At 39.5% G+C, this 288358-nt stretch overlaps 7 protein-coding genes across 12 annotated transcripts; 4 read left to right on the top strand and 3 right to left on the bottom strand.

Annotated features, from left to right (window-relative positions):
* Positions 1–10656: 10656 nt before the first annotated feature.
* Positions 10657–11886, bottom strand: LOC139150731 (recQ-like DNA helicase BLM). Its single transcript, XM_070723141.1, has one exon. It carries the CDS (start codon positions 11884–11886, stop codon positions 10657–10659), a length of 1230 nt encoding a protein of 409 aa, XP_070579242.1.
* A 7711-nt stretch (positions 11887–19597) lies between these two features.
* LOC139149925 (uncharacterized) lies at positions 19598–36029 on the top strand. The gene is made up of 16 exons (XM_070721979.1): positions 19598–20822; positions 21283–21422; positions 21889–22088; positions 22905–23010; positions 23558–23784; positions 24064–24241; positions 24614–25045; positions 25852–26249; positions 27472–27606; positions 27861–28016; positions 28970–29727; positions 29915–30050; positions 30591–30700; positions 31896–32085; positions 32753–32923; positions 33519–36029. The coding sequence occupies exons 1-16, from the start codon at positions 19702–19704 to the stop codon at positions 33951–33953; spliced, it is 4893 nt and encodes a 1630-aa protein (XP_070578080.1). The 5' UTR covers positions 19598–19701; the 3' UTR covers positions 33954–36029.
* A 34270-nt stretch (positions 36030–70299) lies between these two features.
* Positions 70300–70686, top strand: LOC139150727 (secreted acidic protein 2-like). Its single transcript, XM_070723139.1, has one exon. It carries the CDS (start codon positions 70300–70302, stop codon positions 70684–70686), a length of 387 nt encoding a protein of 128 aa, XP_070579240.1.
* A 44066-nt stretch (positions 70687–114752) lies between these two features.
* On the top strand, positions 114753–118770 carry LOC139149924 (insulinoma-associated protein 1a-like). The gene has a single exon (XM_070721978.1). It carries the CDS (start codon positions 115540–115542, stop codon positions 116953–116955), a length of 1416 nt encoding a protein of 471 aa, XP_070578079.1. The 5' UTR covers positions 114753–115539; the 3' UTR covers positions 116956–118770.
* A 29722-nt stretch (positions 118771–148492) lies between these two features.
* LOC139149922 (ral GTPase-activating protein subunit alpha-1-like) lies at positions 148493–274743 on the bottom strand. 6 transcript variants are annotated; one of them, XM_070721972.1, is made up of 46 exons: positions 274276–274521; positions 273804–273921; positions 254965–255125; positions 245535–245592; positions 239778–239821; positions 238139–238331; positions 236896–237020; positions 234908–235046; positions 233687–233822; positions 232808–233060; positions 231473–231544; positions 230457–230603; positions 229689–229934; positions 229184–229257; positions 228078–228189; positions 226899–227021; positions 225990–226377; positions 224747–224773; positions 223847–224023; positions 222650–222751; positions 222136–222453; positions 221417–221655; positions 220928–221026; positions 219133–219288; positions 218506–218634; positions 217840–217965; positions 216245–216412; positions 214641–214703; positions 213284–213394; positions 212913–212981; positions 212405–212530; positions 211613–211802; positions 210878–210954; positions 210192–210395; positions 209563–209710; positions 208672–208832; positions 208044–208225; positions 202305–202412; positions 201507–201578; positions 200934–201057; positions 199610–199762; positions 198188–198346; positions 197465–197592; positions 156506–156630; positions 152405–152554; positions 148493–151240 (listed from the first exon to the last, which is right to left on the bottom strand). In XM_070721972.1, the coding sequence occupies exons 1-46, from the start codon at positions 274393–274395 to the stop codon at positions 151074–151076; spliced, it is 6567 nt and encodes a 2188-aa protein (XP_070578073.1). In that variant the 5' UTR covers positions 274396–274521; the 3' UTR covers positions 148493–151073. The 6 variants fall into 6 exon arrangements, with proteins under 6 accessions (XP_070578073.1, XP_070578077.1, XP_070578075.1 ...); XM_070721976.1 differs by lacking the exon at positions 224747–224773 and having other exon boundaries at positions 226140–226377; positions 274276–274719; XM_070721974.1 differs by lacking the exon at positions 214641–214703.
* A 1402-nt stretch (positions 274744–276145) lies between these two features.
* LOC139150721 (NPC intracellular cholesterol transporter 2 homolog a-like) lies at positions 276146–278050 on the top strand. Its single transcript, XM_070723135.1, has 4 exons — positions 276146–276152; positions 276632–276739; positions 276939–277114; positions 277967–278050. The coding sequence occupies exons 1-4, from the start codon at positions 276146–276148 to the stop codon at positions 278048–278050; spliced, it is 375 nt and encodes a 124-aa protein (XP_070579236.1).
* Positions 278051–283054: 5004 nt separating this feature from the next.
* LOC139149921 (C-type lectin BfL-2-like) lies at positions 283055–288066 on the bottom strand. Its single transcript, XM_070721971.1, has 5 exons — positions 287792–288066; positions 285600–285773; positions 284616–284973; positions 284329–284405; positions 283055–283635 (listed from the first exon to the last, which is right to left on the bottom strand). Exons 2-5 carry the CDS (start codon positions 285757–285759, stop codon positions 283604–283606), a joined length of 627 nt encoding a protein of 208 aa, XP_070578072.1. The 5' UTR covers positions 285760–285773; positions 287792–288066; the 3' UTR covers positions 283055–283603.
* Positions 288067–288358: the final 292 nt, after the last annotated feature.

The following is a 288358-nucleotide window of genomic DNA, read 5'->3' as shown; positions in this document are numbered from 1 at the left end:
GGCCTCTTTCGATTCGAATGAATAGATGGAATTCGGAACTTGAATTTTGGGTGTTTCAATCCAGCTTTTCACCCACACGGCCTAAACGGTTTCCAACTATTGGTCATAGACCGCCAAGAAGAACTCAAGGTGCGACGAACACAGGAAAACGAAGATTGTACTGCCATGTTGCCAGCGTTGAGCCAAGATCACACAAAAAGTCAATGATAAAATACAGCTCCCAGGATAGGTAAAAACACTAGTAAAATCGACGGTAGATGCACTGAGTCTTTAAAAAGTCACAGGATAAAAACGCACGGTAAAAAACGCCGGACAGTTCGGTAAACCATAAAACTTGAAGAGCGCACTAAAAAGGCAGCCGATCAACAGCGCCACCATACAAAAATCATGCTTACAAAAGGTTGATGTTAATGTGCAGTGTTATCAACAAGGATCACTACCAAGTATCTGTCAATGCCTCAAGTTACTGAAACGAATGATCGGCCGTTCAATGCTCATCAGTTTCTGATGGTAAGAGTTATTTGTACAGGGCTTACAATAGTTTCATCCCGGCATGATATTTCAGTATTATGAGACGTACATATTAAATAAACAACACAAACGGAAAACAGGTAAAATACACCCAGATTTTGTGTCAAACAAACAAACAATAAAGTTAGATAACACACATTGACCAACTACCTACACAGATTACACATTACGCTGGTGAAATAAGTGACTCTAAATTAGAAATCTCCCATTTAAGACTTTCGATCCTCGTGCCAGTAGTTATCATTGTGCACACATTATATACTCACATTCTAGAAATTCACGCAACCTTTTTGCTGAAAATCCGCCGGGTAAATTTCTGATAAGGACAATGTGACCTACAAATTGAACAAAATGCAACATTTTATCCTCTTCATAGAAATGGGACTACAAATACTTAATTTGAACTTCTTTTTTGTCTTGTATGAGTAAAATCTGCTCATAAATATTCAGTAATCATTTCATCAGCTAGTGAAGCACAAGTTGCCTTTCCCAAAAGTTACTGTGCAATGGATATTTTTACCTTACAAGCCTCGGTGAACAGGTGTTTGTCTTGTGAAAACTAGCAGATTACGCAGATTTATTGATATTTTTAGAGCATTTTATTGTGTCTCATATAGCTACCTTTAGTGTAGGGTTATTACATGGTGTACATGGAACGTATATTGAGTCAGCCTTGCAGATTAAAATCAGTGTAAAGGTAGGCAACAGGCAGGGTTTGGTTAGTCCTTTATTTTTCAGTTTGTTTATAGAAGAACTTGAGGTGGTTTGGTAGTTACGGATGAATGTAATTTGTTATGAACATGTTCCAATTTCAGTAACCTGCTATCTTAAATAGCTGATGCCACCTCAGACAGGAGCTCACTCTACACAGGTGCCCATAAGTGTTCTTAGCTATCTGTCATCTTTTACAGGTACCAATTTTTGACTATCTGTCATTTAAAACAGCTGCCCATTTTTGGGCTATCTGCCATCTTCGACTGGTGCCCATGTTTGGCCATCTGTCATCTTAGACAAGTGCCCATTTTTTGGCTATCTGTCATCTAAGACAGGTGCCCATTTATTGGCTATCTGTCATCTTAGACAGGTGCCTATTTTTGGCTCCCTGTCATCTTAGACAGGTGTCCTTTTTTGGTCATCTGTCATCTTAGACAGGTGCCCTTTTTGGCCATCTGCCATCTTTGACAAGTGCCCATTTTTGGCTATCTGTCATCTTAGGTGCCCATTTTTTGGCTATCTGTCATCTAAGACAGGTGCCCATTTTTTGGCTATCTGTCATCTAAGACAAGTGCCCATTTATTGGCTATCTGTCATCTTCTATAGTTGCCCAGCTTTTGACTATCTGTCATCTGAGACAGGTACCCATTTTTTGGTTATCTGTCACCTTACTCTCAAAATTTTGGTACTTTCTGTAGTCAGTCAAACATGCTAGTCTATTATCACTCTTTCAGAGTCAGCCCAGTCCATATCATACAGCACTTAAGTTAGTTACAGATAGTGAAATGCCGTCCACTGTGGGCTTTGATTACAACATCTGGAATTATCCTGGATCCAAATTTGTCATCAGTTCTTGTATGTCTTACATAGAAAAGTTGCAAAAATTAGTCCGCAATGAAAAAATTCACCTCAGCTTTGTTTTCTGGATCAAAATTTCCTAAAAATTGATACCAAATATGACAAAATTATGTTCACAGCCTTCAAAACTGTCTCACAACATATCCTGGGTTGGTGTAGGTCATTTAAGGTCACAAACTGAGAAAATTACCTAAAATATACAAATTTTGGAGTTTCCCAACACTTTGAGCAGAAAATTTGTCTAATAACATCCCTCGGGACTTTATACCAAATTACAAAGCTATCACACAAGTAATTTTGAGAACAAGTTTTCTTGACCAAAAATGACAATTTTGTCTTAAAAATACAAATTTGTATATTTCAGGACAATTTCCACATATTTAACTATTGTCATCTCTGTACGTCTGTGTACCAAATATAAAAGCTGTCTGTCCAGGGGTTTTAAAAAGAAAATACTGTTTAAGATTTTTTGACCAAAAATGACAAAATAGCTACAAAATAGTAATTTTCCCAATTTTGTGATAATTTCAACATTTTAGAAGAGTCACACCCTCGCAAAGATCCAACCCAAATTTGAGAGCCATTGGGCAGGCAGTTTCAGAGAAGAAGAATTTTTACTGAAAATGAGAAAAATCACCAAAAAATTCTGCAAAAATACAAAATTAACGATATCTTCACGATATTTGTAAAACTGTATAAGCCTAACCTAAGGTACTAGCAAACAAATTTTCAAAGCAATCAAAACAGCAGTTCTTGAGTTATTAATTCTTGACTCTTTTCCCATTATGTAGGGTCATTTGCATAATTTTGGCAATGCAGACTTCATTTGAACAAAATCCCATCTATAGCCCAGGATGCATCCACACACCAAATACCAAGCTGAAACGTGCAGCGGTTTGCGTGTTTTTGATGTTGACGGACATACTGTACGTACGTACATACATACATACATACATACATACATACATACATACATACATACATACATACATACATACATACATACATACATACATACTTACACACATACATACAGACGCCATCGACTTCAGCTTATATGATAAACTCACATTGGTATAACCAAATGTGAGCTAAAAATACCATCAACGACATGGTGTTGCTCACATTTGATTGACTTGGTACATTCATACTAGATCTGGAACCGGAAACTTGAAGACGCGTGGCACTGAAGATCAATAGTATTATTCCTACTACTCAGTACTGTAAAAGCATTTATAATGTTTCACTGGGTTTTAATTTCGCTATTTTTGCTGATTGGTAAAATCCGTTGAGAATATGCCCTGTAAGTGACTGTGTACGTTAAATCAAGTTAAAGGTATTGAGGAAGAAAACCAAAGCTGAAATAAGAAGCGATGGTACTTAACTTCTGAATCTGACACTCTTAAATTAGCCATGAATAACAGATTTCTGCTACATGTACCCAGTGCTGCGGATCAACCTATATCAGAGATAAAACAGTTTCTATAAGTGAATATTACAAACAACCAGTGTTACTCTTACACTCCTCACATGGATGTAGTAAAAGATTATTGGGTTTACAGAGCAATTTGTGATACAGAGCTCATGCATAACTATTATCCAAGATCATGGTCGGGCTGATGCAGAATATCACCTGTCTCAGTCAGGATCTGTGAGCTGGCGCTCTGTGTCCAGGGTCTGTCTATCTAAAAACACTGTGTCTCACTTTGATAATAATAAGATAAACATCACTGGTGTAACTGATATCACTAATCCATATCACAGCATGTTATTTTAAACTGAAGGGTCAGGGTTCACCTTAATCTGCATAGATTTGGCAGTAAAACTTAAAGATATTCAGTTATGACAGGATAAATTCATATATGTTCAGTGGTTGCAGTCAAACATGCCAGTCAGTCTATCATCACCGTGCACGGTCAATGTCCAGTCTTTGTCTTGATTAAATTACAATTATCTCCGAGGAAGTCAGGCTATGTTATCTAGATGTCTTGATTACATAACAGTCCGACTATCAGTGTCCACTTTTTCAAGAGGGTTGGTTCCAACATTAAAGAAAAATTAAATTTAGTGGCAAAATAATGCTTGACTTGAGCACATTCACTTCCATGCCTATTTTGTGCTCAGAATAAAACACTGATTTATCACATTTTTGTTGTTTTCTAGATGACATATATAGGTGCATGTACCTGATTGTTGATTAAAAATGTAAATGTCAGTATATTCAAAATTATACATGCATACTCCTTTGCTATCGAGAGTTGACTGGTGCTAAGTCTTAGGCCAAGCAAACAATTAAATTGTGCTGTTCCGATAATATGATTTTCAAAAATAGGGTAGTTGGGTCGGCAGGGATTTTTTTCCCAAAATATTTTTATTTCATATATGCTCTTTTCAGGGGTTCAGGGCGATCAAACACTGGCCAGAACATTTCAAGAAAAACGTATCATATAAAAGGAATAAAAACATAAAGGACGTCCTCGTTCAAGCAAAAATCAAATGCCAGGTAACGAACACGTGATTTGATGGTCTTTTTTTCTTTGTTTTTTACTTCCGTGTTTACGTAGGTCTAAAAAGTTAAGGTCGGCAGGCAAAAATAGGATAGGTCGGGTTATCGGCGCACAATTTTTTTCTTCGGCCTTACTTGCAATATAAAAACTAACAGGCTGTCAGTGCTGCTGGCTAAAGGCAGAATGAACTAAAGACGGGAGAGTAGACAATACCAGATTGCCGCCAGACAGTTGACTTTGAAACTTGAGCCTATCCATGTAATCACTCAGACCATTGTTGTCAGTTATAATATAAACTGAAGATGTAAAAGTAATTATTTGGCTTGGCCCATACTGCCAAACAAAAATACACAAAGTTGCTTCACCACCTACAAGTAACCTTGACAGCTATAATCAACATGGAGGGACTGAGACTAATCTACTAGGTTGACAGGCATAGCGGCATTACCTTTCTTAGTATTCTTGATGGGATAGCTTTGTATGTTTAGTTTCAAGCAAGCGATCCTGAGTTTTATTCAGAGTTTTATTGATAGGAATGCTGGCTTGACACATAATGTACTGAGGAGAATACAATACCCAGCCGACCAACCGCCGCTGTGGTGACCACAAGTTTGCAATAGCTCTATACATCTTAAACATTGATTTTGAAATCTTTAATACAGAAAATGCTTAATTAACAGTTACAGCTGAAAAGTGGCAGCATATTTTTAATTTTGAAGATGCCAAAAAAATTGTTACGGCCTTTTAAATTTCGATGTACTGTATTTTTTGATCACGCTATTGCCATGTGCCTGTCATACTCATAGGAAATAAAACATTAATGTTTTTGAATAGGATCGAAAATTCTTAAAGTGGGTAGAAATGTACCAACTACTGTATGCGTTTGTATTCTCTAATGCTGCATTCGAGATCAATCACGGTGATGTATTCGTGGCTATTAATTTGTCTCACTTCAATCATAGAACCTATGCTTCAAAAGGTATTTATTGCATTAATTTTTCAGGTATTCATGGAACGTCACTTCGATAGCCGATCGGTCACTGACAAGAGTTCATTGGTCCGTTTGAGAAATATCATTAGCAGAACCAATTTACCTGCAAAACCCAAGAAAGACGTAAATGCCGTAGTAGATTTCGTTCAAACTGTGACGAATGCGCATGTCACTGCAGCAGCGCAACATTACTTCGGCATGTCAAATCTGACTGATAAACCTCAGAAAGAAATCAGCATTGACTTGGAAAACCCGTCTCAGCAAGATACGGCGAGTTTCATTAATATGACAATGATGAAATTTGTCAAAACATACGTTTGCCACCACCACCATCCACGTCTGTCATGAATGATGAAGTCAATGATTATGTACATAACTACCATTGCAGCGTTCTTCACAGCGGCCTCTTCATTGCAGATTTCATTGACGCAGTTAAAGATGGCGATGGAGAAAGAGTTGCCCGTGATTGGAAGTATTTACTGCTATTTAATAGAGCATATGGTCACCATAAATACGTCATCGAAGCGTTCAACTTGACAGCGCAATTGCAGGCTCTTCTTTCTGAGAAAATGTCTTACCTGCTGATGCACAATCGCTTCTTCAATACCAAAGGTAAATGTAATTTTTCTTTATGCCTGTTTATTGCTCCAATGAAAAAGATGGGTGAAGCATGCGTTATCATACCCGACTGCTTTACAATAACTTTGCTTTACTTTACTTTGTACTGTTGACAATACATGGAGAAGTTAGTGCTGATGGTTGTAAGTCGTGATGAAATGTTTAACTGACGCAGTTTTTCCACACATCATGCACACAGGAGGAGATGGATGTAACATTTCCCTGGATTTGGCATTGGAATATCTAAATAACAAATTCAAGCGAATTCTTAAAAGCATGGCAGCGAACGTTACAGAAAGTTCTGCACAAGTCGCATCCATGGCCCTGCCAGCAATATCTACAATAATGGAACTGGAATTCGATAGGTCTCTAAGTGTTCGACGACCTGGAAGTAAACATGCGCAGGTGTCGTCAGAAAGGGATGAAATGATAGTAAAAAATTGGCCGACTAGCGGAAAATACAGTACTCGTTAAAATAAAGAGCAAAGTTAAAACAAATACAGTAAAATACTAACCGACCAGCGGGAGATAAAACACTTGCAAAGCAGAGACTAAAATGCGCAGACGTTTCGGGTGCAACCCTTCGTCAGTACTAAAAACTCGCTAGAGAAACGTGAAAACACAAGAAAGAAAAACAGCCAATCAAACAAGGGAACGATCAAACGCGTTAAAATATGCATTCATACCGGCTGGTGCCTGAGTACCTAGTTTAAAAATAGTGGCCTGTTCGAGTTTATGGCGGGTAGAGTCTGTGGTGGAGATTATAGCAGACACTGCCATGTCGGACCGACCACGGTGGGGTGGTGTACAAAAATGCTTGGCCACCGGATATGCGAGCTTGTTGTCGGTCACAGTGCGAAGATGTTCAGCAAAGCGATCGCCTAGGCGACGCTTTGTTTCGCCAATATATAGCATGCTGCAGCGTCTGCATTTGATACAATAGATGATATTAGCCGACGTGCATGTGAACACGCCGGAAACATTGACTCTACCACGCGGCCCTGAATGAAGTTGGTTGTAAAAGTATGTGGGCATGTTACATACTCGACGGCCACATGATGATGTTCCAGTAGCGCAATCGTGATTAGTAAACTGGAACGCACCAGCCGGTCTTGATGTTCGTGTCACGTCGAAATGCCATGATGGGAGGTACGGAAAAAATATTCTGTGTGTTGGGGGAGTTGGTTAAGATGGAAAACTCCTCAAAGATGATTTTACTGATTCTATGATTAAAGGATGGTATGTTAATACAAGGAATGCGATCGCATTGAGAACGGGTAGTTGACTTTAACGCATCCTCCTGCGTTAATGGTTCAACGCGCTCTTTGGCTTTGTCCACTACAGAGCGGGGATAACCCCGAGCCGAGAACCAAGTGCTAATAGTGTCAAGCTGCTGCTCAAAATCCTTTTGGTCAGAGCAAATGCGCCGAGCGCGTAGAAACTGTGAAAATGGAATGGATTCCTTGCACCGACGGGGGTGAGCTGAGCTGTATAGAACATATGCATGAGAGTCTGTGGATTTATAATGTATGGAGGTAGACAGCGAGTCCTCATTGATATAAACTGATATGTCAAGAAATGCAACTGATATGTCTGAAATAGTGGAAGTAAATTCCAGTGCGGGGTGAAAATGTGAAACGAAATCAATAAAATTATCCAATTCTGTGCGTGAACAAGATGCTGCACCAAAGCAGTCATCAATATACCGTTTAAAGAGCTCGGGAATGTGACCGGTATATGTTTGTATTATCTGTTTTTCGATGTAACCAACGAATAAACAAGCGTAAGAAGGTCCCATGCGTGTACCCATGGCAACACCGCGAACTTGTGTGTAGAATTCACTATTAAAGGTGAAGCAATTTAAAGTTAATACTAATTCAGCTAAGCGAATAAAACGTTTGTGGGTGGATCCATAACGTCGCGTCGGTCAAGAAAATATGCAAGGGCCTGGAGACCATCCTTATGAGGGATGGAAGTATAGAGGGCCTTAACATCAAGTGTGAATATATATCTATGGGTACCCGTAAACTTAAAGCTGTTGAAGATCTTGATGGCATGAGATGTGTCTTTGACAAAAGTGGGGAGTGTATTAACGATGCCGGCAAAAATATTGTCAAGGAATGTTGAAATGAGTTCGGTAGGGCAGGAACAAGCAGAGACAATGGGGCGGCCAGGATTACCGGTTTTATGGATTTTGGGTAGTAAGTAAAAACGAGACGTGCGTGGATGTGAGATGATCAATGATTTTGCATCGTCGGGCAGAAGTTTATCAAGAACTAGATCACTGATAGTACGTTTGACGATATTATTGTGTTTATTGGTGATGTCGGTGTCAAGATGTTTATAGAAAGATGTGTCAGAAAGTTGCCTTTGTGCCTCAGTAATGTATAAATCTTTACACCATACTACCACAGCCCCTCCCTTATCGGCAGGCTTAATAACTATGTTATCGTTGCGAGATAATCGCGCAGAGCCTTGTATTCAGCTTTAGAGATATTGTGTGTTTTTGATTTACTGGTGTTGTTGATCAGGCGATTAATTCTGTGTTGACAGATGTTGATGTAGAGATCAAGTGTGGGGTTACGTCCTGAAGGGGGAGTCCAAAAGGACTCGCGTTTATTAATGTTGGTAGAATATGGGTTGGGTCCATTGTCGGAACCATTAGCTGCTGAATCATCAGTCGTATCTGATTGACGTTCATGAAAAAATTCCTTCAAGCGTAAACGGCGAAAGAAAGAATGCACATCGTGACGTGAGGTGAATTCGTCGGTTGAGTTACGGAGAGGGATGAATTTCAACCCTTTAGACAGAACAGAACGTTCGGAATCTGAAAGGGGCAGGTCGGGAGGAATGGTGACAACAGGTGTGATTTGCGATGAATTCGGCGTGGTGTTTTGTCGAGTAATTGTCGGAAATTTATCAACCAAGTTTTGAATCTTTTTTAACTTTTGAGATGTTAAAAACTTGTGAAGAGACCCGTTTTCCTTACGTATGTATTGTATGATATTCCTGTAAGTGGTGGGTGCTACAAGAGAGGAAAGAGTGCGTTTCGTTTGACAAATAGAAGTTGTAAAAAAAGAAACACGTTGACGCATGTGATTGAGAGTAACTCTAAAATACTGCCAAGAAAATTTGTTAGACAGGAATTGTATACGTTGACGATAATGAGAATCAGCTGGTGTAAAAATGGACGGATGTACGTGAATATTGAAACCAGAGGGCAAGCAACGGTTACGGTTGCATGTAGAAAGAAAGGAGACATGACTACAGAACGGGTTTTTGCAAATGTGTATTTGGCCAACCTGAAGCCATGGAAGCTGACGTCAGGATGCAAGGAGGACAAAAAGGTTTTCACAGATGATAAAGACCGAGTTTCAAGTTGTTTAATAGACGGCATAGTTGAAGCAGGACGCGGTCACGAAAAACACGCGGGCAAAACTCGGAAGCGCGGAGACACGACGTAAAAAACCGGGAGTGGATGAGCGAAAACAGACTGAACCCGTAGTGACGTGGACACTGAAGCACAAGACGAATAAAGCACAATCATGAAAGGTTTAAAGCGAAAGGTAAAACGGAAAGATAAAAAGCGAGACGCAGTAAGTGGATGGATAAACAAAAATCCAAATTACACCGACAATCTGCTTTAATGTGAACAGATGAACATAATGATGAGGATTGTGCATGAATTTTCTTAGACATAAATGTTATTTTTATTTTCGTTTTTAAATTAGTGTACTTAACAAGATTTCCGTCATTTTTGTTTTTAAGGTTCCACATGCAGGACATGTACAGATTAAAGTGCCTATTCTGTGTTTAATAAAAATGTTGACGTACAGTTCGAGAAGAGAGAATTTTAATATAGTAAATCTACGAAAAGAAATATGTTGCGTTCATCAGTAATAAACATTTACACTACAAGCGATAACCGTCATCGATTCTTTTTATTTTAAAATTTACTTTTCTCCCATTTTTGCCTTTGCAAAATACGATTACAACATTATCCAATAATATGTCAATGAAAGTACAGACGTACATTTGGTGTTGGTGCTGCTGTCCGTCTATGTGAATCAAATTTATTAGAGAATGAATAGTAGCGTGATATTTATATTTCACACCTTTAATCTTCAAACTGTAAATAAATGAAAGTTAAGACACTGAAAAAGAAGCCGTTGCTAAGTATCACCTGAGTATGTCTACATCTTTGCCTCCTTTCAGTGTAAGAATACAGAGGTTTTCAATTTACACTTGCTGAATTGTTTCTTGCTTGATTTCAATTATCAAATAAAAGACAAAAATTGATAACATGATCAACAACAGATGTTAAAGTTTTCTAATTTTCATCTGGGAAAAATATTCACTTCCATTATTACAATGACAATGAAAGTGCGTGTCATCGAGATCTACCGTGTTATCATCACTCGATGTGTCACTTTGGATTTACGTTTGCTTATCTGCAATTTCCACGTCTCCAAAACTATCATCTGAGTCACTCTGGAAAACATCAATCCATTCACCAGAGTCTTCGTTACTGTATGTTGACGTGGGTAAGCCAGGTGCCGCAATGAGTGTCGGCTCAGTATAAGCATCACTGTTATCACATCGCGATGTTGTAAAGGTGCTGTGCGCACCGCCGGAGTCTTCAATGTCACCGAACACGGACGACAAAATTCCAAGGATTGCTCCAGCCTGACTATGACTCCAAATATTACATTCTCTTCGAAGAGTTCTCATATTAGTTATGTAGTCGCATCGATCTACCACTTGACGGACTAAGGCCGACGTTAAGCCCGTTGTGAATTCATGCGATCCAACAAATGACACTCCTTGTTCTTCGGCGCGTGTTGCTCGTAGTGCTTCTAGCTTGATTTCCAGGTCCTCCCGCTGTTCAACTGTAGCAATGCGTACTCTGTCGACGGCACTTTCCACGTGATAATTCTTCTCGGCAGTTGCATTGAAACAGCCGTCTTTCGATATCGTATCACAACGTCCACATTTACATTTCACCTCACAAATGTCACAACATTCATGTGCCGGGTCGATAGCCTCACATGTATAATTAAAGTACCTCAGCAGCAGTTTCCTTCGACATTCGGCCTTGTTCTGGCAATATCTCTTCATGTCAAGGCTAACAATTTTTCGTGCAGTGTCATTACCGTTGACAAACATCGTAGCTTTGCATTTCAGACCCTTATTGCGACCAGCTCTGCCGATTTCTTGTGCATACGATTCTATGTCTGCGGGACATCCAAAATGAATGACTTCTTTTATGTGAGCATTATCGATGCCCATGCCGAGAGAAACGGTGGCTATAATCAGTCGTTTGAAACCATCGTTTCCACTTTGTAAGGATTGTAATATCCTTGACTTCGTAGTTGGAGCTGCGCCTCTGTAGTACATGCCGAGAAGCATATTTGCCGGTGAATGCGGTCTTCCTTGAACGTAAATATCGTCATCGAGTTCATCCAGGAAAAACATCACCAGACTTTCACATATGGCAAGGCTGCTTGCGTAAATAATACGAAGCGAAGCATTCTGACGATTTGTTTTTATATCGTTCACGATGTAGTTAAAAGTCAATGACAAATCCTTCTTTCTTGTTGCCAAGCATAATTTCACATTTGGTCGGTCAGGATTTATTGATACATGTTTGACTTCCTTCGGCGTCATTGAAAGGCACTTCATTATTTCTGAGCAAGTATGCGTACTTGCTGTAGCAGTTAATGCCATCACTGGCGCGTTGGGAAATATTGACCTCAGTATGTCAAGCTTACGGTAGTCTGGTCTGAAGTCGTCACCCCTGAAGTTAAACAGAAGCAATTACATTTACCGATGAAATTATTATACTCAATAAAATATCAGGTCGAAAATGAAGAGACACAAATGCAAGGCTTAGGGACTGGTCAGTTTCTTCGGCCTGAGGGGAGGGGGGCGGTGGATTATTTTTTGCTGACGTCAAAAAGTGGCTGACCCCCCCCCCTATTCTAAATTTTGAAAACAGGGTGACCCCCCTATTCCAAATTTCGAAAACAGGGTGACCCCCCCCCCGCACGCTACAACTGTAACATGTAATAATATAACACTGTAATATATATATATATATATATATATATATATATATATATATATATATATATATATAATATATGTTATATTTTATATACATTTATATTTTAAGTCATTCTGTGTTTAATGAAATTGTTGGCATGTCAGTTGTAAGATAGGAATTCAAAGTGTCAATCTTAAAGTTTGAATACAGTACATTTTGAATGAGCTGTGAATGTATTTCACACTTTCTATGCTTAACCAGATGTCCTGAACTGTTGTACAGAAATGGATGTCAATCATTAATATCAAACAGGAAAAAGCAGTAAATCAAAAACTTTGATGGGTGTTAAGACTTGCCAGCCATCCAATTAAATCTCCTGAGGAACAATAGAGAGGCATTTTAGCCAAATCTGATATGTGCAGAGTCTGAGATGACCTTTTGTTGTAACATTGATATTTGTGCATGTTGCTTTCTCATACTGAATTCTCATAGAGAGAACAGAAAAGTATCAGGAATTTGTCATCCTTTTCATATGAAATGCAGATTTCATAATAGTACACTTTCACTTACCAAACATCAAGATATCTCTGGCATATATCTCTGATTTATTAAAGTATGGCGCCCGAAGGGCGCGGACAAAAATATGAAACATCCTGATATCTCTGATATATATGTCTTGTATGTTAAAGTAATGCACAGGAAGGGTGTGCTGAAAAATGTCTGATACATTAAAGTAATGCGCTTGAAGAGCACGCTGAAAAATATTGAACATACATATATCTCTGATATGTGTATGCCTGATATGTTAAAGTTGGGCGTGCTGAAAAATATGTCTGATTATTAAAGTTACGCGCCCGAAGGGCGCGCCGAAAAATGCAACTGGATGAAATTTGTGGCTGACACGATGCATTTTAGGCAATGATGAGCCTGTGTCGAAATTCAAAAACACACTGACCCCCCCCCCTATTGGGCATTTCAAAAACATGGTGACCCCCCCTATCACCAAAGTCAAAAACAGGGTGACCCCCATGAATCCACCGCCCCCCCCCGGCCGAAGAAACTGACCAGTCCCTTACCATTTACAAATACAGTGAGCTTCGTCGTCGGCTATGAATGACACTCTTTGTTGGTAAATGTCCGTGAACAACGTGTCCTTCCACGGTTTGCTCAGTAGAGGTTCCGGTGACCCAAATACGAGAGAGTAGCATCCTTCGCGTATTTTCCGCTTTATAACCTTATCTTGTTGTGCTTCGCCAATAAATGCGGCTGAAACATTCTCTCCTTTGCCGCCCGAACTTGATCTTCCATAAGAGCCGTAAGTGGGCTCACGACGATGCCGATATGATGAGTTTTCGTAAATTCTCCAATACCATGCATTGTATCGAATACCTTTGGAAGTAACTGGTAGCACAGTGATTTTCCGTAGCCGGTCGGGAGTATTACTAGCGTATCCTTGCCGTTGGCACATGATGACAGAGCTTCTAATTGCTTGTCTCGCATCTTCCCGATATGGCATTTTAATATTTTGTGTCAATGCAATGGCTTTTTCGACGCTGTAAGTTTTTGGGTAAGACATTTTGAACCATGGACTTTCCGCCCCACTGACTATAATTGCACGACGTCTCGATTTCGTATCTATTTCGGCAATTGCGTAGGCCTGATACAAGCCGAAGGTATTTGAGCTGCGGGGTATCAACACTGATATCCCTTGTTATCTCATAGGGAACAAGTCTGTCTCGATAGCATGGTCCAATGGCATGTGAAATGGAAAAATATGGGTGGAGTTGTTCTAACCAATCAAAAAAATCGAAAATAAAATCGAAAAAACAATTGTGAACAGCCCCTCGCCGGCTTGGCCGGCTCGCTGAGCCGAGCTTCGCTCGGCTCAATTGCTGAGGGCGCCAGTATGGTCGAAGGCGCAGCCGGCGAGGGGCTGTGAGAGAGTCTAGGCTGAAAGTAGCTCAAAATGTCATCGTTACAGAGGGTGGGTGGGAGGAGGGTGAAAAACAAGTAGCCTCAGATATGACAAATCAGTGTGAAAGAAAAGGCGGGAAGCCATGTGGTGGTGATGAGAACAAAGCTGATTGTTGCAAGTGGTCATGTGACCATAGAGCGATTTAAACACCGCGCAAAGAGCTAGTAGTTTACATATATTATGTGTCGGACATAAGGGTGGAACACTGAAAATGAATCAGTCAAGAATCGTTAGTCATGATGGCCCCATGAATGGACAAACTTTCATCTGTTTTAAACCTTTTATCACGTCTTAAAAGTATAACATACTTTAATACCAAGTATTTAAGTATTATGGCCTTCATTCAACATAATATACCACTGCATGTACATTAAACAATCGCTTTGATTTTGTGACGAGGGTCGAAATCTGCAACAGAACCGGATCCGTAGCTGCCAATCTAAATCCCGGTGAAGCATGTGTGCTGGGATAAGATCGGCAGGGGATCAAAACGGCACTGTGCAAGTTCACATGTTCATGGACCCTCTAGACTCTTAAGCATCACATAGGAATAACCCGAGAACTCTGTTGAAAATGCGATGCACGAATCCAAAATGAAGTTCGATTCGAAAGTTGCATGACTGTGAAAGTACTAAATCATAGAAACTCGAGAAAAACTGTTACAGTAACAGAAGACACAACGCAAGTCAAATAGTTGGATCTCCGCAGATAGAGATATGCAGATTGTACAAATCACGGCAAAAAGGATAATTTGAGAGGCACTATTGTAGTGTTCTGTGGCACTAAAGGATACACTTACCGTGAGTTGTACGACGATCTACTATGGAATGGACTGCATATGCGGTTCTCAGCTACAGGATATGATACGTCGCGTTGGCGCGGGAAATAATAAGTTCCGAATGTCAGGTGACCCTCAAATGAGTGATGCATTGAGAGTGGGATCGAGGGTCAAGTGAGCATGAAACTTACGTAACCATAGCTGCTCATACAGATTGCGTTCGGCCGTAAGAAATTCAATAAATGGTTGATAAGCGAAGAAGTCACCGCGAAAGAAGTGATTTTATCTCCAAGATGTTTTGCCCAGTACGAGTGGTACCTCTGAACGAAGTGCAAGACGATAATGAGGGAGCCGTCATTATTTACGGCCGGGGGGGGGGGTCAAACGAATTTCATTGGAAACTCCTAAATTTTGAGTAACCCCCTGACAACCATGATGAATTTGAGTAACCCCCCTCTCTATCTCAGAAAGTTTGACTGAACGCCCCCACCTAGAAAAGTTAAATACCAATACATGTATTTGTAAATTTTACAAAATACAGCAATAGTAAAGACCTTTCAAATCCTGACGTACCCTGCTAGATTATCATCGGTTATCTCATGACGGCTGAAAAAGATGAAACCAACATAATGAAATTCAAAGCAACAACAAAATACAGATATAAAAGCTCACGCTGTAATAAGTATCCAACCATATAGTATTGTTTAATTTGGATGGGTATCATGACAGGGTTTTCACTAAGATATCTGACTGGGCAGAATTTGGTTAGTACAGTGGGGAGAACACTTGAGAGGTTGAGGGGAAAAGTGTCAGAGGGGCTGTCCCCTATCGTGGACAATTTTGAGAGATTGATCTGTGCAATAGTAGAGTCTGGTGCAATCTGAGAGGTGTTTTTGTTTTTTTGTTTTACTTAGTAAACTAGTTGGAACACCCAAAGGAGGGGGCGCATGAGAAATTGATGTGTGTAAATGGTGCAATCTGAGAGGTGTTCCAATTTATTTTACACTCGGTAAAATTGTTTGAAAATGACATTGAACACTGATATTTTTATTACATTTTTTTCATGATCAGTCTTTGAGTCACAATATTCAACAACCAAACAATGAAGATATATTTTGTGGAAACAGTTCTCAGTTTGCCAGAGATTGAAGACCAAAGAATATGCAGGAATGGAAAATCCGTGACCTTCTTGTGTCATTTCTCCAGTTGCCAGCTATTAATGAAAAGCCTGAATTGAGTAAACCCCTTCTTCCTCTCCACATTTTGAGCAACCCCCTTGAAGTTTTCAATATCTTGAGTGACCCGCTCACATTCCTCCGATCCCAATGCCGTAAATAATAACGGCTCACTTCAACGATCAGGTTATAACGGAAGCAATTCATGAAGTGGGGTCATTGTAGGTATACGGTATAAAAATTATGATGGCGTACTTAGATTATTATGCAGAGAACATCATTGCGTTCGTCGATCCTGAACCACACTTTGAAATCTTCACTTCAACTGAAAAAGACGAGCCAGCACTTACAAAGATTGATAGCTGAATAAATTGATCAGATGAAATTAAATGTGGATGCAGCACTCATAACCAAATAAACAAACAAACAAGAAGCCAGAGTTCCCTGTGGTAGAACTATGTATCTTACATTTTTTAACACCAGCTGGCAGGTTAGCCCAGTCATTCTCCAGGGGAAGGGGCACTCATCTCCGAACTGGGTACAGGTGTACCCTCGACAGTTCGAACCACAGATCACAAAACTAAACTTTTCTGTAAATTCGGAATGTCACCGAGAAGAACAAGAACTTTCAATTTACACAAAGAAACAAAAATTGTGAAAAAAAATCATCAAATGTTACAGCTGCTGGCCGCTGAAAAGACAGCTCTGTCTGTATCAAGTTTTAGGAACGTTAACTACTACTTATTATTTGCAAATAAAATACTGCTATGCTTCCATTGATGTCAACCCTCTATAACAACAAGCCGCTTGCCGCACCCTCGATCGTACGTTGTTGTAAGTAAATTTCGGCTGAAAGTCCGCCAATATAACCCTAACAGATATTACCTAAATTATACGCGAATTTTAATTGGATACTGACAGAGCATGCGCAGAAAATATTCCAGGGCGTTCCAGACTGTACTTCAATACCTTATGCAAGTATCTTGTTCTATATTATTATATGTGCCTTCCAGAGAGCAAAGTTATCCCAAAATGCAACTGACAGAATTCGTTGTAAATCTTTTTAATTTTCATTACCATGCTATTTCAAGCGTGCATTTTACGGCCACTAAATCCCGTGACTACTAACTTAAACTTTGAGGTGAGGGTATATGTAAAATACAATCTCTTATACAGTAAAAATCATGATTATGACACATAGATGTATAGCAAAGTAAGCAAGTTACAGGCCGATAGACTGTTTTCCTGAAGTGTCACCCATAATTATACGAACTACTTGCAGTCGCTGCATATTAAACTTACCAGTCCAGTCATACTACGAGGAGGTCGCATGCACATCCTGGACACAAACGTTGTCTCGGGATACAATGTGGGTTTTTTTTCGCCTGCAGAGGGTGCTCGGTCGCCCTATGGACTAAACCTTTATTAAAAGTTTACAACAGGGAATGGAATCCTGTGTATACGTAGAGGTTGGTTTCTATGAAAGTGTATTGCAAACCTCGAAACATTACATTCGGACGCAGAGAATTAGAGTTTTAACACCACCCCACCCCCACCCCAACCCCCACCCCACCCCCAGTTTCCCGCAGGCTGTAGGTGAGAGCCATGTTACCATTTGTGATCGTTGACGTATAAAAGCTCATGCAGTGTTTCCTTAAAGGTTGATTTTCAACCAGTAACCATGGAATGCCAGATGTGTTCGTCCAAAAGCCAACTCTTTCGTAAGTGACCGACGACAGATCGAGACACACCACTGTCAACGTATGATTAGGTCGGATGAGTAATGTGCGTCAGCTTGTAGTAATGCGCGCCTACCATAATGGCTTATGTACTGCTGTTGTAAACTCGACTGTTATCACTTCGCAATATTAATATTTGCATTGTTTTAATATGTTATTAAAATTGCTACAAAACAGTGTTACTCTATGCCATGTCACATACATCATTCAACAGATGTGTCCGGTGACTGTTTAAACACTTCCTTGCTGACCCCTACTGTTAATATTTTCTTCCGAAAACAATCAATATGACTTTCCTTGTCCAGCGTCTTTCGACTGTAATGTATTCCTCCTTAACAACTCTTTATTTATTTGTTCGGTCAAAAAAATATTCCCCCATGATTTTGTTAGGACACGCGATCGCTTTTGTTAGCCAACTTATGTTTTACCCTAAGTCAACTATCAATATGGATTAAAAATTGATAAAGGAAGGACACATATTGAAATGGAAAAATAACATCGTTCAAGGGTGCCCTCGGTACGATAGTGGTACAGTAAGGCCAGTGTTCGGTTCCAATACGGGAGAATCATTTCCTTTATGCTGGAAGATTTGGCGAATGTTTACTCTCCAAAGAGCAAAATATCAAGTAATTTTTAGAATAGATTATTTTAATGTTTTACCACAATTTTTAATTTCCTACATGGGCTTGTACGGTTGCAACAGTCCCCATCTATTTTTCCTATGTTAACAGTTAAATGCACTGTCTCTGCTGCAAGCAACAATGACATATTGCGCTAGTGAAGACACGAACACCAATACTTGACACTAAGTCTTGTTATAAGGCATTGTTACGTGGGGAGAGGGGGGAACAGATAGACAGGCAGACAGACAGAGACGTATGGACAAACAGACAGAAAAAGACAGAAAGATACACAGACAGATCAGACAGACAGATACACAGACATAGAATAAGAGACAGGGGCAGAGATATCCTGACAGGAAGAAAGATTGAAAAAACTGCGATTCTGTACATGTATAGAACACATACAGAACAGTCGACTGTCTAAGTCCCTTGTGGCTTTTCTTTTATTGGTATAGTCTCTCGCACGTATGGGGTTGGGGGATTCGCAAGCGTAGCGCCGAAGGCGCGAGCTTGGACTGTCGCAGGCACAACCGCGAGACTCAGTGCAGAAAAAAAGGCATAAGGGACTGTCAACATTCTAACTGAACAGTATCGTACACAATATTCTGTATGATAAATGACTGCTAACAACCTCCTCCAAATCGCTAACATAAAGGTATAATTTCCGCCCCCGTACGTTTACCGTACGGACACTACTTCACATCACGGTTAGCGTAGTTATTCGAAAGTTGGGTAAATGGCCAGGGGGTTACTGTCCTAGAACGTCGATAACAAATGTTGATACCACGATGATGAATCGAAAAGGATGTGTGTAGTCCACTGGCGGACTCAAACCGTCGGCCATCATACCTAAGTTACGCAAAATCTCGAAAAACCTTTTCGAAATGCCGAAATTCCTTGTCAAAATATTGGTTTTGCTTCTGAGTATTCTAAAATTACCATAAATCATATTATATGCTGGTCTGTGTAGATAAGCAACGCCCTTTCGAAATGATAAATTGGACCTTATCAGGAACAGTACCGTCACGACATAACCGTTTGATTTCGCCGACTGGTATAGTTATAATCGAGTTGCTCATTAGCTCAGTCTCTGAGAGGGTCCACCCTTAATACAGCATTCGGCCTTTGTTGCTCCGATGATAAAAGATGGACAGATATATGCTTCGTCAATATAAACCAAGGACGACAAAGGACGATGGGAAGACATCCATTCCCGGCGACGAGCCAACCGAAGCAATTGGCGACGGAGAAGATATTGACGACGACTCGTTCCACGCAGGAGACGACTCAAACCGTCCGTCAGATAACGGCGGTGAGCATTCGAACGGTTTTGACATGGGTCAGAAAAATACAACTGTAGCCGAGACTGTAAATGGAGAGGGTAGCAATGGGGAGGGGGTGAGAGAGAGTAGTGAGGTCGAAGACGGTCGACTTGAAGGGGACGACAAACGCGAGCTGCCATCGTTGGAGGAGTCAATCAAATCTATTTCAACTATGCTGGCTTCCCCAGGGATGCAGATCCACCATTTAGAGGCTGGCGGCGTGCCAGAGTCAGAGAAGATGGTAACAACTTCTCGAAGTGGCTCCAGCATGGATGAAAGTGATGGAGATGGGCGATATACCGAAGAAAACGGAGGAGAAGCTATTGTCGCAGAAGGCGAGACAGACCCGGATGATGGGCATGTCGCTGAACCATCGCTTCCGCCAGCAGAAGCGGAACCTAATGGAGTCGCCTCCGATCATGGTCCGTCGCAAGAGTTCAAGAGTGAGTCCGACGACTCTAACGGAGACGAAAATGGACTTTCAACGGTGCCGGAACCCCCGAACGAGACAGAGGGTACGCAGATTTACGACCCAGCCGCCAAAGCGACGGCGTCTGCATTTCTGTCCATGCACACGATGCAGTTTACCGTGGAAGACGACCAGATCAAGAACGGACCGACTCAAGACCCTCTAATCGGTCCACCAGCTCCAGCCACTGAAGACGGCAATGTCCAATCAGAGGGAGAAGTGCGTGCTAGTGTCCGAGAGGACGGCAACGACCAGACCCGAGGCAATGAACACCAAATCCAAGCAGAAGTACATGGTAACAGTGAACAAAGTGACCAACTCGTTGAAGAAGAACAAGAACGAGACTATGAAGATGCTGATAATGATGACGACGACGACGACGACGATGATGATGATGATGACGAGGATGATAATGATGATTATGAAGACGCAGAGCTGGATACGCTTGAAAACCCTATGATAACTGAAATCAGAAGGTAGAGTATATAATGTGACTGCTTAAATTGCTTAGCTGCTCGTAGGAGATTCTTAAATTGCAGGCAATGACGAGTAAGGTAGCAATATATGAAGCTAAAGAATCGTTTACACTGTCGATGGTGTGACGGACAATTTGCTATGCGTTAAATTTTCAAATATGAATATCTGTAAACACACAGAACCAGGAGATGTCCAGAGTTATTTTTTTTTATTCGGAGGTGTACCTCACTCCGAACAAACACAGCATCTTGTGACGCAACTAACTAGAAGTACTATCTGAAAGAAGGCATCGGCGTTTTGCAAAAGTCCAGTTACAGTCCCTCTATTGTCGTTGGTTTTCAAATATTTCCAAGGATGTCTAAAAGTTGCTAGATCGCTTGAATCTGAGTTTACCCCCCCCCCCCACTCACCATAGTAGCCTTCGCTATGTATCACTCTACTCATTCTATTTTCTTGTAGGGACGTTCGAAAACGCATAAAGCAGCTGAGAGAAGACTTAAATGAACGTAAGAGCAAGCGCAACAAAACGACCGACGATTTTGGTTTCTTCAGTATCCACAGATATCTGGATAAGGATGGAGGCAGCAAAAACATCCCTTGTGAGTATAGTGGCATTGAAACATTGAGTACATAAGTACATATGTGTGGGTGTGGTGTATATATATATATTATATATATATATATATATATATATATATATATATAATATATATATATATATATATATATATATATAATATATATATTATACACACATACTTTTGTATAACCCCCAAATCTCTCTCTCTCTCTCTCTCTCTCTCTCTCTCTCTCTTCTCTCTCTCTCTCTCTCTCTCTCTCTCTCTCTCTCCTCTCTCTCTCTCTCTCTCTCTCTCTCTCTCTCTCTCTCTCTCTCTCTGTATGAGTACACGTGGTTATGCATGCTCAAAAGACTACAAGCCACACACAGACATATATATATATATATATATATATATATATATATATATATATATATATATATATATATATATTGTTATCGTTGTTATTGTTAAGTTATGTTGTTGTTGATACTTCTACCAATAGATAAATTGCAGAGGGTGTTGAAAAATACCAAAGTCAAGGATATCAACTCACAGGACATCCAAGGAAACACAGTGTTGCACTACGCCATGAAGGATGAGTACGTGGACGTTATCGATGTACTCATGGACATCGGACCTGATCTTGACATCCGAAACAACGATTATCGAACTGCTGTTGAGCTAGCATGTTTCAATGGACAGGTTTGCAGTTTACTGTTTAGCCAATTTGTATATTTCTGATCGCTTACCGAGGGACACTAACTTGAGACTTCGAGGGTTTTTACACCAGCAGATCAACATGTTCTATTCCGGCCCCTGCGTAATATTCGGTGCTTTAACTTATGGGTGACGATTTAACCTCGCGCAGATGCACTTTTCCCTCTAGATGTGATGGACAGGTTGATTTTATTTGCTGATCGCTATCAAGTGCCTAAAAAATGCTGGCACCCGGTCATTCTTCTCTCCTGTTTAAACTGTACATCGTATGGTTTTGTGCCAGGTACTTATAGCAATGTGTTGGCTCGTATTAGTGGGCTGCATACCAAGATCCCTACGCAGCTTTTGAAAAAAAAATGATATAGCAAAACAATTCTCGTATTTGGTACATGTGACAGGGCACTTAATATACAGTTAGGGGTCGTGGGTAATGGAAATGCGCATGACGACGAAATACACTGCGTTATAGTGTTGGAACATGCGCATATTAGTAATATGTATATTAGTTACGCTATGGAAACCGTGTGAATTTTTGATACTAAGTCACCGTTCAGATTTGTGTGTAAGTGTTTATTGTTCAAATCTATCTGCTGTTTAAACTTCCAACAGCCTCTTTCAGCAGTGTATTTTGTTTGTTTGTTTGTTTGTTTGTTTGTTTGTTTGTTTGTTTGTTTGTTTTGGGAAAGTTCAAATCATAATTCGTGGTCAGTGTGTTTCATTTGCCACGTGCGTGTTGTTGTATTTCCGGCCCCTTAGAAGTTATCGGCTCGCTGACCTAACCTTTCCTCTTTGGTCAAACAGTTTGAAGCTCTGACGCACATCTTAGAGAGACTGCCAAATCCAGAAGCGGTTTTGAATTGCCAAGATCCCAATGGAATGACGCCGCTGCACCACGCCGTCAAGTCAAGTAAGATACCAGAATAGGTGTACCATAGAACACCCTGTCACGCTGTTCACTCAGAAATTGCACCTTCTCAGTAATGGTTTTGAAACACTTTGTTTTCCTCTTTGCTTAGTCATCAATCAACCATAGACACTTCTGTTTAGAGTATCTGTGAATCAGTTAACTATGTATTGAGTGATTCACATGTTATCTGGTCATAGCATCTGTAATATTGGCGCTTCCATCCGATATACATCATGTTCTTTTCCAACAAACGAGGCTATATTATGCTCCGCGATAAAGATACACGCACAACAAACAATAAAAAAATAAGTAAACTAGTTAATAATGTAATTATTAATTAATTAATTAATTAATTAATTAATTAATTAATTAATTAATTAATTAATTAATTAATTAATTAATTAAAGAAGGAAAAATGTTTGATGTCCAAAAATCGCAGCCCCTCATCATCCCGCCTAAGTTCGCATGGCAAACCTCGGAGGCAGGTTTATACGTATGCCACCAATCATATGTAGTGCTGATCGCATATCGTGTTCTATCTTCCAAGGATCGTTAAATGTGGTCGCTTTGCTGCTTGAGAAGGGATGTGACCCAGGATTTACAGGTTCAGGTAACTGGCACAAGACGGCCTTACACGAGGCAGCGGAACACAACTGCGCCGAAATCGGAGAGCTGCTCGTACGAAGCAAGCCGGAGATCCTCCATCAGAAGGACGACTATGGCCTGAGTGCCTGTCAGATAGCCGCGTTGGAAGGTCACATCTCCTTCATACAGGTGCGATTAGTAGTATTTCCATAATACAGTGTGAAAGATCAAGCTCATCACTCATTTAGCATAAATCTCCGGGATCGAGGTGGGGAAACTTCCTCATTTATGCTATTGAACTACCCCCATCCCCGCGAAATATGACGTCACTGACAGATTCCCTGGATCATGGCCGACAATGCATACATTGTAAAACTATGTTAGATTCTTGAAGTTAAGCTCGTATGGTGTGAAATTGTGTAACCATCTCTTTTAGGGTGTAACTAATTTTTTTCATCAATATTGTAGGCTTTACTGAAACGCGAAGGAAGACTGTCTGACCGTCGGATGAGTCTCCTAGCAACAGTACTCCATGAGGATCTCGGAAACAACATATCACCGGAGGGGACTGTGAACTCCGTGGCCGAACTCGTGATAAACAACAACGGCAATGTGGTCAGAAAGATTGAACTACTCCTCACGATCCGTGAGTTGCTTTAAACCTCTACTTTTACTTGTAGTAAGATGACACAAAAAGTTTTGTATACAACAAGGCTTCCGCAGAGCACATTCGTCAGTTCGCGGCTGTTTGCTGAATCCGTTCGCTGGGTACTCCCGTTAACATCCGGGGGTTGTCAATTGTTCCCGAAAAAATCTATGATAATGTTTACATATAAGAATATCCAGGACGCTACTGATCAAAAACTTTAGTCATCGCTCCTATATTGAAATCACCGGTTACTGGGTCTGAACTTTCCCATCTGCTATAATACTCTTAAATGGTACTGAAATATCCTCTTCTTTTAGCACAATTGGCCTATCATTACAAGTAACAAATGTACCTATTTATTCAATTCAGTTCCGGATACAGACATCAATGCGACTGACGAAGATGGAAAGACAGCATTGCATCACGTAATGGCCACCAGCAACGTTCAAGTTCTACACTGTCTCTTGGGTCGGGGTGCCGACCCCTTGGCTCGAACCAGCCGAGACAACACTCCTTTGCATGTGCTCGTTCAACAAGACCATGTCAATGTGCAGAGTATGGCCAACCTGCTGCTGCGCTTTTGCCAAGACAAAGCGGAATACGTCAATCTACGAGACGTGCACGGCAAAGCAGCCGTCCATTTTGCGGCCAAGTCTGGCTTCGTCGATGTAGTTACTTTGCTGGTGAATTCTGGCGCCGATGTCAATGCGCAGTGCAACATGGGAATGACAGCATGCCATGAAGCTGTTCTCGGAGCAAGTGAAAAAGCCGTGGAAGTGATACAGCTACTTGACGAAGCAGGTATGAATAGAAGCTATTTCGGGTGAGGAGGAGAAACAATTCGTTCCGTAAATCAAGATACGTTTGTTTGTTTATTTGTTTGTATATATGTCTTTATCTCTCTATCTCTCTGTCTATCTATCTATCTATTTATCTATCTATCTATCTATCTATCTATCTATAACACGATTGGAACTAATTTGGGATAATAAGATCTTCATATTTTTCAAATTTCTCAAAAATATCAGGAGCCTTATAGCTTGATGTTGCAACAATACAAATTACTCATAAAAACAAGTGTGTAACTTAAAAAGGCAAGCAGATGAGCTTACATTTGCAGGTTAAACGGATATTACTTCACCATCCAATTATCCCATATTAGTTCCAATCGTGTTCTATCTATCTATCTATCTATCTATCTATCTATCTATTATCACTACAGTCGTTCTTTCGACGTTCCATCAAAAGTTGTGATTAAAGTAATGCTCAGATATTTAAAAATCGCAAAATATACTTTATATCTGCTGAAAATTTAGTTTCGCAGAGGGGAAATAACGTTTTACTTCACTTGTACGTAGCGAAATAAACTTCTCCTGCAGCAAACAAAGTCTATGATACAAATGATCTGAACAGATTGATATTTTACATTTCACGATCAGGCGTTGTTTGGATTTTTGATGACTGGCGCAACATCTACACTGACACAGAAATCGGTTATCATTTGTGTGCTTTGATGCTCAAAAAGTAAAACTTTTCCAATAAATTATCCATGCCCTAAAGTCTAATCTATCTCACGTGGAATTTTGATATCAACATTCAAATTACAGATGCGGACATTGACATGACTGACTGCGAAGGGTCGGCCCCTGTACACTACGCCTCAAAGCTCGGCGACGAAGAAGTTCTAAGGGGGCTCCTGGACAGCGGGGCGCGTTCCAACTCCAAGGACCAACGTCAGCGGACCCCTCTCCACGTGGTGGTCATCGAGCATGACGGCGACATTGAGAAGCTGGTTGAGTTGTTGGTCCCTCACCCGGGATACGCCCCCATCGACGAAGTGGACGAGGACGGACTGACCGCCTCGCATCGCGCCGCAAGGTTGAAAAAGATCGACGTCATGGCGACTCTGTTAAGGAGGAGCGCAGACGCCGTGAAGAGGGTCGGCAAGTGGCAAGAAACGCCGCTAGAGATGATGTTTCACGACACCCTGATCAAGGCAGTCGCTGTAAGTTTGGTCCCAGTTAGTAAAGGACAAGTAGCCGTAGCTTTTGATAATTTTTTTACACTAGTTTTGTTCTAAATGTTAACTACAGTTTCTCGTGCTACTTTCCAAAACATGTTGAAACACCTACTTTTTAGCCTGTCAACCCATGCATCTGTATGTGTAAAATGCACTGCCATTGTTCATGTTTGAATCGTAGTCAGGACCTGGATTCATTTCTCAACAATAAGAATACAGTCTGAACATGAATATCCTGAGTTTGAAAAAGTCGATACTGTGTAATCTCAACACGCTTTAGGGAGTAGAACAAAAAAACTGTACTTGGCATAAAACTCAGAAATAGTGAGAAAAATCATCAGAAGTCACAGCTACTGGTCCTTTCATGTCGATCAACAAAAAAGATAGTTCCCTACGACAACTGCCGTTTTTTACTCTTACTTAATCGAAGTTGAGAAGAGTTGGTTTTCGACAATTTCTGTCGTCTAAACGTCAAGTAGCGTCTGTTATCGTTTTGCGATGTCTCGGATCTCTTGCAACATAACGTAATAACCTAAAATTATCCCAACCACAGAATTTCTGTAAAAAACAAAGTTTCTTATCACTTTCTGACCCTAAATATTTCACACTCTATTGTACTTAACAATATCATTCTCTTTACTAACTTGAAAAGTAGAGTTTAGGGGATTTGAAAATTTTAAATGACTGTTTACCTTATATTTTACAATATCGTTTTATCCCTGTAAAATGAGGTTATACAGTCACAGATATTAATACTTGAACCAAAGGTTACCTCTCTGCAACAGTGTGGGACGTGAGATACATGTATTTAACTCAAGACCTCAATGAATTAAAATATTGAAAATTGATTAATGGTTGTAGATATCAACCTGTCATCAAATGTCTGTGTGTTCATTTTCAGAGAGTGAGAGTCAGGGTACCTGCTAGTTGTTCAGGTCATATCTCTCGAGTCTCAACACGTTAAAGTCAACTTCACTTGAAACGAAAGAAAAAGCGGATTGTTTTTTCATGTATGATGTAAACAATGCAAATCCTTAATGGTTAGCGCCATCGTTACTTTGAGTGCATAAAAAGGAAAGACCAGTAAAGTTATAATTTTACATGTATGCATTCATAACGGCGACATTATGGATATTGTCATGCAAGAGCTGGGTAGACAATGCCCGCCCTGTCCTCTATGCCTCACCAATTGTCTCTTTCTGCCTAGGATGATGAGATCGCCAGTGATTTGGATGTAGCCGAGCAAATTGTAAGATCGGAAATCGTCGCCGTCAGTCCACACCCTATAAAGACTGCCTTGCATTATGCGACTGTTTTCAAGAAAATGGCAAAAGTTAAAAAGGTGTGTTTTATAAATGTTACTCACAGCTTACACACTTGCGAAGTGACGAAAGTCACTCATATTGAAAGATCCGTGGAGGAATATTTACCAATATCTTAGCCATATTTTACCTTGACTGACTTTCTCTGTGATTTTCTTTCTTTTCTGCGTGATTTTCATGGCGTCAATATTAACCTCCAGACTCCCAAATGTCACCAAAACGTGAGCACCGTTGCTTTACTAACGTCTCTCTTTTCTGCGATTCCGTGTCCAAGGATCTGAGTGAGAGTTATGAGGCTCTGGCTGAAAGAATGGACGAACTGGCCGTGAAACTGCTGGACCAATGTCCCGGCCGTAAGAGTGCTAACATATTAATTGAGGACGACAAAGAATTCTTACTGACCGACGCACTGGAAAACAAACACAGGAGAGTATGTGACCTTTGACCAAAACCATTCTTAATTTTGTTGTAAAAACAAGTAGTATTTCTATGTTTATGGTAAAATATCGGAAGGACCGAATAGGTAGACACATGTGTTGCATATCTGATTGCTTCATGAACTGAGCTCGTTCACGTTCACAATGCATATAAATAAGACAAGCAAATTAAAATATTTTTTGACAATCGAATTTGGTACAGAGAGGCAAGTACAACCTGAAGTAAGTGTAAACTTTATAGCCAGACAGTCGGCCAGCATCACTTTGAACCAAATATGGCATCTAGGAGTTGATTTGTTATTAGATTATGGAAAGAATAACACACAAAATTATTCACTAACAATAATCTGATAAAGTCTTTGTTGAATCGGTCATGTTGTGGCAAAAACCTTCGTTCCTACGCCCTACTGTTGCGTTTCTTAAACGGGGATGTGAACCCTTAGTAAAAAGTTAAATCAAATAGTTAAATAACAACTATGTCAAGTGAACTTCACTTTGCTCTTCCTCTTTGTTCATCTCGTTACATTATCTTCAAAACAAGAAAACTTTGGCTCCTTCTGTCCCATGATGCCTTTCCATTTATCTATTTATTTATTTATTTATTTATTTATTTATTTATTTATTTATTCATTTATTTATTTATTCACATTGAAGGATAACCCATTTACAGACACGTTCTGGGTAAAGCTAAATTCCGTAATCTTGTTAAACAAGATTCTTAAAAATCACTCTTAAACGAAAAACAGACTTGAACTATGAACAAAATAAAAAATAATAAACAAAATAAAAACAAACTCGCAACAAATCTCACATCGTATTTTATTTCATTCCATTTCACATCTTTTCTATGAATGGGATTAGACTCCATCGATATATTCCAGACGCATTACGATAATTTTCATGTTACCATCGGTAGAAAGTGTTTCTCTTTCGTTTTAATTTGCAGTTTATTTCAGCAAACTATATCCAACGCTACCTGCGCGAGATATGGTATGGCGAAATGTACAAGATCTATGGCACATCGCATTGTCGGGAGATACGCCTCTACGGAATCCTGTATTTTCTCACTCCAATACTGCTTCCGTTTGCCTTGCTCTTGTACGTCTGTTGTCTCCCGTTTCATATGTGGTGCCGTCGACGTCGCAAGGCTCATGCCGACGCCGCGGATGACGTACCGGTACAGCAACGTCCCGAGAGGCGATACAGCGAAGACGACATCCAGCCGAACACGCGGGGGAGGCGACGCTGCGGAAACTGTTGCCGGGGCGACTGCTGTGAGTCCCTGTACAACAACCTCACCAGCTACTTTTACTTTGTGTTCGTTGTCTCGAAGAACTGTCCCTACATGATGTTCTTCGCGAATCTCGTCTCTTACGTGGTATTCTTGGTGTTGCTGGTTGTGCGATGCACTCGACACACGGACTATTACACCTTGGATAGTCTACCCGTTTTGGACATCTTCCTCTTCGTGTTCATAATAGCATACTTAGTGGTGGAAATCAGACAGTTCGTTCTCGCCCCCACAGCCAAGGACTATTTCAGTTCGACAAGCAACATATTTGACGTACTGATGGTAGTGTCACTGATCGGTATCATGGCCTACGACATCGCCATCATCACGACCGGCATCTCGTTAGAACAAGACGAGTTGGCAGTGACAGTTAGTATCGGCATCGCCTTGGTAACGCTCGTCGCCCACTTCAGGTAAGAAAAAGCAACTCCAAGTGTTTTTCCGAGAGAGTTCATTCTTCAAAACAACTATGAGTTTACTTCCTTAATATTTTTTTTCATCAGGCGACATAATCGTTTGTTTGCGGGTGCCACAACAATTTATAGTTTCCTGGGACTATACTCAAGAATCATCTTATTGCTATCATTTTTCTTTTCCAAGGTTGATGTTCTTCCTTCAAGAAAGTCACAGTATCGGCCTTCTTGAACTTACCTTTTCTCGAATGTTCAACGACGTTGGGCAGATGTTGATATTCCTGCTACTTGGTCTATTGGCCTTCAGTTTGAGCATCATAAAGGTAAATATATCTAAATTGATCTAAAACGCCATTATAAAAATATAGATCTGCAATTAGTACTTTAAACTTTGTGCCCATAAATGTATTTAGGTAACTTTGATGAATTTCTATGTAATAATGTTCGCACAAAGAAGGGAACGCTATGCATTTGAACTTTAAATAATAATGTATGCGTCATTTATCTATTTTCTTTACAGTCGACATTTTACTGGACGCCTATTTCTAGAGCACTGTAGAGGCGGTCGCTATCTCTAAGTTACTCGATTTTTAAATGAATCGTTCCCCCCGATTTCTTGGTCTCTTGTTTTTTGAAAAGTGCTCATTTGCCATTTTTACCATTGACACAAGTCACTGCAAAGTGACGACGCCATACTCAGCGCTACTCTATAGACTCTAGGCTGTTCCACCTATGAAACCACGTGTTCGTGCAAATACCAGTCACTCAACAATATTGGCAATTTGCTCCATCGATTACTGTCTATGGTCTTCAAGCTTTTGTTGCTTCTCGCACCCGGCTTATAATTTTCCAATTTTCTTGAGGTATTTTCATTAATGGCCGGTACATACGAGGGCGAGGTCGGGGTGGCACCGGAAGAGGAGCTGGTAGAGCTGAATGAAACCGAGGCAGGTTATGACATCGGTAGTGATGTGTGAGTATGCATTCATGTCTTTTGGTCATTCCTTTTTAAGACTTAGAGTACAAATTGTATAAATTTACCGGTTTTTAATGATTATTTTATGAAAGGCCACAACTCTTGTAGTCCTGTACACTGCACTATACGGTCACATCATCTTGATTTAAACGTATTGCAGTGCTGAGATGCTGTCGTTACAGCAACTTGGACAGCGGGGGAAGGCGGGGTGCTGTGCATTATAACAGAGCATTACTCAATAGAGACAAGCACAACATAAGATAGCAGTACATAACGTAACACCATAGCATAGCAATGGATAGCAGCACAGTATAGCACAGCATACACAGTACGGTACGGTACAGTACAAACACGATTGGAAATAATTTGGGATAATTGGATGGTGAAGTAATGTCGATTTAATCTACAAATGTTATGTCATCTCCTTTTCTTTTTATATTACACGGTTGCTTTTATGAGAAATTTGCGATATCGCAACATTCAGCTATATGGCACCTAACACTTTTGAGAAATTTGCAGACTATGAAAATCCAATTATCCTAAATTAGTTCCAATCGTGTTTACAGTACAGTACAGTACAGTACAGTACAGCATATCATATGGCGTAGAGTATATATCATAATCTATCATGACCTATCATCGCTCGGTCCATATTGGAGTAATTTTGAACAATCTTCAAATATTTGAAGTGTTGAAAATCATAAACAGTGCCAATAGAATGTTTCCTTTATAAGTTCAGTATTTCATGAATGTGGAAGCCTTCCCTTTCGACGTCGCAACTGCTGAAACCCTGCTTGACTGGATATTTCAAATAGAGCACATAGAGACTATCAACATCAAGGTTCTACTCCGGAATAAAAAGGACGCGATGCGTTCTACAGACTCAGTACGCCCAAATAATCACATGATGCCGGTACAAACAAACCCGCATGTGTACTAATGCGTATGGAAATACACGTACGTCTATGCGTGTTTGCGCACATGGCTTTGTTTGTACCGTGGTCGATTCGAATTCCGGGTTTGGCCTATTGCGATCGTGTTTGATGACCACAGTATATACAGTACCAATTAAGATTGATGACGATGATGATGATGATGATGATGATGATGATGATGATGATGATGATGATCAACAGTGATGGCGAGACAGTATTTCAATAACGTTGTTTTGTTTTGTTTGTTTTATTTACAGATTATTTTCTCAAATAGAAGATCTGTTCTGGACATTGTTTGGACTGGGTCACATAGAGTCCTTTGAGGCCGGTTTCATGCCTGTGGAGGCAACGGGCAAACTGCTTTTTGCTTTCTACAATCTCTTGGCCGTGATCGTGCTTCTGAACATGCTCATAGCCAAGATTAGCGACACCTACAACAGAATCGAGGTACTGTGATGATTAATACACTGATATAAGCAATTTTGGTCGCCATTTCGTTCTGGTCCTAGATACCATAGTAAGATCATACGTTGATATGGAACATGGCAAAGCATTGGTTCCCACCTTGTGTATAGAGTTGCACTCCAGTCGACCATCACGAAAAAATAGTACCGCTGTTGTATAGTTGTCCAAGGTTGGCTTTGTACCTGTTCAAAATAATCTACTTCATGAAAATTTTTACATAATACGATTACCTTAAGGTTTTAAACCAAATTTCAAGACATATTGCATGGATCCGTTTTGACTGTACTGTTTGGTTTCTGACATGTCTTGGGGATACAGATATGTTAAGGGAGCGTTCACTAAATACCAGTAAATGATCTGCCTCGGTCGAAGGAAAGAACCACTTTTTGAAGAAAATTAACTTTCCTCGAAGTGTGGACTTAGCCATGCATTAAGTCATTTAAAGCTCAGCAAAAGTTAATAAAGTGAAATTTCAAATATTGCACAATTCTTTAACGCTGTTGATTGAAGCAATCCACAGCAGTGCTGGTTAAATTTTCGACTTGAATAGACGAACCCTGCAATGACACAATGCATGGCTCTGTGACGTCACATATCCCTGTCCAATCGCAGACACCACTACTTACCAGGCACATTTTATACTTCTCAGGAAAACGCGGCCCTGATATACAACTACGAACGTGCGAAGCTGACGATGGAGTTCCGCGATACCGGGGACACCCCCGTGCCCTTTAACCTCTTGGTTGACACCTACACCTTCATTGCCTTCATTCTACGTCAAATGAGGCGATGCTGCAGACACGCCTGTGGAAAATGCAAGGTTTGTAATTGCTTTCTTTAGGGCTGACCACCTTACATTGGTATCAGATCGCAAATGGCATCGATGACTGTTTAGAGTCCCCCAATGTCTGAGATTTTCCCATCTGAGAATGCACTAAAGTACCATACTTTAGATGAAATCATTTTGTGAACGTTTTGATTAGCTTTCTGTGCTTTTGATTGTCCAAAATGGTTTGTCCCAGTGAAAATGTCGGCATATTCCTACTTTTGCCGTCCAAAAAAATTTTCGAGTCAGTAGTACGAAGCTGTGTACAGTCCGTCAATAATGACATGTATATTACACAGCAGGTCTTGGTTTTTCATCATTCCCCAAACGTGTCCTTTCTTTCAGTGTGAATTGTCATTATAAATTGTCCAGGGAATCAGGTGGAAATTTGCTATAAAATGTTAAGAGAAATACGCGTGTACAAAAGGACCACTGAAAGATTTGCGATAACCACAGTGCTCTGATTCCGAGACATGGGAATTGATGTTCAACCAACATTCCCACGAAGCAAGCTGTCGACATATATACTGTAATGATTGCGTGCCATGCGTTGATACTAATGTTATTCGTGATTTGTTCGTCATTTCAGAGAACACAGACCAACAAGACCGTGGACGATCAGCTGGATGCCAATGAAAAGCAGTCCGACGTGAACGAACCAAGCTATTCCACAGAGAACATACTGGTGGGATACGCTGCAGGGCGCCGCCAGTCGACGATTCTTAAAGGCCGAGATCGCGACAGCACCGCCAGCATGCAGAGCCATCACATCAAAACGGTGGACGAAATCAACGATTTCATCCGCGAGAGTTTCCTGAAACGGGAGAAGGAGATAAACGTTCACAGTCTTGAACAGGTACAGACGCACCTGATTGCGAGTGTCAATGTCCTCGAGCGTGACGTCAGGAAGCTGACGAACGAATTCAAGCAACTAAAAAATTCTGGGACCGAATATTTCAGCGTTCTAGAGAGAGACATGAGTATCACTCAAAGGTTGATAAAACAGTGTCTGGAGATATCTTAATGTATTGGACTGCGCCCCAGGCCGTCATTTTGTGGGTAAAAAAAGATACTGCCAAATATTCCAAAACCTGTAAACGCTTTCTGCACCTGTTCTGCAACCATGCAAGTCTGAAACAAAACTTACATATGTTATTTCTGACCAATTTTATAATTTATGATTTATAAAGGTGTCTATAGGGTTTGCATATTTTCTGATTTACAAAGTCTATTGTATTTGCTGTTATTGTTCAACGAGGGTAGCCATAGTTAAGAATGGTGCAACGAATGTACCCATCCCAACAGAAAGGTGATGAGTCTCTCTGTGCTTTATTCCAGAAGGGAAGGGCTGTGCTAGGAATTCACCGCAGCAACCATACATCTTAACTTTACATCTTTATATAAATCAAGCTTTTCGCATGACCACAGGGATTACTTACACAATGCATATTCTATATTTACTCTTTAACATCGAAAAATAACGTATGCCTCAGAGCTGGCAGTCAAGTTTTCACACACAAGAAGCAAGTTATATGAGAAAACGCGTTATATAAACTCCATTTTCTATTTAGAGATTTAACGTATTAGAAGTGAGATGCTTCAACTGTCTATGGTTCGACGTTCAAATCTGTGCACGTATAGTCGCAGTTCAGGTCACCTGCGCCACTTTTGTCGTCCACGGATACCGCCACTTGGACCTTAGAGCGCGCCTCGAAAAATTAAAGACAAACATTTGCTCAAACTTTTCTCAAGTAAACTTTAAACCACTACATCTGCAAAATCAAGAATAAAAATCGGGGGTCACTGTGCAAATTTTGGTACTTGAGATACATATTACACAATATTTACCAATATCTGAAATTCAAAATGACCGCCACCCCGTGTTATTTCGGGGGGGGGGGGGGCAGAGGGGTATAAAAGTCCTCGATTTTCACAAAACTAAGCCGGTGAAAACTTTGTTTATCCACATAAGCTTCAAAATGAGCCCCCACAAGTGGTAGGCCAAAGGAATATTGTAAAAGTTTGAAAGCTCGAAAATATGACCCTAGGCGCATTCTAGCTTCAATGCACGCTAAAATATACTAGTTAATTCGCAAACACAAACCATGCAAGATGTTGCGAATTTTAGGACAATACAGCTGAGTTGCACAACTTAGAAACTTTAAGAGAGTTGGAGGAATCATCAAAAGGCTCACTTTCCTCCTCATAAATATGACATTCTCACCGACTTTGCACACGTGAAGATGTTATGTTCTGTCAGAGTGGTTTATTACATTTGCAAAGTGTTTCATTAACGAGTAACTCTTCGTGGCTTGTCTGTGTATATGCGCCAACATGTGAGTATGTGTGTGTCGGTGGTTGTATAAACTAGGACTGTCCGAAAGTATCCACTGCATAAACTAATAAGTTTGTGGTCACGCACAAACCCTCTTTATCTCGGATCTTGAAACCCAGTCTCCTCGTGTACTCTACGTTCCCATACCTTTTATTATTAAATTTCGACGTTACTTCGTTCGTCAATCGGCCAACCTAACAATATCCTCAGTATATGCACACCTTCATAAAGTCAATAAGTTCAATAAAGCCTGTGCATGGTTTACACCTTGTAAACTCGGTTACGGTGTTTTTGTATAAAGTGTTTGCGTTTAGTGCTCATCGCGATTGTCTTGTGTTGCTCACTTTTTCGTATACTATATAATATAATTCGTAAAGGTATATTTGAATTTTGTTTTGACCAGTAGTAAACCTACCGTAACAACGACAAATAGACTGACAGCGAACAACTGTCGGATCCCGATTTTCTCATATGATAAACAAATGACTGCGGACAAACTGTTAAACAACAAAATGTCATGTAATTTGGGCATATCTTCCAATATCTGTGTCCATTCACTTTATTAAATAAATTTTAATAAATAAAATTCGGCTTGCAACTGTCATGGGGAATTATGAGCTATACGTACATCCATGTTCAGCTAACCTTAAGTGTATAGGGTTTATACAAGATTTAAAAACTGGGTTAAATAAGAACCAGATATAATTTATTGAACATTAAACGCTGGATAAAATGAGGGAAGTAATAAAAATATCACATTGCAAATCTGCGTACATATTGTATCATTCATGGCGAACGTCTACTTTGTATAAATATTTTATTGAGATATAAGCGCTCGATCGGATCGATTAAATTTGGCATTAATATTGCACGGTCAAATTCTCTTTATGATTAACACTTTGTGCACCAAATGTTGTTTGCAAAGTTAAACTCGCGGACGGCCATATTTTATCGAATTTTGCACTCCATTCTGAGTATTGCAAGTTGTAGGCTACAAGCAATATCGCTCTCAGATTAACGTGCCGCCCGCCAAAGGGAAGAAACGAAGTTAAGCTCACGATCGGATTAAGAAAAGATGTCAGGTTAGGCTTTGAGACCGAGGATCAGAACATAAAATGCAAACTAATGAATGCCACGCCCGAGTAGTCTGGGAGTACATGCAAACTGCTGAGAGCAGTGAAAATATCTCAAACGGAACACTTTTGTCCCCGACATGAAAATGACGACTTCGTTTCACTGTATGAGCGCGCCAATTGAAAACAACAATATATGAAGACGTTATGAGAACCAGAACAGAGAGGGCGCATTAGATAAGGGGTCATTGTTGAAAACCGACTGAAAATGGAGAGAAGCAACTACAGAGATGGAACGGTGCCTAGTCGTTATATTGGCTTGAGAAATTATGGCAGAATGTAGAAAAACAGCTATCAAGCAGGAATGAGCTTGAAGAAATCAGGTGACAGATGGGCCTGGAGTCAACTAATCTAGAGGACAGAAGCATGGAGAAGTTAGTGGACGAGGTAACGAGCTGGAGATGAGTGCAGCAATTTGCAAACAGCGACAACCCACAGTTGAAGCTGAGAAAAGGTGATATAGTGACGAGTGACGTGTTGTAACAACAGGAATAGACTGTGAATTGAAATGGGCACTCAAAAATGCGTATTAATTTATTTGAGGACTGTGTTGTGAAATAGCGACGGCAAGTAAAGGGAGAGGAGACATGAAGACACGCAGAGTCTTCATCAGGAGGAGTGAAAAGTTTTGGTGGTGAGACACCAGAGAAATATATTCAATTTATAAGTTTAATCCCACAGTGACATTGTGGTATTAAATGTTGACAGGATAGTGGATGGCACTGTGGAATTATCGCACAACGATACAGAATTATACTAAAAAAACCCTCACAGATATACATACTTTGCGCCTCTAGATGGCGGCCTTCCCACCACGCTGTTCTTTTGGAGGTTGGTTTGATGCAAACTCCATGCGATTATATCATCAGCTCACACAGTGCATTCACTTTGACTGCGCGGAATATTGAAACATAATGAATACATTCCTCATGATAATACTGTCCCCAGCGATGTATATAAACATACGATAATATCTGTCATCAAGTCTGACATGACAAAATATGGGCATTCGTAAATCTATGTGGTCGAGCATACCTACATTTCATCAAAATATTTAAAAAAAACCCCATAAATTGATATGGAGTAAAAACAAAATCGTTGAGAATTTATTTTATGGAACAGCATTTGGAACAGCATTTCTAAAGCACTTTTGTTTCGAAAGCATACGTTTAGAATTTGAAAATTATTAACGTATGTATCAGTGAGATGAGAGGAAAATTGGTCTAGCGCCACCACGTGGCCATTCATGTATCCAAAGTTCATAAAGTTTACTGATCATATCGACAGGGTTCATTACAGTCCGGGATTGTGGATCACTTGCTGACATAGGGAGTAAAAGGGGTACACACACGTCTCTGCTCACTTTTCACTTGCCTGGGTCTCGGAAAAGGTCACGAGGAAAGTAGTATTGTGCAATTAAGAGGAGACCCTGCCAATCATACCAACACATTCAGCTCTGAAAGAGATCCGCATGAAAACAGAAGCCATGCCCATTCCCTGGGTTCCCTGGCCTCATTTACCGCGGAGAAGGAGGAGGAGTGGGGGTGTTATAACACTATAGGCTGTTTCTTGACAGTCTGAGTATATCTACGGCAGGATTAACCCATACAAAATGGGTTTTCTATACAATTCTGTGATGAAAACTGCGAGGTACGAGTATCCCAGGCATTTACTGTACGGTGTCAATCTCCAATTAGGGTGGATTGCGGTTGATGGACTGGACTATACGTCGTTGGAGGGCACTCGCACACTCGTTTCCTCTTTGCGGGAAAGGGACAGCGGGCCTTGAGCTATGCTATTTAGCAGCTCATGAAAAGGTTACTTTACCCCAGAAAATGCTCTCATTCTAATAAACGAACTTCAAGTTCAGGTTTGCTAGGTCACAAATGTAGATCGATCTCCTTTATGCAAGATCGCCCTCAAAGTTTCCATTGCTGACTTCAATGGGCGTTGTACGTCTAGCTGGAGGAAACATCTTCTTCATATTTTTGCCTATTTTCCCAACCGCATACAACCGCATGTAAGTCAATCTGAGCTCTGCGCGGGCTTACACGCAGTCACTACACCACAGTGGTCGAGGGAGGGACTACAGCTTGCGTATACAATCCCCCAAACGTTCAAGTTAAATTTCTTTTATTGAGGGAAATTGACACGACATGAAGTCTATCTGTTCAACGTTTGAGAACAGGGTTATCGGCGGACGGTGTTATGCAATGTGTCAAATCAAACCGTGTAAAACTGTGGTCAAATTAAACTGTCAAATCCAACAATCACACATACGGCGTGAAACGCACAATTGTTTTCAATTTCTGCTTTGCACTGTTGTGTTTTATTCCTTGTGTGCATACCCCCTTTGTTCTATTTTCTTTTTAATAGAAAATTCTCAAAAACTAAATGCAAATGTGTATTGTAGTGCACACAGCTGCTCGGGTGTTAAACAATAACATAAATTAAAGAAAGAAAACATCCTGGTTTCTTTTGTCTTAATATAAACATTCATTCTTTGCGGGGTAATTTACACATACATGTCATTAGGCGCATTGAAAGGGGCTACGGACTATATGGGAAACAACATCTCGTTTGTGTCAATTCTTAATGGGAATCTCGACAATCAGTTGCCTTCTCGTCGCCTAGCAACACGCTTGTTTCCGTCATTCATTCCCATCCTAATTAGCAACCATATCTCTAGCCATTCTCTTGCAGATGCCTTTATGGACCTTTTCATTGTTTCGTATGAAAATTTACAAAAACAGCTCTGGCAATGAACCGTTATCAATGCAACTTACAATTCGCAGATCTACCACGTGACTCCGGTGGGAGAAAAGGTAACAGTAAAATTTACGTCAATGCTTGACTGAGCGATTTGCCAGAGTTCATTTGTAAACTGTTAAACTTGTATTTGCAAAGGTCAATTTTTCTGTGTCAAGTTTCCTTTTTTTCCCTGACGTGTGTTCTATTAATTGAAGGTCAGACCATTAGTGATGTAGTCTCCTTCACTGATGTTTACATGGTCATCAGATATGACTATATTTGTCTCAGTCTTCTCTGCTCTTGCAATGAAGTGAAATCAGATTGGTTACATCAGTCAGCGGACAAGAATAGACGAATCTGACAGCGATCTGCCTCTTTTCACGGTCTGACGGCATGACACTTTGTAATTATATAAATAAATGAATGAGTATATTTATCTGTGTCTATAATATCACACTAAACACGTATGCATATACATATAGGTTACAGATAGAAGATAGATAGCTAGACAAGTAGATAGATAGGTAGATAGATATATAGATAGACACACATTACAAACACATTTATGTGCGTAGTTTTCAGCCTAAGTCGTCAATTGTGTGAGCACTATTTTCAATAAAACCACAGAGTAATATCATAGACAGAGTGGCAACAGCTATTGTTTAAGGCGTGAAGCGGTTACGTAAGCAATCCATGTTTGCCTCGCCTCACGAAGCTCTTGGCTCTCTTTTCCGAAGAGTGCCGACCATGCACCCTTCGGTAATTTTCGGATTTTCACCAATTGTTAAGCGAAAGTATGTTCGACAAAGCTTTTGTTGTAGTTGTCGTGTGGTGCTGATCGGAATTGATGTGCTGGCGAAAACGCGAGTGTTTTGAGCTTCAGGAAAGTGGGTTTTACCGTTTTAAAAATTCCTCTCATATTTTCATGAATATATAATGAGTGTGTTTGAACCAAATTTGAAAGTCTTTTATCTATACTGTCTGCTTTTACTCAATGGTTTACGGTCAGTCACACCGTCTTTTACACGTGCGCCAAGAAAGGACATGTTTATGAAACTGCTGGCGTGTTATGTTTTGATTGGCGTGAGGCAGTGTTTCTGGCCTGAGAGCTCACAAAGTAACTATGGTTGCTACGCGACTGGCAGTACGATGCCATCTCGTCGTATGTTTCGCATAATCTCGTGTAATTATCAACCACAAACCAAGCCTCCAAAAAGTTTAACACCTTTGAAGCTCATTTTAATATGAAAAGCCAATAGTCTACCGAGACGACCATGGAACAAAAGGCATGCAAGTGTTGCCACTCTGTCCATGATATTACTCTGTGATAAAACGCAGTGTTTCAACTTTGACCGCACATTGGACACTGCAAAACTCACTCTTTTTGTCAATCTCCGATTGTTTTAGAGAACACCACACACACCATGAGATAATTAACACTTTGATGACGACACATTGGCATGTTTACCATGCGATAATGCCTCTTCTTTTATGTAAGATAATTTTTGCATTAAATATTACTATACAACGCCGTTTTAACATTTGCGTTGGTGTAGAACTGCAATCAACTGACACATAATTTGCGTTTTAGAATTCTGACAAATCTCCGGTGTTTGTTTCTTTAAAAATAACATGGCGTTACCCACTCCTCTCATTTGACATGCGGGTTAGGCTGTCATAACTTTTGGAATCACGGGAAAATCAACCTACAGATAAATATTCCTTAAATTCTTCATTCCCTTAATAAAATTTTGACCGCAATGACACAGAAAAAATGAAACCCAAAATAGATTAAGTGGGTGTTACATGTGAAATCCATCGAAAGTTTAACAGCTGCCTAGGTGTTTTTTTAACAGGGCACATATTTTTCTGATTCATTGCGGGGAAGAATTATTCACTGGTCTCATCGACTGAATAAGAATGAAAACACATTGTATATGACAACGACAACCGTGTGAACGAATGACTGCCCTGAGCTATCAGGACAACAGAAGTGAGATCTGACTACAAATCTAATTAAAGGTGAGAATACAGCTCACTCATTGGACTTAATTATTAATGGGTTATACTGGATGTGAGGAGTTCTTTCTATGATGAAGTATGGCTCGGAGACTCGAGTTTTACAGGAAGTGGCATCGACAAAAACAGAAAAGTTAACTCGGTTTCTTTTTGATCTCATGGTCAATAAGTAATGCATGGCCTGTTATGAATTATTATCGTCTACCGAGTCGCAGGGATCATATGCCGCGGTTTTTTATTTTTCCTGAAAACGAGGCATAACATTATTTCATATGCAGGAAAACTTTGGGAAAACTGTAAGATTGTTTCAATGTTTACCCCTCAGGACTCTAGATTAATGCTGGCACAGCTGCAGCATACACCTTCAGATTTTTTTTTCTTGACACAGCCAACCTGAGCGTTAAGTCGGAAAGCTCTTTCTCCTTATAACTGTGATACCTGTGGTGCAACACGTGTCGTCGTACAGCGATTCTCGAAATTTCGGCTCACACTTCGGCAGTGGAAAACATCGTCAGGGACTCGTCTGTGTGTCTCACTGACTTATACGTTTGATCACAAAGTTTGCTTTCATCTTGTTATCAATAAAGAAGTCTGTTATGAGTTACCATACAAACGAAGTTCCTATTCAAAACCACTGTAATTATCTACTATAGTTAACACCATTTGCAAACATCAAGTAGTTTTGTAATTGTCTTTCCACAGTGTTGAAATTCCTAACATTTAATTCTGTTATTGAAAGGCCATGAAGAAAATATTAAAAAAAGAAATTAAAAAGTGACAAATAAAATTTTCGCTAAACCGTCTGACTGGTCAAAGTAATAAATAGTACCTGCATTTGACAAGTCTCACTTCAACGAGTTGCATTTGACCTTGCATTAGACAGTCAGCGGAAATAAAAGCGTTGAAACCTAAATTGACATGAAACTTTCATTATTTTATTATGCACAAGTGTCTTGACTTTGTTACTTTCAGAAGAATTCGGAGATTTTAGGTTGTTGTGATACATACATACATACATACATGCATACATAATACATAGATAATATATTATATGTATGATATATGATTGTATATATATATATATATATATATATATATATATATATACCTGAATTATATATATATATATATATATATATATATATATATATATATATATATATATATATATGTCTCACCTGAATCATGTCGAATGTGATGTTCTGAACAATTAGATGACAATTATGTTGGAATAATGAATCGCAATGAATGGATAATTAGCATGAGTAGTATAAAAAGACTGAGAACACAGCGATATTACGCAAAAGGAAATGAAACCGGAATAGTAAGGGTTTATCTGTTGTTGTTGTTGTTGTTGTTGTTGTTGTTGTTGTTGTTGTTGTTGTTGATTATGGTGGTGGTGATATTGTTGTTGTAGTGTACGTAACCTTTCATTCCCTCCGCTGGTTTCGCCTAAACATTTGCTTTCATAGCAAATATTCTACGAAATACAGATCTGCACCATTCATATAAGGCCATCGTTTGATCACTTATCTTTTATTTATTGACATATTTTCTAGTTCCACGAGACTGTTGTCCTGCAATGTGTTGTGGACGCAGGCAAGATTCCTCCTGTAATCCTGCTTTTCAATTATTCCATTCCGGCATGCGCAACCGGAGATGCGACATCACTCCCAGGAGGAAGAAACAAATTGATTCCGAGAGGAATGCAGCAGGATCGTGAAAGATTAATAACGTCCTTACTTTTATCTGAGTTAAAGCTCGCTCAAAGCGGTGCGAATTATTGTCGTATAAAAAAGATGTTCATTTCGGCGCGGTTAATATTTAATATGTATTTATTGAAACCGCACCACGTAAACATTATTTTTGTGTCTCGTTTTGATTGTTTCCCTGCCCATAGCTCTCAGTGTTAATATATTGAACGCCATGTAATACTGTCAGGATGAGATCTCCGGGGACGCTGCTAGTATTTTTTTTATTATTATTTCTACATGAATTGCGGGAGGTTCATTCCTCAGACCGTGGATCTGCCCCTTCCCTCGCTCCAGGCTTTGTTCAATAAACCTTGTGAGTATTCCAAGTTCATGGGTGTTGAAGTTTCATTGTTAAGGTAATATGCACCTCGAAAGTGAAAGACTAAAAGTTGTGCTCAAACTTTCCTCAAGGAATATTTCAACCATTCTCTTTCAAAATCAAGAATAAAAATCGGGGGTCACCGCGCAAAATTTGGTACTAGAGAAACAAACTTCCTAAGAAGAGTTACAGACATTTTTAATTCAAAATGGCGGCCATCCCTGTGTTAACTCTATGGGGAGAAAAACAAAATTTTCGATTTTCGAAAAACTAAGACGGTGAAAAGTTTTCTTACATCAACAGCTTTATAATGAACCCCCACAAGTGGTAGATCAGAAAAGATTTGTAAAAGTTTGAGAGTCCGAATATCTGTCCCCGAGGCGCATTCTACCTTAAACTTCGCAACACAGGATAGAACTGCCGACCTCAACACAGGATAGAACTGCCGACCTCAGCTTTCTAGTCAGTAAAAAATTGGCTCGCCTTCAAAAGATCAAAGTTAACCGCTTGATGTATGTAGCAGGGCTTGTTTAAGTTGATTATTTTTTGTATTTCGTCTTCCTGTTCATTAATGTGATTTTCATATCATTGTGACAGCGTGCTTTGCTGAGATGAAACACTGGTAAATGAACTGATCCGTGAACAAGACAGTTGATCTTAAAAAACGTGAGAAATTTCAAGCACTTGCTTCCGGCCATTGACCGGTCTCTGGCAGAGTTCAGTAGCAGACCTGATGCTTGTTTGCAACTGTCAACACACTTCTTTGAGATGACGAGCAGTCACATCCTTTGAAGTTTGGCATTTCTTGGTTCGTTGTCATGAATCCTAACAGCTTTTAAAATGATCGACCTTCTTTTCTCTGTATATGGCAGAAGGAATTCGAGCTGTTATCGGCGAGTAATTTGGCTCTATGGTGATGACCAGGGTAGACGGGGAAGTTTGACAGATGACCAGTCAATTACAGCGTGGGAATGTTCCATACTTTTCACTATTTTTATCTATTCCCGTTTTAAATGTCGAGGAATACAGAAGCATAGCTACCCTGACAAAGACATTTCCTGCGCAAATGTAAAATTATCCTTTTATTGTACTTTTAAAGTTTTGTCCCCTTGTCGACAAAGTTTGCGGGAAAATGATGAGTAGGCTAGAGAATTGCTTTGTAACAGTCTGCGATCAACACACACACATCATACACTTGAAAGATTACGCACATGACACTTTAGGCAGTTTTCGGGACCTCATCATGTGACAAATTAGACCAGCCTGACAACTGTTTAAACCTTAACAAGGCACATATACCGTCAGACAAAAAGACGCAACCACTTCCTTAGTAACCGTGGTGATTGGAAAAACGGACAAAGGAGAGCCATATTCCGATAATTATGGGCACAAACCCCCAGGGAGTGCTGGGTTGTTGATTTCGTGTACATCAGGCAAATCGTCTTCCCCCCAGGCTACGCCCATTTCAATGATCAGTTTCTCAATGTAGCTGTAGATTTGTCATCATGCGCACTGCCAGACCCATCTCATTCTCAGGCGGCAGTGGTCACCACAATATCTCTTCGATGAATAGTCATTACCACGAATAGCATTGTCATGAGGTGTAGCATTCGACTCGAGAAAAATATTAAGTTCCTGTGTGATTATCGAGAAGAGAAACAACAATCTCCAATACAGGGTGCAATCACCCTTAATATTTTTTTCCCCCTTTCCTTTAAAGAAAGCTCTCGCTGATTGGCAGGTGCTAAGGTTTCAACTGTGACAATTCTTGCTTTTTTGTAACACTACCCACAACAGCCGACGTTGATGCAAAGTCCTTAAGGCACAACTCAAATCTTGAGAACAGGAAGACTAGACCCCCGCTCTATACCTGTCAACAGATGTTGCACCAAGGATAAGATGTTTATACACACTCAGGGTGTCCTTCGTAGGCGGAAAGTATTCTCGAGGAGGTAATAAGGCGCACCGTACATATTCACCGTATTGTAATGTTTCAGAGATGAAATTTATGCTGGTGAAATAGACCAAACCACACGAGAGTAAAACGCATGTCTAATGATTACTCATTGATGCCGCGATAACTGTCAGCATTTAAAATATTTGCTGCAGAGTCGATGATTTCAAATAAAATACGCTAGCCTGTTACATATTCTCTTCCACGCAGCCCAAACTGAAATTGTAAGTCCCTGGGGGATTATTTAACGGAGGAGACGCCAAAACCAACTCACGTGTCACCCTTGTCGCAGCATTTTAAGATGTGTTTGTGGTATCATTAGAAATTTGAAGGTTTAATCTGTGGGTTTTTTATGACAGTCATTTCATCTCGTTTTCATTTTACTTGTGTTGGTCGCCATAGTAACCGTCAACATGCATTGATGACTCTGTGTTCCTGAAAGGTGTGATATTCAAAAATAAATGAATTTATCATGGTTTTTTGTAGGTAAATCCACAAATTGGAAACTCGAGGAAAGAATGGTAAGCTTGCGACCTCACCTATCACTGGCGCGGGTCACTGGTAAAAAAATTACACGTGGGTCACATATTGTTCGTGAACATTTCAACTTTCCATATCATGTTTTGTTTTATATTTTTGTTCTCATTAGAAAAACATAGCATCTGAATGTTTCTCACAGTGTCTACCCAGTGAACAAAAAGTTGAAAACGGATGACTTGTAAATACAACAGCGTTAATTAAAAGTAAGGATCACTAGAGACCCTAAATCATGAAACAAGATCAGAGCCACTAATAGATTGTATCTATTTACATTTTGTGGCTTTTTCAATTTTCTGCCTGACCTTTAAACACATAGGAGTGGATGCGCTCTTGATGAAATAAACACAATATTCAATTTCATACCGTGCAAGAAATATCTTTTGACTGTTTTGTTTGTTTGATTGATTTTTTTGTTTTGTCATTGTACTTTAGATTATTGTAGTTCAGTAGCTTAGCATATAAATCTTAGATTATCCCGGCAATCTTCAAATATAAACTCTGGCATTTCCTAAAGTGTGTCTTCCAATCCAAAGTAAGAGTGTACGCAAACAAAACAGCATCCTACTGTTAAATAAAACAAATATGTTTTTTTTTTAAAAGGCAAGAATTGCGAATAGAGGGATCAAGATAAATGTGCCACTATGGAAGCATAATGTCAGAGTATATTGCGTTCATTCCTTATCATCAGAATACCTGATGCTGGAGTTGGACTTCAAAGCCTCGATTTCAGCGCATCATGCGCCTCGAAAATGAAAGTCTTAAACTTTTGCTCAAACTGTCCACAATGAAACTCTAGACCAGTGTGCGAAATTAACGTCGGTCCGACGGTCCGAGACCGACAGGTTTCTCGTCGGGCCGAAAGTTTTTAGCAACATGTCGGTCCTTATGACCGACTGAAATTTGGAATAAATGATGAAAATTTCTCCGTCAAGACCTGTAACAGATGCAGATGATGACTGACTCTGAATCATGTGATTCAGACATGAATGTCATACACCTATCAATGTTTTCCAATGTTTCCACCGTGGGAGTGCGGGGCAACAGGGGATATTGATCGCACTTCGAGTCCTGGTAGTGGGGAATTCGATCTCCATGGTACGCCAGACGGGGAGGGGTGGGGGTTGACAATTTCGCAACATAGTAATTTTTGTCTTGCGACTTTTTGCATTTACGAAGAGTCTAATCCCTCCGATCAACGCGCATAGCATGGTGCAGCTGATTACATTCAGATCAGTATGAATTATGTCGGTGCATGCAGATTCTAGCAATCGAATGAATTGATTTTCATGTTGGTGCAACGATGCGATACAATATTATAATAATACTCGTCTAGTGAGTGTAACCCTGGGAATGTTAGCATATCTGTGTCATATGACAACAACACCCAGTACCACTTCACTAGTTCTACATTTTAAGTCTTTGGAATTTACATGTACACAAATGTACATAATACAGCCCTTCGTTTTATCAAACTGACTCCGTTTTCTTTGCTTTGATTTTCCATTCAAGCGACCCGCCGTTCAAAACATAAACGTTCATAGAAGAGTTTAAGACAAAAACCTACTAAGAGAACAGTGCTGTTGACTAATCATATTTGGTTTTGAACATGGAGGTATTTTTTTTACCTCTATGGTTTTGAACTACGCCCGATACAAGGACTAGATGTTACACGACAGTCCAATTGTGCTACTTGCAGTCGACAATCAAGTTCACGTTTCGCTGCGTTTGTTTGTGGACCGCTAGAACATCTTGCTTGCTCGTTGGTCTTTAACCAAAGTTCACAAGGCCGACTGTTACCACGATATATCGACGTTATAATAAGTGTACATTTTATTAAACAGAGCGGCTTTATCATAAAAGTTTTGTCGAGTTGCACGAGCCTTCGTGTATACTCTCTGAGGCCGAGAGTAGGGCTTCAAATTGTTTCGATGTATACGGTACCGTTTTACGACAGGCATGCAAAACTCACCGTCATCCTGGGCTGTAGGCCTAAATGTCGCAAAAATATGTCTTTAAAGATTTTACGAGTGTCTGTCAAACTTTTCAGAGTCATTTTAATAACTTTAAGCTTTCAAAGGGCGAGACCCAGCAATAATCGCTCAAGCAAAACTTTTCGATCAGAAAATATGCATTCATTTCCGCGAGTGGCGTTTGCCATTCGTGTTGTCTGCAATTTCTCTAATCGAGAAAAGGTTACGATACTTGTCCTTTTAATTAAAAGTATAACTTCACCTGTTTCTTCATGAGTGCAACTGAGGCAACATTTAAGCATATTTATTTTTTGAAAAATGTTGAAAGTAATCCATACGTCATATCAAAATACGTACCAAATATTTTCTCCCTTCTGTTTAAAAAAGACGTGGTAATCAATGTTTGCATAAAACAATTATTCATACACTTATGACTGTTTTCAAGGTACTAAGTTATTCACTCACTCTTCTACCACTCGCGTTGGCTAATTTCAGAAGTGATTTTCAGCTTGCCAACCATTTTCAAATCACAATATCACATGCCCTGGTGTAGTGTACATTTGTACACAGCAATGTAGAGAACACCATTCCCCATAGAAAGTCATGAGAGACAAACTTTCTCGCTTTCATCAGCCACATGTAGCCAGTGCATGAGCCTGTATTCCCAGGCCCCTGGGTGTTTGACATCATTTTATAGTCCGAGAGTGGGGATTTAATATTTGACTGGTTAGAAAAAATGTCAAATTCTCCTGTTAGTCCCATAGTCCCCCTCCCCCTTGGTGGAAAACATTGATAAATGTGTGCGCATAACAATGAGGAAGATGAGGGCTGTGATCTTTTTCAGATTCCAGATCATGTAGATGAATGTTTCATGATCATTCACCAACACTATTCTGCATCTATGTGAACAACACTGACTCTATTGATAAAAGGACACGAAAAATTAAATACTGTATTATAACATTCAAAAGCATAGTATTGGTGGAGAAGTTGACGTTAATGGTCGTTAACAACTGAATTACTGAGGACCGGCAGTTTTCTGTAAGGACCTGAAGCTTTGGCTTGGTGCAGGCCCTTATGACCTGAAGCTATTTTCTCTTAATTTCGCACACTGCTCTAGACCATTCTCTTACAAAATCAAGAATAAATATCAGGGGTCACTTTGCAAAGTTTGGTCCTAGAGAAACAAATTCCCTATCATTTACCGATATTTGTAATTCAAACTGGGTATCATCCCTGCATTCACTCATTTTTGAAAAACCAAGACGGCAAAAGTTTTTTCTTATTCAAGGAGCTTTAAAATGAGTCCCTAAAAAGTGGTAGATCAGAAAGGAATTGTGAAATTTTGAGTCCAAATATCTGTTTCCGTGGCGCATTCTATCTCAAACTTACTCTAATTACCCTAAAGAGAGCTCTAAAGAGACTTGTGTTTGATTTGAGAGAGAGGTGCTCACAAAACATACACAACTTGAGATCACCTTGGAGCAGGGGGAAAATCGAGACACTGTTAATACCCGATTAAAATTGCCCTTGTGTGTGTCTTCAAACATATAGCTGACCAGGTGAATTTGGCATCTCTCAAGGGCCTGCTTCAAGACCATATAAACGTTTTAAAATTCGTCTACATGTCATCACTGATGCAGTGATTGGCAGGTTTTTTTGCACAAATCGAACTGCATTTAGCCCGACATTTAAAACCAAAACCTCTCCACACGACTTGCATTTGTGTCATATTTCCGTGGCAATGATTGGTTTGAGGTTTGCTTGTTCGGATCAATAATAGTCTTGATTATAGAAAGACATTCGTGTATATCATGGATATCTCTCTAACTTAAACTTGTAAACTGAGCTATGACGTTGGGCAAGCAATAATATGTAGAAAGGTATCCCTACCATCTATTATATCTATCTATCTATCTATCTATCTATCTATCTATCTATCTATCTATCTATCTATCTATCTATCTATCTATCTATCTGTCTCTCTCTCTCTCTCTCTCTCTATATATATATATATATATATATATATATATATATATATATATATATATATATATATATATATATATATATATATATATATATATATATATATATAATTATACGTATGTTCGATGTTACAAGCAGAGTAAACGATACCACAAATTACTTCAAGTCCAAAGGAATAATATCTGGACCAATTAACTGATTTTAAGGTTTTAGATCGTTTCCACAGCTTGGTTCGCAAGAGTGCATATCATTGCTATGGTAACATTCTGATGGATTTGGCTAGTGTGACAGCCTGCATTCAGATTTAATATTTATTTAAAGGGGTTCGGAAGAAACCGGTTGTTTCTTTGCTGTAGGAGTTGTTGATAGTTTGTAGAATCAACTGGATGAATAAACGAAATTTACTCGGAGCGAAATCTTTGCATGAACAGAAACTACGAATCAGTGTTTTGTAACTCAGTCGGCGAGGCGTGCAGCTTCACCACAACATCTGCAACAGCAAAGATAATGAGGTGCACTTATTCAAGTTGGCTTCCACTCCTCCTAGCCGTTTCTTTTAATGAGTTATTAATTCGACATACCCTCCGAATATCTAACAAACAAACATACAAACAAACAATCAGCCTTTCACCCGGCATTCTTGAAGATGCACTGCCGCCCTCAACCTGTTCTTAGCTTACATGCAGATGAATGTACAACCGACTGGAAAAGAGTACGGTTTAGTCAAATTTCTCCATCATCCTACGTCTCTGGAGTGTTAAACATTATATTTTTTCCCTGCAATAATCTCTGGGAAAAGAATTTAATCCTGGATTTGCTGACTCGCCAAAATATGCCAGTGTTTGAGACGCCTAATCCTCTTATGAGAAAGGAGGGGAGGAAATATATGCACCATATCAAAGACTGCAAGCTATGATTTTTTTTCCATCCGTCAGCTTAGCTGGCAATTATTCAATACGAAGCTATTTGTCAACACAATGGGAGGATTTTCTTAATAAAGTTTTGTCACTCTCCCGTTCTCCCCCGGGAGACCTCGCTGCTTTCCATGCCCGCAAGGGTCGGTCGGTCGGTCGGTCGGTGGATGCATGCAAGGGATGCGACTCTGAGACAACACACTGCTAGTTTATGTCAGGATAACAGCGGAGAAATTAATTTCCATCAAAGTGAATGACGGCGCTATCAGTTTTATTAACTTGCCAATCCCTCATCTGTTCGCTACCATTTCAGGCGACCCCCGTCACCCTGTCTATTGTCTGCAGGTAGACGAGTTTCACAACGCCTAATACCTGTGATTTCAAGGTGACAAGATAGGGGCCACACGGATGGCATTGTACGTTTCTGTGTAATTAAATACAACGATAACAATATATAAAATAAGTCACAGGTCATATGTATATATATATATATATATATATATATATATATATATATATATATATATATATATATATATATATATACATACATATATATTATTATATATATATATATATATATATATATATATATATATATATATATATATATCTGAGCCTTTCAGAAAGCATATATACATGTATATCCAATGAACGTGTGTCTTCGCATGAAACTCTGAATCACACAGAACGAGTTCATCATTTTATATATATATATATATATATATATATATATATATATATATATATATATATCACTCTTTAATACTTTGAAAGTGACTGAAAAAGCATTCAAGAATGCAAGTTTTCTCTTCTTCACGGAAAAATATATTACACATCTCACATCTTTGAAACGAAGCCCCTCAGTTGGTTCGATTCCCAACCAAAATGTATCTGTGTATATGCGCGATGTTGGTATTTATGTTCTACTATAGGGCATTCTTTCGTTGGCAAACCTTGATGACAAGTTAATTACAGGCGTAGGTAGAAAAGCATGCAACTGTCGGCAGTATTTGTCAATTACTATATAGCAGGCGAATTTGATGGTATGATCAGTTAACAGGTAGTTTCTATAAGAGTTGTGTTCTATTTTATATACACGTCTGTGTGTGCATCTGCATGGGTGCATCTACATGTGTGTGCGCATGTGTATGGGCGTTCCTGCGCATATGTGTATGAGCGTTCCATCATAAAGTCTGCCGATTCCTCGCCATGCTTTATAATCAATTTGCCGGTTTCTTTTTGAATATCGCAAAATGGGTTTGTTTCCAATTCCTTTTTTTATGTAAGCATTATGAAGGGTCTTGTGACATTGGCAGAGAATTGGATGTTTGTACAAATTAAAGTATTTCTCCTTAATTCACTTGTTGGATCCTCGACATTATAAATCCAAAGTGTCAGTTATATTATAAAGTGTCGTAAATTCATTTAAAGTTATCATCATCGTCGTCGTCATCGTCGTCGTCGTCATCATCATCATCATCATCATCATCATCATCATCATCATCATCATCATCATCATCATCATCATCATCATCATAATCATCATCATCATCATTATCATCATCATCATCATCATCATCATCATCACCACCACCACCATCATCATCACCACCGTTATCATCAAACGACTCGCCATCAAAACTGACTATGTTTTCTTGAAACATCTCGTGTAATAACTTTTGCAAGTGACACAAAACAGTTTGTTTCGGATTTAAATTTTCCGTTGTGATTCAGACAACAAAACGTCGAAATGTACACTTAAATCCCTAAAATACGGAAAGGTTTGAGAAAAGTCAATCATCAAATATTTGTGTAAGCCAAATACACCGGCTTAGCATTTTTGTCTTTCGTAGAAGCACTGGGTGTGATACGAAAACGTGGCCTTGAGTGGCTATAGTTAACTGTTGTTATGACAACAAAAACGGCAACAATAGGCGACACAAATGAGTTTGATGCAGGCCCTCCCAGTGGGAAGTGATACTGTCATATTGCCTACGGACTTTTTTCCTCTTTTAATAGCTTATAGAGCTTTGTCAAAGACCTGCCTAGATTGCCACATTCTGTTTTCCACGACTGATTTATGAAAATCTCACAAGTATGACAGGCTGTTAAGAAATTGTTTACTGATCTGAGACACCGTCCGAGTTTCTTTTTCAGTGTTACATTTTGATTTATGATTTTTGTAATCCCAACCTCAAGTCACAATCTAGATAAGTTAGAGACTTTCTGTCTATTTATTTATGCCTGTCTCCACGACTGGCAACATCTGTCTCATAGTTCGTCTGCCAGTCTCTCTCCGCCATTGCTCATATAATAGAGCTACATCTAGTGGAAAGTGTGACCGTATTAACCTCATGTTGTTTGTCATTTTAGAGTGATCACAATTTCATTACGATATCCCTGGAAACGGCTTCAAGGTGAACGGCGTCTTCAATAACTCAAGCCACAAAAGTGATCACTTCAATCATTGAAATCAAACTTACTTTTTTAATCTAATCAATTTTTCTTTCAAAACTAAAAGAGCTCATAAAACCCGTGATGCTTTTGTCACTCCGAGTTTTTTTTTTCTTTATTTCTGTGTCGGAAGGTATCGAGAGAATGAATGAAAGATCAACTTCCCTCTTTTTCATACTGTCTTTTTGGGGAAAAATTCAAAACATTAAAAAAGTTTGCTTCTATAGCCATGCATGATTCAGATTCAATGTATGACAATGGTTTGTTAGGGAGTAACCTGATAAAGCACGATGAGATACCCATCACCGTAGGCAGTGTTGGTGCAATGTTTAGGAAACTGTTATTGACACTGTGCACCATACACTAAGAATAGTGCCTTTTTCCAGTCACATACTTTAAGTGCCTTTGATCTTTATTTATGTTGATTGGATGTCTGCAGTGCAGCCACAAAGACACGATTTCGGATCATTTTAAATAAGACGTCCAAGTCTAGAGTCATTACGGGTTTGTCTTAAATCTTCATGGATGTGCATACCTGGAAAACAAACATCCATTCACTCACACTTCTAGTAGCCAAGTTTGAATTTTGATATCTACATGTGTCACTGGTCCTGGCGGATTTAAAAGAAGTGCATTTCTTCTCATTCAGAAGCATACAACGTTGACTTGGTAGATTTCTTGTGTTGACTTGGTAGATTTATTGTCCGAATGAAATTGTATGCCGTCGACAACATGGACATACTTCAAGTGACAGTTGTCGCTCTCGAGACATCTGGCATCGCTTCTCGAATTACGAAGTCTGTATGTCTTTCTTTCTTTTCTTTCTTTTGACTGTTTATTTTGTCCTTGTATGTTTGCCTTGTAGGGTGTCTGTGTTGTCTGATATTGTAAACATTTTACAATACATTTATTGCGATTTAAGATTGGGGACGGAAGTGACTGTCAATTTTTTCTATCAATGTTAGTTGATAGCAAGGAATCACAGCGATCCAACCACCCGTTCTTGTTCTGTATTCATCATAATGGTAATTGATATAATCTGTCACTTAATCAGTCAGTCTAGACTCCCATCAGCGCGACGATATCACCATATTCATGCCCCATTAGCCGTATCTTTTGGCATTTTATTATCAAAAAAATACCACCCGATCTTTGGAGAGATGTTTTGGACTCCCGCTAAAGAGTCATATTGTCTTTGAAAATGTCGTTATTCCCGGCCCTTGCTTACACGTATATTTGCAGCGGCCATATTTTCAACTCGAAAATTATTTAGTTGTGCAAATCCAAGTTGCGCGTTCGTCTCCAATGCTTGAGAAACGTTCTGTGGTGACACTCTCGGTCGGCACTTTTACGCAAGTTGCGTTTTATTTCAAACCACCAGATTGGGGGAAAATGCAAAACAATTAATGGGGCTTTGAGTAAAACGTCTGCAGCGTAACCTGTAAGGCACGTACTAGGTATAGATATTTCAAAGATAGTGTTGATACTGCAGATCATGGCCACTGATATTGACACTGAAATAAAACATTGATCATAAGTATCAATAGCCTTAATATATCAATTACTCATAATACGTCAATCAGTACGTTTGGCATAACCATATGTCTTGCACAGAAAATGTCCAATCCATGTGCCGGATTCTGGATGTGACAGGATCAAATTTCAATTCCCTGACCGTTTTGCTAACTTGTACCTGAATATTTCTAATTTCAAAAATGGGTCAAATGATTGTCCAAGAACTCACTTAAAAAACGTTGAAAACTAAAGGTCAAAGTGGGGAAAGAGAACCTGATATGATAATACAGTAAACATTCATAATGAAGGAGAATAAAACACGCTTCATAGTGGAAAAAATTCCACCTCCCTATAAAAACTTCAGATGGAAAAACAGGCAAGGTAGTCATACTCGCTGGAATATCAGTCTATCGGCGAATATAAAACATCGTGAGTTGATGATTGTGATGCCTATCATGAAGGCCTGTACAGACTGTACTATAACATACATGCATGAAGTCAGGCATAAATATTTAATTTTCAAATCCCCCTTTTTGGGGGACTATACATTAATGCAGTTTTAAACCGTCTACCACTTTCAATAAACCGATGCAGACTGTGTCACTTTTCAGCTCATCTGTCTGTCGTTTCTCGTCGGAAAGGGTCACCGAGCTTGATTTCTTCTCGTTGGAAATTTTATTGCTTTCTGTTATTGTGCTCAAATGACCAGAAAATAAGTAAAAACTTGCCGAGTGCATTGAAGGTTATTTGCCGTGCCCGATCTTTGCCTGTAATGAACAGCAGTTCCGGCATGTTATTGATTTCATATTTTCTTGATAGCACCTGCTAGGCTGGATTTAAGCCTGCGTGCAAGGCATCACAGAAGATGATCAAATATTCATGTGTCTTTTTAACTCGCCTCGTACCTTTTCATACTCCGCTGATCTCCCCATAAAGATTAAATTAAAACCAGTATGGGAGTGCATATGCGATGCAAACTCTTTTCGCTGCGAGCTCATAAAAATTTCACCGAGTCCCGGGGCTGATGGATATGAAGAGTTTACAGGTATAGTAAATTCACTGATTTTATAGAATCGGGCTGAATAAAAAAAAATTCTGCCTTGAATTATGTACGTTCCACCTCCGGGTGTAGCTAAGTCGTGTGACAATGTTTCGACAGAGAATAGTTATGATTTAATTCCATCTTGGGATGGTCTGGCTCATCCCCTCCGTACGGGCGCTGAATCTCAGAGGCGCAGGCTGAGCGCTGGCAAAGGAAAGGAAAATTGATGGAGGGGACAAGATTGCTACTGTCTGTTGTAATTCTGTATGCGGCAGATTTTTCCTATTAAAATGTACTTTTCATGATGCTTTAATATTTGAAGGGGCATTTTATCATTGAGCTAATCTGCTTAGCATCTGGGCAGCCAGATCGCTCTGAAAGCCACATGCTTCCAATTTTCTACTTTAAAGGGGATTTTTCTCGCAATAACATAGCAATCCGACTTAGCCAGATGAATACCGTTATAGGTTTTGTCAGTCTCATTGTAAATAAATCAGCCGGTGCATTGCCAGATCAGGATATCGGGTCTGATTTGACACTCGGCAACGACCTCCAAGATTTCTCTCCGCGGCCATCTAGTTATATTCTAGTGTAGTACGGCTAATGCTTAGAGTCGCATTTTCAGTGCAATATGCTAGTTGCGTAACATTTGCCCGTGAACAATCATTTTTGATCCTATCAAATTGTATAATTTTTCTGTTGTCATGCCGAAAATGCCCGAGAGAGTTTGACCGGTTAAGAAGGGCTTGACTACGCAGTTTCTGCGTAGTGAAGCTTCATTACGTATTCATGGTGACCCCTGGCCAGCTGTCAATAACTTTGGGGGCTTTTGTCTTTTGGCCTGCTTTGCATATGCGTCGTTGGACACGACCTGCCAATCACCCAGGTAGTCAATTAAACTATTAATTGACTGTTTACCGACCCAATTAACACTATCCAGCAGTATCAGTCATATTTTAATCGCGTGGCCCGGGTGGGCACAACGTAGGAACGCGTGTATTTCTGTGTGTACGTTTCACTTGTGGTGTTGTTTGTACCATCGTGTGTCCTTGTTTCACCTACAGCATTACCTTAAAGGTGACAAGCTTACTATTAATGTTCAGTATCATTGCACCGAGTTCTGCCCACGGTGAAAACCACCTGTTTTGCCTACTAATTACTGCCCGTCGCTGCCCGTCCTGAATGTAGCCTATCTATAGCTACAGTAATCACATAAATCATTTATCAGTTTTGATATATACTCCTAAATTGTAAGTTTGATCAAAATCGAGACCACATTCAAGGGCTATGCAGACTGTCCATGTAAGCACACACAGTGACAAGAAGGCGGCAAACACCTACTCACCAAGCACATCGAATCGGCGAAAAGAAGCATAAAAAGCTAGGCTTATCGCCAAAACAAACGCGCAAGCGCTAACAAAAACCATACCAAGCGGCCCTTTTCAGGGCCACCAAATACTCCAAAAAGGGAACTACCAAAAAATACGATAAGATGACATAGAACACACAAACACTTAAAAGAAATAACAAAAATCGTACACATAACAAACAAACTGAAACACAACATTAAATACAAAATAAACAATCACAGTAACGTAACAGAAAACATGGCCGTGGAAATAAATCAGCTATTTCCAAAGAAAAGCAGACAACAACATGAAATTCAACAACAACCTATCATCGCTCAAACTATGAAACTCCGAAAAATAGTACTAGGCAAAAGCCTTAAAATTCATTCGGACACCAACAAAACCAAACAGAATAAAACCACCTCAGGATTTCAACAAATAAAGTCGTATAATGTGACTACGCTACATCGTGAGACACAAACAATTGCAACAACACCAATTCAAAGAAAAGTCAAATTGGACTCCACGAACAACAAAAAAACAAAAACTTGAAAGCTATCTGAAGCTGCTAAACTCGCACTTCTAGAGATACCCTTTCAAACAAGGAAACAAAACATGTCGCGTGCCAAAAGAATCGCAATAAACCAGCTTGCAAACATTGGACAAATTTGGGAAAATAACCCTTCGACAAGGGTCGGTTTTTCGTTATTGTCAACACAAACGATTACGTACTCGAATGCGAAAAGCAATTACGTAACACTCAGTATTATACACAACAAGCCAGAACAAACAGTAAACAAAGTAAATGAACTATTAATTAAAATGTACGAGAACAAGCACATCAACGAGGATACTTGTAAGTATCTTGATCCAATAAACATAAAATCCGTACCCCGCAGTGGTACTTATTGCCTAAAATTCACAAACCTCCGCAAAAATCTAAAAGACACACCAGTCAAAACAAAATTTACCGAAGTAAAGAAATATAGAACAAACAAACCGAACCACCAAACGGACTCACAACGTGACCAAAATTAATATACTTGCCTCGCTAATCGGAAAGCAAGACCACTAAAATGCATTAAAATAAATTTTCACAAACACAAACTAAGGAAAGAATCTACACTGCGACTGATGAGAAACCACACTCGGGTTTCGAAACGCAAGCGTCAAAGGGCGACTCTATCAACTTTTGTAACAACATAGGTCCGGCTGCGTCTCGCCATAAGCTTTCCCCACACAAACAAAACATTACCGTACACACTAATCCAAACTTCTCTACAAATATCCAAAGCGAAACAAACATTCATTAACACAAACAATCGGATAAGAATGTAGGAACACATTTTCGAAACGAATCAAACACAAACTCGACACAAAAACATTTAGGATAGTTAGGTGGGGAGCCTGTTTCACATTTTTACATCTCGCTATACTGTCTATGATTCTAAAAATAAAGTCATCTGCCACTTTTTCTGTATACGCGGTTTGGCAAAACTCATATCTTCAATCGAAAGTCGGGCGATTTCATGGTTCTTTGGGGCACTTAAGTGTACGTCGAGCTTAAGGAATGTAGTTACATTCGCGATGTTTTATTCGAAAATTATTTATTCCTTCAAGGGCAAATGCACATAATTATGCTGTTGGAAATACTGGCCGCTCATAAACAAGACAATTAACTCAATATATGTGCATTTTTACTTATATTGTCAAAGTACCACCGACACCCACAAAAAACCAAATGGTTCAGTCCAGGTATTTGCAACTCTGCCATCCGACTGGTCAACAGGAAATCAACCATAGGTGTCTTTTGGCACGCGTATACGCCAGTCACCTAGGCGACGGTAATCTGCACCACTTATCACCATCGGGAAGGTACTCCTCCCCATATACCACTGGTGATCCACCCTCAAGGCACTGCGTCATTCGACCAAGCATTGTTATTGTAATTTCCTGCATAAAATTAACAGCGAGGTCAACCGGTCAAACTCTCTCGGCATTTCTCTCTCATGATATTTGTCAACATTTTGCGTATAGATATGTTTTATCATAGTTACAATCACTATTACCAGTAGTTGAAGATGAATCGTCATCGTTATGAAATTCCCAAACAATTATTAACCCAACCTGATAGTATATTTTTAGGTGACAAGTTCACATGTACAGTTGGATCAGTCAAACGATAGACATCACAACTTCAGCAGCGCCCCCAGCATCCCGGAAAATGTTGGTATGTCCATATTTTGCATTGACGCAATCAGAGTAAGTCTTATTTGACTAGATGCGTTTTTGGGGTCAAACAATAGAATACATGCAAGTATGCTTACAAATACTACACTTTCTGACCAGGACACTTTCTCATAAGGCATGGTGTTAAAACCTTGGTATGTCAAGGAACATAACAAAACCATAATATGCTTTAAACTCCATTAGATAATTTCATTGGCCTTGGAAATTAATTCACTGACAGTGGTCGTGTTAAATGTTTTACCTGTCGCATTTCCCAGACCACCAACAACTAAACGATAAACGAACCACATGAATCCTTAAAAGTAGACGATGTATATCTGAACCACCCGCAAGAATAGCAATGGAAATATTTATAACTGGAAAGCTGTGCTCAGGACAATGATGTGATGTCCTTGGCTTCAGACTATTTAAAAACATTGTAGTGGTTTATTTCCTGGTTTTTCTTCAAAGGTAAAATTCCCCCAGTGGCAGATATACCGACTGTGATATCTTCGCTGGGTGACTAGGTACTATACGTTGTGAGTTGGAATACGATCGAAAATTTACCGGGTTTACAATACTTTTCTGTTCCACTACTTGTGTTGACTCACTTTTAGGCTTGTTGAGTAAAATAAGTTTAAACGATCTCGCTTTTGTCAAAATCGGAAATGTGGTTATCCCATAGCGTAACTCAGAAATAAAATTGCAGCCATTTTGAATTTCAAGTTTTGGTAAATTAAGTTACTTGTTTCTCTGGTACAAATTTGGCAGGATGACGCCTAATTTTTATACCTGATTTTGAAAGAGAATGGTTTAAAAATCCCCGAGGGAAGTTTTTGGCGGCAAAGGTTGAAGTCTATCAGTTTTGAGGCGCGTACCTACCCCGACTGCACTGCACATTCGACTTTTTTCTTCTTCGCCATAAACAGATACAACCCCCCTGTCCTTGACTTTTATTCGCTTCACAGAGTTTTAACACAGCAAAAAAAATATACTTTTGCCCCAAAAAATAAAAAATGTCGAAAGAATGCAATAACCCTAGGTCACCCTGGGGGGAAGAGTGTATTTTTCCGGTTGCAGAAATACCCATGTATGTTGCTGATTGGTGGAGCATATCTCATCTCTAGCGAGAATTGAATAGCTGAATGCATCACCGGCGGGCCCGAATCTGTTCCTGAATGCTTCACCAATCAAGAAGACTTCTTGTTTATGGTGACATTAGTGCACAGAATGGTTGGGCACAATCAAAGGGAATCATCAAAATTTCAGTGTTTGTTCGTGTGTATTCGTGCTTTGGTGTTCCCCCCGTGGGTGGGGAAAGTGCTGAAATTTCGGTGCACCGCGGGCTAGGGAGGGTGAAATTCTTAATTAGCCTCCGGCCATGGAGGCAGTTTTATTCTTATTCATTCCAGCATAGTCTCATCATACGCTGTTTGTATTAAAAAAATGTATGTATATGATAAAGGCTGGATTGATTTGGATTTCCTGTGCTGGGATGTGATATATTTACATTAGCGCTATCGGAGCTTGATGGCCTAAAACACTAATCATAAGACCCAGTTCGGTGACTACAGAGATACCTGCTTGCAAGGGCAACTCATCCACGGCATACACGGAGGAGTGAATGCTGACCTCCATCTTACTTCAAGAACCGTTGCGCCTCTAGATCTGCTTTCACAAACGAATCAGATAGCTAGCTGCCTACACGTTGGCAAAATTACTAGCGACTGAGACCCTTCGACAAATTCGTGTTATCCCGCGTTGTCCAACAAGTTATTTCCCAGATGTGGCCGGACAGTTCCGCTAAAGTGACACTTTATATTGATGACTGTTGCACTGTCATCACTCGGTGGCATCAAATTTCGATATTGTCCAGTGGCGATTGCAGTCCGGCTTAGAAGTCAAGTTGATTGATTTCATGGGGAAAATGTCTTCACGTCAAGAACCCAAATAATCTTTTCGTTGACAAAAGAGGAGCCGCCTTTCTGAGCATCAAAGAGCATTCAGCTCAGCCAATTTATACTTTATCTACTTGTCATGGGTAAAAATATCAGCGACGACATGCGTCTTTCTGCCTCATCCGATTGAGATCAGATGAATTCACTGCAGATCCTATTATGCCAGCTTTACATGTAAGTCGCTTCGGTTTCTCTAATAACATACCGGGGTCCAAACATCCTTTTATGTCGTGCCACTAACATTCTGATGGTGTGCTCCCAATGTTACGCCAAAGGAATTTGCATGAATTAACTCTCTCTCTCTCTCTCTCTCTCTCTCTCTCTCTCTCTCTCTCTCTCTCTCTCTCTCTCTTGTGAGACGATTATCTGTCAAAGACTGAAAAGAAAAACCCCCCATACTGCCTTTATTATTTTAAGGGCATGTTGCATGCTTCTGCGTACATATTTTCTGTCATAAAGGCTGATATGCAAAAGTCAAGCGAAATACATTTGAGACAATTCTTTCATAAATCCCCCTTCAAAGGTTTTTTTTATGTTTTTTGCACCTTTTTCATATTACACACAAAAAAATATTGGAACTGGAATCATGTGGCTTGCAGAAGCTTCATTGAAAGAGTTGAGTCTTTCATACAACTGAAGATGTCAATGATGGTTTTCCTTGCAGGCTGTCGGTCACTATTGTCTGATCATCTATTTATATTGTGTAAATTCAGCGGAGCATAACGTTTAAGAGCAAAACTGACAGAAAAAGATTGATAAAATGGTATACAAGGTGCCAATTTCAACCGGAAATCTTGCAACGTCGCCACGAGAGGTGACACCTAATCCTTGTCTAAACAAAAGCAACGGCATGCTAACAGCTGAGTCCCCGGTAAATGTCTGTGTGCGCCTTTGAAAGACATTTCCATAATTGAAGTTGCTCGTACGATATTTGCCAGACAATTCTTTGTTCGATTTTTACAAGGGCTTGTTACCTGTTCTGGAACCTTTAACTTCCTTGCCCATTGATCTTTTATATTTCCTTCCGGAGTAGACAATTACTGTCCATCTGTTCGTATCTATCCCTTTGTTTCTATCTGTCTGTCTGTCTGTCTGTCTGTCTGTCTGTCTCTCTGTCTCTCTCTCTCTCTCTCTCTCTCTCTCTCTCTCTCTCTCTCTCTCTCTCTCTCTCTCTCTCTTTCTCTCTGTCCGTATACATACGACTACTATTACAGTCTATATCAATGTTTTGAAATGAAAGCTCCTTATCAAATAAACCTATGTTTACATTGATTAATTAGTTTTTGTACTTGTAAATTTATTACATTATTGTTTATCCTAAATTAATTAAAATTTCCACTATTGTTAATTTCGTTAATATTGAGATCGTTTAAAAGATTGGTTTATTTCACGTGTATGTACGTGTGAAAATACCAAACATTGAAGAGGCATGTTAATTTGCTTTTACACAAACACGTTATATTTTTGTTTTCTTTTCTTTTTCGATAGATTGTTTGCACATGGCAAAATGCTATACCGTTCACGCAGATGTGACGTAAAAGGTGACTGTGATCCTGTAACACGGAGAGCCGATCAATTGAAAAAATGTGTTTCCTCTTGCATTTCCAGTGGGTGAGTTTGTAAGGACGGGAGAACGCGCCGATCTGTGACAGTTTATATCGCAGCGTGACTGCCGCTCAGGTGCCAGTGTGTTTACGCTGGTTCATTTTTATGTTTTGCAATCATCGAAAATCCGACAGTCCGCTTTTTTTGTTTTTAGTTTTGCTTTTTTTTTGGAGTGTTTCTTAATAAATTAAGCTCGTAACCAACGGTTCTGTTGTGTTTTGAAAACTACAGTTTTACTCCAACAAACAAATGTTGACATGAAAAGTGTTCAGCTTATCGACACAACATGTTTCTGCGTAATTTTATTCAGACTAGATTTCATTCGTTGACACTGCATATTGTGCCCGGTGCGCTGTATTTGCGAGATTTTATATGATAGCATTCTTCAGAGAAGCGAATAACAACATAAGTATGTTTTACAGATACCACGTAAAAGTCACCTACAGGTATTGACCTTTTAACGTCATGAACAGGGGCATTCTGTTAATCGTGTTGTTGTTGGTGTTTTTTGTTGCTGTTGTTGCGTCAGTTCTTTTTCTTGTGTGTTTATTCCCCTGAGGTTTTATGCTGCTTTTCCGGTTTCAGAATAGTTTTGATTACTCGCAGGTTTTCTGTTCGTTGAAATTCAGTAAACTGGTATCGAGAAAGAAGAGAACAAAGTGATATCGTGACAGGATTTTTCTGTTTACCTACGTTAAGGGCGTCATGTTTTCATACTTTGCCTCGTAGAGAGTGATTACAACTCTTAATATTTTTTGTCGCTTTGTTGCCGCCATCATAGCGTGGAAACTTAAACCCAATCTTTAAATTCTACGGTAAAAAGTTACTCGCCGAACTGTTGTGGAACACCTGTCGTGGATTCCATGTGTGTTTGCGTTAGAGGAGTGTGTGTGTCGCTGTTCGCATAGCCAACAACATAAGTTACAGACTGGGACTATACTGAGAAATATGAAACGGACATCCATTATATCAGCATGTCAAGTCAGTTTCATCATCGAGTAAGAGTCAACAAGTATATTCGACGGGTTGCATGAGCCTGTGCTGTCAGGGATTATGTTTGCCACTATACGCACCGTAATGCATCAAAATAATTACTGGAGAAACCAGGTGTTGCTGTTTGCTTGCCGAGGTTTGAAGCCCGAGTTCTTCGCCCGGTGACTTGAGTGGCAGTTTTTCTTTTTTTTTTCCTCCTACGAAGAACGAAAGTCAACAGCGGGTAAACACACGGTGTATTTCAATCCGTCATGTGATACACCCGTGAATTGCCTCTCTGTTGACGTTAGGCGCAGAGCCATTCACGAGCGACGGTGAAATTGTTTGCCGAGTCATAATTAAACCGCCCGCTAAATGCTTTCCCTGTATCCCTATGAAAAAATGTATTTGGATTCTTGCGTGTGAAATTAACACAGCGTTTGCACTGTTGACAGCCAATCATTTCTAGTACATCAGCTGAAATGTACATAATTAATCTTTCGTGCCTCGTTAGATTTCACATGTTGACAGTGGCAGAAAGGAGTCACGGCACTTTGGGTTCTGTGATGTTCGTTTCATAAATGCAGAATTCCGTCTTTCCTATCCTTTCTCTCTGCCTTTCCCGTCGCAAATGCCATCTTCATTGAAATTCTGACGATCAATAACTCGAGGAAATTACTGAGTGATAATTTTACTCGCTGAATTCGCGGCCTCGACGAGTCGCTGTTAACCAGCCCGTTGCTTTGTTGGGCGTCCCTATTCTAACTGCTCAAGCATCAATGCAGTACCTCCAGGACAAAAATACCGAGGTATTAAATATTGCATTTTCATAACCGGTTATCCCCGTTCTCTCTCGATAATGAGAGTAAGATTTCGGTCGCGTTCCCTTGATGTAATCCGCCGTGAAGTCGCATTTATGGCATTCCGGATTTTCGTCTGGGAAACCACCGGCCACTCCGTGTACGCTTTGATTGGGCTCCGAGCGAGCAGGTATGCCACAGGTATCCAAAGGAATGCGCCGCCAAGCGACAGTAAAAAGAGAACACTACAGGGGTATTCGTCAGACAGTATGTTTCTTCAGCGATACTTTAGATTCCTGCCTCGTTCATCATTTTCTTATTTCGAACGTATCTCACTCCTGCAAGCACTGAGACACACTGAAACTGACTTTTTGAACGGAAACTGACTTCTTTTTTGTTCAAATGAAAGAAAATACAGAGTAAACGAAAACGATGGTCGCTGGTAAACACCGGAGCTTGGTGTTTTGTGAAATGTATCACAAAGACGGGTTGTTGTATCGAATTGCATCATCATTAGCTTTGAAATTTATTTGACAATCTACAACAGGTATCGGTTTCAACCGTCCTCTCAGTGTGTGGCTGACAAAGCTCTTTCATAAAGTGTGGAATTTCTGCCCTACGCATTATTGTGCATGCCGTTCGAATTCAGTTGAATTGTAATGCGCTCCCAGTTGTTGGCATGGCATCGATCAGGGTGAATTTTTATTCTTTTATGTTTAATTTATTTTTCTATGCGGCTTTAGCAAGGCTCGTGAGGTTGCCGCGACCATCTAATATTTGCCAGAAAGATGACCGGCCACTCGACCCGCCGTCCTTCACAATTCATTATGGCGAGTCCGTCGATAGATTGGGGAAAGTGGTTTGATTATACTACAACATCTACGAGTCGTATTTGCTCTTTCAAATAGGCCGTTGCATAGCTGTCTTCCTATCTCAAGCACCATCCACAGGAAATGAAATCACCGTCAGAAAGCTTAAAGAGACGGAGAAAGCGCAAAAAAACTATAACAGCCACGTGTTTGCAGAGGGGGCTGTACCGTGATGTATTTGTGAAATTTCTCATACTTATCCTCTTTTTTTCTCATTTACAGCCCAGAATATAATCCTCTCGCTAATTACAAAAAAGTCGGTGATGAGCTCCAGTGTCGAGACCGTTAATGGCGAGAAACGCCCCCTGGGAACAAGCGATTCCGGTACACCGATTCGCTCTAAGAGCCAACTTCCAAATTAAAAGCAGATTAAACTGGAAAGTAATGGCCCGGTTGTAATTAAATTAAAATTATAGCTCATTCTGTAGGCATTTTCCAAGTCATTATCTGACAGCGTGTCTTTCGTTACTCTAACACTCTCGTCTGCGCCGATTAAATCACCATAATTCCATATTGTGCCAACCGATTAATACCATGCAACAGCGAAATGAGGACGAGCGGCAAGCCATCTGTTCACGTAGCTACCCTTCTTCCCGGAGTGGCCGCTCAACGTTCGCTACTATCGTCCTCACATTAGGGGAAATAAACATTCATCTCTTGCCCATCTTACCGTTTACGGTTTGGCCATACCTTTATCTGCTACAGTAATATACGCTCAATTGCATTGATAGTGACAACATACTCGGCGCGGTGGCCTCGTGCTGTACTATGTTTGACTGAGTGGCCATGCTATTTAATCGTCAATGTTTATACTCCGTCAAGAGGAAATGAAGTTGTGATGGCTTAATCTGCAATTACTAACTGATACACCTTCCAGCATTTTGTTCTTGTATAATTTCAAAGAAAAAAAAAATTGGGAAAACACAAGGAGACAGTGAAATTGATGTAAGAGTTTCATTTTAATTAATTTCATAATGTTAAAATATTTATGCTGCATGTAATAAGAACGTCATGTGACGTGATCTTCATCATGAGATTGAGTTGCAAGCATTGTAGTTCTATAAAAACGATGAGGTGTATGCACATACGGTCCTTTGAGGGGCGGCAATGCCCAACAAATTGCAGTATATACGTTTGCTTTGACAGGCCCCTCCACCCCTTTCCACATCCGATCTTCGGATGGGTGCCAAAGTAAATGACATCCCCCCAGGGTGACATTCGGGCACTGACCAAGTAATATGAGAAGGAAGCATATGGCATAGTCAAATGGGTGAAGTTTTTCAAACGAGGGACTTGTGTGGTCACAATTGTCGTGATATTCCCCGAAAAGCGGGCCTGTAAGTGCTTGCACTCTAAAGAAAAAAAACACAACGTGGAGGGGGAAAATTGAAATTTTATCACATAACCGAACGCTTTTGTTGCCCTTCCCACAAATCATCTCTTCTTTCGTTATCCTGTGAATTTCGGTCACCAGATGGGTCGACGGGACAATCAGATCAATTTACCGCGCAGAGAGAGAGAGAGAGAGAGAGAGAGAGAGAGAGAGAGAGAGAGGAAAACGTGTCGCAAAACGTCAGGCATTGCACCACTTTATCAACAACCAAATTTATGCTCGGGCAAACATACAGCATGTCTGTGGTTATTAATTTTAGCTGTTGACCCCCAATACATTATGTTATTAATTGCCTTATACATCAAACTTTGAAAATGCTAACAAGAACTATTCAAATTGAAATAGCTAATGAATTTTAGATGAAGGTAGGCTACAGAAAAAAACATCAATAATGTGATAACTTGATAAGATATAATACTCGCATGTTATATTTTATTTATCATATCTGATGGAATCCGGAGACTGGGAGAGAAATGGAAAGAGACGTGGAGTCTAATATAAAAATGCCGGCGGAGATTCATATTTCAATGGAAAAACTCCACCGGGCTGGGGAGCCTTATCAAGGTGCGCGCAAGGCCCATCGCAACCTGATGCTGAGATATGCGCGCAAATATCTGCCTTGGAATCGAAAGTGATCGAATTTCACCCTGAATCTCCTTGTCAATCACGCAGGTTGAGATCTACATCTGTTGTGACTCCTCATTCTCATGTTTTATTTGCGCTCTCCAGTCTAGTCTTCTCGGGAAAAAAAATTCTTAAATATACTAGCTGAGTCGCTGGATACGCACCGACACGCACACAAATACGCGCGCACTGGTTTCCATAGCTAAAGCAGAGGAGAACAAGCTCGATGGTTTTTTACAGTGATGTTGATTTTCATATAAATTTTTTAAAGGAACTCGGCTGTGGAAGGTAGTCTAAAGCTTGACTCTTCCGTAAGCCGATTAGTTGGGACTGATTTTCGCATCGTGACGGCCAGTGATCGTCTTGCAATGCAGAGGCCCGCAGGCAACAGGGCGAAATAGGAAGTGCACATGTGTGGTACATACAGATGGCCCGTTTTACTAGAATGAAACAAATATGAATATCGGAAGACGCGGGACCTGTTTGAATGGTGAGCACCTTTACCGCCGAATGAGCGAGGAGAAGCGATCTGCATGATCTGCCGGTGTTGTGAATGGAACATCGTGTGACGGTTCGGTAGTTACGGGGGGGTGGGTTCGATGAAGGCTGTGCCAAGCAAGAATCGATCAAGTTCAAGAGAAAAAGATCGAAAGATAATTTCCATGGCATGACTCGATCAGACAAAACAAAGGGTAGAATTCAACAGCTCGATGAACTTTCATCAGCATTTATGACCTCTCGAGCTCCCCCGCCCCCGTCCCGCCAGCCAACCAATTCCCTTCAAAGTAGGGAACAATGAAGTACTGTTGTTTATTTTAAACACTTTACCGCCAAACGTTTTTTGCACAAGTCTGGTGTTTAGGCGGCCAAATTTGACCTTTGTCCGGTGAAATGCCGGAGGTGACGAAACCGGCAAGGATGTCAATCTCTGCGATGTATGGCCAATGCCGTTCAAGATGCCAGCGACACAAAAAAATGTTTTCGAACGTCCTTTTGATACTTCTATACGGTCAATACGGCGTGCGGCCATTATAAGCGTAAAGGTCGGGCTTTCCCAGGTTGCCACAAGATTGTCCCCTGTCTCGACCGACATTTGGGGACTCAAGACCTTACCATTCTGGGTCATTGAAAGACAGTTACCGTCATTATATACTTTTGATTGTTTCACGAACAAATTAAATTATGGGTTTGAAATTAAACAAATAAACTACCAAACGATGATGGTCGCATGAAAACGTATATGCGGCACACTGGTTTACAGCTATTAAAAAGAAACGCAGCACAAGGGCCCCCTTGTGCTGGTGACGTCTAAAGCTCTTTGCAAAATTTTCTAGGAATCAAGTGGCATCGTATACCCTCCCCATGTCCTGAAAGTCTCCGTGAATCAGTATTACTGGGTGTTCAATTTTTTACTGGCTTCGGGCCATTTGGGAACGGGACTTTAAATTTCTAGCGTCCAAGACGTTTCCATCACACTGAGAGGAACAAACTCTGAAATACGTCACGTATTTAGTATTTTGACATTTAACGAACAACTGTAATTCGCACCCATAGGAATTCATGACGTCATTTAGCGTGCAGTATAAACACACTTAGCCAACAGGTGAGTGGGCGCGTCCCAACAGTAAATTTTCTTACAGTAATCCCTGTATAGAATGGTTTAATTCCTCTCCGAAAATGCGATTAGCCGTTCATCATTTCATATATGGATGCATTTAAGTTGTTTTTTTACATTGACCCTAACATCGCTGAACCCATCCCGAGCAGACCACACCTTATAAGTCGGAGGGTTTTTTTTGTCACGCATACATTTTGTGAGATGAAAGAGCAACGAAGGCCTTTTCGAATACATCAAGTCATTCTCTTAGTATTTTCGTATTTCCGGGGCTATGGTAAGCCGGGACGTCGCTCCGTTGCCAGGCAGCGGTGCAGACGCTCACTGTTTGGGAGATTTCAGGTTTCGCCAAACCGATACTTTGATCGAGGGGGGGGGGGGGACAGACGCAAAATATGCAGGCTGAGCCTACCGTTGAAAAATATGATACCGGATAATCACGCGCGCCTGAAAAATTGATGCATTGAAAGTGAAATATACCATGATCGGAGCTGGAGGGCCGAAGAAACGCGGCATATTTCTGCGTACCATTATTGCGTCAGTTCCAGTTACGACCGGTTGCCAAGACCATAGATATTTTTTAAGAAAAGGGAAAACAAATCATCGCTTTGTCAGAAAGAAATCAAAAGTCTCATCATTACAGTTGATAACATCATTTTCACAGCCGTCCCTTGCAACGTCGTGTGACCATTTAAAGGTACCGAAGTCACCATCGCCTCGCACAAGGATGCGATCACGGTGTTTTCACGTGGAACACCTGTAGAATCTCTCCACAGATATCTGGTCGCTTGTCAAATATTTAAACTGAACGGTTGCGGCTAGTAAACGGCCCAGTATCACATACTGTTTCACAACAGTTACCGGGGGAAGTGGCCCAATGCCTCGCCTAATAAATCAAATATCCGATGCTTGCCAGCACTTAGCAACATTCTCTTTAAACAGGAACAACATGTTCAGATCATATATATTAGCGGTGTCTTGCATTTCACATACCACACTAGGATTTTTCTCCCGTGCATCTAGCACAAAATGAATGCAATATTTTCAGAATTACCAACAGAAACTTTTGGTTGTTTTAACACTTGTCAATGCCGCGCCGATATGCGGAAGCGGTGCTTTTTAATAATGGGATCGTGACGACAGCTGTTACTGTGGCAACGGCATAAAACTTCTTGCATCTCCCGCCTGCCGCCCAGCGTTGTTTTTCTCGGTCGACATTTATCGATGCGTTGTTTTGCACTCGCGATCATCGTGGTAGTATGTCATGTTTCAAGGGGGCCATGATGATAGCCATGATGATAACGATGATGATAACGAAGAAGAAGAAGATGATGATGTTGATGATGATGGTGATGATGATGATGACGACGACGATGAAGTTGAAGACGACTGTGACGACTTGGACGACAACGACGACGACGACGACGATGATGATGATGGTAATGATGATGATGATGGTGATGATGATGATGATGATGGTGATGATGATGATGATGTTGACGATGACGATGGCGGTGATATCATCATCAGGACATCATGGCATGATGATGATGATGGTGATGATGATGATGATGATGATGATGATGATGATGATCATCATCATCATCATCATCATCATCATCATCGTCATCATCATCATCAAAATCCTTAGTTGAAGACAGTAAAGTAAATACAGACAAAGTAGCCCTAAAAAGTAGCCCTGTCGTCCATTGATAACTTAAGACGGATCGAAAATTCGGGTTCTGCTGGCCCTGAAGGATTTTCGTAACAAGAACGTCCTGTGAAGGTCACGTCGAGGCTAAACAAAAACAATCCCAGTAATGAGTGATATTTTTCCCTAAGTTTCTTTTAAAATATGGCATTTTTTATCGTTTGATTTTCCTTTTCTATGTAAGTAGACATAGACGAATAATTGAATATGTTTTTCAAGTCTGTATTGCTGTACTTTTCACTGTGTTGTGCTCTTTTTCTACATGCCGAGCGAAACCCGGTTAAAACTTACAACGAACCAGCTGTACTGAAGCAATTCAAAATTTGAAATTGCGGTGTGTGCTTAACTGTCCTGATTGGTTGCCGGCAGTGACTTGAAGCTGAGCAGTATATTCCAGATTAGTTGTTGCAAGCCATCGAGCTGGGGTCACTGGCAGCCAGTGGAAGACTCTGCATATCCCGCAAGAGATTCACCAGCACATTGGACTCTCTTCCCGGATCGGTAATGATACCGTTAAAAGTTATCTTCCAGAAATTCTGAGATTGTCGATATAATGATGATTACCCGAGCCCTCAAGATTGTGTGTGTGTGTGTGTGTGTGTGCAGCCGCCTTAACTTACAAAAAAGCCCGGCTTCGGTGAATAGACACCCAAGAAAAACTGCTGTATCTAATTACGACCGCGAAAATAACTCCGCAATAAAGGTTCATAGAGACGTCTGTACTACATCTTCAAATTGCCCCCAAATGCGACCATAACCTCAAAACCGCCCGTTCTTGTAAAGTCCTTCTCTGTATACTCGGATTGTGCCGCCGTAAAATAGGTATATCCGCAGCCAATTCTATACACGAAAAAAATATTAATACGTACATTCCTACTTTCGCGCGCGATGGTTGGTTGAGGTGATGACGGTTTTCCATTGACTTGAACACACATTGGAAGAAAATTACAGTCTATGGAAAGAAAAAGGAGAGAGAGCCGAGAGAATGGAAAAGGAAGGGAGAAGAAAAACCGCATGCCTCGGAAACGTAGGAATGCGCATTGCATGTGAGCAGACGAGGGCGACCATGAAGCAAATGTTGTGAATAATTGCCGCGGTGTGGAACTATCATCGCCCTGTCGGCATGGGGCGTAACTATGCGGTGGCGAACAGTTCAAAATATTATTGAAAAGGTTTTTTTTTCATATTGTATTCTTGGTCACCGGAATAGATAAGATTACCCTGCCGTGCCGTGGCATGCTTTGGCTCATGCGGCGATGTAAATTTTCCACAAAGCAAAACGTCACTCCAGAAATTTCTGCCGACACTAATAAGCATGAAAGAGTAGAAAGCCATGTACAAAGCACTGCAAATCAAAGAAAGTGCAATTTAATTGTCGCTTTTCTTTCCCCGGTCAATATGAAAGCGCACATATTTAAACTCGGCAGGCTATGTCATATTAATTTTCATTTCCTAAATGGAGGTTTAATGCAGCGTGTGCACCATTTCATTTGGATGAATTATCGGTTCGCATCTTTGCCGCCGACGGTCGAATTCCTACTAATACTAGCTTGGGGCTATGTTGATGCTTTTGATTCTCTGCTACATCTCTCACGGTGATCTGACAATTCCTTGTCCACTCCGCGTCAAAGTAGAGAATTTTCCAAAGCTCCAGTCGGAATCCCGCTCGACAGTTCCGTTGTTAGTGGGTTTACCGTTATCACCCGCGGTGGTAGTTTTTTTGTGTGTGTGTGTTTTGCTACATTGTTTCCCCCCCCCCTTGCCTTGTTTTTAATATCAAGTGCTTTTCTCCTTTTACTTTTTTCCAGTAAAGTAAAAATAATCTCGTCGGGTGGTGGGTTGGCGAGAATTACTAACTGTCTGTGGATCCCTGAAATGACGGCCAGACGAACTAGGAATTATTTAATCCGGGTAACTTAAAATTGGCAGATACATGTATATCAATCGATCTATAATAAGAGAGATAGAGGGATCGACATTTAGATAGATAGATAGATAGATAGATAGATAGATAGATAGATAGATAGATAGATAGATAGATAGATAGATAGATAGATAGATAGATAGATAGAGATGGATGGATGGATGGATGGATGGATGGATGGATGGGTGGATGGGTGGATGGATGGGTGGGTGGATGGATGGATGGATAGACGGATGGATAGCTAGGTAGGTAAACTAGTTAGCTTCAATAGATATTCTATGTACATCCTTACAGTAAATGTTCACTCAAATAAGTATTGAATTTTTACCCGTTCTCACATCTTGTCTACTTGACGACCGAATGAGACAAGGTAGCACTCTCAGTTGTAATAACGGACTAGTGCTATAATCCGCAAAAAATTGGACATGATTACCGTTACGTTAAAACCGGGTCTCTTTTTTATTTCTTTTTTTTTTTGCTGTATCAAAGCTCGGACGTGGCTTTCTATTTATACGGTATTACGATGCTACTTAGTGCATAATCGGATCTGATTTACTTTCTGTGTTATGCGTGAGACATTGTTTGTGTGCGTGTCAGTGTGTACATCAACTCCTTGATTTTTGATGAGAGAGAATCTGATCATTTGAAACAATACACCGTGGCTGGGATTGGAGCTTCCCTTCTTTGCTTCCAGCAGAGATTCGCCCAAGAAGCTTATCCCATCTTTTAAGAAGTCCTTTGAATTCACACGTGGCCGGCCAGCGTACTACGGGGGCATTTACGATAACAAGAAACGGACAAGAAAAGAAACCCTGCCGGGCATTTGATTTCGGTTACTTACAACGTAACAAACAAACAGGGAAAAAACACACGAAATCTTCTCACAATGGGTTTTCTTGGTGTTTCATTGCAGTCGCGGCCGATCTCCGCCAGTGGTCCAATATTGAGACATCGTTTTGTTTTGAACTCATCTTTCAACGGGCAGGAACGACAGAATGTACCACAATTTACAACAGCCTCAGAAGGAGGTTTTTGTTCCCGTGTCAATGCAGCGGTATACACAAGCTGATTTTTACGGGATTAAGCAGTAGCCATTACGTAACCTTAATCCTGGGCACGTGCCGTTCTCTTGTTGCGAGCTGAAAGCTCCGCCTCATACTTGTTGATCCGGTTAAAAGTGTTTTTCCCATGTGAAAGCAAACGTTCAAACACCATCGACCTGTTTTTTTTTCCTCTTCAAACTCTATTCTTTTCGTCAACAGAATTCGCAAACCTTGGCGACTCACTGTCTTAGGGTATTTTTTCAGTCTTTCTCTATTTCATTGAATTTCTTTAATGCAGAAAAACGTTTTTAGTGCCAAGCCAAACTTCAAGTTTATTTTTCAAGGGCCGTATATGCGGTTTTTAAAAATATTGTGGTAGCGCGCGCGATCAGCGGTTCGAAATTTCGACTTCTGAATTCAAATCGACATTCGTGTGGAGAGATGCGTGGTTAGGGAAGAGGCCAGGTATACACTGAAAACAAATATCTACTTCCGGGAACCTGAACTATAATTCATCTCGCCTCAGGGTCGACGCTACTGATCAACAGTCGCCCACTGTTGTTACCAAACGCTTATTTTACTCAACTTATTTTCATACTTCATTTACAACGCGGCGAAAAAAAAGAAGCTTCCGTTATCGGGAACAGAATTTCGATTGAAAAAAACGCTCTTGAAATCGGTGCTTTGATATTCACCCTGCGAAAATGAAGTGGGAACGGGGCGTGTTAAAAACCTAATGATATATATTTGGCCATTTTTTTTTTCAGGAGGTAATTTGACTGTTACGTAATCATCAGAAATTTTCATTCACATGATCTACGAAGTGTCCTGGGCATTCATGCATATCTCGAATCACTCTCTCTATTGCATTAAATTTTCGATGGCCGAACTATTCACCGAACGCTCTCCGACTGTGATCATGAAATTTGGGCAAGGATCGAATAGAAACAGCCACATGAAAATCCTTGAAAGAAATGCGAAGATTATATTGTATTGAATCATGGTACAGGACCACAGGACTATGCCAAGACGGTTATTTTCAACAAAGCGCCTCCATCATTTACGATTTCCGTGGCTCTAAAAAGGTTTTCAACTGTTGCTCTATAATCACATTCAGAACTTTTAATGAATATTTCGCTAAATATGCTGACGGAGTCGCAATGTTCAAAGCGGCAGTCAAGTCCTGGGCGACGGGAGTCGGAATGCACATTTCTCGAGCCCGCGCCTCAAATCGACCGTGCATAGAAATCCCTCCGAATTGGGCGGTTTCCTTCAAATATGCGCAATTATTTAACATCATGTGGGCTTTCTGATCCGCTACCTGGCGGTCACAATGCTCATTTCCCTTGAATTGCAAGCAGCTACACACCAAGAACGTGCTTGCTGGAACTCTGCAATTTCCCCGGCAACGGGCACTGGACTCCCTAGCTCACCACTGAAAAACAACCACATGTTAAAAGATTTTCCGCGGCCGACAGACAGCTCGCTCTAGAAAATCACACGGGTTTTACTATACGGGGACTTTTTGTTAAGCTTAAACCACTGATCAATATCTTTCACCTCGTATACAGGAAAAAAAGGAAGAAATAAAGTAGATATGTGTACCTGATACGGTTTCTATTCTTATCGGGAGTCAGGGCTCAAAAGATGACATGGTGAAGTGTTTAATGGCGAAATGCCATAAATGACAAGCAATAAACGCGGAATACATATAATATTGGCGTCGAAAATATTAGAAATTAAATCTTCTTTTGTGCCAGCATAATCGATCTAAATTGTTCAGGAATCGTGATTTATATTTGTGTTAGGTGCTTGACTAGTTACCGGTTATGACAAGGTCGCCGAATATTATCATTATTTTTATACTTGAGGTGCGTGTATGATCCGCAGTTTCCGCTGCATCGCCTTAAAACTTGAGAGAAAAATCGGAGAGCGCAATCCATTGTAAGGCGACACAAGTACACATCCCTCACCGTGTAATAAAACCCCCATCGTGAAACCAATTTTGAACCTTCCCATCGCATATAGGGTAGCGCCAAAATGAAGAGAAAAAAAACCGCCACATTATTTTGTGCGGCTGTCTTCTGCTCTGTACGGGGATAATTACAGCAGCGGCGATGCAATACCGCCTTACGCGGCTATACTCCGATCACCATGGCAACGCTCATCACACTCTCTACATGTGATGGAAGACTTTTAGCGTTGCCTGTGGACTATTTCTTTGGAGGTTTCTCCATGAACGGATGGGTGGATGAACTCCCGTCGCGTTCGCGTTTTACATGATCATTTTTTGAGGATGGTGAGCCAACCGGCGATCAAGGCAAATTGAAATCACTATAAATATCAATAAATATTGCCATTTCCTCGGATGTGCATTACCGCGGGTAAATTCCTCTGAACTTTCGACAAGAAGCCTTTGAACACGGATCTGAGCCGGCGTCTGTTCTGTCATCCGAGCCAAGCACAGTGCCCTTAGAGTTTGGGATCTGTTTTCGTGACAAGCCGCTGATTTATTGACCTAAATCGAGGAAGCTAAGTCAACGCATATGCTGTGTGTACTGGTTTAAATATTGCAATTTATGCAAAACTACACAAAGTCGCCAATTGTTGTTTTGGTGAATTCAATCGTCAACACGCATTACCTATTGACAGCCATCCTTCGAGAGAAATTAAAAAATCAACATCTTTCTGATACTCATCGCTATGTATGTATGTATGTATGTATGTATGTATGTATGTATGTATGTATGTATGTATGTATGTATGTATGTATGTATGTATGTATGTATGTATGTATGTATGTATGTATGTATGTATGTATGTATGTATGTATGTATGTATGTATGTATGTATGTATGTATATATGTATGTATGTATGTATAAATGTATGTATGTATGTATATGTATGTATGTGTGTATGTACGTATGTATGTATGTATGTATGTATGTATGTATGTATGTATGTATATGTGTATGTATGTATGTATGTATGTATGCATGTCTGTCTGTCTGTCTATCTGTATGTATGTGTGTATGTATCTATCTATGTATCTATCTATGTATCTATGCATGTGGGGCATGTGCATATGCACATTTTGTTTTAAATACACAGAAGGAGCTAATTTTAGCAAAGAGGAATTGTTTCTTTGTAAGGCATAATATACTATTTGAAACGTTCAGGTGATGCATTCGAACATTGATGGTTACAAAAAGCCACAAGTATTGAACGTTTAGGTGCTTTAACTCTTTAATAATTTGCCTCGTAGGTTTGACAAAAAGCGATTCAATTAGTGACTTAAACTTCGGTGGAAATCAGTGGACGCGAATAAATTATTTTCAATTTAATTTATTAATGCAGCTCGTATACACACTAAAAATATCACGTGGCTTGAAAAGGTGAGTTGAATACCGACGATTCTACATTTTTTGGCCAAGTGCTTTAATTCACCACCGGAGTGACGTGACCATTCCTATGCCTCTCTCTTCAGATCCCGAGCTAAGTATTCGTTTCCGCTGTGTACAGCACGTTGAATGGCTGACATCGATTTCCATTTCTCGTCCGCTAAGTACATAACTACACTCGCGTACATTTCATCAGTGTGCCACGGCCGTGCCATTCGCTGAAATAAACGAGCTACTTGGCCGTCACGCACACCCCGTGTACATTCCTTTCCGGGTTTTTCACTCGCTTTTCTTTTCGGCTTCCCAAAATATTAAAATGATGCAGAGCAATTTTCTTTGTCGTCTGTGGTATTGTCGTCTTCTCCATCCGACGCTCCATAATTACGCATGTCGGACAAAAATCAGCATGCAGCGCGGGGTTCCTTTTTCGGGGAGGGCGGCTTTTGTGTTTGTGCAAGACTGCGGAATCAATTCTATGCCGGGGAATAAAAGCATTTTCGGTCCCTGGCCATTGAGTCGCGGCACACGCCTGGGACAAAAAGAAGCGAGCCTTTTTTTAGTGAAATGGGCAAGCCGTGATGGATTTCTCTAGTCACGAAGACAATGAGAGCACGCGCCTCGCTTCATTCCCAGGCCTATTATGGGAAAGTGAAATTTACATTGCTCGTGCCTGTGACGACGCGGGATTTCGAAATGTACACAAACTGAAAGCCTAGCAATGTCCAGATACTGTATTGTCAAAATACTGGCAGTTGTTGTCAATTTCCCATGGTCCCTGATCTGCGAAATATGTAGGAAAATCCATTTGACCCCCTAGCAAACTGTTGTTAAACATCACTAAATGTGTAAAGACCCGTTTAATATTAAAAGTATAGGGGGTTTAGTGCACCTGCAAATCGGCTAGTGAGACCGCGTTATCTAAAAATATTGTCTCGCTATTATTGACATGTTCAGCGGCACAAATAGTCCCATTCAATCTGTCCCTGCGTTCGTCATGAAATTATTGAGCATGCCAGTTACAGAGAAAAAATTTCCTTATGTTATTTTCAGAAGATTTACGAACCAGTTAAAATAACGATGCGTAAAAAATTACAGGAGTATCTTTGCAGTTTACTTTGCGTGTTTTTTTTAACCATTTCCCTCTTAGACCTTAAAATGGATTTTTGTTTACATGCGCTATTTACGTTAAGAATAAATACATCTTAATGTCTGTGCGCGTGTACTTGCTCCGAATAAAGTGAAATATGTTAAAATGGAAAAATAAAAACGCGGTATTTTAATAAACTATGCGGCCATAGGGGTCCATCAACAGTTGGTGTTTGTACGTTGTCGATTTCAAATATGATTGCTGCGGTTGGCTTCTTGTCAATTCCTTCTGAGGTACTTTTCATTGCAAGCGCATTTTTTTATGATTCAAAGGCCCATTTCAATTCACCCTCCCACAAGTCATAATAAATTGTAACCGTGAATACAATAAATCAGAGTTACCTGTCAATTATTAATAACATTTCATTTTCCGCTTGTTTGCTCAACGTTTTTGTGTAAATTTCCTATCACAGTGGCGTTTTATTTTTCGCGTGCACACGAACGCCAATAACAGGCTGGGAATATATGCACAGAAATTTTCATCATCGCTATCGCGTCGCGACCCCGGTCCAGGTGCCCCTTCCGCTCGCCAAAAAAAGCTGACATTCTGTTGATTGCAGTTGCGACGTTCCGTCTAACCCCCTGTGTCAGTTTCATTGTTCGCTTTCCTGTCCGATATTTGTGAGAAAGCGAGTTCATTTTCATATTTAATTACGCATCTTTTGTAAGCATTATTTGTTACAGTCCTTCGATCCATATTCTCCGCACACAATATTTTTTGTGTGCAGATTGCAGTCAATTTCCCGGATGAATAATTCATCGCCTATATAGACAAATTCATCCAACTGTCTCGAGCTCTCCACCCGATACGGTTTATGAGAATTATTATATCCCCGTTTTATATGGCTAATAAAATCTGTCTTTCATTTCACGGCGATACCATTTACGCGCAGCGTTTCCATTCAAAAAGAAAACAAGCGGCGAACGACGTGTCTAAGTCAGACCAGGCGATCATGATTCTTTGTTGACGGAAATTCTTGTAAACCCACGGAGACGATGAGAAGGACGCTTCGTTACATTCCTGAAAAAAAATAGTGCTGCATCATCTCGTCTACATCGGAGATATTATTTACCAGTTTCGATCTGAAAATTCCAGCTCACGTCTTGGCGTTTCAATTTTTTTTTCAACAACAGTACTACGCCGAAGCTGTACAACAAGTTTTGTAATTTTTTAGATTATATTTTTATATGCCGACAGTTACTGTAATTTTTTGATGTTGCCTTTTTACGTCTTCAGTGTATGTAACAAGCGATTTGAATCCATAGCCTGACGCATGTCGGACGATTACGAGCCTCGTGAGACCTAAAAACGTGTGTGTCACCCTGAAAATATTGAAAGTTGCAGGTTTTTTTGGCATTATTTGATAGTTATACGCAATAAATTTTAATAATGATATTTTATGTTTCCCATTGTAGCAAGATGTAAGTTTTTGAGTTCATAATTTGAAGACACCTTTACGTCTAAAGGTACAATGTGAAGATCAGACTACCAGTATTTCGTAAGGAGTTTCCTTCGTTTAAGCTTCTGCCCAAATATGGCGGTTCAGTGATTTTTTTCCGTATTCGGTAGCTTCAACCACTGCGTCACACAGAAGATAGAGACGATGCCGGCCGGGGCTGGTTTGGGATTTTTTTATTCCGGGTACTGGCACGAACTGCTACACACAGAGACAAAATGACACCTCGAAATGTTCATTAAGACCACGATACAAAAGAGTTCATGTAAACATTCCAGTTTGTCCCTGTGTAACCGAACAGCGTGGTCTCGTGCTCAGCTACGCAACGCTCGGAAAGTTATGATCGCGCACGCACGCAGGCATGTCCGTTATTGCTTTTTCATTAATGGCTGTGAAAAGGGACAATTTATTGGCAAATAAACTCATAATGGTCGGACAGATAATCTGTAAACTAAACCTTCATTTCATTTCATAACAACGACCACTTTAGAAGCAAATCTCATTAACAGCAAGCCGTGTCAAACGAAACATTGTATTTGACCGCGGAAATTAAAAGCCAACACTTTATCTCGGTGTGACGATTGGGTCAAAGGTCAGACCGACAGGTGTGTATGTGTGTTTGTTTACCAATTAATGAAAAATCGTCATCAGTGCCTCGCCAAAACTGTCGGCCCATTACCGTGGACCCTGATTTCGACCCAACGGCGTGATCTACATAATGGTACTGGCATTTCAAAATAGAACATTTTGTTATCTTAATGTAAACAAAAAAGCGGTTTCTGCGAATTAAGTGTATTTCATTCGGTTTGGGTGAGTCATTTAGATAATAATTTCCAAGATTATTTTTACCGTCAGTCGATGATTATCTATCTAGGGCACTAAAACACCTAATAACCGGCTATTATTTTCGCTTATTTCCAATTTCGACGGTCGACCGTGATGAAATCGATTACATTTCACGCATGAAACCTACGCTTGTTCATCTCAAAAAATTCCTCTATTTGATATTGTGTTTACTTTACTGTTACCGAAACAGTCGACACCTCAGGGTGAAATAGATAATAGATGAAACTCTATCCAAAAGAGGCGGAGTTGTCTTTCATCATCAACATCATCATCACCACATTCCTCCTTCTCTCTCTCTCTCTCTCTCTCTCTCTCTCTCTCTCTCTCTCTCTCTCTCTCTCTCTCTCTCTCGTCTTCGCCTTCTTTCGCCCAAGTGGTTTTAATACGGTGCAATGACAAGCGAGGCGGCGAGGAAGGAAATTGTTATGCACCGGGCGACTCGGCTGGGTTTTTTTCATCGCTCTTTGCCAATTATGGGCCCTTTCAGTGCCGGTTCCCTTCTTCAAAGCCGCTGCCATTCACCAAAATCGATCGGAAAATTTCAATGTCTAATGGGAAAATTTCCCCCTATTCATGTAGTTAATCAGAACAGATTTAATGGACGAGATCAATAAATACCATAACAGCGATTTCGCTCACATTATAGCCCTGTCTACTTTCCTTTGTGTGCCACTGACTTTTTCATATTACTGCCTGACAAAAAAATCCCTTCCTGTTTTAATTTCTGCGCTTTGGCGCTGCCTGTAAACCAGGCGCATTACGACGACGATGTAATAACATAACATCGACATCTTTACATGTCACGCTGAACAATTGAGAGGCTAATATCTAATTTCCATGTTCTATTTCTCTCTGTTCGTCATTGTACATTTCCCTACATACCATCGCCATCATCATCATCATCATCATCATCATTGCTGTCATCATAGAGACTGTCCCCATCCGATATTACTATGCACTTTTTTTGAGTGGGGGTTTTGACATCACCTTCCGTGACAGACTGCAATCACGGTACAGAGGCGTGCGGACGCATGTTTATCCGTACTAGGGCCGCGTAATATTTTTAAGGTAAATTGTTTGAACCACGCGCATCATACTTTGCCAGGATGGAAAATACACAAGGGCCACTGCTCGCGTTGACTTGGATCGTTCGACGAGTTCGCAGACTCGACTTTCGTGCCTCAAAGTGGCCAATCAAATGACAAGAACCAATATCCTACTTCAAAGACTGCGCACAGAATGTGGAAAGATTACTGTGTTCGTAATGCAATGAGAGATTTATCAGCTCGTTAATATGATTTGCTCTGTTTGAAATCTCATTATTCATGCAACATAAAGCTCTGCTGTTTTCTGGTTTTCTCTAAATCCGCTTCATCACATTTTAAACCTCTTCATATGTATGTATATATATATATATATATATATATATATATATATATATATATATATATATATATATATATATATATATATATATATTTATACAAATACTCATACGAGATGAATCGCAAAGAGATGTCCTTTTAAATTACCTTCCGGCTAAAAGCAAGTTTTCTTGTTAACATCATTCTACATGCAGAGTGACAGAATGCAAGTACTAACAAAGGCACGATTTCTGAAAATGCACACCACACCAAGTTCACATACCCAGTTGCCTTGGATACACGAGCAGTCTGACGGACAAGGGGTCGCCATTGCCGGGAAACAAAGAAATGGGGGAAACCTTTTTAAAGTGGTTCTTCAGAACGGGCGCCTGTGTAATCATTATCGTCTTAGTTGCCAGTTGGTTGTGTACTAGGTAGGTGTGTTTGTGTATGTGGAAACTTATAATAGTTAATTGAGTGAATGCACGCAGTGAATGCATAAAATGAATGCATGCCTAACTATTTATTCAAATAAGTTTATTGACACGCTTACATACGTACACACATATTTTTAAAAATAATTATACATGCAGTCACACATTTACACTAGTACATACGGGAATTTCTTAATTGACAGGTATCTATACGCGTGTCATTAAAATATTTGAATCCGCTGTAAGTTGTGCCTAACACTGGAAACTTGTTGCTTTTCACGCTGCTGGTCGGTCATCGTCTTCCTTTTACGTTGCCCTAGGAGCTTTTTTCTCCGGTGTTAATGCGTTCGCGTCGACAGTGTCATAAAAATCCATTTGACAGAAATTTCCACAAATCAGTGTTTCAATGCAGTTGGGCTGGAAGACGTTTGGAAATCAACTGAAGGTGAAAATATCGATTCTCCTGTTGACATGGTTAGAGTGTATAAGTAAGATTATTACTTTAATAATGCACGGGCGTTTTAATTTAGGTTTGTCGCCAGAGCGTGTAAAGAGGAGGGGACACTTTCCCCCTTATTCAATTAAATGCAATTGCCTCTTTTCACAACCTTAAGGAACATGTTAGAGCAGTACGATTACTGTTTCTACTCCCACGGTCGAGGTTTCATACGTTCACAGAAATGCCCCCCCCCCGGTAAATGTGTTGAAATTTCATCGCGCCCAAGCTTTTTTTAATCTGTTGGACAGACTAATGGCACGACGGAGTTCCCATTTTTAGCTCCATGGGTATATAGGTATAGAGTGAATGATAGACAGTGGATCGAAGGAGCACATGACGGTTTGATAATCGACCCTGGAAATAAAAAGAACCGATAGTAGTTTCCGTTTCGTGATTTCGGTTGCTCTTCTCTTCACAGGTTGCCATATCGTGAGGTTGCTTGCAGCGCCTGTGTCTGCAAGGTATGCCGCGGTTGTGGACCTAAGATTCCAGTAGTTTGTCATTAGCGTTAATGGTGGCTCTGGATCTAAATTTTGGTTGAATTCTGTTTCAATATTGCTTTCCAAGCGTCGGGGAACTGTTGCTTGACCTCTGACCTGTTGCTTCAGAGTATTGCGTGCCGTGAAAGGCTCCAGCAGATAGTCCGAGATTTTTAATTGAGTCGACGGTGGCATTCTATCTTTAATTAAAGACTGTGGTGGAAAACACGAACTGTTTGACAGGAAGGTGTGTGTTTTTTGTTGGTTATTTGCTTACAACAGCTTCGCGACTAGACTTTGCCAACTGATGATAGATTTGGATGTGACAAAGTCAACACGATCTCGTGAGCAGTCGCGTGTACTGCAAGACTTGCTCCACGTTTTTATACTCAGAAACAGTCTGTAACTGGGGTGCAGACGGCAGGCAGTTGTTTCATTTACGAGCAACTGACGGTTTAATACGTTTGCCATGGCTTAACCGTGATGCGGTCCCACTGTCACGTGGGTAATAGAGTTGCCGGCACCACCCATGCGCACCACAATATTGTTATTGCGTTGTTCCGGCGCTTAAGAAAAGTTTCACTCTTTCCATTGTAGTCATGCGACTTTTCGACTGCCGACGGATTTTCCTCCAGAGTCCCTTTTTCCACTTCTTTTTTATGTGCTCTGGATGGTGCATTTCAACCTATTTTTGTTTTCAAACGGGAGCAATCGGGCTCTGGTTACAGAAAATGAAAGCCAACAACTACAGAAAAGTGGGCATTTATCAACAAAGTCACCTCAAGCTATCGCACGGATAGTTTCGGTACGGGCATCGAAATCGAGATCATCTAGCTGAGCGACATCGTCTCTATGAAGTAAATCAGTGCCAGTACAGATTGAATCGCCCGTGGGCGAAATTATCCTCGTCGAATTGTCTCCGCCATTTATCTAAATATTCGTTAATCATTTCCAGCAAGGATCGCTTGCTAACTGGCTGGCTGCCATACTAACCGTTACAGTTAGATTCCAATTTAACTTGACATGCCGGTGGTCCGATCTAAATACATCGCTTATTCTACGCCAGGTTTTTTTTATGGCTTCGCGTTCAATCCGTTCCGTGTCTATTTTTATCGCTTTGTGGCAAAGGAGTGTTTCAACGGGTCATGATACATTTCATACTGCGTCATCTTATTTGAACTAGTGATATTTCTCCCTGGATTTCATGTTTATTCCGAGTTGAACTTCCTATCACGAAATAAACTGACATGAGGCTCTGTGTAGGCCTATAGAAAGCCAAAAGTGCCGCTTTAATTTTACTTAATACAGTGAGCACGGGTATTTCGTTTGTGAGCGGATAGGAGAGAACGAAACTGGGTTCTAAATTGAGAATTGAGTTCATGTCGTTTTCATCATACTAGTCGATACTTTGCTCGCGAATGACAGAAATGTACGTAAACAAACGATCGTTGGTTACAGGAGAATTAGCCTGAATCTAGACCCACAGGTGTGATAGGTCCGCGTTCCTGTCCCACGATATCCCCCGTTCGTGCGCCACCCGTGTCGTTTGTACCATCGGTCCAACCGCAACACGGCTACACCCAGCACTGGCACACTGTAGACAAAGTTCCACAGATCTGCTGCTGAAGCCGGTGGTTTGGTGTGACCTTACACAAATCTGATCACCGCCTGTGTCCAAGAATACATCAAGGGGAGGGGAGGAGAAAGGGTGGGGTCGACCCAAATGTGTTCTCTGAAACCACAAAACAGTGGTTCAGACGCTTTGTCTGGTTTGACCTCTGATGCAGGGACCTACAGATCAATGCTCCGACCAATAATGACACTAGATGATGCATTCATAATCTCTATATTTGTGGATAGTGTCGGAAGCTTTTCTTTCGACAAACTTCGCATTCTCGGTTTTGTTTCATAGTATTGTGGTGATGCAACTTGCGTGTAAAATGTTGTGTCCTTACAATTGGACTGCCTGTGAGGGCGTCACTTGCACTAAAAATGTTGCTATGGTTACTTTTCTCTGTTAAACCCGGACAAGAGAGTAGTAGTGCATCGACTGTATGTCGGGCGTGGTGTAGACTTTTTCTCTGACTTGTGTCTACAATAAATTAGACTCGGTCATGTGCGATCATGCGGATGCCGTTTGCAGATTCGAATACAGCATCCAATGTTTGGGCGGGGGGGCATGTAATTGACAAAGGGTGGTACACCGAATTGCCCTTGATTCTGAATCATAGTAACAAATCAAGCCAAGAAATTGTCCTCAGGCGAGGGGGGTTGAAGTAAAATAACTTCGCTCTATTTGTGATAACTGTTTTCACCTTAATTAGAGCTACACAGAGACGTACGCCAATGAATTTTTGATGATCGACTAACCCTTTTCTCTGGTGGTTCCCTAGCGTCTAATCACCCAACAAGTCCACCTTGAGGCAAGTGAGCTACACTCAGTGTCTTCCAACCAGGAAACTCACAACGCACAAACAACACTCTTGTTCTCTCCACCGCACCATGGGCTTGCCTCGAAAAAAAAAATTGACGATTGCAAAGGAGTTGTTGTAGGGAGAAAATTATCCTCTCTGGTTTGTTGGCTTCATTGCCGGTGTAAATGCGTTTTCCTGGAGGGATATACCTAGTTTACCTTAATGACGGCCTGTGTGTGTACCCAAATTTCACGACAAACCGAGCTAATCGGGCATTTATCGGGGCTTTGCTCCGGCTGAGATTGGGCCATCCCCTGATCACGTGACAGTCCCAGTCGCGTCCCAGTAAATCAAACCTGGATTTCTCTTTTACAGGGTGGGCCAGGCATGGCAAGTCGTTGACACCTTGCGGTCGCGTGCATCACGGTCCAGTTTGAAAGTAGCAAATAAAAAGGGGCCTCTGTTGGTATTTTATCAACTTTCATTTTCTTGTTATCGTTCCGCGAGGTGTACTTATGTTAGTGTCGAGTCGGTACCGTCCTTCCACCTTTCCTGAAGTGTGCTGAACTGAGCAAGCGCTGCTCTCGGTGTCTCCAGACACTAAATGTATATACGAAGATAAATAAAGTGTTTAATATTACCGATCCGAGCTGTCATTGAAACGCAGTCACAGTCCTCAGCACGCATGTGCCAAGGATGCGGTGACGGTGGTATGTTATGTGCAGTATGTGAGCGAGAAAGTGGACATCTTTGCAACTGTGTATGGTTTAATTTGTAGAAGAGAAGCAAACATGAAAGCGCCTGCCATGGCCAGTTTTTTTCAGCAACTTGAAAGCACGTCTATGATGAATTTGTTTTAAATTGATATCGATACCTGTACACCGTTCTCACTGACCAACACGCTTTCTTTCTCATTTGCATACGCTACACGTGCTCATATTCTACATGTACATACATACATACATACATACATACATATATATATATATATATATATATATATATATATATATATATATATATATATATATATATATATATATTTGTGTGCATGAAAATATACATTTACGAACGTATATTCATTCGTATATCCACACATGGACCATCCGTGAATGAGAACGGCTTAGGAGTCTTGCGGCGCGCACTCCAAGTTACGTGAAGTGGCCATCATTGCTCCCGTTCTCGTTCGTTACGCAGCACGGTTTAACGTACAAACTCTTCCCGATAATTGTCTCGCCCGTTCATTTGTAAAATCATTCTGTGCGACGGCAGTTGCTTTCCCGTAAAAATAAATAGGGAAAAAAATCCGTCACCTGCAGTTGCTTTGGGTATCAAAACGCGAGACGCATAAAGAGTAATATCCCAGCGCAAATACCCGCAAGCCGGGGTTGAATGCCCCGCGCCGGATTCAATGGCTGTGCGAGGATAGTACGCGCTAAAGAGACGAACAAAGGGGACGCGTTCAAACAGGGGCAGCTGCATGGGGACCTGGCTAGGGTGACGAACGCGGAATGTCTTTGAAATCGGTAGTCAGCTTTAGCCGTCAAATATTAAAGGGCAATAAACCAACTGTATTAAGTCTTTCAGGTGTCTTTAAAAAAGCGTCATCTCAGAAATTAACCATTTTCTCAAGCAGTCTAGTTTTTTTTTGTTGCGCTCCATTGTCGCGTGACTGTGTCGTCATGGAAATCTCCGGGACATAACACACCCTACCTTCTCGTGTACAGACAATGTTTTTCAGTTTCGATTCTTGTCTCTCTGTCAAAGCATTCCGTCGCCAATCCTAGACTCAACGTAAACGAACACCAATCCACTTTTGTTAAGCGCAACATATTTGATATAGTTTCACGGTATAAGCCCGGTGACCGTAACCAGTTTATAGACTGTTTGTCAGATAATTAGAAAAGGGCAATAGAAGATTATTTCTTGGCCCTGCTGAAACCTAAAAAATTATCGCCTATAACCAATGGTCAAGTAACTTCAATATTTTTACTCGGTAACTAGAATTCGCATTCATAATGTACGTACATATGTGTACAATATCTGGATTACACATAAGTGTGTATAACGGTGGAGCTTGTAAATATTGAAGTGTTTTGTTTTGACAACCAAACTGTACACCGTTGCATGCGGGTAATGCGCGAGAAATAAATGACAAGTACTGAGGTACGTGGGCGAGTTTACTGAGAGTGAAATTTAACCATTTACAACGTGGGTCAGAATGACATTCCGTCAAAAACGTAGGGTCAGCTTGACGGAAATTATTGTAGTCCGTAAATGAGCGCCGTCCTTGCAACCTGACAAGTTTCACGTTGCCAACTTACGTCATATCCGTACGCGACATAAATATCGTTATAAATCTTTCAATTTTCTCACAAGACATCGTTAGAAATAATGCCAGTATTTTTTATTTTTTTTTTACGAATGTGACAACTTGCTTCCTTTAGTGAAGTGGGGTTGTTTTGTCGTTTTTCTTGTTGTTTGTTTGTGTCACGTTTTCTCTCCATTTTCCTAGCACAACTTGGTCATATATACGAAAAAAGAGCATGTGCCTACAGAATGTCGCATGGGACACCGACGCTATGCTCCACTGAACAGCACCATAAGAGCGTGGCATCCAAGATAGGAATTAGGGACGGTAAAGAGCGAGAAGAGTATTTTCTCGCGAATCCGCAACTTGTTCAAACTCAAGAAGGATCATCTTTTATATTTTAACAGTGAAAACTCCAAATTCGAGACGTAAAACCAGACAACTGGCATTATCATCAGTGAAAGCTATTAACGCACACGTGAACTGAAGAGCGTCCAGCGAGTAGCGGATACTAGCTTTTGATGACTTCCTGGGAGAAGAAGCTATTTCTTCAGAGAGAAGAGGACAGATAGTTGTCTTTCAAGGTGTTGCTTCAGCGACGACCTTCAATGTACGCCGGAAACGGCCGAAAGCTATTTGTTGTGAGGTATTGACGCCCTCGTGGGGACCAAAAGCTGACATAATTGCCGCAAGTGACTTCAGAATTTCCACTTTCCAATTCCTCGTAATTTTTTTAATGACAGGAAATCTTGCCTCTGCAAGTTCATCTCAATTTGGGTCATTGAGCAAAAACTACTATTGGAATACAGGTTACTCGAAGCTCCTGATTTTGAAGGAAAGTTAGCTGAAATTTACAACTTTTGCAGGACAGCAAGGCACGCACACACAATCCCAAGTTTGAAACTGAACCGCATACAAAATAAGCTGAGTCAAATATTGCACGAGAGTAGTAAAAGCAATTATTGTGAACTTATTTATGCTGTGAAGCCAAATACTAGGCAACGCGCTCGGTGTAAATACCCAGACTGAGGCACTTTAATCCCATGCTTAACCTGACGCACTTATTGCGGCCTCACGCAGACACGCGCTCCAAACACCATTGCGAAATGCTAAAGTATTACTGTAGTATGTCATCGATCGCCGATCCAGCAGTTCGGTCGCGTATTTCTTTTGCGACAGTTTCGAAACATTAACAATATCTGCGTCAGATGTTTTAATATCATTCGCCAGACGACCCGTATAGGTTCGACGGGTAAACCTCGCCAACTTGTTGATTCACCTGCCGATCAATATGACGTCGACAATCTGCATTTCTGTTTCTCCTTTCAAATTGACATTACTGCCCTTTCATCCGGTGAAAAAAAAATACAGTAATACCTCAGCCGTTGCAGTGATACGAACAAGTGCCGCAAATTGAGGGCATTGTGCCCTCAAGCACACCTCAACAAACGCCGAATTGTGCCAGTATCCACCCCGAAGAAAGGGTTCATTGTAGTTTTCCCCTTCATCATCTCTCAAATTCATCAAAAAACCAAAAATAATCACCGAATACAATCCCAAGGCAGAGGGCGGGAACGAATATATCTCTGTGCTGTAGCACTTATCTCGCTGAGAACGCCACTTTTAACTGATCAAGTACAACGTGCCGCTGTGTTTTACATTAGTGTTTTATCGTGAAGGTATATAGGGCTATTCAAAGTCAAAAACTGCTTTTGTAAACTCTGCGGTCTGGTAAATCAAATATATGAGGCATTTTAGTGGCGCGTACACGAAAGCTCTTGGCTGCTGTAGAAGCCACTCGTCCTGACTGGCAGCTGCCACTGTTCTGAACGGAGTGATCTTTGGGCGGCCCGTTTTGATTTTCTTTTAATAGCGCTCTCAGATTTGCCACCTGTATTCGTAAAAGGCAGTGTCATGAAAACGTAACTATCAATATTTAAAACACTTATTTTCCCCCTTTCTTCCAGCTATTGATTGTCTCTCGTACGGCTTTTCAGGAAGGCGCGTGCTTCACTCACATGCCGGACAGGAACAAAAAACAACAAACTATGACAAAATTGCGAGTCCAGTAACCATTGGAACGGAACGCCGCAACACAGACATGATGGGTGCGGTTCATTCGTCAGTTAAACAGGGTCAGGCACTATCTTGACACAACTCGACAAACTGTCAATCGGACGTGGGCTCCCTGTTTACGACGTTGGCATGGGTTGTATATGTATAGCAGACACTTATGCTTGCGCTCCGTTTACCGGCTGGAAAGGAAATACTAGAGGACGCAATGTATATTTCGATTAATGATTGAATGTCAGGAGCACGTCGTGAAGCTGTGAAGCTGGGTGACTTACACGGTCACGTACGAAACTACATGCCTCTACCATTTCTCTGTCTGTCATTCTCAGTGTTTGTCTCTCTCTATCTGTCTGTCTGTTTGCCTGTGTCTGTCTGTCTACCTCTCAGTAGATCACCCTCCCCCTCCTCTGTCGCCAAGATTCAGCCTTTGAATTCGATATAACGTATCTGTGGTCACATAAAACTAAATGTATTTTAATGGGAGATTTTAATATAGATGCCAGAACACATACAACTAATGTTAATTCCTATTTACATCTCTTGAATGCCTTGGTTTTCACCAGTTGATTTCTACACCTACCAGAGTGACCAGCTCATCTGAAACATTAATTGACCATATCTACACTAATATTATACAGTATCCAATTCATGCCGGTACTTTAATTACAGATATTTCTGATCATTTTCCAGTTTTTATTGTCATAGAAAATATGACAACAAATCTCTCAAAACAGTATAAAGTCTCATATAGAAATTACAAATTCTACAATTCTACTCGCTTCTGTGAAGATCTAACTCATGCTCCGTGGGATCGAGTTTATAACTGTAAGGATGCAAATGAAGCATATAATGATTTTCAGAGTGTTTTCGATGAGTTGTGCAATAGACATGCTCCCATTAATGTACAAATTCGCAGTACAAAGAAAAACCGGAAACCATGGGTCACTAATGCAATAAAAAATCAATTAATACAAAACACAAATTGTATAGTAAAGTGCTCAAATCAAACTTGATGTCATTGTTGTTGATAGATATAAGAAATTTAGAAATGTGTTGTCTACTGTTCTCAGGAAAGCTAAACAAATGTATTACAACAGCATTTTTATGGAAAACAAGGGTAATACCAATGTAATTTGGAAAACTATCAAGCAAGTCCTCGGAAGTCATGAGGAAAAGGCTAAAAATACCTTGCCAGACAGCCTACGAGTACTGACAAATGGAGTGCATAATACATTGTCAGCAAACCTGGACATAGTAAATGCATTCAATAATTATTTCGTCAACATTGGACCTGACCTTGCCAACAACATCGATTCTCCTCATAAAAACTTTAATAGTTACCTCACTGAACCCAAAACACATTCCTTTTTTATGTCCTCCACTACACAATCTGAAGTTCATAACATCATCTGCACCCTGAATCCAAAAAAGGCATGTGGCCATGACAAAATGCCAGCCAGACTTATAATTGATGGGGCAGCTATAATATCAAAACCCTTGGCATATATATTTAATCTTTCATTTCAGACTGGAATTTTCCCCCAATCTCTAAAAATAGCCAAAGTCACACCAATCTTTAAAAAAGGCACAAAAGATGATCCAGGAAATTATAGACCTATATCAGTATTGCCCCTGTTAAGTAAGATTCTAGAAAAAATTGTCAATGCACGCTTAATTCAGTACATAGAAAAAAACAATATTTTATATGAGCATCAATATGGATTTCGTCATAAATACAGCACAAAACTTTCAATTGTAAATCTAATCAATTATCTTATCAAACAACTTGATAATGGCAAAGTAACACTCGGTATTTTCCTTGACTTCTCTAAAGCTTTTGATACAATCAATCATGAAATCTTCTTTCTAAACTTTCTAACTATGGTATTCGAGGTCTTCCTTTACTTTGGTTCAGAAATTACTTACACAATAGATCCCAACTAGTCTCTGTCAATAATAATGCCTCATCATTCCTTAATGTTACATGTGGAGTACCACAAGGATCTGTCCTTGGACCTACCCTATTCTTACTATTTATCAATGACATTGCCCGTTCCTCCACATACTTCAATTTTAGATTGTTTGCTGACGATACCAATCTATTTCATACTTTCCCTGCTAACCAAGTTAATATAAATTTAAATACTGTCGACATTCACCTCAATACTGTAGTGGACTGGTGCAGGGCTAACAAACTTACTGTAAACTACCTCAAAACAAATTACATTGTCTTCAGAAATCATAACAAACATATTTTCTTGAATGGTACTCTACACATCAATAATACAGTTATCAATGAGGTTGAAGTGACATCATTTGTAGGTATTCACATGGACAGACATCTTAAATGGTCAAAGCACATTAAAATGATTAATTCTACTATCAGAAAAAAGGTTGGCATCCTTTTCAAATTGAGACACTTTTTACCACGCAATATCCTTATTCTTCTGTACAAAACTTTCATCCTACCACACATCACTTATGGTCTTGAAGTTTGGGGTTCAACATATCCTCACATCTCAATAGTATCTTTCTTTCGCAAAAAATGGCAGTCAGAGCTATAACTTTCAGTGACTTCACAGCAAACTCAGCTACTCTTTTCAAACAACTTATATTCTCGATATATACAAATTACATAAATTACATATCAGTACATTCATGTATGATCTTATAAATAATAACTTGCCACACAGTCTTACAACATACTGTCAGTTGCCTTCTCATTGCTACAGTACTCGTCATAAAATTAATGGTAACCTTTATGTCCCAAGTGTCAACACTTCCTTGGGTAAATTCTCGATATCATATACAGGCTGCATCTATTGGAATACATTACCTAAACAAATTAAAACAAAAACCACTAGAAGTTCGTTCGACACTCCCTTTCAAGTCTCCTCATACACGGTTAGTGTTTACATGTCGAAGAGTTATATTCAACTTTACAAATATGTATATCATAAATATATAAATTTTTATTTTATTTTACATATTTTCTACTTATTCGTAATGTATTTTTTGTAGTTGTTCTTATTTACTTAGTTAGTTACTTAGCACTTTCAAGTCTACTTTTACACGATTGTTTTTGGTTTGTTTTTTTTTTTTTTTTTTTTTAGTGATGAAGAGTTATATTCAACTTTACATATATGTATATCATATTTAAATATATATATATTTTATATACGTTTTTTTTTCTCTCTCTCTCTCTCTCTTATCGTTTTCTTTTTTACGCATTTCTACTTACTCGTAATGTATCTAGTTATATATTTACTTTTGTAGTTGTTCTTTTATTCACTTAGTTACTTTGTTACAATTAGGTTACTTTGCAATCCCACTACTTTCATGTACACTACCCTCGATATACTTCAGTTTTCTTTTTCTTCTTCGTTTCCTTGCTTTAACATCAAATGGCTTTGGGAACGGACTAGACTAGCATTTGCTATTTTCCGTTTCCTTTACCCTTTATCACAGCACAACTCAGATATACATTCATCATTGAATGTAATATTATTATGATTAAGGGTAATAAGATTATTATTATTATTATTATTATTATTATTACATTCACCTCCGTCAGTGTCCATTGTTTGACTTTTGATTTCAGTCTAGTGTAATTATTGATATATCAAGTCAATATTATTGTGAATGACGTAATTTTGCCACGTCGTACAATTATTGGAGCCAGTCTCTGATTTGGCGGGCGAGGAAAAGTTACTTGAAAAACTTTGCAAGACTTTCCCCATTTTGTTCGCAACGTTGAAATAAATGTGTTTTCAAAAACTTACAAACGTCCGTGTCGTTTGGTGCAGAACATACCGACATCAATGGATGAATAATAAATAAATAAATAAATAAATAAATAAATGGCTGCGGTGAATGTGGTAAGTCTTTTGTAAGGGCTGCGAGATGTTTGATGGGGTGACATCTACATGCATGTGGCCCCCTGACAAAATGTCGACGAGTTGTGCCGATCACACGTCCCAGATCAACTCGCGTTCAGTCACGCACGTGTTGACCGCTGTCCGCGCACGTACACAGACAGAGTATTCCTACTCCAAATGGAGTGTGCAAGCAAGCCAGACGACCCTCCGTGGCATTTTATCAATCGCAAATGTGTTTATCATCTATACGATTCTTGTCCCTTGACAACGGGGGAATTAAGTAAACTTTGCCCGAGGAATGCAAAAATTAACGATACTCGTTGCCGCAATTTTCAGTCTAAAATTTACCCGTTTTTCAATGTTGTTTGTCAGTGTAGAACTTGTTCGAGTTACGTTCTGCCTTGAAGGTTATATCTTAGCATATGGCACATCGAATTCAAAAGCCATTTGAAAGTCGCAGGAAAGATATATTTTGCGTTTACCTTTTTCTCTTTGTTTCCAAGGAAATCTGTTTCATCAAATGTTATGAACAGTACATAGTTTTATACCCTGTCGCTGAGATTTGTGCCAGGGATTTAGAAGAAGCGGTTGGATCCGATTCCAGCCACATCCTGACACAAAATCTCAGAAATAGCTACGGAAAGGAGATACGCCTTCAACAAACGGCGACTCGAATTTCATTGAAATATTTATCGGTGAAGATGTGATACGAATTTCAAGCCGCTACCAGCAGGCATGATCACAGTATTAGGAAGAATTCTCCGAAATGTGTCCTGTATATCCAAGGCGGCACACATGCGCGAGCCTTCGCAGGAGGGAGTTAGAATTCAAGTGCATGTCCACTTCTGTATTACATGTAGAACTACTGGGCGACGTGATGCCAGTTTCGATAGATTTACATCTCGCGTGATGATAAGATCTGACAAGACTTGCGCGGTGACAAATGGCTACAGAAAAGCGTGGGGTCAACCTCTCTCCGACCAATTCAACCGAGAGAGCTCGCAATATCGAGTCACGCTGAGTCGTGGTGTTCTTTCCTTCTGTGCTGCAAAAGAACTCGCCAACCGTACCTCGTAACGGAATCCCCCGCAACACTGTTTTTCAAGAGCATCCGGCAAGAAGACGTTGACATTTATCAATAGCAGGTCAGAGGATACTATCTGTTTATTAGATGGCTCTCCCTCCCCGCAACGTGAAACTCCCCACACTTACTGGTCTAGAGGGCAGTTCCGCTCCCTTGTGCCGTTCGAAGGAGCATTCACACTCGACTCCACATCGCTGAACCGGTACTCGTGAAAGCCTTTAGGCTTTAAGGGTGCGGTTCAACGAGTCAATGAACTCCTGGAGGGTCAAAATACTTCCTTCATATCCAAACACATAATAAAGATGTGCAAGCTCCGAGAACTCTTGTTTCTCACGCCCTATAATGCTCGCTATCATGCCAGTTCACTGAAGGTCATTCTTGCAAGCAGTTCCCATTCGATAATTTAATTCTTTCCTTCAAAATTTTCATGCAATGAGCAAACAAACAAACAAACTAACTAACAGACATAGTTTTACAAAAGATGGTATTTGGTCCACTTCGACTTTTCGTGAAGCAGGTCTTGGTCGTCAGTTTGAGAACAAGGTGATGGAATTACAGATAAACGCAGACGCAGACAAATAAACAGGAAAGACATATGAACAAGTTGTACAGATTGGCGTAGACTCAGGCCACAAGTTCGTGTTTGCACAGACAGACAGGCGACGCGTTACCTGGTCAGCTAGCAAAGTATGTGAGCTGGCATCTGAGTAACGAGAAAGTTGGATAGATTGATAGATAGGTAGATACATGCATGAATGCATGCCATGCATACATACATACATACATACATACATACATACATACATACATACATACATACATACATACATACATACATACATACATACATACATACATACATACATACATACATACATACATACATACATACATATACAGAAAGATGGATGGATGGATGGACATTAGATAGATGGATGAATAGATAATCTAAAATAATTGCATTTATGAATATATCCATCGTTCCTATAGTGACCGATCATCTCCTGTCCTTCATATGGGATGAAACTCGGTGTTTGTATGCGTCTGAGAATGATAAATCTCGATGAAACAGCGCCAGTACGGATTTGTCGCAACTATATATGTGTCACGAACGCTGCTTCGAATCTGGTACGGGTGACGATTCATCTTCACGCATGTCAACATTTGTGTCAGTCACAGTATTTGCTCGTTCGTTCTATGCAGGGGACGAAATTTTCTAAGTTCGTCCAATCACTGTTGGAGTAAATGCAGCCCACGGCGCATCCCATGAGAGCTGTTTTGTTTCTCTGTCTGAGACAGAACCAGCCCTGTCCATCGATGGTCAAGATCAAGTCCGATGAGACAGCACATGAATGAAACACTGATAAACGTTATAATTTTACACAAGTTCCATTTTTTTCGCACTCATACCCGGAAGCATGTCATTTACTCTCGAAGGCGACAGACTCGTGCGATTAAAGTTCTTGATAACTTGTTTGTTTGTTGGTCGGTTCATCCCTCGTTAGGGTGGTTCAAATCTGCAAACGGTAGATCTGCGGCAGTCTAGAAATGCAAAATTACTTAAAGCAGGATACAGCTTTCACTTTAAGTTGTTGTATCAGAGAGCTAACGGCCTACTGATTGTGTGTGCGTCTGTCTGTCTGTTGATTGGCTCAATATAAGAAGAAAAACGCTTTTTTAATTGAAACTACATCCGAAGGCGAAATTGTTTGGGACAACGGTGGCCTATGGCAGCAGAATGACAGACCGCTTCATTTGTATATGAAGGCCTCGAAAATACTCACATGCACACTGCACTATAATGTCCATGTTACAGTGTGCTCAATGTGCATACTGAAAATGATACAGCATATATTCTAATATTTTACCATAAAATGTGAAATCCTATGGTGAATTTGGTAATATAAAGTGGCAAAATTTCCATAGTTACGTTTGTTTCAAATCAAAATAAATTGATTGACTGAAGGCAGGGAGCCACATGCCAACCCGGATGAAGAAGTCTCGTGAAACGCGATACACTGTTAGTATACCTGGCCTAAAAGTAATATTACCCCATATTCTATGGGCCATACTGCACCATGAGTCCGAAAAAGGTGACCCTGCAAGGGATGATGGGAAGGGTGACTTGGACTATCTCTTTGATAAACTACTGGTGTAACTCTGTCAGTGTTCAGGTACTGGGAAGTTGATGCGTGTTGATGCAAAACCTGACATGTACAGTGCGCATGTCGACCGAGAAGTCTATTTCGATCCCCGACATGAAGATAACCTGATATATGGGTTTATCTTTATTTCACCGCAGTTCTGCATGTCAATCCACGCGGACAGTTCGTTTCAGTTTTGTTTTTATGTCAAAGGCCATAACTCAGACACACCTGTACCAAATTAATTTGGCTGAAGGGCAGCATACTGTGATATATAAATCAATGTCAGTTTGTTTTGCCATGTGATTACGTTACATTTTGTCATGTTTGGAGCCATTACTTAGAGACTTGATTCATCCACATTGTTTCCGCTATTGGATGAGGAAAATAAACCAGAACATACAGTATTATGCGGGTCAGTCCCATTGATATCGTGATCCACTGGGCGGCCATCACAATTTTTACATGTCTACGGCAATTGCTTAATTGAAAGTACAATGGACAATGTAAGGGTGCAGTGGCAATACTCTGTCCACAACTAGCTCATGTTTATTGGTCTTCAACATAATGACTTGTACTTGAACAAGAAAGTAAACTTTGATTGACAGGGATTTCAAGATAGCCACTCGGAATCGCATATTCAACGTCCTCCAGGTATCGCTTTGATTTGATCATAATGTGTGCGTAAATGTGTATGTGTGTTTCATGTAGACAAAGATGAGAGATAATAAGGTATGATGGTCTGAATTGATTTGGCTTAAGGTAGTATGTGCCTCGAAAATGAAAGACTTAAACTTTTGCTTATACTGTCCTCAATGAATCTTTCAACTATCCTCTTTCAAAATCACGAATAAAAATTAGGGGTTACCGTGCAAATTTTGGGGCTAGAGAAACAAATTATCCCGAGATTTCCCGATATCTAACATTTAAAATGGCCGCCACCCTCGTGTTAACTCTATGGAGAAAAACGAAATTTTCGATTTTCGAAAAACTAAGACGGTGAAAAGTTTTCTTACACCAAGAGCTTTAAAAAGAACCCCCGCAAGTGGTAGATCAGAAAAGAATTGTAATAGGTTGACAGTCTGAATATCGGTCCCCGAGGCGCATTTTACCATCAATCGGAGGCACAGAAACGGCAGTCCTGCACAGACTGGCTGTACATGCCGCTGCGACTGTTAAAAAGTGCAATTTTGAGAGTCTCGTGGAAGTGGCAGGCCTTGGCATGGATAAGCTGCTGAGACCAGCTCACTGAGGCAGGTTGTTAAAAGTCTCCTGCTCTTAGGCCCTCTTTTTCACAATCCACGTCAAACCTGTAAAGTGTTTGCAAGAGAAAAAGGGCTATTTTTTCAATAGTCGCGTTACTATGACTGCAACAAACCAAAACGTGAGTTAAGTTTTGAATCTCATACAGGAAATCCCGAAAGGTCAGTTTTACGCCCACGACAAAGCACCTCCATTAAACTCTATTTACCTATAACTTTCGATGTCTTTCAGTATTTTTTGTTTTGTTTGCAAAATATGGTTTCTTGTCCACATCGAAAATGAAGTGATTTCGAAATATCCATTGTTTAACCTGTCAAGGCAGTCTGTACATGTATGTGTAAGGCTCCGTGTCATTGCCGTAAATTGAATTTCAGTCTGGACCAGGATTAATTTGTCCATAATGATATATATATGACAAATGAAAAAAAATATGTTATGGGGGCGTATACTTCGCATATCAAACTTACTTTAACCCTTTTAGTGCTGTAAATTTTCCAACCAAAATTTTTGTGCAACTTTTACCTATGTTTAATGAATTTTTTGTGATTTTATTAACAATTTTGGACCAAATGGACATTAATTTTCATTGGCTACTGCTTTTGATCAAAATTTTGGGGAAAAATCTGAAAATATTGTCTGGGCTACATTTTATAAAGACGGCAAAACTGTGACTCTGGCGCTCAAAGGAAAAACAGAAGAAGAGAATGGTCTTTCTAGAAGTAAACGATGAAAACATCGTCACAAGTTCATTTTCTAATAACAAGTTGTCCCTTTGGGCAGCTACAGGCGGGTGAGCTGTTCGTTACAGAACTCGGTCGACGAAACCCGGGCCGTCTCGCTCCGAACGCCAGACGTCGACACAGACATAGGGCCCGTCATATGGTACACGCAGCATGTCACACACAGGCCGTTTAGTTAACCACTAGCTGGTCCCAGCTAAGACAAATATTGAAACACTTCGTTTTAATCGATGGCCTTTATAGACATCAAATGGTTTATTAACGCCCAGTAATCTGCTTCAGCTAGTCATTAAAAATACATATGTTATCACTCCTCCAGTCAACATGTCATGAGTTTGTGATTTTTCGACTTCTAGAAAAAGGTCACTCTACATAAAACTTTGTATCTCTGTATTTTCTTGTTTTTTTCAGCTTTTTAAAGCGTAAAATATACTCAAAATGTGCGACGGTCCGGGCTACTTGAAATCTGGCCTTTTTATATTGATTTATAAAGTCAATTTAAAGACTTATCTTTTCTAAATACTACCCACCTGTTGATCGTGCAATATTTGTCGAGGTTTGTTTGTCGACATGATGCGGTCATAAATTCTTTGTTTAACCAACAAACTGATGCAATTTTTTATATTTGATGGATTGAAAAGAAAACAAGGGATTCATAATTCTCTAGTTAATTCACCGAGTACACAACATCTGAAGGTGTTAATGCAGTGGATCACCCTACACGTACATGCACACTAACAAGCGACTGTAGAACTCACTCACACTGCTATCCCAGGGGCTGACCAACGTGAACCTCTTCAAAGACGATAAACATATTAATTTGTTCATACACTCCATTCGACAGCACGGCGATTTTTTTTCGGGAAGGCATCGCGGCAACTTAGACGGGCGGACAGATATTTTAAACCGTCGGTAATCCGAGAGTACTTTGGGTACATCACCGTGTGCCGTATGGCTTTCTTTCATCAGCTGACATCGTCCGATATTGAGTTGGCATTATAATCTCTCTGTGTACCATTCTGATTTATGTCACTTCTCCGCTAAATGTTTGCAAAGAGATTTGAGACCCGCAAAAGTCCATTTATCATCCACAAACTTTCCAGTGCCCCTCATTTTGTAGCCCATAGTACGCAACTATATGCAACTCGCAGGGAAAATAAAACTCCCGCTGTGCTTCCACCAGTCCAACTACAATCGAATGCTGTTGCCTTTCCATTTATTTCCCACCGACTTTGAACAGCGATCGTCTCTTCTGGGGGAAAAGAAAGTGATGCATTTGTCAAGATTGTTTTTAACTTTTGCTTTTGCAGCAACTATACGTTGTAGTAGGCATTCGGCAAATAACAGTTTTTGGTGGAGATGGGATCACCCAACAGTGGACACCTAAAAGTCGCCGAACAAATGCGTGTTTTACACCAACGCGCGTTCCGTCGAGAACTGTAATAAACGTTCTACGAAGTAGAGACACCTGATAAGTCAGCTGCCATATTTAGATCCGATTTTCGCAAAAAAAGAAGAAGGAAAAGAATGATGTATTACCTCCAAAGCCAAGAGCATGTCACTAAAACCGAACCATGTTTTGAAATGCCTGTTTCCGACGGGAAAGGGTTTCTTGGTTTTGTTTCAGTAATTTTTGGTTTTCTTTTTGTCAGTCTGTCCAGAAGATGTTTGACTGTTTGACGTCTACCATGAGTACTATGTTACAAATTACTAGTTGACACGACTACGTTTTTCACAGCCAGTTATCGTGGATGTAGACCTAATAACAACAACGCAGCTTTCATATATTAATTGCTGGATTGATTTGTTTGTCTGTGTCTCTGGTTAACAATACACGCCTTGCAAACGTCAGCTGCCAAGCCCGCGTCGCCGTGTCCCGCGAAATGAAAAATCAGCTCCAGACGAGACTCTCAAATCAGCATCGACCGACTCTCTTCGGGGATCACTCCATCAATTGTTCAGAAACGTGATATTTCTTCCAAGATTATTTCCAAAATATACTTTTATTTATTCAAATATAGTTTAACACACAACATATTTAACACAGGTTAACTTAACTGATATGGTATGATAATATATGGTCCATCATATCATATCATATTACAGCGAATAATATCTGATACATATCACATATCATATCATATCATATCATATCATATCATATCATATCATATCATATCATATCATATCATATCGTCTATCATATCGTATATTATCATATCCTATGACATCACGTTATCAGCTACAACACCATGACATGCTACACCTATATAGCATATCACTTCAGTTCATATCACATCGTAATATCTCACCTTCGATATCGTGTTACAAAATATACAAAATTGAGAAAATTCACAAAATTGATATGGTATTTGTAAATTCATTTTAATATCATATCTTTTATATCTCTCAGTTTACAATATCATCAAATGATATTATTTTTATTATATATTTTGTTGCTCGGTCTTAACTTATTTGACAAAGTTAACGCCTAACAAATAAGCACAACGTGGCACTACTCTCTCTCTCTCTCTCTCTCTCTCTCTCTCTCTCTCTCTCTCTCTCTCTCTCTCTCTCTCTGTTCCTTGTCTGTCCATATCTATGTCCCTTACTGTCTCTATCTTTCTTTGCCAACCAATCGATACGGTCACAGATGCCTTCATCAATCCCATCTACCTACAGCACACCATCAATCAACCTATGTTTTACTGACTGTCTCTCCGATAAAGTGTAAGTTGACGTGTTTGAGTCTGTGTCCAATCCGGGACATTTTTATGAACCTGGTATACACTAAGTTGCCCATCATCGCAAGCCCCCTTCGCGAAAACCATAACACCGACTATCACACAATTGCCGGATTTGCCATGGATTAAATCTGGTGTCACTGCAGCGATATAATTTGGGCCCCGTGATCCTTGACAGACGATAATCAACTCGGGGCGGGGGGAGGTCATCGCTTTGTAGGCCTGGCACATGCTGTCAACCGCACTAATCGCTTGATCTGATCGGGTGAAAACAAGATGCTGTTATAAAATGATATAAGAACAAATTATTTTTATGGAGTTTCATGCCCGTGGCACCTTTCGGCACCAAGTGAAAGAAAAACTTGCGAAAAAAACAGTGTTAACTGTGACAAAAATAAATACTTGACACGTCCTGGGGATCGATGTGCCATCAAAAAACCGTATCTCTAATAATAGCACCACTTTTATCCCTTGAACAATTATTTAATTTATTGAGGATAAAGAATTTGTACTGCAGGTGGTGCGTGCCCGGGAGAACAGCAGCCGTCAAACACGACTGTCGCTGCTTAATCGCAACCTTTATTTAGAAACACGGTCACAAGGCCAGCACGTCATATAAATTATGTTCATCATAATATTGTCCCGCGCTTATCTCCTTATCACGGTACAATAGCGCTCTTTGCTTGCAGTGAGGTGCAATACCGTAAAAAAAACTCCAAGCCGTCTGTTGCCGATTAAATCTTCTGTTTATCGCCACGAATGATTCAGGTGCCACGGTGTGCGGGAGAGCTATGAAAACACGTGTGTCGCCACTCGCTTGTGTGGTTGGAGTTATTTCTGTCCTACAATCCTTTCTGCTCGTACAATGTGAGATGCACGACTTTTTTTGTTGCATGTCCCCACTCTCCACGACGCAAGATGACCGTGTGGTGCATGTGTCGTAAGGCCTCACAACAAAGCGTATAGTATCACAATAAGTATCATTAACGCTTGTCCATTAAAGTTAGTGAGAATCATTTTCCGTAAATCGCATATTAGTGATCTTTGTTGCACGTACATCACGTATACGTATATCAGCCCAGACGGAACCGACGTCAACTTTGTCCACGCCCGCGAACCCTCCAGTGGGGAGGACCGTGATTCAACCACTGAGGAATAAAACTACGACAAAAATGCTTTCCTTCGCATGTATGCCCAATGAGAAAGAATCGGGCGCTACAGGCGACGAAGATTTTAAAACACTTATCGCTTACAAGTCATTTTTACTGCTACCAGAGACGGCCGCATGTGAAGTATTACCACGAGTAAATAGCTCGTCATACAAGGCCGATTTTAATAATTAATATTATGAGTGTCGTTGTAATTACGATCATAGGTGATTGATCGGTGATTGCGGCGTACTCTTTTCATAAGAAACAAAGCAGTGAGTCGGCCCTCGTAAACGAAATCATGAAGCTGGTTTTCTGTGTGGTGGTTATCACGTCCGTGGGAATGACCAGAATATTTGTACAATCAAGACAGCAATATCTGTCAGACTATCACTCTCGGGACGGTCAGCGCGTGCGCTCGTCAATTTCGTTTGAGTGCCATCGTTTATTGTTCGGCTCTCGGCGGCTTGAGCAACATTAAATTGCGAGTAGAACGAAACATGTACAGTAAATTTAATTATCAGTCACCTCGCTGGCCACCGTGACGGTGAAGGCCGGGGGGCTCGGAGTACCGCGAGTGAAAGATTCCCTGCGCTCTAGCTCTATCGACGGATAAGCACCCCGAAGTATATTCTTACCTTGTATTTCACTGAATTACGAATTAAATAAATCTTGTTTTTAAAAGATAAAGCCCCATGCCTAGTGCTCTGAGACAACATATTTTTTACAGCTGATGGGGTACCCTTATTCTCCGGCCACTTTAATGAGTTATCCCATCAATAGGATCGGCACCGTATAAAATTTTTATGTTTGAGTTTCAAGCAAGGGGCGACCGAAATGTTTTTATTCAATAAGAATCTATTCTACTAATCGGTAATCTAAACCAAAGTCAAACAGATTAACTGTCAAAGGGTGCGACGTTTTCTGTGAACTAAAGGAAGTTAACTCTTAATCCAAATAGAACTCTCTCTTTGAAAATCTACTCCCGTTTTTATTCTGTTTACGGCAAACAATTTTAACAATTTGTGTTTTCATGGGTGATAGCACTAATATATAGCGCCATAGTAGGGCAGACAACATCAAGGTTGTCCTTGTACCCGAACCAATGGGCGGGAGACCGTGCGCCCTATTACCGTGTGGCAACTGATTGTTCCCGACGAATTGAAAAAGCGACACTGGAGAGGAGACGACGACCACCACCATCAGGACCATGATGATGATGATAATGATGATGACGACGACGACTTCGACAACTACGACGATGACAATGACAATGATGATGATGATGATGATCATGGTAGGCGTTGTGGTGGTGATGGTTTTAGCAGTATTTTACCCGAGAGGAAAACCGGAATTTCGTTGTCGTATCTAGCATATAGCACACATAATAGACACATACATTCCCTGAAACGCGCCAAGAACGTGTTGGGTGCGGATGGCTTTCAGGGAACCCGGGGCGTCCCGCGGACAGTCGGTGTTGGCGATATGGAGTCTTCAGTGAAGCAGTTGCGGACACTACGTCGATATGACTGGTGTGCGTTCTTGGGAAGGTTGCTGTGACACGTTTACCAGTCTTTAAAATGCTACAAACAAGGCAAGAGGTACTTTGTATATAGTGACGGTATAGGGCAAGAGGTGCATTGACGAAGAGTTAATTATTCTGAACGAACAGAAGTGATAAAGGCATCCCGAAAAATTAGTAGAGATATCTCGGACCGAGAGAACAACAGCTAACATTCTTACAAATTTTCTGTTATATTACTATAACTAAACAAGAAACTCCTATCAATTTATTTATCAACTCTCTCTCTCTCTCTCTCTCTCTCTCTCTCTCTCTCTCTCTCTCTCTCTCTCTCTCTCTCTCTCTCTCTCTCTCTCTCTCTCTCTCTCTCTCTCTTTACAGCATATGCAAACTTAAGCGCAAAGGCAACGGTCATCTCTATAGCTGCCTCTTGTCTACCCCTTTCTCATGCGTATGTGTGATATTTAAAAACGAAAGGCATAGTTGCATTGAAATATAGGTAGAGATCGTGATGTCAACGTTTACTTAAAGCACCGACAATTGTAACAGACTGCTATATTGTTGGCATTGTCCGCCGGAATCGATACGATGCCGGCTCTCATCAGCCAGACCTACTCAAGTGTCAACATTGCGTGTCGTGCCACCAGGCATTCTTCTGGAATGATGGTGATGCGGGACGGCGAATTGTTGAATCTTGTGGGACAGTGCAAGCCCTGCTCTTCCCATCATCATGGGCCGAATGACCCACGGCGAAGTGCAAAAACCAAAACTGAACGTCATTTTGCACCCTCGTAGTCCACAAGAAAGAAACACCTTAGTTTCAAATCGAGCTGGGATGTCTCCCCACAAAGCAACATTAGACAGGACCGCGGCGCATGAGTAAATGTCGCTGGCCACTTCGATCATCGTGATTGGACCGATAAGGACGCGGCGCATGGCAACGGCGTCTCTTGAAACTTGAGCAAAAAAAGGGGAAATAACGACAATGGCTCCAATTACCGACCAGCAACATTTGGATTTCTTTTCTTTGATATTATAGAACACTTTGAGGGCGTCGCATAATACTCGTTTTCATAGTCTTCTCTTTAGTGTTCGTAAATTGTTCAAGAGTCCACGTGTGTACTTGCCAAGATTTAAATCCCTGGTCAAATAAAAAGCAGGCGGTCGATGCATTTCATCAAATAACAACTAACTTGCGTCCGATCAACGGAAAGGGGTCTGAGCCCCTCATAGTATATAGCATCGCTAGAGTATAGGAGAGGTCGTAAGAACCTAATGGCAAACTTATATCGACAGCTAAAGGCCGAACGTTTGATTCGAAAAATGTCTCGTTGACCGAGAGAAGCCTAAATTTCTCTTTATATATAGACTATTTGGTTTCTAAACGCAAACTTGATCATGACCACTGGGGAAAGGGAGCGGTGGTCAATGATAATTTAATGAATATCGTCAAAGTATGAATACTTTGAATCAACAGTTTGCAAATTATGTTTTGTGTAATTAAAAAAAAAACTGGCAAAAAGGGGGAAACACAAAGCATAGAAAAATCGGCGATTTTGCAACTTGGTCTGTCTCTATACTGCAGTCAGCGTCTTCCTTTTGCAAGACATTAGCTCAATAGACTTTATCCATGTCCGCACTTTTGAAGCGTCTATGCGTGTTTCTCTCCGTTTATATTGCCAAGAACGTCACCAGAAACCGTAATGACACAAGCAGGCACCAGAGCGGACGATACAGTCTAGCCTGCACGATGACAATTGATAGCAATGTACAGACAAAGCGCGTGCGTTTGTTTTCGTCTCGTTCTTTTGTCAGGGCGAGGCAGTAAATATCACCCAGTCGTTAACAAAAGAATGAAATCTTTGGGTATGGTCCCCTTCAAGTCAATTGTCCGATTTTATCCACGATTAGATGACGTCACCGATGCCAGACAATTTTAAAATGAATTCTTTAGAACACATTGTTTTTTGTGATATCCCCAGAGGCAAAAACGCTTTTTCCCTTAACTGACATACGGGCTCTTGGGTGTTTCGGGTTGTTTTCGTTATCAGTAGCGAGACAATGTTTTCGCGAATCGGGATTACGAATCTTTCTTTCGGAAACCATGAGTTTACGAGTATCTACTAAAACCCCGGCGTAACGGTTTAGAAGCGATACGCGGGAATTTTTTTTTTTAGCTGAAACTCGAAACACGTGACGTTAGCGGTTACCGAAAGAAAACCAGCCAAGGCACTTGCCTGTGAAGAAATTAAAAAACTACCAGTTGCTGAATAATAAACTGCAAAGATGTGTTCCATTGGGTAGGGTATTTACAACAAGGAGATGGGATCCTCTGATTTAGGGCACCGCAAGAGGGACTGTGGTTAAAGGAAGATAATGGTTTTTTTGCGACCACTGTTCACAGTATGCCGAAAAACTTTCCATTCTCCTTGACAGCACAAACATGGGAACGAGTCTTTATTAGTGTGTGTAGTGATAAGAGAAATGGGACTCGGAGAAGAGTTTTCGAAAAAAAATCAGGGAAGCTCTCTCTCTCTCTCTCTCTCTCTCTCTCTCTCTCTCTCTCTCTCTCTCTCTCTCTCTCTCTCTCTCTCTCTCTCTCTCTCTCTCTCTCTCTCTCTCTCTCTCTCTCTCTCTCTCCGTTTTTTTAACATACTATTACCCCCAGCGTTCACCCGGCAGGTGGCTGAAGAGTGTCAATACGGTATTTCAGCTGTTCAAACGATACCGATCCCCCCAGCCAAATAACTGCTATCGCCGTACAAAGTGCTGCCTTTCAAAGACAATGCGTTCGTACACACGGCTCACGCACAATTACATACACATCACCGTATAACCGTTATTATACCACGAACCGTTAATATACACTTATATTTGACCCTCGTACAAATGTGCAACAACAGGTGGTTGTGTCCGCTTTTAGATTCGTCGGGTGAAAAAGGAGATTCGTACACTCTGTGGACAATGACCGTGATTCCCGCTAGTAGAAGCGTCTAGAAGCTACCATGTTTTTTTATTTTTCAAACCTGCCCCACTGTCGACGTCCCTCCACACTTAATACGCATGTGTACAAAGGCGACCTGTGGCCTTTCGAAAAACAAAAGCAACGAAAAAACTTCGAAAGATGACAGACATTAAATTGGCAAAAACTGTGAGAAAATCACGCTCGATTATTTTATATTCGACTGTAAAATCGAAGCCAAGTGAAAATGGAATGCTATGAAACTATGGACACGAGAAATCAAAATATTTATGAAATTCTCATTATTGCTGTCGATTTCGAATGAAAAAAAAATATATGTAATTATCTGCACGAAGGTAAAATTATTGAAAAAAAGAGCAGTGGCGAACTGCGTGACACTTTAACTTTCGAGAAATCCCTCTGAGCCCTTATCTGTCAATTTTTGTTCTCAACTGTCCACAAAGACAAAATTTGTGGCCCGAGCATTGTTTGAATAAACGGTAATTTTGTTGCCCGCATATCATCGAATTCAAACTCTAACGTTCAAGATACGCTTCTCAAATGTCAGTAAGCGAACTGTGAGAGACAACATTCCAAAACGAAACAAACTCTGCAAACTCACACTGTCAGAAGTTATTATCAACTCGCCCAGCACGCCGGGGGAGGGCCCAACAAACGGGGAACGATAAAAAAACCGCATGTCGCTGTTCAGAAAACAGTGCTGCCCCACGAAATACAATCACGGTCTACCCAAAACAGTACGGTATCAATGCTTTGTTTGAGTTCAGAAATCATGAATGTAGCGTCTAGCTCATATTGAACGGATCAGTCAGACAATAGACACGGCTAAGTTCGTTAGTTGGAGCATGGAGGTAAAAGAAAGATTGGCAGTGAGGTAGCCTCTTCGTATCTCCGTAGAGGAGACTCTTGACTCTTTCTTGCCGCTGTCTGCTGGACATAACGCGTTCTTCGGCTGCCATCGTTTCCTTACCCTTTGTCTGTGTTCCCAAACTTATTTTATTAGTTGAAGATAACATACAATAGAAATCTAATTGACGCAAATAATGAAGTCAAAAGCTGTGATATATCAATTAAATTCCAAATTTGGCGCGTCGACATATTTCAACCGTCGGCGGATTGTGACGGTTGGAATGGTTTGGCATTTAGAAATCACAATGGCTGTTCAAGTTATCCAAGCGTATTATTGTGTGTAGTACTATAGCCAAGATCCTCCTGAGAATTTTTGTGAATAAATTCTTCTTTCCATGAATTTGTATTGCGCAATCTAGTTGCCCGCAAAGCCCCGGGGCCGAGGATTTGACAATCGAGCGTCGAGAGGAAGGGCTCAATCCAGTTCAACCAATCATGCGCGTTTAGTCCGCTGATTGCGCAAGACTTGACAGGCAAACGAGCTTGACCAACTGTCGCACGACGCCGCTATTGTCGCTGCCGCTACATATCTCTCGGTAGCGCTAATGATACATTGTTCGGACACTGTCGACAGCACGATATAAAAGGGTTTCCTGGAGACTAATTAGTGACGGTTTAAATTATGAGGATTATGGAATAACTTGTTATGATTTTGTGTCTGTTGTATAGCAAAGGTCGCTGCGTCGGTGATTGTTCTCTCTCTCTCTCTCTCTCTCTCTCTCTCCTCTCTCTCTCTCTCTCTCTCTCTCTCTCCTCTCTCTCTCTCTCTCTCTCTCTCTCTCTCTCTCTCTCTCTCTCTCTCTCTCTCTCTCTCTCTCTCTCTCTCTCTCTCTCTCTCTCTCTCTCTCTCTCTCTCTCTCTCTCTCTCTCTCTCTCCCCCCTGGTTCAATGACTGTGACAATGAAGTTTAGATGATTTTTTCAATTCATCGTCATTGCAAAATACCAATACTTGTTGTGTTTGAAATTTGAAATAAAGGTGTCGTTCACAACGCGATTACCAAGTCCGTAAAGGCTGCATTTGCCCGGCTACGCAATCGTAGTTTCTATGTATGTTTTTGGGGTCGAAATATAGTCAAAAATAAAGAAAAGACAGTGGCGTACCTCTTAAGAGTTTAGTATGTCGGTTGTTTTACATTTTCCGTATTTTTGTTTGTTTCTAGAACCATCTTGATTTCTGTTTAGCTCATTTTAATTTATCCTTGATCAACAAAAGATATGCAAGCTGGTGCCCCTCGCTAAATGCCATTAACATAATTTATCTTAGGGACAGCGATAAATGAATTGTTCTGCCTCGACGGATTATCAATTCTGTAATGAAAATAGCATAGTAAAATACCCGCATACTTTTTCGTTGAATTAATGCTCGTATATCTGACCGTTGAGTCATTACACCAACGAACCCTTCCCCTCCCCAAAGAAAACTCCCTTAGATTCTAGTAGACTTTTGCCTGATTGTTCACAGCATTCCTTGGCATGAAATTTAGTGGTGGCTTCTCAATAACGCGGTTACTTTTTCTTTTTTTTCGTATATGCATGGTGGTATTTTTGGTAAGAATTCTGCGAATTAACAGCAATAAGAAACGTTTTCTGTTAATTAACCGTGAAACGGGGTCGTTGCAATGCGTGTCGAATTTGTACTGAGAGGCTGAGTACTCGGCAAAAGTGTACCCTTCGTCAGACAAGTTTTGATGTCGACTTCAAGAGCTATCGCCATTAGCTCATGCGACGACTACGAAACGATAGCCCCCACCCCCACCCCCCACCTCCCCACCATTTGTTTCGGTAATTACAAGTGGGCCGCTTTGTCCGAATCTTGAAGGAGCTCGTGTCGGCTATCGTGACAGAGCGGCACGTGCCACAACAATAGCGGGGAACGAAATCACATCAGTGAGGTGTGAAAACGTTACCTAACCGTCCGCATTGTTAAACCGAGTAATCGCTTTTCACTTGTAAGGGGCGACGCAGGAAACTGACGTGAAAAATGCTGTTATTAACACTTTCAGCTCGTCGACAAATTTGAACAAATATATTCATTAAGAGCATGCCATGCTCCACACCACTGCATCGACTTTTAATCCTGGATGGTGACAATGACCGCTACATTTTTAGATAGAATAATTTTTTTTACATTTCTCCTTCACTAAAACGAGATCTGATTGTGAGATTTTCAAGATATTATAGGGAGGTTACGAACAACATACAAGTACCTGTTCAGTCTCTATCATTATGAAGAGAAAATTCCCCTGTGAGAGAACGGTCGATAAAACTCCAAACAGCGTAGAAATAGATGCCGTGTCGATATACTTGATACCTCCTTGTCGGCCTTTACCGAATCGCGACCTCGCCCCATCCCTCTCTTCGCCGGAAGATCACTTATCGAGGAAAACAAACCGCTTTCCCATTTTTTTTAAATTTCTTTCTTCCCCTCGACATTTTAAGCGTTGGAAAATCAAATATCAACAGTACTGACGGAATGCACTTTGCCGCCCTATACGCTGAATTCGAAGGGTACTTGTCGCCCGTATAATTTTAATGTATATCGTGGCACGCTACTCATAGTTCGCAATGTTTTATTTAACTAGGTCTTTGTCCAGGCCAAATAATTTTGATCATTCGAGTTTTCCGTCTTCTATTTCAACCACGGTGATACCATTTACATCCAAACCTATTCCTATTGGACAAAGGAACGGTAAAAAATGCTAAGCTGACTGTTTCTATGGCAACTAACTAAAAGCGGCGCTTTTGCATACGCCTTGGCTGTTAGGATTTCGAAACAATTGGTCATTTCGGAAAAAAAAAACTTTATTTAAGTAAGACGCCACGGGTGTATTAGTTGCCCAACGCATTTACAGGCAAAGTTTTTTACCCTTCTATTTTCATGATTATCGCAAGCAAACTTCCATCATCAACCGGGCAATCGGGCTGCATAGTAACTCAGATATCACTGCGCGGCTAGCGCGTCACCCGTAACCCCTCTGACTGGTTCCGGCGAACGAAGCACACACGAAAATTATTTGTCTTTGTTCTTCGTTTGGTGAATGGAATAAATATCCGCAGCTTTTGTTTGGTGGCATGTTATGGCGTCTATCCACAGTCTCCAGACAAATATCAGTATATAATTAATAGAGGACCTCAATGCTATTTTTAAAATTTGTATACCCGTATTTTTTTGACCAACAGTTGGTTATCACTGAATATACCGTTCGACTTTTATGCAGCCACGACCATCCATCGCCTTCAAGCCTACACACACAATATCTAGTTAATGTTTGTAAATCGTAAAAATTTTGCGAAGTTAGCTGTGTCAAATTTCGATGACGTGATTCGCGCAAACGTGTGTGCTTGTCTGCACGTTGAGTGCGGCCAGAGAAAAGGGAGGCCATGAGTGCGACATGATAATGGTATGTTTGGGTTACTATGGAACTCTGAAATGCCAGGGTTCTTTTGTCTTTAACACCGATCGATCATCTACTTGTGGATCATAATTGACGGGACTTAGCTTGTTTTTTTTCTTCTCTGTGGCAAGACACGTTCCGTCTGTTCAAGTGTGAACGCCCGAAAAAACAAGCATTTTCGGGCAGACACTTCTCCGGATTTGGAGCCTGGCCTGAACTTCTTTTGTGACCTAGTCTCTTCATCTGGCAAAACTGAAGTCGAAGGAAGTGTGGACTGTTAACATCGAGTTACAGATTACACCCAATCTCCAATAGCTATAGCGCCAACGCAGCTGCCCCCTAAACCACTCGACGTTTGTAAAATACGATATTCGGAATGCTCTGCATAAAAGAATTACAAATTAAGTGCAGGCTAAGTTGTATATCATACCCGATTTTACCACGGCAAAACAAAACTTTTATACATAATTTTCACGTAATTTCGATACAAAACACACAAACACGGGACCTTATTTTTTAGACTCCTCGTGTCTAATCGACGCTTTTGTCCTACAGAGGTTTGAAATGTACAGATTTCCAAAATTTTCTGATTAGCGGCCGACCGAGGAACGTTCAAATTTCATGCATAGAATACAACGACACTTTATGAGGCACATGTTTTATAACTGACACTTGAAAAAGAAGCTTAAAAAACAAGTGAAAGTACAGCATCAGCCATAAAGATATAGATGGAATTTCTCTGCCCCTTGTGAACATGATCAATGCTATAAAGTGTTTTATGAATGAAGGCCACCAGAAAGTATAGCCGAATCGATGCAGGTTTCTGTCCAGTCGACTTTGAATTCAGTATGAAACATTTTCCCTCCGATAGGAACTTTTTTGTGTTCCTTTGAAATAAAAAAATGGGCACAATACTATGTCTGGATCTTGATTGAGACATTAACATATGAAATATTTTTCTGCCAACCAGTGTCGTGCCGTCCCCAAACGGTTTTCGCGGGGGGGGGGGGAGATTAATGTTCATACCAAATGCAGGCAACTGAGAGCGGCGGTTACTCCATTGCCGAGTTTGGGCGGCGCCTCGTCTCCGCCCAGACAGCTGTATGCAAATGAGGTGGAATGTAACCACACATGAAAGACAGGGTCTATCTTAGAAGGGCCACTTTAAAAAAAAAACCGATACACTGGCACACGCAAACACTCAAGAAAAAACGGAAAGATAATAAAAATATTTCTGCCATCGCCTTGTTAAGATAGGAGCCCCTGCTATTTGCCAGGCCACCCTGCGACCTGACAGGTCACACAAGGCAAAGTACTAATTTGAATAAGGAATTGGAAAACTCTGTAGACGGCAGTTAAGCAAGTCAACATTTATTACACGAATGACATTATATTATATTATATATGCCTTCTACTTTTTTAATTGCAGTAATCGGCAAGCGATAGCGTTTAAATATTAGCGACATACACAGCAAATTTGAAAACTAAGTGCGGGTCGATAATACAACGATAATGTCACGATTCTAGCTCTAAGATCAAACAGTGTTTGTAAGGTTTTAATATTTAATTCAACTGAATTAAAAACATTAGCTTATTATTCTTTCACATTTTCAGCATCGACGGCGTCAACGTACCGGCCCCTCTCCGTTAAAATCGGTTTTACTGTCTGTGAGCTTCGAACTTCGGTTTTATTTTTCTGTTGATTTTAGACTGTAGAGATGACCTTTTCCTCTGCGCTTAAGTTTGCATTTACTGTAAGGAGAGAGAGAGAGAGAGAGAGAGAGAGAGAGAGAGAGAGAGAGAGAGAGAGAGAGAGAGAGAGAGAGAGGAGAGAGAGAGAGAGAGAGAGAGAGCCTGCAAAGACGGACCGAGAACTTTTATCAGACTTCGAAAGTAAGTCGTCACCTGTTAGTGTGTTAGTCTAAAGCAAGATTGTATTGTTTTCTTGTAATTTTGGAACTGTAAAAGATTAACATGCAGAGTGGCATTCAATTTCAAAGAAAAATACATTGTTTACTATTCGTGACCTGATAATTACGTCTACTGGCAAGAAACAAAACGCGATCTCTGCCAGCAACTGAGAGAAAAAAGAGACAGAAAACATGGAAAAAGACATTAACATAAAAATATCAACAGAAATTTCACAGATAGTTTGACACAAAAGTCGAACACAAAGGAAATCTTTTCTTTGACAGAGTTTCGAATTTTAAGAGTTAATTAAAAGCATACACGGAGCGAACTGTTTACCCCGCATCCATCGGCAATGACGCGGGCGCGTGGAGTGAAAATAGCAATACATAGCTAAAACGTGGGGTAAATAAGACAATCACGATCTTACACTGCGAGACGGAACGGAGCAAACTCTTACCAGATCTAAAATCATGTTAGCTAGGGTTTTTTTTCCACAATAGAGTTACTCGGGCATGTAAACAAAAGGCAACTCCAGAACAACGGAGTTTCGGCATTCAGGGCCGCCGAGCCGTTGTGTACGCGGAGAAAGAACAAAAACCGGGAGATCTTTTGTTCACCGCTGTCAATAGAGTTCGCGTGTCGGTCGCGTGTAGTTTTCCAACGAAGACAACTGTAAGATTAAATGGCCGCTTTCCAGTGACCAATCCGGAAAACCCTTGTTGACAGTTGCAGTCAATGGCCAATCCAGTCGGGGCTAACACACCATCAATCAGTGAGACACGCGCCTCTCATTAGCTACTAATTAGGTTTTTGCATTCTCCCACGCAACCAGTCGTTTAAAAAGCTTTCGGAGGGATGACGAAGCATCGTTTGTTTACTCATCTCGGCCCGCTCTGCGCGTATCCAAACATTTGCGAACGCTTGCACAGCTAACACGGGCTGCAAAATTCCCTCCGTGGACACTGACGGCGTTTTATCTTTTTGATTGCTTACCCTTTTGTAATCGCACTTGGCCTACTCGCGGTAAGTGCCCCTGTCAAATCGGTTTTGTCAATGCGCAATGCATGCCCCATCGGAAACCCGTTGACATTGCACAATAAGTTGGCACGTGGCCCGTATACATATGCAAATTTAGCTCGACAAAGGAGGAGCCTAGGCGCGTGTGCAATACATATGAATGAGTTTGCACACGCATAAATCTCTCAAAAGACGCCTGGCTACGGGCCCATCTGTTAGTCCTGGCTGGAATGCGAGTGACAGCATTTGAGTGCAATAGCCAACCATACGCCAGTAGAGAACTACGATATCCCCACAAAAGGCGACGCAAATCGCATTCTCGTACACTGCGATACGGGAGTTGGGGGCAGCTTCCATCACTGAGACACAAGCGGCTTTCAGTGAACACTTTTTTACATAACGAACTCCAACCTGTCGGGAGTACACACGTGCAGTGATTTTTTTGAACAGCAAATGGACTTTTGATCGGAAAAAAGGACTACGAAACCACGATATTCGCCCGAACTCAATGTATTGTTTACCATCACAAGTTTAACTTTTCGTAACAATATCTGCTCTTGCAAAAAAATATAAGTCGCTCTTTTGTTTGCTATACGAACGGGCCACTACTGTTGTCAGAAGCAATTGCAGCAGTTACTACTGCATCGCATCACCCACCAATATGCCAAGGGGTTTCCTAGTCAAGCGCAAGAAGAAATGCACCATTGTGTCATATCGCTCGAGATACTCGGACGAAGACCGTAGCGACAGCAGTTCCGATCATGACCAGTACGATGCGTATCCGATGTGTCCGTTTCCAACACCTGAGCCCGGATTTGTCACTACGGCGTTCCCGTTCGTCGGCAAAGACAGTGATGGCATTGGGCATTGCGATAGAGACTCGATAAGTTCCAGCACAAGTTCCCCGCTATCCACCCACTCCTTCCCTTCGCCGCTTCCGTTCACCGCTATCGATCGGGAGAAGTTTACGGCCATCTCGCCGTCCACACCACCAGTGGCCGTCAGTATTCTTCCTAGCCCGCCCCCGACACCGGGAAAGAGACCCGTGAACGACCACGGTGACCGCAAACCAAAGACCAAGAAATTGAAAGCCGCCAGGAAGTTGAACTTCGACGACGACAATAGGTCACCCGTCCACGGTACTATCATCAAAGCGGATCCGATAGGCGATATGCATGGAAGCACCGGGAAAAACGAAAATAATATCGCAACTCCGGAGGCGAAGGCGGAAATGAACAAAATCGTCAACAAACTCGGTGAATATGTATGCCAGCTTTGTAAGGAACGCTACACCGACCCGTTTTCGTTGGCCCAGCACAAGTGCTCCCGTATCGTACATGTCGAGTATCGCTGTCCAGAATGTGACAAGGTGTTCAATTGCCCTGCAAATCTAGCATCACACCGCCGATGGCACAAACCCAGACCAAACAACCGTACCGGCAACACCCAGCCTAGAGTTCTGGCCGCCACGCCGCCAACCGTCAACACAAACATCAACGGTGTCATCGACGACAAGAGCTTTACATCGTCGACAGAAAGTGAGAAGGCGGACGAAAGAGAAGTCAAGCGCGCGAGAAGAGACTCGGACTTCGTCTGTGAAAGCGGCAGCGACACAAGCAGCACCCGAAACACCCCGAGCCCGGCGGAATTCGAGGTGACGACGAGCGAAGACGGGCTGTACGAGTGCGATCGCTGCGGGAAGAAATTCCGCCGCCAGGCCTATCTACGGAAACACATGACCTGCCACGAAGAAAACGGTAGCAGCGACGACCGTCCGTACCCGTGCCAATATTGCGGCAAGGTGTTCCGCAGTCTTTCGAACCGCGCAAAACACGTCCTGAGCCATGCTGTGGGGCCAAAACAGGCAGAACACTTCACCTGCAGCGTTTGTGGCAACGGGTTCACGAACAAAGGAAGTCTGGAACGGCATGCACGGATACACAGTGGCGAGATCTACTCGTGTAAGTATTGCTCCAGTACCTTCTATAGTTCACCCGGTTTGACAAGGCACATAAACAAGTGCCACCCTTCCGAAAATAGACAAGTTATTCTACTCCAGTTGCCCGTTTCGCAGTGAGATACAGAGTAGGAGCGTTATCCAGCATACCACACTGCCTCGCCGTGCGCTGTGTTTTATTTTGATCCGAGTACAGACGAATTACGGCACCTAACAATGAAATAACGACTCGACGTCAACCCACACTTTTGTCAGGAAGTCACAAAGCATTGCGAAATTGTGTGGAGGTCTGTTTCATCCGATGGACTCACACCGAAGAGTTTGTTTTTGATTTATTTTTTTCCGGGAAAAAAAAACCTTATTGAGAAATGAATTATGCTGCCTTAAACATGAACATATCCCCTGATTTTTAGTCGGGCGAAACGCAATACTTCAATCGGACGGCCACTCATCGGTCCATGGCCAAACACTTTTGAATACTCTTACATGTGGTATCAGCCACTCTTTTAAACATGAACAGTTTGCCGCGCTCCGAGCATCAAGAGAGACAATTTTTAACTCCCTGCCTTAAACTTACAGATTATTCAAATAAATAAATCGCTATTGTCTATATTTATGAGAGAAAGGGACAAAAAAAATTATGTTGCGAAAGAAAAAAAATCAAGGAGGACCAACTACTTTTACTTGAGCTGATGTTTTAATTTATTCATGATGGATGGTTTAAAAGATAATATATATTATAAACACTCACTATACACAGCTTTATTGCAAGTCGATTGCACGTTTGGTGTGATGGACACAAAATGTCATGTGCAACTGAAAGATGGATTTTTTTTCAGGAAAAAAGTTTTATTCGTTACCGTTATTTATTGTCCATTTCAGAGTAAATCTTTTCATTTTAACAAAAAAGAGAGTCTATTGTATTTATGTTGTGCATTTCAACCAGACGTGTCGCTATGTGTAATCTAAACTGACGAGTGCAAATGACTGATCCCAGTCGCAATTTTTGAGTTTATAATTAATATAACACAAATTGTGCATTACTATTTTATTCTGTGTATTTGGAGTCCTGCGTACGCGTGACTCAGTACAAAGGTATATCTTTTGTGTGTGTGCTGATTTTTTTTAATTGGGGTATGTTTTGTGAAAATTTTTACCACATGTCATAAAAAACCAAAGAACTCTTACACACAGTTATCCCGTTCCAAAACGGGTACTCAGTATACGATGAATGTCAACAATATTGTCATCTTTTTTTTTCAAAACCGCAAATCGAAAACCTTAGTGATCGCTTTCAGCTTTTAAAATTCTTGTTTATTTTTATGGGAATCTATCTGACCCAACGGTAGATTGAAAAAAAAATCTCATTGTACATTGATTTCAATGGACTTTTTGTAATTATCTTCGACGAGCTCAGACTCGCCACCGGAGGTCTCTTTGCCTCGAACAAAAGAGACCCGTATCTGCATATCATGAATACGAAAGACAATGCCTGTTTTTTGTGTGTATTGCACAACGACAGTCGCCGTCAAACTAAACTGCCTTGAACGTGCCATGCCTTATGGCAATTTGCATATGAGACAGATACTATTTTTTATTTCTAAAATGTGTATTTGTTTAGAAAAAAAACACAGGGAAGGGGGAGAGTTTTTTATACGCCATATGTACAATTAACGATTTTTAAGATGGAAAAATACGATTATCACTTTTCTAATATAATATATGTATTTTGTGAATGACGAAAACAAGGAAACAAAAATAACTCAAATTTAAACAGAATAACCACCTGAGATTCGAGTCACTTTAGAGATGTATTTTTTCCCTTTTGAGACTGAAATGAACATTATACCGTGCTCAATTTTTTATATATTGTAAAGAGAGAATGAAATAAAGACAAACATGCCCGTCATCAGCGGGTCTTTGAAAACCCAATAATTGTTTAATTTGTGTCTTTTGGAACGTGGCTTTTATCGCATTTCACCGGTTTGGCACGTTTTTCTTACCATATGAGTGTGTAAGTATGTGCGCGTCGGCTTAACATGCCGACACTCGGTGTCTGTATTTTATTATTATTTAAGAAGGGAATCAACTTTGTCCAGCCCGCCAAGCGACAATACGGAACGCTTTTGTAGACCACAATGAGAACAGAAGAGTCACCATAAGGCCCGCTTCACGCCCGTTTTTTAAACTCTTCCCCGCACAAATCCATTGCATGATTCTACCTCATTATCCGTCACCTATATTTCTATTTTAAGGTTCTCTCTCTCTTTCGTTTATCATTCGCTGCGTCAACTTGAAGGTGTTCAGGTTGTTAAGTGGGAAATCGAGGGGGCACGACACGCTTTCAGAGCAGGGTTATGCAAATGATCGTAAGTGAGTCATCGCTTCCGTGCGATGACACAAAACTACTCGAGTGCTTTGTTTACGATCCCGGACCGCCGTTATGCAGTGAGTGGCGGTACAATTTCGTCGGGAATGGATTGATCTCACGTCTTCTTAAAGAGGGTACTTACACCGCGGACACCTGAATTTAGGGCCCTAATTATCCGTGCTAATCTCGAAATTGTGGTGAATTCGCCGTGTCAAATTGTATGGGGTATTCCTCAACTTTAAAGCTTATTATTAACCCGCTACTCAGCGTAACATTGCCAGGGCTTTTGAAATGTTTCAAACAAAACCGACTGATGTAGACTCATAGCCTGTTTAAATAAATTTCCTTCGTGTGTTAGTGGTGCTGATGAGAGAAGCGTCTTGGAATGGATGTAGCTTAGAACCTTCTTCCGAGGCAAAAAAAAAACCGCTATAAACCGGGGGCGTGCTATAATGTTCGTTTTTCATTACAAGATGACGCAACAATTAATATAATATAAAATCCCGTTTTTTATTAATTCACACCTTGCACCCATAAAAATGTCCCAAAATGGCAACAAGTCCCGTATATTTCTCTTCTGTCATATCGCATATAATCGAATCACGCGCCTTTCCACTCCAGAGTCAAGCGAGCGCCACTGCACTATACCAGTATCAAAGTCTCTCCAGATTGTCCAGGAATGCTTTTCCCGAATTCGCTCAGACGCGCAGATACTTTAAAATCGTCTTTCTTGCCTCCTCCAATTATCTATTTCTCCTTCAGATACCAGGAGCGACAATCAGTTCCAGCCTGTGCGCGATGCCTAGCACCAGTGGAATGCTCACTGCCAACCCGCAGAAAGTAGAGAGGCGGCAATTTTTAGAGCTCTTATCGATTCTGACTCAATTTATGTCGATATATTTTAATGTTTGTTTGACGCACACACAGCGATGCCGTCTCTTGACACGGCGTCCGTCTCATTTGTTACATCGTGTAGTGTGTGAGCGGAGTCGACGAGTCAAAACCTATAACCTGTCGATTCCCCTCTCCCCCCCCCCTCATTTCATTATGTTCTGGTCGCGATATTTCAGAGCAATTATGTAGAAATCACAAATCGGGTAACTATTCGAGTAATTTTGGTAAGTTCGCAGGAAGTTGTAGATCGGTGGCCATGGGGCGGTTGAAAGACTTGGATATCACGAACTTACGATTGTCGGGATTCTTTTTAAAAAATCGACATTTTATAGGGTTTGTTTCGACCCATTGCGGTTAATTTCTTAAAAAGGTCGTAATCTGACTCAATCTCGGCTGAATGATGACGATGAAGGCGAACAAAGAAACCTGGGAAGGGACGCGCTCCGAAAATTCAAACAAAAAAAAAACATCTTGGAGTCGCCTCGGGAGCAGCTGAGTCCATTTGCTTTCCTTTCTACACTGGTGCACCGATTCACCAATTAACCCAAATGGTTATAAATTTTCAAGGCCTCTTTTTCTGAGTGTATCCGCGCTTAAACAAAGGGCGCGCGGTGTTTCCAAGGCGACTGGTGCTGGAAGCCATGACCTGCGCCTCGCCAGTGAAAACGACACTCCTTCCCGGAACGATTTGGCATCTTGCGGCAGCGTCACACACCGTGACCCCGTTAACCCAAGAAAGTGGGGATGCCGTGAAGGAAAACAAAAGATATTGTCGACGTCAAAAAAAGGAGAACAAGGTCGGTCCGGTACAAAAGGCGTCAAAGCCCAATAGCGTCATTGTTGACAGGAGCTGCTTGAAACATTCGCGCTGCACCTGGACCGCAAGTTTCCATGGCATTGGGGTCACCTTGGTTCCGGCGTCCCCCGTTGAAAGAAAGACCTACGAAAAAAATTAACAATGGAGCTTTGTACCGCAGCCTTGACAAGAACGGCCACGTCCAGTACGGTGAAGGCTATTTCCATAGCAACAACTTAAAGGTTTGTCGAGGTGCTTGAAAAAGCTGGTAGGACAAACAAAAGACAGGGGTCAAGTTACTGTCGAAAGACGCTATTGCGTTTCTGGTTACGCCCAGTTTTTCAGGGAACGAGAGCTAAAAAGAAATAATAAATGATGGCGGTTCCCACCCAGCTGAACGATCCAGATCCTTCGATATACTTTGCACATTATGACCAACATAACAAACGAGGCAGATATAAAGAAAAGTACATGTACAAATTTATCAACATTGAATTTATCATTTTCATTCACTTTGCGATAGTAAAATTCGAGTAAATGAAACCACAGAAGCCGCGATACTATCTCTACGTATTGAGGCTTGTCCTACAACGATGAACGCGATCATGATTTTTTTTTCCCGAAGGTTATTGCACTTATGGATATCCGTTAAGTTCTGATATGCAAAGTGCCGATGTCAAAGATATAGAAATACCACGTTATTGCACAGTCCCTCCGGAAAGGCCGTGGTGTCTCTCGCCCCCTCTCTTCCCTCCGACTATAAATGTTAGGTCGACCGTTGTACCCTCCATTGATAGTCAGATCACATCCGGGCACTCTTGCTTAAACTACACTGTGTTACCCAACACCGAAAATCTCAAATCTTCACTCGTTGTGAATTTTGAAAAAAATTCTGTCTTTAAGACGTTGAAATGCTACATCGTAGAATCTTAATATCCACCACGAACATAACGACATTTTTAGGAGGATTATTATGCCAATACGATTCTTAACCAAACAGTTCTCTCAAAGCCTATTTCAGCGCACTCTGCGGTTGCATCGGCCCACACTGCTTTCAGTAATTGTTCATTTTAACTTATTTATCTCGTTTGCTTATTCCAAGCCACTTTAGTTTTCGCCAATTTCTGTACACATCTCTCTCTACGTCTCGTACTTGATCAACAAATAACATTCCATCGATAACAGTGCAAAGCCACGTCGGAAAAAAACTGCTCCGAGTCTTATGGTTTATCGACTCCAAAACTTCTTCGTTTTGTGGTATGTTAAAGTAACTATCTGCCAATCGTTTGTGTCAGGTGGATGTCCTGGGTACTAAAGTGCGTCAATGACACTGGAAATATTTTGCATATTTAGAATTTGTTTAAGGCGTCACTCTGCCATCAAAGCCACAGTATAGTTTGACTTCAGTGACAACAGTCCATCAGCTTGATCGGTCGAAATCATGACGAACGCGCTTTAAACGTCTCTATAATGTTTATATCTTTACACTTTACCCCATTGTTTTTATGAACACGTGCTCGCAAAATCGTTATCATTACTCCGATATAAGAAACGAAATGACAATAATTAAAAAAGGTGTTGTTTTATCTATCTTATGCTAATGATGAACTAAGTAGTGGGCGAGGGATTTCATATTTGAACTAGTCTCTGGGATAGAAAACCGCATTAAACCCATCATTCCGTCCACTGTTCCATGGGCAGTTCTGCTGCATCACTGTACCCACTTATCTATCCGTCAAATCATCTATCCAAGTCCGCAATATCAGTCGCCCAACTACCACCAAGCCATCCATCCACACATCCATCCATCAATCCATCTATTCATCCATCCGTCCATCCATCCATCCGTCCATCCATCCATCCATCCATCCATCCATCCAGCAAACGATTCGTGTCAGTTGTTGGTCGATCAGTATATCAATCGATCGATCGGAGGTTTGATGAAGGGGTTTCTTGAGATTAATTCATTCGAACGGAGCCAGATCTTGTCGCAAGAATTTCAAGACGTTAGGCGCTGATATGATATATTGCAAGAAGGCCATTTAAATTTGTTTTGCAAGTCTCACATCTTATTAGTCTGATAGGTACATTTCGATTCAGTCGTTTATTAGTTAGCGCCGTTGATGGTACTGGTAGGTGACTGTCGTAAACGTAGACTCTATAGTTCTTCTAAGTTAACTTGATCGACATAATTCAACAAATTTGGAAGTCCGTGTTTTCTTGGAATTCATCCATACGAAGATTAAAAGGAAAGAAAATCATGAGTACTCTTTACCGCAGTCCCATTACAGTACACTGTACGTACTGTCGGCTATAGGATAACCATCTCTCTCGATCTTATCAGGAGTCATTGCCCTGAATCAGTAAAAACCTTGTTTCATTTTCCCTCGACTGAAACACATGTCATTGCCTTGCTGGGGTGGTGGGCAGAACGCTGGAAGGAGCCACGTAGGTATTTAATCATCGGAGCGGAGGAATGCACAACGCATCTCACAGCTACGAGATAGATCCCATTGCTGATATTGGCGACCCAGTTTGTAATTTGGAATATGATTAAACAAGTAAGTACGTGAAACCTCACACACGGTTAGAGAATCCTGCGGTTTCTTTTCACTTGTTGCTAGTGTCATCTGAGGTGAAACGGTGTTGATGACATGTGCCGCCCGCGCTGGCACTTCTGTGGCCTGTTATAATTCAAATCAGATATGTACTGTGAGGCGTTACCGGTCGTCAATCTACCCCTGTTGCCAATATATGCCCCTAAAGGACAGCACAAGTCAAATGGCATAAAGTGTGCGAAGCTAAAGACCCTGATCATCTGTGATTCTGATCATAACCGACTTTCCATCGATTTTGAAGTTTCCTTGTGTTCGTCAGGTCAATGAACTTAAACACCTGTCTCAACAGTATCTGGGACATGTGTTTTGATGCGTATAAATATGATATTTCTCATACCTTGACTACTCTGCTAAATCATTGATGGTTGAAAATTCCGATTAGTTTTCAAAATTCAAGCGACATCGATCATCAGCATTCCACTCTTTGCAATATTCTTCGCGCATGCGCTCGCACAACGCCTTTGCTCGTTTTTGGCACCAGATAGCTGGTCCCTGGTAGATATAATGCTTAACAAAAACATGTTTAAAATTAACGCTGAGAACATAGTGCTCTTTCAAGAAAAAAACACTTTCGATTGTCCTACCTCGCCCGACGTATACGGCGCCTGCGATCGACTGAAAACAAGCGAATGTTGAATGAAGGACAGGTGATTACGCGTCGTAGCTGTTGAATGCAAAGCTTTCTTGGATACTCTTTCATCATATCGACGAATACTGTTTTTGCTTTATCACATTTTTATATTTGATTGAAGCAGAGAAGAGGGATCACTGAAACCATCCGCATGTTTAAAAACTCTGTATTTTCTTTTTCGTCAAACAAACTTTTAAAACCCAACTACGATATTCAGAACAGAAGAGGCATCAACAAATTCTGAAGTTATTGACACACGGAGAGCACGTATCAGTCTGTCATTTAATGTAGAACGCACCTCGGGGACAGATATTCGGACTGTTCAAGTTTTAAAATTTTTCCAGCATAACACCCTTGAGGGCTCATTGAAAATCTATTCGAGAAAGAAAAAATTTCACCGTCTTACATTTTCAAAATTCGAAAACTCATTTTTCCTCGTAGAGTTAATACGGGGATTGCGGCCATTTTGAATTTCAGATATGGAAATGTGTGTTAGATGACTCGTTTTTCTAGTATCAAAGTTTGCACGGTGACCCTTGATTTTTATTCTTGGTTGGGTAAGAGAATGTTTGAAAATATCCTCTAGGAAAAGTTTGAGCAAATCTTTTGAGTCAATCGCTTTCGAGGCGCATATAACGTCAAAGCGTTATTAACTCTCAATAGTTGTTGAAGTGTACCGCTTTTCCCGTTAAAGGCGCCATACCAGTAACTTTTTACGGTGCCTTTATGTATCTCACTAAAGTTTGCTTCAATACAAAGTCTTAGCCTCTTTTGTTCTGTACTCTGTATTCCGATATGTGATGTCAGTGTTGACGTTCAAGTGTATTCTGGTCCGGACTAGAATTCACTTGTCGACAATGACATTGAGCATTACACGTCACGTACATGTTGCCTTGATAAGCTGAACAGTCATCATTTTGACATGACATTTCTAGAACAAGAAAGTGTATTTTACGAACTGAAGAAAGGTATTATTAGAAAGGACGTCCAAAGTTTAACTAGTGGAGCTTTCAATGAGTCAGGGAAGACATTTTACTCGTTGTTATTTTTAAATGAAATATGCATATGGAGACTTGAACGTTAGCAATCCTGTTCGAACTCTCGTGCATATGAATACAATGTTTATTACATGAGGTATGGAAGATGTGATGCAGCATATGCCATCAAACCATACGAAGTCATCGAACAGAGGTAACTTTCGAATGAAAATCAATGTAAACAATCTTGATAACGGCATTAGATTCACGGTTCAGATATGCAACACGTCAGTAGATATTACATGTATCACCATCATTATTGTGAGAGAAAAACATTCGCAACAATTATATGTATATTGTATACATTTTGTACATATTATATATATATATATATATATATATATATATATATATATATATATATATGTGTGTGTCTGTATATATATATATATATATATATATATATATATATATATATATATATATATATATATATATATATATATATATATATGTATATGAGCAGAACTTGCGATAATTACTAATTAGGGTGTTTAAAGACTTCGACTCTATTAATGACCTAGCTGCATCTCAACACGCTACGACATCGGTTTCCGCTGTGCATTATATCATGAAGCTATATCAATAATAACACTCTAATAAAAGCGTCCGTAAAATGGCAGCTAACACCACTCCCAACACAAATCGGTCGTAAAATCGAAATTAAAATAATCCGGGGCATAATTGCCTTTTTTACGGCAATTAAATCCGATGTGTTCAGTTATTTGCAAATTGGAAAGCTGAAAATCGGCTCCCATTACTGCGCCGGTTACCGCTTCCGCTCTGTTTATAGAAAGTTTTTATTGCCTCGTGTTAACTCTAAAGAAGGTTAACTCAACGAGATGTGGCCTACCTCTTATGCCATAAACCGACTTTTTTGGCTTTTTTATTTGCTATGTAATTGAGAGGATTTTCGTTTTCCAGTCTTTAAACTTTCTCTAATGCGTGCCGTGACTCATCAATTTCCTTTTCGTGTGGACTTGCACGGGGTGTGACAACAGGTGGGCGTTCCGTCACCGTTCGTCGTTCATCGCCAAAGTCACACAACACTCACGCCTATTTGCTTGACGACCTTGGAGTTGGCTACCCTGTGGTAATATCTGTGTCACGTTTAACTTCGCTATACATGCGGCCGCCTCGCGCGACTTTCTGGATCAACAACTTGGCGCTATCTCACAACCTATTCGCTCTGAGGAAGATGAAAACGAAGATCAACAATAATGTACCTTGTACTATTTTTAGTGTCAACACACGGAGTGTCCTCAGAAGTTTCCTCAATTTTGTTCCGTTCTCCAGATACCCTTCGGCCCTCTATTAAGTTGCCAGCTGTTAAAGGAAAAAAATGATGATAACGTGGATTTTTTGTTCAAATTGACCTTGCATGACTGAGGACAAGAGATTGAATGCGTGTCGTTTTCTTGTGCACATACTTTCCCGCGCAAATTGTCTCGGGAAAGCCCCGTAAAGTCGCGCAAATTGTTGCAGCATTTACCTTACTGACAATAATTGCAGGCGTCTGATCAATGAAAACATACAAGCGGAGCGCCCAGGGATGAGGCGTAGGTTTTGACTGGATTCAATAGAATGCACAAAAGAGAAAATTTTACATTTTGCACTTAGAAGTCCCCGTGAAAAGTATGTCGTTGAATTTCAGGCGGGGAAACATCAAAGGGAGGGCACATCAGTGATTTTGTCAGAAACGAGCTATCTGATAGTGGATAACGCAGTCACGCGGACACATGCTCTCTTTCCCGTGTCTGTCTCTGTCTCGTGTTTCTTTCATTCTCTGTGTCTCTGTCTGTCCCTCTCTCTCAATGTCAAGTTGGTCGTTTTTGCAGATTTCTGATGAACTATATTTAATAAATTTCAACTAAAAACATAATTAATCAATGAATCTGTTCAAGGATGCAGAGTCCAAACCGATGCACGGCCTTAAAGCAGTGACGATATTAATTATTCAATTATTCTAAATTATTCAATTGAGAGAGATGATGTAATTGTTTTTCCCAACATTTAAACAGGATGTTATTGCATAAGTGATAGCTAAAGAGGTTTTTAACCGTCCTTTTTACGTTTTTCAAAAGTGTGTTCATTCATTGCAGTAATATGAATAGGTGGCGTTTGATTATTCAGAATGGCGCTATCGTTTCATGGTGCCTGGTTTCTGCCATTTTGCCAGGGACACTTGCAGTAATGGCTGGGAATGGCAAAGTTGGTGATGGAGGTAGCAGTAGTGAAGGTGGCGACGATCTTCAAGGCGGTAACAGCGGTCCTGGTTATGCTTTTGCGTGGTGGCACTGCTGATGATGAGGTTTGTGGAGGTTGATGCGTTGATTTTGTGGCACGTTCAGACTGGTGCATGAAGTGCCGTTTCTGGGTCTTATGATGTTGATTATGATGGTGGTGGTGCCACAGGCGCGACAGGTTGCAGTGGTTGCAATAGCTGAACCTGCAGTGACTGTGGCGGTACGGGTAGTGTAAACGGTTCTGGTGTTCGATGGCGGTGGCAATTGTTCTTATAATTATTCAGGGGTGGTGGTCGAGGTTGGGGGTAGTAGACGTGACTGTGCGCGCTAGTGTTAGAAACCCGGAGGTGCTGAAAACTGAGCGGCGTTGGGACTGGTGACGGTGGCGCAGTGATGATTATTCAACTACTGTTGACTGGCGCGATGTGGTATTGTTGTCTTGTTGGCCTTTTTCCCGATGCTAGTCAATGTTGTTTGATTCCCGAGGCTTTGATGGTGGTACGATAATGAAAATCATTGACGTGGTGGTGAGACCAGTGAGTCTTTAAACACTGTTGTGTTGGTGCTGGTGGAGTCTCTACAGGCTTTCATGGTAGCTATGCGAAAGAACGCGCCGCGTACAACCTCGCTTGAGTCACCGTTGGGACCAACCATTGAAAGTGGTCAAAATGTAAAAATAAATCCGCGGAGAAAAAATTACAGAAATATTCCTGCATTCTTGCCGCTTTAAAATATTCCCGTGACATTCGGCTTGAAACAAGTGTGGAATGTGGGGGATAGGGGAGTTTGCATGCCAAGAGCTGGCGAATATTGTGCAGACTATACTGTATCTATTGGAGACAACGACCTCCTATACTGAGACATAAATATTGCATTATACCATGCCATTCGATGCCATGCCAAATCAGAAAAATTGTTATGGTAACATTTTGGAAAGCGAAAATCATGCATAAATGAATTCAAACCACCCCCCTCTAAAGATATAATGGACCACCCCTTATCGTTCGGTACAATTCCATAGCTTGTTGTGAATAGGCAATACTTGTCTAAATGAAAGGGATGGACTCAACGGTTTCGGAAAGCGCTATAGTCAGTGTGATACCTATTTTCCGCGACGAGTCTCAGGCAGACAACAGTGTCATTATATTTAATCCCCCCCCCCTTATTGTGTTCCTCGACGCGTGGCTACATACCTGTATTGTCACTCCGGTCTCGTACGTGTCGCTATCTAGTTACCGGTTCAACACGCCATTCGCCCCCAGCAATAGCAGAGTAAATACGCAAAACCATAATATATACAGGTACGCGCGCTCTTAATACTCTCCCCCGTCAAAATTGCTGGTAACACGCAAATACCAGTATCACGCTTCGCGTATTCGGGCGTAAAACATGAACAATGAAGACTCGACGCTTGGAAAATAAGAGTATCTTACTCACATATCACAACTAACTATAATCACAGAGAGCGCCCGGCCCCGTCGCATTTGCGTAGCGGCACGAGTTTCATCTTAAAGAATTCAGAAGCTCTTGTACAGGGACAAGGGGTAAAAAGTGCTATCACTCAGAATGGGTAATGGGAAGGCAAAGTGATGGCAAAGGTCAATCAGGGATTATCTACGGTCCCTCCATCACATCGTGATGTGATATCAGTTCCATGATTACATAGGCAAGAAAATTGTACAGCCCCCGCACAATTGTGCGAACCCCCGGTCCCCTGACAAGGTAATAGTGTGCGTGCATCTTTGGCCCGGTTTCGGACGAATATATAGAACGTTTCTGGAAATGAGGTGCTATTCTTTTATTAAGGTAGAGAGTCGACATGTTAAACAGCACGGTACAGAGGGGCAGCCTGTCCTCGTGGGAAAAGTAGGCAGTTTCTCTGGAAAACCCTTCTACATTTCGCACGATCTCTCGAGGTCAAAAATATCTCCGTTCGCTTCAAAGGCGCACCGATAATTTTTCATGTCTATTTCTGTTGATTAGAGGCGGCGGTAAAAGTGCTGTGAAGGTGCCGACGTCGTGAGAGAGTTCGTACATGCGGAGCCATTTCAATCGACACACGGCCAACCTCTCGCTAACCCCGTGCATTACTCACTTTAGCGACGTCCCTAATTAATACAGACGCGTTTTCGCCAAATTGTAACCGACAGAAATGGTTTTCGGGCTATTTTCTTTGGTAACAGAGATTTCGCCGCCAAAATTAACGAGCATTCACCTATTTACGCGTAGGATATTGTGGAAACGATAAACTGTTAAGTCTCTCTCTCTCTCTCTCTCTCTCTCTCTCTCTCTCTCTCTCTCTCTCTCTCTCTCTCTCTCTCTCTCTCTCTCTCTCTCTCTCTCTCTCTCTCTCTCTCTCCTCAATTTTGTCCCCACCGCATACTTCTAACCTCTTCAACTCTCTTTCTCTCAACCAGCCGACTTGTCCGCACTTCACTAACACCAAGGCCATCTTCTTGCAAGTACAGATCAAATCGGCAAGAGCATAAAAGAAAAACATGTAGCTATGGTTACAATACACTCAAAAAACGATAGAAATAAATCAATACCAGAACTCCACAACACAAAGAACCCCATCTTCACTTTTTATGGTGTTCCCTCCCCCCATAAACGTGGCCGCGTGATCGGAGTCGCGTCGGATTGTTTTGCCTCCACACAGCCATTTCCCACAAGCACTTAGGGAGTGTATAGGATATTAACTTTTATTGTGTTCGGCAGTCAATCTCCACAATGATCCGAGCTAAATAGCTCTACATCATATCTCAGTACTTAAGAGACCGCATACTCGCACCCACTTTCGTCGATACTGCCAGCAATACTGATAGTTTGATAGTCGTTTAGGAACCGTACGGCACAAGTTTATCTACTTCCATATACCATGTGTTCAGAAACGCAAGGGGTGCGCCTTTAGAAGGGAACAAAAAAAGTGCAGCATCGAGAATTAGCTCGACCTTGTCAGTATTCGTTTAACTGTGAATTACTCATCAATTTCTACAATTTGAATAAATTTCTAATCCACGAACAATGGACAGTTGAGCAGAGAAAATGACTATTTGTAAACGCGATACTGAATGGATTTATTTAAAAAAGATACCCAATGCATTGGGAAAATATTGATAAGTTGGTTCCGCTCGCTGGTGATGTTCGCCCGCAGTCGACCTTCATTAACCGCTTAATTATATTCTTTCACAAATTTGCACCTGTCCACATAGCGATTTCACTGTGACGCATCCAGGGATGACGAACGTCTGGCCCGAGTGGAGCGGCAGGCGGTTATAACGTTATCCAGCTTCATTTTCATACTCGTTAGCCAGACCGATGACTCGAACTGTCGTATTACAGGTCTGGCGACGCTCGTTTATTTGATCATAGAATACAAAAAAAAAAAAAAAAAAAAAAAAGTGACTCGGTGAGTCATCCAGGCCATCGAATGAAATTTATTATCGGCCATGTTCACTGATAGAGATTACATTGGTGCGACAGAGGGGAGACGCGCGCGTTTAATGCTGACGCGTTGCGTTAATAGCTGGCCTGGTAGCGCGTGCAGAGGGTTGCTCCCGTGCTCAATGGAAACCGGGAATGCCATAAAATCTAATGCGACTTTTTTTCCAAATCGGCGGATAGATACTGCTATTGCATCCGGAATATTTAAATGGAGGGCATGTATCGACATGGAACGATCAAAACATTAAATCTGGCTCATATTTCATGTCCCGGAAGAAATTTTTACTGCACGTCTATATCCGCGTTAAAAAATTCCGTGCAAATCAGTAATTGGGGCTGCCGACACACACGGCTTTTGGCGCGACCTCTGTCGCAGCGACCTCTTGACCTCAAACAGAAGTTAGAGCGAAGCAAACATTGCGAATCCAGGCAGCGTGGTTTTCCGATCGCAGCAACACCAAAAGACTTGAGGGTTGGCTTAGCAACGTTGGACAGTTATATCTGACACGTTAATGGGCGCATGAGTCGCTATGCAAATACACATAAACGCAATATTTACTTTTTGCTGTCCGCATACCGAGAAACACAGAAGCCCAGGAAATTTCAATGCCTGCGTTGGCAGTGCTGAGCAAATAAAATCTATAAATACAATTATTCTCGCACGCCATGGTCTGCGGGTCTGCTACTTAGAAGCGCAAGCCAAGCCATCTCTAAAACGACGCCGACTGGGGTTAACAGAAAATCGTTTCAGTCATCATACCAGAAGCGTAGACGATGTCAGTTTTTAACATATGCACCGCAGCGAGTACGCGGAGTCGATAACATTGGGGGCATATCAAATTATCGGCGAGCTCGGGTCTCATCGTTGAGGGCCGAGACCTTTCAATTAATTTGCATGCCCAATTTCTATTGTTCGAATTTTGACTGGAAGAGCAGTGCCCGGTCTACGTGCGTTTGAACAAGGAAACGCGAAATGAAAGCCATAAAGCCATAATAAATCGATTCCCGACAGGATGAAAAGAAATAAAACATTAATATTGATAAGCAAATGAAAATAAACCGGACGACCGGTCCTAGTAAAATTTTGCGGGTCTATTTCCTTCGGATTGAGTTTGTTAAATTTTTTTGGGAAATATTTTCGCCCTCATGAAATTTAATTTCACAAGCGACGTCAAATGTCGATATGAATGACGTATATTTCGCTCAGTAAAGAAAAAAAAATGGCACGTAACGGCGCCGGGTGAAAGTAACAGCGTGTGTCTTTTTTAAATAGCACCACATCCATACTGAACAGATTGCAATGGTAATATTGGAAATTGACATATCGCCGGCAGACAGGCAATCGCTACCCAAAGTAATGTCATTTACCCAGCGCGCTAATTTGCGCGCCAGCGTCTCCCTTATATCTGTCTGGGTTGAGTACTTGATAAGCGACCATATGTGTGCGTCTCCCCTTTATCGTGGCACGTTGTTCAAACATGAGGGTTAACGCGATAAGCCAAGACGCAGCAGACGTGCAGACTTTGCTTTATTGCCGCTGCAGTGCTGCTGGTACAGCGCGGGCTGAGGCAGCGATTTCAACTCAAGCAGCCGGGATCAGAAGAGGAGTTCTGAATGTCTTTCGTGACTTTGAGAACGCGCAAACGAAAGTATCCGTTAAAATTTCGCTATATAAATAAGGGGACTTTCTCCTCATAAACATAAATCGGTCTTACTTTTCGCCAATACAGTATATGATCTGTCATAACTGGAGTCACTGAAGTTCAAGAACACATGACAACGATTGGCGTAAAACTTCATTCGGTGAATATATATATATATATATATATCCCCCATCGATCGATTTAACATACACCAATAAAGATTCCCCATGTGTCATAAACTCGCAAAGGCCACCATAAACTGTTACTGTTTCGTTCGTCTTCTACAACTTTCGGCGACGGTGATTTTTCAACTGGAGCAGAGTTCGGCGATTTTCCCTCCCAACCATCCCCCTCTCCTCTCTCTCTCTCTCTCTCTCTCTCTCTCTCTCTCTCTCTCTCTCTCTCTCTCTCTCTCTCTCTCTCTCTCTCTCTCTCTCTCTCTCTCTCTCTCTCTCTCTCTCTTGGAAAGTAACAAAGCAATTTATTACGCATGTAAAAACAGGAGGGAAACTTGTTGAATAATTTATAACACGGTAGATTACCGTACTCTCTGCTCATAAATGTTTGATGTATTCTGCATATCGACTGTTGTCCGGAAACGCAGCCCCGACGACAGGTAGCGCCACGCCACCAGACTACAAGATAATGGCATTAACGGCCACGTGCCAATTGCTGACAGCGCGCGACGTTTCGCTTCAATGCGCAGGCGCTCAGTAGACAGTTTTATTTTTCTGCCCCGGTCCCGTCTATCCCCTATTGTTCTCATAAGATGCCCCTTCTTCCCCAAACTCAACGCTTTTGTCAATTCCGAGCCGACAAAAGAATCCCTTCTTTAATTAAGCGGGCCAACTTTCCAAAATGATTAATCCCTGTGTAAACCCTTATTAAATAGAACTCGCGCCGACGTTGTCACACGGAATTAATTTTAGCACCCTGTGGACCGCCCCTGTTTGCAAAGGTGGGGGAGCCCAACGAACCGAAAATGTGCTCGCTCCAAGGCCTAGAAGTTATTTTTACCGGCATTCGTTTACATAATCATTGATTCTTTTTTTAACGAAATTGGGTTTTGTGATGAGTCCCTTAACTCGACACAGAGAAAAAGAGAATATGAAAAATGATGGCAAATAAAAAGTTGATTGGAACCACGGGGAGGCATTTCCCCCCAGTTTAATACTGTTGGTTGATAGCATGAAACTATTTTGATATGATATAAAGCGGAGACATATTTGTACTTTGGACTGATTAAAAAGCGGAGAGACTTCGAATCCGCAATGGCATGTGGAGATTGAAACATCCCGTTTCAACTGCCGGTGGTATGTCACAGATGATACTTTTTTTAAAATATCGAGTGAAGTTATGTACGAAAAAGGAGGAGCAGATTTATAACTAACTCAGACCTCCGAATGTTAATCCCTGATTTATGATCATGTTTTTCACACAAAAAGCACTGAGAACCTCGCCGTAATGCGGCAACGAAAGAGAGGAATTGCGAAATAATTCTTAAAATTGGTAAATACATCATCGCATTAAACGTGTCAGCGATTCGGTTCGTATTTTTGTTGTGGTTACTGCGTTAATGAATAACCTTATCAACAGCGTTCCTTATTGCGCACAGTTTCGTCATTTATAGAGAGGTAGTGGAAGCCAAACGATGCGGGGAAACAGCGAAGTAGAGAGAGAAACTTGAGAATCGGCAAGACGATGAGATGATGAGACAGTCAAGAGAGGGACAAGATGGTGCCATTTTGTCAACAACGTTACAGCTACTTTGTGAGAGCCTGTGCTTAAATTTATGTCAATTGACAAAGTTAACTTTCGGCCGTCAACTTCGTAATCTTATTATAACCAATTACAAAATTGCCTTGACAGTGCATAACAAAGTGAGTCGAGCGAGATTTGTTTCACACATATGGTGCAACCGACTGATCCATCCTATTTGATCTGAGCATTTTAGCACATAGTAACAGGAAACGTTGCCACCTGGTGGCATTTTCACGACTTGGCGGCGCACAATCCACTTGCAGATAAAAAATAAGCTTTCGAAAATTTTCAACAAAATTTCCAGTTCGACGTGGTTGCTTGCGTGCGAGCGTACGTGCGTGCCCGTGCATTGGCTGGCCCACGGTTTGTGGTTGTACCCTCCCAGTCTGTAACATTTCTCCGGAGAAAAATTAATTTTCACCGCATTAAGGGGCCTCTCCCATATTTTGGGCACGAGTTCCAGCATGGTTCGCCGGTGGGGGAAATGATCAAATGAACGCTGATGTGTAAGCATGACAAAAGGCACCCGCCGAGCTGTATATCGGCTGCCAATCTCGAGCAATTAGAATTTGATTCTACATTTTAGTGCGCGGACAACTGTTTATATTAACGATATAAAATGTTACGCTATTTTCAAAAAAAAAAGAACGGCGCTTGTACCTAAAACGTATAACAATGGACAAATATTATTGTATCAATTTTGTTTCTTGAATTTCAGTGACTCCAATTGAGAAATTACACGATCGCTCAATGTCATTTTCAATTTCCAGTGCATGCTTTGTCTTTTTCAGCATTGTTTCAACTATTGTGAGCCATGCAAATATCGCTTTTGGTCGGTTCAGACAATATGACAGAAATGGAGAAGGCAATTCCGAGCATCGTGCGTACCCCAAAGTGGGTTGTGACAGCGCAACACATGCCGGCCCCGTACACCAGAACCAGGCCTGCGCACCAGAACGCTCTCCGTGACACGGGCAAACAAAGAGCCGCACTGTCTGATCATGTATAAATATGTCGTCATTGTTAATCACCCTCTAAGCAGCCATCCGTCGCTCTGAGTCATCGTACGAGGAAATCTACAACTTCCCGTTACTTTTGTTCGGGGAGAGGGGTGAGGGGAGCCGATTTATTTGCCAGATGACATCATCTTTGTAATGCGTGACTTTGACCAATAAGCATTAAATAACCACCTCGCAACTGTCAATTTCGCAAACGGTGTGGACAAAAGGCGCATGTATGAATCAAATTTTTTGACAGTATTTTAATCACTTGATGGCGTAAACCTCAGCTCGGTACGCTAAGTCTCATATTATAAATCATCGGAATAGCACGACCGGGCAATATTCTCCCAAACAAAGGGATAATATCTTCGCTTTAAATTGGTTAGCAGTGAGACGACAACCCCTCCCCCGCCCCTCCTCCCCGCGTCTCCTCCCCATCAGTCAGCTGATAAGAGGTCACTGTCATCGATGAAGCGATAATCGAAAGGTCAAGAGGAAGTTCAAAGTGATTAATGCAAAGTGATCGGTATTGAACTGTTTTGAAATCAGGTGAAATAGATTGCTCTGACTTTGATGATTCGAGTCGTATCATAGGGAACTGTACAGTATAAAAAGCGCGTATCTCAAACTCAGAGATATCAAGTCTTGTCTTCGAAAAAATTGTTCAGTACAGCTGAACCCTTGTTCGTCCATTTTTCCCTTTCATATGAGAAAATGGAGACTATTGAGAGATAAAGGGAATTATGTGGTTGCAAATTTCATGAAATGATACAGCGGACTAGCGAGAGCTAAAGGGTTGGTACAGGGGGGCTTTATTTTTTGAATTTTTGATGATGAGCTTGAACAATGGAACAACCAAAACTATCAAATTATTTCATTAATTTTACAGAAGTTCTACAAATTATATCCGTCCGTAACTCGTTTGAAAGCCTCGAGTCGGCAGCACCGTACAAGCGACCGGGCCTCCAATGTAATAGCATCGATGCGTGTTGATATCGACCGCACTGTAGCTTTTTTTTTGCCAAGCGTGCACACCGAGTCCTATATAAGTGGATGATTGTCAGTCCATATCTGATGGGAGGAGAAATTGCTCTTAATATCCCAATTTTCGATTCGAGCAAGGTATACAAGGACTTAAATGAATCTCTATCGTCGGAAATCAACACAGGTTGCACACCACGTTCCGATGATATGAAGTTTATAAGGCTCGGTCACATAATTAATTGCATCCAAATTAGGCTTGTTATTTAGCCGAAAATGGTCCACGCATCTCGCTGCTATCTTTTGAAATCGTGGGTGCCCCCGGAAGGGAAAAAGTACAAACGATTCAGAAATAGGCTGTAGTAATTTCTCTTTTTTATTCCTTAAAAGTACACATCCCATTTCGAAGTAAATTGCCGGCTGTTTTTAAAAGAATGACTCTCCTCCGATTCTTCATTCCGGTAAACACGACTAGCCAGAAGGCACCCGGTCCACCAGGATGGAATTTTGACATTTTGCTCAATTTCGTAAATTGTCCGTCGGAGTAGAATATGCCATGGTAACATGAAAATGTTCAAATTGCGCGCAGCGTCATTATAATAATTGCGTTCCACAGGTGTGTTTACACAACAATTGATGGTCGCTGGAATACGATTGCCGGATTCGATGCCCGTGAGATGCGGCATCGCGCTGATACGGGTAGGACATTGAATTTCAACGTTTCCAGCGACAAAATAAAACAAAGATAGTTAGCCGACTACAGAAAGGACAACTGTTCAGGAGACAACGTACTATACGCATGGTTAAATTTTGTCTATCGGTCACGTCCGTCCGCCATTTCTTGTCTACGTCATCTAAATGTTCTTAAGTCTGGCAAGCACTAGTGACAAAGCATTTTGCTCGATCAAGCCACCCTCCCGCCAAATCAGCCAGCTGTCTCTTAACCCCGGTCCCAGCTCAAATCCATTGCTCTATACTCATCTCCCATCCACTCATCCTTCCCTTTATCAGATCACCGAAGCCTTGTCCAACCATCTTCCAAGTGGTCGGGGCCATCCGTAGATCATCGTGAGGACACTGCGGTACGCTCCTTCCTATTGGCTCTTCCCTTGCGTTATTGATGACGATTCTGAATTATGAACAAATAAAAAGAGGCGAGGCAAAAACTCTGGAAAAGGTAGTGGAAACATCTTATCGAAGTCTGAGGGTCGTTTAAGGACTACGTGATCGACGGGTTTCAATGATCGATCTAGTGGTAAGAGAAGATAAAGTTCCATATTTGGTTAAATTACAATATCCTTCCACTTCATGTGGTGAATCACTTCAGCATGTCTTAACTGTGTGTCGCTTTCGTGTCCTTGCCAGAGTAATGCCGAAACCTTGGCCACATCATGTACATCGTTTTTTTCTCGGCCGCGTTATACTTAAGGTAGAATGCGCCTCGGGGACAGATATTTTGACTCTCAAACTTTTTTCAATTCTTTTCTGATTATGGGGGTTCATTTCAAAGCTTTTGGTGTAAGAAAACGTTTCACAGGCTTAATTTTTCGAAAATAAAAAATTTAATTTTTTTCTCCGTAGAGTTAACACAAGGATGGCGGCCATTTTGAATTTCAAGTATCGGTAAATCTTGAGTTATTTGTTTCTCCAATACCAAAATTTGCACGGTGACCCCAAATGTTTATTCTTGATTTTGAAAGAGAATGATTGAAATATTCCTTGAGGAAAGTTTGAGCAAAAGTTTAAGTCTTTCACTTTCGAGGCGCATACTACCTTAAGATCATATTCGTTCACATTCTAAGGATAATATGCAGAATATGATAAAAATAATTCGGAGGTCCCCGACATAGTTTCTCGCGCGATTCTTGAATAAATAATCAAAGAAAATTGAAATAAATGCCTGCATGCTTTAATACCCTTCATTAAAGACAGATACTTGGGATTGGGCAGTTGAACATTATTTAGAAATGCACGCGTTGATTCAGTCACACACGAGCCTACGCCCTCACAATTCTTACTGCTCGGTCGGACAAGAGTACTGGCACAGCGACGCACATGTCGAAAAAGTAAGGAAGAAATTTAAATGCTGTGTAATGTCAACGGCCCAGGAAAACCGAGAACCATGAAACAATTGACAATCAACGAAAGGTGACACTGGAAACAATCTTCACTGGTATACAAAGTTACGCCACTATCGAGGGAATCATCGAGTCAAATTTAAACATGATGTGATACATCTAACGAAGCAACCCGGCATAGTTAACTTCTGTTTTAGCACCGTGCCAGTATTGCTGCGGCGAAATCATACCCAAAAGCAGAATTTCCCGGAAAAATGATCCCATCAAGACAAGACAAGGCAAGGCGAGCGATCCGTATGGTCGTGAGTGGGCCCCGTCATCTCCCACAAATCGATTCTGGTCTTCATCTGGTTATTGTTTATCGAGTCATCTTGGTACTCAGTAACTATATACTTACCTATACCTACCTACCTACCTGCCTACATGCCTACCTCTATCCATCCGTCTGTCTCTTCATTCGTCCCTCCGTCTATTACACAATCCACCCATTCATCCATTTATGCATGCATGCATACATGCATACATACACACATGTACGCGTCTGTTCATTTAAATGTATGAAGAACGTATATTTATTAAACACATTGTATGTATACATACCATACACATTATAAACACATTCCATATATATATATATATATATATATATATATATATATATATATATATATATATATATATATATATATATATAATACATATGTTCGTGTACTCACAAACACGCTCATACATGTAAACACACACACATATACACACACATATATATATATATATATATATATATATATATATATATATATATATATATATATATATATATATATATATACACATATACAGTATATACATGCGCACATTATTATCCACCTGCACTATATAATTTAGCAATTGAAAGGGTATATTTAAGGCGTGATAGATTTCATTTACTCTCTATTTTTCCCCAACCATATGTAAACTTAACAGTAAATAAGATAAGCTTTTATGATCCCAAACAGATTGTGACCAGTACATCGACTTAGTGATGTTTAAAGTTGTCGCGCAGCCATCGGGTAAATTTGACTATATTTTAAATATATTTTTCATTGCTACACGTCTTGACAGTGTATCGCTTTCGGTTTAAAACGTTCCATTTGACGCCAATCCAAATATTGACACACTTTTTGGGAGCATTTAATCGTGGTATCGTGTCACGAGACACGTAAATTGAAATATTACTGTAAAAAAAAAAAAGAATGCCTGGTTAAGTAGACGCAACAACAGAGTTGAAAAGAACAGCTGCATTCAGGATCCATTTCTAGCTTCGATGGGTTTCGTAAAGTCTAAAAGATCTCTTCACTTACTTTACAGGAGTGACCCACTTTTAAGCTTTGAGAGAGAAAGAGAGAAAAAAAAACATTACTTTTACATCTTTTTTTTTTGGCAGCTAGGGTCAACATTTTCTTTAATAGTTTAACATTGATCGGGAGTGAGGAAACTCCTACATGTAGCGTATTTCCAAAGCAAATCTGTCATCGACTAAATGTTGCCGAGCCAAGTTCATGGTCCACGTCGAGACGCCACCACTTACCAATTTCCGGGTGTCTGTCTTGCGAATCATGGCCTGTGACGATGTGCGTGGCGTTCAGTTCAAGACTAACCCGGATGGAATTTTGGCAAATAATTTCGTATATGTGTGATTCCGACATTCCCATTACTATTTTCCCTTGAACAAGTTCTTCTGAAAACTGCTTGACTTGCTTTCAAAATTCATATCATCATGATTCCTTGGTTTCTCAGACGACGCTGTCAGTTGGAAACAACGATCTATCACATGTACAAACCAGGGTCCATAAGTAATGAGTTGTCTTGTTAAGTAATTTTAAAACAACTATTCAAAAGCTCTATGGATCTTCATTTGTATTCAGACCTGTACAGTTTCAGAAAATGTTTCGAAATAATCATATTTTTACACAGAACGACGAGCTACCGAAACCCGTACGGTCTAGTCAATTACGGTTTTCTTGGTAAAACAACATTGCGATTTTTGCTTTGGAACCAGTACACTTTCCGCATAGGTTTATAGCATCGAATTCGTAGCCATTGCATAAATTATGTATCGTATGTCAGGATTATAGACTAAATATTGCGTCCAGAGCATGTGTACACATTGTAATGAAACAGCATAATAAGAATATGAATCACTGATTATGAACGCCGAGAAATTACAATGCAAGCATACGGTATAATCAATTAGGGTTTTCTCAGAAAAAAATAAATGCAATTTTTTCTTAGGAACCAGTACATTTCCCATGTAGCTTTATAACATCGAATACATTGCATAAATTATATATCATATGTCAAGATTAAAAGAGTAATATTGTTTCCGGAATATGTGTACACAACGCAACGTAATGAAACAGTTTAATAGCTGATTTCGAGCGCCGAGAAATTACAATGCAAGTCAGGTATTTTTTCTTTTTGTGTTTGTTATTGTATTTCAGGGAAAAATAGAATCGGTAAAAACCCAAAAAACAGATGGCGTTTCCGAGGAACATTTTTAAAATTCTGCTCGGCCTCGGACGCGAATCAACAGACAAAGTCAATGTTAACACTGTAAGGGGCGACGTCAAAAGTTCAATGAAGGATAAAAAACTTAATTCTTTTAGTTTGGGGGTGGGGGGGTTTTGACCTAAAAAAGTTTCTATCCTACAAATCGATTTAAGGTAAAAATTGCCAGGGGAATGAATATTTTGAAAAAAATAGAGCAGAAATGCACACTTTCGTGTTGAAGCCAGCGGAGGGAGTTGTTTTAACACGGTGCAGAGCTGCACCTGGCCTAGTTAGTGTAAACAATGCAGGCTGTTGGCCTCTGTTGCACCATAGACGGTAGTTTCTCTACTGTCTATATGGTTGCACTCGGAATTTATAATTGTATTTTGCTACATTTCTGGTGCACGTGTAGTCCGCCTGAATGGAGTAGTGTGAACTGAGTTGTTACAACCACCAGGACAGTTGAGATAGTTTTTATACCTCTGGAAGGAGAAACCTGGACTTTATTGTTGTTGTTCTTGTTCATTCATTGATAAACTTCAAGTTTGTTGATAGTATGTTGTATTTACATTTGATGAAACACAAAGTGTGTTCCAATCTTAAGCCCCACTAGCTTTATCTTTTAGCATTATTTTTATGATTTTACTTTCAAACTAAAATAAGTTGATGACAATGTAGTCATTTAGGTCTGTGTACACACTTATAACTACCTGCCGGGGCTATATATGCAATTTTGAACAAGATAAAGATTACACTGCGATTACTGTAAACGTTCGCCCAAACATTAAATCACAGCCCCATGCAGAAAAGCTAAAACCTTGATACTATGCATATCGATCTGCACTGAAATCTTCATATAAACTGCACAGAGTAGTCCAAATTGTAATACATAAGGGTGAATGTTTTCAACTATGATATTGTATGTTCTGATTCCTTTTTAATATTACCAATTTTTGAAAATGGCGGAAAATCTAAATGGCCGTTAAAATTTTAATTTACATGTGAAATGTTTCTGAAAGGAATGGTTTCCTAATACAGTAAAAGTTAATATCTCTTCAGAGGGTAGATTTCAGAAAGGAGAGAATAGGTAGATAATTTGAGGTCAACAAATTTCAAGAGTTACAGCTAGTGGGGCTTTAACGATGCATTACTTTATTTCACCCCTAAATTGACTGATCCTTAGCTTTGCTTTACATAGAAAGAGCCTGGCAACAGGTTCAATATAAGTCAATTAAGTTTCTAGGGGGGGGTGGGGGGGTTTGGGGAGAAACTAAGGGAATTAAGTTTTTTATCCTACATTGAACTTTTGACGTCGCCCCTAAGATCACTCTGTCGTATATGCGATACGCTCATTGCGTCACGCGATTAAGGAATAAGGCCGTTCGTGGTTGAAGGTTTGTCACGAACTATAACTGCACGCGCACGGCATGCGACACTGCTGCCAGAAATTTGGACAAATTTTTTCAGTGTTGCATACGTTGCTGTTGTTGCAGCTGGTAGTTTAAGCCATTAATACGTCTTTTCTGGTGTTCGTCATAACATCGGATGCTACCTGTTGAGTTGTGTTCTCGTCTTCCTTGCATGCGCAATTTCCAAACTTGTAATCAAAGTTTTCCGACAAATATTCACTTTTTATTTTGCATATAAATGAGAGAACAATGATATCGCCTGCAAACAGCCCTATACGCGCCACAAAACTCAACTTGGACCTTTGCTCAAACATTTCTCCTAGAAACTCCAAAGCATTCTCTCTTTAAATCAGGAATAAAAATCGAGGGAGGGGTTACCTTGTAAATTTTGGTTCTCGATAGACATACTACCGAACATTTAATAACACTTGAATTCAAAATGGTTGCTATCCCTGTGTCAACTCTACAGGGAAAAATTTTATTTTCGATTTTCACAAAAATAATACGGTAAAATCTTAACAAAGGCGATAGATTGGAGAGGTTTTGTACAAACTTAAGAATCCGAATATCTCTCCCAGAGGCGCTTTCTGTACCTTATGATTAGTCATGCAAGCAAACCTTGATTGTGATGTGACGAACACACCATGCACAACATATTGGGATTAGTTTGACAAGGCGATCTCCATTTCGATTCATCACGTTATAGGGTCTTTGTATTCACGATGACAGTTGGCGGAGGCGGCTGACTCGACGGAAAGCTATTCCGCAAGAAAAGCGATCATAGTCCGGTACAGACAGTATATTACGCTTGAAACTGGTCGAGAAAGTTTCGAATCTCTCTTCAAACTCGGCAAAGAAAAGTGACACTGTTCGTTTTTGTCTTTTGAAAAAAGTTTGCGTCGACTCAGCTTGAAAAATTGCTAGGTTGCTAAAATATCAACTCTTCTGTTTTCATTGCATACAAAAGTTTAGCCATATTCTTCAAAACTACTTCACACGATGGCATTTCGAACTTCAGATGTTGACAAATGTTCGCCCACTTGATTCTTGAATGCGCATGCGCATTCTTGAATGCGCACTTGCGCTTGAAGCTGTGGGAAATATATATAATATATATAATATATATATATATATATATATATATATATATATATATATACATATATATGTATATATATATGTGACCAATTTGCGACTACTAGTAGATGGAATAATTACAAATAATATCGACTCCTCTGCTTGTTGAAAAACGTGCTACATGAAATAATAACTTTTGTAAAACATTAGATCACTAAGAAATATTTCAAAAATTGCAACCAAAATATTACCATTCACTAAATTGAAGCAAAAATCTCAAAGCGATGGTACCAATGAACGAAAACACGCTGTGGAAGTCCTCCATAGGTCATTGGAGCGGAGAAAGCTTTCTTGCCTGAGGGCGCACGGAAGACATTATCCTGAACCTTCCTTCTGCTTCAATGTCACAGAAACGAAAAATTTCGCGGTTTCCCTTTGTCATAAATTCTCGTCGTACTTATCAAACGCCGTGATAAATGAAATCTTGCTAAAATTCATGAACTACTTTATTGTCGGAAACAGAACACGAGTCACCTCCGTGATAAGCGACGTCACTGTTCAAGTATTTTGAAATGAATGCGCACCAGACGTGTTTTGTTCATGCAGAGCAACATGTGCTAACATCTTATAATGTGGAGCGAAGTGACGAGGACAGGCTTTTTGAAATCGTTTCACACGAAGGCGTTACAGAAGACACTTGCCGCACTCTCCAAAAAGACATGCCACCTGAATCACTCAGGGCTCTTTCTAAGCTGCAGGTCATTAACCCGAATGACGGAGCGCGGTTTATGTATCATGAGCCATTCAACATAACTTAATTGTAGACTCTCCTTGTCTACTATCATCCGAATAAATGATCAAATCGATCGTAAATTTAATCCACTGAAAAAAATCCGGAGGCCAAAGTTGGTCTGATATCCTTAATGAGATGTTTTCTTGGGGAAACTCAATGCAAGGCAAAACGAACCTGAAAGTGTCTGGGAAACGACTATTAAGTCGCCTCATGTGAGAACAGAATTACCCTAAGCCGCATCTTTGTCTGTCTTGTTTGGCAAAATATCATCCTATTCTACTCTGATGTCGTTTAAAATGCCCCTTTTAAACAGTACATGTATATGATATCTGTCAGAGACGTTAAAAAACACTTGGAAATGCAGAAATGTGTCGTTTTCTAAAAGTTCATTTGAAATCGATACATCCACTCTTTCATTGCTCAATTGTTCCAAGAACGACACTCCCCTCACCGACGCCCAAGTGTAGTTTAAGAATATAGGGAAGGGGGGGAGCAGGTTATTGAACATTTCAGCCACTGAGCGATAAAGGTGTCGTCAATACGTGTACGCCTAAATTTACCAAAACATGCCGTTTACAAGCAAGCGTGCTGACAAAAGTAAATAGCTTCATGTGAGAAAGGGAAAACTTTTGTATATTAGCGAGACAATTATGTTAAAAATACAACTCCTAGGCCTACCCAGACTGTTACAAGTGCTAAGAGATAACCTTTTATGACCTGATATTATTTGACGTTTATCACAAAATTTATCATCTATCTAAAACATTAGTTTAAGTAAGCGTTTTCGCAAGACGACAGGCTTGGAATGCATCGTGGCCTAACAATATCATATTATAGCCTAAACAAGGGGCTATGTGCCCGAGGGTAGGTGACCATTTGCCCAACGCCAGGAGGGCAAATGGTCTCATGCCTCGAGGGTAAAAAATCATTGTTTGGCTATGTTTTTATTACATACCTTTCTTTACATAGTTTTCACTCGAAACTTTTGAATTGGAGTTATTTGAACACGACAATGTGCCTTATTTAAATATTAGATGAAAATCCGTCGAAGAATAGAACAATATTCATCGTCCAATGGCGCAAAAATCACTGTTATGCAGCTTATTGATTTTTTATGCATAAATCAAAAACGTGAAATGTGATCATCTTTATATTCCGAAGTTGTCAAGTTGAAATAATTTCCGGTTCACCTTTCAAGTCAAATGATGACAGCGCGGCCCCGCTACGTCAGCAACAAGTTCCTAATGAATCCCATGGAGCGCGAGACGTTTCGATATACAAGGCATGTAATAAAGAACTACAGGTCTAAAGGATCGGTAATTAGATATCCCCAGGTGTTGTTGACAGAGATCACGTCTCCGGTATTCCCCATTACGGTGAACATTCTGTTAAGCTAAAAACTTCGATCAGATCACTCACACACGCTCAACCATCTGTGCCACCGGTCAGTGACGCTGGTCACCCGGTCGAGGAGAGCCTGCTCTATCGTAAAAAAAATCTACTGGAGGGTAGGGCGGAAAGTAAACATTTTAATGTTGGTTGATGGTCACATCAGGTGAAAAGGCCCATTTAACACCAATTATGATGTACCAGGCAGTGGTGGGCACATGCGTAACAGCTCAAGACTGCCGAAATTTGGCAGCGGCTGTATCAAGGAATGAATGGATCGGGACGGTAATTATCCATTCGGCCTTGAACCGAAAACGTCAGAGATTGCACCGTAAAAACTCCAGCGCGAGATGTTGCCGCGTAAACATTTAAACAAACTGTTTAAAAAAGTTATATTTTAGTAGAATTACGTGCAGTAACGACGATTTAAGTACCCTAAAGGTTAGTTGATCGTCGCGCGTGGGGATCAAGTAAGTCACGTCTTACGACCACCTGTTGATTCGGGCGGAAGTCAGAACACAACCGACTGCTGCATCGTCGTCTTTCGTATAGGCAAATCACTTTTTACATGTAATTCGTGAGTTCCTGTCGAGTACACATTCAAGAATGGAAAATTGACCTCTACGTGTCGCAAAACTGACAAATATTCGGTAGGTCCGAAATTTTCATGCAAAACTGATGAAGTGGGTTTATGGCATGAGGAGGAGGAGGAGGAGGAGGAGGAGGAAGAGGAGGAGGAGGAAGAGGAGGAGGAAGGAATAGACTCCTCGGTAATGACAACTTCACCGCGCGGGGACCAAATCGTAAAAAGTACTGGGAAGTCAAGAACTTGCCAAACATATAATTCAACGGCCGAGTCCGCTAATCGTAATAACGTATGTGGTCACACCTGGTCTATTTCATCTCTGTCATCGTTTAAACAACCCCTCCTGGCGCGACCGCACGTTCAGTTGAAAAGGTCCCTGTACAGAGAAACAAGTTCAAGATCACGGAACCTGGCGGCCGATGATGAAAATCACACGAGTCTATTTGGTACTGAATAACCCATTGAGTACACGCTTCATTTTTATAAGGGTCACTATTTTCATATGGGGCTCGGATAAAACTCAACCGGTACACGGTACTAAAATGGAAGTAAAGACAGCTTTTTGGGGCCAAAAATTTAAAGAGAGGCGTATCTCAATGAATCGCAAGGAATCTATAGACCAATAATAAGAGCTGTTAAGTTAACTGTTTAGTTTAATACAAAAATTTAGAAATTTGAAAAAGCAAACTGCTTATTAATCCCAGCAAGTCAGATAACGGTCATTGCTCGTATCCCATGCAAGATAGGACAAGCAGTTCAGGGAGATACTTTTCGTAGAAATATAACGGAAAAAAAATTGTGGAAAATTTACATGTACAAAGTTTATGTCAATATGTCCCAAGTCTGTATGACCATATCCCTCAGAACCTTTAAATCAAACTAGAGACCTTTAGACTATGGGTATGAGAAAACACGATGCATAAACCAAGAAACGATAATATTAGTCACTAATATTATCGTTTCTTGGAAAGTCTATAATATTCACATATACAAATTTCACCACCCTATGAACACAAGTGATTGAGATCATCCCTAGAGTACTGGAAATTCAATTCCAAGGCTATCAGACTAGCAGTTTCATATGTATGGGAACCGGTAAATCCAATATGAAAGCTTTCACACGTGGATATCGGAAATGTTTTGACCAAATACGAAAAATATTGGCCAAAAGATCTTGCACATGCAAATTTTTCGATAGCTTGAACAAGCTCGCATGAGGTGTTCTCAAGAAGCCTCAAGCGAGACGTTATGTGAAAACGGGTGACCTAGATCACGAAGTTCAAAGGCAACCGAAATGGCTGTGAATAAATTGCAGTCTCTCCTGCTTGACACAGATTTCTCTAGTGACGTGTCTTTGCATCGATATATCTCCAGATCTGCATTCCGTTACGTCACTCGATATATAGCAGACTACTGATTGCAGGGTTTGAATTTATTCATCCTCGTGTATGGTAATTAAATTTGCACTCATGAAAATGCAGAAATTTCCAACTTCTCATGCGAATTGAAAAAAGTAGTCATTAAGATCGTAACATTAATGAGGGTATTTGTAATAAGCTAAATATTGAATTTCATCGGTGTAAGACAAGTGGTATCAGAAGAAAAGATGTTTTGGTAAAAAAGTGAGAAAACAAGACTCGATGCAAATTTCATCATCACTTGAACAAAACTGAATTAGGCCATCCCTGGGTACTTACAAACCAAATTTTACTGCTATTGCACAAACAACATCAGAGAGAAATACTTTCTAAATCGAGCAAAATGAGAAAAAGTTCTCAAAAAAATAAATATTAATTTTAATATACATTTGTAGAGGAATCTCTAAGAACTGACGAATCGAATTTCCTAGCTGTACAACGGTTGGTACAGATGGTTTGACGAATCATGAGAAAGTTGGCCCAAAAATTTGCTTCATCACCATTTGACCAAAACTGGGAACTTATAAACCAACTTTGATTGGCATTTGCCGGAACAGATTAAGAGAACATTTTTTTGAGAAAATTTAGCAAAAAAGAAAAAAAAATTATCAAAATTTTGGATATGCTAATTTTAAGTTTAATACGGGCATCCCTTAGAAGTCATAGATAATATTTGAATGCTGTTCAACAAGCACTATCAAAGAAAATGTTCGGACCCAAGATCCTCCAACCCCTGAAAAAAAAAATGCAAATTTTCTAATCATATGAACAAATCAAAACAAGGTCATCCTCACGGTCTTGTATGTCAAGTATGAAAGTTTTCTGAGCAGTGATTTTGGAGGAGAACGTATAGTAGACGCAGGACACCGGACACCAAGATGCACCAACCTATCTCTATAGATCCACATCTCTGACAGCAGAGTTCAAAATTGAAAACACACACATCACACCGGGATTCTTTCTCAGCAAATATTTTAATCATGAAATTGCAACTGTTTAAAAATCTCTGGGATCTTTAACTTTCTCATGAGAGAACGAAAGAATGAATGAATCACAATTTTTTTCCAACCAGTGAAAACTACAATTCTGATTTCTTGAGATATTCTGAAATAATTATCAATACAGCGTCATGTTTGTCATCATTGAACATTCTTTGTAGTAATATATACATAGCTTTTATGTAACATATGTCATGACACCGAAAACTTGCAAAGTTTTTTTCTTTTCTTCGGAGAAGGGAACTTTCCTGCCCCTCGTTGTGTATTCACACTACATACCAAGAACGCAGCAATGGTTTAGTCTTCTAAGAATGGCAATCTTCACTCATAAATATTAAATAAAGCAAAACAATGTTCAACAGTGGGGGGGGGGAGGCGGGATAATTCAAGTCTTCATTTGTGAAATCGTATAACCAACATCCTGTTGAAGAAATTTCCTTCCAGTTTTCTTCAGGGTCTTATATGTAGAGCATGATGACACCGCTCAGATCAAAGTCCGAGGCAGAGCAAGACAGATTACACATGACAAATAGACTTCATCAAAGCATCTCCTTTGCTCAGGTCAGGTGACTCTAATTAGCATAAAGTAAACGTCTCTGATTGATATATATTGCCAGTATCCAGCATCCGATGTCAATTAATGCGGGTTCAGTGTTGCTGGTTCATGTCTGTTCAACCTGTGGCTTTTCATGGGACACACCAATCTTCACACACTGTATTGAACGAAGTCTAAAAATCTTATCCATGAATGCTGGATTAAACGTATATGACGCTTTTTTCGTCAAGAAGCCTCTTTTCTGTTCTCTACAGCTCTACACATAGGCTGACCAGTTACCAGGACTTGAGCATATCCAGTGGCCTGATATCCCGGACTACTACTTATTCATCGTTAACTTCAGCCCAAATTGGTGGACCTGGTCTTCCAGCAGCAGAATGGGTCAGTGAATACAAAACCACTGAAGGGCAAGCAATCACTAGATAATCAGTAGACTGCAATATCACTACGTCAGCTGATTCTGATTATTGATTCCTTGGAACCACTAAATGTTGGATTGATGTCTTCGCCCATCAAATGCCATTATACGGTTGAATTATTTTTCTGGTTCCCTGCTCTAAAGGCAACCTGGAGTAAACCTATCGACTGCCACACACAATTTTTGGTAATTTCTGCAGATAACATGCTCATTACAAAAGATTCATCACTTTTGATTTGCTAAGGATAGCTCATTTCTATAAACTGTCAAACTTCAAATCTGATCTCTTGGGTTGTTGGGATTTTTGAAAAAAAAAAAATACGAAAACAAGATTCTCAAAAGCATGGCAGTTTCTGTTCGGTAGGAAGGGCTTTCTAGATTTTTGCCTGAGACAATGCTTCCTCCCTTCAATGCTGTCTTCGTGACAAGATACAGACCACGAACAGTACCTTGTTCATCGATTTCACTTGAAATGCTTCTTTGTATCAAAGATACCAAGCCTCAAAAAAGTGGCACTTACAATCATATTTTTACAATCTACTCAAATTTACACAGAAAGTTAAGTGCCTATCACGGATATGGATCATCTGCAGGCCATTTTCCTGATGTACATTTCGATCATCTTCTTGATGTATATTTCATCTGAAATCGCCCTCTTCTTTGTTTGATTTACTTTTCAATCTACTATCATCAGTGATCTAGCTAAGTCAAAACACCCAGCTGAACTAAACATTGGATCAGATCTACCGTAGTGTGTATACTGCCAAATGTGTTTTTGTTGCCCACCTTTTCAAACTTTTTGTACATCTCTGTCTATACTTCACAGGTCAGACTGATTATACTTTCACACCTTGCTTGATTTTTTTTCAAATTGAGACACAAAAAGAACAACATAATGTCTGCTTTACACTCAGAAAGCACTCACTGTAGAGAAATTTGCTTGGTGATGTCAACTCAGATCAATTTTTCCAACGGGAAAATAAGAGACAAAATTATTCAAAAAAGGTTGGATTTTCAGAATACTACAGGGCAAACCTAGGGCAACAGTTTGAAGTACATGTTTTGCACTTTTTTTGAGTGATCCAATCTGCAAAGTATTAATGCATATTTAAAACTATGCAAATGACATGCAAGTCACCAATTTGCTGATATTGGAAAAGAGTGGTGCTAAACGAATACTAATTTACTTGGATCATGTCACTATTTTCAAGCCAAACACTGGATGGCTGTAAGTTGCTCTCGATTGTCAGACATTTTGTGATGTTCAACAATCCACACATTTCAAAAAGTTCAAGATTCTGTCCTTTGTACCTCTAACCCTTGCTTTCTATCTAATTTCAGAATTTCAAGATGTTGAAAAATTCACAAAAGTGAATGATACAGGCTTTCCAGTTTTGTTATCAGCGATTCAAGACACGCCCTGCCTTAACAAATTCTTTGAAATCTGAATGTTGACCACACACACAAGGGTGTCCCGTGAAAGTCTATCATTGAGCCGGGTGCCCAACACATCCACAACACTGCCTGACACTGCTCTGACCGTACAGTAGAAGGACAGACAATTCTAAGATGCTCTCTTTCCCTTCAGGCTGGTCCCTGGGCTGTCTGGTGGAGTTCCGTCCTTCCCTGTACTGTTGGAAGGCTGTCGGCTTTTGTTGGTCAGTTTCCCCTTGGTGCCAGACTTGGCGTGCGACTCGTCTCCGTTGGCGTACTCTCCCGACAGATGGTCCTCTGCAAGGTGAATCAATGAGGGCAATTAATGATCAGTCACAAAATAATGAACGGATAAAATTAGGTCTCATGAGCAGGTACAAATTTTAGCAGGACAACGAGCTCAAACTTTAATAATTATTACGCAGTTTTACACACAGAGGAAAAATACTGGAATATACATCACAGTATGGAGTGTTAAGGTAGAATGCGCCTCGGCGACAGATATTCTGACTCTAAACTTTTGCAATTCTCTTTTGATTGTTCTTGGTGTACAAAAACATTTCACCATCTAAGTTTTTGGAAAATTGGAAATTTTATTTTTTCTCCATAGAGTTAACGCAGCGATGGCAGCAGTTTCTCCAGTTCTAAAATTTGCACGGTGACCCAAAATGTTTATTCTTGATTTTGAAAGAGAATGGTTGAAAGATTCCTTGAGGAAAGTTTGAGCAAAAGTTGAAGTCTTTCACTTTCGAGGCGCATACTAACTTAAGTTAAAGATAAAACTCTGAGTCTGCATATTGTGATAAGTCACAGGTAAGCTTGTTGGATGGTAATTCCTGAAATTTAGCTATGATTACATCAAGTGACTGATCGAGGATGACGCTTTTTTGGGAGCCAGTGGGGCTTGCTGGGTATTTTAAAGTGATGTCACCTTCTCGTACCATCTTTGAACATGCTATTTTAATGCAAAAGGTCAATATTTGCTCTAGCAATTACGCACGGATTTTGGAAAAAACTGACAAAAAACCTGATGGTATTTCAACTGAAGCCTGTATTTTGGTGTCCCACTGATGATCTTTAATTGAGCATTCGTCGCTGGCAGTCTTGTAATCAGAACCAGGTAGTGCGGACACGGTCTGAAAACTAGGCCACAGTGTATTGCATGCAACATGAGGCATGCCTTGCTGTTTGTAAACTGCCTAAAATGGTATAAATCTAAACACAGTAACACACTTTCGGAACTCATCTACACTGAATTGAAATTGGTCATGATATGTTAGATTTTGAGTAATAAGCCAAGAAACTATCTTTTTTTCTCTAAATTTTCCACAATCTGCCCACAACTTCAGGGCTAAACATAGACTGTTGGCATCAAAGTAAGATGAATAAGAAATGTCACAAAACATCAGACGATGCCATTTCAACCGATGAAGAGGACCCAGCTCTGGAAGTGTACAGCACCTTTAACGGCTCTGCTGGTGCTGGTGACCGTTGCTTGGCTGCTTGTTGAGGAGCGGAGACTGGATACTGAGCCGGTGTGCTCAACGGTACTGGTGACGGAAGCGCTGGATGCACTGGCCACGGATGACACCTCACCATGGTAGTTTTTCACTGTGAAGACAAAGTGATGATGACAATACATTCAATTAAAAGCTCAACCAGAAAGATCTATAAGCCAAGGATGTGCACAGATGGGGGGAAAATAACAGTCAATGTTTTGACAGTTGCTGGATAAATTTGATCACATAAACGCTCTTTGATGACTCCTGGCACCAGTGCATTGTAATAAATGCGACTGATGCGCCGTAATTTGTCATGGATGAGATCAAGATCATCCGGACGTTTCCCAGATACCAATCTGTGTTCAGAGAATTCCAAGTTTAATCTGAAAAATAATTAACCCAGGGGAGTGATGACGGATGACGGCATTTGGGATCATTTCATCGATCAAGAGAATCTCCAAAATAGCGATATTTTTTTTTTCATGGTACATGTTTACGGCAAGTGACTTTGGACAATTGACAATACTGTTGAACCTGTGCTTTCTTCCCGACAATAAGGTGATATCATTGAATCTGAAGGTCATTTTTCAAGGTAACTCTGCCCATTTTCACATCACATATAATTACCGTGGCAGTAATGACAGGCGGAATGACTGATAAATCAACTGTCACGAGAGCTTATCATTTCTATTTGTGCCCCCTGTAAAATGATCTGCATTACTTTTGTAGAAAGCGGAGGACATCTGGCCCCACACATGACCCCGATGAGAAATTAAACAAATGATGAAAAACTCATGAAAAATGTCAGGGGGGGAGATATTGTGTAGAAAACTGCAGCCCCTGAGTGTGAAATATGCCCACTTATCTGAGGACAGTCGTGGTAAAATGTCAATAGTACATTCTCACGCGCTGTTGTTAACTTTGCAATAATGGCATTTATTTCACCCAACTATCGGATTAAATTACCGCCACCACACTGTTACTAAGTTTCAACATGCATGGCAAAACATGTGTGGCAAAACTAAATGCTTTATTATAAAAGTTTCCGCCCTCCCCTCTTACTGGTACACCGGTCAAAAAACGTTGAAGGGCTAAAACAACGATAATTCAAGGTGTTCAACTTCCCATGAAAGATTTTCCTCACAGCATCATGAAATTTTAAAGAGCCTTTTTTATCCTTTTACGGTTTAACTGTAGATTTGCTTCCGGGAATATTACACTACTTTTTCTATAATTGATGAAAATGTGCATCCACATTCAGATGTGAATTTTCCTAGAACAGTCGTTCACTCGATCAAAATAGAAAGTTGATGAAACATGCTGGTTATAAGGTTACTAGAGTAATGACAGGGAATACAGATTATACAATCCTTACTGTTTGCACAGGAATGGGACTTAGCTTGTTTGACAATGACAGACAAATTGAAATACAGCAAAGTTGAAGTCTTCAAATTGATATTTTACAATGTGGTAGCACAGACTTCATCTGGTATTAACAATCCAAGTTTGAATATTAATACAAGTCAGAAAACTGCATGCTGTCAAGTGATGACTGGCAGTTTATTCAAACAGTTGGTAAAGTAATTTTATTTTCACAAGAGCAATAACACAGGATTAATCAGGTATACTTACTCAAACTTTGTCATTAAACTTTGTCATATAAAACGTAAGTTTTATTGCTATGAACCAAATCTCAAGATATGGCACTGGTGACCAATGATCCTTCATCTCTCTCATCAGACTGAACTGACATATTGCTCAAAATTTGGAATATCTGTCACATATTTTGAGTACCACTGTATTTGTGAAATCATACAGAACCCGAAGCCTTGAAATCACATCTGTCTTTGATCTACAGTCCAAGAACAGGGCAGAGTAAGAAGCTTGATCAAAGTAGTAGTATAATTACTATTGTGTTTGTTCTTTCTGTTCCCCTTTTCCTCAAGTAAGGCATGTCACTTAAGTTTTCCCAAATACACTACGCTGGACCCTATACGTCACTTTCGGCCTTCGTCCACACTCCGTCTAGCTGCATGATCGAGCTACAGTTGTAAAAAAATGCTCATTTTAATGTGAACGCTCGCCACAGAGACCGTGACATCACTGGTGTCCCTTTCAAAGTCAATCACTCAAAATGATCCTCTCATGATTGGCGTATGATTAAATGGGTGCTGCTCATTAATATTCATTATGCCCAATTATGGCACATTCTCTGGCTAGTTTTGTTGACACTGTAGCTCCGCCTGAAGAAGTCACAACTGTAGCTTGATCACTGCTCATGTGGCTAGACGGAGTGTGGATGAAGGCCGAGAGTGAAGTATAGGGTCCAGGCTACTAATACACAAGTATAAATCAGAGATGACTTGTTTTTAAGGTGGCTCTTTCTGCTTGTTTTTTAGCTACCTTCGACCTTCAAGTCGGTAAAAGTGAAATTTCGAATGCAAAATAATGTGAGTATTCAATAAAAAACAAAGTTTCAGATCTCAACACCATTTGAAAAATTCATGGCTGTTATATGTCACAGAACCATGTTGACTCATCATTCAGCCATATTGGATTGGATTCCAAAACAAAACTAGGCAAAAAAAAAAAGATAAGTGACACGGCAAACCATTTTTATGTCAAGTTTGAAAGAAATCCATTCTGACTTAGTTAGGTTCGAGTGACAGATCCTAAAGGATTTTTATGATGGGGCACAGAAAGGCTACAAATAGGAGCTTCATTTCTGTCTAATATCATATAATGCCACAGTCCTTTTTCCTCTGTCTAGCTAGGGATTCCACACATTGTGGTTACGACTGCCTACACAGTGTCAGAGAATTTGGTATTTGCAAAACAAATCCCTGGCACCAACTTGAGTCATTATTTGAGTATCAGCTTTTCACAAGAAGCAAAATATTAATCAAATTCCTCATCGTTGCTGATGCGGCTGATAACCCTCCAACAACTAGCATAGTAAACAGAATTTATTATTAATTTCTTCACAGGAAAGATGAAAAACTGGGGGAAAAAAATCAATCCGTAGTCAAACAAACAATTTAGACAGTTGATAAATGAGACTACCATAATTTATTAATGTGTTAATTTTCCCTAATAGACATATGTGATCATACCACAATTCTCTTTATGGATATGGATCAGCAACAGAAACCTTATGTCAAAACTAATTATCCTAATTGAATTTTTATAGATTTTTTTCTCTCCCTCGTTTGTGCCATCAAGCAGATATACTGTTCTCATTTATAACTGTGGCCATTACTGTCTAATAACTTGCTGTGTGATTATTTATCGAACAAAAAAAATATTTTGTCAGCTCTGCGGGTTCTTTGGCCACTGGAGTAATTTACTATAATTGATTTTACATTTTTATTAGATGGTGTGTAGTTATCTGGCTTCATGGAAGCATAATGCTACTTGTTTTTCTTCTGCTGCGAAATGTCTCCCCCATTCCTAATCCTCTCCTGCTTTTGCTGCCTCTCTCATGAGATGAATTATGGCAGTGATTTCTCGACTGAGAAGACTTTTTTGATTTTTGTGCGGCAAAACTTTAAAAAAGTCACGCGTGGGAGTGACTTTCCTAAGCTGTCAAGTGACTGCTGTCACGGCTAACATCAATTTTGAATGCGGTTCTGGTGATGGCCTTGCAAAACAACAACAGCTGTCAGACAATTTGCGTGAATCTTTGATCGCATTTCGGAATTTGCTTGAAGGATACGGTGCATTTATCATGTGTCATCTGATAACAGATGCCTGCCCTCGACAATTACCCTCCTCAAAGGTTAACCAAATCCCAGGAAATTTTATTTAGTTTGTGTTCAACGGTTTCACCAGTAAGGTATATGTGATACGACGTTACCTTCAATGTTAAATTGACAAATGAGCACAAATTTCCAATTTTCACCTGTTGAGAAATGTCTGCGTATCTGATTCGACGAATGACAAGTATATCAGTGACAAAATTGTATATCAGAATGTGTACGTGCAGTAAACAGACAGACACACGTTATCTCTTGCCACACTTACAAAGTCTGACATATTGAAATGCTGGTTAATTACTCACTGGGCACACTTCGCTGGATTTTGTCGTGCGCTGGGGCGTACACATGGGAGGCGAATTCCTCAAACGTTGTTGGATCTTTATGGTTCTTGATAATGGCATCGAGGTACTTGGCTCTCTCTTCATAGCTGACAGCATTGAGTTAAGGAAATTTGCGTGAACACCGTAAATTCAACATGCATTCATAATTTTGACCATGATGCTTGCGTGAGTGGATGAGAAGAAATCATATCAGAATATATCTCATATAACTCTCTTCAGACCTAACTCTTCAGGAACGTTAATGAAGCCATAGCATGCCCACTGTTCACCTTCAACCTCGACAAGCAAAAGTCACCCACTTCACACATTAGAGCTGAAAAAAAGAAAAGCAACAACGCTCACACCCAATCATGGCAACTGCTATAATTTTGAGTGGACTGTGACAGCGTGATGGCAAGGAGAAGGGGGAATGAGCGCTATCACTGTCATTGTCTTTTGGTCACTTTGGAGGTGACCTTGCTGCTCGACTGAAGCAGAAACAGGTGGCTGCACCACCATCTTCACAGCCTTACAGTCACAAGTAGCAATTATTTCCCATTCAAGCTCTTTTTTTGTCAAACTTCTGGGTGAGCAATCAGGTGTGAACGTTGAACGCAAAACGCTTGATATTGTGAAGAGGTGTATTAGTGTTCAATTTGACAGATACAAGGATCAGAAGGCCAGCATTGATGAGATCACACAATTTTTGACGAAGAAAAGTAGAAAGGATGCCCATGGACACCTCTCATCAACCAGTCTCTATAAAATATCTCACACCTTTCATTCATCAAAATTGTTTTTTCACAATTTTGAGACATTGTCCTTCCTGTGTCTATGTTACCTGATTCTAACTCATCTATAAGCATGGTCATTGCAAAGGTAAAAAAAAAAATACATGATAAATTTCTATTTCGTTACAATTTTTCATATCTTCAAAAATTTATGTAGAGTTATCTTTCTCGCTGGAGGGGATGGCTAGTAATGAATGAGTGATAAAGACCAGGCATGTAACTTTACTCCCCTTCCGAATTATCCATGTGGAGACGGTCCTATTTATGGAATCTCTGGGACTGGTTGGCTCGCGGGCTTCTGGAGCATTCTAAATGACTCCCTGGCAACTGTCTCCGAGGCAACTGTCTCTGACTTTCTCTCTATTTCTCTCTTGTAATTCTGTTCATTGTGAGTGTAGCAAGAATTTCAATTCAACCTGTGACTCGGCAAAAGACATTCGCAAGTTCACTGCCACTGAGTCAACAGTTTGGTTTGTAGGAGTGTTGATTAGACCTGCAGAACACTGGGTCCACAACTCAAGGCAGTAGTTGTTTGCGCTATTAGGGGTCTTTCTTTATCAATAGTAAGATGAAAAAAATACCCCTGGGTAACCATGAATTGTCATATAGTGCAGCATGGACCTGGTGTCTTCCAGTGACAGTTCCGCTGAAAGTTTCATATTTGGGGAGCCTGGTTTGGGAAGAAATGAAAGTCTTGGGCAGCGGGGAAAGGGGGGATGGGGAAGCAAGTATTTAAAATGGTAACATTTGTATACCAGAGATGGTGGCAGCATGTAAGAATAAAAAAATGGCTTTTAATGCTAGGAACGGTGCATGTTGGTGCATGCTGGGTCACAGAAAAATGATTCTTGGTCCACGTCACTATTCATATCTGATATACGGGCCTGTAAAATAACCCTTGTGCTTTAAAAAAGAAACCCGCATTGCTGCTAAAGTGACATGAATATGTTTGTAACATGAATAAGCTGCTATCCGGGAACTCTTGGAAACCAAAAGCAACCAATATGCTGACTTGAATGCTGGTATGAGGCTCACGTTTACAATTAATCTTTAACTCAGTGAAAAGCAAGGGAGTTCTATTATTGAGGGTAGGCCTTGTTCATCGTTACATGATGATAACAACAGCAGCAGCAGCTTTTGAAAACATTTCGAGTACCCACTTTTGTTTTTTTTTATAATATATACACAGGTAGCGGTGGTAGAGACTGCATACATCAGACTGACTTCACACAATGCAGTGAAAGAGTTGAAAGACAAAGAAGGCAAGAAACACATGTTACGGAGGATGGGACAGGCAGACATAACAATGCAACGCATTACAGTACATCACACCTAAAATAGATTACATCCAAAATGGATGGGAAGTGGGAGGAAAGATGGAGACACACTAATCAAACCATGCCCTTTGTTTGAAAACTTATCCATCATCAGCGTTGCAATGATCAAACAATCAGGGGGGGATGGCGGGAGAACACAGCCCTACAGATGTAAATGTATCCTGTGCTAAAGTCAGGATTCAATGAAGTATGCGACCTAGCATGATGGGGATGTGTTGGGTTGCTGTGCTGTCTTTCAAATGGAAATGTCATCATTTGGTGGGAAGGTGGGGGTTTGGAAAGATGAACATAGCAACGATCCACAGAATTATTAGTCCATGAATGATATTTGCGTATGTTTATCATTGAACACTAAAGTGACAATCTCTCTTGCATATCTGACAACTGGTCTATGTAAGCTGATATGAATATTATGTGCAACATTCACCTTTCAAGCGGAGGGGAAAAAAAAATTATAAACCTATCAGTCTGGTAAAATTTCTATCTGAAATGGCTATTAAATATAAAATTAAATAATTATTGAGTGCCAGTGCACACTTGAACCTGTGGTAAAGATGTGTTTGTTTTCAAGACGTCTGTTATGAGTGCCGACTGTGGTTTCTTGGCCTGCTACCTGCAGCATGTGGAAATATTCAGTGTTCACCATTTGAACACCACCTGTTTAACTGTCTGTAGTATCGATCTGTGCAGATAGGATTTTGCACTGTCATTCATAAAATGTATGACAAACAACAATTGGGAATGTTATTATAAAGAAACAAGCAGATTGACAACATTGTATAAGAATGTCATTAAAAAGCAGTAACGAATGAATTGGATGACAATATAAAGGATGGCTACAGCTGGGAGCTTACACACAAAATTTATGCTTGTGGATGCTGATGTTGTGTACGTGACCTCTATCGGAAATGAATAGTCATACTGCATCACAATGGTATCAAGCTTTATACCACCACACAGACACCCTTCTCAGATTAACCCTTTAAGGGCCAAAGTCAATTTTTGTCAACTTTACAAAATATACCCCAGTCAAATTTTGCCAGATTTTTGCCAAAATTTTGATCATAAACCGTAGCTAATTAAATGTGATGTCCATTTGCTCCAAAATTATGTAAACAAATATAGAAAAATTCATAAAGATTGGTAAAATGTTGCACTAAAATTTTGGTGGGAAAAATTACAGCGCTCAAAGGGTTAATAAATCACGTTAAACTGTGCTGTAATAGCTACCAAAAACGCCTCAATAACTTTAGAAACTTTACACAAATCTCTAGTGCAACTACATATCTACAGGCTGAACTGGCTGGGTGAGTTTCAACTGCTGCTAATCCCATTCTAAGTTCACAATATTCAAACTGAAAGCGAACCATTATGCAATTTTTTCCCTCCTTTTATCTCCGCTTTTTTATTGTCTGTTTTTGTATTGCTGACTGTATACATGTAGCTCAACATATGGCTGTGCATGGAGGAATGAAGGGTACACTGGTGCTATGAATATTGATGGTATGGCTGCATGATAACCTGGTGTAAAAGTTGGCAGAAGTGAGATATTGCCGGAATGAAATGAAGATGTTCCCTCAAGGTATAGGGATGACCAGATGGTCACTCTGATTAGAATCTTGAGAAGAAAAACAAAAATCTCATCTCCAGAACTGTCGATGTTATTTCCGCTGACAGACACTTTGGAGAGCTTTAAGGAGAGAAAGCACACGCAAACAAGTGCTATCATGGGTCGATAGCTGACCAATTAAAGCCTGACTGCAAAACCAAGGAGAGCGGTCAATCACCTTTGACACACCGGGGCACAGTTGCACAATCTGTCACGGTCATCATCATTATCACCATCAAAAAAATTCAGGATCTCTGGGATTGTCCAGCAAAACCTCAAGCTGTGTCTCCAATGCCTTTGTGTGATTGAGGATAAACTATTGAGCAATTTACATGTGCATTCATTCTTTAAAGTAGCAGGGCAGCATCTATTTTTTAACCACCATTGTAGCATTGGTTGCATCCCATTGAGATATCCTTACATTGTAAATACAAAATATGACTGCCAACATCACAGGGGCACTTCAGTTAGTATTTTTGTTGCCAACGACAACAGAAATTTTCAATACCTTTTCACAGAATACTGTACTACTTCTTTTTTTTTGGAAGGGGGAGGGAGGGGGAGGAGAAAGGAAAGGAAAATTGTCTAAATCATTTTAGTACCATACAGATATAATATAGTATCTTCTTTCTCCTCTGTGGCAAGCACACATACGTGACTCCCATCTAACGGTGAAAGTTAGTTTACCCATGCAAATGATGTGTACTGACAGTTGCCACAGAGTGATTCGCAGGCTTTTAAACATGGTAATTTCCCATTTTGCCGATAAAATAAGAGGGGGGGGGGAGGGAACAAAATGGATGTTGTTGCATCACAGGCAGATTATGCATTTAATCCCCTGGGGGAAAAATCAAACATGAATGGGAAACAAAATCAAAAGACAAAAAAACAGAAAATAATGGAGATGGACACAGATGGGTATTTTAGATAGCCTAGTAATCCTGACTAATGCCGTGCATACCTGTACCCAGACAATCCCTTATCAATGTACAGAAATTTCCACCGTAAATCCTGCATGTCGAAGCATCTCTGGTTGTCACTCCGCATATCGTTATGGCGACACGACTTGTTGAGATTATGGCAACATGTGTTTCTCTCTACCCATGATCCCACCCCCTTGGAGCCATTACTCAGGAAATAGAGTAAGAAAGCAAAAAGGGCGGGAAAAAAAGAGAGAGAGTCAGAGAGAGAGGAAAACCGTATTTGTCTTTTTGATGCGTTTTTTGATGCTTCTATTAGAAGACAGCTCCTGGATGACTTTAGCTGATGGAGTTTTTTAATAGGGTATCTGTTTCTGAGCTTAATCCTTCTAACCATACTGTTGCCATCTCCATGCCACTTTGCTTAATGAGTTTTGATCTGATGCACTTTTTGCTCCTCTTTTTTTCTGTTTTGTGTTTTTTTTTTCTTTCTGTCTCTGAGGGTTAAAATTGTTGTGAAATGGTGGCATGAGTAAAAGGCAGTTACCATAGAGTTTAATCGTGCTCTTTTTCTCATCATGGGAGTAGGCTTTAAAAACAGAAAAAGGAGCCGTTGCGACGATGTCCTTTGATCTATCACAAATTTAAAACAACACTGGGCAGACTATTTCCGTGTCCTTGATTACCATGACTTTCTACACAGAGCCTGAAAAGACCAGAACGAACTGATCTTAGTCTGTGCTGCTCAAACACACACAACACACTGACCATTGTTAAATTACCAATCATATCCAGGAATCACTGACCCTCTGGGAGCTATTGCACTACCCATCATACCAAACTAAGCTAGGAACATCTTTGGCACATGATTGAAACAGAGTTGCCCCGAAACTTTTGTAATCTGATGTACATTACAGTACATAATGGAGAGATAGGACTCTTTCTCAAGGACTTGTTGAAGCAATATTTATAATACACTTCTAAAAAGTTTTAGTCGCAGTAAAGATGACTTTATATCAACTAGATCCTGATATACAAAATGTTTGAATCTGCAGTCTTGTCTACGTCAGCCTTCATCATATCTACACACAAAGGCCACAGGGTCACACCTTAACCTTGAACGTAACAGATTCATGGGGTAAGGTCCACGGAATAAACTGCACAGCAATGAAAACTACTTTGTGCTTTCGAAATGATTTTAAATTTCAACCTCTTAAGTCCTCACTGAAGACCCTAACTAATGTAATGCCCGTTACTATGGAAACTTGATTAATATGACAGTTTTGGTGAAATTTAGTGCATTTCACACCGCATGTTTGGGCAGATCCAAGGAAAGTGATGCCAACGTGTTGGAACTTGTTTGTGGAAAAGGTGCATTTACTGAGACACGGTGGAAAGTTGGGCAATCTGGACAATAAAGATGCTAAGTTCAATTTGGAAACACTACGGTTTATTCCTAGACCAGTGCTTAAAAATGTAAACCAAAGCGTTACCAACATGATATATGTTCTGGGAATGGGGCGAAAGCAATAAAAAAACAATTACCTGGCTAGAAAAATCACCAAATTAGACAAAAGAATGTTTGGGCAAATCTTGTGAACCCCCAGGGTACATGCTTTTGGTGAATGTTTGCAATAAACTAATTATTTCTCTCTCTATGGTTAATGATGTTCATAAAAAATGCTAAAAACACAATTTTAACACTTCAATATTTTTTCTTCAATATTAGATTACCATAACTATTCAGTCTGTAAATTTTACATGACAAAGAAAAAAGCAATTGAAAACAGATTAATGGGGAGAATTATCACCAAACATGTTTATATCTATCATGGAGAGGTACAATCCGTTGAATCAAAAAGTGATCAAGTCGCGCGTTTGTTAAAGTGCATCTGTGAATGGAGAGTAAACATTGTCACTTTATGTCGAACGTAGCATGCTGTTACATTGAAATGCGAAGCAACACAAAGTAGTTTGGAAAAGAAAAATCATTATTAGAGTGAAATGAGACAATACAGGTTGAATTTATATAAACTGGGGGAATTTGTTAGAGTGATTGAAATTATCTCAAAATTGAGCTGGTTTACAATTAAATATTTTCGTCAATTCTGAATTGAATTCTTCGAAAGGGGATTTGAGCCTTTTCCAAACATAACCCCATATGCCAGTCACTATTTCGACAATTATCAGTCAGTAATGTCAGTTTCATTAGCAATATTAAAATCATCCTCAGTGGTGAATAAAAATAGAGAGCGATGGAAGTCAATCTACAGGGAATTCCGATGGTCAGTTTCATTTCCTTTGTAAACTTCCTTAACTCATCAACGAAACATTGCAGACAAAATTTGTAAAAATCTTCTTCGTGAAACTGAAAATAACAGTCTTCATAAGTATCTTAAATGCGCATCAAAAGTCCACCAGGGCATGTCAACGCAGACAAAGAGAGTACCTACACATTCTACTGTACATCAAACTTCTTTATTTTTTTTTTTTGGCAGTCCACCAGACGTACGCTCAGCAAAGTGCTTATCCGGAGAATCACAATGGAATGTAGCCCGGGGCCAGGGTTTGCTGTCAGCCAGCAACAGCAGAAGCCAAAGCTCCCCGTCTTTCATATACGTCAATTAAATAATTCACTCACCGGTGCAGATGGGACCATCAAAACAATTGAGAATTAAGCTAAAAATAATTTTCCGGGGTAAAACGATCTCGCTGTGTTAACGCAGGCGACTGTAATGGCATATTAAAAGCCTATAAAGCAAAATTAGGTGATAAATAATCTTGCTGAGCTCTGTGCTGTATAATTGCTGATAAAAAAAAACACGGGAGAGTTTGGAAGCTTATCGTACAGTTTTTGATGTTAATAGCCCAACAAGCACACATGCATGCACACAGATACGCTACGTGCGGGTGATAGGGGAGATAAACGGATGATAAGAAGTGAGTGAGTTTTTTTTTTCCATGCGACAAGATCAATGAAATCTGGCTCCACTAGCTAATCAAGGCCACCGGCAAACTCACCCCGGGTCACCCAGCACATATTGGAAATATGAAATTAGGACTGAGTCTTTCAATCCCATTGTTGGCAAAAGCTTTTAAGAACCGGGCATTTCATTGTAATAATAGCAATTTAGTCAATACGCTGTTCAAATATTGCCGGGATGAACGGCTTAGGCTGGTAGTGGTCCCGTTTGAAAATAGCCCAAGTCTTCTATTATCTAACAGACAATGGGCTTGCCTTTTGTTCTCTAACACTGAACGATCAGCTCTCCCATATTCCACTTTCCCCCCCAGAAACCTTATATGTCTGGATTTTCTTTGACGCTATTGTTGGAACACGGTTGATTGATGATTCCTGAATTATGTCATTTACTTCTTTCCACTGATAAGCTTAACATAAAACGCCGTCCCAAATTGATGATAATAGATTAACTGGCCAAATGAAAAGCGGTGAAAGACTCTTGTATGTCATCAGCACTTCCCCCAATGAGAAACCTTACACTGATTATTCTAATTAGTCCTGCAAATATCTGTAAATTAAAACAAAGAATATGCAACTATAGAATAGGCTGAGAATTCCAACATATCAAAAATCTAGCTGATTTCAATTGCACGATGGAAAATCTGACATGTGTTCATTTTCTTACAAAACACTAATTACATTTCTTTTGAAACTGTCAAGGGAAACTTCTTCACTCAAATATTTTTCATGAAAATGGAATAAAAGTTTTCCTTTTGTTCTACATCCTTTTCTGTGTTTTGAAAAGACTAGTGAGATTCTGCGGATGACAAAAATCTGGTGCTGTACAGAAAATCTGCCAGTCAAGTTACGTTTGTAACACACGGACAGAAATATTAAAGCACCAACATCTGGCGGTATGAACGGGACTATTTGTCACAGTGAATATTTTCTCAGAAGTGGTGCAGCAGCCTTTGATGACAGAATCATTGCAATGCATGCTACGAATGCTTTCGCCAAAAATTGGATGGTCATACAGCTTCCAACAAGTTTGAAGGTAAATTGAAAACGCCTGATTTCAAGTAAGCTTTAAAGGAGAAACTGATTTTGGGATATCTGAATAATCATAGCATTGGACATGTAAATGAACTTGAAATGAACATAATCAAATCACAAAACAAATTATGAAACGCTCATGTTACGGGGCCTCAGCGCTAAAAGAAATTGGTTGTGGTTGTGTAAAGGTAATGGCCTATGTGGAAATAATCTGTGACAAAATGGTTGTTGTGTTACCGTATTGGATCACATCACAAAACATATTGACATGAGTATGTACACTAAAGTTGATATTGCACATAGAATAAGGATTTGGTTGAAAATAAAAGTGACCAGTGACAAAATTGCTGCCCAGTAGACATACATGTATTTGACTGCATTGTTATAAAAAATGTTCTGGATATGTGCGTCACAGTTAACTGTCCTTATGAAATTAGTTCAGGCCTGTCTGAGTAAACTTTAAGGCTTTAGAAATGAAAAAATCACAACATAATGGCTGCCGAGAGGTCTTATTGGATTATCAATGTGCATATGTATATAATAGTTTATTTCCTTCTACTCGGCCTTGAAGGAATCCCATTTGAGTAGTAAAGTTTGAGTAATAGCTACAAATATGTAAAAAATGATGGAATAGAATGACCATCTGGGGTCAGTTTTAAAAAAACGATGAGAAATCCGTTCAGGTTTGTCTGAGTAATGGCTCAACACATGAAAAAAATTCCAAAATGGCTGCCCGGCAGCCATGGTTGATTGTACTGCAAAACAAATTTATCTGTACTTTACGGCAATGTGCAACTTTTGAAGCAGTTTCATCTTGGACACGTTTAAAAACTGCCTTTGGACACAATAAATTTCAAAACAAAATGGCCAAATGGCCAAACAAAATGCGATGGCTGTCTCCTACGATTTCATATACCGGCACATACTGCTATACTGTTTCAAGTTGCAAATGCTGTGAATGCCTATACATGTACATATACATGCACCAAGTCCCCTACATGCACACACACACATGAACACACACATACACACACACAAACAAACAGAGAAATGCACACATCTGTGTCTGAACTGCTCAAGACACAGGAACGAGAAAACATCTGCCACAATTATGAACTCAAAGAGTCAAAATAATATCAACAGACACACATGCATACACACACACCATGCATAATTGGTCTCAAACAAATGCCCAAATGTTCCCCTATCATTCAATCGAAGAAAAGAGCCAATTCACAAACGCATTACACGACACAACACGGCACAAGCCACAGCCTGGTCGAAAGTCTGAAACCACAACCAGATCAAAAGTATTAAACACAACTTTCTGATTTTTTTTTTCTATTTAAATGGTAAACTGCGACCAGCAGAGTTCATTCATCTGCTGCCTATTTCTTTTTTTGAAGCATTGTCACTGTTGGTGCTGGTACAACAAAGAGTATTGAAATGCGACGCTTTTCATTCTTTCACCGACAGCTGTCACAAGCGAGAAGGGTTTTAAAAAAAGAAGAAAAGAAAAAAAAAAATTGACTAGCTATATTTTTAACATTATGCTGAAGTCACTTTGTGTCATGTAAAACATCTTGTTTGATTTTTTACGGGTGGCCGTCTCATCAATTACAATTGAATCTAGTATATTGAAATGGCATAAAAAAGGGGATAAACCCTCAGTGAAAATCCTAACGAAGAAGAGCTTCATAAAAAAAATTCGCACACGACAGAGGTGTTAATCCTGCTTGTTATTAGTTATTAGTCCAACTCAAGAACATTTCATGGAGACATGTTTTCTCTTGATCCCTTGGGTGTAAATATATTTACCTTTTCATGCACACGTATTTGCATTATTAGTACTAAGTGTGTTATCTTAAATGATCACTCCTGACAAAACACGCAATATTGAAATGACTTTTTACAATTCCCACTTGTCCTGCTATTTTCAAACGAAAGTGTTCATAATGACATGTCCCATGACCTAACTTTTCACATTGGATTACCCTTAACTCAAACATTTTATTTTTCATCGCCTTTGTACTCCAGCATTTGAATTTTTTTTATTTATTAATTTCAGTATTCCATTTTTTTAGAGGACTATATTAACCCTTTGAGTGCTGTAATTTTTCCCACTTAAATTTTGGTGCAGTATTTTACTGATTTACATGTATTCTTCTTTAATTGTTTTGATAATTTTAGGCCAAAGAGACACAGATTTTCATTAGCTAGTTTTTATCAAAATTTTGGAAAAATTTGAAAAAAAATTGTCTGGATCCGAAAAAAAATGGTCCGCGTCATGTTTTATGAAGGGGACAAAAACTGACTTTGGCACTCAAAGGTTTAAGGTAATAATAGTTAAGGGCACTCCCATTGGTGCACTGTCCTGGAAGTTTTTAATTTATTGGTCGGTTATGTGTATCACTGACACTGATTGGATGATGTATTTTCAAAACGGCCAGTTAGTGTCAGCCTTTCGAGCCGTAAGTAACCACATTCTATTTCATTTCAAAACGACAAATTAGCTGCCATCTTCCAAGCCACTGCAACTTTGACCTTGTCATTTCCTCGACAATATTCAGCAGCTTTTCTCCAAGCCCATGTAAAAAGTATTTTTAGCTGGTTATCCCATATTTTCAAATCTCCTACTGTTCACAGCAGTTTGGAGTGTACTATCCTCAAGGCTTCCATTTCTTTTTCAGGCTTTTGAAGTATACAGAAGTGATACCTCCACACAGAAAGGACTTTTTGGTAACCCCTGGAAAATGGTGTTCTACACACATACTGTTTGCTTGCTTCCCTCATGGTTCACAATGAGGGAAAATAAAGTGACTCAAACTAGTGTTTGAATGTCTCAACTCCTCACATGCAAATTATGAATTCTACTGCTGAGCAGCCGACAAGAATTATCAGACAGTATATCAGCATATGAAATGGTGTACTCGATATTTGCACTGGATAATAATATTCATATGTGTGGATATGGTAGCAAGCACAGCCATAACGACCCTTGAGGATATTTTGTGATGTACATGCAGGCTGAGATTGGTCTACACAAGTACTTCCATTGTCTCCATATTTGTAATTCAATCTGGCATGAACTTATGGCAATTTGACTTCACAAATGATGCATTTTGTAAAATTACACTGTAAAAATGTGAAACTTGAGAACAGACAAATAAGTCCATTGTTGACGCGAGTTTACACAAAAAGTGCACTCAAACTCTGTTCTGTTTGGACACAGGATCTGGCATATTTTATACACAGATGTATAATTCGGTAATTTTTCTGCTTATGGACAAAAAAAAAAAAATCTTCACTGCCATCAGGATGGATTACTCATATCAATCAATAATCTGCAAATTGTGGAGTATTTTGGATAGAGCAGCTGGGGTTACAAAATAATCGGCAAATTGTAGAGTATTTTGGATAGAGCAGCTGGGGTTACAAACCTACTAAAATCAACTGGGATATTTATGATGCTTGCTGTCCTCACTGTATGATATCATGCATCAAGTCCCCTCAATTGCTTCTAGGAAAATTGTGAAAATTACGGAGTGTACGAGGTCCGTAAGTTAAGGTCGCTGGAATCATTGGATGTTCTCACGGTGGTCTGGCATGTGGGAGATCTCTATATGTCTCTGTATTTGTCACTTTTTCCTTGCTTAAATTGATGACGAGATACGATGGAGAGTTCGTATTTGTCCAACAAGTTTTACTCAGCCTGTACATTCCAATGACTTCTGCCCTTTTTATGACCTTTGACATTTCACCGACCTATGATCCACTGACCTCTGACATTTCACCGACCCATGATCTCTGATATTGCACTGATCCAACTGACGATGGAACAGGGGGGGATTGTTAAGAACAGATCTAACAAAAGACGACAGATTTGTGGCACAGAGGATTATAAGGACTCTACATTGACTTCATCTGATTATTTCACTCACGTTTCATTCCGCAACGCCTATAGTCACAATACACATGTTATTTCTCGGATACGCAGGATGTTAACATTCTTGCGTGTTGGGATGACAGTGACAAAGTGCAGCGGTTCTTTGTAATCTAGTGATGGACTTTTATGCAAACATTTATAACTGCAGAGAACAATTTAGACAATATGGTGAGAAAGAAAACATACTGTCATCTGCCGTATGTTTGACAACGCATATTGTCATCACGGAGTAAACTGCAAATTTGAAACAAAATTTGCAGCCATTTAAATAGTTGCATGTAAGCATGACTACCAAAGACATCTGTCGCATCAAATGATGGCTTCTCATAATGAGAAACTATGTGATCACGGTCAGGTACAGGTTTTGCAGTTGACTAACGCAGAAATCATTTCCTGGCCTTCAGTTTACAGAATAGGAATACACTTAAATATTCATGTACACATAACGTACTTCTGCAAGAATAATAATGCAATCATACGAATTTGACACTTTACTGTTTTCCTTTCAACAAAAACAATAGCATGATTATAGTAATATTACATTTTATGATGTAATATCACTATAATACAAGAGTTGACCTATGTCAGAGGTCAACTCTTGTGCGACAGTTATCCTCTGACCTCAGACTGTTCCACTACCCGATATAATAAGAGCATCAAAGTCATTTCTCCCGTTCTGCTTCCGCAAAATTAGTATGGCTGAATTGACAGTTGAAATGTGGCAGACTGAAGTTCTAAAGTGTAGCGAAACTACAGCCCATTCAGCAACTTCCAGAGCAGGACAGCTGGTTCGACCTAATAACCGCTAGTTTGCTGAGAGCATTTATTTCCACTTAATCTTCCAAAGCTGATGTAGCAACGCTTGTCATTTCAAAAGGAATATTATTAAACTACTAAGTATATATGCAAAAAATAGGAATTTGTCCATTCTCAGATGGTGCACAATGGAGGGGTGGGTGGGGGGGTACATATTTTTTTGGGAGCATGAGCAATGCGGTGTCGCAACAACACTTCATGAGGTCAGCTGCAACTGATCCTTAGCATCTATTCCTCTGATTGGTGGTCCCATCTCTCTGAAAGTTTGTATTCAATCTAATCATGCATGTGTGTACTTGCTAATCAAACACTCCCGGACCCCGGGCTCTGTCAAGAAGGACGAGGGAAAGCGATTTTCGGTACCTAATTCAGGAGGGAGGGAGGAGGAGGAGGCTAAGGCAGTGTTTCTGATGATGCCATGATGATTCCCTCCCCCCCCCCCCAATCAACTGCACCATTCCCATGCCTAAGTATACCAATGTGAAATATCTGCCGAGACACTTCACAAGTTGGTTTAATCATAGACAGTAGACTTTCTCTACTGTGGTTTAATCCCTTTGACAGAAAAATTGACCCTCTAATGGGGATATCTACAGTGCCAACGATATCCTACTTTTGGTTTAACTAAACATCAAACTTGCACGACATGTTTCAATGGATTTGGCCATTGAAATACCAATTGAGTCAACACTGAGGGATGTTTGTTTTTTATGGCTACATTACATTCCATTATTAAAATGGATATAAGTGGTGGCTGTGAGCAGAAGATTGATAACACTGCATTCATGTTTGTCAAGGCAATCCATCAAACCTTCTGTCACAGAGCTAACAAAGGGAAATATTAGGCTATTTCCATTTTTGACCTCCACTTAGCCATCAACACTAAAAACAGTGTAAATATATCGTGACATCCTCATCAAGTCATCAAATAGCATTCTATACGGACAAAATGTTGATATGTACTAAATAAAAGAGTGCCTGATGGATTTTGCACGATATCGGCAGATTCTGGCTTGAAGACTTGCTCTCTGATTCCTCTGAATGTTATGGTTTAAATTTGGGTGTACTGGAATTCTTCTATACATTGTCTAGCTTGCATATCCTTAATTACCAGAACTATCTAAATCTCTCAATTAATAAGCACTGACGATGAATGCAGCACCCTGGGGTATTGCACTGAACAGTAAATCATGGGTGTAAATGTGCACCCTGAAATCCACGGCTGCCGGATTTGATAAAGCAACACCTTGTGCTTAAACTGACTTTCCTGAAATTAGACACTGATATGAATACCGGTAATACTTAAACTGATGTGTCCCTGGGTAATGACTGAAACCGACATTGCTGATATCAACATGCGTATGAACTCGGAAGTAGCTTATCAAGAAGAGAGTAAATTGAAACAAATTTTCATATCCTGAAGGGGGCACACACCAGAATATGAGGAAACTCATCTCTCTGACGCTGTCATGATTTCTGCCAATCAATCATCAAGCCTGGAAAAAACCCACACATGGAGTCAGTCGGCCAAATGTCAGTGCAGCAACTATGTACACATGCGTGTTGGCGTTCATTTAATGTCACTACGTGGCACTATCATTCAGCAACACTTCTTCCATTCCAATGGGCGCAGCCAGCACATCCTGAAGAAAGACAACCGATTCCCAAACTTCCATCCGTCCTGAGGATCTAAGCTCTATCTGTTTGAATCACAAAGATACTAAGGGGTACAGGACCTGAGGTTGACTTGACAAGCTGGACACTGGACAAGATTTGAGGAGTAGAACAAGAATTTTGCAATTGAAAAATAAAAAGTGAAAAAATCATCAAAAGTTACAGCTACTGGCCATTTTAAGTCTGTCAGACAAATAATGCCTGACCATTTTCCATCAAGCAATGCCAGTGATGAATTCATGTCACTTTGGTTAAGACTCCACTCACATAAGACTAGCTTTATCACCTGGTTTTATTCTGCAAATCTGCATACAGTGTAGGGAGCTTAGGAAACAAGGCTTTACGCTGCTTTCACGGTTGATTTGCCAAATTGTTGCTATCAGTATTAATTTTGCCCTACTCTTCATCAAATATATAAGGCTTTGTGACAAAGTACCACAATTTCTGGTCTACCTGGATAAGGACATAGTGGACCTTGCAACAGTATTGGATTGTGCTCAATGTGTGTGTGTGTGTGTGTGTGTGTGTGTGTGTGTGTGTGTTTGTGTGACTGTATGCGTGCCTGTCTACGTGTGTGTATGAATAACTTAACCGTTGATGCAAAACAACTTACTGCTCATTTATATCAAGCATGTTTGCTACTTTAAACACTTTTACCAGGTCTTTTACATGGTCTGTCTGTCTGTCTCTCTAATGTTACAAGTTTATAAAGATTCATTTACCTGTGTATCAACATCATTTACATAGTTAGGCAAGCAGTCTCGCTCACGTTTAGTCAGAGGCAGTCATGAATCATTCTGTATCTGAATGTTGATAAAAAAACACACACCAGAATTCCTGGAAAATCTCACGGATCTTTGCCCTCCTAAAAAATTAAAGAAAAAAAAAAGAGAACCCATACGCCTTGGGAAACAGCACAAATCAAGGACAAAAAAAGCAAGACAACTAACTTCCAGGCACAGGAGCTAATTTTCTGCAAAACCGACATGACAGAGACGAAATACTCTACTGGCCAATGTGTGGCCTAGAGCAAATGCACAGAAATAAACCATCAAGGACAACATCCCTCATTATTTCGTTTTGTTCGGATCATGTCAGGATCATGCGGCATTCTCTTGAAAGGGGAAGAACATGGATGTACAGATATTAGCCTGGAGTACAGCATGGTTTGGCGTGTCGGTGTATCACAGAGAGACCTATGTGCCACCATGTACTAGTGACTCCCCTTGTGTTGGAGTTATAGAATACAATGAGGCTAACAGTGCATGTCTGTACGCATACACACATGCACACATGCACACACACACACACACACACACACATACACACACACACACACATGCATGCACGCTCTAATACTCACACACAGGAATCATATGATGATCTTGAAAATACACTGATCTGTGATCAGCATTCACTTTCTGTGAATAATTGCCACAGTGAACATTTCCAACAAACGACAGCCCCTCAACATGCCACCTCCCTCTTCAAAACACCGATACAGATATCTGTTGAATTTCCAACTGCCCTTCTGAAATATAGTGCACAGAGAAGGACCTGTGGACAAAGGCCTTTATTGAAAAGAAGGAAGTCCTTATGTCCTTGCCATATTTCTTGTTTTGTTATGACATATCAGAAAATAGAAAATGATGTTGAAACATTGGGTATCGATATTCTCACGATAACAAGCTGACACTAGTAGGTTCAATGCATTTCATGGTAAAATTCGGAATTTATTAAATTATTTTTTTTATTCCTTTCAACCTTTTGATAGCAAAATATATCACGCAAAGCCCCACCTCTCCTCTCTTCTCCTTTCTTTTATTTGATCTTTTGCTGGCCGCCTGTTCAGCAGCTATTTATTAAGCATTACATTCAGTATGAAAAAAAAAAAATTCCTAATGAGATTCTGTCGGAGGTTAGATACAAATCGGCTTGATCTCTTTTTCTGTCTCTGTCTCTCCGTCTCTTTCATTCATTGGTTTGATTTGATCCCTGCTCTTCTCGGTTACCGAGGTAGTTTCACATTCACAAATACCTACAAACGCACAGCTGCATGGAATCCACAGAAAGCTGATCTCTGGCCATTGATAGAGATTACCATGTCTTTTTTTCTTTTCCGCCTGTCATCCAAAGTTGTCTAGACAAGCACTGAGCATCGCCTCCTGTTTATGTTGAAAGCTTGCTGCTATTCCCACTGTACAGGGCCCTGTGAAAACTGACACAAGCTGGTATATCTGCCGACCAGCGTTTCTGAACAGAATTGACACTCTCGTATTAATATTTCAGTTGATGGGCACAGCCAGAATATTTCAAAGAAATATGTACATAACTGGGGGGTACAAAGCATTTTGAACAGCTTGTCACATCCAAAAGTATGAACAAGCCAGTTCATGGTTATGCTGAAATCTGATCTTGATGACAAAAATCTATTATGTAACACACCTGATATCAGTTGATATTAATATGTACACTACTGACAGATGCATGGCATTATGTTTTAGTGCAGCGAGTGAAATGATAATTGGAGTTGGGGGTCGTGTGTTTCTTCAGAATGGAAAATTGGCGCCATCATTTCTTCAAGAGCAGAGAAAGACACACACATTTATATGTTCAACAGGTGGGCTGATGCTGGGGTGTTGCGTAACAGCTTTGACTTGAGTGGAGGAATGGCTTTCCTGCTACAAATAAACGCCAGTAATGCCATTGGAGAACTGGTTCTCTGTAAAATTTTACACTATATATTTGTCTACAATCTGTATCAGAATGAACTGGATGCACGCAAAGCCCCAGTAATGCTAACTTTTGATGATAATTTCACCATTTTTATTTTGAATGTGAACCAAGATTCCTTGTTCTCCTCCCCAAAGAATGTTGATATACACATTATCCAGCTTGTTAACTCAGACCCTATGGTTGTAAACTATATTGTCATTGTTGAAAAGCGACTTCTGCTCCGAACTAGAATTCAAATGTAAACCAAAAAAAATGCATTTTACACATTTGAACGATAAGGTTACAAGCTGAATAGTGGGTGTTTCAACATTCTTTGGGGAGTAGAATAAGAAGTTGCAATTGATTTATAAAATAAAAATAATGAAAAATCATTGAAAGTTAGCATTACTGGTACTTCAAATAAGACACAAACTGTTTCCAACTTATGTGACACAGAATACACAGTTTCCGTAAACTAAACACTTGTTGTTCAAATCATGATGTACATTCCGGTTCAGCTAGAATGTGCCAGGGGGACAGATATTCAGACTCGTGAACTTCTGCAATACTGTTTTGATCTACCACTTTCTTAGTTTTTCGAAAGTCTAAAATTTTAACCGTCCTCACAGAGTGAACACAGAGATAGGGGACACTTTGAATTTCAAATATCAGTAAATGTCAGGTAACTTGTTTCTCCAGTACCAAACTTTGCAATGTAACCCCCTGGTTTTTGTTATTGATTTGGTAAGAGAACTGTTGCATGTTTCATAAAGGAAGGTCTGGGCAAAAGTTTAAGGTAGAACGCACCTCGGGGACAGACATTCGGACTCTCAAACTTTTACAATTCTCTTCTGATATACCGCAGGTGGGGGTTCATTTTAAAGCTCTTGGTGAAAGAAAACTTTTCACCAGCTTAGTTTTTCGAAATTCGAAAATTTTTATTTTTCCCCATAGAGTTAACACAGGGATGGCGGCCATTTTGAATTTCTAATATCGGTAAATCTTGGGTAATTTGTTTCTCTATTATAAAAATTTGCACGGTGACCTCCTATTTTTATTCTTGATTTTGAAAGAGAATGATTGAAAGATCCCTTGAGGAAAGTTTGAGCAAAAGTTTAAGTCTTTCACTTTCGAGGTGCATACTACCTTAATTCTTTTACTACCTTGTATAAATATACCTGTGACAATACTCAGCTGCACAAGCCATCTGTTGAACCGATTTTTTTTCTATGAAAAAATTCATGTTATACATTTGAACACATAAAAATTGTTCATTATGTATAAAACTTCAGAGATGGGCTGGCAAAGGAGATTCTCAGGTACTTACGGGTATATAATTTTATTAGCCTACAGGTCTATACACGTGCTCTCATATATAGGTTTTGGGGCCACATATCAATTATATTTCTAGGTCTACTCCGATTTCAACTGGTACACGGAAAGGTGCGGCCATTTGTAAGTTACTGGTTATAACAGACTTCAGCACAAAAAATCTTCATTGTCGTCAACATCGACAATGCACCTACCAGTATAAATGTACACAGAATAGAGTACAAGCTGTCGACAAAACAAAAACCTACACACTCCAGGAAGTGGACCAACACACTTCATGGAGTGGACCGAGCGACAAGTTGACACATGAAAGCAAAACACTGAAAAAATCAAAAAGTAAAGAGTGAGTGTTAATGGGCCTTTTAAATATACATCACTTCAAATCTATGATTTTTATTTCCTACTTTATGTATTCAGGTCACTTCCAATTGGTCTTTGTTACAGAAATAACACTGTGGCGTTGAAAACTACAACGGTTGTATTTCACCACATTACTGCTGGTAGTACAACGATAGATAGTAAGTCTACTGTAAATGGTACAACAAATTTAGCTGCTCCACAGATGCAGGTTTCTCTCACACGGGAGGAGAACGTCCATAATAAATTATGCAAATCTAAGATATGCAAAGTGAGATTTTTTTCAAGATATTAGCAAATAAATGTTATAGCATTGATCAAATATCAAATTAAAGACACTCCCATTTCTTATTTTTTGATGTCCAGTAAATGTTGAATAAGTTAGAAGCAAACTCAAGTTGAAAATCTTTCAGCTGTATCACATCCTTCTGCAGATAGAAAGTTTGTATCATATAGTTTGTGTGGTTACATACAGTAGATTACATTCAACTCTATGGTGTTACATCACAGACAGTAATCATGGAGTGGAATGCTATTATTAATACTCTATGTAAATCACAATCTCAAACCTCATTGTAGAAGGACGGCATGTCACCTGCTTGTACTTATTTTTGATCAGACAGGAATTCGTGCAATTGCGCATCTTGGAAAAAAAACACTGCAGCTGATGTAATAATGAACAGTACAGACACACGGTGGGGGGGGGGGGGGGGAATACAGTTTCCAAAGAACCTAAGCAATGCATGTATAAATTATGATCGTCCCTGAATTTTTGACAAGAGATCATGGTAAATTGAAGTTGTAAACTTGCCTGAATAAAAATGTATGGGAGACAGGGCTGTACACTTTTGCTAAACACACATGATGAAGCCATTGCATCATTTGTTGAGAGCTAATCGATTCTCAAATGTAAATTCTTCCAGATTAGAGGATCTCAAAGTTAACCTCCACGACGTTACATTCCATGAACTTTGCAAAATTTGTACTCCATTTCAGAAGAATTCTTTTTTTTTGCTTTTTATAAGAAGTGTTCATCTCAATGAAAGCTGTACAGGAAATTACCAGTCACACAAGCACTTGTGCCATCTCGGTGGATATGAATATTCATTAGTGCAGTGGTAGAGACAGGGAAAACCAGAAACATAAGTTGAAAGCCAGAGCCATACATGAAATGAATGTGACTCAGAGACTGATGATGCAACTAATTGTTAATTTCAAGGACTCGTATTATAAATAATTTCATCTATACAATGTGTACGATACAATACACTCACTCCACAAGTGACCAAATACACGTCTTCCAAGCTTTGTCTCTTCTCCCCTAGTGATGTATGAATTCAATTAGGGCTTCCTCGACCAGGGAGTCAAGAATGCTTTAATTAGAGTTTTAATTAATACTGTTCACAATTTTCTGTAATCAACTATTCAGACATGCCAACTCATTCACTTACACTTTCCGCAACCAACATCTCTTTCACAAACACATGATTACTTTTATACTCACTCACACTCACACAGACACAGACACAGACACACACTTGCACACACCTTAACATCCTAAGGCCCCAAACCCAAGCATCTAAACTCTCAACTGGACTTGTTAGAAATATCTTGGATGGTGAAATCTTTGCAAAATTAACCATTCAGTCTAAAAATTCCCAAACTGTGCAGCTGTCTCCATGAATACATATCGCTACATTATAATAAGTTATGCTATGGAGTTAATACCCACAGAGATATGTCAATTTTATTTTTAAACTGAAGCAATAAATTACAGCATTTTTCTTTGTTTTGGTCGGGTCATAAACAATGAGTTGTAAAGGTTAGACCAGTGTCAGCATCCGTACTGATTGGTTGCTTTTCAGGCACCAATTAAATATTGATTCTTTTTAGGCCAATATGGAGAGATCAGTGCAGCGTATGACTTTTTGTTGATAGTCAGTCATTTAGAGACATAAATAGACCTCAACCAGTACATCCCGTGCCAAACTTATTTGGGGAAACATCAATAATCTCTCTCCATGGTACAATATGGGCAACTCATACACTACTGAAAAACAAAGTTGGTGGGTGCATTGACCAGTTTATTTATGTGCATATGAACATTATTTGACAGTTCTGAACAGCCCTAACCCCCCCCCCCCCCCCATGTGCCTTTTAAATTTTTCACACTTTAGTGATGACCTCATATTTCCAGACAAAATCGCTACCCGGTTGCAAATTATATATGCTATAAATTTGCTTATTGATTTGTGATTTGTGACAGATCGCCATCATGTGCATAGATATGAAATGCTCGCAGTCTTAGCGGTCAAATTTCCTGCCTCCTCAATCCCCTATTGACACATACGACGGAAGTCATTTCACAGAGATGACAAGACCGCTCATCTATTAAATCCTTTGTCCTTTCACATATATTTCTACATATGGATGTGATCCAGTCTCTTCTTCTGTAAGGAAATCTTGAAGGCCACTTATGCTCTTCAATTATGAAAGATTTTGTCGCCATTTGGCCAAAATTTTCCCTGATGATTAGTGGTTATGTTTTTCCGCTGAATTCGCTGTCCATCAGAACTCACTGTATTGTGCTGGCACTACAGATTCCAGTAATCTGAGTGGACAGGTCATTAATGACAAAAATAGTGCAGCTTCCCTACTTCATTTAAGTCTCACATCACAGTATACTCAGCTCAATTTACACATTTTCTACCTTCCTTTCTTTTTTTTTGAAAGCCTCATTTATGAACTATTGATGTTTGCTCAGCCTCTGTTACTCTGCTCATCTTGATATTTTGACAGGCAGCCTTCATCCTGCAGCAGAAGACACTGCTATACATTTGCATCTACGCTTCAAAACAGCAAACATCGTACATTTTCACAAACACACAAGGATATAGACTGGCTGCCATCCTAGAATTACACTGTCATTGGCACAGCATAGTCACAATATTTGGCAGTCACTCCATGACGACACCCCCCCCCCCCCAAAAAAAAAAACAAAACAGAACAAAACAAACAAAACCCAACACCACCATCACCAGCAACTTTGCAATGCCAGTGATCAGCTACTGAAGAACAACTATTAACTGAGGCAAAAATCTCCATCAGAAAGTGAAAAGGAAAGGAGAGATGAAACAGAACTGGAAGTAGGAAACTCGGACACCAGAGTACACAACATGAACTCCATTCTGCAAATGCTGTTCTACATTTGTCAACAGTTAACCTCTAACACTTTTCAAACAATTGGGATGTTGAGGGCCAATTTTACTTACAGAAAACTCTTTGTCATATGGAAGCAACCTTTCACACTGAATCCTGACAAAGTGTGGACTCAAGAATTTGACTGGCAGAGAAAAACATAGATCGGAAAAGGTGAAAAAAACTTCATTTTCTCTGAACACTGAAATTCTTTCTGTAGGATGATGAGATATCAATACAAAGCATAAAAGACCTTGAAATTTTGCAAGTTTTCAAAAAATAGTTTGACTCTCCAGATATTCCACTTTTTATTTGGACAAGCAGATGCCAGAGTGAACTGTTGGGTGTTGTTAAAGGGGTGGGGGGAGAGACCACAAAGTCAAGGATGAAGTTTTTTTTTCTGCCCTGTCTGATCAGTCTGTTTTATGGGCAGGGGCATCAGCTATCAGCATTTTGCAAATTGATTAAAAATGTGACTGCTTGAGCAGGAGGCAAAGTCAATACAGGCGCCTATTCAGCTCATCACTGACAGCAGACCAATGGGTGTGTCTGTTCGGTTAGAGTGCTAGCTATGCCAACAATGAAAACACTGTTTTCATTGTGTGTAAAAAGCTACTCTCAGCAGTCTCCGACACTCCTTTGGCCCTCTAGTGTTTGAGAATCAGGCACGATCAACCTGCTCGTTGCATGTCAACATATGTGTGTGCCCATGTGAATGTGTGCATGTGCCCATCTTAATGAGTGTATGTCTGCATAAATCTACGTACATGTGAAATGTCATTGAAAAGAAATCCTTTTGTTGCAGTGCACGCATACTCAACTTGGTGTGACTAGGAGTGAAATACGCGTGCTGCAATTGTTAATTTCAAAAGGAACTTGGTAATTACCATTCATTGCAATGCACCTGGTATGAAATCTACCGATACTAAGTGTGCAATCATATCGAATGACATGATGATGATGGTAAAGAGGTGACCAGAGTGAAGGCCTACGACATGGCAAACTACATGTGTGCTGTGTGTGCGATAAAAATATCACGAGGTGTATTATCATGCTGGTATTTGACATTTTCAATGAAGAATTCAAACACAAAAGCTACTACTCAGTGTTATTAGACATATACACTTTATTCTTCATGCCTGTGTATGTGTTATGTGCTTGTCCTGTGGTATACAGGTGCGTGTATGTGTGTGTCTATACCTGTCTTTCAATGTACATGTGTGTATGCATTAGTCTTGTAATATACATGTGTGTGTGTATGTGTGCACTAGTCTTGTAATATACACGTGTGTATGTATGTTTATACTTGTGGCATACATGTGTGTGTGTTTGTAATAGTCTTGTAATATACATCTGTGTGTGTGTGTGTGTGTACAAGTCTCGTTATATACATGTACATGTGCATTATCATTTGAGCTGTCAGGTTCAGTTCAGATAGGTCTATTGCAAGATTAAATGGTTAGAGAGAAAACATGTCTACCACTGAGTATGAGATATCAAGCTACTTAACAGGTGAATGAAAGAAAGAGAGAGAGAGAGAGAGAGAGAGAGAGAGAGAGAGAGAGAGAGAGAGAAAGTCTATGAAAGTAGTGTACACAAAGAAAGTCAAACCATACAAACTCAAGTCACACTACATCTTTATATTGTACCATGGAAATGAACAGGTACAAATAAAGGTATTCAAGTTCCGTATATCACATCCTTTGCATGATTTAAATGGCAAATGTTGTTATATGCAGAGTTTTGTGTGTGCTTGTGATAAGTCTGCATTCCTTAGTTGATCTTTTTCTCTCCCTTTCTGTTGTATGCTCTCACAAGTCACCCTGGTAGGTTCATTGGGTATTGATGCATTAGAGTGTATATTGACACAGCTGTCTAGCCTACTGGCTGTGGTATTGTTCTTCTGACATGAGACCATGATTGGTAGATCAGGATAATATCAATGATTTTTCAATTAATACTGAATTTTTTTGCCCCCATTCACTTTCTTTCTTCCTTATCCTTGTTATTAGAATAATTTCATGGAAAAATTCAGTTTCCTAGAGCTATTGTGAAAACCCATGCACTCTTTTGCCTTGTTCTAAATTTCTAGTCAAACATTCGAGCATCCGAAATGAAAAGCACAAGTTGCTGTCCACCTGCCCTATCAGATACTGATGAGCACTGAATTACCAAATTTTTTATTTTTTTTTATTTTTTTTGGGGGGGGGGCATGCATTTATGATCAGACACAATCATAGACAAATCTCTGTGTCTGGTTGCCATGCTGAATGTTGCAGAACTTTTGAGCCAATAGGAAATTGCAAAAATCCTGCATCATGCTCAGGATTGCAAGCCATCCGTGGAGTGAGATACCCACTGAAGCTGGCATTTCCTTTAAGTAGAGAGGGACAGAACAAGAACTTGTAGTCTAAGTTGGTAGATGGAAACTTTTTTTTAATATCACAACTGTAAAAGTACTCACACGCATGAGAGAGAGAGAGAGAGAGAGAGAGAGAGAGCTGTATCACTCACTTTTCTTATGTTTGCTTTGAGGCAGCTGTTGTATAGAATAGCTATTGTTGGGAATCGGGACCTTGAATTGTGGCCACTTTTTGACACTCACTGGTAGAAGTTTAACGCTCTTTACATACATTCAACAGGGTGTGGTGCTTTTGCTAAAGTCTTAGTTTCGAGTTTCGGTTACGAGGAGTATTCATCGATCACCGAAAATGACCATATTGATTTGTGCAGCTGTAAAATTTTTGCCTTTTGTTTCTGAGATCTTGCACACTCGGGTTTTTTGAATCTGTACCCACAGGTCTTATGTACTATACCTACTTTCTGCTCACTGAGGACAAAGAAAAAGGAATAAAGATAGGGCCAATGGCAGACAGGTTCAAGGACACTCTGTCTCCGAAGTCCCATTTTCTTTCACGGAGACCTGTCACGATGGCAGAAGAAATTCACGATAACTGCAGTTTTACTTCTCAGTACGCAATTCCTACTTTCTAAGATACCTTGGCTGTAGAGCCCGCTCAAGCTGGTTTTTTGGTAGCCAGGCTAAAGCATGAATCAAAAAGGAAGGTATTACCAGAGGAAAAAATACAATCACAACAGTCTCACATTACGAAAAAAAGAGAGAAAAATTTCCCCCACAGAAGAAGATTGAAAGAAATAGAAAGAAAACACCACACACAATTACAGAAAAGACTAATGACAAGAAACAGAATATCCATCGACACCAAGATCTTTAAAAAATATTCCATACGATAGCAAAACACCATGTTTCACATAAAAAGAAAATCTGATGATAAATGTTCTTCTTCATCAGCATCTCCTTGTTTCTTTATTATTTTACATCGATTCAGGAAAATAAAACCAGACACTGCTAGCAATACCAGCCTTCAACGGCATTGGCAGCTGGCTGGCTAGAAAGAAGGTAATCCTTGCCAGCGAGCGGCCTGATTGGAAGACTGGCAAATGCACGGCAGACAAAAGAAGGCAACACTTCTGATAGGTTTTCCATATGAAAACAAAAACAAGAAAACAGCCTCCAATGACTACTAAACCAAAATCTTAGTTGCCTTTGAGCATGATGAGAAAAAAAATTCACAAAATGACAATAATTTTCCTTTATTTTTCTTTTTCTCTTCTTCATTAAAGAGATCATTTTAATGGGGATTCTTCTAGATGTCAGATTCAGATGAAATCACGATTGTTTCTCTCCAGGCAATGTGCTGTCACTGCATCAATTCCACTCATTATTGGTTTTTTATTTCAAGCACAGCCCCAGCGGCAAGCCTATCCCTGACATAACTTGCTGAGTTGAACACAGACACCCAATACAACAAGAGAAAGTTATTGATCATCTGCAAAGTCATAGAATTTCAGTTTATGTGTATTCCTCACTGGAAGAAGTTGTAGCATGTCTGCGCGATGCTTTTTTAAAAGTTTTTAAAGGGTTCCCCAATAACTCAGTCCAAGAAATGCATGTGACTTTTTACTGGTGGCCAGATTATTATGGCATTGAATCTAAAAAGTCATGGATCACTACCGTTAATTTTTCTCTTATTGATGAGAAAGAAGAAGCCCTGTCTCTATGTTAAGTCTTGCAATGGCTTCTTGCAATGGCCTAAGATCCACCCCACTTGATACAATTTGATTCTTAAAGACCCAAAAAATAAGAATCTCTTTTGGTGTGTGTAGTGTCATGATTACGCTGAACCAACTACAAAGCTTTAAGTGGATCGTACATCAATAGCATGGTTGTCAATTTGAAATTGGCTGTCTCACTCAAGCTTTACATATGTTCGCCCACTGCAGTGAAACAGGTTGGCTTTTTTTTTTTGCTTGGGAACCATCTTCAAAGCAGTTCCTTTTTTTGCATAGTTAACTCTTCAGGCTGAAGTATTCTTATACTCAAGTCAACTCAAAAAATATTCAATTCAACTATGAGACAGAAACAATCTGAGGAGAAAGACAGACAACTCAGCCGAGGGTGGGGAGAAATGCTGTACCTTCTCACTGCAGCATTGGAAGGACCACCATCCTGCAAATCTTAACCTCTGACCTTCCTCTCTAGGGCTGTACTTAATGATCTCAAAATTCTGACAATTACCCTTGAGAGAGATAGGGTAGGACAGAAATCCCGAAGCAATGACGTGCTCAGTAACACAGTTTGCAACGTTCAAACTGTTGGTAGAATTTCATGGGAGAGTTTTGATAACAGACATACATATACCTTTACAGCTGGAAGGTCTAAGTATTGTTTCAGAGAGGAAAAACCAACAAAAGAGAAAAGAACAAGGTAAGTTTGGTCACATGGGCATCTCTGATATTACAAGTGCCTTTCAAGGACGGTGGCACCAAACCCTGTTCTCTTGCAACTTGTTTTATACTCTTAGAACTTAGAGACCGGATTCAGCCGTTACAAGATGGGTAGGGGATGAAATAGGATGATAAAACAGAAATAATTTTCTTTTAATTTTGATTTTTAAATGCAAAATTAACCACTTGTGGCTTCCAGTATTACATTAAAATAAAGCCAGTGTGTTAGAATCAGTCAGTCAACCTGATTGAGGATGAGAAAATTGCTCAATGAATTGGGAAAGAACATACTATTTCCTTCTGCTCTACAATGGGTTAATAATGACATGTAAATTATGACTTTTTCTGGCCAACAATATGACCGCCACGAGCTGAGAGTTCAGTCAGAAATAACCACACATTGGAGCCTGAAACACCAAATCTGGGTTCAAAGCCATGGGAAAGAGGCAGGCAAGTCTACCATGAGAATGTAATACACGTAATTACAGGCAAAAAAGCATCACACGGCATGTCAATTTCGATTCTACTATCAATCAATCCACGTATTCACTCACGGCTTTCAAAGCACTTCATTAAGAAAGTCAAAACTGTTCCGTACTACCGGTCCCGTACAATCTAGGTGCATTCTAAAAATAGAGGGCAGGGGACCTCTGCGTGCCTACAAATAACTGGTGAATAACGTCTGCCAAAAGACGGACGCCCACAAGGTTTCATATCAGCGCACAATGGCTTCATCAGGCGACGTGCCCACACTTGTCCTTTCCAACCGTACCATATAGTTGCTATCTATTCACCACACACCTCTTCAAAAGCAGTAATTTCACCTCTTTTCGCCTCATCTCATATTCAAAAAACCAAACAGAAAAAAACATGAAGTTCCTGCATGAACAATACCCATGTTTTTACCGTTCCAAAAGAATCATCTGTTTGAGAAAAAAAAATCAATGAGCTTTCTCTAATAATGACATACGTTATATACAGCTGGCTAAAGAACTTGAGGAATATAGACTGAAATATTTGAATCACGTACAACATGATGTAGTTCACCACATCCAAAAACACATTTTGGCCATAAGCACATTATTCTGCCAGTGAGAAATGTGTGTCTGAGAGACTCCAAATACTCACTCATTTTTCACACCCCCCTCCCCCCCGAATCTCTTGACAAAGAGGTTTTTTTTTAACTAAAAAAGTCCAAACACTCAAGGGAACATTAGCAAGCAATGTAGGTTATTTTGTCGCTCTGTCAAAGTTTTATTTACTCAACACTCCTGTTGTTGACTAAACATTTGACAGACTTCTGTGAATGGCTTTGTCAGAACAAGTACACACTTATTTCAGAATAAATAATGATGTTTCGCAAAACGACTAATGACAAAAGCAGCTCCGCTCAATGGTTTATGCCTCTGACCCTAATACCTTTGCTCTTTTTTTCTCTCCAAACGCAGATGCACCCACGATTTTTTTTAAGATGAGCATGCATCCACACCTGTGCTGCTCACCTCTGCCATCTTGTTTTCAATTTCCTAAATTGTCAGCACATCGAACGACGAATGCCAGCTGAGATTGACGTTGTCTTGGTGATGTTTCCACGGCAATTAAAATAGCACCTGATATGCATTGATGAGTTTTCAGTGAAGCCAACAAGGGGCAGCGTACGCAAACCTAACCAGGGTGAGCCAAGAGTTCAGAAATATATGAGTAAAACTCCTTTTTTCTCTGCTGTTTATTCGGTATTTTAGAAAGACAGAACAATTTGGCAAGGGAAAGGGAGGGGGACTTGCTTCAATTGTGCTGTGTCCAAAAGTATGTACTATGTTTTATGATATAATACTTGACATTTCACCAACATATCAATGACAGTTTTAAAATGAAAGGAAACCTGAACTCTATTTGCCAAGATGTCAACAAAAGAAAGACACATGTTGCAGATATGTTGGAATGTACTTGTTTTCTTTGAAGGACCTGCTCATTCAAAACTCTTCTTTCAATGACAGTTATGACCCTGACTACTTTATCACAACTGTTTGATAGATGAAATTTCATTTGTCATCCCACACATGTACTTCTGATGATATGGTAGAAACACAAGATGAATGAAAATGAAAATACTGTTTCACTCAAGAAGTAAGCCTTCATCGGCAAAAACAGGCATTCACCATCAGAGACAAGCTGCATTTGTGTCATTAGGGGCCCAAGCCAATGGCTTGGGCCCTATTGGTTTCATTGGGGGTTCTTCTTCTGTCAACTTTTTGCCTGTCTAGATCTGGAAAATTTCTGTATGTACACTCCTCAAACTTGGCATAGTGATAAGAACCAATGAGAGCTGGTGCAACCAACCCTTGAATTTTTAATTATTCATGTGACCTAGCAGCCATGTTGGATTTTGTTAAAAACCTATGATTACCAGGAATAATGTTCAAAAATCTTCTTTTGCAAAACCAATGCACGATCTGAACTGAAACTTTTTCATATCATCATCAATGTAAGTATTTGAAAATTTGCCAATAGCGTTAGGACCAGTCACTTGGTTTGCTGGCCATACTGCATTTTGTTAAAGACCTATGATGACCAGAGAAAAATGCTCAAAAATCTTCTCCAGAATCAACAGACCATTTGAATTGGAATTTTACTCATATCATCATAAGTGTGTGTACTTTTGTGTATCTCAATCATTGAGTAACTGCTCGGGCCCCAGCAATGCTGCTTGAGGCTTTAATCTTTTCCTTGTCGTTGACAAATGTTATGGAAAAATGTGCAATGAGTCTTATCATGTAGACCTGAATATCCATTGAGAAAAACACAGCAGGTTGCAGAATAAAAGGACGCCTGGAGAGAGATAACATGGTATTTATTAGCATTAAAAGGTAAATACCAGAGTGCTATTAGTACACAGAGAGACAATGAAATGTTTGTACAGATGCGCAACTTGCCACAAATGCAGACCAACCCTGATATGCATCTGCACATATCTCTATTTCTATGTAGAGCCACACAACCACCAACGCACAAGTGTGCATTCACACAGGGGACAAACAAGAACTGTGGAGCTGCTGATCAGAGTCAGATGCAGTCACGTAGTGGCACACACAACCTGATACAGATATCAACAGCGAGAGGCACATCGTAAGGGCAGCTGCACACACATGCACAGACAAGACTTAGTCACAAAGTGCATTCTTTGCACATGTACTTTAATAACACTGTGGTACCATCGCACTCAGCTGTATAGGGGGAAAAAACCCAAATACCATCACTACAAAACCTGCCTTGCCCTTCTTATGAGCTATGCACACCAGAGTATAGACAGCAGGGCACTGTCTTATAACCTGCAAGCTCTATTCCAGCATCCCTCTTTAATTATGATGGAGAAAAATACTAGGATAGGTACGTACGCTTCCAGTCACAGGGATATTTCAGTGGGGGAAACGGAGTCTTTTGCGTTTTAAATTACTTGTCCCTCATCATTACCTGTTAACTGTATAACGACGCGCAAATGTGCGTAAATCAACCGGCCCATAATGAAAATCGCAAAGCAAGTCTCGGAAATCATGCTGGGCAAGTGCTGGCAGTCCTGTTTGTGGTTTTTTTTTTTAATTTTGCATTTCAATCTCTAATGAAGCTAGCCAGCCCCGACACCCTGAGGAATCAGCAGGATGTTCTAAAGGTGTCTCAAGCTCTGGGGTCAGTAAAATGGATTGTAAACTTCCCTCTGATGTTGGAAAGCACCCATACATTGTCTAGTGGCTGGAAAACATTTCATTTTTTGGAGGAAGAAGAATAAAAAACAACAACAAAGAAGAACACCGACTGGCAGATTGGTAATTTATTTTTATGGCATTCTCTTTTTCAGCATTCTGTATGATAATTTCCTGGCAAGCAGTGTGCAGGAAAAGAGCGGTTGAGACTCTCCATAATAAGCCAAGCTCTGCAGAGATATGCGAGGCTTTGTCGCTCGGCAATAAATTCACCAAAAAAAATTCCAACCAGAAATGATACAATACAACTCCCATTCCTACCCTCCAGCGCTGCACTTAGTATTGCTATTCCAAATCAGAAAACCACCGCCAAACTTTCCAATTAAATATTGAACCAAACAAAAAAAAAATCACTTTAATAATGACAAGAAAGATTACTCAAACCAGATGCAATTGCGAGCATGGAGCAAGGACAAATATGATAGCATTTTAATTTCGTGGATTTGATCAATTTACTGACTGCTTGTCAGGGAAGCCCTGCTCAAATACACTAAGCAAACAAAATGCACTGACTCATTTTCAGGTGGGTCCGGTAATCTAAGAAGACAGTAATAACGTCGTCGATAACTTGTCTCATTTCTATTTATATCTAATGCCATAATTTGTAATCTGGGCATGAAAATGGATATATGCATGGGAAATGATCAAAATATTTCTTTGAGGCAGTGATTCCTACTTTTGTTTTTCTTTCCAGCGAAAATGGGAAACAAGGTTTCCAGTGACCCGTTCTCTACCGCCGGATGTTATCAAGAACTTTCCTAGCTTTTTTTAACATTACAATTCAAGCTTAAGCTGACTGTGGGAGATGCTTTTGTTGGTTTTTAACATTCTATAGGATATTACTAATTCCATTTCAAATGGTGTGACTCATGGTCTTGTAATTACCCATAAAATTTCTCTCATAATTAATCATGCTCCATACCTTCACCGAACAAAGCCAATTTATACAAGACTCATAAATCTTGTATTTAATTTATGAAAACAAACAATTGCCTTTAATTTTTTTTTTTCATTTTGTCTTCACCAAAGGTGCTGCTCTCATACATTACAATTTGCTTTTCATAACTCTGATTTTCCGATTCACTGTGGGGTAGTGACAGACAGACAGAGACGAACACTCACACAGACATGAAAGGTTGCGGCGCCCTCTCCCACCTTTTCCCAGTCTAAAAATTAGGGTACAACAGCAGTCATATTCAGTTTCTAGGTTGTGTGTGAAATCCATGTTTAAGGTTAAAATAGCTTCATCATTGTAATCAATTTCATTTCCGATGGGAGGTGGGTGAATCAGTATAACGGTGCTGCAAGTTGTGCTCCCAACAATGAACAGGAATCACGGTGTGAGATTCCTCGACAAATGCTGAAAATCAATTCTACAAGTTTTGTCACCTTTGTCTCACTGATTTCAATGCAACTCACAATCAGTTTCATGCTGACCTAAATCAATGTCATAGTCACTCATCAAAAACAAAGAGACTGCAGTGTTGAAAATTAACATTATCTGCAATTAGTGCTAGATTAGTATTCATTCAAGCAAATCATATTAATGAGCATGGTTTCGGTATTTGAATTTCATGCTCATTATCAATGTGGAATATTCATAGACTTTGCATCTTGCATCGTATTATCTATCTGATGCAACAAAGCGGGGTAAATGTATCTTTTTGAGAAATTAAACATACTTGCATGGACATATCTCTTCCAAAATCATCGACATCAATTTGCGTTTTCGTAACATGGAGTATCCCTGCTATTAAAGATGAATTTGATATCTTATCATCACTTGCCCTTTGAGAAAGCTTGTAAAAAGCATAATAGAGTATACATCAGCGGTGACATCCAAGAAGTGACTTCATACATGGATCTACATACAGGTATGAATAGAAGCCACATTGTATCATCTCATTTTAACTAGCAAGGGAAAGCACTAAAATCATCAAAGACTTCCCATTTTTTTTTTGTCCTTTCTGAATCAATCTTTTAGGTAAGGTACATTACCATGAAAGGTACATCTTATAAGTTATAGTCTTATAGTCTATGTTAGTTGGTCATGCCCGAAAGATGCTTATACCGGTAAATATGATTTGGATTTACTGTTGGAAGACTGATTGGTGACAAAGTTTCTTTGTTGGATGTGTGTGTATGTGTGTGCACAGTATGCATTCATATGTGTTGAAGTTTGTGTGCAGATAGGGCACGTTAATTCTCTCTTTTCTCGCTTTCACTGAAGAGCTGCCAAAAAAAATACTCCTTTTTTCAGATACTCTGTACGATGTTTGGTGTTTCTCTGCCAACGACAACCTAGGATGAGCATTCAAGCAACCCAATCGTTCCTTTCAAATCTCAAACACAGAGCAGTACTTTGGAAATAATGGGGGAAAGGATTGTCATTAGGCAACAACAACAAAAGCCCACTTTCAAAGCCTGCCACCACCATGAACTAAATTCAAGGCTGGTCATCGATTCACAAAAAAAAACGAAAACAAAAGAGCGGCATACGCCTGTCTACAGGTGCCTAGCGCTTCGGAACAAACAAAAGTTACAACAGCGGTGACCTTCTCAGGAAACAACCGCACTAAAACATCTCAGTTGGAAATCATGCAGAACTCTGTAATTAGATATAGCTGCCCCCTCCCCCTCCCTCCTCGCTCTTAATGGTTGCTAGTTCAGCTGCTCTAGTATGGTCGGTGAAGCCCTTTTTGTGTCGGGCGGCCACAACTTTTGCAACAACCAACCAATCAATTGTATTGGTCTGAAATACAGTACCACAGTTTTACATGTCTTCGACCAGATCATTAAAATAATGACATACCATTATGCATAATGGCGTTACACTAATCTGAATGGGGTGGAGGACAATAGCCATGCAATTCCACTGGTACGTCGCCACTATTTAACAGAACAGACAGACGCTCTCTAATTTTAACTGTTCCTCTGCTTTGTCACAGCTGACTAGCATGGCTGGTTTTCTTGGAATCCAGATTTGGGCTGGCGGAGGGAGAACTACAACCCACAACTACTGAATGAGATATGAAACAATTTCTTTTTATTCAGAAAAAAATACCGATAGATACGTTCCATGTTTTGGGACGAGGGGGCTTTGGTTGTTGGGGAGGGGGTTGACCCCCCCCCCCCCCCCCCCCCCCCCCCCCCCCCCGCCCAAAAAAAAAAAAACAACACCCCAAAACAAGGAGATGATGGTGATGATGATTGATTCTGCTTAAAAAGAACATACTACCATGCAATTTCAGACAAAGCACACACATCCGCAACGCAGCATCAGACAAGCTGAAACCTGTTGCATTCAAAGCCAGAAATAAATAATCCACAATAGCATGAACACTCATCTTTCACAGATTGCTATTACTTTTGATCTATATTCAGCATTTCCACACAGTGGCCGATTTAGAGGTTAACTCTTCTAAACTGTACTGTGTGCTTTTCACTGGGTGCAAAATTTAGCAAAGAGATGTGCATTGCCATGCAAGTGCCCCCTACTCCCCCCACCCCCTCTGACTTCACCAGCAATTTTTTTGGTCATGCCACATACAGTGGAATTGTTTAAAAATATCCTTGGGGAATTTTCATCCCTTTTTTTAATAAAGCCTTTTAGATCAAGAAAAAAATGTGCTGGTATTACATCTCAGCAAAGGCTGATCAATGAACTAATAACAAAGTGGGAGCTCTGTAAATTTTTTTCACAACAATTATTTTTGTCTTGGATTTAGTAACACTGATGTAATTTTCAAGCAACTAGACTAGTGGAACAGATGTTTTATTTCTATACTGGCTCTTTCAATGTGATTTATTTGTCACTGTCATACATGCAAAGCTTAGACTTGAAGTACTCTTCCCACAGACAATAATACATATATATATATATATATATATAATACCACAAATTACTTCAAGTACAAAGTAATGAATTAATACATCCTGCAGTCATCAGACAGAAGTTAGACTTATGTTTGAAGATTGCAGGATGCATGAAAGTTAACAGATTTCATTACTTTGTACTTGAAGTAATTTGTGTTATTATTTATAATGCTTTGCTTGGCATCGAGCACTGTAATTTCTCACGAGGACATCTGTATACTTTGATATATATATATATATATATATATATATATATATATATATATATATATATATATATATATATATATATATATATACACACACACACACACACACACATATATACACACACATATATATATATAATTATAACGGTATATATATACACACACACACACACACACACACACACACACACACACACACACACACACACACACACACACACATGTATATTATCTTGCTTTACTATTTTTCACAGAGGAAGAGGAGAGTTGTAACTTTATACGGTCAAACAATGAGCAAGATCTAGTAGTTTTAGGATGTGTACCACTTTATCATGAACACAGTTTCAGAGTTGCAGGGAAGAGAAATGCAAATCAGCGGCCTAGTTTCACGTTTCATTCCAAGGAGCAGACAACGTTGATTAATTGCCTACACAATACAGTTAGTAACTGCCGGGAATATACACGTTACTTCCACTGAAAGGAATGGCCAAGAGATGTTTACAAAACCATGAGAATTTCACAAGGAGACGCTGACCGTAAAGACAGAATATGAGAGCATCGCAATGGGGAGAAGGAATGGATCACCAGAACACATCGGCCACAGTGCTGACTAATTGGCAAGAAAAAGCAAAATTGACTTCAAGTCATCAACATGTTTTTGTGGGCGGTTGCCTTGTTACCTATCTATATTTGGTCAACACCAATTATCATTGGAGGCCTGTATGAAAAATGTGCATGATACGACATTGGAAAAAAAAACAAATTTATGAAAGAGAAGCCTGCACAAAGGACTAACAAGGAGAGGTCAATGAATCTGGGGAAAATGATTACATAGATCCTGAATAGAGAGGTCAATGGCTACAGAGGACAAAACGATTACATTGTTGGGGGTCACCGGATCTAGGAAAAAACCAACTATATGGATAAAGTGCTACTCCTATCACCTGATCTCGGACTGCAAACAGTGCTGGTCAAATTACCTATCACAGCAAATAGACAACTATCTATCATTATTTACACTCTCTATCCATGAAAATTCTTCACATCAATATTACACTACTGCTAAATTCTGCACAGATGAACTTCATTGAAGAAGAAGCTTTTCCTTCTGTAGTAACAACAGCATTGTTTGCTTCACCTATTTTGTACCAGTTTTCTGATATTTACACGGAGTTACGTGGATATAAGGATGATGATGTTTGACCAGTGAAATACTACAGAGAGTCTAAGTCTGAGATGCCTTAATAATTTGGTTCCATGGGTTGTATAGAACTGTGTATAGAAATAGCTGATTTTTATTTGACATGCATATTTTTCTTGGCCTCTTATTTAAAGCTTGACTCACTGACATATTTTGACAATGTCACTCTCAGATACAGCCCTCATCTTCCTCTCTGAGGAGAGGGATGAAAAAGATAAGAAGCATATAATCAAGTATGAACGCAGATTTGACCGACGGGCATCAAGCTGTAACACTCTGTGCCTATAATAGAAAGTCAAGATTTTTTGTGTGTCTACGAATGGTGCAAAATCTAACCGTGTATCGATCAGACATTGATGTTGATAGGCTGAAGGTAGATTGTTTCCATGGTTACAATGCTTTAGATTGTTTCCTTGGTTACAATGCTTGGAAAAGACAAAGAGGAGATGCTCACAATCAAAAATGTAATTCTGACTGCAAGTGTCTAAAAACTGAGACAAAGATTTCCATGTCAATTTCCATTTCCATTGTTGAGAAGAATCGAGTCTCAGTGAGAAAACAAAGATTGAGAGATATTTCAAGTGAAAACAAAAAAGTGCTCTGGGAGTTTGGGGTAGAGGTCAGTTGAACAAGTCATTGTCACAGGGAATTTGTCAGTGGAAATGACTACACTGAAGTCGATGTCATGCACATGAAAAAAGAAATGAGGGTACCGAGGACCTGTCTGTGACCGATGCCAATATTGGATTGTATGGTAAACAAGTAGACACTGGTATGAATGGCATACGGTTACATCCTTTCATCAAGTTGGACAGAATTAGGTACCGGTATGTCATGTGCTGGGTCTTGAAATTCAACCGATCAAAATTCAACTAGTCTGCAAGAAACTGGTCCAGGCATGCCCGAGTAATGGCTCTTGACATGAACCAAAAATGTCCCCGTGTTCATCACAGAAAAGACTTGCTATGATCAGCTATTGGTACTGCTAAATGCTTTCCTTGACTGTTATGAAAAGAACTGGCTAAGGCATGTCTGAGATATCTGTTTGGATGGACGGACGGACAGACAGACCGAGCCCAATCTGTAAATGCCACTGGACTTGGGGACAAACGCCAACCACTGGGCTGACACATTTCATTAGCAAAGTTTTGAACCCTGAGAATGGTTGTTTACTCAGGACTATCAGATGACCAAAAGGTGCCTGAAACATCAGTTCCACTCACAGAAAATTTCAACCAGTATATAAACAATATCGGCTGCTAAAATAAATCTGATAAAAGCACTGGCCTCAAACCATGTTGTTCTCAAAGTAAGCTGGTACTCTTTGTCCCCGGAAATAAAAATGCAAATTTAAATACCGACTGAAACTTGATCATGGGGTGCTGGTGATGACAAGTTAAGCAGGCACAACTCAAAAGACACTCTCTCGCTGGCTAAATGAGCAAAGTGTCTTGTTTGATCAGCACACACAACACACAAAAAGATATATTGAAAAGACCATTTGTCAGTACTGCACTGCGGCCTGCCAGACTTTTGTGACACTTTCAAATGAGACAAAATACCACACTTCTTTCTTTGTGAGATCGTGAGGTTAGACTCGTGAATTACCCTCATGATGCGCTGAAACAAAATAGCCCTCATGTCACATCCAAAAACACAGTCAATAAAACTTCCCATAATCATTATTTTATCAGGTTTGACAGTGCCTTTTGTGGACAAGTGCAAATTCAAGCATGTTTAATGACAGCAAAATTGACAAAATGCTGGAACAGGTGCCTGACTGGCAATGGCCTTGTTTTTACTGAATGCCTTTGCTGATTCATATCCTGAATAAAAGATGTGGGCATATGCACGATAGATAACCAATGTAGGCATGAGCACTGAGCATGGTCCATGGCCCACTGGCAGATAAGTTCAAAGCCATGGGAGGACAATATTAGATGTAAACCCCACTCTCAAAATGTAAATACTCCCTTTTTTTGGTTGGCTTTTCAATATTTAAGAAAGGACCTTTCGGAGCCAAGACACTCTAGCATTCTAAATTCTAAATTGTGACTTGGGACTGACATTAAAAATACCGCTGGCTTTGTAATTTGGCTACCGATCAAATAACCATGGTACAATATGACTCTGCGAACAAGTACTTGATTGAAATACATGTACCTACAGCAACTCAAACTGTGGATAATTTGATGCTTTCCACAAAACCAAATGTTGTAAAAAAAAAAGAAGACGCTCAATACGCATGATCATGGTTGAGCAATTCTATAAATAAATTCTGTTTGCCAAGACTGTTTTCTAACCTGCTTTTCCGTCAACTGTCCATCCCGAGTTGAACGGGGGCCTGTACTCGTGCAAAGCCTGACGTTTCTTAACCCACCTCCAGGGTGAATTTGAAGGACAAAATCATCGTAATTGACATTTATTGAACACCTCGCGAGACCTAATTATGACCGTCATTAAGATAAATAGGGATGTTGTCGTGTACTGGAGAATGCCAATAACAAAGAAAACTGATGGGATTTCCTTGAATTTTGCATCGCATAAACCCAAAGCTGTCCTGTGCTCCCTCTACTCCTACGCTGCGACATGAAGTTCCTTTCAAAAAACATAGAAGATACTGACCCTTACACAACTAAATTTTGTAAGTCTTGTTGTACTTTTTTTGCAAAGTCGGGCCATCACCATGGTAAATGTACAGGTGAAAGAGTTCAGACAAATAGTTGCGTGATGATGACTGGCTGTAAAACAGTGAAGACCTGACGACAGCATGAAGACCTGACGACAGCACGCAAAATAACATTTTCTCACATATTCTCATGATTCTCACAAAGCACACAGTTTTATATTTTCTAACACTTATATTGGTTACGAGCTCTCAACACTGTGCAACGGCACGAGGAAGCTCACAGCAATAACGCGTTTGTTTGTAGATTCCTTAGCCCGCTCATGTTGGATTTGACATAAATACGGGATTTACTGGATCTGTACGTCAGCACGGCAAAATTCACAGCTATCAGAGGTAACCTGAGATCGGCTGAAGCTTATTGTCATGAATAATTTGTCACAAAACTTTTCGAGGCGAAATGTAGATGATGATGATGATGTGGAAATTGTAATGCTATGATGTCTCAAACTCCTTCCGCTGGAATCCGTGTATGGAAAGTTAGGGGTAAAGCAGCTTCTGCACGTAGGTCAAAGGTCATATTAATATTTGCAAGTTGATCGGCTTTCTAGGCAAGGATGTGTGTTAATAGACAGTTTAGTCAGTATCCATAAAAAGCAACAATTATGAGATTACAACACGGACGCTGACAATGTACTTAAAACATGTGACAGGAAAGATATCAACTGATCCATGACGGTTGGGAAGAAAGATATAACGCAAAACAGATTGACTTACCTTATAATGAATAGCGTCAGTACTCTAACTATATCTTCACATATAGTTAACCTTATAAGCCAACCTGATCTTGGCTTTTTACAAATTTCTACACTATTGGCACACGTATGGACAGTCAGTCTGACTGGCTGAATTGCCGAGAAGTGACAGATGACAATAAACACCGAGCACAAACATGAAAACACACACCCATCCACACACACACACACACACACACACACACACACACACACAAAATATAATTGGTACCAAATAACATGAAATAGTTGAAACACAAATCCAGAGGGATGACTGGAAAAATGATCAGAAACACAAGACACGGTCGTACTTGAGGTGATACCAAGAGTACCACAAACAGAGGGGTACACTTGTTTGAAGAGTTTGATGGTGAAGTGAGACCAAGTCAGACTACACCTTACTATGCCCAAGTTGCATGTGTAAGTGGCCGTTCAAATGGTCAAGGGGGAGATGTAGGTGGGCAATAGGAAACCCAGACAGTATATGACTCAGGTAGTATTATCCAAACCTTGTCTGAGCTTTGACATTGTATAGAACAGATTTGAATTGAAATCACACCACCTTTTAGGTTTTACTGGCGTACACTGATGCTATGTTAGAACACTTTGAAAAAGGCTTTGAAAATTCAGCATGATTTTATAAAAACCTGGCCTTTCACGGTTTGGACCTTCAGGGCCATAATTAGGATCATTAAGAACAGATTAATAAAATTAATAAGGTGCAATGAAAGGAATCAATGCTACATTGATGGGTCTTAAAAGGATTTTGATAAAATCACCTATGTTAAGGCAGTTCATGGGAAAGGCTAAAGCATAAGGTAGACGAATAGACGGGATGTTGGTCAATGGGGTGCACGAGGGTGTAAAAACATGGGATAATACACAACAAAAATTGACGGCTGCACGCACCTACATCCGGCAATTGTAAAATGCAGCTTTGTATAAGTGCAAAGGATACAATCTTTGGTATAGCGGAATGGAGGATCGTTTCACTCGACTTGCATTGATGGCAGTAGCGCGAACCAGACCAGGCAACACTTTGTGACCCACTATGGCACCGTCAAATAATGGCCCAAAATATTGCACCTGTGAAAAAGTGAAAGGGCATTGTCATCTTTCGCTTTTCATTTACAATGATTTACTTTGTTCGAAGTCAGTTGCATGAATTTTCTTAATCCTAACGATGGCCAGGTCAAATTCAAATGTTGGAAATACACTGTGAAATATTGTTTCTCATGAACATCAATATTTAACTAATGCATATTTTTATTTGATTAACTGCTCATGAACACTGTTTTTTTATGTGAAGCGCCTCTTTTGACCTTCTTGGTCGGTTTGAATTCTGGGAAAGGTTTGAAAGTGACTTTGATTACATGTTGGTTGAGTGAAACAGATTTCAACTGGGAAGTACTATTGTGGAATGAAACACCCTTGTTGCTGATAAATCTTATGACGAAACACTACCAGCACTCTGGTTGAGGATGCCAACGTTGACACCAAACTGGCTAGCTACTTTGGCAATCACATTTACCCAAATTCAATACGTCTACATGCAATGGCCTTTTTTTCCAAAACTGTCTTCTGGCATTGCACGGAAAAAAATCCAGCTAGTTTGCGCTCAATTCGCCTAGTCGCAAAATCCTCAATTTCCATGGAAACAATCATTATGAAAATTGTATACCTCTGGTTTTCTCTGAATCTGTACCCTGTAGAGTTGATTAGGCAGAGGGTAGATGCAGATAAGCACGTCCCCAAACTCCGTGGCGATGATGCCTCGGCGGTAATCACGCGTGTGCTCCGACCAGACAATGTGAACCTCGTCGTTTCCAAGGTGACGGAGCTGCGGAGCAAAGAATCGCAAAAATCTGGTGAACTGGGAATGGCATGCATCAGGTCGGTTCCACAGCTGAAGAGTATTAACTTCTGATATCAAAGAAGATTATCAAAATACGGGATTTTCTCTACAGCTATTTTTCACCCTCTTCTCCTCCCCCCCCCTCCTCCCCACTGGAAACTTCTGCTAGGGGGTTTTCAATTTTCTACATGCATAAGAGATGTGTGAACTTGTGTGAGGCACAACATATCATACTAGGAGTCTATGTTGGTTTGATTTTTTTTTTCTTTCAAATGATTTATGGTATATAAAATTACTTGTATCCAATATCAGACAATTTCCCTGAAAGGTATTCAACACGATGTAGGTGTGGTGTCAGTTACACGACACTGCGTCTAGCAGGTTCAGGTTTACAGACCACCCATGAAACAAGCGAGCCGTTTCTTGTCTGTCTGTCTGTTACGCTCACTGATAACACAACAGAAATGCTTCAATTTTTTAAAACCTGTATAATGCAAATTAATACCTAATTTGACTCGCGAGACTTTGATTGATACTCTGTTCCTGTAATTATGACACGTGTGGCGGTAATTAGCAATCATCCACCGCGCCAAGCACACTGGCTCCTGAGACACGATTCGTCCTGAAATAAATTCTCGGGATATCCACAGGTGCTGATTGTCGTGGATTCTTTCTCTGACATGATTGAGAGTATTAAACTGCACAGCCCGGACACAAAATGTAATTTATCATTGTCAGTAAATTAAGAAAAAACCCCACAATATAATGAACTAAAAATATCAAAATGAAGTAATACAAGATCGGCTGTGCTTACGAGAAAGGGTTTCAATTACTATGAAGACAATTTCGAAGCACAGCTGAGAAATAAATGGGATTATAATTGATGTGGAGAGTGGGGCGGTTTCTCCTGTGCTGACGTCCGCATAGTTAATCTCTGCCCATAGAGGGAGACACAATGCGTGACTTGTGATCTGACTGCCCAGGTTAAATTTTGTGTGCGAGTGCTGTGTTTGAGAGGGGCGCCCTCTGTGGACCAGGATGTCTGCCAGTCCTTTTCAATGTATGAAATAAATGCCTGACACTTCATGCTGATTTTGCCTCCATAATATAACCTCTCATGTTTTTTCTCACATAATCACTGATCAGCATCTTCTCTAGATATCATGAGTGAAATTCAACTACTTGCGAGATTCAACCCAGTGTTTCTTGAGTCAGTTTTGCTAAACTGCTTCACTGTCCCCATCTTACCTTCTTGGTCAGATCATCGGGTGCTGTTGGCATCCTAGTTGCAACATGAAAGATGACCTCTGAGGCAGATGTGGCGTAGAACGGAGCTGTGTCACCAGTACTTTTATTTCTTTGCAAGCCTCCCATGAACCCTGTGTGAGTTGTGAGATCAGCCTGCAAATAATAATTCACAAATCAGAAATTGTGAAACATAGTAGGAGCACTTGGCTACAAAATACAAACATTTATGTATCATTATCTTTATATGAACTTCAGTCTGCAAACAAGAGATTGAAAGTCAAAATAATATAGTCTTAACCCTTTCACCACCATGGTTTGTCCCAAATCCATTGTTTTCTATGGTAAAGTTGGACCTGTATACAGGGAACTGGGGGTGAAAGGGTTAAAGTTTAAAATATGGATTTGATTATTGGATTTGCTAAACAAAATTACTCTGTAAACTAAACACTGGTGGTGCCATCACCATGTAATCCTGCATGTCATTACAGAAGCTTTGATAACATATAAATACTCTGCAACCATTAATTTACATTGAGATTTCAAAATTCAGCTTTTGCTTATATTATCATTGGGTTTGGTGTATATCAATTGTTGACATCAGCCTAACCCTTTTCCTGCCAAGTCCATATTTCACCACCAGGTCAAGATGGTTAAAATTAATGAAACACAACATATTCCATGTGGTGTATTTTAACATAATACTGTACGTTTGAAAGCTGTTGAAAACATAAATACTGTAAACTTGATATTTTGGACTAAAGATGCTATAACATACCAAGCTAAGTGGGTGAAAATACGTCATGTTTTGGCTCAATACCGCTTTTTACTGACTTGGCTGATGGGGAAGTGATACTGTCTGGCAGGAAAAGGGTTAAACCTCTAGGCAAAATTTTCAGGAGTGCTTCCTAGATGTCAAACTAGAACATAGATATACTAGCATATTTGTCATAATAATAATGGTTTAACAATAACTGATAACAGATATTTAATTACTCTCCAGTGTGTAAGTTTTGTGGCTGACTATATAAAGAGGAGCTCACTTGAAGAGAATGACTAAACATGCATAACAAAATTCATGGCACTCAAAAGTTTTCATTTCTCTGCATGGAAATAAAAACCAGGCTGGCATATTTTGTCCGGACGGCAAAACGCAAAATGCAAGTGCTAATGCGCAAGGGCATGCGTAAGGAAGCTGTATGGATACACAACACGTGTTCCTGCCGATCTGATGATTGATCATGGTTGAAATGCCATAGTAGAGTACAAGCTTCACTGATAACACAAAGCTATTCTTCTAGGTGTGACAGCAAAGTGCAGTTCCTACCTCCCATGCCAATCCAGCCAGGAAGTTTTCGTACGCCTGACTGCCACCACTGTTTGTAAGTACAGAGTTCTTGTCCTCCTGGCCCTCAGCTACGTAGATTACAGCTATCTTGTGAGTTTCACGACTGAAATACACAAGCGTGGTAAAGTTCAATGTGAATGATAGCTGCTAAGGTGTACATGAAGATGGCAGAGTGGACTGTGCTGGTTACCATACGCGAATATGAAGTGCAAACATGATTTCAAATTACAACATTCTCTTTGCTCTTGTATAACTTTGGATCATTATTGGCCTCCGCGGTTCTTTCCAGTGCTATTCTTGATCAACAATGGCTAAATTCACTACAACAAACTCATCACAAAAAATCAACAAATTGCGAATGTAAACACAGGTGTGGGGGAGTTACTGGCAACTCCCTTGACCAATGGAGTTTCTTTGATGCTGTACCTCACAGGAATGAACGAAATCACATGGGATGGATACGGTGCAGCCATTTAATTTCAGCGTCACTTGCAACTGTGACATCTTCATTTACTTCTGAGACTTAAAGTTACAAGGTCTGTATAAACTTACCACAACTGTGAATCCAAATTTTTCAACTCCCTGATAAGCTTGTCATTCTTCTTCAGAAGGTCAAAGCTTGCCCTATTGAGAAACAGTAAAAATCATTTGAATCTCTATCAAACTAAAATACAATCAGTTTAACTTTTTTAGATAGCACATAACCAGTACCACAGACAGTAGGATTGGTTGGCATTCACTTAATTTTCTCTGTTACATTTGGAAAACTGAAGCAATTGTTTATGACTTAAGGTAGTTTGCCCCTCGAAAGTGAAAGACTTAAACTTTTTCTCAAACTTTCCTAAGGGAATCTTTTAACCATTCTCTTTCAAAATAAAGAATAAAAATTGGGGGTCACCATGCATATTTTGGTACTAGAGAAACAAATAACCCAACATTTACCGATATTAGAAATTCAAAATGGCCGCCACCCCTGTGTTAACTCTATGGAGAAAAATAAAATTTTTGAATTCTGAAAAACTAAGCCAATAAAAAATTTTCTTACACCAAGAGCTTTACAATGAATCTCCACAAGTGGTATATCAGAAAAGAATTGAAAATGTTTGAGAGTCCTAATATCTGTCCCCGAGGCGTGTTCTACCTTAACAGCACCTCTGATAATGATAAGTGGAACAAGTGAGAAGGTGAGCTAAGTTTGACACTGCCCCCCCCCCAAAATGGTACAACCTATTTCTTCCAAATGAGAAGCTGGACTTGTACAAAGATGGGGAGAGGTGATCAGCCACTAATTGTACACCTAATGCTGAGCACTCATCCCACTACTGGCTTCTCACAAGTGTATTTTCTAACCTTTTCTCCCATGCCATCATGCCCATCTGACTCAACATCAGCCTGCAGATGTAAAACGGTGAGGCTGGTTCCCTGTGCGGCCATGGCTCTTGGGGCTTGGATACCGTCCTGTACAGAGAGGTCAAAGGTTAACAACAAATCAATAGTTCTTTCCCACGATCATTGATCTGCTTCACTTCACTTCAGAATTCATAAAAAATTCTCCTTACAATGCATTTCTGTCTGGAATCAATTAAAATGTCAACCATATATGACAGAATGTGCTGTGATACATTCCTTTCTTACGGAAAAAAATGAAGGAAACTGGTAAGCTGTCTTCTGTTGACACTCTCATCAACAGATGTTTGATTTTTGAAATTATAAAACTGACCAGAAATACTTGGGCTCTCAGACAATGTGTAACTCTCATCAAACTCACAAAACCAAATATTTTATCAGTCATGAAAAATAATTTCTGCTTCTTTTCTGTCAATGCAGAGGTATCTTTTTTGTCAGTGAATGTTTACAGTCACTTCCATGCTTCCACGTACATGATTGCTCAATTTATGCGGATCTCAGAGTTTCTGACAAGGACACAGACATTTGACCGGCAGAATTGCTTCTACAGGTATCATCCTTGGTCATGTTGCCTGTTACATTGGATTTGCTTTAATGGGGGGGGGGGGGGGGGGGGGGGGGGGGAGCCACCATATCCAACAAGGGTCCTCCTCCCTCTAGGTTCTGAACTGTTAGAGGATGCCATTTTACCGTCCTCCATGGTCAATGGGAAGGGTGTATAAAAGAAAGACGTTGATTGGTTCAGAAATGGTACCAAAAGAAAGCCAAAATATTCAGATGAGATTGGTGTTGCCATGACAGCATCCCATCCTAAGGCCATGCACAAACACAGTGAGCCTAGCTCTGAATGACATGACCAGTGCAATGCTGACACCGCAGATGTTTATGATCTCAATTTCTCATGTAAAATTGAAAAAACTGCTTGTGCACCTATACAGCATAGCCAACACAACTTTTTGGCATTTTATGCTTTTTGCAGGAATGACACGAGGGCACAGCCTCAGCACAACACTAAATTTTCAAGTAATGGTGTATTCTCACAAAGGCCTGACATGAAGGACATAGTTACAACTTTGGGACAAAAACTGAATTAACTGAATAAGGGAGGAGGTCATTTTCAAACAGGCGGTACCTCGCGCGGATTCCGGGGTATCCCGCTTATACGTTTACCTCGGTGATTACCGCACCTCAGGTGCCGTGAATATTCATGACGAACTCATTACCGCAGGCTGGAGTTGGGCCATTCACACCTTTATTTTTGTCCCTTTTGCTCTAATGATCGAGGTATCTCCGCGGCATTAAAACGTCCGCGGTAACTCCGCAGGAATTAAAAAGCTGGGAGGGGTGACGGCTGTGCTGCAGTTTACGAAAAACAGCCTGATTTTTTTCCTACTTTGCGCTATAGTTGGGACGCGCGTGCTGGTTATTTTTAGCCGCAGACGTTCAACACTCGTTGAAGGGTCTCAAATTTCAAAACAAAAGATCAAAGGTCAGAGTGTTGAAACTTGTAGCAAGTTTACTGCAATCTCTACATTTTCACCTACAAATTACTATTGTAACTGATCATATATTACCTACCACATTTCACGGAAATGCTTAATAAAATGTTAAATAAAATTTTCAATAAAATATTAACTGAAGCAAAACAATGGATTGAAGCTCTGTATTCAAGATTTTACAGAACCAGGTAGGTATGCTCCAGGTTTTAAACGTTGAGCAAACAGAAAAATGTGAGCGTTTTACAAAATAACCTCGAAAGATTTTTCATTTTCTAATTGGAAATTAGTGTTTTTTACGTTGTTTGCATTGTAGTTTTTCAAGTATGATTGTAGTTTTTCCAAGTATGATAGAGAAATTTAACATACCAGCTAGCGTGACTGCCTTGAAATTTATTTACGGATCTGGTCGAGAGCCATTCAAATAATTTACTGATTCTATGCATAAAATTTGTCAAGCTCTGCAAAATGCCGCAGTGGCAAGCTGATCAAAATCATGATCGCTCATGCTGTAATGCTGGCAGCTGACTGATATCAACAGTAGACAAACATGTTTAATACGTATCCTTTGCCTATGACAAGTATTTAACGTCAGTTTTCAGGGTAATGTCATTATTAGGGCAAAATTCGAACGCTGACATGCTCCCGATTCCTACATTTGCGGAATTTATGCCATACGGCTAGCTACGATCTGTAGTCTTGCAACGTTTTTACTTTGTAATAAAATGGCTTTCTGATATGTACCACTCAGCATTTTATTTGAATTTTGCTCAATTTCCGGAGGTTTCCAGCTATTTATACATGTATACTGTGAAGGGCTTTTCTGTGTCCGATCTCCTTGAACTTGCATTTGATTTCATCATGTTGAATAACGCTTCACCGTCTATGTCATGATTTTTTTTCAATGTCTTTCTCTGTCTGCTCCTGGTCGTTTCTGAATCCTATGTGCGTTTTTTTAGATTCGCTCGCAAATACGCTCCAATACATAATTATTCTGTCTGAAATAGTGACCCGAACACGGCCTTTTTCTTGACTATCTTACGACCAAAGGAAGTGTATTGTTTGCACGCTTCCTCTCGATCAGAAATAAGGCAAGCTAAATATTTTGATAACGGAACGGGACTTGCTTTTAGTTGATATACGACAAATGGTGACGAAATCTGAAGTATCAACGAAGGGTCCCCCACAACCACCGCAATATGCTGCCGTTTCCAGTAAAGCCGACGCGTCTCACTGAACAACAATAACTGCCCCTGGCACGAACAGTTCAGACAATGCAATCGGTGAACTTGTTGCTATCACACCGCATCAGCGAACGTGTATACTGGGAATCTCTCTCAAGGTCAACCTTGCTTTCCCGACTACAGTCCGAATTATTCCGACGTTCACGTCGGGTATAGCTTACCATTGGACTAACGTTACGCCCTCGAATAGCCGACCATTTCCGAATGAAGCCGACGTTTGCTTCGCTCAAACACGGAAGAGAAAGTCGTATCATTGGAAAATCGGAAAGAAAGAACCGAAAACTCTCATTCATCAGATCGTACGCTGTTTGACGGACCCACACGTCCGCTAAAAAGGGAGAGTGGCGTACGGGAGTGTGGAAGTCAACAAGTTACTTTCACACATTTGATATTTGACAAACTGTTAACGATGTTATAGGTGTGACCGGCGTTTATCCCGTTTTGAACAAAAAACAAATGAAAGTGTTATATTGCCCAACAATATATACGCTGAAGAAGACAGGCCCCTGACAACGCGGGGGATGGGGGTGGTCGGCTGAACGCAAAGATGATAATCATTGTAGGGTTTCATTCATTTTTTTCTGAGGAAGGATGCTGAAGCATTCACAGTATTTTGACGGTCATGAAGGCAGTATCCAAAGAGTCGGGGCGTTTTAACAGAATGTAGGCTACAAGTGATTAATTTAGACTATTCAACGTATGTCGCTTCTAAACACTGGCAATGCACTAATGCAGACTTCGTGCGTAGTATCGTAGACATCAGTGTTGCAGGGTTGACGAGTTCAACGCCCTCTCCGCAGTCAGTCTCATGTTCAACAGAGAAAAGTCGATTTCACATGTCCCCTAATGACGCAGTGCCTCGCGAGGGCCGTGTGTTTAACTAGAAAAAAAAGACAGAGTTGAAACCGACCGCCCCAACGAGCGAGCAGCACCCGATGTTGAAACGGTTATTACGCGGCCCAATTTCCAGTTAAACTTACCGAATAAACGAGACAAGAACTTGTCTAATTAAAAAGCAAACTGCACAAAGTGGGCGGGTTTTCACGAAGCTCGACGAAAAAATCTATGAGGAAACATATCCACGGTTTGATAGTTCAGCCATTATCTGATAAGTTAAAAAATAACGTCGCTACCATAACAGTACAACACTACAACATTTAATAATTACACTACCGTCAAAAAACATCAGCAGATAGTCAAAATAACCAATATTTGTCGCGATATTTTCGGATCTTACGACCAATCAGAGGAGAACTAGGGTTGTCCTGTCTTGACCTCGGAATTGCAGCGGAACTATATCCAAAACCCGATGTCGCCGTCACACGTAGTCAAAAACCGTCTGTTCGCATCTAGTCTCGTGCTAAATATGTCGCTAAGTTTCGATGAAATTTAAGCTGCGAAATTGCTATTTTAACATTTGTTGTAGATCGCTGGCTGATCCGGATATTGGGGTTTTCTCTCTCTCTTTTTGTTGCAAGTGCAACACACCGGCATCACGAAGCAACACACAGAGAGCGCCTACGGTAGATTTGATGGGATCACAGAAAACTGATTACATTATTAATTCGAGTGGCATCTAAATACAACCCCGTGAATCTTTGAATAAAATCGAAATGTGTAGAAACATAACAGAACGAACGGGATCGGGAGCCAGAGTTGTCGGAACGATGTAACGTACATTCAAAGTTCAAAGTTCGTGCATGTCGTTTTTTATAACACGTCGCACGCTCCCGATTCTGAGAAATTTTCTTGGGACCATAATTCTATCACAACATGTTCCTCGCCACCCAAACAAGCTTCTGTGTTCAAATTTTTGAAAGGGAAAAAGAAAGCTCCGATCTCGGGTGTTCAAATAAATAACCAATGTTTGTCTACGTTGTTTGTAACATAATAAAGTTGGTAAGCTTATGCATTACTAAAACCATGACGTAAAGTTTCGCACTGGGGAAAATATTTAACGTAAGCTGTAGTTTTTATTATTGCTCCAAAACTTAAATATTGTTCAACAAATAGACCTTTAGCTATAAGAAAGAAAACATACTTACATTACCAGCATTTTTACGTCAAGTTATACCATGGTCTCTTTCTTTTCAACATCACGTTTCTTTGTGATCAGTGATGTCATTTTTATTTTAGAAATATGATCAACTGCCCGATGTTACAGTTGGAAAATAGTACAGTTTTAAAATTGCGTGCATCTATCCAGTCGGCGTACACATTATTGGTGGAACAGAAAATATTTACATAAGACTTCCGCATGCCCTTGGGGCAATGCTACATTGTTGCAGACGGTTTTTTTTGCACATTTTTGTGTGCGTGTGTGTGTTGCAATTTTTCTAGGTCACTTCGACAGACAATATACGCATATATACGCATTGAAAAGTCCCGAGCGCGATTTCTAATTTAAGAACGCGTTTTAGGAACTGCCAGATGACAGTTTTAGGATCCCAGGAGGGCATGCAATCTGATTCATTCAACGATAGACACTAATGTCACTCAACCTAAATTGCGGTCGACCTCTCAGAACCCGGTAAAAGCCATTTAACTGATATGACAAGTTGAACACTGTCAGATGACCGTGTGCAAGTCCTTGCTCCTTCGCTTGACTTGTCACACATCGGCGTTACTGTCGGCAAGATCAGAAGACTACGTCACAAGCTTTAATGACGTGCCAAACGGTGCGGTTTTCCGCGGGACGATTTATGCATGCGAACTCATTAAAAGGCGCTAACTGCTTTACCTCACGTCCCGACAGGGTAAGAGGGACACCGCGGACTCCGCGCGAGGTACCGCCTGTTTGAAAATGACCTCCTCCCTAAATGAATAAATGAATAAATGAATGAATGATAAAATAAATGAAGAAAGGAAGGTATAATTAATGAAACAAATATTTATGAAGAAATAGCATTTTGTTTTTGGAATACTATCACACAAATTCTCACCCTGTATCCATGGCATGTTTCTGGACATATTCTTCCTCAATCTCATACTGTTGGAGCAGACAAGATTTGATGGACGTCTGCATCTGTGATGTGATCTCTTCCGGCGGCATGGCCGGAATGTTCAGCGGTTGACCCGGCTTCTGCAGGCACTCATTACTGGTGTGGCCAATATACTGCAGCAACTGTGGAGGAAGATAATGAACTGATAAGATCGTGGCAGCCGCCTTTGTCATCATCCAGGTATCAACGTCAAATTGTCAGCCCACTGCTCTAACAAAAAACACTATGGTGAACTCTACAAGCAATAACATCGTGTTATCTTAAATGTGACAAACTTGTTGAATGTTGACAAACTCAGAAAATTCAAATATGATTGGGTTCAGTTGTACTGTTGCCATACTTCTGAGCCTGGCAGATGATAGGGATTGGATAGGGATGGGGATGGGTGGAACTGAGGTGCTGCTTGGGAGCTAGGTTAGGTGATGTTGGGGGTTCATCTCTGAATGTGACATAGCTGACAGTGGTTTGGACAGGGTGCACTGCGTCAGATTCGATAGAAACGGAGCTGAACACAGAACTGGGCTCAAATGAGTTGGGTCAAATGAGTTACTAGTGCAGAGTTACTCACTTCATCGAGCACATCCTGGGTTTCTTCCGTATCCTCCCACGATGGCAGCTTGCTCCTCTGCCTGACCAAGGGGTCGTGTGACTGTCTTTGCTCTTGGCATCCGCTGAACACATCACTGGGTATCTCACCATCATTACAGCTACTATCGCCACCCATCACATCTAGAGGCGAAAACACTTGACATAATGAACCATCATAAAAGTATGTATGTGTACATCTGCTACTGTTTTCATGAGTGTGAGTAAGAAATGACAACGTTGTCACTCTTTACTGCTGTGACAGGTGAGGAATATTCTACTTCAATGAGATCACATTTCTTCATAACTTTTGAAGGAGCTTTAAATGTAGAACGCACACATCAAATTCCCACAATAAAAGAGAAGTTTGGGTTCATTTCCACAAGAGCAAGGCAAGAACACCGAACGTTATTGACAGTTAAACAGTTTCTAAATAGTCGTTCATCTTGAAATATGATTGAACAACAAACCACAATGGAATAATGAGTTGAATGATGTAATGCTTTCACTGAAAAATCTGAATGTCTGGTTTAAGGTAAGGAACGGATATTCCAACTCTCAATATTTCACAATACCTTTCTGGTCTACTGCTCAAGGGAGCTCATTTTGAAGTTCTTGAAGCAAATGAAGTTTTCAATGTCTTATTTTCCCCACAGAGTTAACAAAGAGATGGAGGCCACCTTGAATTTCAAGTGTTCGTACATATTTGGTAATTTGTTTTTCCAGTACCAGTTTTTATTGTTGACTTTGAAAGAGAACAGTTGAAAGTTTCTCTGAGTAGAATCTGAGTAAAATTTTCAGTCTATAAGTTTCAAGGTGCACGGTGCATTACTGCAAACAAAGCCTGAAAAATATACCACATAAGGTCACTGACCTGGGTGTTGATATATTGCACATTCCGGGGGTCCGTAAAGTATAGCTGAATCCCACACAAATTTCCCGGATAAGTCCCTCAACACTACTCTACACTGCGTCTTGGCTGTTGTCAGACCTGCTGTGACACCGCCTCCTGGTGCTTCCAGCTGAAATCAGCGACATATGAAAATGTTATTCCCAGTATTAACACACAAGCACTCACCGACAAATGTCTATCAGTAAGCAAGATCCATTGATGAAATCTTGATAGCTGACCATCCTTACAGATTTTATATGAGGTTCAAAACTTTCAGCTGATATGAACAGAGCCTCTACAGCATTTGGAGAGATGTTCTGTGGTAATATACTGGTCATTTTCAGCGCAGTGCCCCAAATACAGTTATCACAATCGTCAATAGTGTGGTGATGCTATATTGTCAATTTTTTCCGAGCATATTCATAAAACATTTCAAAGGACATCCTCATAGTAAGGAAAGTGTTGGCAGATTTTTTTCCAATAATACAGATATGATGAAGAGAAAACTACACTCAAAATATGCTTAGGACAGGAAAACATACTATTAAGCTTGGAAACAACACATCATGACTTTGGGGAAAAAAACTTTTTTTCTTCAGCCATTGACTCACCTCAGCTGGAATTTCCACACAGGACATCAAAAACGAATTATTACAGACAAAAAACTGTACATTTGGACAGGAATAAAGCTCAGTGGAAAGTTCATCTACTTCAATGGCTGGGTTATCGTGGTATTCACTGACTAAAGTGTTGACTCTGGCCGGCCCACAGGCCAGAGGAAAATGGCCGAGATGACTCATTAGATGGGACATCACCTGGTGAAAGGAGATACGAAAAACTTACGTTAACTTTTTCAGTTCTCAGTTGCAAGTGAAAATACTTATTTCTTTCCCCTGCGTGCCGCCAAGTTCCTATTTCAGACTGTTAATTTCTGTGATGCAGAATGCGATCTGGGAATTGACAACATACTACAAGGGAACTGATTACACTTCTGTCACTTCTATATTGAATGTTGAGTTTTCAGAGCACTGCACCTACTATACTTTATGGTAAACTGTAAGTAATACAAATGTCAGTAAACAGTTGTATTGCCTGTGAATCATCGCATTGCATAATAGACTATGAAAGACTTCCACTTGCCATTAACATGCTTTTTGGGGACACACGATGCCTGATTGGCCATCTCTGACACTTTTATCCTGAGAGCAGACCCGGGTAATAATTACGAATTTAAAGTTTTGAATATTCTCTAATAATAGAGAAGCGAGTAAACTGTGTGTCAAGACTGGATACTCACGGTCTTTGCAGCAATTCTGACTACATCAGCTGACCTTCTGTGAAAATCACTAATGATTGGCGCTAACAGAGAATCATCTGAAATAGAAATATCAACGTGTAAGCCGTCTCATGAGACTACTATCATATGGTGGGTATGAAATACTATCTCAGTATGTGGATTTGGCATTTTATATTGTAACAGTCTACATTTATTTATTTCTTAGTCTCTATCCTGTATCTACCTGCACACGCAATAGATACTGTAGTATTGATTCACAATGCAGCTCATAATTAGGCACAATAGTTCTGACATACACCCTGTGCTTGCGTGTTCTGAGCAGAAGCATCTTACTGAGGCAGTGGGATGACGCCAAAGGCAATAATGGCGATAAGATCAGGGACAATGTTTCAGAAAATTTCGAAAAATGTTTCTTTCAAAATAATGATCAAGATGACAAATGAGGTAATCAGACAAAGCCCGATATCTGGGTTTAGTCAAAAGAATGATAGCTGATCATTCCATATAGTTTGTGGTGCAGTCTGAAATGTTACCTCGGCAGTATCTAATTCAGAAGATTTCAACATGCACCCAGGATGTGTTGAGGTGGGGAATTTCCCTTAAATCATCACCCACTCTTTCTGTGTGGAGTAGACTTTCTACATGGAATGTAACACGCAAACACGTCAACGAAATCCCACATCAATGAAAGATGCAGTGTCTTTTTAAACACTGAATAGGTGTGAGTCACCATACCTTCATAAAAATCTTCAATGCCTTCCAACTGTACTGGCGTCCGCGGAGAATTCGCCCCACTACTAAAAAAATTCTCCCTCACGTTATCTATGTACACATGCGGATCGTAATCGTTGGACGCAATGTCCGAAAAGTTTATCAGAGTTTGTTTCTGGTGGGAAACAACTCCCTGTGCAGCTGCCTGGAGTACCTGTTCAGAAGGGTGACAAAATTTGGAACGATGAAAAAATTTTGCCATGAGCAGACATACAACTGTCACCAGTCTTGAGATAGATGCACAGCTGCTTTTTTACAGGCAAAAAATGCTGCCAAGCATGATCAACTAATTTTAAGGACACACAAACATACAACAGTAAAAGAACAGACATGCACATCCATAGACATACACAGACTGTTTCATACTTATTTCATACACATAGTCTGTGCAGAGAGAAGCCAACAGTGAAGATGGTACTTGTATAGACGGACAGTAGCAACACTACATGCAACATCCCATTTAACATCCAGTCTTGCACGTGAACCTAACACTACGTTATATATTGGTGTCAGCACTATCATCCATGCAAAGATCATCTACAATAACATCCTCTGATCAACTGAGAGATTTGACACAAGAAACTCGATAGGTAATTGAACAAAATGGCAGTCAAAGGTACGATACATTCAAGTCTAAAAGAGCAAATGTGTTTGTTTTGTATTGTACTGCTTGTTTTCAAATGCTGCAATACTGTATATCGCTACTTCCAGTCTGACCACCGAACACACATATTCTTATAAAAAAATTGGACTTACCCTGAATACTGTTGTAAGGAGGGGTTTGTTCCCTTTTTCTGATCTATTTTCCACTGGCTCACTCAAAACTTTGACAGGAAGGGCCATACACCATTCCAACATACAAAACAGCAGAGATACCATCAGCTACGGGGAGGCAAAAATATATAGAGATCACTTCTTGCATTAAAGTGATGTTGGCCGAGCAGGTTTGTCTGTGGCTTCTCCGCTAGGAGACTCAGTGCCGTACGTTGTGAGTTCGAACACAATTGCAAATTTACCAAATATTACACAATGATTTAAGTAATGTATGCAGATAATGTGTGGCCTAGCGCCTATCCCACCAACCGCCTATATGGAGCACTGATGAAGTGGTAAAAACAAAAGTACAACACTATAATCTCCTTCTCACCACTGGGTGGCACTGCATCAGTATCAGAGCAATCACGTAAAGCAAATGGCATAACCAAATACATATACATACACCAGTGCAATGCGTGGGTCCTTGAATTGTGACAAAATGGCTTACCTTTTTGTCATCTTCATTGTGAGATGCTTCCGTGCTCGGTAAAAGACTCAAGATTGTCAGGGCAATAACCTAAAAAAGTTGAAATGCACTGGAGATTTAAACCTCTGAAAACAATACTGAAAGACTACAACGACAGGTATCAGGTTATTGGCAATCCCTATATGTACATTATAAAATGAGTTTTTGCATTGCTCGTTTCCTCATATTGCAGGGCCTGCCAAGGTTTCTCAAATTTGACAGAGAAGAAAATTTGTGTGTAAATGAGTGTGTGTATGTTTGTCACGGTGTTTTGTATATGACTGCTGGTAGATGTTGTCTCTCTCCCTGGGTGTAAAATGCCATCTTTGCAAATGGCCTTCATCAATACTCACCTCAATTATCTTCTTGGGCAATTCTGGCTGATTATGACGGATCTTGTCAGCTTGGTAACACAGCAATAACAACATATCTGAAGCAACTTGTGCCACTGCCTTGTTTGGGAACTAAGATACATAAAAAAAAATACCAGAATATATTGCAAATGACAAGGTCTGTCAAATACTTCTAAATGTACCAGCCATTTTTTTAACAAAACACTAACATTTCCTTAATCGGTTTATTAAGGGCAGATAGGGTTCACTTCACACTTCTTTTAAGTGTTTTTGGTCAAAACCTACTTTAATTTTTCCTAACCGCAACTAAAGTTTTCCAAATCCCTGAACAGCTTTTCGTTCAAGTTTCTTCTGCCACCAGTAAACAATGATCTTGTCAGGAGAACAACTTCCAAACTGTATCAAATCAGCCATAGAAAATCTATGTTTTGATTAGGGTATCTGAAAGGGCCATTGTCACGGCTTTGACTGTCTCCACTTCACACACAGAGTCTCTCTCATGATTCATAAGAGCCTGAGATTCAGACGACAAATAGGGAAACTATACCAAGGGGGACCACCTATAATGTTTTAAGCTTATTATTCAACAACAGAAAGAAAATCTTCGTTCTGCATCTCGTTCACTGCTTATGTATTGCACAACTGAATTAATTGGGTAATTTAATAAAAAACAATGGTTTTTACATCAGTCTTACAAGATGGGCACTTCACCTTTCAATCAAAAGTAAGAATATTCCAGTCTTTATCACATATTACTATCTGATGGTACGAATTTCACAGGATGCGAAGGTGTACTTCAGTCAGCATGGTACAAGTCTGAAAAAGCTTTCATGTAAGCAAGTTGGCTGTGCTGACTTTTATGTGTTACACGGAAACAGTACATATTAGTGGTTTTATGTCTACTTACAGTAATATTATTCTAAAACGCAACATTACAACTGGGTTTGATACGACTTTGCTATGATACAAGCAGCAAGTTGATGGGTATGTTTTTAAACGCTTCGACTGTTTAAAATGGTATGCTCGCATTTTAAAGGCTTCTACAAATTATATAATTATGTACGTGTACATGTGCTGACCTAAACATAGAATTATTTCACAGTACACTGACATATATCTCTGACCGTATCTGCTCTCAATAACAAAGTTCGTAACTTCATAGGAAGCATATTTAACCATGAATGCATGTCATTTAAAAAACTATATGCTTACATAATGACACTATGATGTTCAGGTTAGTTTGTTTCTGATTTGTTTTCTCTAATTTTAGCACCTCCCAATTATTATAATTACAATATTATTCCACTTTTAATGACACCATATTAGATAGATTTTTGTGCTAAAATTGAGTTCTCACGTTTGACGTGGACTTTCTCTGAACAGTCCCAGTTTGAAAGTTGTCTTCAATATATTTTAGCCCCTGAGAAGAAAAGAAAACACAAACATAAAAACTCTCCCTTTTTCTTTCAAGTCGAAAATTTTGTCCACATTAAATCAACCACTCATCCACTGGTCCATGTATTCGTGGAATAGTCCTGCCACAGATATCAATAGGATTATTCCACCACACTTGGGCCAGATGGGGGGGTTCACAGCCTTAAATTTTTCAATATGAGTGAGGTGTTATGACACGGAGAAAACCTGATTATGAATCAGTTATGATTTCATAAAGTAATGATTTTACGACAAGAAAATTCAATCCAGGGGTAGGGGAGCTCTTTGAAATAGCCTGAAATTTATGAATAGCTTGGGGGGTTATATATGAATGTTATGTTTGAGAAATGCTTAATGGTGTTAATGATTCAGAAATGCCTTCAAGTATGTGCCTATGTAGATGATCATGTTTATGTTTATGTTTTTTTATGTTTATGTTTATGTCTGTAGACATCACCGTGACAACATTTCAACACATGAGACAGTTAAATTATGGGATATTGAAACACTCAGTTCTTTGTGACAACAAGAAATGATCGCTGAGAAAATGATTACTTTTCCCACGGAAAATGTACTGAAATCCTTTTAAGTCTGAGCCATGAGAAAGATATGCATGCTGCTTTTCAGAAGTTCAAAATTAGAACAGCAGGGGCAGAAGGGAGGCGAGGGGGACTGAGAGGAAAGACATTAGATGAAAAGTCAGAATATGATGAAACATATTAAAAAGACTTAACACAAAACAAGGTAAGAAAAAAGGAAAAAGAAAAAATACAAAAATGATATTCGACCAATCAAACTAAGACAAATGAAAAGACAACACTCATAAATAAACATATATATATATAAAACCGTTGGTGGCACTAATTTGCCGAGATTCTTGTTTTTGAGAGAGAATTTTGGTTCAAGAACAAAGAGGAAAACAGGGTTATCTAGTCCGATTACAAACAACCGACATGAGAAATGATAAATTAACATAGGTGAGGAGCAATTATGTACATCTAGTTCTGTAAATGTCTGAGATCACAGTTTGGGCGAATGGAATCAGATATCGATGTTTGTGTGGAACACTAGAGTTATCAGCCATAGTTCACGCTAGCTTCTGACAGAGACATTTGAAATGATGGCTTGCTTTGATATTTTTTTGAATATGACAGAGTGTCTTTGCCCTCATCCTCAAACAAAACATTCAGTGAGGTATTTGGAAGCAAATTTTGTTTCCAAAACAGATAAAATTGAAAGATGTCAGAAATGCATGCAAACACAGATTGCAATAATCTACATCATGGTCCCCTCTGCTCTTGATGCTGAACTAAAAGCCTAATATTTTCTCTCATGACTTCATCTTTCATTGGCTCAATTTTATTTGCCTTTTGCCACTAATAATCTGTAAATGGACCGAGATGTACATATACCTCATACTAATTCGCTTCTTTTAAGAGGGAAGCAGTTGAGGGAGGGCAAGGGGTCACAAATAAACTTGAAACTATGATGGGATTTAGGTCTGTCTAGGGTTGTGGATGAATTCACCTTGATCGTTGCCAGCAATACGTTGATGGCTTCCTTTAGCTTGCTGTGGTAGGTACCCTGCATGACTTCCTCATAGACAAAGACACCGAGACAGCTGAGCGCCACGCAGCGCGCTTCAAAATGGGGCTCCTTCCTGCCCGCCTTCAGGAGAATGCTAATGATATGGTCCTGTTGGGCAAGAGGAAAACATTCAGACTCCAGTCAAGAAAGCTGAAGTTCTAAGGGACCGTCTCAGATTGTCGCAGAAGTTCAAGAAACGAAATTTCTTCGTTTAGATCAAAACCCCCTCCCCCCTCCCCTAAACGAAACTTCAAAAGTGTGAAATGTTTATGTCTGCCTGAGAGTACAATGTTGCATTTTGCTATAGCTACTAAAGACGTATTCCCCTTGCCACATTACAACATTAAACAAACCGAGGCTTGGTCTGCAATGCCAGCACTTGCAAATGCAGTAACATCCGAGTAATCGTCATACGGTTCAGGCGATTTACCCATATACGGATATCCCTCACTTGTTATAGGAAACCCCGTCCAGTTCTGGCCGTTCCAGTATGCATTGACTGTTTGATTACGTTGTGGCAGACACTTGCTTTGATTCCTTACAGAGAATTTGGGCTTCGGTTATATCAGTCTGTTTACATGGTGGTTTTTCCTCACCAGGTAGACATATAGCTGGAGTCACTTCGGCGAGAAACTTCGACATGGGGGCCCAGGCGTGTTCAATCATATTAATACGACTATGACCAGGTGCATAAACCCGGTGCATAACAAGTGAGAATAAAGAAATCTAGTGGTTAGAGCAGACGCTTATAGATAGCACATTTTAAAAAATGATACTTTTTGTCTTTGAATAATTTGATGAATGAAAGGTTTAGGATACAATGTTACTATCGGTAAATTGTGTTTGGGGAATGAACGAGATGGAAACAGTTACAAAGTTGTTGGCACGAGTGTGCATTTTTTTCTTTAATTTAAAATAAAACACGAAAACTTGTGATCACAAAATAAAAGTGCGAAAGTGAAGTTCACTAATTGAATGGAGGTCAAACCCCCTCCCCCCCCTAAACGAATAAATTTCGCTTTTTGAACTTCTGCGACAATCTGAGACGGTCCCTAAAGTATTCGGCGTGAACGCAACCAATTTTGGATTTTATTCAGATACTTTTAACACCCTGGTACAACAGTACTGTTGGGAAGACACTGGTGATAGAAAACACTGACAATACACAACAGAAGCAACTTCATCTATTAGCTGAAGTGACTCAAACTTTCTGTCAATTTGACAAATAAAGTTTTGTCCATCATGCAAAAGAGACTGTCTAACCAGTGTTACTGTTTTCAACATCCACAGAGGCATGTTGTAAAATACTGTTTAACCACACACTGTGACTGATTATATTAGAAAAAGACAGTCATAAGGTCATTAGGTAGGCTTGTCTGTGAAAGGTGGATTTCAATTACTTAAGACTGATGAAGGCACACTACGGTCTTATACTCAAATCTGCTTTTGGAAAATATGAAAAGCCAACACTTCAAAGTTTTGCATGAAAACTTGAATGCATTTTATTTTGGCTTGCACCGTGTGGGACTACTCACCTTCAAGTCTTTACATGACATTGTGGTGATGTCCGATGAATTAGGCTGCAAGGCCTGCATGTTACAGTACATGTTGGGAAAACAGATGAGAGAACCCAAGATGGATATGGCTTCAACTCGGGGAGCCTGCAAGGGAAAAAACACCAACAGATGAGTCAACAATGTTTGACCAGAAAGGAGAGTGATTTGTTCAGAGATCTTTCTGAAAGGAACTGATCACATTTGTCAGAGCAAAGTCGACCTTCTTTGCTGCGAAATTTCACCCTTTAAAATTAAGTTTTCACTGGCCTGCAGGAGGATCAAGCAGAAATCCAAAATGCTCCTTGAACAAGGATTTGTGTGCATCATGCTGCAAACCGTTAAATTAATGTTTTCTCTTAAAATTAAGTTCTCACAACAGTAAAGTGGTGATATTTAGCTCTATCAGTTGTTTTCATTCATGACTTGGATTAATTAATACGATCCCCCAAAAATTTGTTAAAATCTTCACTTAGCATCATGTGGCATGTTATAAAGATGTGCAATTTTTCAGGTTATTTTTTCCCTATACATTTCTTTATGAATACTCATTGGGGAATGTGCGTCCATATGACGCACAGCAAGGCCGGCCCGTTCTCAACATAAGAATCCAGGTGCAAACAATTACAACATGTACAGTCTACTTACATCCAGTTCCTGGCTGGAGACTATCATGTTGGTGGCCTGTATGTAATCGAGAACCAACATGGTGCTGCTCGGTAACGAACAAGAAAAGAACATTGGAGATGTGTGGCGCACAATGGTGTTGATGACATCCTGAAAGATATAAAAACAAAATGGGTCAAGGAATGGTGGAAAAGCTGGGTTTGGTTTCTAATACTTATCATTAGTTATAAGACAAGAGCCATAACAGTTGAAAATTTGGAACATTGAACTCTCTGCATTCAGTTTCACAATATGTTATATTATTCAAAATTCTAAAACACTTTCCTGGGATTTGGCAGAGCACCTACACATAGACACAAGGGGGCGCACTTCCCCTGACTGTCACTTCCATTTTTGTCAATTCTTGTCAGTACCATTCATGGCAACCTGAAGGCATTCTACTTTTCTGGCAACTAATGTCAGAGGTGCAAGAGTTGACTCCATGTAGCACAATCCTTGTGGATGTAGAAATAATTGAGATTTAATGATTTTCCACCTTCAATCTGAGTTGTTCTGAACTTTTCACCTCCAAATTTTGCCACAGTCCTGTCTTTTTCTGACAAAGCTGGATGTCCATGAAGGGAAATGGCGCAAAAGGTTTTGACTAACCTGGTCAGTGCCGACCAATCCGTGATGTAGTATGCGATAGAACTGTATCATGTGATCCATGGGCACAGGCTCGTCATGCCGCCTCACCGTCATTGCACACAGTAACCTGTAGGCCAACAGGCGGCCTCTTTGGTAATTTTTAGTGAGTGATACGGCCTGCAGAGAGAGATAGAGACGATCATGCAATGCAACTCTGCAAAACATCATCCACTTATCTCTGCACTCGAATCTGGGCAAGAGCAATCCAGTGGTATCAGGTCCTGGACCACCACTGTTTTGTACCGGTACTTGGGGGCAAAGAATTTGCAGTGTCACTGATGAAACAAACAAGTAATTACAAACAGATATTTGCAATGGAGAATGAAAACTATGAAACTTGGTTGCAGGACAATTGCATATACTGTAGGGTAGTGTTGCAGTTAACCAACACACTTTTTTTTTAAAGCAATATTTCTCATCAAAGATTACATGAAAACCCTTGATACTATATATTTTCAAAAAGCAGAAAATCTGAAGTTTAGTATGCTTTGGGGTAGAAAACCTCTATTTTGGTATTTATGATAAAAATCAATATTAGTTAAAAGCTTGATACCATTTTATGCAATTTAAGATCTCATTTGAAACTAGAGGATACTAGTATGTAGAAAAACTTCGTTTTGCATTTTCTATCGTCATTCATAAATGATAGGGGTTGAAAGACTGATAGTCAACAATATGATTAAAATCATGATAATTTAAATTGAAATGACTCTTATGCAAAATAAACAAACTTTACTGCCAAACTAAATTTTTGTTTTATCATATAGTATTTCAAGAACACAAATGAATGTAAAAGTTTCACAAAATTTGACGGAGTCAGAGTGGAGTGTTTTGAAATGTTGAGCATGGGGGAAAAAAAGGAACCAGGAAATTGCGTGATTTACGTAAATTTACTTGTCTTTCTCATCCAACTTATGACTGCTTGTTATGTTACAAGGTGGAACCAACCAATATTTTAATCTTGGGTTGACAAATTAATGAAGATTAATCTTTGCAAAAAAGTAATTTTGAGCAAAATACACTGTGTTATGTGCAACACCACCTTAAATTATTGGTAAATGCACTTGATCAATGTCATGAACCCTGCACAGCAACAAACTAATGGATCACTTCGTTCAATGTCATGAAATGGTAGTGAAGAAAATCACACCATTGGCTATCAACTCAAGCATCTAGGATAAAACGATAATGCCATGATACATGATTCTAAGGCATACCCTGGTTTCAGGATTAGAAATCTCCAAATTTGCATAATTATAGAGCCATCAGATTGTACTGATTGCAGTACTCTGACGTGACATGAGGTTCTCGGTCACATACTGTAGAATGATATGACGGAAGGGAACAACAAAATTACACCCATCCTGTGTTCCACTGGAGTACAGTTGAAGTTGACAGTACCATTCCTAGATACACTGATGAACTGGCAGATTGGATAAACGGATAGATGAATATGTGCATAGATGAACAGTTGGATGATTGAGGGTGAAGTGAATGGCTTGGTCTGTGGATTGATGGGTGGTTCCATAAAAATGGGTGGCTGGGTGGGGTGTTGGAGGAGAGAGGATGGATGGAATTGTGAGTCTAAAATAAAGTAGTATCACAATGAGAATGACAGATTCTTATTCCATCCTATGCAAGTGATCTTGTAGGGTGGGGTCGTATGAAACACAGTAGGAATCATCACTGGACAGGCTCCAAGAGAATGGTGAGTCGAGACTCAATCAGAGAGCACTGTGGTAGTATCTTTGCATACCTTGAATAGCCATGGGGAAAACACCCTGTGTGGTGGCACCAGTCTGGGTGGTGGTGGTGTGCTCAGATTATCGACAGATATGCCCAGATTGTCTCGGATCTGGTGAAGTAAATGACACATGCATTTGGTGCTCAACGTCTGTACCATGTACCAGATAAACATTACAACAGAGCTTACGACATGTGATTGGTTTTTTTTTTCAAACTCTGAAACTGACCAACTATGAGACAATACTATATCTGCATGACAGTTGTTACAAATTGAAAAATTAGGCTTGTACAGTTACCTTTCCAGTCAAATATGAACAAAATAAACACAATTCTTCAACTCTATGACATAACCAATGAATAGTTTTCCCATATTGAAAGTCCTACTCTGCAGTGTTCAATTAAATTTGTGATCTGAGATAAAAAATCGTTTCATGTGAAGAAATCACACACATAATTCTTTCCTTATTCAAATGGAAGAACACGTGAAATGCACACATACTTTGCTGAAGACCACCCACAAATCCCAGAGATATTCAAAGACTTCAGCATGGATGGTAGGGTCTTTGATCTCGTTGACATCCCCGAGGATACCCAGCATCCGTTTCCATAGTACCACCGCCACATCAGGTAGCCAGCCCTGTCGCGCTCCGCCCAAGATCACGTGGCAGTTCATCTCGGCCGAGGTGGGTTGCAGTGTGTCAGTGCCGTTCAAGTATGTGCCATCAGTTTCATCATTATCTGTGATGAATGGTCAGATGAGAGTGTTTCTGCTTATTTTGCAAGCAAAAGCTACACCATTTAGAAAGTATAAGAAAATTACACTTCCTTGAAGTTGAACGTGATAAAACTATGTTATTGAACCAAGTGTGTTCATTTTTAGTTGGGCATAAAGTAAATTGACCAGCAATTCACAAATGGTCGCAAGCTAATATGTCTCCATCATAAAAGGTGATGGATACAGTTTCTGTAAACTTCTCTGGTCACCTAGATACTATCTGTTTGCAATATTTTCGAATGCCCTATAAATCTCTTCCTTTATCCATCTGGACCAATGAGACACTGCATCGCACTCCAAAATAATCATCCTCAAAATTGTGATGTATCAATGTAACATACATTAAACAATCAAAAAGCACTATCTATTATCCAATCAGAGAACATAATACAACATAATCATTGAATCCCATCCAATGACAGTTAATCTAACATGCCATTTACCTATCTCATCAGCTGACACCACAGTGTCCAACTGCAAGCTCTCTTGGGTCGGTGAGTCCTTCTGCTGCATGAACAAGGCAGGTGAGGGTGACCTTGAGGACGACCTTGACTCCCCATCCTCAGCTATGTGACTGCCAGCCTCCAGCGGTGGTGATACACGGCCGATTTCAAACATGCTGGAGGAGCTGTGTTCTCCGCTGTGATCACCGCTGTGATCTCCCTGGTTGGTGCTGTCCAGACTTACTGTGTCGCCGAGTGTGGCCAGGCTGGCCAAATCCTGGTCGTCGGTTAAAGCCAGATTTTGGGGAAACACAGGCACTGTACAGACACAATGGAATAACAAGAGTTCAGTGGGTCAGGTCATAAGTTTGATCAGGTAAGACACATCATGAGGGAGGTTAACACATAAGGAGATGACCGGAGTATGGTAAATTGTAAGTGCGATGATATACAGGCGACACATGAAAGCATATTATCCCCCATGCAATGCAGGTTATACCAACGAGTGACTTACTTGTGACAACGTCTCCAATGCTGATTGAATCAGTGGCTGCCGTTGATCCGGTCACACCGCTGGACGTGGTCACACTGCTCAACTCGCTGCTGAAACTCTGGCCTAAAATGAAAAGCATTTTAATAAATTAGAGCAGATAGTGCTTAAAGTGGCTGGTTGTGGAATGATATGTTTTATGCGAGTGACAACACTTACTAAATGGCACCAATTTGATCAACAAAACATTCTGCTACAGGGTTTTTGTCCACAACACTTGTCTGGTGATATACAATGAAGTATGATCACACTCTATCATCATCAAGTCTCATCTGACATGAATAAGACTATACTCAAGATAACACAAAGTTCTACATGTATTAATAACCTTTCCATACATAGCATACCACTGAAACATTGCAGAACTTAATCCATGGGCCATAGTTGATCACGTCATCCATGAGTGTCTTCAACCTTAAAGCACAGCTGACTATTTTGGAGTTCCTACTCATATCATAAGAATGGACGATATAGTTTTTTAGGTAGAATGTGCTTCAGGGACAGATATTTGGACTCTCAAACTTTATAATTATTTTCTAACATACCACTTCTGGGGCACAATTCAAAGCTATTGGTGTAAGAAAAATTTTTACAGCCACAGTTTTTCGAAAATTTAAAATTTTATTTTTCTCCATAGGTTAATGGCCACAGGGATGGTGGCCATTTTGAATTTCAAATAGGGCCGTTCAGAGTTTACGTCACTGTTCTCTCATTAATATGCAAAAATAAATATTTGTCCGCATTTTTAGATTACGCTTTTGAAAATTACGCATGCAAGAACGACGAAAATACATCTCAGGGGGCAACTGCTAGTGTAACAGTGAATACTAAAAAACATATTCACGACTCAGAGTACAAGCTGCAAAAACAGCCACGCATGCAACATTGATAAAATTTGTCCGCATTTCAAGCTGCGTGTCCGATGTCGCGCGCGTACAGCTATATTTAGTAACACACCTGTAACCGTGAACAGCGCTATTGTCAGTAAATCTTGAATAATTTGTTTCTCTTGTACCAAAATTTACACATTGAACCTCAATTTTTATTCTTGGTGTTTGTAGAGCATGGTTGAAAGATTCCTTATTGAATGTTTGAGGAAAATTTAAGTCTTTCACTTTTTAGGCGCATACCACCTTAAGTAAGTGGAGATATAAAACTCACCTTTCAGACGAAATCCTATCGGATCCTCCCGAAGGTCACCAGTGCTGCTGCTCTTAGTCAGCGGTGACTTGGACTCCTCCTCATCACTCATATCTGGCTCTGTGCAACTCAGGGACTGTTGCCGTAGGAACTGTCTCCTCCCTGAGCCATCATCTGACACCTGGAACGGGGCTTCCCCTGTGGTGAAAGGAGACCATTGCCATGATGATTCAAAGAATATGAGATGGACAGCTTGAACTTCAACACTTTACACTATAATACTGGATAGTTTGCAGGACTTGTAATCAAGAGTGATATTCAGTTTTTGTTCCATATATGAGCAAAAATTAATAACACTTTTTATTATGTCACAGCAATTTGGACAATGGCCAAGCTTAGTCACAAAGATGCAATTTTTTTCTGGGAAGTGATATTGGTGATGAATTTTGACAATGAGTGAGCTAACATACAGCAGTCTTACACATTACCGTCAATCCAGAGCCCTTCTCAATTTGCTCCTCCACATTTATCTCTATAACTTTGAATGACAATAATATCTTGCAATGCACACAACAACATTTGGCAGTACATGAAAATGATTACATGTATAAAGTCACACACACACACTCTCTCTGAGCAGCATGCAGGGAGTGAATAATCAAAAACACACACCGTAGTTTCTTGAACTGATGGTCATCACACTATCACAGCTGACAATTTAATTTCATGAAAAAAATATGGAGATATAAGAGAGTTTGGGAAATAAACTACCATTTAGCTTTGCGAGCATGGAATGATATATCAGTTGAAGTATGTCAGTCTTTTCAATGAGACGAGATAAATTTTCATTCCATCAATATTTGTTTCTCCTCCATAGTAAAACAAAATTAAATGGTCAGCTGCTGATATTTCGTAACTCACCCTCGTCCAAATACAATGTACATAACACTGGATGCATATGGCCGTTAACAATGTGCAGGGAATGTTACGGAAAAAAACTAAGAGAAAAAAAATAAAATGCCGGAGCTCCAGGAAGAGGAGGAAAACATCAGAGAAAGGAGCACCACTGATAGGGTGGAACAACCACTTAACGAGTAATCTTTAATAAAGACTGAGACTGTTAGTGGAATTATCAGTACGTAGATTCAACTCGCAACAGTGCACAATAGTGTGCCCTTGGTGTCATGTTTACGACAAGAATATTCACCAAATGCTTGGGCACCCTTGATAAGGAAGTAAAAATGACTGAGTGGCTTGTGTAATTTGTATCAAATTCTCATAAAATTGATGAAAAGTAATTTCTTTCCTTTGATGAGGTCTTCCTTTCATATTACACGTCAATCACTCGTGACCTTTCATGAAGTCTTACATTACACTGATTAATTTCGGTTGCTAGGTTCTTCGAATGTACTGGTATGGAACACAGTTTGGATGTAGTGGCTCTTTGTGTGTATCTCTCTACATTGTAACGGTGGATCATGGATGAACAGGCATGATAAAACGGCAGTTTTTGCCACACTGGCTGAATTGAAGACAGCAAATATGAATCTGTTGCATCGTTGATGGTATGAATAGCAATCCAAGACGTGTTAATGGTTTAACTTAGATCAGTCGGAAGCAACCAGATATGAAGCCAAGCATTACACTTAGTGGAAAAATGATTTTTTTTTTTCAGTAATTCTGTAGATTGAGGGGGTCAATTAAAGTTTGTTATTCAAGAGTAGCTTGGTTTAGTCGTATAACAGTGACTCCCATACACAGTACAAGTGCTCTGACACAAAATTGAGAGCAGAAATAGATTAGGGTTGAAAGTTTTCCTTGAAGTCCAAAATGCTATTAGTATGGGTGGCAGACAATCTACTAGATTGTAAGTTACAATATTATATGAATTTAAGTCCAAATGTAACAGTCAGAAATTTCTTCTATGCATGACAAGATTTACAACTGTTAAAGACACATAACATTCAGTGCTTCACATAAATGTGCTCTTTGTGTTGGGGGAAATGCATTAAATCTATGGCATGTCATGCATAGTGCAGACTGTGCAAAACTTTCAAACAATAACCAGGACAAATACAACTCCGCAAAAAATGAAATCTCGGGAGAGATTTACAGCTTCTTCAATTTTTTTTGTCTTGTAGTAGTCAGCTTGCTGCCAACCTACCTGTTGATTTGTGTCTCAGCCTCATGGCCGCCGCCGCCGCCGAGGCAGCACTACTACCGTCTGTGACTGAAACCCCCGGCCCAACAGTGGTGGCGCTCCTTTGCCTGAAACCCTCCCCTTCCCCACGACTCCCCTGGGCATTTGCCATGCCTGTCATGCTTTGCCGCAGTCTCTCAAACTCCTCCTGTGCATTGGGCGACAGCGAGTCAGTGCGGCTCCAACCCTTGGAGAAGGAGCGCTCGTGGTGGCCCGAGGTCTTCTGGCTCGGCAGCTGCCGGCCGCGCCGCCTCTTCTGTTTCTGCTCACTTAGCTTGTCCAGGGGCAGGTCGCTGAGGTCAAGGTTGTAAACGTGCCTTGCAAGCACTCGAGTCAAAGTCTCCATGGTTTTCTGACACAAGCAACAAATTGAAAAGAAATCATAAGATGCTCTCCCACTGTTTGTTCTATCAGCAAATCAAAGTTCCTTTAAACATTCTTTTTTTAAATATAAGAACTCTCAGTTCAAAGAAATAATCATCTCAAGCTAGTGTTTTGAGCACCAATTAAAAATTTTAAATTAATTAAAAGAGTTAATATATTCACATTATGGTAATGAGTAGCATTTATGTATGCAAACCTGAGGATAATGAGTCATTGTCAAGGGCAAATATTCCAAGATAGAACTGCACACTCTACAATCCAGCTATACCATGCGTGTATGATTACAAGTTAGAGCAATATAAGAGTATAAAGAGTACCAGAAACAAGGACATCAAAGCAGTAGCAAACATGCGTGTTCTCTTGCTCACCAGCACTTTCCAAACAGAAATATCATATGGGACAGATCTTTATCAAAAGCTTGATGAAAGATAAAAACTTAATTTGAGTGCTGATTCAAATGTCAATCACGAAATTCAATTCAGTACTTACGGCCCACTCTCTGATAAGTTCCTCCCAGTGAGTCAATGAAGATAATACCCTAAGTAGCTCATCCCATAGATCAGTAGAAATAAAAACATTCAAATTGGCCTTGATCCAGGTCACTATCAGTGTCTGTCAAGGTAAGAGGTCAAAGGTCATCGTACAGTCAGGATACATCTCAATTGGTTTGATTCATAATATTGTAATTCTGTCAATAACTATACTAATAAGGTATTGATTTTGTGAATTAATAATTATTCATAGGGAAATATTTTCAACTTTGAAGTGAATGTACCAGGCATTGTTTTTACAGAAGACACACGGTAGGGAAGGATAGAGGCATTACACTTTTAATAGATTATAGGAAAGCGGATATTTCAATTGTTAAATGATTATTCATCGTTGAAGAAATCCTGATTTGATGACAGATGTACTGACTTCCTTGCACTGTTCACATGACTAGCTGAGAACATCGTTGAATGAGTCAGTGACCTTGCTCTAGGTGGGCTTGTGAACTTGACTGAGTGACTGTCATAGCCAAGTCGTATACGTTCCACCACTGGACTTAAGATGTATGCAGAGACTTCATAGAAAGTCATTGTTTTTCATCTTTCCCCTTTGAACACATAAAAAAACTGAAAACAGTAGCAATTTTAAATTTTGGTTTCCTGTATTTGTAAGGTAGAAGGGTCACAGGTCAGCAGGGATGAAACCTGTAACATTTGTAAAGTTGCCCTTTGAGTGCCATAATTTTTCCCTCCAAAATTATAGTGCAACATTTTGTAATTTTTTGTGTATTTTCTGTAATTTTTTTCATACTTTTGGACTGAACTGACATAATTTCTTATTGACTTCAGTTTTTTATACAAATATCTGAAAAAATATGGAAAAAATTGCTTGGATATTTTCTACAAAGGTGACAAAATTGACTTTAGCACTCAAAGGGTTAAATGACAAAAAACTTCTAAGATAGTCAAATAATATTAATATTCAGCTGCAAATTGTTACCAATATTAAAGACACGTAAAATGGTGTAAACAGATTTCTTAGTCAGAGAAAATTTACAGGGTAGACAGAAATATGGTGAAAATGATAAATTATTGAAATAGCCCTGCACTGCGTGATACGGGGTTTACCACACATGATTGGGTAAAATCATCCCCTTGCATCAAATTTCAACTCACTTACCTGGAACAAAACAGCAGCTAGGTCCTTACTGAGAGATTTCCTGTAGCCTTTCTCCGGAGGCGTTTTAAGTATAACCTCCGTAATCCTCAGCAGCACCATCAGTAATTGTTCCCTGTAGTCAAAGACATAAATAATAAGATAGGCTTTACTGCTACTGTCACTTCACTGCTAGCCATTCTTCCTTCAAAAAACACAAATAAATCCCCAATATGGCTACACATATAATATCACTGCTCTGACAGTTCATCTCTTTCACATTTGCAAAAACACACTGACTGTGGCCATATCTCTGAGATTGTACTCGCATCATATTTATATTTTCCTTCACTATTCTCATCATTAATGTCTGCATGTATGTATAATCAGCTGATTCAGGATTAATTTTCAATCTACACCCTCATTTAAAGCCAAAGCCAAGGTCAATGACATTATCCTTATGTCAGCGCTTACAGTATAGTCCTTGCAGGAACTGGGAAATAAACAAGTGACATTACAATATTATAAAGCTTTTAGCCAAACTGAAGTACATGTGTGTGAAAAATACAAATCACGAAGACAGAAAAGGTCATCTTTAAAAGAAGCGATTTCAATCAGATGTGCATTTAAGGTACTAGTAGTATGTGCCTCGAAAGTGAAAGACTTAAACTTTTGCTCAAACTTTCCTCAAGGAATATTTCAACCATTCTCTTTCAAAATCAAGAATCGAAATCGGGGGTCACCTAGCGAATTTTGGTACCAGAGAAACAAATTACCAAACATTTTGCGATATTTGAATTTCAAAATGGCCACCATCCCTGTGTTAACTCTATGGAAAAAATTAAATTTTCGATTTTCGAAAAACTAAAAAGTTTTCCTACACACAGAGCTTTAAAATGAACCCCACAAGTAGTAGATCAGAAAAGAATTGTAAAAGTTTTAGAGTCTGAATATCTGTCCCCGAGGTGCATTCCACATTGATGGAATTTCTGCCACTGACTCATGGTTCTGCCACTTGTCAGCGAAGACTGTATTACACCAAGATCGTGGGCAGGGGGCATTTGTGCTCACAGCTGGCAGTTCTTCACCTTTGGAGCACATTCTCCACATCACAGAAAATTCAAACTCACCAAGTCCTCTTGGACATATGGGCATTCATCACCATATGCCTGTAAATATGTAGTACTCTCTTGCACATGTCAACCTGTTGGTGGGAAAACCCAAATGAGAAAAGATGAGAATGGAGTGAAACATTCACAAATAAATTTTTGTTGCCTATCTAAATTATATCCTAATCAATTTTTTTAGATATTTGTCAAAATTTTGATAAAAAGTGTAGCCAATGAAAGCACTCAAAGAGTTAATTTGACACTACTACATCGTGTGGCAATATGCGGGAACTATCAAAAAATAGGGACTCAAATTACTCATATTTATTGTAAGAGAATAAGATTGCTATTATGAACAATTTTTGCCTTGAATTTTCAACTCAAAATCAAGAATAATCTGTTAAAGGGTGGAGAAAAAGATGTGAGTAAAGACCAAAGGCAGGAACATGTATCATATATCACATATATACATTAAGAGCATAAACACAATTGCCTTTGCCAATGCTGCCTAACAGGCCAGACTCACCTGATCATCAAGTACTTTTAGCGGATCACTGGCTGGCTCCAGTAAGAATACATTGGCAGAATTTGTAATAAAGACCTGTAAAGTGGCCTGCTGACCCGCCCTAACATTGCACTGCTCCATGGCCTCTTCCTCCGCTTGATTTATTGCACCAAGGTATGAATCGCTTTGGGAAAATCTCTTGTAAGGAACCCCCGGAATGTGTGGACTCGTCATGGTGGCCGCCGTGGCCCCCGTCTCCATCTCAGTCTATCAAAAAAAAACATAAGAAAATTGTACCATTAATGATTTGTATTCACTCTTGATAATAAACATGGAAAGATCTCACAGACAGCAAAACTCCACACATAAAACATACATCCGCACATACATACATCCGCACATACATACATACATACAGACATACAGATGCCAATGACTCACCATATAAGCTACGAGCTAAAAAATGTGATTCCAACAATCTTGGTGCGATCAAACACTAGGAAAGAATGGAGTTAACTCTCTCACACTCTTTCCAATTTTGAGAAGTCCAAATGTGTTTTCATATGAAAGATGTAAAACTTAAGTTGTGAAAGATTTTAATTGTCACAGTTAAGTAATGAAAGCTTTGAGTTTGATAAGGGGTTAGTGTTTTGCCTAGTCTACACAAAAATGGATTTGTTTTGGTAACTGGGCTGAAGTTTGCTTTTCAATAATTTAAAACCTCATAACAAAGGAAATGGATTACCACTTCTGAAAACATCGTCAGTTTATGGTCATGTTCAAACTTACTTGATTTCCTATGCTCCTCAGCTGCCCACTAAATTCACCATTATCCTCCCCGTACCCAGGGGAGTCTGGACTGTCAGGGGACATGTCGAATGACTGCGACAGAACCATTTCGCACGGTTCCAACATGAACACCGGCTTGTCATCGTTCTGAGTAAATGAAAACACCACCGCATTACAAAAGCTGCAGCGATAACTTTTTGAAGTAATTTATTCACATTAACCAATGGTAGTCATGGAAAAGGAAAATAGAACAAATATACAAGGAGTGAATATCAATTTCTGATGGAAAGACAGGATCTTTCAAATAGTCTGTTCATTGCATCTTCATATCCTTTAATTCAGCATTACAGGCTCTTTCAAGGGCATGGGATTCTGTAGGATGGCATTGCACTTCACTCATACACTTGTTTTCAAACGAATATTTCTTATCAAAGATGATATAAAAACCCCCTCATACTATGTGTTTTCAAAAAGCAGAGAATCTGATGTTTAGTATGGTAGCAATATTTTACTGGAAGGATGCAAATTTTTGAGCTAACCAGAGTGGACTTCATTTTTTTCGAGATGTTATAAACAGAGAAAAAAGAAGGCAGGGAATCAATAATTTACATAAATTTGCATAAATCTACAATTCTATCTCACTCAACTTACAACTACTAGTTATGCTAAAAGTGAACCCACCCAATATCTTGGGTTGACAATTAATGAAAAAGTCAATGAATCTGTTATAAAAGTTATTTTGAGCAAAAAATATGCTGTGTTACATGCAATGCCACCTTAACAGATCTGCATACTCCATTCACAAACCAGTGCAGAGGTATGCATGATATAATCTTAGGGATGACATACACTTCAAAATCTTATCAACATAAAATGAAGAGATAGCATAGACTGGCATACATCTCTCTACCAAAGCTAACGTGACACGCAAAGATTACGGAGAGGTTGAAAACTTGCCATCTCTTACATCTAATTTCTGACAGACTGTACATTATACAATGGAAAAAGGTTGTTACCTGGATCCAATCCTGATACACCCTAATCACTTTTCTCATTGCGGGAGCATCAGCTGATGTAAGTAAGAATGCCTGCAAATCAAATTGACAGACGTTATCATGAGGAGTATGCATCAAAACAAGACAATGAGCTATTTCAATTTAATACCCCCCTACAGGATCTTGCATGTACATTCTGATATTTTTATTGGTATGAGTCGACAACACCTTTCAATACATTTCACCTGATTTCAACGATTGTACATGATGGAATGTTGCTATCAATGCTGCAATGTGAAAATGGTTGCATGGGATTCACACATGTCCAAGTGGAGATTTATCTCTTTCTCGCTAATAAGTACCATCAGGATGTACATGTAAGGTCATGTAGGGGTCATAATATTGACCACAAATCAACGAAACTGGGCAGGCTTATCCCCGGATTGGAGCTGAGGTTAAATGCAGCAGATTTAAAAGTTTTTATTTGGTCATGGTGTGATCTAAGACTACAAGTATAAAGATTTAATTCAAACACACATACAAACTGGTGATTGAGCATAAACTGATTTTTGTACACAAGGGCTTTTCAAATCTTAGATTTCTGCAGACATTCAAGAACTGCTGTCACAAACACATGTACAATTTTTTAGGATTGGGGTCAGGTTTTGGCAATTCTAAATACTTAGTAATCAATGCATGGCACACAAAAATGCTTAATTCACTGTCTGAAGAATGACAGCAAAAGAATTCTGGTCCTAGCTGGCTCCTGGACACAGTGTGAACCCGGAGGGGAATCACATTTTCGTCCTATCAGCATTTGATAAAATTTGTGTTGCAATGTGGAACACAAATTACCATATTGGTTCCAATTCAAGTTTCATGTTCCTAGAAACAGTCTGAAATTAGTCTCAGATTGCACTTGAGCGAATCAAACTTCCCAGTCCAGGGCACTAGAATGCCTTTTGAAGTATTCTCATGTACCTGAAATTGGAGAAATATCTCCTCAAGCCAGCTTATTAGTAATGTACCTGCAGAAGTACCTTTAAGCATCTCCTAATTGATTGAACCCCTCTCCCTGCTGGATTTTCTTTCAACCTAGTGGATATTAAATAGCTTGGAGGGCTATACCATATTGGGTACAGGGATATACCTATGGCATTTTTTAAATGGCTTTAACATAATTCTGGATCACTATTGGTTCAGTTACATGCCAATGTTTCGTGAGCATGGTGACATGAATGACTTATTCCAATCAGTTCTCAGAGCTAGTCACAAAATATTCCACCGGCAGATTTCTTACGTAAAACTTTGCCAAAAACGTTCAATTGACAAACACAATGTTTATGGCTTTAATACCTGTCTGAAGATCTCATGAACAAAGTTAACGTTAGCCCTCGTGGAGTAGAGTACATCTCTGACGATTTCCGCATCGGTTTGAAGCTGGCTCTCTTCCATGCTGCTCATACTGGACGTACTGGTGTCTCTGTCTGATTGGTTGGTCAGAGTGCTGGAGTTACTGGGTGGGTTGTTGTCCTCCCTGTCTGACATCTTGACGCTCTCCGCCATGTCCTTGCTGTCTTCACGTTTCAATGTGCCTTCATCACCGACGCTGCACATGGAGGGGGAAAAAACAAAGGGCAATCAACCACTTTTTTTCAACTGAAGATATTTTGTGTCCATGGCATCAAAGTTCCATCATACTATGGAACACACTACCACTCAACATCAGAGAATCCCAAAACTTGGAAACCGTCAAAAGAAGGCTGACAACGCACATGTTTTCCAGAGCATACAGTGTGGTTCAGCCTTTGAGCGTCACAGAGCAAAGCATTGTTTTTGGATTTTGGTGCTATCTAAACTTTGCTGATTGATTGATTGATCATTATTCTGTAACGTAAACATCTGTCTGAAACTTTTCACAAGATTTTTGCAATTAGCACATGTGAGAATGATGAAAATAATACCATGTTATGATAGAAAGTATAGATATTACATGTCAAGGGTTCCGACCAGAGAGATATTTGTCAACATTGCATATGGTATGCTGTATGGAAAGAAATCTGCTATCGTGACGAGTGCAATTGGCATAACTGAAAACAGATTTCATGTACCAAAGCTTGGCATGGCAGAGGTGTAAAGCCTCTTCCAAAACCTTGCAGACAGGGTCAGACATCAAATTTGCATTGATGTGTCACAAGAGTGAAGGCATGACACTGCTGTTGATTTAACACTGACCTTGACTTTGGAGTCTGTTTCCTGGTATTCGTGAAGGCCACCACCCATCTCACCACGCTGACTCGGCACGCCAAAATTGGGTCTCGCCTACTGTTGTCCATCTGATCAAAGGACCGCGTACGAAACTCTGGGACATCTGGGGGGACGAGGATATGTGAGAAAGTTAGGAAAATAGACGAGTGCTCTTTGACTTTAAAGATTTCTTAACCTTTTGAGAGTCAATTTTGGAATTTTGTGAAAAATATTTCAGTCTCTTCTACATGTATACCAGTATGTGAGGATGTAGTGTAAATTTCCTTGTAAAGAACACTTTTGAGATATTGGCATAGGCGTCAAGGGCAGTATAAGCTTCCTGTTGAAAACACTTCAAATCTTTGACGCCAGCACATGAATAAAATATGCTTGCATGATATCAGTGATTCTGCTTTTGTGAGCCAGAACTCTGTGATGGCGTGATAGCCTACAATGCCATTCCTTCAAGAATCCTTCCATGTGAGCGTTTATTTCCAAGAACGTAACAAGAATGTTGCATCCATCAATTGTGAGAACTCAAAACCACGCATTTCCTTTGCTCTCTTTGTCAATCTCACTTCATTACGGAGGCAGAGTCACAGCAAAATACATTCAAACAGTGCCGCGTTTTCAGGGATTGTAACTCATCAAGAACATGATATGAAAAGGATGTATTTTCATCTGGCTAAAATTTTAAATTTAATAGATATCCATCTAATTTCAAACAATATATTGACATTTCTGAGTAAATATTTGTCTGTATAATATACAACTGGTTTCTTGTTACTGATGAAAAACCTAGTATTGTTGACAGAGTGGGGTACCTGTATGCCTGGATCTCACCTAGCATTGTTGACAGAGTGAGGTACATGAGTGCCTGGATCTCAACATTAACTTAAACGGAAATATAATTAAGAGCAAAATTTCAGCCCAACGGTAAGGCTTTATTAACCTTTTCACCCTATTTCACTCTGAAAAGCTGTATTGCTGCCACTGTTACGGTAAACCACACGGTCTTACTACCAAGCTTCGATGGTAAATACGGTTGGGTGTACTGGCTAATTTGGCCATGCTTCCAGACACAGTGTTAATATTAGGTTGGGCATTATCAACAATGTGGGAAAATAAAAGTATACAGTTACTGAGCAAACATGCCTCGCAAGGTGCAGAGTACCTCTAGATTGACTCGTATGGCAGCATGAAACTCACCTAGGACAGGATCATAGATGTCAGTCTTCTGAGAAATCTCGGGGAAAATCACTGGCAGGTAATATTTTTTAAAATTTTCAAATAAAAACATAAAACTCCTCTCTTTCCTTTCCATGTCTCTCCATTCCATCTTATTGATCTGGATGTAAAAGAAGGCGGAAAAGAAAATATTAGGTTGTGAAGAGTTATAATTTTGATGTGGTTCATCCAATTATGTCCAACAAGCATACTTTGTTTTGCACTGAAGTTCAGTTCGGTTGAAACAATTTTGATTTCTGTTAAAATCTAATGAAGGAGAATGGCCCTTTACAATGATATTTCATTCCTTGCCAGAATACTGTCCAAACTTATTTTGTGATTTACATATTGGGTTTAACTTCTCAGTTTGGTGCCTAAATAGTATAGAGCACTTCTTGGATTCTTTCATGTATATACACTGTAGAGAACCTTGTGGATATCAAATTGTGAAAACAATTACTCAGAATAATAAAGACTCCTAATATTGATAGATGGTGAGTGTGGGGGGGGGGGGGGGGGGGGGGGGGGGAGATCTAGTAATTTATTTCTGAGATACAAAATACAAATTTGCATGATACAAAATTTGCATATAAACATTACCCTGAACTTGAAGTAGCAATATCACTAGGGATATAATGGAGGCTGGACTGTGATGTGGATTAGTACAGTTCAGGCCAAGTTGAAATATAATGTGGACACATATGTAAATGACTGTATGAGGAGATGAGATGCAACAATTATTATATTCTGCATACAATTTGCACATAAATGTTCACATGAACTTGAGGCAGCAACATCACAAGGGATACGATGCTGGACTACTTGCTTTACGCCATCTCCTATCAATCATACCGTATAGTTCTGGATATATGCATTTTGACGGGAAGCTAATGAATGCTCTTGGGAGGAAATGTCAGCTTTCAGAACTGCATGCTCTGAGGGTAAAAATGATGCAATCACTTTACGCAGTGATACGCATCAGAAAACCTCAAGCAAATTGTCGACAAAGAAGCGAACCAGACATGTATGGGGGTTGGGCTGATGTGATTAGGGGCTCCTGAAAATCTTTCATAAATGCTCTCCTTTGGGTCATCCCTCTGGTGAATTTCTAATTAAGTCGGGCTTTGTAATCACCATGGCGACTTGGGTAATTAACTCAGAGCAGGTAATATCGCTCATACAGCTGTTGTTTCTTGCGTATTGAGTTGCATATGTTGTCGTGTAGTAATTTTGTCACAAATTTCACATGAAGATTAATTGCACTGAGGGTAAAAATACATTGTTGAGTGATAAAGATAGTAAATACATTCATTGTAGATATTTGGCGACACAAATTTAGTTGTAGGGTTTGTTTACCAACAGCGTGTGAAAGTCAGTGCATGTTAAGACTGAGAAGTGAGAAAATGTGTGTGTACAGAGAGTGTGTGTGTATATGAATCTTGTATGTGCATTTTAGGAAAGTGCATATAAGCTTCTTTTCAATTTTTTAAGAGACTCATACTACATGTAAAGCTTTATTAGCTGTACTCTCTTGATGCAATTTCCAGCATTTTTGTTCTGTCTGTATCATACAATGTCTTGTTCATCTCCAAAAATCAAGTTCAGATGTCTCGCATTGAATTTGTTAGTAAAGTCTGCATGTGTGTAATGTCAAGTGTCAGTGTTGACTAATGCATGTTTAGCAAAAATGAATTTTGAACACGTAAACAATGCACTGTGTTGGTATAAAGGCCCTTACAATTTTCAAAATACTTTCAGAATAATAAGAATATACAATTGTTATAAAGTGAAGCGAAAGCATTGAAAATGTAATCACACATTAGAGCTATAGTCCCTGTAAAACTTAAAGTATTGAAATATTCTTTAAGAAGCAACTAATACGTTGGATATATCACATAGAAACACAGGCATTCACTGAAAACCCTGAGGAAATGACCCTATCATGAAACTTTTCAACATCATATTCTTACCTGTGAAACACTGAAGTGCAGCACAGCTTCGAGTAAGAATTTGGTGACATTTTCCGGAACTTTCTCCCCAGACTGCGGTGAAATGAGAGGAGTTATTTCCACAGGAGTGACAGCAGTTGCAGTGACTAGAATAGAAAAGATGGTTATTTCACCAAATATGTCAATTTTACGACCACTTTGAAGTTTTTGTTGATATTTATGAGTAGCAGAGATTTCCTATAGATACAGTAACATCAAAATTTACTGGATTGCCCTCATACTGGCAGTTAAACTGCCCTCACACTACTCACTGGCTTACCATTGGAGACACAATAAAGCCACATCTGGTTCTTTATGCACGAATTAAACTCACTTCCCCCTGTTACATATGCTTAGGTTCCGGGTCTGAGAATTAAAGGTGCCGACACCTACACACGTAATCTAGTGTCAAACTGACGGAATAAAATTTAATACCTTATCGAATGAAAATAAAATACTGGTCGCGCTAAAAAGGGTAAACCTGAGTTAATGTGAGGAATTAGAGCTGTACACAGGCTGATGTTATTGGATTTTTGTCAATTTGACCTCATTCCCACATCAGAATCTGGACAATTTCAAGTCTTGTTGAGTTTACACAAAGTCACTTCTGATCTACTCTGTCTAGGTCTACGCCAGTCAGTGGCTGGCTGAAAATACTGTTGAACATACACAGATAGTGTCAGACAGGAATGGAGCAAATTTTGTCCATGCATGTAAAGAGAAGGGTTTAGTTACCCCTGATACTTTGGTATAGGCTGGACAAGCCTATAACCACAGCTACAGATAGCAACTCCATCTATATTCTAGACTAGCTGGCTGTGCTCTCTCTTACATTACCAGTAGCTGTACTGCCAGCATAGATGCATACAAAGGATTACTTTCTTCCATTTTGTCTTATCTTGATTATAAATCACAACTTCTATAAAAGTGCCTGAGTGAATACTTCCAATATCACCTTTACAGGTAAGAAGAAATGAAGTATGGGACGCGCTCACTCTTTTCATGCTATTCAACATCATTGCGCAATATGCCTCCAGGTACATGTATACATCATCTCTCCTTTAGCAGTGATTCATGACAATGATATCTGTTGTCTTTTTTAATCACCTAGATGTGATTTTCACCAGCCTTGCATTCTAACAGCCGTTTACCTTCAGATTTAGAGGAATCAATGGGCAAGGGTGTTTCAGTGTTACACACATCAACAAAGAGATTGGCTACTTACAATCTAGGAAGACACTAGACGGAGGTCTTGCTGAGTTGTTGATGAGGCTGTCCAGAGTGTGGATGCCGGAGGCGCCTTCAGGCTGTGGAAATCCGGGAACTAAGGTTGCATAGATCAAGTAGCACTCCTCGTCGGCGTGTTCTTGTAGTGCTTGGAACCACAGCAGAAACAACCTAATACCCTCTCTCCGGAGCTGAAAATATAGAAATCGACAATTTTGTTACCCGTAAAAGAAAAATCTTCATGAAAAACTGGAGGAGTTCCAAAGTGTACACGTAGTTTAGGCTATGTATGTATCTAAAACCCTTGTTCCTTGAAAGCCTCTGCATGAACTTGAAAACAATGGTACATATTCCTTGATGTGGTGCACCCATTGGTTCCTGGTATCTAATTCATATTTTGTAAGCCGCTTTGTTTTCCCAATGAATTATAAAATCTGTTGAAAAAATTTGCTTTCTCATTAATCCCATTAGATATTCTCCTCTATAAGTGATTAAATGATGCAACTACTACAATTTTCCACTTTAAATGTCTATGACATTTTATGGATGCGTCCTTGTCCTCGTACAAATATGGCTAATATGAAATGAAGAGTTTCTGCAGGACTGTTATGTACCATCACCATATACAGGGAATTACGGACACCATGTTGAGTTGTGTCTTCATTTGTAATTTCGGATGGCTGTAGTGTACTTTCTAATGTTACTCTGCTCTCTCAAATTGTAAACCATGATCAAGTTGGCCAAATAATTATGCATGTACCTACAGGAGGGGTACGGATTGGGGCTGGAGTCGGGTGGGGTAGAGTACCGATTTTCTCTTTTTACGTGTACATTATTGCTCTTTGCACTGACGCATACAACATGCACTGAACAAAGGTATGTACATGCTGTGTAAAATACATGTTCCTGCAAGTTTCCATGAGGACAAAGGTCACCTCATCACTACTGACAAAAACACGAGATCAAAACTGTAACAAGCAGGCAACATCAAAAGATGGCACTTTGCCTTCTAAATATTGGAGTGATTCAGAGCTCTTGAAAATGTAAAACGTGAAAAAAATGTGTGCTCACTCCACAGCTTGCTCACCAGCAGCCATGGAAACATGTACGTTTGCCAACGCAAACCCAGTCTGACGTCAAATCTGAATACACAGTCAGACACGATCACTCACTTTCTCACACACAGCCCAGTTGGATGCAGAAACCTCTGCATAATGTGAATTTTACGGTAGATTTCAAGGATAATTTTCCGCTATTATACACCAACCATGGCAGTAACAAATCACAATTGAAAAATCTTTCGAAAACTGAAAGCAACTAAGCTGGTGATAGAAATCTCAATTAATAACTGAAATTACAAGTGTGTAATGTACACAAGCAGACATACACGTGAAACAAGAGTCAACAAAAAAAAATCATTCAGTGTTTTCACACACAGAAAAATCAAAAGGCCTGAAGAGTGAATTTGACAGTTTTGCAATCAGCACATATCCACTGCACACAAAAAGTCTGCACAGCATTTATGAATATTTGATGGACCCGATTCTTTTCTCCAGGGAATTCTACATGTATGCACCTGTATTTCTCAATTGACTGTGAAATAGATGACAAACTTTCTTTCGTCTTTTCATTTTTACCTTCAGAGCATTTCCGGGGTGCAGCAACTTCTTCAAGAGACGACCTAAAAGAAAATATCACGGAATATGAATTTCATTGTTGTACGGAACAAATAGCCATCTACTATTTCTACAGTGTAACAGTAAAATCTACACTACAGAAGCCACAAAATGTCATTAAAAAGAGTATTTATACTTGTCCTATGCATGTACAAGTACATGTACTTAATAATATGCTACAGCCCCCCCCCCCCCCCCCCCCCCCCCCCCCCCCCCCCCCCCCCCCCCCCCCCCCCCCCCCCCCCCCCCCCCCCCCCCCCACCACCACCACCACCACCACCACCAAAAAAAACCCAGTTTTCTTACACAACACCAATACATACAATACACTGTATGGGCATGTGTACCTTGCCTAGTACTTAACCCTTTGAGCGCCACAGTCAATTTTTGTCACCTTCATAAATTGTAACCCAGACAATTTTTTTCAGGTTTTTTCCAAAGTTTTGATCAAAAACTGTAGCCAATTAAAAGTGACAACCATTTAATGCAAAACTGTCAAAAAAATTACAAAAAATTTCACAAAAATTGGTAAAATTTTGAACTAAAATTTTGGCGGGAAAAATTCCAGCACTCAAAGGTTTAAAGCACTTACTTACATAAATTTTACATTTCCTTCCTACATATATTGGACTCCATGTCAAATATTGCCTGTTAGCGGCAGATTCTCAAAGAGAAGATTAATAAATACAGTCCTAATCCCTGCAGTGACCCATTGTACAGCATCTGTCTATTACTGTGAAATGTGCTGCATATACAATTTCAGGAATGAAAGCAGGTAGGCAACAAAACTACTGTATATTCAGTTACAAAGGCTACTGGTTATTTAGTATAGTAAAATTTTGGTGTAGTATTTAGTACTCTTGTCTTTGAGACTATCCATTTGTAAATCCAGAAAACATGGGCATATGTCTGAACCTATTCACAGACGATAATAAATATTACATCACAATTTAGTTCCCTTTTTCCCTATGATACATGTACTATTTTTCACTTTCAGTTTGACAGACAATGGGAGAAGAATGATGCTGGCTACATTTAATTTGTAAGATTTGTGCAGACTATGATCATAATATTGCTACCTACATGAAGGGCATGTACAATGTGCCCGAACAACACACTGCAAATATTTGTGCAATCTAGCAACTGGATTATAATAACAGTCACGCCAAATGTATGGCTTCGGCACGATCACAAGGTAATTCCCGTAGTTTATAGCAGGAATTGAGACTAGCATATTGACTGGTAACAGAGGGCAATGACCAAAATGAAATATTGTGAAGCTTTTGGGACACATCGAGAAGGACTTCCCTTGATTATCTGACCTGGATTTATGTTATCTGCAACACAGATGTCACTCACTGTGAAGTTAAAAGGTGAAAGAGACAGGCATTGGCATGGATTCCGTGATCACTTGTTTGGTGGCTGAATCTTGTGCAATGCTAACGGCAGAATTACCACAAGTTTTCTACACCTGACATCATTGCCTGATATCACAAATTGGATAATCAGCCATGCAGACTAAAAAGAACTTCCAAAATATTGTCCATACTGATACTGTACGCAGCAACTATGAAATGCCATGGCAAATGAAAGTCTTTGCCTAAATAGAGACAAGTTTCCCTTCCAAAAAGTGGCATCTCAGAATAATTCTTCATGTGAACATTGGATAAGAATTATACAACAGCTACATGTACTAACAAGTTGAAAATACTGTAAACTTTAAGAAAATTTGTTTGACTTTCCAGTTCAAACTGTTCAGGTGTAGTAACCAGCTGGCAACGAAATGTAATGTCAAATCTGATTGGTCAGTTCTTGAACTTACAATATCATAAGCCTATCCAGATTCAGGATGCAGAAATATATTAAATAGACATGAATCACAGGGCTAATACAAGTAACTCTTTCAGAAAACTTTACACAGTCTGAAGGGTTTAAAGCGGCTGTGGATGATGAAATGTCCACTTTGCAAAAGTTTAACATGGTAGCAGGAATGTATGAAGTACAATATACATGTAAAAATAGTGACAATAATCACTGTTCGCTCCCATACAGTTATCAAAACAAACCAACAATTGTATGAAACATGGACATACACATACAGACAGACTGACATTCACAGACTGGCACAGAGTGATGACATTGACCCCAAGTGTGCCTTGGCCATGAAGAGTGATAAAGATATAACAAAAAGCTGAATGTAATGATAAAATAGTTAAGTATAGGCCTACAGACACTGAGGGTGAATATGTTACAGCAATTTGATTAGTTTCTTTTCGTTTTCTACTTCTGTGATAATTTTTAAGACAATCAAACTGCAAGGCAGTTTTAATATGTATTGACAACATGTTATCTTTTACAAGCACACAGCAAACTGTTCATGATTTTTCATTTACAATATTTGACATAGACTGAAATACATAACATGCAACAGTATTTACACTTTGCCCATTCACCAGATACATGGAGAGATTTCAACATATAATCATCAACTCAGAAACCCTACAGGGAAAAGTAAACATTGTTTTCTTCCAGAACAGCTGGTACATCCACATCTGGAGCAACATACAAACTTAACCAATTACACAAGGATGATGACACAAGAGATAAAGTTAAGAAATTTAACTGTGGTGAACTTGACTATTCCTTTCAAATCCTTACCTAACTTGATTGACATCTTAAACTAAAATACACTGCATGGTTAATTGCACACAAAAATACATCAGGGGTGTACCATTTGATAAAAGGGGGTTGTCTGGAAGATTGATGAGGAACATTATCTTTTTTATCCGATACATTGTACATTCTTTTTTTCCCACTATCCCACCTTTTCTTTTTGACAAACCTTCTGTGGCTGATTTTTTTATTGACATTTGTTTGGATTTTTTTCAAAATCTGCCAGGACTCTTTAACATTGAAAAAAACTTTGAATATATTTGTTGGAAACCAAACCTGCTGAAATCACCTCAGCTATGTTTTCTCATTATTTTTTACCGCATTTCAACACCAAATACAGTTTACCACTTCAAATGCTTACTGAATCACCGCATTATCTTGAACATAGGGCCAATGTCCCTGAAGCTACTATAGACATGGATACAAAATTAAGTATTTCCTGACTGTCCAGCGGTTTTGAAAAAAACAAGATACCCAATAGTCGACAGAGCTCTGCTGTGTTATGTAGAGAGCAACTTTTCGTGACATGTATTGATGAAGAAGGTTGAGATCTTTGATAGCTCACTGCAGGATGGCCTGACCTAAAATGGCAAAATTAGCTGCAAAAATACAAAATTGATGATTTCATCATAATTATGTATAAAAATGTATACCAAATATCAAAGCTATCACATGACTAACTTTTGAGAAACAAATATTTTGACCAAAAACGGCAAAAATTGACTCAAAAATACAAAAATTGAAGATTTCATCAAATTTCACTATATCACACTAAGAGAACCCCTAGGAACCTGTATACCAAATATCAAAGGCATCAGACAAGTAGTTTTTGAGAAACACATTTTTTGACCAAAAACGGCAAAAATTGCACCAAAAATACAAAATTGCAGATTTCATCATATATTCTATATATCATATTAAGTTTATCTGTAGGAACCTGTATACCAAATATCAAAGCTGTCAGACGAGCGGTTTTGATGAAATAAATTTTTGACCAAAAATGACAAAAAATTCCTTAAAAATACAGATTTGCATATTTCATCACAGTTTGAACAAATCCAAGTTGGGTTATCCCTAGGGATCTGTATACCAAATATCAAAGCTGTCTGACCAGCGGTTACATGTATGAAGAAGGAGATTTTTTACCAAAAACGCCTTTTTTGGCACTAATTTGCATATTTTTGGCATTGACAACTTCATTTGAACAAAATCTCATCTACAGCCCATCATCCATGTACACACCAAATATCAAGATGAAATGTGCAGCGGTTTTGGAGTTTTTGATGTTGACGGACAGACATACAGACATACATACATATGATACAGACATACAGACATACATACATACAGACATTTCCCTAGCCTATAAGAATAGCTTCCATTGCCATATATACATATGGCTATGGGAGCTAAAAAGCTGACATATGGAAATTTTGCAGACTCTTCTAATTGTTTGTGCCAGATGGAAGTTAACAATTGCGGAGTTTTTGAAGATGATGAAAACGAGAAAATGTATAGGAATGTCTGATTTCTCGGTCGGACGAGCAGAAAATCTTAGAAGAGCTCTTCCTTGGCATAAATCAGTTTGCTATTGGTGGCATCATTTCCCTTACCACAATACTGGGATGGCAACGGTTACGGATGAGGCCACCTGCATTATCTTCAACCATAATGAATTCAATTCTTGAATTCTTTTTATTCATATTTATGCCTTGAGCTTTATTATTGCATTGGGGCAATTAATTTGCATAGCACTGGGGCCATTAATTTGCATAGCACTAGGGCAATTAATTTGCATAGAAATGTTGATTGGAAACATGAAAGCACCGCAGTTTGAAATCTCTACAATGCACCACGGGCAATGAGGAAATTGTGATGTATGTCTGTTTCAATATTGAACGAAAAGGGGAAATTCCTCTACAGAAACTTACAATTGGCTTCTCAATAGAATGGACGTGAAATCTAACACAAAGTAAAGCCACAGAAGTTCAGCACACTTGAGATGTTGAGATTCCATTTTCCTGTTTTACAGAGCACCACTGATGCTTGAGGGCCAAACATTATTAATGAGGCCGTTGGAAAAAAATGCAGCTAGTAACTGTCCATTACAGTCAATGTCCTCGCAGAAGACACGGTTAAGTAATAACAATTCAGACATGCATACACAATGTACATACTCTGAGTAACAGATCTTCACTGCATGACACTGCATTGGATTGTTTATGACAACCTTTGTCAGATTCAACTCATAAAAACATTTTTATTTTCTACAACAACTGATTTATTTCTTTTTACACAGAGCAACTAAAGCACTTTGAAACTAATAAGTCTGACCAGAACATGTTACCAGACAAGAATAAGGTTTATTTCTTTCCAATTATGTCTGCATGTCAGTAGTCTTTGATGTACATCTGCTAATTTGATTTCCTTGTACATGGGTACAATGACCCCTCTCCCCAACAATGCACTTTGGACAATAAATACATGGTGCTTCAAATGCTATGCAAACAAAAAAGTTGACATTAAATTTCATCACAGATTTGGAATCAAACACAATTGCTGTGTCCCCATCAGTTCAAAAGCGGTGTCCATCATCTACATGTGTGTCTTTCTGGGGACGTATGGAATTTTCAGATCATATATAGCAATGGCATAATTCAAAGTAATCATCTTATTCTTTGCGTGATTCACGCCTCTAGTCGCAAAACGTGAGTCAGCCCTCTCAAACGGTACACAGGTACTGTAAACTTGGAACAAAAGCGCTAGCTGCCTGCAGTTTTAATAATAACAAAATGAACACTGACATGACTACCCATCAAAATCCTGTCATGATTCAGGTCATATATACAGATTCAAAAAAAAAGATTTTGAACAACACATGCAAGGACTGAAACAAAGTTGAAGTCTACGAGAAACATGTTTGAGGCAAAAACAGACTCATTCACGTGAAATGTAGAGGAACTCTGGGTGAGGGTCTGACCTCTACCTGGAACAGGGGCAACCCTAGGCACCAATTCACATGGAATGATCTTTACAAAAACTCACCTATGCTATGGAACTGCCATCTCTCATGAATGTAATCAGGTAATAGTACTAGAAGTTTCTGCGGAAAGAAAGAACAACAAAGCAGATGATAAGAAAAGGATATTTATATAAACATATGAAATCTGCTCTTGAATTTCCTTTGAAAAGTTGAAACACTAATATGTCTCCATCGTTTGAATAAAAGCACCACCATTACGAACATTTTCATATGGATATTAAGTGGTACTTGTTTTTCTATGATACACATGTATAATAAATTGAAGCTGATAGCACAAAGATAATTAATTACAGTGCGTCACTGTGAATCATTTGAGACGGTACCTGCATTCTGGAAATGTGATATCAGATTTGATGTTAGGCAGGAATTTCTCATCATGAATAATTCCCACTGCAGGTTATGAGAAACTCTATGGTATGTATCAATTAAAATCCCACTTCAAAGAGAGGGGGGAGAATATCACAGAAATATGATTGTGGATGAATTAAGTAATCTATACTGAGGAAAATTCTTCAACAGTACGTTGTCCTGGGTTACATGTCCTCATCGATCAACCTGAAATGTCTTTGCAAATTATGCAATTAATACAGTGTGCGTACAGCAGTGGAGAGTATATACGTAACAGTGTGTTTACATTACGTGTGTAGGTGTGTGATGAGCATATCAATGAATGAACATTAAAAGCAAGATTGGTCTTTGTCGGTTTCTGTGTAGGTACAATGAGTGAATGATGCTGTATAACAGGAAGTGTCAAACTGCTCAGTACTACCACTCTTTATAACAAAATCCACCATGATATTTTATATTATAATGAAATATGGTTGTACAGCCACTATCATTATTATTAATTAACCCTTGTAATTTTTCCCACCAAAATTTTAGTGCAACATTTCACCGATTTTTATGAATTTTACTGAGATTTTTTGATAATTTTGGACCAAATGGACAATACATTTCATTAGCTACTTTTTTAAATCAAAATTTGGGCAAAATTCCGAAAAATATTGACTGGGGTACATTTTGTAAAGGTGACAAAGTTGAGTTTGGGGCTCAATGGGTTAAAAGTCAAGACCCATTGTAGTATTTTCTTCAAATTCAATGCTGTTTCAGGTATTTTTCTGGCAATGCATGTTGTGTAAATGAAACATTCGCACTCACATCAATGTGAAAGGATTTGTGAAGAAAATCTTGTACACATTCACATCATAGATGCTACAGTCCAGTTCAAATTCACTATTTTGAATAAAAAAACTCCATTTTTTCACATTTTTCAGTGATTACACGTCAAATATCGACCGTTGGCATTAAAAAAATGTGTTTTAAAAATGTTACCAAGAGGGAGTGCCTCTTTAAGACATAACATTAAACCTAAGAGTGAAACCTACATTGTAAATATTATCAAGCAATACAGCCAAATTAACGTTTTTCCTCACATCAAAGTGTAATAATATGCTAATGATCAAACTAATGCAATACATCTGATTTAGTATATGTGTAAATATGTGTCATTTCAAGTCCATTACGAGCAATGAAGTTCAAAAGCAAGGTTTATTGGAAGGTAATAGTTAACCTTGGAATTTGTTTGATATTCGCTTTCACTGTTTTCATTTAGACAAAAACTGTACTTTCATTCTGGTGATATACATGAATGAACCACACTGTACAGTTTTTAATTCTGATTCCTGTGGCACATGCACATTCTGACTGAAATGCAAAAGAACTTCAGGATGAATTATGTATCAAATTTGGTAGTATATCATAACTCTAACAGTTTTTCAGCTTGGTCTCGAACGGATAATATGCAATGTGATATTTTGTCAAAGGAACAAAACATTAAAAAACATTTCTATAATTTTTAATAAACAAAATTCTAAAAGAGCAGAAAAAGGTAACCATCAGTAGTGGAAATAAACAAAGCAAAAGACATCTGTAATGATATCTGTTGAAATGTCATACTTTGCTTCTGATATCAAAAAGTAGAGCATTACACAGCGTATTATTTTTTTAAAACTAGAAGGAACAAACATCTTAATATTTAAAGTCTTCAACAAGAATTTCCACTTCCATGTCTATAGATGATCTGTTTATTCAATATTTAGAAAGTGACCTTCCCTGCAAAATGACCATTTGTGGGATTACCAGAATCTATTATTGTGAATGACAAGGCAGTCTTTCAAAGTCACCGACTCATTCATATGCATTTGCTTGGCAGTCAGGGAAATGACATCCGCTGTGGATACAAAAATTGCTGAATCAAAGAACAAGATCAGATAGATGTATGATAAAATACTCTGATTAAATTGGACTACTCTGTCAAAGGACAACTAGAAAATAATTACGCTGTATCAATAAAACATGCAATGTGTAAAGGGAAGACTGTAGAAAACAGGACCCATTGTAAGCTTTGGTACAATTCAACGTCACCTTAGGGGGTATGTTTGTATTTATTCACCAAGAAAGGCAGGCTCAGACAAGCATTGATTTCTATCATTAGGAGGATGTGGTCAACTGCTACTTCGGGTACACCATATTGGTGATAGTTAAAGGAAATTGACAATTTGTTGTGATGTATTTGCGTATTACAACTGAAATCAAAATACCAGATTTCTGATGACCTTTTCAGAAATTTTCTGAGCAAATATCCTTTAATCACCATAACAATATCTTTCAACCTTGATTGCTTACAAAGTAACATCTCAAAACGAAAGTGATCAGTATGTAGGACGTTCAATCAATAATCACTGTACTTTTCGGAATCCTTTCCCCCCTAGGGAACAAATCTCAATTCTCAAATGTTATTCCATAAATTTTTAAGTTTCCGTAGTATTCATTTTCAGTGTTGATGTACGTGTACATCCATGCCGGAGAAGACGATGAGAAGCAAATCCTCTGGCAGAAAACCACCATTCCATTTTCAGCTCAGTCTCAGAAAGACCTCTCTCAGTTCTGTAAGCAGCTTCCTCGGCCAAAGATGTTTCTCACTGCCACCCCTCTCAGTAATATCTCATATCAAAAATCTTCCTACAGCAAGAACACTTGTGCAGCAGTGGAAGTTCCTGCATTAATTGTACTTGCTATGAGGACACACTGAGGTATAAGCATCTTTACACACACACAGAAGTTACAATCAACCCCGCCCACTCAGGGATCACAAAAATATCAAGGGATTACAACTACTGCTGCAATCTATATTTAAAGTTTTAAATGTAACCATCTGTGGTTCAATGATGAAGCCATCTGCTTGAACCCACTCTTTGCTCCATGCAGGTCTCCCTGTGACCTTACTTTACCTTTACATCTAACATGCTCAGTTAAATGCACACTTCAAGCTATCTCTTCACATCTGTAATTTGGTTATGCCGGGGCCAACCACTTGAACTGATAAGCTGACAAGCATCGGTTACTGGCAGCTAACATTAACCTGATAATGCCACAATAATTTATCATCTTACCGGCATGTACCAAATTGTATCTTGCTTATAAACGGTGGGATTTTGCGATAAAAATTAGCTATATTAAAAATGCAGCTGTAGAGTGTGCAGAGTGGAGAAGACTTCCTAGCATCAACATGGCTGGTATGAATTTCCCCCGTCCACTGCCTTCACATGTACAAGGCAGTGAGCCTCAAGAATCCATCTGCTTAAATAGCCATTACCGTAATGTGTAGAATTTGTAATCCGCTGGAATCTGAACAGAGGTCAGTTGTTACATGATTACAGCAAGCAATTGGAAATTGCCCTGCCATTGTCTGAATTAACCCCACCACTGGGTAAATACATCTGTGCAAGTATGTTTTATCGATTAAATTTAAAATACAAATCAGTCACCTCTAGGCGTGTGGTGTTTTTTAGTTTGCTTTTGCCTATTTGAAAACTTTTCTGTAATCCTCTTCATTTTACTGATCATGACATTTGCCAGGCTGGCTATTTTTAGTGATACAGTCAGTCATGCATTTCATCTTTGTTCACAGCATTATTCATGAAGTCACTTGACTGGTACCATTATCAAATCAATCGGGCAAACAATGCCTGATTTAATGTGTAATAGAAGAGCCTGTAATCTGAATGATCATATCAAATAGGACAGAAAAAATGATGAGGCCTAGAGAGATGTCACCGGTTTGCTGGAGCGCACTAGAAAACAAAACATGATCGCAGTTAGTGGCATTGGATTGGTTCACAAAACATAACCTAAACATACACGTGTAGCACTGACCGGCCATATTGCTCTGCTCCTGCACAGGCATAGCAATGACGGGAATGCTTGTTTGTAAAGCTGGCTTGGCAAGCATACATGTACAGAGTTCGCGTTTACGCAAAAACCGTGCGTATATACGCATTGAAATTGACTCTCTATGCATTTTTTTCATTGTTATGCGTTTTCTGTACGCAAAGGATAACACCGAAAGCACTTCCCGCGACTGAGCTTAGGCGACAACCAGACGAAATTTGTTGCAACACATTTCTGTCAATCACTCATTTTGTGTGGAAAATTTTGGATTCTCTGGGCGTTGTCTGAAAAATCGGCATCGTAGTTCACACGTTATCACGTTAGGCACATTATCATGTCAGCTGTGCCTATGAATTACGTTGCTAATTTTCAGGCGAGCGATAGTTTCTGAAACCACAGTCCCTCTATCCACATGACACCAAGTGAGTGATTGACAGAAATGTTGCGACAAATTATATAAATGCCAACCGTGTACAATCATCGCGTCTCGCTGTTCCCAAATTTTGATCAAGCACATATGCAGCATGCCGTCGAAGCAGACAAATCTGTTTTCTTTCAACTTTGCTCTGCGAGTCCGTGAAAAAAATGATTCATCGGTAGAGCTCGTCCGAATCCCGACAAATTTTGAACACTGCAGAAGTGTCTGGATAAGCTGCCATGACTCTAACTTTTGGGTTGCCCGATGTGTTTTGACAGTCGTATGTATACCCTTCGCTGTTCAGTTTCAACATTGTTCAAGTTGTTCGTTAAACTGTTTTCATTAAAATAATGTTACATCATACAATCCGAATATGTAGTGTAGGTTTATTCAACGGCACATTGTATTTTGCAGTCAGTTTTTCATCAATCGAGTGCAGATTACAATTTTAGCAGACTAATGCGTATGCCGTACGCGATGAGAAAAAAGTCACCGCGAACACTGATGTAGCACGTATACAAACATGCTAACATTGGTGAGACTGCCAGGACTTACTGAATTTACAAACAAAAAAAAACAAGTCAGTGAAAAGCTCTAAAATAAACTTAATGAGCTGTCAGTAGTGACGGTTACCATGACACGGTACCCTCCAGATCATTTACAATACAGAAAACCAACTTTCGACTTGTGAGTCACCTTTGACGGATGACCATGATTATGACATCTTCATTCACAATCAGTCTACGTGAGTCTGAAACATTATGAGACAATTCTTTGGACGTGAAAAAGGGAAAACTGACAGCTACTTTACAGTGGAATATAGTCTGTTTCTTGATATAAATTGACAAGCACATGTCAGTTACCTGGTATTGTGTGTTGTATACCAGGGTCGTAAAAACCAGGTCTGTGAAACCCCTCCAGGTGGAGACATACAGACAAAACATCATTCAGAACTTCTCGTTCCAGACTTTCCCCTGGCAGGGACTAAAACCATCTGAAATATTAGCACAGTAGTCTTATCAGACAGTAAAACAGTCCTCTCTGGTTGAATGTACATGTTACAGTAAATGACTGTGTGGAAATACGGATCACCTTCACAGAATTTCAATGATGACAGCGTTTTCCAGGCTGCCTTTAAGGAAATGTGCTGGAAATGGCAGATGTAATATTTGAAAAGGTTGCTTACGGCACGTTGCCTTCTATTGTGTCAACAGACTGTATTATTTGGTTGGGTTTTTTTAGGATTTCGAGATGATATATAAGGACCTTGGTAAGCTATAGCTACACAATTTTTGCTCTGATTTCTTTCTTATTTCTGTCTTTTTCTTGATGAACAATCATATATTGCACAAGAAAAGGTATTGCCTGCAAGCAATTTATCACTGTCATCTGTCCGATGATTTTCTGATATGGCTGTGACCCATAATGCATCAGCTGACATCGATGAGAGTGCAGGTCACAGCATACTGTGTACATAAACAAGCATGACTGCTGTTTCATGACATGGTGAGGACTCGTTTCTCCAGCCAAGAGAAAATCCCTCTGGAATGAAGCTCACAAGTATCTGATGTTCACTGAAGCAAGCCGAGGACACAGCACAACATCACTGACTTTTGCGGTCATCAAGGGCGTTCAAGGGGCGGGAGTTGCTCTATACACACTGAGAACTTTTAAAAAGAAACGGTTTTAGTGATAACTGAAAGAAAGTTACAAAGACCGATCTGACACTTTACATGTACTTCAGTGAAGGAGATTTTTTGATGATGCATAAATTGGTACAATCACAGCTAACACTGGCTGTATTTATTTAGTGTGTTGTGTATGAAATCACTGATAAGTTTCATGCATGTTTACAATGCGCATTTCATTGCGAACAACGGATTACACATTTCCACATGAAAACAATACAATTATGAGTGTCCTAACTTTGAAAACGTGTGAATTATACAAGGGAGTACTTCTTGGTAATTCCAGCATGCAAAATATGTATAATGGATCATAACTGCCTTGTGTACTTGAACGGTCACTTTTCTGACAAGCAGCTAAGGAGCACCAACCTGAAGTAGTTCATGATAAAAATACAATACATGCAGGATTAAGACATCCGTGGCTGAACCAGATGCACTGTACATACAATTTACAAAGGAAAATTTGCAATTGTTGCCATCTGTTCATTGTGCAGTGATCACAGCCTAGCGATGTTAACACTGAAAATCTCTATGAGTAAACTGTATTCTTATTATTAACCTTTCACTGCCATTATAAACCTGTAAAAAAGATCAATCTACTCTGCTGGCAAGAGTGAGGATAAACCAAAACTTTTGCAGGTGAAAGGGTTAATGGGTATATGTGATGAAAAGAGACAAACATCTTTTCAAATAACAGAGAGAGAGAGAAAACTCTAGTTTGAAAAAGATTGAGTACAGAAAAATTGACACTGTCAACATACTGCACTGTGCATATGGATAAAAATAATATGAGTCCACTATATGAAAGTGGTGATGTGTCTTTTTGATGGGTGCCATGACAAAATATTTACAGCTGTCTCTGTGTTAATACTCCATCACAGTGATGCATAAGAAATGGCATTTTCACGTTCTCATTGAAACAATATTTAAAGCTTTGGAATAATATTGCAAAGGAACCAAACTGGGCAAAGACAAAAAGCGCATGTACATGAATGGTTGTACACTTGCTATGGATGGATACAAGAGACTGGATGTGGTTGCTCTTCAGAGAAAAGTCTGATAATTTGAAAAAGCCATGATACACCCCAACCCAACCCCAACCTAAATCCTAAAATAGCTGAGTTGACGGACCTCACCAAGAGTAATCACGTATATACGTATATACATAAGAGTTCAATGTAAAGTGGTTGGGCTAAATACAGGTACATGTACAGATGCACGCACATGTTGAAGTAGGATCTCCATACTTCAGCCACCTTTCCGTGTGGGGCTGATTTGCCATGGAATCTGTCCAAAGCACAGGTACATGTAAGATGTTTTGTTTTGTTTTTTCAAATTATGACATTTGAGTCTGTGTGTCTGCGTGGGGTGCTTCACCACAAACCTATTAGTCAGTCTTTACAAATTGAATAAAATTCAAGTGGTGCGATTTGTTCTAGTGACATGACACAATTATTCTTGTTTCCATTGATTAATAATGTAATGTGTGGTCAAAATTCAACATTTTAAAATGTCTCAAGACATACAGACCAGCACAGTACAGCAGGTGCATAACAAAAAAGGCATCTACATGTACACGTCTATGCATTCTGTATGTGTAATATTCCTTACACCAAATGTACATCAAAAGTTGTCGCAGTAATCTTCAACAAAATTTTCACTGATTGAAGACTGCAACCTATCACACGTCGGTAGGAGTTTAATACATAAGATGGATGTTCAGGAAATGTCGGAGGTCATCCTCTGGCAGAGTGCCTACAAGGAGCAGTAGCCATTGACGTCAACTCAACGCTCATTTCAAAAAAAAAGTTGAGAAAGATTTGTGTATCTGTCGCTTACATTTCCGGATCACGTTATGGAAGAGCAAAATGAGAGAGATCAACTCCTGGCTGTAATTTACGGAAATCAGTTCAGACAGCATCAATCACGCATTTCACTTTCTTCGTCGCATTGGAGTGTTGAAAGTGAGTAACACACCGATTATTAAACTCCTTTGCTCGTTGCACAGTTGATCCTACACAATCTTGAAGGAGAATAAAACCCACTGAAATTAGAATTCAGCACTGAGAGCATCAGCTATCGGCAACACCAGAATGGCCAAGGAAGCGTACTTTGGCAGCAATATTAGGGCTAATGTCATCAATCAAACCGGTAAATTAGTTCAAGAGACTCCCGGTTTTCTTGAGCTAAATGAGATCAGTGAAAATCGATGTTGGTCTCCTGATTGCCGGTTTTGTGAGCTGGAATCCAGAACATCTTGGAATGTACATGTACAGATGGTGAATGCTGATCGGATAAAAAGATTACGCTTGTACAATTTATTATTTGTGTGTTACGTACAGTACTCTTAATGTGAAAATATGCATCTCTAATACATTGGTACAATATGTATAGTATAAAGTGCAAAAGCTATTGTCAGCAGGAGAAAGTGAACACTCATATGTTTGTACCAACCTGGCAAAACTAAGTACTTAAATTAATGAGAAAGGGGCTTGCTGACAGACTTCAGATACAATCTACATACAGCATTGCAATTTTTTATTTTCTTACAGGTTACACTTTACATCTTTGTGTCTGGACACTGCTTCTTAGACTAAGTGGCAACAAATAGTTCATCCAGTTGTCAATTCTGAAAACAAATTACCATAACTTTCGTCAAAAATGAAATCTGGCGTAACTTGTTTCCAAATAGCTTAGAAAAGTTAGGGTGCATAACAGTTTCTGTAAAGTATGTATTTTTGTTGCCAAAGGAGAACATTTCTTTGAGTACAGACTCTGTGGACAGCTCACTATCTGTTTACCTCTGGAACATAAATATACATGTAAATGAATACCAGTGTTTCATCCAGGATGGCATAAACAGGGGGATTTTCCCCCTTGACCAGAAAATTTAGGAGGGATTTCACCAGTTTGTGTTATACTTGTATCGCTAACATTTGACTGGTACCATTTCATGGGGGCTGGTCCCCCTTGACAAATTACTAGGGGGTGCCAATATGTCAACAGAGGGGGAATCCCCACTCCCCTAGTCTAGATGAAACACTTGAATACATGTATATTTGTGACTGAAAAGAAGGCAGTTGATTGTCTGCTTACCTCAAAGACATATAAAATTCCATCCAGCTCTTCCCTTTGGGCCTTGTGTACTTTCTGTTTGAGGGATGCCTCCACCGATATAAAGTTTTCATAGAAGACCTGGTAGACGTGAGAGTAGTATTGCTCAAAGAAAGCCTTGGCTTCAGCAATCTCTGAATGATCTGAAATAGGTGTTAAGAGATACGTGAAAAAAGGTTAAACTCGTTCAAGACCTCAATTCCAACAGTAGTGAGGTAGCTGTCACACACAGTATCCGATACGTACCGTTTGCAATAACTTTGATAGGACGTTGTGTGTAGAGAAATCAGATTGAGATTTCTGAACACTTGGCTGGACACAAGGGTAGACTTCGGGATGTGTAGGGCAAGCAAGCAACTTTTATGGGGATGGTGCAAGGTTTATTCCATATTATTTATGAGGTCAACTCTTCATAAATATATTTTCATTTGGCTCGGTCGTTTGTTTGAAGTCAGTCACGTTTTTCAGAAGTGAGACGTTTGATACATGACAAACTCTGATATCTGTCAACATTTCAGGACTACTATGTTCAGTCAGAGGGATAATTTGTGTGCAAACTTAATTTCCACATCTAAAATTGTGCCACTGAAATAGTGACATTTACATGTTTTAATATATCCCTGATACAGTAAATCTTTCTAAGTGAACCAGTAGGCATGAACTGTGGACATGGTACATTGAGCTATCTCTATAGAGATGTTGTTTTTGGCCAAGACCAATATTTATATGATACTAATACATGTAGTATTACAGTTATGTATTTGGAACATCAAAAGCCATACAAACAACATACATCTATCCAAGCTGTGTTTGGATACACTTTTCATATGTAAGAAATCAACATCAATTCTGGGAAACGTGCTGCACGGAATGACCCTGAAATGATTTCTCCTGAATATGTCCAGAGAGTGCGTGTACATATCCGTGGACTGAGCTCACAAGCATATCCATGGAAGTGCCAACAGACAGCGTCTGGTGCACAATACAACATGCATGGATGTGGTGTTGTTGACAGCGTAAAAAATGGCAGACACATTAATTGCCTTGCGTGCCCTGGGGATTCATCATATCACACATTATCTGACACCTGAATTAAATTTCACAATCACTAATCCTGGCAAGCCCTGAAGCATCAACACAATATCGCAAAATGCCAGGCAGTTAACAAATATGTTGCAACTGTCGATATTTTTAGTATTTGTGTTTGACAGTTTCCACTATGTTTTCACATTTTTTTTTTTGTCGATTCAAATTTTAATTTCATTTTGGCATAAATCAACTCAATATTTCATTCCAAGTCCGATGTACATGTACAGAATAAACAGTAAAAGGGAACGGCGTAATGTACATTAAACATACAATGAAAATCCAAACCAGTTAACTGAGAGTAAACAGAAACAGATGCTGATCAGCCGCATTTTCAGATGTCCTGATGCTTGTATTATCCTGACTTGAGGCATTTAACCCTGTTTGGGTCAAATCATGTAAAATCAGGGTCAAATGCAAAAATAAATCAGGGTTAATTCATGCAAAGTCAGAGTAAAAATAGTGACAATGTCACTGGTCGCTCCCATATAGTTATCAAAACAAGCTAAAATCAAGGTAAAAGATTTTTTTATCACAAATAGAAACAATTCCCCCAATAAAATAAAATTATGCAAATTTCACCAGAATTTGATCAAATCTTACTGACGTCACCCGTAAAAACCTCTACACTAAGTTTCAACTCAATCGGACGTGTGGTTTCAGAGTTAAAAAAAAATTTTTGATAAAAAATGAAAAAAAATAGCCAAAAAATGCAAACATGCAAAGTTCACCACGATTTGCCCAGATTTGGGAAAGGTCACTCCTATGCACTTCCATACCAAGTTTCAAATCAATAAGACTTGTGGTTTCAGAGAAGATTTTTTGACCAAAAATGGGAGAAAATTACAAAAAAATTCATGAAAAATAGCAAGTCCAAGATACTGACCCAAGATGTGCACAATCATTTCAGGTCAGCCCAAAGTACTTACATGCTAATTTTTCATCTAATCTGCTCAGTGGCTATTGAGATTTTCAATAAAATGTAAACTTGTAAACATATGGCTATGGGAGCTAACAAGCGACCCAATGGTCGACAGAGCTCTGCTGTGTTATGTAGAGAGCAACTTTTTGTGACATATGTATTGATGAAGAAGGTTGATAGCTCATTTCAGGATGGCCTGACCTAAAATGGCAAAATTAGCTGCAAAAATACAAAATTGATGATTTCATCATAATTATGTGTAAAAATGTATACCAAATATCAAAGCTATGACATGAGTAACTTTTGAGAAACAAATATTTTGACCAAAAACGGCAAAAACTGACCCAAAAATACAAAAATTGAAGATTTCATCAAATTTCACTATATCACACTAAGAGAACCCCCAGGAACCTGTATACCAAATATCAAAGGCATCAGACAAGTAGTTTTTGAGAAACACATTTTTTGACCAAAAATGGCAAAAATTGCACCAAAAATACAAAATTGCAGATTTCATCATATATTCTGTATATCATATTTAGTTCATCTGTAGGAACCTGTATACCAAATATCAAAGCTGTCAGACGAGCGGTTTTGATGAAATAAATTTTTGACCAAAATGACAAAAAAATTCCTTAAAAATACAGATTTGCTTATTTCATCACAATTTGAACAAATCCAAGTTGGGCTATCCCTAGGGACCTGTATACCAAATATCAAAGCTGTCAGACAAGTGGTTTTGATGAAATAAATTTTTGACCAAAAATGACAAAAAAATTCCTTAAAAATACAGATTTGCTTATTTCATTACAATTTGAACAAATCCACGTTGGGTTATCCCTAGGGACCTGTATACCAAATATCAAAGCTGTCAGACAAGCAGTTTTGATGAAATGAATTTTTGACCAAAAATGACAAAAAAATTCCTTAAAAATACAGATTTGCATATTTCATCACAATTTGAAAAAATCCAAGTTGGGTTATCCCTAGGGACCTGTATACCAAATATCAAAGCTGTCTGACCAGCGGTTATGAAGAAGAAGATTTTTTACCAAAAACGCCTTTTTTGGCACTAATTTGCATATTTTTGGCAATGACAACTTCATTTGAACAAAATCTCATCTACAGCCCATCATCCATGTACACACCAAATATCAAGATGAAATATGCAGCGGTTTTGGAGTTTTTGATGTTGACAGACATACAGACATACAGACATACAGACATACATACATACAGACATTTCCCTAGCCTATAAGAATAGCTTCCATTGCCATATATACATATGGCTATGGGAGCTAAAAATCACAGTACAAACAGTGTCACTGAGTCTGATACAAACTGCTTTAAACTTATGCAATCGGGTAAAATCAATGGTGATCACCTTTTTACAAAAATGCAACATGTACACAGTGTATGTGTACTTGTACGTCCTTGCGGGTCAAGTCAGTAAAAATCATGTTTACGGTAACTGCGTTTTCAGGGCCTTTCAAGTGTTCATTAAAATACATCCTATAGGACATGTTATGCCTCACTGGTTTTAGTAACCAACTTGACCTGATAATGACATGAACCTGGCAGGAAAAAGGGTTAAAACCTAGGTCTCTGAATCTCTTTTTCAACAGGAAACACGAGAGAATGGAACGGCTATATGGAAAAAAAAAGCCTTCATCACCTCTTGTACCAAAATCATCATGGAACATATGGAAATTGACCTGAATGCATTCATCATCACTGCAAATTAAGAACATTCATGTTGAGTGTTCACATTTGTGTCCCTGGGTGAGTCCAAATTACATTACAGGCAGTGGTACTACAATGTACATGTAGAAAGTGCTTCAAGGAAAGTGCATATACTGTCACCAAAAAAAAAATGAAATGCCTTTAATATCATTTAAAATTTCATAAGAATGTTCACAATCTCATTTACAAAACCGACAACTTCCTTCAATATAGCACACCATTCACATACAATGTAAAGAAAGACTGCCATTTTATATTATATTTAAGGTAAATGGTCAAATTTGCTGACATTAACTCTGAGAAAAGAATTGGTGCAAAAATAGCCTTTACAGCTACCTTAACCCTTTGAGTGCTGTAATTTTTCCAACCTAAATTAAAGCAACACATTTTACCAATTTTGAAGAATTTTTCTGTATTTCTTGTGAAAATTTGGACCAGGTGGACAGTACTTATTGTAAACTCCAGTTTTCGGTCAAAATTTTTGGTAAAAACCAGAGCAAAATGTTTGGACCTGAAAAAACTTGTTTGGGTTAATATACATGTACTTTATAAAGGCAACAAAAATATTGACTTTGGCTCTAAAAGGGTTAAATTCCAATATTTGACCACCATCCACTCAAATTTTACTGTATTTATTTCTATTAAAGACTGAGAAACTGAAAATTTTGATCTTCAAGAGACTTGCACTTGCACAAAATCTGAATCACACTGCCAGAATTATTTTGTTCCACCAGCTACGTGTATGGCTGTCCTGAAGCAAGCTCTGTTTGTAATACAGTGTATCGAGTTTGACAGATGGTGAGGCGCTTCTCTCTTGCAAATCATGTGGATTATCCTCCATATCACAGAAAAGGCTGCCTGTAGGGTACAAAAAATGCTTCACAGTACATGTTACAGGCACCTTTATAATAACCCTTTTCCTGCCAAGTCCATATTTCACCACCAGGTCAAGATGGTTAAAATTAATGAAACACAACGTATTCCATATGATGTATTTTAACATAATTCTGTACATTTGAAGGCTGTTGAAAACATAATACTGTAAAGTTGATTCTTTTTTGGACAAAAGATGTTATAACATACCAAGCCAAGTGGGTAAAAATACGTCATGTTTTGGCTCAATACCACTTTTTACTGACTTGGCTGATGGGGAAGTGATACAATTATTACTGTCTGTCAGGAAAAGGGTTAAGGTGGTTGGAAAGGCTAGAGCGTCAGTTATAAATTTCAACAAAACTATTAAAATATAAAAGTAGTCAACATTCTCTGTGGAATAAAAAAAACTAGACATTTGGGCACAAAGGCATTGCACAGTTATAGCCTGTTGAAACTTCTGAAAAACTGACCAAATAAGAAGAAGTTGGGGAGTCCTTAGTGTATTAACTACGGTAGAGGTCCCCTAGCTTTTAATAAAATGTTTGAAAAGGGAAAGTCATCATTTGCTGTTTTTCAGGAAAGTTTGACAAGGCGATGCTGGCATTCAGAGTGAGTGACTGCTATTGTAAATGCATTTTTAGATTCTTTGAGTGTCAAAGAGGTGTCAAAAGTGAGATTAACCAAAAAAAACTGCTCTATGACTCCAAAAGAGGGGTGCAAATATGGCTTGTTTTCAACATTTTTGACAGAATAAGAGTTTTCCTACGTAATTGTATACCAATTTAATCCAACTTTGAAATGAGATATGGACATGGAATTTTTACAGCCTATTAACAAGGTTACAGATATGATTTGTATGGCACAATTTTCCTGTATTTGAAGTACTTTTTGAAAAATCACATTTTGAAATTTGAAAGAATTTTTAATAACTTTTTGATATATAAACCCATGTAAAATCATAAAAACAAATTTTATTTACAAATCCTGCCGTACAAATCTTACGATAAATAGTGTCAACATATTTATACTAATTTGGTAATATTAATACTGTCCAATTATTATTAAATTAAAATATGTAAAAAAAATATGAAAATTTAAATTTTAATATTTACTGGTGTCATATTTCAAAATCATGGCTGCAAATATACAATTTTTATATTTTTTGGAGAAAATGTTAACTAAGGGAGTTATCCTGAAAATTTGAACTAAATATCTTGATTCTAACACTTGAAACTTGACATTAACTCTGACTCTGAGAAAAGAATTGGTGCAAAAATAGCCTTTCCAGCCACCTTAAGGTAGTACGTGCCTCATAAGTGAACTTTGCGCAAACTTTCTTTAATGAGACTTTCGACCGTTCTCTTACCAAATCAAGAATAAAAATTGGGGGTCACCATGCAAAGTTTGGTACCAGAGAAACAAATTACCTCACAGTTACCAATATTTTGATATTCAAAATGGCCGCCCTCCCCGATGTTAACTCTATGGTAACAAAATCCAATTTCTGATTTTCAAAAAACTAAGAAAGTGAAAATATTTCTTACTCCAAATTAGCCCCCACAAGTGGTAATTCAAATAAGAATTGTATAAATTTGAGAGTCCAAAATATGTCTCTAAGGCGCATTCTACCTTAAGCATGGACCCTAGAAATGCTTTTATACATGGGTAGTTTTACAGAGGAAACAACTCACAGTACAGGTCATACCAATATATGCCATTCAAACTATATCTGGGACTGTAGGTTTGTCATCAAAGCAGTCTCACAGATTTTAAAGATTCTAGCAAAAATATTACATGTAAATTCCTATTCACAATGAGTCATTAGTGGTATTTATGCATGAGTGCACCATGTATGTTACCATTTATGAACAGAAAGAGGAGTGAAAATTTGTGCGATAAGAAATTTTTCCCTTCCAGAAACTACAGCCAAAATAATTTCAGTTTATTTGCAATATGGTACAGAGTGCTATTGCACGCACGCAAATATTTGGTCGTACATTATACTGAAATGTCACATTGTGTAAATATAAAGTGCAAGTCCGTAAATTTTTCTGTTCATTGGACGTCAACCTTGGCAACATGCTTCAGTAATGTTCTATCACATGTACACAGAGCAGTTCAATATTGGACTCAGAGGCTGGGAGATCAGTTTGCCTGTGAATAATGCTAAAAACAAAATCAGAAAGGTAATTTCACGATGTCAGATACACAATCAAACATTTGCACTGTCAAAATAAATGTAATTTTATGACATCACCATACACTTTCAATAACCATGTCCAAATCAGTCACTGGAAAAGCAGTTCAGTCATTCAACTAAGCTGGTTCCTGCAATTAACGTACTGCAAGACAACCTCGGTTGCATATTATCAATGTCTATTCCCTGGATGCCCACGAGAAGTCCTCAACCCAAAATTATAACGAAGGGCAAGTGATTACTACAACGCTTTTTGAATAATACATGACAGTGCTGGGGGATACAGCTGGTAGCTAGAGTCCCTGGCTTTCAAACGTCTGTGAATAGTATCTATGATTCTATGTATACAAACAAAATTGTAATATGAGCATATTACTGTAGACAGCATAAAGATGATAGAAAAAGAAGATAGATACACAGTCTTGGAGAATAAAATGTAATTATATTTTGCCTTCTACGTGTGTGACTAAATGTTGCATCAATCGGAACAGTCACTGCAGCCTGGTCTGTTACAAATGCAAGACAAAGTGAACAAGATGTGGCCTTAACCCTTTCTAAATCAAGACAATTATCTTTAAATTGATACATGAATTTTGCCCGCAGTCTGCATCAGTATGCTGTGAACTCTGCCATATGGAGAAAGGTCAACACAGATTAATTAAAGAGGACATACTCACGGATACCCCTAGGAGGAATCTGATAAGTGAAATCACCACAAACTACATGCACCTTGTGTTCAAGTAATATTTTTTTTCACATTTTGATGAAATTGTTTCTCATACTGTCTGGTAACAGGATGTCTTTGATATTGTCTGGTACATGAAGATCGAATATTCCCATTTCCAGTTTTGAAACCTTTGGATTGAATGAAATACTATTACTTCCTTCTTTCTCTTGTATAGTATGTATACACGTACATGTAATTTGGTCTGCTGGCTAGAGACAGCCTCAAGGTATCCCCATCTCTCATGAAAAAAATGCTTTCATTTCTCTATAAACAGCTGTATAGACATGTACTTTGAGATACTACACTCCATGTAAAATATGATACACACGTTCTATTATTAATAGTCACATCTTGTCAGAATTTGATGAGCAAATGAATTTTTCAAGGAAAATGTGAAGCTTCGTCTGGAAAGTACAGCCAGCAGCTGCAATGGCCAGGTGTTCAGCCATGGGGTTGGCAGGAAGTGACAGGGTAGCACCATAACCAATGATAGTGCAGAGGGAACACATTACATTCACCAATTATAAAGGTCAGGTCTTCCTTTCCCCTGCCCTTTTCTAAAACACATATTTTTTTTTCCCAGGAGTTTTACTATTTAAAGGACCAGTAATGCTAACTTTTGATTATTTTTTCACTATTTTTATTTTTTGATGTCAATCATAATTTCTTGTTCTACTTCCCAAAGTACCCTGATTGATATACTCAGTACTTGTGTAAACTGCGTTGTTATTGTTGACAAGTGAATTCTGGGTCCTGACTAGAAGTCAAATGTAAACAAAAGTGCATTTTACACGTATAGACGATACATGCACATGTGTGTTGACAAGCAAAGTAGTGGGTGTTTCAACACTCTTTTGGGCGTAGAATAAGATTTTGCAATTGACTCACAAAATAAATATGAAAAAAATCATCAAAAGTAAGCTTAACTGGCCCTTTAACAAAGTCACTGACAATGTTAAGTGCTGATGGGAAACAAACCTGCAACAGCAAGTGTGCTAGATACAGGAGCATACAAAGTACAGAAGCTGAATACACTTTTGTACCACTAAATCCACTTTCATACGGCAGCATGGAAATCTGTGGCGTGACTCTCCCATGCACATTGTCAGAAACAGATGAGAAACGTATTTTAAACTGTAGAAGGTTTATTAGTTTCAGCTCAGGTCCTGATAATGCAGAAATCTGTGACAGACAGCCGAGGACAATTGTCAGATGCCATTCGGCAAAAAGGGGGCTCTAATGCAATAATACGAATTATTTCTTTTACACATCCATTTGATTCAAAGAAGGTATTTCTAGAAAATACCAGTAGTTCAGTATTTAATAGAACAATTACTTTTTCCAAACTAAAACAATTTTTTGATTTTCAATTACAAGGTCATAATGCAGACACTATGAAATGGCTGAGGAAAAAAAATTTACGCGCAAACCTAACCTAAATCAGTGTTTTCCTGAGCTTGAGAAAACAGAGGGGCGACCAACATTGTAATTTGCATATTCTTTTGTTGTGAAAATGCATTCTTTCGCACAGTTATGAACTTATATAAATAGATTGCTCCAAAAACAGAGGGGTGGCCCACCATTAAAAATCCCCTCCGGAAGAACCCTGCTAAATGCATACTTCCAAGCTGAGGAAAACACTGATTTAGGTTTGCACGCAAACCAAATCCTTCAAACTTAATGTCAAAATCCGGTAAATACACTGCTGCGATTTTGATCAATTTCAAAAGAGCAGGCCTAGCTGTTGACAAAATACAACACAAAACATGTAGGTTCTTTTGCCTCATCAATGCTTGACATGCTCTCTATGCATACCACAAGACCCACAATATTTTATCATACCATAACATGCACATGTAATGCATGTCCATATACATGGCACACAGATCCATATTACACTAATACTGCTATATAGATGCGGATGTTACCAATGCAAGCGTTGATGATACATGTAGTTAATATGAGGCACATAATATGTACATATATGCATAACCTATATTTAAACTTCATCGAATTACAAGAAGTGGCAGGGAGCCACCGCAGGCATACTTGTACTACACAGATGCACAGATAACAGTTCACCCTGCCCTCAGAAAAAGAAAATATCACCTACGCGTTAATATTATCTACAAGAATGCGCCTACTGTACAGTGTATCAACTAAATTTCAAGGCCATACATGAGGCTGAGAGCATAGTAAGTAAATTTGTTGAGGTACATGTAGTGTACATTTCTGACAAGATATCTAGTAGGTCTTCTTTTTATTCAAAACTAATGGTAGAAATGGCAAATATGAAATGTGACAATAAATATCCCACATACACGTGACTCATCTGACAAGTGAAAATGAACTGTACAACAGAAGCATATGGACTGGCATGATCTCATGTGATGAGTGTGGACTTTCTCCTCCATATGTACACGTAAGCTTCCACAATATGGGAAAAAAAATTAAATAATTGGTACTGTACATCAATCAGCAGATGGCTGGGATGGGATGAAAGCAATTTTTTCTACTCCAGAATAAAAATGACGAGCAGTATTACCCGGTAACTATTCTACAGATTCAGTAAGCCAAAAAGATCATGTGATGAAAGTGCAAACAAACCCACATGTAAAATGTGTATGGAAATACACTAATTTCTTACATGCGCTTGTGCACATGGTTTGCTTGTATGATGGTCTGTTCAAATTCAGCTTTAACCAATTGCATGCATTGATACTCGGTAAAGGACAAGAAGCAATACACAGTTACATGTACATTACCAAGCATATTTTACAGTGATACCTTGATGAAAGCATACCATTGAGGGAATTTTACAGATTCAGCTACTGACACGCAGGATGGGCTACAACTCTGACAAAGTAATCAAAAGGACTCCCACTTAGCTACATTATACAAGTGTGCACCAAATCAAGTGACAAGGATTCTGTAAACGCCTGAGATCAGAAATAGTTTTTAGTTACAATTACTTCTTCCTGGACCGTCGAATACCATGGATATTGTTTCCTACAAATTGTATTATTTGTACTGATCCACACTTGTGGAGGCAGAGTGACCATGTTATCCATTTCATATGTGTACTCCCCTGGTGCTACAAGAGTACAATAGATACTCATAACACCTCAGGTATCACAATGACTCTGACCCAAGTTACACTCACAAGGACGCCTATGGCATAAGTTTCAACACACATCTACAAAGTTCCAGAGATACCAGACTGTAATGATAGCCAGAGTGTTGAGTGACCGGGAATTTCTCTGACCCTGTCTCCAGGTTATATTTCTGCTCTTGGACATGATATACCGGTACAAGTAATATAAAGAAAGAGAAGATCAAATAATTTTTTTCAGTTATGTTTGAGAATTACAGAAATTCGGTGAGATGTACTCATGTCCATTCAATCATTGGTGTCCCAATCATCATCGTAGTGACCAATTTTCATCATCATCATCTATCATACATGTATCATATCAATATCAATATCATATCATATCGTATCATATCAGCAGCAGAACGCAGCAGCGGTAGCATCACCAGCTACAGTTGCACATCAAAACAGGCCAGTGGAGCATTGCTCCTTCAAGTCACAAGTGTCACATTAACGGTGCCCGGAGAGACCGATAACAGACTGTAGCTGTTCGAGGGGAACATCTTTGCTTCATCTGCATGTACTTCTACCTACCACATGCATATTGTAAACTCTGTGATTCAATGACCCACGGCGAAAATCAAAATCAAAATCTTTGTTATTGTCATTGTAATCAGTGATTACATTAATTTTTGGTACATCTTCATATCATCTTTGCAAAAGCCGCACCATCATTACCCTGTGTTTATTTTTAAATGACTAATAACAGTGTATCTGGACAGATGACTTCTACTGCATATGACCCTGTTTGACACGTAAAATATAAATATCTGTTCATTTAGACATAGGTATTTTTTTCATCATATCCCTGGGGGAAAACTACTGCATATCTGCTGGTGAATAGCCATGATTTTTACAAACCATAGGCATGAATCAGAGATTTTCTGTGCTACTCTTGCAGAAACCTGGGTGTAATTTGATGTAGAACGAGTTCATAATTTGCACTGGAAGAATCGGCTTTACAGTGAGTGACACTGACTTTGACCCTAACATACATGTAGATTTGCTGGTTTGTATTGTCACTCAGCATTGGGAACTACATGGTTGTCAAACTCCAAGAACATTTCTCTCACCAATATGATTCTTTTCTCATACTAGTAAGAGCCGCCCCCCCTCCCCTCCACCAATCACAAGTAGCAATTATTGGTTTACGACTCTTAGTTGTAGACAGCGATTAAAGAGTATCAGTTACACTGTCATCTGACGAACCCATTAACTAAAATAAATTGATGGGGGAGACTGAACAAATGTCAACATAACATTTCTGGGTCATCCAAGGACAACCTGTCTGAATCACAGACTCATTTATATTTTCACAGACACTGAAAGTGCGTCATCGTATCACTCAGACGCTATATTCTTCATGACACCATCTCAATCCCATCCCAATAAAACCTGGCCATTTCAAAATCACACAAAATTTGATCAAATTTAGCAATTCAGGGTTTTTTTCTCGGAATCTCATTTTGCCTTGCAAACCATCCCTGGAAATTACGACTTTCAGTTTCAGTGGGCAATACGATTCCCTGGCCATCATTCCTGTCAGGCCTTATCTAGTTCACAGAAATAATCATAAATTTATCTCATTAATGTCACAGGCAGGCCCACCAGTGCACAAATCATTTACTTTTTTCTAATAATAACTTTCCTACCCTTGCACTACCTTGAATTTCTTGTGATCACATTAAATTTTACATTTACATTGTACCATTTTACATAATCTGGCTCTTTGCAAGGACGAGGTTAAACATAGTTTTTTTGTACACCCAAATAAATGAAAAGTCAATAGCACTGACGTACATGACCAGCAGTGCAGTACATATTTTTGGCAATTTGAGATGATCAATTGGCCAAAACAATGCACTTGAGTGAGCAGATGGTGAATATCATCCATGTACTCCATCATTACTCCGCTGTATTGTGCCATGTACTCAGGTACATAGTGTGATGAATGACACGCATCACACAGTAGAAAGTGTACAGTGAACACACACAGTAGAAAACCCATACAATATACCACGCACCAAGGTCTGTGTTTGACAGGGCTTGCAATTATCAGCATCAGCTTATTCCCAATGAAAGCAGGAGATGGGTTCAAGTTATGGTAATCTATAAATCCGTACACTTTGCTGTGGATGACAGCTCCCTTTCATACAAACAAAACATAGCTCTTTGGCAGTAAATACTTGGTCACCAAAATGACCAAAAACTTATAGTATGTCTTCAGCCTGGTTCCAAAATATAACATGTAGACAGTCTGATATGATACAACATGTATATGTATATTCACATGAAGGTTAAATCTGTATCACCTTTTGTAATTAACTGGCAAGGTTTCATAACTTTGAACTTGTTACATTGTTGCAAAAATTATTAACCATACAAAACAAGACAATGCTGGCATTACTTTTACTTTATCACATTTTTCATTAGACAATAAATGAACCTGAAATGAAGACATCAACACGAAGGTGCAGATTTTTTTCTTACAAGATTTGTCACTTCAACAATGTTCTTTGAAAAGTACAAGCTGAAGCCATTCATTCATGGACAAACATTTAGGTTACCTGTACTGATCATTATTTAGTTGTTTTGCAGAGTCAAAGCAGTGACAAATACTGTACCAAAGGTCACAGCCTGACCAGACATGACCTCTGACCTCACCATGACACAGAATGTCCTACAAGTATCCAGTTATCTTGTGTGAATTTCAATCATTATCGACCAAAATATTTTGGGATACAGAATTTTGAAAATGGCACGCACTTAAAAGCAACAATACTTTGATCCTAAGATCTGGCATACTGCCCAGCAGGGTAACAGATTTTCAACTCTAATCTGACATGTTTATGTGATGCTAGACTGTTATACATGCGTGCTACCACAGGATACACCATATCAATAAATCTACAATCCCTCTTTTAATTAATCTACGAGCATGGAATGGATGTTAGACCATACATGTATTGATGCACACTCTGAGCAAGCACTGTTATGTGATATGCATTATAATAACGATTTTTAAAGAGGGGGTTAAGCTTATTTTGAATAAAATTGGTAAAAAATCAAATAAGATAGCATGGAAAATTGTCCATGGCAAAAAATTTATGATTTAGAGCTAACATGGTGCAGGAGGAGGGGTATTTTATTGCTTTGCATACTGCACTGACTTTTGTTACAGTGTATGAACAAGAGGGGTCAATGTTAGGCAATTGATTCCTAAGTTTGTTTCCCGAAACATGTATGTATATTTTTACCTGTACATATATGTGTTGGTGGGTGTGCCTGAGTGTGTACAATATACAGGTACACATATGCACGGCATCTGTTTTGTGTTCCACAATAAAAGTACATGGTTTACCCGAACAAAAATTTCAAACAAAGCATAATGCAGATGATTTACAGATCCTAAAATATTATTTGGAGGACCAATTCATAACTGGAGCAAGACTGATTATTTTATATTTGTACAGTACATTTGCATGCTGCAAGTACTGTATAGGTTACTGAATTTTGAAAGTGAACAGAGCATTGCTCTAGATACTATATAAATGCAGTCTACATTGTGCAATGCATGCTACTGTGAAACTACATGTAATATCACAATGCATGCTACAATGAAATTAATATTTGGTACTGATAATGATCTCATGCAACCATCACAAGAAAAAACAGCATGACTTGAACGCGTTCACTGATGCCACTTTTTACCCTTGCGTAAAATGGACCTTGTAAATTTCCTCTCGTGTATTGGAAAAACATATCAAAGAAATTTTTGGTTTTACATCAACTTGAGTGATTCAACAGTTAACTGCAGAGTGTCATGCAACTGACCACCATATTAAAAGTCAGAGTGCATCGCAACGCAATGGCAGACAATCGTGCACTTCTCTCTTTATTTCTGCATGAAGAGAACGTCAGATCAAAAGGTCAACTGTCACTTGACGATGCACATTGTCCATGCACATGCATGTACAGTATACGTACAGAATAACAAAAGACATGCCCGAGGATCAATCTGCCAATAGCTTGAACAATTGTTCTCCAATTATACTTCATTGGAGTCAGAAACATACCGAATGTGAGCGCGCCGGTGTTCAGATCCTGGCTGAAACGCTATGAAGCAAGAACCAAAAAGAGGAAGCATCTTTCATTCAGATTACTCTTTGTGTTTCCTTTCACTATTATTTTCACTACTACTTCTGCAACTAATACATGACAATTACAAAAGCTATAACATATAGCCACAACAACTGCTGTATGTGCTGGTGTACGTGTGGTAGACAATCAGGAAAAGGAGATTTATACAAATATATCCTTTACGTTTATGAAACGATTACTCCTCATGTTGCTGGTCCAGTCTGTACATGTTTCAAATAATTTTATTCATTTTTTGTTGGTCTCTTGTTATTGTTTTGTCTATTTTTATTTATGTTTATTGCATGTACATTTTAACCTGTATCTCTGATCACATTTTTGTTGATATTGACGCTTAAATAAATTACTATTACTGTTTTTATTAACATTATTATATGGCACCCTGATGAACAATTTAAGCTACAAGGACTATCTGTGTATTGTCTTGAAGTCCTGGTCACCATGGCAACTGCAGCAATCCGGCATTTGTTTATACAACTCACAAGGCACACATTGTGGGGGAAACTGAAAAGGAGTTAGAAGTGAGGGTGATCCCTGGCTGGAAAAGCCATTGAGTGCACACAATTGGCACGAACGGCAGTCGCATCAGTATGAGAGGACGTGAACATCAATGCCGCCTGTCTGCTTTGCAATGGTGTAGCGTTATATCCAATAACCAACCGTCACCTGGTTATCTTCATCATGAGTGCAAAGCAAGAAAAAGCAATGTTGAGACGTGGAATAGTTTTCATCATTGGTGGTACAGGGAAAAGAGGAAGACCTCACTGGTCATCACACTCAAGCTCTTTTCATCACTATTTCCCTCTGTAGAGGCCAGACTTCACAAAGTAAACAATGGGATCGGGTCATACCATCATTGTGAAAGGGTGAAAGGCCAACACACACTTACAATGTAAACATTGTTGAATTTTGGCATTCAAATTCCTGCCTTTGATATTATTGAGACACAGTTTCAGACACCATCACCTGGAAGGCTTATAAAGGATTATTGTTTGTAATGAGCGAATGGCTTTTAATTAAAAAGTATAAGATTAATCTCAGCTGGATCAATTCTTATTTTAATGATATGGATCATAAAGAATTTTCTGACTAAAATTGTTAAATAAAAGCAATCTACAATGTTTACAGACGTTTTTGGAAGATTTTAACCTTCATGTATGCCAGAGGTCAGTTGAAGAAAACTGGACGACATTTTTGATAATTGTTTAAGCAGTGAGTGGCTCATTGATAAACAAATCCTTCTACAAACTCACTGTATCTTTAAATAAAATTTCTTGCGACTCTTCAAGTTCAACACTAACCACAACAATGATAAGCACACAACAGTTGGTTCATTCTTTACTCTGGTGAAATATTTATAATTTCAAGCTATGCACAGTCAAATCCCGGCAGAATTATTGTACTTGTTCACACACCATCAGAAAGTTATTTTGAACAACTTAATTCTGGACAGACAAAACAGGCTTTCAATAGTTTTAAAATATTTTTTTTTTGTAAAGGAAAAAGAAGTCATTATCAGATGTGAAGTAAGCTGAAGCTACAGTTCACCACAGGCATGCTTTCTATTTTTCACAAACCCCATAGCATTGCTACTAACTGGCCTTCCAAATGGTTCTAAGACTTAATCAACAATGTTAAAAAACAAAACAAAATATTTTTTTATCCACAGCTTTTCAGAACAGTTGATTACTAGTAGAACATGTACAATATTATTATAATATATATCCATGTGTGCACTCATCAGCTTATTCTACACAGGGCATCATTGAGTATGTGCGTAACAATGCAATCCCTACTAAGTTTATTGGGTAGGGGAGAGCTTCACAAGGTCAACATTTTGTCAGAGAGGAAACCAGATACAGTAGATCTGAATCACGGCACGTTCAGCCTTGGTGTGCAACAAATATAATACTTCAATCACCCAAGCTTCCCTTTGGCACACAAAGGGAAGCATTCACCTTGAACCCTTAACAACTCTGATAACAAATTCTCTATCTATCAGTTCTTCATGTGTCTTCCAAATATATCTTTTTCTACATGTATTGCCTATTGGGTATGAATCAATTTTAAGGTACACTGTATAACACTGCCATGTCTTTAGCTGATATCTATGTAAATAAACGTGGTTTGAAAAATATCTGAACAGAAAAAGAAATTCAATGAATCTAAGTGTCTACTGTACATAACTATAGCCATTGCATTCTATGGCAAACAATTGTAAATCTGAATGTTATTAACTGTTACAATAAAAATCCTCAAGGTGATGGTAAGTTGTACCTGTACTCATGTAAAAATATCTCTGCAGGCACATATATGCATTTAGTACAAACAGATATAAGGTTCAGCTCATATATATATATATATATATATATATATATATATATATATATATATATATATATATATATATATATATATATATATATAATAATTGTATTCTAGTTGCAGCGTTCACATGACAAAGAAAGGTTCAAAGAACCATGGACACTAAATCAAAACCAACAGTCCTACAAACATGGAAAAAGGTTCTGTTCAGCTGATATCTCCACAAACTCTGGTCATTGTCAATAGTCCACAACTGACACAGACTCATTCCTGTGACAAGGCCATATCTGTAAACCATGAACTTCTACAGAAGAGTAGTTTCATTGATTTGATAACTCTGACTCAAGGGCATTTGCTCATGCATTTGTAGTGTGAATATGATGTGCCAATCAAACAGTTCATGGGACTACTGTTGATGCACATTGTGTACTCTACGTGCACATGTGACAAGCTTCTTTATTCTTGCTTTCCAATGCATTAAGACTCGTCCAAAATGTATCACATACAACAGATTAACAAATAACATCTTGTGCATAAAAAACCCTGCTCTTCTATAATTGTAAAAGTACTGATCACACACAACATTTAACAAAACTGTATTAATCCCTAAATAATAATAATAATATCTTGAAGAAAACTGGAAAATTCTAACATGTCCTTATTAGGAGATAAAATGGTAATTCAGCAGTCATGGGATTCTACAGGTAAACCTCACAGTGATTTCACCACTCTGTCACCTTTTGTACTCAAGATGATACAGCTTTAATCAGCACAGCTCATGCTAACCAGATACAAATGCTGCATGCTTATGAGCGGCACGATAAAATATCTAAAATGTTAGAAACATCAAATACCTCCTGCATTAGAAAATATTGACATGTCTCATTTGAGACAAACGCAAATGTTCATTACGTGTCATTACAGAGGTGCCGACTCCATATTTCTATTCCTCTCCCAGAGACGCATCGGCCATTCACAGGCAACACATGCCCCACCCCCTAATCCACACATCATTACAGACATTGTAAAGCTGCCCGAAACTTTTGGTTTGGACACCAAATATTCGCAAAGACAAGCCAAGTACGGCTTCTGTAACGTTCATGGTTTCTTAATCGTGAACGGCGTTACGAGTTACCTGTGTTTTTCAGATTAGCATTGAGACGGCATCTCGGTTTATCATGTAACCGTCCATGTTCGTTTGTTCTTGTTTACCTATGACGTAAATGATAATTGGGCACAACTACCATGATATGCAGATATTATGCCTAATTCTCCGGAGGAAAGTAATTTATGGGAAACGTAACGTACTTCCGAAATTAGCAAGGTACACCCAACCAACGTTAATAGTTACGCGGCAAAGGGGAATGAAGGCAACAATTGTCGAATCGGACGAGTTATACTCCCCCTCAGGCACATCGCATTGTGAGAGATCGCTGGGTCGACGAGCACCTGTGAATCTGTGCGTCAGTGACGCATTCACTGACTTACTTGACTCAATACAGATGAGAGTTTGCAAAGCTACCAAGCGCAGTAACTTCATAATAAAGCAAAGCTGGATTGTTTGTATATGGCGTGTCACAAACAGTACTGTGCTGCATGCCGGAGTGTGCGCTGGGGCACACGTTTTGAAACTCACCGAGGATGACACGAAGATGTTTCAGCCTGGTGAATGGGTCTTTCTTTGGATCCAATACTTTCTGAGATGATTTCTTGACATCGCCATGCTGCTTCTTGCTGAACATTTCAAATTTAGGCTGTTGGAGACAAAATACAGGGTGCGTTCAGGACAAGCAATGCAGACATCATTCATAAACAAGCCGCCATTACTTTCTTCTCAAAGATTTCAAAATGGCGACCTAATTCTGGACGCATGCGCATACGATTCTCGCAATGCACGAGAAAATATCACCACAACTTTTTATCTTGATTAGAAAGCACATCTATGTTAAATTAGCACAGCTAGACTACAACACTATTTTAAAAGGTTTTAAATTTGTATATTTATAAGGACAGCACGAAAACAGATTTGAAGTTTCCTCTGCCATAGATTACGAGATACGCGAGACTTCAATCTCACACTCGTGATGGTCACCTGACTTTTGACCTACCTTTCGGACAGACCCACGAACCGACTGAGCGAAGTCCCCAGCATCACGTAAACCCCGCTGAACAATGTGGCTAAAGGCAGTCATCTTCGCAGCTTTCGGCGTCATTGCCGTTGCCTCCATGTCTATCCAAAAGACCGTCACCTATAAAGATTGCGGTGAGTACTCGTCTACGCAAGATATATACATCGTCACACAGAACACCCGCATCGACAGCCATGCGTGCGTCCACCACACAAGTTCCTGATTCAATGTACCGTACCAAACACAGTGTAACGGCGTGTCGTAAATGATTCACAGGTTGTGGAGAGCAAAAGAGATGTTAACGACTGATACCCACGTCGGAGAATAGTCTCATTTACAAGTTGACATCGTAAGTTTAGGGTAGCATTCCAAAAGTCCGTTATTTGGCCCCATTTCGCTTCACGTTGATTCACAGGGTCTGCTTTCGTAGGTGGGGGCTCGTTCAATAGTTACAGTAAAGGGCGTGTTGATGGCGAAAATTCATGCGATGGCGCTATATGAGTCACAGTCATAAATACTATCGTCACAGCAAGCGTGTCAAAAGATTTTCAAATATGATTTGGCTCTATTTTTCGCTCTGATTACCGTAATTGTTGCACAAATTTAGTGGAGAAAATATATTAAGAAAAAATAACGTTTTCGTCAAATTTACTTTCAATGACAATTGAGTTAATCCATGTATCAAACAAAATGGCATTGAGAAATAGATTCCAAAAGGCCACAGATAGAGTCAATATACTGTATTCAATGCCACTTCGCTGGGTAGTGTAGACACTGCTGTACAAATAATTCTTTGTACAATACATAGCAATTTTGAGAACATGTTGTTACACCATACATATAGATCCTCGAGAAAGTTTTTCTCGAGGGTCTATGGTTACAGCAAGTTTTGTTTTGAGTAAAATGTTAGAAACTGCAACATCATACTGCAGCGTTAACTGCATCTTTGTTCGACTTTTAAAACTGTCAACAGAGACTTGTAAATGGGACTTGTCATATATCTGATTATAGTTCCATCGGCATTGCACCTGACACGAATCCTCCCATTTAATTAGAGCTGTTATTCAATATTTTACTCCAAAAACTTCAGATATCATCCAATTTCACCACAGAAAATAATAGAAAAGTTTCCATTTTGCCTATGGCTTATGTCCATCAATATACTGATTTGTTCATAATTCTTTTTCTTGTTTCTTGTTTTTTGGGGGTTTTTTTAGGGGGGTCAGTTGTGGTGAAATGATTGATGCCTGCCAAATGGTTAGCATTAAAATCTTGTTTCTAGTCCTGTGGATAAGATAGTAAACTCAGTAGGCCGTCCCATGGAAGGCTAAGAATTGTATATACCTTGCATTCTGTACAGTGGTGAAAATTTTCTCTCATTGACAACCAGAAGGTCAAATGCAGGAGGTCGAATATAAAGATGTGTTTGCTTGATGTTCCTCAAACCACATAAACATAAAATAAGGCCATTTGTGCTTCAGTTTTTCGTCTTTTGTAAATTCTACACATGAATCAACAAGCGAATAAACGCACACCGTCCTGTTACACCAGTGTCATGGCAAGTAAACTGATCAGAGCAAAGATTTTGGTTGTCCTTAGGCATTAAATATTTTGTTTTTCACCTTCCAGAAGTAGGACAGGTTTTATTGACTTTAGTGATAGGCATATTATTTGTTTACTATTTCCTCATAGATAAGCCTAAAGAGTATGGGATATACCCATTTACAGAATTCCTTCCACTTTGTAAAATATTTCATGTTGTGTCACATTTACTGGTTGGATCTCTTTTAGTCTGCTCTTGACTCTGTAATTGCCTACTCTGGCTGTTCCTTCAACAATTAAGGTCAGTATGGCTTGTAAGCAGCTTGCCAAGAAAATAAGTTTGCCTGCAGTACCAAGTTACATACTAGTAGTTACATATTAGTAGTGCTGTCTATGAGTTACATACAGTAGACAGCGCTACTGGTGCTCTTTTTCAGCCCTCAGTCATTTCAGGCACCATGTAGACAGTTTAGGGAATGCAACATACCAATGAAAGTCAAATCTGTATACCAAAGCTGTGCATTGATCAAGCAGCTACAAGAGTCTAAGTCAATGGCTACTAGTGACTGTATCTTGGCAATGATCAAGTGAATCCAGGTGTATGGGGAAACTCATTGTTCTAGGATTTCCCTTTTGAAGAATATTCCAACACACACACACACGAGCACAGAAGCACTAACTCAAAGTGTAATACCAGTGTGAATTTGAAGGTCATAAAAAGTAAAATATTTTAAGATCAAACAATTTATAAAGAATTTAATTTTTACTCTTTCCATTTTCACCTCTCTTACAGGGTCTGCAGTTGGCAAAATCAAAAGCGTTGATGTTGACCCTTGTCCACAGGAGCCATGTGTCCTAAAAAAGGGTACAAATGTAACCGTTCATATTGATTTCACTGCAGGTATGTTCATTTCCTATGCCCCAACCTTTATCTCACACACGTAAATTACATACAGGTGTGCATGATAAATCTAAATACAGCAGTGTATGGGCATGACCGGGCTTATATTGATGTGATGTCTTTATAACCAGAAATAATGGTGTTTTGTGATTTTTGAGATGTGTTTTATGATGAAATGCTTTATTTTTGTAACATCCAGGTGAAAATATCACTGCAGTAAAAGCTTCTGTCCACGGAATCATCGCAGAGGTACCCATACCATTCCCGCTGAAAAACCCAGACGGTTGCAAGGACTCTGGTCTCAAGTGTCCGTTGGAGGCAGGAAAGGAGTTTGTTTACTTCAGTACCATACAGGTCCTGCAATCCTACCCGGCGGTAAGAAAGTTGGCGCTGCCTTGCTTCCATCCATCTGTCATTTTCACTGATGAAGAAGAGCTCAGTTCTTGGTTAGATTTGAACTAGTTGACATTAGATTTGATCTGACTGAGTTGGTGAAAGCTCGGCAGCTTAAAATCCATTAATAGATGTGGAAGGCTACATTCAAGGAAATATAAATATGCTGCTACATTTAGGTCCATTTACTTGCACAGTAATTCAGAGCCAAATTGCCGAAATGTGTCGCTTTATTAAAAATGTCATGAATGATCTCATATCTGAGTAAATGCCAAGGAGAAAACCTCCAGAATTGGAGTGGAAAATTTCAAATGATTTATAGGTCTGTAAGCAGAAAACCATTCTCATTGACATTGTCATTAGGTTCCTTTAGTAAAATTCTTTGTTGGCCATCCATGGGTGGGTAGGTTTTCGTACAAAATGATGAAAAACAAACACACTGCTTGAGGTATTACAAATTAAAAATAGCCATTTCCTTTATTCTGCCTGAGAAATACATTGAAAAATTAGTGTAGGTGTTTACATAGTGTTTTATTTCTGTGTTTATTTTTTTAATCAAGCTGAAGGGGAAAATTCAAGGGCGGCCAACAAAGTTTGTTTTTTTTCTAAGTTGCCTTGTCACAGAGACATACTTCATATATTGTGTAAGTTTTGTAAATTTGCATCATGAAATTTAATCATTAGGAAACAAAGACACAGTCTGAATAGGTTCAAGCTCCAAAAGTTCCACCAACACTGAGAAAACTCAGTTAGTGAACAAGAGAATAGTTTGTAAAGCAAGATAATTTTGAAATACATGAGTGAACGAGTTGATCTTTTTTTCCCTCTCTTCAGATTAAGCTGGTGATTAAATGGGAACTGGTGGACCAGAATGGCAAAGATATTGCTTGCCTGGAGGTTCCAGCACAGATCCAGTGATCGACAAGCCAAGGCATCCCAAGACAGAAGAATAATCCATCGTGAGCAGTTTTCAGCGATGCTTTTTTTCGTCATACAGTCAAAGGAAACAATACAGTTCAACAAAGGAGCAATTACTTAACCAGGAAGGTTTTTGTAGAACAATCATGCTTCCAAAATCGCTTAATAGTTGCACTTTTTATAGAATCTTTCAGGTTTTATACATGACAGAACAAGGAAGTAGAGAATCACGTAACCAGAAGCTACTATGTAATCAAAGACATCCAAACTTTGTTACCAGTTTTGATAGTGATACATAAAGATAGTCGGCTGCTTGAATAATAGTATTTTATTTTATCATTTTGTGCGAGAAAATGTTTCATGCCATTTTTCACATGTAAAGGGAGCAAAAATTCATCATTTACCATTCTGAGTTTGTTTTCTCTAACTTGTTAAAATCAGATATGTGCAGGTATGTCAAATATCTGAGCCTCTGTTGATCGAGAAACTTGAGTCTGTGTGCACAGATAGTTGAAACTTGTCTGTGGTCCGCACTGACAGCAACAGGGTTCGCCCTTTACATGGGTACAATAAATACACAATTGTACAGAACATGGGGTTCAACTTTTTGTAGGGCTGCAACAGTCCCCTTCAACACTTTTCACTGATGAAACAAAATCCATCATCTGAATCTGGAGAGATTTTTGTGTATTTTCAATCAATCAGTAAGAATTCAGGCAGTAATATGCACATTTGCTGCTGAGAATGTATCATTGGCACAGGAGAAAAATTCATTTCTTTAATAGGCGCGAAATATTTTCAAAGTTCTTGAACAACTCCTAGATAGGAAACAAAATCATGTTCCTAAAAAATGTGTATAAGAATTTATTTAGAAATACAAATTAGGTACAGTGGTGACTGAATGAATCACAAAATATCAGTGTAAGTGTTCCCTTTTAGTACTTTAATGGCAAATTATTTTGAATTGAGCAATGGCAATGACCAGCAAACATTGAAACTAACAGCATTATATATTGGCTGAAGGACCATTTGTTTTCTCTTGTATTCTGAATATTTTAGAGTTTCCTTACTTTTACTGCCCTATATCAGGCCAGCTCTTGGTTGTTAGAAACAATTTTCTTGTCTTTTGCTTTACGATATCAGAATTGCATGCACAGTGGTGGCACTCTTTATAAGAAAAGACCCCCCCCCCCTTCTGTTCTGTGCTGTTTTTGTGTTTTTTTTGCGAGACCCTTTTGAAAATACCTTCATGTGTTACACGAGTCTGACTCTACATTTGTACTGTTTGCCACACACCCTGTGTTTTTAGGTGTATATATATATATTTTGTTATAAAGGTTCTCCCCTCTAAAGGATATACCTGGGTTTGATATCTGTGATGTGTTCTTCACAAAAAAATATATATTTCATGGCATATATCTGGCTTTCTAATTAGGTTACTGCAAGGTCAGTTTGCTTCAGTTTGTTTGAAATGATAATATTGTTTCACAAAGATGAATGGAAGAAAGAAGTGGTTGTTTTTCTACCAATAAACATTTGTACCAGTTAAACATGCCTCTCTGGCCTCTCTATGTTTGTTTGTGTGTGCATTATTAACATTCTACCACACTTTTTTTCATATTTGTTCTTTGATCATTTTCGTGACTAATTCACAAAGTTTACCTTTCACCATATACCTTATATATATATATATATATATATATATATATATATATATATATATATATATATATATATTGCATTGAGCACTGTAAGTTCCCACGAGGACATCTGTATACTTCGATATATATATATATATATATATATATATATATATATATATATATATATATATATATATATATATATATATATATATATATATATATATATATATACCAAAACTTGTTTGTATCTTCTCAGAGGGGAAAAGTGCTTGATGCAGGGATGCAGAGCAATATTACAATAAATATGAGAACACATCAAGTATGTTTGGTACCTACTACTCAAGTTTTACGCATACACGCGATCATCAGATAGGTAGATTTTATTGTGTGAAAATTGCTTCAGGTGCTTACATATAAGTATCAGGTTGGGTCAAACCATTTGGTGTGGTGGGTTGGATTGAAATTTGACAAGTAAAATTTGTTTTGTGTCGGCACCCGGAGACCAACTCGGAACGCTTGTTTAAAAGGCTAGACATGTCTGCATCGATTATGAATAGCTTCTCTGTAAGACAAAGGTTGCATTTCTTAGACACATTTGAAAAAGTTTTCGGATAGGCAGGGGAAAAGCATTTGGTAAGGAGATAACAGTGTGGATATGGAAGCGCGGGTGGAGGGTATCCCAAACGAGCGAGGGAAACTGAACCAAATAGGGGATATTTTCAAACCGAAGCAGGACATATAAGAACTGCTAGTATATGTTGTTCCAAATATGCCAGAATAGCAAGTTTTCACATAGAAACACCACAGATTACAGTTCTCCAAGTCGGCTGGTTTTCTACCCTATTAAAAGACCTTTAAAGGCCACGATAACATAAGTTTTCCGACTAAAAAGTGTAGGTAGTGCCTCGGCGAGAAACCTGGTTCATTGGTGGCTTTGCCTAAATTTCCAAAACCTGAACAAAAACCATACCTCTTGTCTCTTACTTCTGCTGAGCCCTGGCCAATGGATCTGGGGTTATTTTTTTTGTTGTTTGAGTCTTTTTAAGATAAATTTATTCTAACATTAGTAACATACAAAGTTATCAATTTGGAATAAATTATCGTTCAAAAACTGGACCTCATCCGCAAATTAGAATAGCGCCCTCAAGTGTCGTGACATTACACACCGTATGTTCGTTCACTGCCTTATTCCAGAACAGCCAATAATGTGTTTACCCGACCTATGGTTATTTAAAAATCGCCAACCCAAAGCCCTTTTCTCATTTTCAAACATCAAGCATGATTTTCCAAATTTTTACTGTTTTTTGAAGGGTCATATCCAAATAAAAATGTTCCCAACCGACCTACTCAATTTTCTGAGAGCATGTTTCAGAGACACAATATCGTTTATGCCCAACCCATTGAACTCTTTCATGGCTCGAGTGTCTTCATTTTAGACGACATTCCTAAAATACCTTCATTAGTCCACAGTCACCTGTGGTCTATTCCGCTCTGCGTCTGTGCGCCCAATAGACGTGTGTACATATGCCTGAGAAGAAGAACTTTCTTCTTCTCAGGCATATTTACACACGTCTATAAGGCGCATTGACGCAGAGCGGAATAGACCACAGGTAACTGTGATTAATCTAAGCTGCTAGATTCAATCATGTCAATCATCCAGCTTCTTCTTGATATTTTAATTCGCGCACAAAAGCCGTGCAAATTAGGAATATTTCACAGTTTGTCAGTGTGCCAGCACTTGTAAAAGAGATCATGATATAGTTGTAATGATTGCAATAAATTAGTTATAGAAAAACATGCGTTGTGTTATCCGATATTTAAAACAAAGTTAATATTCTTCAAAGTTCTGATGCAACGAGGCAGAAATATAGGCTTTCTCCGGGTTTTCTTGTATCAACTTTTAGGTCGTTCACGAATTACTATAACTGACCTTTATTGTGGGACGGTAAAGTATCTCTCTTCTATCCTGTACTCCCTTCACTAGTAGCGAATGCTGTTTCTCAATATTTTATTTTGCTCTGACCAAACTCTATCCAAGTAAAACAAACATGATCATTTTCTTTTGTTACGCTAAACGAAAATGACGGCACATATACGATCACTTTTATCTCTTGATAACAACAAACAGGAAAGACCACCGATTATTTCAACATATCGATGACGTCATTTTCCCTTTTGATTTCACTGCTCGGGCGTATCTTACGCATACCCTTGTATTTATTTTCGCAAATCCCCACCTTCTAATCACCATACTTATCGTTTACCAACTAAGCTTACTCATTTCTAGTGTCAGCGTCATGAGAAGCCCTCAGTGCATTGATGTCCTATGTGTTCTGCGCACTGCCCGACACTTCGCCAAAGAAGCCGAAATATTATGGCTCTCCCAGAGATTGGGGAAAAGGCAATGTCGAGTGAATTCCATATTTTAAATTTTCTGACTTGGACAGCCCTCGTAGACATACATTGATGGGCGATGAATGCATGAAACTCACAGAGACTGCGAAAGCACTTTCATTGTTTCCTTTTTATGTTTGTTTTGTTTTGTTTTTTTGTTTATGTTCGTTTTTAACTATAAGCCAAAGCAAAGGACGCGGACTTAGTAACTGACAATACAACACGATTATCAATCGCATTTCTCACTCTTATTCATGGAAAAATTATATAACTGACTAAGCCCGATCCAATGCTTGAAGATTACGTCGATTTTTAAGCCGTAAGGGAAGGGTGCGCGTATTGTGGTGAAGATCACTGCCGAGTACGGGTGCTTCAGAGATATATAAGTAACTTCAGTGCTTGAAATAATCTTGGAGTATTTTGATCAGTATTTGTTAATTTTGTTCCGTATTAAGGTAGTATGCGCCTCAAGGACTCTTTCCACCATTCTCTTCCATAATCAACAATAAAAATCGGGGATCATCGTGCAAATTTTGGTTCTTAAAGAAATAAATAAACCAAGATTTACCAATATTTGAAATTCAAAATGGTCGCCATCCTTGTGTTAACTCTATGGAGAAAAATAAAATTTTCGATTTTCGTAAAACTGAGACGGGGAATTTTTTCTTATACCAAGAGCTTTAAAATGAACCCCCACATGTGGTAGATCAGAAAAGAATTGTAAAAGTTTGAGAGTGTAAACATCTGTCCCCGAGGCGCACTCTACCTTAATTATTGCATCTATGACAACCCTTCATAGACGTCAGTGAAGCTGAGCTATGATCCTTCTCGCCATTTTGAAAAACCGCGCGCAAAGTGAATACGATTTTATTTTTCTGAAACTCATAATGAGAGTGACTCAAAAACAATCTTTGACAGACCTTGATAAATGGCGAAGGTACAAAAGACACACAGGCAACGTAAGCACTTTCATAGTTTCCTTTTTAACATTATTTTTTTAAAGTATAAGCCCAATAATGGGACTTAAAAACTGACAATACAGCACGATTATCGGTTGTTTTTCCCAGTCTAATTCGTGGAAACATTATATAACCATGCAATCCTAATGCATGAAGATTACGGCAATTTTGAAGCTGCATGGGAAGAGTGTGCGTACAGTGAACTTCGCTACTAAGTATAGACTACAGGTCCTTCAGAGATATAAGTTTTCGAAATAATTTTTGGCCAAATTTGTTAGTTTGCCCTTATTGATCGACTTTCTCTAAATTGAAATGAAACAGTTTATCTTCGGCAGTCCTTGATAGATGGCGAATGTACCCAACGACACACACAAGAGAGACACCGAAAGCATTTTCATAGTTTCCATATTGTTTGAATGGATTTCGAAACTGAATGAAATGGCTGTTGCAAGAGATCATGGTGGGCCCGTGTAAGCAGAGAACCAATAGTGAACATGAGTGGTCCACTGAAATCTATAGCTGTATACAAGTTGTCGTCTGTTCAGCTCGGGTCTTCAAGCACATTTTGCACAGGTTGGATCGCACTCTGGAAAATAAAAAAAATCAGATAAATAACTAGAAAACTAGAAACGTGTAAAGAATGCCGGGTTTACGGAAGAAGTTCGCCCGGACTTTACCACAGTCCCTCCAGTGGAGGGACTGACTGTTACTTAACCAAGAGGGAGAAAAAGAGGGAGAGATGGGATAGATAGAGAAATGTCATAGTGATCTGATCGTTCAAGTTGTTTCCACAGTTTTGGTGAACGCTCACTCTATTATAGCGAATAAAACCTTCAAGTAGAGGACTATGTTTCGTTGTATCGATGTATTTATACATATATTTGTGACTCTTTGCATATATCTATCGATTTATCTGTCTGTCTGTCTGTCTGTCTGTCTGTCTGTCTGTCTGTCTGTCTGTCTGTCTGTCTCTCTGTCTGTCTGTCTGCCCTTTATATATCTATTTACCATCTAGCTAGCTCTCTATTCACCTATCTACCTGTATCCATATCTGTCTGTCTGTCTGTCTCCTACCTACTTACCTACCTAACCTACCTACCTACCTACCTACTCATACGATCTATTGTACTCTGCCGCCTTCTTCAGTTGGTCGAAACATATAGAAAATATAGGTCTGTAAAAAGCGTTCTGCATGAAAATATATGAGAACGAACGGTTTCGGTGCTGTAAAAAAGTCTTCAGAGACATGAGAATTCGTCAACGTCGATAAATGCCCTACCTGTATACTGGCAAATATAGCCCTTGTCCACAACATTTTCACAGTATGCGTCGTCGAAGGCGAAATCACGTGATTTCCTGCAAGAATAATGATATAATATGTAAACCGTCGGACATAAGTTGACGTTGACGTCGTCATTTCAATGTGCTACTACACGACAAATGAATTTAATTCCTTACATTGACACAATGTTTAAGTATATCAAAAGTTTTAAGTTGGGCATTGTCTCCAACGACAACTCAGGAACTGCAGATATACACCAGTCATTGCATATAAACAATACTTACCACAGTTGAACGCAATCTTGGCCATTTGAGTCCTTCTTTTCGTTATTATTTGGCTCGCCATCTGCCCAGGGTGCGTAGGTATCGGGGTCATCAGAGTCGAGCACTTCACCATCCACCCACACGTACCTCCCCTCTTCTTCCTTGTCGTTCAGACCGATCCACAATCCCTTCCCGTTCTGCGCTATAGAGCTCTTCAACTTGGCCTCCGTGATGTAATCTTTGATGAACTGGTGAACGGTCTGGTCCCTGATGATAGCCAACATACCGCCGTCGTCCTCGCAAGCCTGCCTGGCCTCCTCCCAGGACAGGGGGTTCAAGAAGAGTTTGTATGAAACCGCTATACACAATGGTCCGTACACTGAAAAATACGTTTGACTGACATTAGTTGACATATGAAACGTATCAACCTCAACAATCTTATTCGACTGAAATTTAGCTGCAATATATATATATATATATATATATATATATATATATATATATATATATATATATATATATATATATATATATATATATATATAATATAAACATATATGCGCGTATGGGGGTATGAAGGTGGTCAGGTAGGCATGCGTGCATGCAAGTATACGATGCACAAATACTAGACAGACCGATAGATAGATAGACAGACAGACATACAGGCTTCCAGACAGACAGACAGACGGATAGATAGCTAATAGATAGACAGACAGATAGATCTATTAGATAGATAGATAGACAGATAGATAGACAGACAGACAGACAGATAGATAGATAGATAGATAGATAGATAGATAGATAGATAGATAGATAGATAGATAGATAGATAGATGGATATGGGTTTAGATGTGTTTTATAATATGACATGAACATTTGATTGGTTAGGCAACTTTTTCTTATCGCTATTTCAAATCCAAATTCTAACTTGCTTGGGACTCAAACCTCGTCCCATGTACTCTAGACCGCAATATCGTACCCTCATGGCTTCCATTTTCTCCTTACCTGTATGTTCAGTAGTCACTTCTTGTCGTTCCTGGAGATATCTCAGTGATGCCTCATCTCTTTCCGTTTCTGCAAGGAACTTCAGAAGGAAATCTAACTTGTTTGCTGTCACCGTGGAGACGAGCAAGAGCACGGACACTACTATTCCTGGAGATACCATGTCGACCTGGAATCCTATAGGGATGGAACAGAACACATGCCTCTTTAATCGTCTTTTGTTAGAGTGTCATTAGTGGATTTAGGATGCGTATATAAGTGAAATAGTAGGCTTGGCGTTATATAGGCATACCGGTAATAACCGTAAATTGGTGTAGGCCGATGTAGAAAATTTTCCGAAAATTACACGAACTTTGTGGGTGCGATTGTGATGCCTACTTTGATGGTCATGCATCGAAGCCTTTCTTATCAATTAAAATGGTATTTATTGGTGCACGGGTAGCTTGGCCCATTCATATTTAGGTGAAATAGGCCAAATTTCCGATCCTTGACTTGGAAAACTGGAACTGCGGCCACCCTAGTAAGCGTAGTAAAGAATCCCTGATTGGTCATCCATGCTTTGTCTCAGCGGGAGACAGAGTTGATTAATTGTTGCTTGAATACATTGTTTTCCGTTTGTTAATTAGTACTGTGCTGATCTGCACCTTTAACAATATTTGCAATCGGACGCTCTTTATCTGAGCATTGAGTACTTAAATGTCCAATTCATTTCTTTTGAACTCGCTTCTGTTGAATCCGCGTCGGGTTGCATCTTCGCATCGATGATGGTTATATCTAAAGCGTGACAAGTGTTTTTGCAAGGTCACATAACTTACATAAGAGCATTTTGCCAATAAACTGCAACGTATGGTACTTTCATCTATTTATGCCTTGGTGACTTCCGTTTAAATACGCAATAGAATAGTTTGCATCATTTCGCCTTCTTATAATGCTCCTAGCAACATTAAAGCATGCCTTGCTATAGCTGCGTCAAAAACGCAAAACCATTTCTTCCCCCCTCCCCCAATATAGAATTATCCATGCATTTATGCACACACATACATACAGGTATCACTCTGCAGGCGACAAAACGTTCTAGTTTCGGACAAATATTTTTTTATTCGTGATCGGCCTGGCCCCGACGGAGATCGATCAATATTTTCCTAAGTAAAAGCAACCATAAAAGTGACTCCTGCAGTGTATGACGAGTTCACTTTTTTGTTTTGTCACCCTCTAACTGCTTATAGGTCCAGTAATATAGTGCATTGCCGTAGAGCAAAGCGTAAAAAAGCCGGCACGTGTGTGTACGTGAACTTGTTTGGCCGGAGTCGATTCTGTTCAGGGTTATAGCAGCATAAACAGGGGGGTTTGAATCGCTTTTAATCTAATGAATTTTACAGTCGGCTGCTTTGGCAACTCTGACGGGTAACGGGTAACCCAGCTTGGTTTCACGTGAAGTGATTCAAAGGATAGTCTTCAGTCAAAGAGAGAAAAATATTTCCGTTCCGAAGTCTACCCGATTTCCAATTATGGATGTCTACTGTACGCACCTACGTGCAGACCTTTCGGTTGGATTTGCCAGTTTCGGATTCTGCGCAATATCATCAGTTACACAACCACTAATGACACCTGGACTGCACTTTGTCATCTTTTAGCATAAAGATGGTACTACCTAATTGGTTTTCTTTCCATGCCAAGGAAGAGTTCAAACCCCTCTTCAAATTTACAGCGCTGCATGTACATCACGGTATCAAACACGTAACGATACATTTTGCATGGAGTTACACATATCTATAAGAGCGACACGTCCAAGATAGATGAAGCACGATATTGCCGAATAAAATGTGCACCTCTCCGTTCTTTGTATTTCGTTCATTTCCTTCGTACATTATCCCATATCAATTGAAGACTACCTTTAGAATCGCTCTTCTGTATTCTAGCTAATTTCGGAGGACGCTGACACCCACAGAGTAACTATAGCTTTTCTTTCTAAAGCACGGAAAGCCAACACGTTACAACCGTGACATCAAACAATGTGGTGTCATCAAAACGTCTGAGAAATAGGCAAATCGTGGGTATGCATGTCAGATGTTCTTCCTCACACTTTTGCGTAGGTGAGAGATATCTAACTTGCCCAAATGTAGTTCTAATAGATCAACATGCGCCAAAAATTAACGATCAGCAAAAAAATGGTAGTTGTGATAACATAAACCTACCTTAATAAGGCGCGATGAAATATTGAGTATACGACAGAAAATAAGAAAGTATTGAACTACTGCTTCCTCTAATGTAGTATCGGTGTCGCCAGCGATGATACACTCTTCAAGACTGTCTTCAAGACGAACGGTCTTCAGTTATAAAACGAGGAACAATCAGGTTTACTGTCATTATCTCGCACTGACGCGTTTGAGGTTCATTGTGGACCGTTGAGAGATTATCATCGATGTTCGGAACAATAGCAACAGACGAATCATGGCCGAGCAGTTTAACTTTAAACCTGTTTATATTTTGCGATTTCCTTCTTATATAACACTCACAAAAGGCGGGTTAACGCTTTGAGAAAGTAATTAGCAATCATTACTAAAGACAAGACATTTTAAGTTGTTCGTTAACCGTGAAAATGCATTTGTCCCACCACTGATCCAAGGTGACAGCTTACACTGAGCAGTGATTACAGGAGGGATTTTCACTCGTCGCATGGATATCTCTTCTACTTTGTACCTTTCTCCCAGTCACAGAAAGCGGAAACTAGTCTGTGTCCCATGTGCCTTTCTACATATAAA

The sequence above is a fragment of the Ptychodera flava genome, chromosome 14 (genome assembly GCF_041260155.1).
Source record: "Ptychodera flava strain L36383 chromosome 14, AS_Pfla_20210202, whole genome shotgun sequence".
Taxonomy (NCBI): Eukaryota; Metazoa; Hemichordata; class Enteropneusta; family Ptychoderidae; genus Ptychodera; species Ptychodera flava.
Note: the sequence above shows the minus strand (reverse complement) of the source record. Positions and strands in the feature narration are given on the sequence as shown.

Bases quoted from the DNA above. Each gene is read 5' to 3' on its own strand.
- LOC139149921 (XM_070721971.1), bottom strand. From the start codon at position 285,759: ATGGTATCTCCAGGAATAGTAGTGTCCGTGCTCTTGCTCGTCTCCACG. The intron at 284,974-285,599 runs GTAAGGAGAAAA...CGTATTTTTCAG, and splicing joins AGTGACTACTGAACATACAG to TGTACGGACCATTGTGTATA. The intron at 283,636-284,328 runs GTAGGGCATTTA...TTTATTTTCCAG, and splicing joins CTATATTTGCCAGTATACAG to AGTGCGATCCAACCTGTGCA.
- LOC139149925 (XM_070721979.1), top strand. From the start codon at position 19,702: ATGGACAGATATATGCTTCGTCAATATAAACCAAGGACGACAAAGGAC. The intron at 23,011-23,557 runs GTAAGATACCAG...CTATCTTCCAAG, and splicing joins GCACCACGCCGTCAAGTCAA to GATCGTTAAATGTGGTCGCT. The intron at 24,242-24,613 runs GTGAGTTGCTTT...TATTCAATTCAG, and splicing joins TGAACTACTCCTCACGATCC to TTCCGGATACAGACATCAAT.
- LOC139150731 (XM_070723141.1), bottom strand. From the start codon at position 11,886: ATGACGCCGAAGGAAGTCAAACATGTATCAATAAATCCTGACCGACCA.
- LOC139149924 (XM_070721978.1), top strand. From the start codon at position 115,540: ATGCCAAGGGGTTTCCTAGTCAAGCGCAAGAAGAAATGCACCATTGTG.
- LOC139150721 (XM_070723135.1), top strand. The intron at 276,740-276,938 runs GTATGTTCATTT...TGTAACATCCAG, and splicing joins TCATATTGATTTCACTGCAG to GTGAAAATATCACTGCAGTA. The intron at 277,115-277,966 runs GTAAGAAAGTTG...CCCTCTCTTCAG, and splicing joins TCCTGCAATCCTACCCGGCG to ATTAAGCTGGTGATTAAATG.
- LOC139150727 (XM_070723139.1), top strand. From the start codon at position 70,300: ATGTTTCAAGGGGGCCATGATGATAGCCATGATGATAACGATGATGAT.
- LOC139149922 (XM_070721972.1), bottom strand. From the start codon at position 274,395: ATGGAGGCAACGGCAATGACGCCGAAAGCTGCGAAGATGACTGCCTTT. The intron at 229,935-230,456 runs GTAAGTTTGAAC...TTTTTTTGATAG, and splicing joins TGAGGAGCATAGGAAATCAA to ACTGAGATGGAGACGGGGGC. The intron at 152,555-156,505 runs GTGAGTAATTAA...TTGTCTTCACAG, and splicing joins AATCCAGCGAAGTGTGCCCA to TGAAAAACTACCATGGTGAG.